The sequence below is a fragment of the Pinus tabuliformis genome, chromosome 2_2 (assembly GCF_031772625.1).
Source record: "Pinus tabuliformis cultivar Carrire ecotype Pingquan chromosome 2_2, CPIR1, whole genome shotgun sequence".
NCBI lineage: Eukaryota > Viridiplantae > Streptophyta > Pinopsida > Pinales > Pinaceae > Pinus > Pinus tabuliformis.
The window spans coordinates 1,271,371,332-1,271,659,689 of NC_142300.1; positions in this window are offsets into that span (position 1 = coordinate 1,271,371,332).

Sequence of the window (288,358 nt, forward strand, 5' to 3'; positions counted from 1 at the left end):
CTGTTGAAGCATGCATTGATCAAAGTCCCACGCAGACTCATTCACCTTTTTCTAGATCTCTTTGACCTCTTTTACTGACTAGGCTTGTGACTTAGGCTTCTTGAATTCATTATTTAGCACGTCCTTTATTTCTTTTAGTGTCGCATTTGGATGAATCCAAAAATACTTAATATAACAACTCGACGCTCTATCTCACAATGTTGTGACTAGCTGTGCTTTCTTCAGGTCATCATCTGTAATCTGCTGTGAATTCCACACAACATCTGCAACAAGCCAAAACTATTTAGGGTCTTATGTACCCAGACCCTTGAATATGGGCATCTTCATAATGTTCACCATGTTGAATAGTGGAGGTGGAGGTGGAGGCAGATGTGTAGCTGTAGGTGTGTGAGGTGGAGGTGATGACGAAGGTGGAGTGGATGGATGTGGTATGCCTTGATTTACCGTTTGCAACGCACCTTGAGGTGTTTTGAGAATACTACTTTATTCGTCACTATCATAAACTCTCAACAGAGGACTGTACTCAACACCTGAATCTAGATCTCTTCTGAACGTCTTTCCACTTCGCGTAGTTCCCGTCAAGTATCTTCTAAACATTAATTCAATGGCATAACCCTTTTCTCACACAATATCATTTAATCCAAGTTTTCAGGGACTTCAGATACTTACCTCTTGGTCCTTTGAAAAACCAATGTTAAGCTTTGCTATAACTAGCATATGTATCAATTATCAACTCAGTAATGAAATCACCCAAAATGTTGTTGATCCAGTAATCGACAACCCTCACAATCTTGTTTTCTAAATCTTCCAAGTGCCTTACTAGATCTGGAGTCCACACAATAGGGTTATCCAACTTCCACATACCTTGATTTTCCACCAATATAGACAACCACTCATGTAATTCACATGAAAAAGAGCAAAAGAAAATTTCGTGTTCGTCTGTATATAGGTATCTATTCAACCACTCTTCCTTTGATGGGCGTGGATTCCTATTTTCCTTGGCTGAAAATTTGTGCAGCTTCCGATCTATCCATCTCTTGATCTCCTTCTTAGTTGGGAACCATTTATTGGATATCACACATTCCTCAGGCAGATCCCAGTCCTGGAAATAGAACCATTTGTTGGCTTGAGGGGGCCTAGACCTAGGTTTAGAGTTAGCTGCACCAAACAACAAAACCCTACACTGCTGGCCATTTCGGCAACAACCCACGTAGCACAGGCTGCAGTCTCACCTAAGGCAATATTTGGGGATGATAGAACTAGGTTTCTACATCCAGAGGTCTGTATGATGTGTTCCTGTTACTTATAGGGATTTATTTTTGCCTTTGTGAACCCTAACCCTTGAAACGCAAAAATTATAGTAATTGACAAGAAACATATCTAAACTCTTCACTAAATTTTCTAAGCATTCATAACATCCTGTAATTGACTAGATCTACTACTTTCGCGCGTCTATTAAGCATGTCTTATAATAAATTGCAGTAAACAGAGAGAATGCATAGTAAATTTAGAAGTAAACATAAACACACATATGCACAGATATAGCTCCAAAATAGTCTTTATTATGTTCAGATCTTATATTATAGACTCCTTCTTCCCTATTCACATAGCTTTAGGGGCCCGCACACTCAACTGCAGACTTACCAAGGTCTCCGTGCACATAGCTACAGGAGCCTTCCCTTTGCCTAAGTATAGAAAAGGGACTCTTCTAACTTAGATCACTTGCCCATACATAAATATTCGATTAATGGATATATCATATGACTCCTTTTTATAACATCTTTCATTACAATACCATGTTTCACGAACCATGGGCGGGTCATAAAAAAAATAAATTAAATTCTAACAAACTAAGGGGATTTGACCTTCCTAAATCCCCTTTGACTCCTAATGACCTTCACGCTTCACCCCTCAAAATTTAGAGACTTTACAAAAATAGCAAAACTATTTTCAAAATTGACCCCAGGGGTCCTTGCCCCAACAATAAGCATACGTGTAAGTTAAATAACATATGTTGCACATACAACAAGAATAGTCCTACTATATTCAAAATATATGCATGAAAGCATGTTGTCTCTAATTTTATTATTATAAGTGAGAGTTCCATTCATACATACACCATTGGCGACCACTAGCCCCAATAGTGGAACATTACATTCAGGAACACATGCTCCTCCAAATAAGTATACTCTCTTTACGCTATGGAGAAGCCAAGGCTCTTCACAATACTCCCAAGCTCTTCCTAAGCCTAAGCCTAGCCAAAATATTGGATCCAAAAAGCCTTTACGTGAGTTATGAGGTTCTATTTATAACAAGAGGTGGTGACTCTTCAACTCTTGTTTGTGACCTTTGGACTACCCTCATGACTCTTCAAATTATTTACAAAATGACACATTACATTACATGATGACTCTTCATATTCCAATATTGGCACTTGAAATTTCACTTACAACATAATTACAAATAATATTACATTTTACACTTGTACCCATATAAGAAAAAATAGGGTATAGACAACTTGACAACCTAAGAAGACACAACACTATCATTCTTGAGTTTGGGAGAAGTCTAGATTGACAATCTCCACTTTCTCTTTCTCGATCACATATTGAAGCATGATACTATGTGATGATGTCACCAAACTACGTGATGGTGTCTGGATGGAAGCAGGCTCTAGCCTCCATGGCATCTAGGTACAATGTCTTGGAACCTGTGTCCACTTCGTTATGAAGCATGAGAAAGATTGTTATGATTTGGATAGTACCACTAATGAAATTATGCATGTTTTGTCTATTCAGGTCTAAGTCTTCCCTGGTGGCATTTTGTCTCAGCTACTCCAAGTATTCTTCGATCTCCTTCCAGACTTGGTTCTTGGGTTTGGCTTTGGTGAGTGAACCAAATGATGGGATCTGGTGCATTCTAACCAAGAAATCTAAACTACTGAACAACCATACATATGGGGCCTGAATTCTACCAATGAATGAGGCAAGCTACTTGTTGTTTTGAATCAACATTTGAAACTTTTCTTTCTTTAGCTTTTCCTGTGGCTTCATTTTCTTCACTAAGTCAAGCAATTCCCCTTTGTATCACATTGTCCACTCTTGCACATAAGTAAGGGCATCCTGTATTATCTTGAGAGTTTTAACAAAATATTTGCTCTGCTTCTATAGGCCATGCAAAATGACAACTACTTTATGTATGGTGACAAACCCCTCATAGACCTTCTACATTGTTTCTCCAAGTGTTTATACTTCAACAAGTATCGTTTCTCTCATTTCCTCCAAGTAAACCTATGCGTAAACTACATTCTGGGCTAATTCATAGAGTTTTTCTACCTCTTGCATGGAAACCTACAAGTTCTATGCGAATTGCTCATTCTCGGCCATCAAATATTGAATGTTTGATCTTGTTGCTCTTGCATATTCCCAGTTGGCTTCGATAATGGAATTTGGATGCTTCCTGGTGTCCAATGCTATCACCCTTTCTCTAATGAATTCAAGTGATGCATGTTCATCTAGAAAGTGCTTTCTCCATGCTTGTACAATCCTCCTTTGGAACTCATCGAATGAAAAATTATACACATCCATTACCATATCATCATCAATGGGAACAACACCCCCTTGCACACCCAGGGATGGCTCTGCTACTAGAGGTGGTGGAGACTGAGAGGATGGCTTGTGGTGCACTTGGAATCAGAACAACATCTTCATTCTGTGAATCTTGTTCCATCTCCATGTATGTCACTTCTATCAATTGCTCAATCTGTTGAGAAAGAACCTGATTCTGCATCTTTTCACCTTCCTCCTCAGCCGCTAGTTGGTTCTGCTCCTTCTCTTCAACTTGTATCGACATTATTTCCTTTGTCATTATGCCTTTCTTTTTTTCTTCCTCCTATTTCCGCTTCTATTCTTGTTCTCTCCTCCTCAACTCCTATTGTTCTTTCAACTTCTGCTATGTCTCCTGCAGCTAAAGTTTTTCTTCCCACAACCTCTACTTTTCTCTCTTCCTCCACTCTACTCTCTACATCCTTTGCTTCATCTTTATTGTTTCGTCTAAAGCCTCTTTCATTAGAATAGGATACGCTTTCATCTTGCAACTTTGTTCTCCCTTTGGATTGTCAAAAATATTCCTCTTTACCTTATCCTACGTGGGATTGTTTCCTTCTGATACTATTACTTCTAGAGTTGCTACCATCTATTGAATAGCCTATGAAGTCCCTGATAAACTGACCATCTCATGGAGTCTGGAGGCATTGTAGAAGTACCTCCATGAATCCTCCTCTGGCCAATGGAAAGCCCCATCGATTCATGAAAAGTAAACTCTCCCATAGTGGTATTTACAAATGCCATGGGCATATTGCGAATTAAAATCCCGAGTGCCAAATTCAAACCTCACTATCTCCTTTCCCTCAGTATCCGCAACTTTCAAGTTCTTTATCTCGTATAATCTAATATGCAAAGGAAGAGTGGGCCATGGTGGTTTTTTCTTCCTATGCAACACTGTTGATAAGACTGTGGCGAGATGGTATGATACTTCTTGCATGACAAGTTTGTTAGTGGCATGCCTTGATAAAAATGCAGAGGCTTCTCTCTTCCAAACACTCTAATGAAGGTGCCACCTAGTAAGGCATGCCAATCTACGATGATAAAGTGGTCAGTTAGCTGTACCATTACTCCTCGATAATTTCATTATGAAAGAAACTTGCAATAGATTTGCACAACAGTTTATCGTGGTGTCCATGTCCAATTCATGCCAGGGAACTGCTGTTGTGCACAAATTTCATCCAGTAAGTATGCATACATATAGAACCTTGCTCTCTCACCCTCGGGAGGACTCTGAGCTTGTGCTACATGGGCCTTCAACTGTCGAGCCAACATGTCTGACTAGTTAAACAACTTCCCATCATTCACCACTTGGTCCAATAAGAGTTCCCACCCTTCAGGAAAGGTTTCTGTGCTCTCCTGGCCATGGATCATGCAAGAAAAGATAACCAAGAGCTAGTAAGCATTCCCGAGGGACTTTGTCTTGTACACATGGGTGGGTGTTTTTCGAAATATTGATGACTCCTTCACCTAGCCTTTGACAATGTATCTCATATTCACATAGCAGTGGGTGTCATAGAAGAGTGATTCCATGCACTCTACTAGCTCGGGAAAGTGATACATGCATTGATAGTATTCTGCCCAAACTTCTATCCATTGGAATTTCTTAATGTCATGGTCTTCTCATAATTGTGTGAGACAATCCAACCAATGACAACTGCACATGGGAAGGTTGGATACCTGCATGAAACCTTGTATAGCCCTGACTGTTGGATGCTGAGATAAACCTGTCGGTACTCTAAGTCTACGTCAAATTATTTTGCAAAAGCATCTTTAGACTACTTCCATGTCAATGATGATCTCTTTTCTATAAATAAATGAGTATCTACATACACTAGAAAGTATACTGACGCTTTCTCAATTGCTTCCCCAATACTTCTCTCAATGGTTTCTTTTGAAGCAACTCTCTTAGGTTCCATGGTAAAAATGATTGCTAGAGAGGTTCTAAAAAACTGTTGTACCTATGGGACAAAAAACACACTCATGGCAAGGAAATATCAATCTTAAGAAAATCTACTTACAAGGAAATTTCAAGTAGCAAACCAGGAATTTGATAGGGAGGATTGCGCAGTTTTCATTAGAAGAGGGATTGGATGCTTGTGGGAAATGTACACTCTGCAGTCCCAACAACAAAGGTCGAAGCTTGTGGTTTGAAACTGCACAATGCATAGTTTAGCCTGGGGCAGAGGCTTGGGAGAGACTGCGCATTGCGTAGTATCAGTGGCCAAGATGACAGAATGGCTCCTGGAACTATGTAGTGCATAGTTGGGACCAACTTGGATTGTGCATTGCACAATTCTAGATGCCAAGCTTGTGGCTTGAGCCTTAGGATTATGTAGTGACAGCTGGGAAAAGCGAAAACCAGCCAAGGGAAGTGCAAATATACCCAAGGGAAGTGTGGAAAATGAGAAGATTTGAGAGATAGTGTGAAGCTGAGTGTAGATCTGACTAAGTGTGAGTAAATGCATGTGAATCAAGTGCAATAATTAATCAAACGAAAGGAAAATGAAGTATGTGAGGAGAGTCGTCGTAATGACAACCATTGGTGCAAAAATAGGAAAACTAATGCGACACTTGGGAAAGAAAATATAAACTTAAAAAAACACTTCTACATGTTAAAAAAAGTTAAAATTCTAGCAACCATGAAGAGAAATAAGTGAAAAAAACAGTCATACAAGCTAAACGACAAAAAGCAACAAAAAAGCGGCAAAAGACGACAAAAGAAAAACTCAGCTAGAAAAGTGATGATGATCACACCGAAGGTTCCTTGATCTCCTTGGGTATGCTATAGATCTGAGATTGAGTGTGAAAATGAGCTCTAGAAGAATCTATTAAATATATTTGGGTGAATTATGGTTTATGACATGCATGCCTAAAATCAAGGAAAAAGCGACACTTGACGAAAGTTTCTAAAAATAATGCAAGTACCTCCTTCGGGATACTAAAATAGATCCTTGTTTTTTAGGCATGATTTTTTTATTTTTTATTTTTTATTTTCTGGGGAAACCTGCTTTACACATTTCTAGGAAAGACTGCACAGTTCTGGGGAACTGGGAAACTTTCCGGCTTAGTGCACTACATAGTTTCTGAGCTTAGTGAGGGTTGCATAGTTTTTGGGCTCAGTGCTGGGCTGCTTCCATGATTTCACAGTTCTTGAGCTCAAGGCTGATTGCTAGTTAGGACTATACAATTGCTATCATCAAGGTTGCTTTCCTTCAAGGATTACATAGTTTCTGGAGGCAAGCCCAAAACTAATGTGAGACAAAGTTGGGAGATCAACTTGTCAGTTATAAATATCAACTAAGTGAGAAAACACAAGAAAAATGAAAAGATAAGTCTCAGTTAAAGCATGAATACCTGGATCAGTGCAAGATGAGATCCTGGGTATAAGAAGGGAGGCTCCAAAATCAAAGCATAGGAAAAATTTTGGAGGGTGGTTGTAGCCACTACAATAGAAGGATAAACCATATGCAATGTGGCAAGATCAACTTGTTTTAGAACAACAATGACCATAGGAAGCTAGAACTAAAGGACAAGCTTCAGAAGATCAAGATGGAGAAGGGAGAAAAAATACCACAATACTTGAGCAGGTTCACCCAATGTTGGTATGAGCTTGGGAGTGTAGGTATTACAATGGTTGAAGATAATATGGTCATCCTAGCACTTATAGGCTTTCCCAAGAGCTGGCACAAATACCATGATTTAGTAAATGGGAGGGAGAATCTACCAAAGTGGGAGAATTTGTGGTATGACTTAGTACAAGAAGTGATAAGGCGTGCCAGAGATGGAACCTCATCCAAGCATGATGATGAAGATAAATATTCCCTAGTTGGAAAGGTGAAGAAAGGGAAAGGAAGGAAAATCCAATCCAAAGGAGATTCCAGTCAGGGTGACAAGAAGCACTCGTCGAGGATTACATTTTTCTCACTGTCATGAGCTGGGACACTATGCCATGAAGTGTCTACACAAGAAGGCTGGAAAAAATCCCTCAGGAGGAGCGGAAGGTGAAGCTCTTGATTCACAATTCGAGTTGGATTTCACCCTCATTGCTTGCATGGTGACATTAGTGATGGGTAGTGTACGGTATCTAAATAGTGGAGCCTCATTCCATATGACCAACAACAAATAATTTTTCAGTGACTTGAAGGAGAAGGACCTACAGATGCACATCAAGATGGGAGATGATGGAAGGTATAGTGACGACATCGATACTTTTACTTTTTAGAGGGAGTTTGGTTGTCCTCTCACATTAAAAGATGTCATTTATGTTTTGGGTTTGAAGAAGAATTTAGTTTTAGTTGCTATGTTGGAGGACCATGGCTATGATGTGATATTTAGGAAAGGGAAGTCTTTCCTTCATCACATAGCCTCGGGAAAAGTGAAGTAGATTGAGGTTCGGGTGAAGAACCTCTACAAATTGGATGTAGAAGATTGTGCAACATTGAGTACAAAACAAGAGAAGATGTAGAGCCAAGACATCGGTGAATTATGGCATAGAAGATTGGGCCATATTCACCATAGAGCTTTGAAGATCATGCAATAGATTTCTATGACTTCCCAAGGGTGCACTAGTGTTATAGACATATTTGGGCACTGCAACCCCAATCACATATGTCCATAAACCAAGGGCTTCTAAACCCCTAAAAGTGTTGTTTCATACCCTAAAGGAACAAGGTCAGCTGATTACATCATTTCCCAGAAGTTCTCCCTGAAAAACTACTCAGAACTGGTCAAAACTGGACCATACAGACTGCTCCATGTTGAGGGTGCGATGCATCTCATCTACTACACACGGGGGGTGCAATGCATACTGAAAAGTCCTTCTGTAGGGTGCGATGAGTGAGAGCAGACAAATGGCAGAAGCAGTTTGCTAGGTGGAAACTCAAAGAATCTTCTAGAAACTTCTCATATGACACTTGCCTCTCTGAATTCGCCCAGGGATGAGTAAGAGATCATGAAATCTCCAAGTGGAACCAAGAACTATCAGTGAAATGACACTAATCAAAATCCCAGAAGTTTACTCACTCTCCTACAAACATCTATATATGGATCCCTCATCCTAGAGATCCAGAAGGCTGAAATTTTGTAACTTGCAAGGAAGTGCTGTTGGTTTCTCTTTGAAGACATTGTTGGGTGATCTTGCTTTGTAGGAGGTGAAGAGGGCTTTCATGCTGGGAGGATGACGCTGGATCAGACAGCTTGGTTGTAATCCTCTCTTCTACTACTTCTATCAATGAAGTTATTTGAGTTTTCCTCCATATACTTGTATATCTCTAAATCTTGTATTTGTATATGCATTTATATGGTTAATGTACATCTCATCCTACATTGTTTATGGTTATAGATCTCTATGCTTTGATGGTATTTTGCTGCCTTGACTCTACAGGTGTTCTTTGAAGTGGGACAAGTGAGAAAGGAGTGGCGAAAGCTCTGTCAAAGGAGGGAGGAAACAAGCAAGGAGACTAGCGAAAGACTGAGGTTGGTACTCTCTACTTCTCTCTCATCTATCTCTCATAAAGGAAAACACAAGTAACTTTAGTTTGTTTGCTTCTAAGATAGCTACTCGTCTTAGTGGGACTAGCAGCTCTGAATGGACACTAGTTTTCCTGATAACAAAATGGCGACTCCACTGGGGAGCGAATAGTTTGTTTGTTTTGTTACTGTTGTTTGCTTTATAAACTACAGACGGAGCCTGAAGTTAAGCCAGCTAACCTTCGAACTGCTTTTGCTATGCTACTGCAAAGCAGATCAACACTGCTTTAGTCAATCTTGGGTTGGTTTATGAACTGAACATCTGACTTGAAAACATCCTAAGTGCCCTGGTGGTAGCTCAAATAACCTCATTAGATCAGCCCCTATACTTTGTGTTTACTGACAATCATTAGCTCAACCTAAATCCCTGAACTTAGCTGCAAGCTATGAGTGAAAACCAATCTCAGTCTCATCCCTGGACCATTACACTGTCTCTTCTTGGCAATCTGGATGCATCGCACCTCCCGTGTGTTGTAGGTGAGATGCATCCCTGTTTCCCTGTGTTACAGGTGCAATGATTGACTAGGATTGTTTTTGCCTCCAGATTTTGGTTTTTTCTTCACTGTCTTCAGCTTTATTCAGTAGTTTTGTTGTCTATGATCAGTACATCACTATTGAAACCATCTTCCTTTGCATTATTTCAGCCTCCATCAGAAGGAATTGTGAATGTTTTTTTATGTATTTTTCATCATTTACAGTTCTCCTTTGCAAATAGTAGCTTAATCGAACTGTCGTCTTTTGATTTGAAAGTGTCACAAGTGTAGTTTTCAGTCAAGAAAAAGAGTGTCGTAAAGCATTCCTCTTTTAGATAGTTGATTACACTTTTGCCATCATATTTTATTTGAATTAATAGTATTTCAAGTGTTGAAAGCAATATTAAATTCGAAATCGCAAAGTGTTGTCTTAGCCTTCCTTTCGTTTTTTGAAGTGAAAATTGTTAGTACTATCGCTTTGAATGAAGATAATTCAGATCTATACATAGCTTTCTTTTCGTCATTCTCACATTAAGGGAACTGAAAAACAGTACATGCATGTGCATTTGCATTTAGACTGCATGCTGAAATTGATTTAGGAAAGGTGCATCTAGTGTGTGCTCTCTGCTATATGTTGAAAGAATTTCATTTCTCTTTCCTTAGTAGCTAGGAATTTCATTGCAAAAAGAAAGTGAACAACAGTTTATCATCTTAGATTGCATATTTAGGAATTGTATAGCTACATCATGCGGTGAACCTTATAGGAAAACTTCTTAAGAAATATCAACTGTAAAATAAACCTCAATGAACATAAAAACGCTTTGGAACCTAACGCACAACATTTAGAAGTCTAGGCTAGAGAAGTATTTCGGCGTCGTAAAGCCTAGTAACTATCACTTTCTTCGTAGGTTGGGTGATTCCTCCTCTTTAAGACGACAAGTGCCAGTACGGACTTGTGCTCCCATGTACCGTCGAGTATATATTGGGAGACCACAATAGGCTACATCCTATATCCTTAGGAAGCTGTGTTTGCCGCCCTATCGATCGCAATGCACTGAACACAACGCTAGGGAAGATTGACTGCCGTACCGTAAAAAATATTCTGCAGTTTTTTGATTGGTTTGGTAATCCCTCTGTCTAGGTTTCCAGAGTAGTCACTTTCATTCCTTTTTAGACTCCTTAAAAGAAAAGGTCCATCTGAGCACTTGTCACTTCAGGCTCATTAAAAATCAAAGGCGACTAGAGTCATCTTTAGCTTTTTCTCGACTCTTAGAAATTGAAAAAGAAAGTTGTGTCAAAGCATCATAAAATTCATTTAATTCAGAATAACATTTTCCCCTTTTTATTTTGAGTTGATCAAGTAATCCGCAATCATGGAAGAAAGTCGATCAAAACCCCGTCGTTCACGGAGATTAACAAGTCAACCGTCTTTGACTCTCGAAATGAAACCATTCCGGGCCAAGCGATCTTGTTTAACTGGGTCAAAGTCCCCTAGTTTGTTTGAAACTTGTGTTTCAACATCCTCAGAGACTCCAGTTACTCCAACTATTTCTGGTATCCCTGCCTCTACAGAAGAAGTTCCACAGTTACAAGAGGACACTAGAACTGATCTTGGTGTAATGGTAAACACATCTATTCCTGAACCAGCTCCATCTAGGACTGATTCAGGAGGTGTCACCCCTCCAACATCTGTCGCTGCAGAGTGTGTACCTTCTTTGGCACCAAAAATATTTTACGGACCTGACGGTCTACCTCTTCCACCTGGATTGATTGCGATAGAAGAGATTGTCGAGGATCTTCCATCTAGTACCCCATTGCATTTTGGAATTGGGATCCACCCATATCCTTCTAATTCAGAAGTTAGTCACCCTTCATCGCAAGTTCCTGTAGAATCTCTAGGAAGTATTTTGGATAGACTCAATATGTTTGAACAACCATCGACATCTAGGACTGTGTCATCTGATACAGCAACATCAAAACCTCCTGCCACTACTCTGACAATGTTCACTGGTATACCATCTATCCCAACTAGCTCTCAACTGCTAGATGAAGTCCACCCAGGGACTGTTTCAATAGTATGGTCTATTCCCGTTTGTTCATCTGGAATAATATTTGGAATTTCCTGTGTTGAGTCTCAACAAATTGATCCTTCACAACAGTATCAATTTGGGCAACCTAGCCTACAAAGACCAATTTTCCCTTTGAACACTGGATTTCCACCATATGGGGGCAGTATGCTTTTTCATTGTTCCCTCCAGGAGAACAACCATATGAGAGTTCACAATATAATTCAGGTCAGACTGGAATTACATCCAGTGGTTGGGTGCCAATACTGCCTCAACAGCCAAGAGTTGTATATTCAATGCAACTGAATCTACCGGTGTCGAATATTCCCACTATGCCGGCTATTGTGATGGTGTCGCAAGTACAAGCACTGCCTATTGTATGTCAACCTCAAGTCTCTCAGGTCGTAATACAATAGCCTCTTGTCTCCATGACACAACCACAATCGCTGATTAGTAACTGAAGCGACTCAGGCTCAAACGGGTACTATCACCCCTCATCTTGGTCAAACATCCAGTATTGGACAACAACAAATGGCTTCACAACCATGGCTAGTGCAATATCAACAATCGCAATTCTAGCAAACTTACCGAGGACCTGAGCAACAAAGCTTTACCGGTAATGGGCAATCGTATATTCAAAATGATCACATCAATCATATCATAATGGTTATGCCCATCAACCTTATCAGAGTTATCAGCATCAAATGCATTATGCTGGTATGCAAAGACCCACTGCTCAGGCGATCCCATCTTCTCCTTGGTATGCTTCACCAAACCTGAATCAACAGTTGCCTTTCGTTGCAACTTTAGAATTACCAGATCTAAATCAGCTAAGAAATGATCCAATTGCTTACGCCCCTTGGTGGCCGGTGATTCCTCATAAACTTCTGTCAGATATTCCTAAATTCAATGGAAATCCAGGTGAAGATCCATCGAATCATGTGATCACATTTCATCTTTGGTGTTCGTCCAACACTCTCAATGATGATTCGATTAGGCTTCACCTTTTTCAGCAAACATTAACTGGTCTGGCAGCAAAATGGTACATCGAATTGCCTAGATCTTCATTCGATAACTTCAGCACCCTTGCCACCACCTTTTTAACCCATTTTCAGTTACCCATAAGGTACGAAACAGGAACGAAAATTCTTACCAATTTTAAGCAAATGACAGCCACTCACATAATATCTGATCATATTCATGAGTGGAAACATCGTCGTCGAATGGTAAAAACATATTTTCCTAATCAGCTACTAGCTGAATGGTTTATTAAGTCATTGTTACCTTCTATTATAGAACATGTGGCTAAAGGGGGGGGGGGGTTGTCACTGAAGAGCAAGTCATTTCTCTTGCACAATATCTAGACTTGATCTATACTCAGTTAGTCACACTCTATGACAAAATTCCTAATGCTCCTAGACCAGATTTTTCCGTTCCTCCTCCTCCTAAATCAAACAAATACTCTCATGTCGGTGATGGCGTGATAGGTACAACCGAAACGAAAACTGCAAAGGCTACATCTAAGAAAGCCCGTACGGTTTCTGGTCAAAATTCAAATGAAGAACTTCTTGCCTCGGAGGTTAATGTCATATCAGCAGACAAAGGCAACGAACCAAAGCAACCAGGGGGAAAGAAGAAAGGGAAAAGCAAAAAGAAGAAACAGGATGATTCGTCTCCTGAAAAATCTTCTGCAAACCCTTCTGGGCAAAAGAAACCTAATAAGCCATGTCTCATATGCGATGAGGACCATTGGATGAGAGATTGTCCATATAGAGTTGAGGTTACGAAGTTTTTCAAAAGTTCGAAAACCTTAGCGGTTTTGACCGATCCGTTTCCAAACCCAGAAACCAATCTAGTTGCTAGTGACAATGCTTCCCCATCCCAAGTGCTTATGTTGTCCATTTCGAAACAAAAAAATGATGCTTTGATATCGACAAGGAATAAATATTACGGGAATCCACAGTTGTCGAACAATAAGGCTACAGATAAACCTAGTAGTTCGACAGTAACTTCAACCGAAGTTGTGCCACCCATCATTCCTGAGCTAACGATAAAGCTGCCAAAGGGAGTAGTACACAAATTGACATTTAATCCTCATGCTCAAGTAGCACAAAATTATACTATAGTAGAGGATCTGGCCCAATCGTCGTCTGCTATGTTGACACTTGAAGTACTGCAAACAAAAGCAGGCTCTATTATTAGCAATAGGTGGGATTGACCCAGTGGATTCCAATCTTGTGGCCTTTAATCATAAAGGATATGAACCTCAGTTACCAACTCAACTCGCTTTCCTCATACAAGTGAAAGCCCCCAAGAAAATTGTTCATCGAACAATTATTGATGAGGGGGCATCTACCTGCATTATGTCAATGAGTTGCTGGAAAACTTTAGGCTCACCACCCTTGTCAAGATCATCAACGACATTAAAAGCGTTCGATGGAAAAACATACACCCCGTACAGGATTTTAAGTAACTTTCAAGTTGAACTAGGGGGCAAGACAGTAGAAATTGACGTCGAAGTTATTGATGGAAACCTCGATTACAGTATCCTACTAGGAAGGCCCTAGATTTATGCTATGGCTGCTGTTGTATCAACTTACTTTAGAAATATTGCATTTCCTTTTCAAGGAGGAATTACAATTGTTGATCAACAAACCTTTTTCCCCAACAGTTCACAAGTTACAGGAAGCATTCCAATTATCCATGGAAGCTCTCTTTCGCTTCAAAATGTCAGAGTAGGCCTACTAAAAGACCCTACCTTAATGGTTCAGATCCTTGGTCACATATACATTCTACAAATGAAGGAATTATTCAGTCGATGATGATAGAAGAGGCACCATGGGAAGATTACCACCATCGTTCCCATCTTCCGAATTACAACGAAGATTATTCCAGCGACCTTGATAATCCTTCAGTTTTTGATTTTCTATCAAATACTGTAAATATGGTGGACTCTGAGCGAAATATGTCCAATATTGAAGAAACTATCACCATAAATATCTCGACCAAACTTGATGTTGTAGAGAATATTCATGTCGACAAATCTTGTTCTTCTTCAGAATTGGAAATATATTACACTCTCTTTCGCGAATTTAGAGATGTCTTTGCATGGTCATATGAAGAAATGCTAGGCATTGACTCGAGCATAGTTGAACATGAAATCAAGATGTATCCAGATGTCAAACCGGTATGACAAAGGCTTTGGCAGGTGCACCCGAAGAAGGCCGCTGCCATCAAGGCAGAAGTTGAAATTTTTTTACACGCTGGTTTCATTTACCCGGTTCCTCTAACTGATTGGGTATCGAATATTGTTCCTGTAATGAAAAAGCAAGGAACGATTAGAGTGTGTGTTGATTACATGGATGTAAATCAAGCTTGTCCAAAGGACAACTACCCTACACCCTTCATCGACCAGATAATTGATGAATGCGCCGGATGCGAAAAACTTTCATTTATGGATGGATTTTTCGGGTATAATCAAATAAATATCCGCCCACAGGACCAGTCGAAGACCGAATTTATATGTCCGTGGGGCACATTCATGTACCGCAAATTACCTTTCAGTTTAAAGAACGCAGGGGAAAACTTTCAGAGGGCTATGAATTATGCCTTTCATGACATCAAGAGCATCATTCAACCATACCTCGATGATCTTATGGCTCATTCGCAAAAGCGGACTGATCATCCGCAGCATTTGAGAGCTATATTTCTACGTTGCCGACACTATAAGATACGACTCAATCCACACAAGTGTGTGTTTTGTGTTGTTTTTGGTCATTTACTTGGATTCGTGGTTTCTAAGGATGGAATTCGACTCGACCCATGTAAGGTTCAGGCAATCATCGATATGCCTCCACCTTCAAATTTGCTTCAGATTCAGAAACTCCAAGGGAAAGCAAACTTTCTGAGGAGGTTCATTCCAAATTACGCCGAACTTTCTAAAGGTTATACGCGTCTTTTGAAAAAAGAAGTACCCTTCAACTGGGATTAGGTTGCGCAAGCTTCCTTTGATGCTCTAAAGGAATCCCTAATAAAAGCATCATTAATGTACGCTCCTGATTATCAAAAAGACTTTAACCTATATCTTGTTGCCGTAGATACAACCATTGCAATGGTTGTAGTTCAAGAAGAAAATGGAATCAAACATCTTGTCTATTATTTAAGCTGAAACTTAAATGATACAGAAAGCAAGTACTCCTATGTTGAAAAGCTGGCTCTTGCAGCTGTTCAAGCAGTACAAAGATTTCGACACTATATCCTCTTTCGCAAAACTACCATTTTGCCAGATTGCAACCCTATGACTTACATTATGTCACGTCAGTTACTTGGGGCCAAATATTCGAAATGGATACCTATTTTGCAAGAGTTTGATTTGGAATTCGTAAAATCCAAATCAAAGAAATCTCTAGTTTTCGCGGAGTTACTATGCAACTTCCCATTGTTGTCCAACGATTCAACATCCAAAGCATCAATCATGGATGAATCTTTGTTTCTGATATCGTCGAGCAATCCATGGTACGAAGATATAATCATCTATCTCCAAACCCAAACATATAGGCCTAATACCTCTCGCTCAGAACAACGAGGTACTTGATACCAAGCAAAAGACTACATGATCATCGGTGATACACTTTACCATCGCGGTATCGATACAGTTCTACGAAGGTGCCTCACCCATGAGGAGGCCGAAAAAGTCCTGAATGATTGTCATTCAGGCATGTGTGGTGGCATCAATCTGGTTACGCCACTGCACAAAATATTTTATGAGCAGGATGCTTCTGGCCAACTATGTTCAAAGATTGCATAACGATAGTCAGAAGTTGCCATGCTTGTCAAATCTTAGACCGCAAAACCAGAATACCACCCACACCTCTGCATCTAGTAGTTGCTATTGGGCCATTCACCAAATGGGCATAGATTTCATGATGTGTAACCCCACCTTGGCAGGGGGGCATGGGTATATCATAGTCGCAGTTGACTATTTTACAAAATGGGCTAAGGCGATGCCTACATTAAACAACAACGGCGAAATGGTTGCTCTTTTCTTTTTCAATCATGTAGTTTCTAGGTTCGGTGTTCCATAGGCTATAGTCACAGATCATGAATCGCATTTCCGCAATCACATGATGGTCGAATTGGCTGCCAAATTAGGATTGTCCCACAACAGTTCTATTCCATATTATCCACAAGCTAACGGACAAGTTGAGGCCGTCAACAAAGTCCTGAAGTGCATGCTGCAAAGGATGATTGGAGTCCACAAACAGAGTTGGAACCTAATCCAGTACTCAGCCTTGTGGGCGTATAGAACCTCGGTAAGAAATGCAACTGGGTTTACACCCTTTTTGCTGGTGTATGGCCTGGAAGCTGTATTACCAATTCAGTGTGAGATTTCATCTCTCAAGCTCGCAATCGACCTTCTCCCCGGGACTTCAGAGGAAGAGGCTTGTTTCTTGGAACTAATCCAATTGGATGAAACTCGTCGTGACGCTGCCTTGGCTAATGAAGCCCATAAGAAACGAGTTAAGGCGCAATTTGACAAAAATGTCAAACCCCGTGTCTTCTCAGAAGGTGACCTGGTCTTGCTTTATGATCAGGAATTCGATAAATTGGGAGTAGGTAAGTACCAATCTTTGTGGATGGGTCCCTACATTGTTAAACGAGTGTTAGCAAAAGAAGCCTACGAGCTAGTAGATTACGATGGGATTCACCTGGCGCAACCCCGAAACGGGTTATACCTTAAGTGTTACTATGCTTGACTAAGTGTAGTAACCTCTTTATATGCTTTTGTTACGTTTTTGTTTTCGTCAAGACTGATCATTTTGGTTAGGTAATCCACTTTTGCATTTGTTGCAGATGTCGAACCTATTGGAATCATTTGTTGGATATGCTGACGGAGCTAGTTGTAGTACGCGGAACCTATCTTCTGCGGCCTAGGCCATTTTTGATCCAAGCGGAAAGTTAGTGAGTTTCAGAGGAGTATGTATTGGTTGGTCAACGAACAACATCGCTGAATATAGCGTGTTGATAGAACTTCTCTCTCATGCCATCACAAGTGGAATACGCCGACTTATTATCAGGCTAGAATCACAACTTGTCATCCTACAGCTTACTGGCATCTATTCTGTTCGGAATCCAGCTATCTATTGTATGTTCCTAAGGGTCAGGATTTTGGAAAGAGAGTTTGATTTTATTCAATATCAACACATTTCTAGAAACTTAAACACATTAACTGATTCATTAGCAAATTATGTGTTAGATAGACATTTGCAACATTTATAAAAGAAAGCATTTCAGTCAACATTTGCATCAGGATCATATAAGTTAACCAAAATAAAACTTCGAAAATAAAAAAATATATATAACTGTTTATAGTTTGTCGAAATGTTCTGTGTCCAAGACAAAATCGGTCACATGACCCAAAAACTCAAAAATGCAGGGAAGCACCCTAGACTAATGGTGCTGGTGATAACAGGTCACCGCCTGTGCGATCATACGTAAGAGCCTAGTCCATCGGCTCGGCATGCCGGTAGTATGGCGCTGTAATCTCAAAGGTAACTCATCGGTTCTCACATCCTAAATACCAAGGGTGAGACCCTCAATCTGATCCTGCAATACTACAAGGGTCTCGGCTACGTCCAGATCGCGAAGAACAACCCTCCCTACAGCCTCTCCTGCTGGAACAGCAGCTGCTACCCTCAAGTGCGCTGCTGGCCACACTAGTCCAATATCTGCACAAATATATGGGTTTGATTAGTCTTGATAACATTTCAAGACACAAGAACATTATAAAGACGATAAACAGAGATATGGTCAGATCTTTTACCTATAACACCCCACTGCTCGCTAGCCGGCAGCGCCAAATCTAGGTCACCCTAGAAATCCATCCCAGCATACGGATACTCGGCAAAGACCATCTACTAACGGTTGAACCACTCAAAGAAGGCATCAGAGAATGAAATCTACGATTGACCATCATGTCTGGCCATAAGATCAACCCATCTCTGCATCCGTGGTTCTGTCGGCGCTGGCACTCCAAGTGAAATGTATTGTGGCTGCATCAGTGGGATCTTCTCCAAGGCAAAAGCGGTCAGAATAGAATCATAACCAAAGTTCTTGGATCTTCCATTATTCACCTTGGTAAGCTGTTCTTTTATAACCGAAAGTACTGCATCACACCAGTTGAATACCTTTGGTTCAAGGCATTCCAGAGCATACTGCATATAGGACCTGTTGGCCAAATGGAGAGCCGTGCTACCAGCCAATCTAGCAAAGGTGAATAAAATAGTCCTCAAGGATTGGTCAATGACATCTCGAATATTGATCTTGCCGTCCCTGCTCGGCTGAGATCCATCTCTACAGAATCGGCAAATATAATCCCTCACGGATTCACCCCCACGGGCGGATCCTGATAGTGAGAGAGGGGCACCACGTCTTGATAAATCAGTCAAGAAGCAGATATCCTCAACTGTCAAAGGGATGGATTTACCTCAAATCTGGAACACTTGGTTGGTAGGATCTCATGCATCGAGAAAATATTGCAACAAATTGATTTGTTGCCTCATACTGGATACGCGAAAGAATTTGAGCAAGCCACAGTTCCGCAATGTAGTCATCGTACCCGGATCATGTAAAGCAACCATGTCCTCTTCTTCATGCTTGCATTCATTCCATGTAACAACCATCTTGGTCCGATGATCTCTGAAAACAAACAAGAGAAGAATTAGGATCCTAATTTAGGCAAAAATAGGCAAAATTTCCATGAAAAAACAGTGCATAAACTTTCCTTTTTGCGCCCATCGCACCCCAGTTGTGTACTAGGTGGGATGCATCCTGACTAGCCAATGGCTAGCTCAGTATGCATCGCACCTTTCGATGTATACTAGGTGTGATGGGGAGAGAACGAATTGTTCAAACCCTAGAGGCCCAGAAGAACAGGAAAACATGTGCAGAATCATAAAAGGAAAGAATGCAATTGAAGAGCTCAGGGTTAGCTCCTACCTAGTCCAGACGGCGCCGAAAATAGTCCACAGAATCTCCCAGAATCAGCTGGTGAAAATCGAGGGGGAAAACACCTCCAGAGCTCCAAAAATCCCAAATTTGAATGAAATGGTAAAAATGAGAGGTAAAAACTACTTTTATGTTACTATTCACATAGTTCAAGTAAAATATTGTTGTTTAACTCATTTTTCAAGCATGTATCGACATTTCTAATCAATTTGATGGAGTAATTGAACAGGCAGTATGACCGTCAAAAGAACATAGTGTTAATGGTGAAATCAACATCTCTGACTATCATCACGAGAAGTTTTACGCAAAGTTCAAGCTCGTTAAAAAATAAACCTAGCAATGAGAAAATGTTTCCCCAGAGTTCAAGCTCATTAAAAAATGAACCCACATTCGGTAAATAACCACTGCGATCGCATAATTATTAGCTTTTGAACCTTGGTGGTGTTCTTACCATCACCTCCACTCTTTTTTAGCCGATCATATGCCTCCATTTGATTGTTTACCCCTTTTGAGGAATAACTGCAACGAGTGATTCTATTACCCACCTTCTTTACACTGTCATGATTGAAAAGTTCCAAACCTTACCTGGAACTAGTTGCTATCCAAAAACATCACTCGTTCCTCAAAAAACAAATCTCCTTTAAGCTCTTTTCATCTGACTCGTAAAATATGAAAAGATTTCCAAGCAATTGGCTTCTCCAGCTCGTTAAAGCGATCAGAAGTGCCATCCCTCCTCTAGATTTTAATCTTTTTTTGGACCTGAGGGATCATTACACAAAAAGATCAAGCACTTGTCTTGTTCGACTCGTTAAAACTATCGAAAAGTAATCCCTTTCATATTATTTTATACTTTTTCAGACTTAAGGGATTATATTACGAGAAAGGACTATTGGAGTTGCCTTTACGTCTCTTTTTAGACTCTCTAAAATTGAAAAGGACCAAGTTATCTTTGTCGTTAAACTCGTTAAAACAATAGTGACAAACTTGTCCATATAGACAAGAGCGAGTTTCATTGTCACTAGGCTCGTTAAAACATAGCGACAGGGTTGCTCAAAGGGAAAATTATAGAACAAGCATATGTTATCCTCCTCAAGCTTGACAAAAATAAATAGGTACTGGTTAGCAATGACTGGGGAAAAAGGGAAGAAAACTTGAAGAACTTCATTGGTAGTAGGTCGCTCTTGAACATGACACTTTCACTCCGTCACCATGATTGAGTCGCGTTGGGTTATTCCGTTCACCAGTCATATCACCATTGGTCCGCCGTGCCATCCATTTTGGGGTTAACGCTACCAATCCATTTCAGTGTCACCAATATGTTCAAGAGAAGTCTCTTAGAGAGTTCACCAACCTAGCTAACGCCTCATCTGTTGCAATACCTTCACTCTCCATTTTTCATGATCGCCACCCTGAACCTTGTATCACCAAATCGTTTTCACCTCCACAAAATCATTTGCTCCGTTCCGTGTCGTAGATGTGGGATTCATTAAGGCCCTCCTACGACGGGTCACTTCTTGTCGACATCAGCTCATTATCCAAGAATTTGACTTAGGAACAACCCTTTCAGTACTTTGAAGCTTGCATGCCTCAATGGCAAGTTTCTCACTTTCGGCGATAGGTATACATCAATGGCCTTTGACCGAAAGATTTTGTGTGGTGTTTGACATCAACTCATGTATTCACACCACGTGAATTGTAATGCAATACTTTGAGGCTCATTATCATTATTGGTGATTCCTCTCGCACCTGTTAATAGCTTACATCATTGGCTGGTAATCAGGCGATGTCTTTCCATGTTCGACATCAGAACATCTTTTCACATGGATCGACTTGTACTTCGGGTGAAGATTGAACGAGTTTGAAGACCCTGGATCTAGTTTCATCCATTCGAGCTATGATATATTCAAGAAAATAAAGACATCGAATGTACATCATTGCTGCACAGATAGTCATCCAAATTAAGGGATGATGACTCTACCAGAATCATCAGTCTGCCACACACACGATTGTCTGTCCTATGTACATGAAAATGAATTTATAAAGCTGAGCATGGGAATGCCCACCTCAGCTAGATCATGAAAATATTATGAAGATAATGTATTGTATTGTATCTTATTATAGGTCACCTTCCAATTTGAAAAACCTCGGATCCTCATTATAAAGCATTTCACCCGACATCAGAAGATTTACGACCTCATGCTTTAGGGGGCAACTATTATAGACATATTTGGGCACTGCAACCCCAATCACATATGTCCATAAACCAAGGGCTTCTAAACCCCTAAAGGTGTCGTTTCATACCCTAAAGGAACAAGGTCAGATGATTACATCATTTCCCAGAAGTTCTCCCTTAAAAACTACTCAGAACTGGTCAAAACTGGACCATACAGACTACTCCATGCTGAGGGTGCAATGCATCTCACCTATTACGCATGGGGGGTGTGGTGCATACTGAAAAGCCCTTCTGTAGGGTGCGATGAGCGAGAGCAGACAAATGGCAGAAGCAGTTTGCTCGGTGGAAACTCAAAGAATCTTCTAGAAATTGCTCATATGACACTTGCCTCTCTAAATTCGCCCAGGGATGAGTAAGAGATCATGAAATCTCCAAGTGGAACCAAGAACTATCAGTGAAATGACACTAATCAAAATTCCAGAAGTTGACTCACTTGCAATTTTATAACTTGCAAGGAAGTTCCATTGGTTTCTCTTTGAAGACATTGTTGGGTAATCTTGCTTTGTATGAGGCGAAAAGGGCTTTCATGCTAGGAAGATGATGTTGGATCAGACAGCTTGGTTGTAATCCTCTCTTCTACTACTATCAATAAGGCTATTTGAGTTTTCCTCCATATACTTGTATATCTCTGAATCTTGTATTTGTATATGCATTTATATGGTTAATGTACATCTGATCCTACATTGTTTATGGTTATAGATCTCTATGCTTTGATGGTACTTTGCTGCCTTGAATCTGCAGGTGTTCTTTGAAGCGGGACAAGTGAGAAAGGAGTGGTGAAAGCTTTGTCAAAGGAGGGAGGAAACAAGCAAGGAGACTAGTGAAAGATTGAGGTTGGTACTCTCTGCTTCTCTCTCATCTATCTCTCATAAAGGAAAACACAAGTAACTTTAGTTTGTTTTTTTCTAAGATAGCTACCCGTCTTAGTGGGACTAGAAGCTCTGAATGGACACTAGTTTTCCTGATAACAACTAGAGCAGGTAGATACATGCAAAGGGTGTACATTGGGGAAGTACACCAAAGCCACCTTTCATGATAAGGACAGTTGAGCGCAAGCGATCCTTGAAAGAGTTCACTTAGATGTGTGTGGACTGTTCTCGATAGCCTCCATGGCCAAGCACAAGTATTATGTAATATTTGTAGATGATTTCTCATGCAAGTGCTGAGTTTGCTTCATGTAGAAGAAATATCACCCGTTCTATAAATTTTTTGAATTTAAAGTACTTGTTGAGAAAGACACTGGTAGAAAAGTGAAGGCTCTTAGGAGTGATAACGATGGAGAATATGTGTCGAATGAATTCAAGAAATTTTATGCATCAGAAGGAATTCAATGGGATTTAATAGCATCCCATAATTCACAACAGAATGTGGTGGCTGAAAGGAAGAAAAAAAGTACTATTGGAGCTGGACAGACAATGTCACATGATTAGGGCCTACCATTGCAATTGTGGTATGAAGCATGAAACACAACTGTATATGTGTAGAACATGAGTCCTCATTGGATTCTCGAGATGAGTACACCAAAAGATGATTTTTCAGGTAATAAACTAGATGTGGCACACTTTGATATCTTTGGTTCATCAGTTTACTGTCATGTTACCAAGGATGAAAGAAAAAAACTAGAACCAACAACTGAGTTGGGCATATGTGAGGTACACTGATACACCTCACAACTATCGGGTGTACCTACCATCTCACAGGATGACATTGGTTCGTAGAGATGTGAAGTTCAATGAAGAGAAGGCCATGAGATGTTCCCTTGAGAGGGATATTCAGTTGCATGCAGATGCAGAGCTTTTAGCTCTAAAGGAAGAACGTCAAGATGATTTGGAGAAGCCACATGCAAAGGAGCAGAGAGTAGAAGCACCCACTCATGAAGATACTTCCAGAGATGGAAGGAAGTGCATAATAGAAGATGGCATATTGATGCATGATTCTAGAGAGAATGTCGGAGCACCCACGTCACAATGCAGGCAGAGGAGGTCACTAGATCGGTACACTAGCTACATGGCTTTGATCAGTGAGAGTGTAGATATTGAGCCATCCTCATTCGAGGAAGCAGTGCAACAACCATTATGGGTTGATGCCATGGTAGAGGAGTATGACTCCATTATCAGAAATAATTTTTGGGAAGTGGTCCCAAGACCAGGAGACAAGTCAATGGTGAGTTCCAGATGGCTTTACAAGTAAAGCAAGCAATAGATGGGAGTGGCGAGAAACAAAAGGAAAAATTATGGCCATAGGGTTCTCTAAGGTGGAGGGAATTGATTACGAGGAGACCTTTACTCTAGTAGCAAGGTACTCTTCAATCGGATCTACTCTAGCACTTTCAACGCATATGGGATGGAAGATACATCATATGGATGTGAAGATAACATTCTTCAACAGAGTGATTGAGGAAGAGATGTACATTGAGAATCTTGAAGGATTTGAGATATTCAATAGAGGGCCACATGTGTGGAGACTTAAGCGACCGTTTTATGGATTGAAACAAGCACCTTGTGCTTGGTACACCAGGATTGACAACTATTTCACCAGGTTGGGCTTCACCAAAAGTGAAATAGATGTAAACCTTTACCATATTGTGGTTGAAGGTAAATTATTGATTATAATATTATATGTCGATTATTTAATTCTAACATGTGATGAGAAGATGATCAAATATTGCAAAGAGGATATTGGAAGAGAATTTGAGATGAAGGACATGGGGCTCATGAATTATTTCCTTGGAATGGAAGTATGGAAATGAGACAAGGAACTGTTTGTCTCTCAGGGAAAGTATGCAAATGAGATATTGAAGAAGTTCCACATGGAGAGAAACAAACCCAGGGAGACTCCTTTAGCACGAAATTGGAGGAAGGAAGATACTACTTTAGGTGAAGTAGTGGAGGCTACTATTTACAGGCAACTTATGGGTTCAATTATGTATTTGGTGAACACAAGACCGAACATATGTTTTACACTTAACCAGATTATTCAAGCAATGGTTAAGCCAACCAAACTCTATTAGAAGGTAGGTAAACATGTGTTGATATACCTCGGAGGCACCACTCAGTTTGGTCTTTGGTACAAATAGACAAAGGGAATGAAACTGTAAGGATTAATAGTTCTAGATTCGACCAGGAGTCCATCTGCCAGGAAGATCACATAAGGGGAATATTTAGTATTGGGTCAGTAGCAGTTTCTTGGTACAATGGGAAGCAGAGATCAGTTCCACCCAGTTCAGTAGAAGCAGAGTACATGGTTGCTAGTCAAGCAACTTGTGAGGCTATATTTATGAGGAAGATCCTTGTTGGGTTATGTTGATAGTGTTGGACCTGCCAACATGTCAAGGGGATCTCCCCCGTAAGAAATCCCAATTAGACCTCAGACCATTTGGTGTAGGAGTCCCAACAGTGGTTCATAAGGTAATGTATTGACCGTGATAACGCACAAAGGCAAGTAAGATAACTTTGTCAGTAGTAATGGTGTGGCTGATACAGTGAGTCAAGGAAGGTGTATGAGAGGTTCTAACACTTTGAAGGGAGATGAAGGTGAAGGTGAGTTCCAGGTTTAAATGGATCAGTCACAACTCAGATAGGAACACACAACATAAAAGGACATGCACAGCTTCCGGTGGAGTAGTCCACTCGGATGCAACAGTCACGTCATACAAGGTAAGATAACATGTACAACACTCACGAATCAATCCGAGATGAGTGCGACGGTTGTTACAACATGGTTCATGTGAAAGGTCTGTCTGATGGCCGACAAAGCAGTCGACATGGACAGTGACAACATTAACAACATATACAACACATTAACAACAAGATTTATATAATTGCATACAAATCAGTTCATACACAACTACGTAAGTTAAACCACATATATCATTAAGGAAATCAAAGCAGTCCAACTACAATAACAACATATGCATGAAAATGTGTTGGCTCTTATTATATAAGGAAGTGTAAGTCACAATCATACAATACAACCATGTAAACCTGCTAGCCCCAACAGTGGAATGTTATAGCCACATCTTCCTGCTCCTCCGAAGAGATGAACTATCTTCGTGTAGTGGAGAATCCAAGGCGTGTTACAATATTGTCCAAGCTCTTTCCAAGATAGTCTTATCAGAAGCTTGGCTTACCAAAAGCCTTTACAATGAGTTATGAGGGACTATTTATAGCAAAGGGTGGGGTGACCATTGACATTCCCCTTTGTGACAATTTAACTACCCTCATAACTCTTCACTTACTCTATGACTATTACATCCAACCATTGACACTTGACATGATTCCACATTACAATGCACATGTACTCATGTGAGACAACATGGCTTAAGCATGCCTTGCAAGGCATCACTGACACTCGATCTACTGTGATGAGACCAACTCTTTGACATGCTTGTGATGGTGAAGGTAGTGAGATGATGCCAAGCTTGGTCATCCGTGATGGTGTGCATGCACCTCATGGTGACATCTTGCTGAAGCGAACTCTTGCCTCCGTTGCAACCGGTGCATTAGTTCCACCCCTTCATCTAACTCGTCTGATAACATGTGCATGGTCTTCTTGGGTACGATTGAACTGAAAACAAATTCATGTATAGTGTCCATGCTGATCTTCAAGTGTGTGCTGGTGGTCATGCACATCAACATGTCGAAGTACATGTTTAGCTCCAGTTGGACTTGCTTCTTTTCAAGCCTTGGTGAGTGTGTTGAATGGGTTGGGTTGCATGCGTGCGATCAACGACATGCATGCTAATGAATTCATTGCATGCGATCAACAAGACTACCCACCATGTCTACTCTGTGTCATTTACTGGGATGGATCCTTAACTTGTACGGGCACAGTTTCATCCGTGAGTGCATGTTGCGCCCACTGCTATTCCTGTTCTTGTTACAACTCATTCGTCTGTCTCTGTAGCTTCATGTTCTTCCTGAGTTGCTGCTTTAGTACATGTAACTCCTTCTTTGTTCCATCTTCTGCCTTCACGTGATCTTCATGTCGCGCAGTCACTTCATATCCAGAGTCTCCAAAGTTGCTTTCATCATCAATGGACCTTCTTGAGCTTACAACCTTGTTGCACCTCTGTGTTGTCAACAATCCTCCTCTTGCACTCGTTGCATTTGGTATGCTATCTTCAACTACTATTCATGATGTTTCTCACTGTGATGCTACTGCTGTCATATCTTGATGTCCTCGTCTATGAACAACTTGTTGTCTTCGTGGGTAGGCAAGTCCATGGACACTTGATCGACTGGATCTCCAAGTGTGCTCTAAAAATATTCTTCATCTCTACTCTCTTGGAAACCATTGTACCTGTACTGCTAAGAGGCAGATGAGAACCTAGGATACCTGGAGAAATGGAAACACTCATGGAAAGAAATCTGTCAGTCGAAACCAAAATGAATATGAGAATTGAATTGCAACATACCTGGGTGCATGATCATGAAGGTTGCGCGATTTCGGTCGGGAGGTCAGGAGAACGACTGCAAATACTGCACAAGGCATAGTCTAGGCTATTGGGAGACTGGCTAACTACTGGAACTACACAATGCACAGTCGATTCTGGCTCTTGGCTGTTGGAATTGCGCAATGCGCAATTCCAACTAGGAAGGATTGCTGGCTTAGGAACATATTTGCAAAATTTCTTAGGCCAAGCAGCCACTGTCCTCTAGAAATGCGTAAAATAGTCCTAGAGGCATGTGCTGGGTAGGAATGCATAAATATGCAAAGGAAAGTGAGCCTTCCTTCCCCAGATTGTGCAATTCAGCTTTGGTGAAGGTAGAGTCCGGGCCAAGGTTGGCCCGACTCGCTGACGGGACACTAAAAGCAACTAAGACAGTAAATGCATGGTGACACTAAGTGATAGCAAAAGTGATTGACAATGCATGCAAGAAATGAATGAAAGATTCAACAAACAAATCAACATGCATGTGGGTGAGGCAGTTCGCCGGTTGGGTGAACGTCCGTGCAAAATAACTTCATGCATGCGACAACAGTGAGATAGCAATGAAAACTGAAAGAAAGCTAGGACAAGCTAGTATATATGTAAATTACAACAAGCGTTCAAAGAAATCAAGCAAACAATACTCCCACAAGTGAAAACACAAAAAGTGACAGAAATGCAACACAAGGCATGGGAAGCGGGCTTACCTCAAAACAGTTGAGTTGAATGTGCTGATTTCTCCTAGAAGTGATGTGGGATGTCAGAGCTGCAAGGTTGATGTGGGGAATGAGCTCTGCAGCATCCGATTGATGAGTTTTGATAACATCAAGGTTGTGACGCGCAGTCCATGAATCTAGGGGAAGCAACACTTGGTGGGAGGTTTCGGAATTGCTTCTTTCATGTAACCTCCAACTGCTTTAAAACATAGATCCCTGAAACAAGGGATGCTTTTGCATGCTGCTTTGGGAGAAGAAATCCATGCATGCAAGTCTATTTTACTCAGTCCTAGAGGGAACCGGTCAACTCAGCTGCACATGCAAGAGATTGCTCGATTGCTAGAGAAAAAATGCGCATTTCTAGCTGGGAGCTAGGCTGGTTGCCCAGGAGATTTGTGCAATTTCTGGGAAGAGTAGCTAATTGCTGCCCAAATTTGCGCAAATTCTGGACTGAGAAGCCTTGTTGGGCAAATTTGCGCAAATCCTGCTGGGAGTGTTGGCAGGTAGGATTGCACAATCCTGGAGCCCAACAGGCTGTTAGAGATGATTGTGCAATTTCTGGAGGGAAGGTTGGTTTCCCTCTAGAAATGTGCAATTTTCAAGGGGAAGCTGCTCAGCCTGTAGTTGGACCAAGTCCAGGTGAACAACCTATGAGGGGAATGGATCAAGCTATGACCAATAGGATGCCTTTGTGCAAGAAAGACATTGAAGCTTGTGAAATTGACAAAGCAAGGCAAGCTTCTGTGAAGGTTGGAAGGGTCGAGGCTCTAAAATGAGGCTAAGGAAAAATTTTGGAGGGTGGTTGTAGTCACTACACCATGTTATTTGGTCATCAGAGGGATCCCATGGTGATTTACTGCGACAATCAGAGTCGTGTCATACTCTTTGAGAATCTAGTTTTTCATGAATGGTCCAAGCATATTGACATCCGGTATCACCACATATGAGACTGTGTGGAGAGGAGAATCATGTTGCTAGAGTACATTCCTATAGAGGAACAAGTAGCAGGTGTCTTGACTAAGGCACTGTTAAGAGGAAAATTCGAGTTCCATAGAAGTAAGATTGGGGTATATGATAATCGCTTTCTTGTTGTGAGGGAGTGTTGAAAATGCAACAAGGAAATCCTAATTTAATTTTTTCCTTGAATTAAATTATGAATAAAATTGTAATTCCACATCACAATGCAACTTATACGAGTTAACTAAGTTAATTTGACTTAGTTGGCTTAGTTAATTTGAGTTGAGGGTCTAACTGGAGTCATGTAGAGTGTCTCCTACTTTATAGGAGCCCTCGTTGAGATTATTTTGAGTTGTGATTAATTAATTCAATTTAACTAAATTAAAGTTAGTTAAACTAGTTCCAATTGATGGAGGAACTAGTAGGAGGTGAGATAGTGTTGGCTTAGTGGGTCCTGACCTAGGTTCAGAGTTAGTAGCGACAAAAATATCCCTACACTACTGGCCCTTTCGGCATCAACCTGCGTAGTGTGGACTGAAGTCTCACCTGAAGCAGTATGGGGGGATGCTGGAACCAAGTTTCCGCATCTAGAGATTAGTGTGATGTCCTTTTATGCCCTAGATCTGCCTTCACACAGATCTATAAGCCCTTAAGGCTTGATACTGTGACTTCCTTCAAACAACCTCTAGACCTCCGCGTAGTTCTATGATAGGATTTTGCAGACCCTTAAAAAACAAGTTATCTGCTTACGTGAACCATAAACTAACCCTAGGTCTGTGTTCACACAAATCTTCTTAAGTGCTAATAAACATAACGGAATGTATTTTAATCTTCGCATAAATAATTAACATGTATTGCGTTCAGTTAATAATACTTATCCAACAGATTCACGCATCAATACATCATTGTTTCATAAAGACATTATTTCATCATAACATATATCGCAAACATAAATAACAGGAGTAAACAAATAAAACACGCAAATTTCTCCAATAGTATTCTTTATTGATCTTCAATATGAAGTTACAGAATCAAAACTTTCCTGCGCACTCAGCTATAGTGGTCCGCGCACTCAACTACAAACACTACTCTAGGCCTCTATGCACTTAGCTACAGAGAATTTCTTTCCTCTAAGACTCACTTCTGCGCTATCTTCTATTGACCCATTACTCATTACTTACTTCTACTTTAGACTCTCTAAGACACATCTATTTATAGTTTTTCTTCATACAATCCCATGCTCCGCAGACCATGGGTGGATCTCAAAACTGACTTCACTTTACATAGACAAGGGGCTGAACCCCTTTTGGCTTGTAACTATCTACGCACTCAACATCCCCAAATTTCAGAGATTTTACATCTTTTTACCAAAATTTACATCAAAACTTGGGTTTTTAACCCCAAAAATGACCCAGGTGACCCCATCCCAACAGGCTCCCAACACAAAGGTCGTGATTCGTCCTCGAGTCACTTGGCTGGCGCGGTGATATTACTGTGAATATCCCCCAACTCCACCTGCAAAACTGCAACTTCAGTAGCACTTTGCATAGCTACCTTCTTGACTTCTTCGATGAGTTGCTTTGCAGCTGGACTTTCTGCGACCAGCTTGATCTTTTGTTGTATTTGCTGCAAGGCCGTCAGCTTCTCCTGAATGGTGTTTGTTACTTGGTAAGCTTCATTTAACCAAGGTCCCAACCTAGCTTTAAGCATGGCCTCCTTCTGTTGGGCTGCTTCTACTTGTGCGCTGTTATAGCACCATTTACCACCCCTGGTATTTGTGATGCTTGGTTTATGGCCTAGGCAACCCCTCCTTCCAGACTTGGTCCAAATATTTAAAAAAGAATGTTTTATTCCCTGTACGCTACTTTTCCCTGAGATAAAAGTGCGTACACGCGGGTTAGTCAATACCCAACCCGCGTATATGTGTTAAAACACTTAAAAAAATTAAATTTTCTTAATTATGGGTAGAGTTCACGATTTTTACTTGTTGATTACCTCCTATTGCCCATAGCCCAAATGTTTCCCAACTAAAAAACTAATTGGGAGGAGTATAAATAGACTTCTATGGGAAGGCCTTAAGGAGGAGAAGAAAAAAAGTTATTATAATGAGATTATACTTGACTGAGTCTGAAGTATCCCTGTGCTTCATGCACTTCCCCAAGTTTCAGGAAACCCTTGTTTCCTTGATTATAGATATTCTCCCTCTTACTTGAGATATCATGATATTGGTTATGGAAGGTGGCTGTTGAAGACTGGGATTGGACAGATTCGGAGGATGGTTCTGCTTGGAGTCGGAAGAAGAAGACTCAGGTGAATTATTTCTATGTTAGTTATAGCTTTCTACAATAAAAAGAAGCGTTGTCTTGTTTTTGAGATTAACTGTGTTTATGCATCAGATACTGTTGTAATTCATACATGAATGTTATTTTGATGTGTAACTAATCATTTGCTTATATGATATAAAGTTAGTTTCATTAGAATGGTTTATCTATATACTGCTATGTATGTTCGAATCGAATGATTTTCAGGTTTGGAGAACATCAGGAGTTGCAGAGGGTCTGAAACCTGCGGGATCTACCCAAACGAAGGACATCCGAGTATGGTCGCTCTCACATAGTTTGGTTATATAAGAATTTTGCCTGAGTTGTATGAGTGTTTCTTACTATAGTTTGCTCTTGCTCTGTTTGGGTTCCAACCCAAAGCCCTAGGGTACTTATTCCCGTAACAAAATTGGCAACTCCACTGGGGATAACAATCTTGTTATTCCTAGTTTGGGTTGTTCAATGTTAATCAGGGCTCAGTCTTTGGTTTGCTTGCTGTTACAGTCTTATTTGGTCTAGTAGAGTCTCAGACCTTAACTCTGATATTTTTGATCTGGCTTTGTTTTTATTTTTCTTGCAAAGCTTTGTATACGCACATTACTCTGTTTACAGTAGCATACGCACGCTTGTTTTTGTGAAGTGAACCTACGTATACGCGAGTTTCCTTTATCAGAAGCCCATGTACACACCTCTGTGCTTAAATACAGTCGCATATTCCTTTTTTTGCATTGTTTTTCCAAATCTCTCTACCTAGAAATATTTGTTTCTTGGTCTATTTAGTCTCTGAGTGGTCAATTTATGTCTAAAGAATATCATTATTTTGTGAGATTACTATTTGGAAGTCTCTTCCGCATTGAAAAGATTTGGCCTAGGTTTTCTTTTGAGTGAGTTTGTGATTTGTGTTTTGGCACACAAGACTTGGTACAGAGGTTCTTGATTGTTCTGGTCCTCTAGAATAACAGATTGTTTTCAATCTTAGTGTCATGCTCGGTTATTGGTCTACTTTGATTTCTATCATTTTGTGGCCTTATACCTTTTCTTGCTTTTTGGAAGTCTTTTTTGACGAATTTGAAAGTATTTCTTTCGTGACTTCTTGGTCAGTTTGTCAAGCTCTTTGCTGCTTTTTGGGTCATTTAGTATAAGTTGAAGCCTTTTTGTTCAAGTTCTCATTCGTTGTCAAATTTGTAACTTGCAAAGACTCCTTGTGCTCTTTTTTCGGTCTTTGAGTTTTAGTGGCATTTAGAGTGCTTTCAAAAGGTTGTTTTGATTATTTCTTGAAATGGAAAAGATCTCAAAAAACATTGTTTTTGTTTTCTTTTACCAAGTTTGATTTTGGTTTCTTTTGATTTTTTGAAAGTGAATTGTGATCTTTTGGGATTTGTCCTTCTTGTTTGGAGAGAATTTTTGTATTCAAAACTTGTATTCTTTTTGACACTTAAGTTGGCTTATTAATAGTTATAAACAATTGCTTTCGTTCTTTTTTAGACTAATTTAGGATCTTGCATCTTCATTACATCTTGCATTAGGGTTATTTGCATTATTAAAGCATCAATAATCTTTTTAGTTTTTGTATGTGTGAAGTGTGTTTCAAGGAAAGAAAAGAAAAATATTTTTTCTTTGGAGATGCTTCCACTCCTACAACTTGGCGAGGCGCTGCACTAGAGCAATTGAGCATGCCATCATCTAGACCTCATCATACTGCTTCTGAAGCTCACAAAATTCTATATTAAGCATCTACAGGGTTGGGTCTTCCTGCAGAGTCATCACTAATTCCATTGCCTGTTCGAATAAGGCGAAACAGTCAGTGACTGTGGCATCCAACGTGGTCATTCCTTCTTTTATAGTGGCTCCGCACTGCTCCCTGACCTCAGGTGGAGTCGAAGGCTGTGATTTGAGTTGTAGCTCCATGATTTTCATGTTGAGTTCAAATTGAACTCTTGCAACCTCTTCCTTCTCTTCGAGGATGCCTGCAACTAATTTTCGGATCTTGGCCTCTGGTTGTGTGTCCTCGGGTATGTGCAACTCCGACATTGTTTTACACACCTCTGTTAATGCAGCCGCCAGTTTGGAACTCTGTGCCTGGATAATATCTCTCTCTTTCAGGGCTTGTGTCTTCTCGGTGAACATCTGTTCATTATTCACCTAGTACTTGTTGATTAAACTGATAGCACACTACTCCCGATCTCTCAATTCCTCTGTTTCTCCTGCCTGCAGCACATGAAGAAATTCATTGGGGAGCACTACAATGTTCAACGCGATGTCCCTAAGGGTGCTTAATATGACTTGGTCATAAGCTAACTCCGCGTGGAGGGACCCTTCCGGCAGAGCAACTATTCAAAAGTCCACTGTCCTTACTACTTCTGTAGCTAGACTTGTCCCCGGTGCCAGATTTGTTTGTGTGGCGCTCGCTTGACCTATGCCCACTTGTATTCTACTAGTTTGGATCTACAGTTCACATAGATCCTTCTGGAAGCTCCCCAACATCTGCATGTATTGTTGCTCAAATTGATGCAACATTTTAGTTGTAGTATCCCTCACTTTTTCACCGATCTCATTGAGATCGCCCTCCGTCAACGTTATGGGATCCACCTGCGTTTTGTCTGATTTCTACTTCTTGTGGGATCCCTGCTACTGCTGCTCTCTCTGCTTCCTTAGCCGAAATGGGGTGCTCTACCCCTCATCTCTTCCACCTCCCTTATCATATTGTTCATCCTCCTCTGTGGCAGGTGAAGAGGACATACCAATTCTCTGGGACTTGCGCTACTCTTGCTCAGCCTGCTCCTTTGCAGCGCGCTCATTTTCCATATGAGCCTTTTTTACGGCTTCCTTTTTGCGTAGCCTGCTTTGCTACATCATTCCTTTTATTCTCAAGAGCGCTGCTCATGCCCCTACTAGTTCCTGCATCCAAATCTGATGGGGTGTGCCACTCTGTTGGCCAACGCTTGATCACTGTTGGCTGATAAAAGGTGTCTTTTAAAACTGCTAATTATCCCACATTAATCATCAACCCGGGCAAGTCCTTTTATTCCAAGAGTGTACACAATATGTGCATGCTATGAATCTAGAGAGTAATGTTTCTTAAAATGACGTATAAAACTTTGATACAAGAGTAAACAGATGCATTTATAAAACTCAAATTGCAATTATTAAAGGAAATATGACATCTAAGCTTCAAGACTTAATCCTGTACTGAAATCATAATCAAATATCACACAAGAAATTCAATTAACGATAGCATCAGCCGAGATCATAGTAGCAATAACCAATCTTTTCTTAGCTGATTCAATCTAAATCATACTCAATCTCTACAAAGCAATCCAAATGGCAATGGTATCAATCTGAGAGTTCAATAGCGATAACCAAACTCTTATAGCTGATTAAATCAATACGATCCACTATCTAAATAATTTACTCTGCAATAAGCGTAAATCGAATCAAGGGACTATGTTGTAAAATATATAAAGAAAACATATTACTCCAATACAGGAAAGCAATAAATAGCGAATAAGACAAACTCACAAAAAATGGAAAAATTATCAAACCAATCAAACTTGCGAGAATCAGAAATATATAACACAAGGAAGCAGTTTAATCCACCAGAGGCCAGGCCCTTAGCCACCAGCGAACATTGCTGAGCTACTTCAGAGAATACGAATGAACAACAATGTCAATTATATATTAATCATTGAACTTAAGTATAATTACAATACGGTCGTGTTCTCCAACAACACAAGTTTGTAAATTAAAATTACAATTTGAAATAATAGAGATCGATCCCCTTTCCTCCTAGAATCTTTTGCTTTTATAGTCAGAAAGAGGTAAAAGATAAATGCGATCCCTCAGGATCTCCCAATCTCGAGGGATTTGCAACTGAATGCTATCTTCAGAAACTCTTCATATTTAGCACTGATCCTCCTAATTCGCCCTCCGACCTGTCCACAACCGACATGTTCCATTATTCCTTTGTTGGTTTATGTTGTTCCATCATTAGGGAACAACAACTGTTCCATTCGTCATTTTTTTACATAAAGAGGAGTAAAGGTTAGTTATGATAGCTAACTCTTAACTGCGATTAGTTCATCCATTTCTTATCATAATCCATCAATATGTTAGCATATTAAGATATGAAAGATATAAGAAAAGAGGAAAAAGGTGATAGAATTAAGAGTAAATACATACCCATTTCATAACTCAACAATCACCTCCTCTATGTCGTGATCTATAACCAAGTATGGCAAATCATACCACTTTGAACGTGGCACAAGGCAACAACTATTTGTACAAGGTTGGGGAAAACCTTGGCCATTGATTGATAGCCATGCGGGGACTCCATCAATACCTAGAAAATCTTTGTTTCAGTGATCCACGCGAGATCCTTTGTGGTCCACAAAGAGGCAAACTTCATGGCCTCCGTCAATCCTTCCTTTAGTGGAGGAAACTAGTTGTCTTCTGGCAACTCCCATGCGACCAATACGATTGAAAGCAGCAACCACACATAGTGGAATGGTTTGGTCTTGTCCTAGACCTCGCGGCAATTCGCAAGGAACTCAATGCATAAGTATTGTGACCAGTTAAACTGCACACCCTTTGCGCATTGTGCAGCTAACGATACCACAGATAGTAGAACCTCGTTCGCGTGACACATTCTCATTACTTTTCTTGCCAGGGTTTTTGTAGCAATCCACACCATGGGATTGTTGATGGACGTGATGTAATAGTCGTGTGGCTTCTTCACTAGTTCAAACTCCTTTTTCATTTTATCTGCCAAATCTTTCTCTCTTGCCTTTCTGCCAAAATCCTTGGCAAGATTTAAACCATCATACGGCATGTGCATGATCCTATGGATGAGCATGTCCGTGATGGGTATAGGCATGCCAAACCATAAGCACCCATTGTGCACGAGTGTAAGTAACTGCTGCACATAGGTGGTGTTAATATTAGTGTGGTGATAGTGGAGCACCCACAAAAGGTTCAGTAGCCTGGAAGTTTCCACTCCGGAGATCCATTCCACCATCTCCAACTCGGTGATACCTGAATCCTGGTAGTACACACGTTTCATGTAATTTTTGGTTGCTAGGGGCGGGAAACTCTCATGGTCTGCTAGGTCCCAATCCTCCATTTTTAGTAGGGGATCCATGTGAGGCACAGACCTTCAAAGGGAACCTGCTCTAGTAGCAGAGGCATAGAGATGATGAACTTGTCAGCATCTGGGTCCTTGGTGACCTTTGTCTTCCATTTCCATGGAGGGATGTACTTGGGTAACTTGGTAATGGGCTCTACTCCCTCGATGTCTATGTATTCGGTGCCCTGTCCCTCTTCAACCTCCAAATCACCCTCTCAGGCTGATTGTCCTTCTTCTACTTTTGGGTGGCCAAATGTTTTCTGGGTGACTCACGCACTGGCACTGGCTTCTTCTGCTTATCCTTTTTCAACTTTTATATTTCTTGAGCCTAAGTGACCTTGGCACCGTAGGCACTAGAGCTGGAGCCTCCATGCTCACCACCTCTGGAGCAACTCCTTCTGATGCAATATCTTCCCTGGTGCTCACAGTCTTAGTAGGGCTCAAACCTAACATGGTTTCAAGGATAATTTTTTGGTTTAACTCGGGTAAATTGGAAAACTCAGGGCTCGCAAACAAATCCTCAAAGAACGAGCGGCTCATAAGAAACAAGCAACTTGGATAAAAAATTCTAAGTGTGAAAAGTGTTTGCTGTTGGACCAACACACATAATTTATAGGGACTTTTGAATTCAAATTCGACCATTTTCCCCAAAATTTGATCATTAATGGTGGTTTGGCAGCAGATCTTCAAATATTTTAGCCTTAAATGCCGCCCACCCACTCCTCTTAACCATCTCTTGGCTGTCAAATCATGAACATTGACTCTAACGGTCACTTTTTGGTTGTGCTGCACGACATCTCCCTTTGTAGCACAACTCCCTTCACACAACCTCTTATATTGTAACTTCATCATATTCCATGCAACCCACCTGCCGCATAGTCCTCCAATCTAGACAGTGTAGTTTATAGTCTCGCACTCCCTTGCAACTGCCTGGAGCACTAAGATTGTCCCACCTTCATATAGTCATTAAGATAGATCCCCTATATATGGCTTCAATTGGCTGCCATTCACCCTTCCTGGAAAAGGTTCTCCATTCAACTTCATGCGCTGAACTGCACCTCCATCTGTAATCTCTTTGATAGCATATGGTCGAAGCTAGTGCATTTGAAATTTCCTTGGAAATTTAGTGAACTTGCTATCATACAACAATACCAAATCATTTACCTTGAATATGAAAAACTTGATGTGTCAATCGTGCCATGCTTTTTCACGCTCCCTTTGTACTCGCTGATGGAATTCAGCCAAGAACCTCTCTTCTTCAAGCTCCATCAGCTGCATGAGCTGATATTCCAAGGCTTTGCGATCTTCCATACCTGTGAAAGCCACTATTTGTAAACTAGGGATGATATATTACATAGGAATTACGCTTCTATTCCATAGACCAATCGAAAATACATCTATCCTATTAGCTTCTTGCAAGTGGTTTTGTATGCCCATAGCACTGTAGGTACACGCAGATCCCAGTCATTTCGATGCGCATTGCAAATCTTTGTTAGTGCATTCTCCAAGATTTTATTGAAGGCCTCCACTGTTCCATTAGCCTAAGGATGATACGGTGTGCTTTTTTTATGATAAATTTGGAACTCTTTAGGTAGCACGCTGATCAATTCATTTATGAAGTGCGTACCCCGATCACTCATCAATACTTTTTGGCAGCCAAATCTGGTTAACACATTCTCAAACAAGAACTTCACTGCTGTAGCCCCTGTACAATCCTTCACTGGCTATGCCTTCGCCCATCTTGTTAGGAATTCCGTCACGGTGATGATATAGCACGCATCTGTCTTCTTGCATGGGGGCTGAATTGGCCCTATGAAGTCAATTACCCATTTTTCAAATTGCTGCAATGATACCCGAGGATTTAGTGGCATCTTATCCCTCCGTGATGGTCTACCCATTCTCTGACATGCATCGCATTCCCTACAAAACACTTTGGAATCTTTATGCAATGTAGGCCACCACAAACCCACGTGCAAAATATTCTGTGTTGTAGCCTTTCTTGCATAATGTCCTCCCACAGCCCCTCCATGAGCTTCTGTGAGGATGCTATTTCTCTCAAAGTTAGGCACATATCTTTTCAAGATCTCGTCAGCACCCATCTTATACAAATGTCCAGCAATCACCAAAAAATTTGTGGCGTGCACCACTAGTTCCTTATTTTCTTGACCGATATACCCTTCTAGAGCTGTCCCTCTAGTAAAAAAGTGGATAATATCTGCAAAATGATTATCTGTTACACATACCGCAAAGAGTTGCGCATCGAGCAATCCTTCCTCCAAATTAGTGGGCTCCTCTCCTGTCTCAATCCACGATAGATGGTCAAGCCTTGCATTCAATATATTGGGCTTCACAATCACCTCAATGTCATATTCTTGAAGTAGAAACAGCCATCGACAGATCTTCCCCCCCCAACATAGGCTTATTGACCAGCTATTTCAAGGTAGAATGATTTGTGTACATTTTGAAGTGTCAACCCAACAATTAGAGCCTGAACTTTTGAAGCATGTACACCATAGCCCATCTTTTAGGCTTTGTGATTGAGTAATTCTTCTTAGCCTTCGATAATTTCCTGCTCGTGAAGGCTATAGGGTGATCCATCTCTCCTTCACCGACTTGTGTCAGCACTCCTCCCAATGAAATACACGAGGCATCGACATGCACATGGAATTCCTTCTTCCAATCTGGGACAACGAAGATTGGTGTGGTGACCATCTTCTCTTTCAATACAGGCAGACTACGCTGACATTCTTCATCCCAATAGAATTTAGCATCCTTTTTCAACAACTTCTCCATAGGTGTGGTAATCTGAGCATAAGCCTTTGTGAACTTTCTGTAGTACCCTGTATGTCCAAGTGTTGCACCAAGCTGTTTGACACTCCATGGGCCCTCCAGATTTACTATCACCATGATCTTGGCTAGGTCCACCATCAGCCCTTGCTTGCACACCACATGACCCAGTAAAATTCCAAAGGGGACACAGAACAAACACTTCTTTAGGTTCAGCGCGATCTGGTATCTGCAGCATGTATCCAACATCAGGCACAAACTTTCTACATGGTGCTTCACTAAGTCGAACACCGTCCAGTGATTAAAATACACTTCCAATAACTTATGGATGAAATCTTTAAACATTTCTATAACTACGCGAGATAATATCGCGGGTGCATTCTTGAGTCCAAACGGCATGACAGTATACTGAAAACAACCCAATTCAATGGCGAAGGTTGTTTTTATCCTATCCTTCAGTGCGATCTTCATCTGATGGTACCCCAAAAAGCCACCAGTGAATGAGTAGGCCTCCTGCTCTCCAACATTATCCAATACCTCATCAGTAAATGGTGTCGGAAAAGGATCAGGGACACAGGCATCATTAAGTTTCTTGAGATCTATGCAAATCCTTATTTCTCCCTTCTGTTTCTTTTCTTGAACCACCATCGGGCTCACCCAGTCAGATTCCTCCACAACTTCGATAATTCTTGCCTCAAGCATCTTATCCAACTCCAAACGGACCTTTTCCTTGTACTTGGGATTAAATCGATATGGCCTCTGATTAATAGGCTTCACGTTTGGTTTCAAAGTAATTTTAATCACACCCAAGTCACCTATGATGCCTTTTAGGTCCGAGAACTTGGTAGGAAAAAGATCCTGGTACTCGCGAAGTAACTCAACAACTTTATCCACTATGGAATCATCCCAGTAGTTCCCGATATTCATAAATTTTGGCTAGGCTTCAGTACCAATGTTTACCTGCTTGGTTTTGAATGGCACGGTGATATCCGAGTTCTCTATTTGCGGACTTTCATCTTCGCAATGGCCTTCTACCTCTGGAATATTGATATTCCTTGGATCTTCATCCTCCCCTTTAGCAGTCATATTAAACCATTCCAGGGCATGGCACAGTTGGGTGCGCCAATAAAGTTGCACCAACTCCAAAGGAACTTGCAGTATTCTGAAGATTGCTGCCTTGGCCTCCTGCAGAGCTTCATCGATGCTTTCAAACCCATCTTCAAAACTGAAGGTAATTAAGAACCATTTTTTTAATATGTCCCACTCCATGTTTCCATGGCAGAGATCTGTTTAAAGGTACCAATTCATAGGGATTATATCCAAAGTATGACAGAATAAGTGCACCCACACTCGCTGCAGCTCCGTTGCATAAACTTTAGTCCAATTTTCTAAATGATTGTGCAGATCATTTCTCCCATCGTACTTTTCAGTTAGTTGATTTTTAGGACAACCAAATCTCAACCTCATCATTCTTGTGTAAACTTGCCATTCCTCGAAGCTATCCTTGTGCGTACCCCATGACTGTGCGGGTGTAGCATGCAGTGCCAAATCCAGTGCTTGGAAGCGATGATCCTCAGGGACCTCCCATTCAAAGGCATCCAAAAAATTATCTACGTCAATTAAACCATATTAATAGGGTAAATTTCTTACCTCTGATGACACATAGCGCATCGATTTAGTCATCATGTTGCAGTGCATCGTAGATACTTCATGCAACCTATTCTGCCAATGCTCCAGTTCTTCATCTGAATCTGAGGTATAAGAACTTTCCTGGTCCCATGCAATCCTTCCCTCGACTGTTGGATTAATCCAGTCTTAGTTTTGTGCCATTATTTTGTAGATCTAATCCATGTCATCATCACTCTCTTCATAGTGGCGGGCTGGTTCAGTATAGCGTGGTCCTTCTGTAGGGTCCAATGGTACTACTACCCGAAGTGATTTCCTTTCAAATGACATTGTCCACTTCTTCAAGTTGATGACTCAATTCATATCAATGGCCCAATCAATTCTGAGGAGCACGGGATATGGATTCCTATCATCAATGATCTCTATTACTTCAAAATTAGCCAACACGCTTGCACCTTTGATATCTACTATAAATCCATGTAACCATCCCATAGGGATGATCTTTTATTGGTTTGCCATTCTAACCTGGATCGAAGAGCACTGCAGCACAGGTCTTCCCATCCTCTCCCATGTCTGTTTAGAAAACATGTTCGCGTCAAACCCCAGATCCAAAATAACCTAGTCCATCTCATAATCTCCTATCTGCACGGTGAGCCTCATCTCACACCCTAATCTTAACTTATGTTTGCTAGTTTTTCGTAATATGCAGTGTCCATCCAGAGCATTTTCTTTACCAACACACTTTTCTATCAACTCCTACAGAGCCTTCATAGCCTTTTTATTGTGTAGAAATTTCATGCAAGTTTCTAGGAATGTGGTAAGTACAAAGGGATCAACCTCTGTAGGCACACTAGTTTCTGCTACTTTGTTATGACTTCCTGAAGTAGAGGCCTCAATGAATATTTTCTTGGCTTCCATAAATGTTTCCTTTGCGTGCGCCAGATCAAAATATGCTTCCTTTTTGGGGCCTTGCGAACCCATCCATCTTCTTCAGGTTGTTTTCCCTTATCATCCCCTATTGTTACTCCGCTTCTTAGCATGATATTTACATTTGGATCTTCCTCGCGGGGCTCAACTCTCATCATTTGTAAGTTCTACGTAGGGTGTTGAGGCTACGCCTTCTTCTCCTGCATCTTAGCTATCAACATAGGGCAATCTTCAATAGTGTGGTCAAATAGGCTACAATATTGACAGGATGGGTGTGTCTGATTCTGACAGTCCCGTGTGTAGTGCCCTGGTGTCCCATAGTTATAGAAAATAACCTGACCGCGACCTCTACTAGGTCCTCCTCCTCCTCAGCCTTGTCCTCGCCCCTGATATCCTCTACATGCTCCCCCAACGTCCTGATCTGGAGGTCGAGTTTTTGCTTGCATTCGATAGGTAGGCGTTCTTTCCATAATCAATTCGTAGTTACGACAGTGGCACTCATCGTGGCCCACCGATTTGCAGAAATCGCAGAATGATTGTTCTGGTGTTTGAACGAAATTTTGTAGAAAATGACATTTATCCGTTACGTGTTTTCTGGCTACCTAAAAAATAGCGCACCATAGTGTGGGCCCTGCACTCGGTCCTGCTGGAGCTTCCTACCTTAGGGGAATCGGTCCTCCCCTGTAATATAATTTGCGAAGGCAGGGAAATGGTATTTATCATTCCCCTGGCTCTTACACTTGAGGTAGTAGACTTCCTTGTGCACCTCTGGCCTAGCCTCCTTCTCTTTTTTCAATATCTTCAGTTCCAAGCAAAGGTTCTGCAGCTACGAGTGAATCTGTTGCACTCCCAAAGTCACGTCCTGAATAGGTATCTTGTGCAATATCATCATGATCTCCAAGGCTTCTACCTGAGTTCCTATCTTCTACTGTGACAAAGCAATCCTCAGGTGGGGCAGAAGTGAGGCTATAAACCACTCACGGTGCTGGCCATTTGTAAGCTGCATATTAGCTTTGCGGATCACACATTTCAGCCTTTGATCTAACTCCCAGGGAATCTCACTAGCCCTCATCATGATTTCCTTAAATCCAATGACTGACTGCGAGTCAGACTTAGGCTTACTAAACTCCTTGTTTAAAGCATCCTTAGTATCTGCTAGCGTTGCTAAAGGATGATCAGTACAATACTTAATATACCGCATCTGCGCGCGATCCTACAAAGTAGTAACTAAGTGTGCCTTCTTTATTTTGTCATCAGTGATCTACCCTGTGGTCCACACAACATTCACAACAAACCAGAATTGATTTGTATCCTCGCTCCCTATACCCTTGAAAATCGACAGCTTTACTGAGTTCGACATGTTGAATGACGGTGGTGGTGGCGATGGTGTGGGCGAAGGTGTATGCTGTGGTGGTGAAGGTGGAGGTGGGGTGGATGGATGATGTATCCATGGAAAACCCTATCTTATCAGTTGGACCGCACTCTACAGTGAGGCTTGTGTCGTTCCCTCATCATCACATGAGGGGGGTCCAATCAACGGGCTATATCTAGGGCTTGCTTTCTCTCGATTTTTGAAGATCCATCCACTCAATGTAGATCCAAACATCAAGGCAACGACATAACCCATTTTTCACACAAGAGCATCTTAATCTAGGTATTCAAAGATCTCAGATACTTACCTTGCGGTCCTTTGAAGAAGCGTTTCTCTACTTCGATGTAGCTGACTGAGGTATCAACCACGAAATCTGTAACAAGTCCTCCTATAATTCGACCGAGCTAGTGGTCAACAACGTGCACTATCTTGTCTTTAGAGGCTTCCAACCCTCGCACTAGCTCTGGAGTCCACACTATTGGACTGTCAAGCCTCCATCGTCCTTGGTTGTTTGACAAGTTAGCTATCCACTTGTATAGTTCAATCGGGAAGGTGCGGAAGAAAATTTTGAGTACTTTTGTGTACAAATATTTGTCCAACCACTAGTCCTTTGACAAGCACAGATTTCTATTCTCTTGCACTGCGAATTCGTGAATCTTCCTATCCAGTCACTTCTCAATTTCCTTCTTGGTCGGATTCCAGTGATGCGACATCACAAATCTTTGTATGCAGATCCCAGTCCCGACAATGAAACCATTTGTTGGCGTAGTGGGTATTGACCTAGGTTCAAATTTAGTTGTGCCAAACAAATCCCAATACTACTGGCCCTTTCGGCATCAACCCACATAGTGTGGACTGAAGTCTCACCCGAAGTAGTATGGGGGGATGCTAGAACCAAGTTTCCGCATCCAAAGATCAGTATGATGTCCTTTTATGCCCTAAATCTTCTTCACACAGATCTATAAGCCCTTAGGTCTTGATACTGTGACTTCCTTCAAACGGCTTCTAGACCTCCACGTAGGCCTATGATTGGCTTTTTTGGACCCTTAATAGACAAGTTGTTGGCTTAGTGGGCCCTGACCTAGGTTCAACGTTAAGTTTAGCCAAACAAATCCCTACACTACTAGCCCTTTTGGCATCAATCTGTGGAGCGCAGTCTGAAGTCTCACTCGAAGTAGTATGGGGGGATGTTGGAACCAAGTTTCCGCACCCAGAGATGGTTATGATGTCATTTTATACCCTTTATCTGCCTTCACGCAGATCGATAAGCCCTCGAGGCTTATCAATATAACTTCCTCTTACTGGCCTCTAGACCTTCGTGAAGGTTTATGACTGTCTTTCGTAGACCCTAAACAGGCGAATCAACCACTTACGCACCTCTGTAATCACTCCTAAGTCCGTTATTACCCAGATCGGCTTAAGCGTCTGATATTTTTAGCATGCATTAAGACAGTCTTCGCATAAGAATATATTATTACTTGCGTTCATATAACAATGTAAAACATATAGAACCGCACATTAATATAGCATTAAATCATAAACCCAGTATTCATCATAACATAATTGCATTTATTGATAACAAAAGTAAATAGATCAAACACATATATTTCCAGAGTAATCTTCTTTATTAATGCTTCAGAGCTTCTTACAGACTCAAACTACCCTGCGCACTTAGCTGCAGGGGTCTGCGCACTCAACTGCAAACTTCTACTCTAGGCCTTTGCACACATAGCTGCAGATCCTTTCTTCAATTATGAGACCTTTTGCTCTTTCTAATAATGACCCATTACATTCATCATCAATGACTGAACTAAAACTTAGACTTAACAGAAGTAAATAGATCAAACACATATATTTATAGAGTAATCTTCTTTATTAATGCTTCAGAGCTTCTTAAAGACTCAAACTACCCTGCACACTTAGCTGCAGGGGTCCATGCACTCAGCTGCAAACTTCTACTCTAGGCCTTTGCGCACATAGCTGCAGATCCTTTCTTCTACTATGAGACCCTTCGCTCTTTCTAATAATGACCCATTACATTCATCATCAATGACTGAACTAAAACTTCCTTAGACTCTTCTAAGAATATCATTTTTATACAATCCCATGGTCCCTAGACCATGGGTAGATCTTCTAAAGCTTACACAAATTACATAAACATAAGGGTAAAACCCTTTATGACACTTTACATCTACGCGCTCCACGACCACAAATTGCAGAGACTTTACACTTTACATACAAAAACTTGGGCTTTCTACCCCAAAACTTGACCCTAGGGGACTTTGTCCCAACAGGCCCCCAACACAAATATGGTGACTCGCCCTGAGTCACTATGCTAGTGTAGAGATCTTACTGCAAAGACCTCCCAACTCTACTTGCACCACTGCAACTTTTGCTGTACACTGCGTAGCTATCTGCTTGACTTGCTCCACTAGCTGCTCCATTGTTGGTCTTGCGCTATTTGCCTGGATCTTCTACTGTGTATTCTGTAGGCTAGCTAACTTCTCACTAATGGTGGCAGAGAGCACATAGACCTTGTCCAGCTAAGGTCCTAATCTGGCCTTGATAACTACCTCTTTTCACTACATTGCTTCTACCTGCTCTTTTAGTTTCTTTGCCTCCTGCAGCTTTCCCAATCTCTGCATGATAGCGACGGTGCACGCCCTTGCTTTGGTTTCGTCGTACTGCTACTGCAATTCCCTTGCCTCGATATTTAATCTATGTAGGTTGGGATCTTCCTGCAGACTTGTGAGGACCTCCATCGATTGCTCGAAGAGCGCAGTGCATTCTGCCACCGCGACATCTACTGCAATGATTGTATCCTTGACAGCTGCCTCGCGCTGTTGTTTGACCTCTGGTCGAGTTGAAGGCTATGCCCTCAACTCGAGCTTTGTAACCTTTAGATTCAGCTCAAACTGAACCTTGGCCATCTCGGTCCTATCATCGCGCACACCTGCAACCAACTTCCGAATCTTGGCCTCCAATGATGCTTCTTCTGGGATGTGCAGTTTTGGAACAGTTCTGCATGCTTCTGCTACCACTACTGCAGTTCGCTCATTCTTTTCTTGAACCTTCTTCCAGGTGTCCATCACTTCTGTTTTCTCAACAAAAATCTATTCATTGTTAACTTTCTGCTCACTGATGATGCTTAGTGCGCGCTGCTCTCAGGCCCTAAGTTTTGCGATCACACATGCTTGCAATGTGTGAAGGACTTCACTTGGGAGAGCGGCCAAGTTCAAATCAATATTCTTGAGAATGCTAACAGTAGCCTTGTCAGTTTTCGCCTCTGTGGTCAGATCTCCATCCAGCAGCATGACGGCCTGGGGATCCAAAGAGCGAACCAACTCTGCTACTTTAGTTGTTTCTGGTGCTAAGCTGGTTGATGTTGCGCTGCTCTGCCCTACATTGGCCTGCAGTCGAGTAGTTTGGATCTGCAGCTCACGCAAACCCATTTGTATGGTGACCAAACATTGATTCTACTACTGCTAAAATTGCTGCAGCAGGTCTATTTTCATATCCCTTACCTTATCCCTAATGTCATCCAAGTCACCTTCTGTTAAGGTGATCGGGTCTATGCACGACTTAGTGGCCTTGGTCTTTTTCCACGGTCCTTCCTTTTCCTGCTCCTTGTTTTGCTTCACCCGGAAGGGAGTGCTTTCCAAGTCTCTATCGCCCTGTTCTCATTTCTCTTCTTCTTCTGTTTGTGGAGAAAGGTATTTATGGATCTTGTCAGAGCTGTGCTCTTCCTTCTCTGCTTGTTCCTTGGCAGCGCGCTTTGCTTCTGTGCGTGCCTTCTCCACAGTCTCCGTCTTTCTCTTTTCAGCCAACTGTTGAATCTTTGACCGAGCCTCTTCCTTCTTCTGCTTTCTCGCGGACTTACTAGACCCAACAGACAAGTATGACGTTGTGCGCCAATATATTGGCAAACACTTGAGGACCGCTGCGATGACATCATCTGTCGCTAGGTATGGTAAATCATACCACTTCTGATTTGGGTCCTTTTGCACCCAGATGGAGATACAGTGGAAGTCTGCTTTGAACTCTGCATATCCCAACAACTATTCAAAGACAGTTGGTGACAGCTGTGGCTTGTGGTTGATGCCTGTGCGGATGCTTGCCTCCATCAACACCCAAAATATTTTACTCTCCCAGACCCAACCCATGTCCTTTATGGCCCATAACGAAGCAAAATTCGCTGCTTCGAGCAGATCTTTCATGATCAGAGGAATTTGGCTATCCTTCGGCAATTTCCATGTGACCAACACAATCGATAGTAAAAACCATGAGTAATGGAATGTTTTTCTATGGTCCTGTGCCTCCCTACAATTCGCGAGGAACTTGCTACACAGTAGCGTGCCTAGTTGATTTGTATGCTCTCTGTGCACTGGGCTGCTAGTGAAACCACTGGTGTCGACACCTCATCTATGTGACACTTCCTCACCACCTTGACAGCCAAGCAGGGTGGCCACCTTCACTGCGGGGTCTGTAATACTCAAAATTGAATATCCTCGCGGCTTCTTGACAAGCTTAAACTTGTCCTTCATCCTTTCGGCGAGGTTTCACTCTCCCATCTTTCTGCCAAATGCCTTCACCAGATTTAGCCTTGAATGTGGTAGTAAGGTGATACTATGGATCAACATGTCAATTATAGGGATCGGCTCTCCCAACCACAACAACTCGTCGTGCATCAGGAACAACAATTTTTTGATACAATCAAATTGATGGGAGCGTGGTGGTAATGCGACACCCATAGCAGATTCAACAATCTTGCCTTTTCCACCCCAAGAATCCACTTCACTGACTCTAGTACGGTGACACCCGAGTCCTTGTAGAATACTCTTAGCATGAAATTATCAGTAGCCAAGTGGGGGAACTGCTCAGTGTCCCCGAAGTCCCAATCCTCTAACTTCAGATGTGGGATGCGCGCCAAGCACGGACCTTCAAACATGATATGTTCTGGTAGCATGGGTGTGTATTGGGGAGAAAATTTCCCTAATTAGGGTCCTTCGGAAGCTTCACCTTGCCCTGGCGCGAAGGGATGTATTCTAGAAGCTTCGAGATAGGGTATACCCCCTTAATATCAATGTCCTCTATGCCCATATTAGTTTCCTCTGTGCCCTTGTCGGCCTCTAGGTCTACCACCTTCCCTTTCTCTTGCGTGGTGGGCTTATCTTTTCTATGATGTTTTCTTGCTGACTCGTGCACCGAAAACATCTTCTTATGTTTATCTTTCTTTGTCTTGGGGACCTCTCCTTCCAGCATAGGTTTCGGCCTAGGTGACCTCGACGATTTTGGCACTATTGTGGGCACCTTCATACTTATGACCTCAGGGGAAGCTCCCTCATATGCCATAGTACCTTCCATGCTTGCGGTTTGTATGGGTGCAGACATGAGGCTACTATGGAGCTCCTAGGTTCCCTTAGGTAACTTGTAAAACACTGAATTGGCCACCAAATCCTCAAAAAATGCTGGGTTCATGCACAATCGATATCATGACACATCAACTCTCAGAATGAAAAGTGTTTTTCATTGGGCGGCCATCTGTAATTTATAGGCAAATTCAAATTCAAATCCAACTGTTCCCCCAAAATCCGCTCATAAATGCTAGATTGATGGAAGATTTTCAAAGATCTCACTCTTAATTTCAGCTTTAAAAGTCGCCCCCTCACTCCTCTTAGCTGTTTTCTCATTGTTAAATCATGAACAGTGATAGTAACGGTCATGTTTTGGCTGCCCTGCATGGTCTCTCCTCCTATAGCGCAACTCCCTTCACACTTCTGTTAATGTTGTGACATTCTTCCATTGCGCACAGTCCCCTAGTCTCGCAGCTTTACAACCCAGGAAGTGTAGTTTATAGTTCCGCGTCTCCTTTTAGCTTCCTGGAGTGCTAAGATTGTGCTTCCATCATATAGTCATCTGGCTAGATCCCCAATGTATGGGTTTAATCGACTGCCATTTACCTTCCCTGGAAATGGATCTCCATTCAAGTTCACCAGCTGAACTGCTCCACCATCTGTAATCTCCTTGATCACGTATGGCCCTAGCTAATGCAATTGAAATTTTCCTAGAAATTTATCAAACTTGCTGTCATATAAAAAAACCAAATCGTTTACCTTGAAGATGCACAGTTTGATGTGCCGATCGTGCCATGACTTTTCACGCTTCTTCTGAACTTGTTGATGGAATCTAGCCAAAAATCTATCTTCCTCTAGCTCTGTTAGCTATGCTAGCCTTTCTTCTAAGGCTCCGTTGTCTGCCATTCCTATGAATGCCGCTATCCGTAGACTAGGCACAATGTACTCCATCGACATCACAACTTTTACACCATAGACCAGTCGAAAAGGTGTCTGTCCAATCATCTTCTTACAAGTAGTTCTATAAGCCCATAACATCGCTAGTATGTGCATGTCACAATCATTCCTCTGGACATTGCAAACCTTTGTCAACACATTCTCCAATATCTTATTAAATGCTTCAACTACCCCATTGGCCTGCAGGTGATACAACATACTCTTCTAGTGATAAACTTATAATTCCTCCATCAGTGCGCTAATCGTTTCATTATGGAAATTTGTACCACGATAGCTCATCAAAATCTTTGGGCAACCAAACCTAGTTAGCACATATTCAAATAGGAACTTTGCTGTTGTTGCCCCTGTACAATCCTTTACAGGCTCCGCCTCTACCCATCTGGTCAAATACTTGGTCACGGTGATGATATATCGTGCACCCATCTTATTTCCTAGAGGCTGAATCGGTTCTACAAAATCAATTGCCATTTTTCAAATGGCTGCAACAACACTTGTGGATTCAGAGGTAGCTCATCCCTACACGATGGCCTGCCTAGCCTCTGACATGCATCGCATGCTCTACAATAAGCTTTGTAATCCTTATGCAATGTTGGCCACCACAACCCAGCGAGTAAAATATTTTGTGTTACTGCTTTTCCTGCATAATGGCCTCCTGCGGGTTGTCCATGAGCTTCAACAAGGATGTTGTTTTGTTCAAAATTAGGCACATACCACTGTAATATTTCATCCACCTCCATCTTATACAAGTGATCTGTAATAAGAGAAAAATCTGTCGCGTGCACCACCAATTCCTTCTCTTGTTGACTGGTGTATCCTTCTAGAGCCGTTATAGTAGTCAGAAAGTGTATGATGTCTGCAAAATGATTATCTGCGATGCGCACCGCAAAGAGATATGCGTTAGGCAGTCCTTCCTCCAAATTAGTGGGCTCCTCACTTGTGTCAATGCGAGACAGATGATCCTGTACTGCATTCAATTTCCTTGGCTTCACAATGACTTTGAAATCATATTCCTAAAACAACAATAGCCATCTGCATATTTTCCCCCCAACACAGGCTTGTTGACCAGGTACTTTAATGCAGAATGGTCTGTATACATCTTAAAGTATCCACCTAACAAGTGGTGTCTAAACTTTTGGAGTGCATACACCATAGGCAAACCTTCGCGCTTTGTCATTTAATAATTCTTCTCGGCCTTAGATAGATTCCTTCTTGCGAATATGATAGGGTGATCCAACTCTCCCTCACCAGCCCGTGTCAGTACTGCTCCTAGTGCATGACATGATGCATCCATATGCACATGAAATTCCTTCTTCCAATTTGGGAAGACTAGGATCGGCACGATGACCATTTTTTCTTTTAACACATCCAAGCTCCACTGACATTCTTCACTCCAATAGAATGTAACATCCTTCTTCAATAGTTTTTCCATTAGCATGGTTTTCTGGGCATAACTATTGATGACATTTTGGTAATAACCAGTATGCCCCATCATTGTGCGCAGCTGTTTAACACTTCTTGGCGCCTCCAAATTGATTATAACCATGAACTTAGCTGGATCCACCATTAATCCTTATATGTATACTACATGACCCAACAAGATTCCGAAAGGGACACAAAATAGACACTTCTTCAAGTTTAGCGTGATATGATACCTCTGGCATGTATCCAACATCAAGTGTAGACTAGCTACATGGCACTTCACCAGCCCAAACATCGTCCAATCGTAAAAGTATACCTCTAGAAACTTGTGAATGAAGTCCTTGAACGCCGTGATGACTACGTGTGAAAAGATCTCTGATGCATTCTTCAGTCCAAAAGGCATTATAGAATACTAAAAGCATCCCCATTCAGTTGTGAAGGTCATCTTACTCCTATCTTCCGGTGCGATCTTGATCTAGTGGTACCCCGAGAACCCATCAGTGAATGAATATGCTTCCTATCCTCCTACATTATCCAACACTTCATCAGTGAATGGATTTGGAAAAGGATCATGCACGCAAGCGTCATTTAGCTTTATGAGATCTACGCATATCCTTATTTCATCCTTCTGCTTCTTTTCCTGAACTACCATAGGACTTACCCAGTCAGACTCCTCCATGGGTTCAATGATTCCTGCTGCTAACATTTTATCCAACTCCAAATGAACCGTTTCCTTATATTTAGGATTAAGGCGATATGGCCTCTGCTTCATAGGGTTTGCGTTTGGTTTCACCATTATCCTCATCACCCCTAAATTTCCTATAATCCCTTTCACGTCTGAAAACTTTGTAGGGAACAAATCCTGGTACTCGCAGAGAAATTCAGCGACCTTACCCACCATAGAATCATCCTAGTGGTCCCCTATCTTTCCAAACTTCGGCTCCACCTCTGTCCCAATGTTCACTTGTCTCGTTTTCAGCGGCACAGTGATATCAAGATTCTTTATTTGTGGCCCCTCCACTTTGCGGTGACCTTCTGTTTCTGGGATAATAATGTTCCTCGGATCGTCCTCTTCTTCTTCAACAGTCACATTGTAGCAATCCAGCATGTGGCGTAGCTGGGTGGTCCAATCTCGTTGAATTAAATCCAAGAGAGGTATTATTAAGATCGATGCCTTAACCTCCTACAGTGCTTCATTAATGCACTCAAATCCATCTTCAAAGCTGAATGTCATCAAGAATCCCTATTTCAAATATCCCATTCTTCTATGCCATGATGAAGCTCTTTCTTCAAGTACCAATTCATAGGTATTACATCCAAGGTGTGACAGAACAGATGTACCTACTCTAGTTGCGGTTATGTTCCATAGGCATTAGTCCATTTTTCTAAGTGATCACGTGGATCACTCCTCCCATCATATTTCTCTACCAATCGTACATTTGGGTGACCAAACTGCACCCTCATCATTCTTCTATATTCATGCCATCTACCAAAATTATCTATATGTGTACCCCACCATCTTGAGGGCGTAGCGCGAAGTGCTAAATCCTAGGCTTGGAAGCGATGCTTCTCTTGAACTTCCCTTTCAAATGCAACCATAAATTTATCAACATCAGTTAAACGATCATATTAAGGCATACTTCTTACCTTCGACGATATTTAGCGCAGTGATTTGGTCATCATGTTATAGCGTAGCATAGGCACTTCTTTCAATCGATTCTACCAGTGTTCCAATTCCTCATTCGAATCTGAGGTGTAGGAGCTTTTGCGATCCCATGCAATTCATCCATCTCCTGTCAGATTCACCCAATCTTGATCTTGCGCCATTATCTTATAAATCTGGTCCAAATCATGGTCACTTTCATAATTGTGGACTGATTCAGTATAGCACGGTCCTTCTGTAGGGTTCAAAGGTACTACTACACAGAGAGATTTTATTTCAAATGACATCGTCTGCTTCTTCAAATTGATCATTGCATTAATGTTGATAGCTCAGTCAATCCCAAGGAGCACAGGGTAGGGATTGCTATCATCGACAATCTCTATTAATTCAAAATCCGACAATGTGCTCGTACCTTCAATATCGACTTTCACTCCCTGTAATCTTCACATGGGGATAATCTTTTGTTGATTCACCATCCTCAACTAAATAGGATACCACTGCAATGTAGGTCTCCCCATTCTCTTCCATTTCTATTTCAGCAAAACATTCGCATCTGACACAAGATCTAGAATAACTTGGTCCATTTCATGCTCTCCTATCTGCGTGGTGAGCCTCATCTCCTGCCCTGTTCTTGCCTTATGCTTACCAATTTTCCTGACCATGTGCGGTCCCTCAGGAGTATTACCAGCACATTTATTGATCAACTCCTGTAATCCCTTTATAGCCTTGCTATCGTGTAGCAGCTTCATACAAGTCTCCAAAAAATTTAGTAAGCATGGAGGGGTCCATTTCCTCAGACTGCTTATCCTGACTTCCTGAGCTAGAAGCCTAAACAAAGATTTTCTTTTCTTCCATGAAGGTTTCCTTTGCGCACTCCAAATCAAAGCCAACCTCCTTTTCTAGAGCTTTGCTAGACCCATTCACCTTCTTCAGGTCACTTTCCCTTATCTTTTCCAGTTGATATTCCACTTCGCAGCACAAAATTCACATTGGGGTCCTCTTTGTGGGGCTCAACCCTCATCATCTGCAGGTTCTGTATAGGCTGCTAAGGCTGCGTCACCTTTTCGCGCATCTTAGCTATTAGTATAGGGCAGTGTTCTGTTGCATGGTCAAACTGAGTGCGAGATCGACACAACAGGCACTTCGGGTTCGTGCATTCTCGCGCATAGTGTCATAGACCTCCACAATTGTAGTAGATAACTTGCCCCCAACCTCGCACAGGTCCTCCTCTGCCTCAACCTCGTTTGCGCCCCAGATATCCTCCTCGAGGGCCCCTAGTGCCTTGATTTGGAGCCCAAGCTTATGTCTGCATTCGATACGTGGGCGTTCTTTCCATCATTAACTCATAACTATGACAATTGTGCTTATTTTGACCTACTGATTGGCATAAGTTGCTGAAGAGATATTGCGGTGTCTATACAAATTTTTGCAACAAGTGGCAATTATCTGTCACATGTTTTCCAACTACCTGGCAGATAGTAAACCATAGCGTGGGTCATGCACTTGGCCTTGCTTGAGCTTCCATCCTCAGTGGCATCGGCCCTCGTCCCGCAACATAATTCTCGAAGACAAGGAAATGATCTTTATCATGCCCTTGACTTTTACATTTCAAACACCAAACCTCTTCATGCACTTCTGGCCGAGCCACTCTATCCTTCTTCAGATTTTAGAATTCTAGGAAAAGGTTCTGCAACTCCGCGTGAATTTTCTGAACTCCTAAAGAAACATCTTGAATTGCTGTCTCATGCAATCTCATTGCAATCTCTAGGCCCTCCACTTGGTTCCCAATCTTTTGCTGTGATAAAGCAACCCTCAAATGAGGCAAGAGCGAAACCACAAACCACTCGCGGTGCTGCCCATCCGTAAGATTCATGTTAGCTTCGTGGATCTTGTACTTCAATCTTTGAGCTAGCCACTAGGGTGTCTTGCCAAGCTTCATCATGATTTATTTGAATCCCATGATTGATTGCACTTTAGACTTAGGCCTACTAAATTCCTTATTTAGCACAGTCCGAATGTCTGCCAACATAGCCATCGAGTTATCAGTGAAGTATTTAATGTACCATGTTAGCGTGTGTTCCTGTAAATAAGTGACCAACATTTCTTTCTTCATCTGATCGTCTGTAATGCCCTGCAATTTCCACATAGCCTTTGCGACGAAACAAAACTGGTCTGGGTCCTCATTCCCAAAGCCCTTGAAAATGGGAAATTTTACTGAATTCGCCATATTGAACGATGGTGGAGGTGGTGGCAGTGTTGGCAAAGGTGTATGCAGTGGAGGTGAAGATGGAGGTGGTGTGGGTGGATGTGGTATTCGTGGGAGCCCTCGCCTTATTAATTGGACATCGCTCTGCGGAGAAGCTTGTGCTGCTTCTTTCTCATCACTCAAAGGAGGCTCAATCAGTGGGCTATATTCAAGTCCTGTTCCTTTTCTATCCCTGAATAACTTTCCACTTTGCGTAGCTCCAAACATCAAGGTAATTGCATAACCAACTTTTCACACAAGAGCATTTTAATCCAAGTATTCAATGACCTTAAGTACTTACCTCTCGGTCCTTTGAAGAAGCGTCGCTCTGCTTCGCTATAGCTAACTGAAGTATCGACCATGAACTTTGTCACAAATCCTCCTATGATAGGATCAAGTGAGTGATCGACAACGCGTAATATTTTATCTTCAGAGGCTTCAAATCTCCGCATTAACTCTAGGCTCCACACTATTGGACCATCAAGCCTCAAGCTTCCTTGGTCGTTTTCTAATTTAGCGATCCACTCATATAATTTGACTGGGAAGGAAAAAAAGAAAATTTCATGTATCTCTGTGTACAGATACCTTTCCAACCACTGTTCTTTCGTCAATCACGGGTTCCTGTTCTCTTACGCTGCGAATTCGTAGATCTTTCTATCCAACCAATCTTCAATTTCCTTCTTAGTCGGATTCGAGTGATGCGACATCACACATCTCTTTATGTAGATCTCGACAACGGAACCATTTGTTGGCTTAGTGGGCCCTAATCTAGGTTCAGCATTAAGTTTAGCCAAACAAATCCCTACACTACTGGCCCTTTCGACATCAATTTGCGAAGCGCACACTGAAGTCTCACCCAAAACATTATGGGGGGATGTTGGAACCAAGTTTCTGCACCCCGAGGCTTATCGATATAGCTTCCTCTTACCAGCCTCTAGACCTTTGCGAAGGTCTACGACTATCTTTCATGGACCCTAAATAGGTGAATCAACCACTTACGCACCTCTGTAATCACTCCTAAGTCTGTTATTACCCAGATCGGCTTAAGTGTCTAATATCATTAGCATGTATTAAGATAGTCTTCGCATAAGTAAATATTATTACTTGTGTTCATATAACAATGTAAAAGATACAGATTCGCGCATCAATATAGCATTAAATCATAAACCTAGTATTCATCATAACATATCACATTTATTCATAACAAAAGTAAATAGATCAAACACAGATATTTCTAGAGTAATCTTCTTTATTAATGTTGCAGATCTTATTACATACTCAAACTACCTCGCGCACTCAGCTGCAGGGGTCTATGCACTTAGCTGCAGACTTCTACCCTAGGCCTCTGCGCACACAACTGCATACCCTTTCTTCTACTTCAAGACCCTTAGCTCTTTCTGCTAATGACCCATTACATTTATCATCAATGACTGAACTAAAATTGCCTTAGACTCTTCTAAGACTCTCCTTTTTATATAATCCCATGGTCCGCGGACCATGTGTAGATCTTCTAAAGCCGACACAACTTACATAAATAGAAGGGTAAAACCCTTTATGAAAATTTACATATACGTGCTTTGTGACCACAAATTGTGGAGACTTTACACTTTACATACAAAAACTTCGGCTTTCTGCCCCAAAACTTGACCCTAGGGGACTCCTTCCCAACACAAGTTATCTTCTTATGCACACCATAAACTAACCCTAGGTTTGCGTTCACGCAGATCTGCTTAAGTGTTAATAAACATAACATAATTTATTTTAATCTTCGCGTAAATACTTAACATGTATTGTTTTTATTTAATAATACTTATCCAATAGATTCACGCATCAATACATCATTGTTTCATAAAGACATTATTTCATCACAACATATATCACAAACATAAATATCATGAGTAAACAAATAAAACACGTGAATTTCTCCAATAGTATTCTTTATTGATCTTCAATATGAGGTTGCAGACTCAAAACTTCCCTGCACACTCATCTGCAGGGGCCCGTACACTCAGTTGCGGACACTACTCTAAGCCTTTGTGCACTCAACTGTAGGGTCATTCCTTCCTCTAAGGCTCACTTCTGCGCTATCTTCTATTGACCCATTATTAATTACTTACTTCCGCCTTAGACTCTCTAAGACACATTTGTTGGAAATATTGAGAGGGGGGGTGAATAAGTATTTCTTTTTCCAATTGTTATTTTACCAGTTAAAACATTTATATTTAGAACATAAGATGAACAACAAGTATCACTGCTTTTATTAATATAATCTTTGCAATAAAATAGATACAATATATATATGGTTGCAATCAGTTTCCAGGCACCAACTTGGACTTTTGTGAGGCTCCAACCTCCTGAGCTCCAACTCTGTTTTGCCAAGGCAATAATATTGGACTTTAAGAGCACCAACTCCCAAGGACTTTTATCCTTCTAGTTTCTGAGACACCAGTCCCAAGGACACCAATCCTTCCTACTTCTGAGGCACCAATCCCAAGGAATCCAATCCTTCTTACTTCTGAGGCATCAACCCCAAGGACTCCAATCCTTCTTATTTCTAAGGCATCAACCCTAAGGACTCCAATCCTTCTTACTTCTGAGGCACCAACCCCAAGGGTTCCAACCCAATCTTTTCAAGGCATGTTTGATAGTAATGTTCTTCTCTCAGAACTCTTCTTTACTGAGTTCTATCTGTTTATAGCTTCACTGTAGTCTCTATGCTATAGCATCAGTGACAACTAGTCTTCTTATGAAGGAGTCTTTACAACTCTTCATACTGTCCACACAGAGTCTCCAATAGCCTTCATGACCTCTGATAATGTCTCCAAACAACTTTTGTGAGTCCACTATTAGCTGCACTAAGCTCTGCATAAGAACCAACTTTCTATTCAAGCATCTGTCCTTACTGCCACAGTAAATGCTTCAGCATGACTACTTCTCTGCTGACTACTTCTCCCCTTCGAATGCCTCCTGTCCTGTTGGTCCTTCGGCCCTTTTCTATTCTGCTGGACCCTCCAGCTGCCTCTGTTTCCTCCAACTGTTTCAACAACATCAACACTGCTTGTTCTCTGTTTTTGTATCTTCCTGATGCCTTTGACCATCGGTTTCCTCTTTTCTTTGGCTTTCTGACTTCCTCCTCAGTCATTGTAGTTTCCTCTGCCTTGCTTGATCCTTTGGCTTCCCTCCTTGGGCGCTGCAGTTTCCTCTACCTATTCAAATTATCCATTGCTTCATGGACACGTTAATATAGAAGAGTAGGCCGTATTACAAAGGAAATGATGCTTATTAACTGATATCAGAGAGAGCCCTTTTTTCTTTAATAACATTCATACACAAGACTTTATTGTTTTACGGAGAGACTGTACCAATCAAGACGGACCCACATGCCACATCCCAATCGCAATCACAATTGGCTTTCATTCAGGCCTCCTGAACTATTGGGAGCATTTCTTATGCATTTTGGCCTTCAAACCCTGCACAATACAAATATTCAAATACACAGGAATATTTGAAAAACAACCAGCCAAAATGTTAAAGGCAGACTTCAAATTTATTACACCCGCATATATACCTACATCGGGTTCGTAATGTAATCGCAATCAGCAGTCGGAGCTTATCGCGGTCCTGTATAAGTTGGGTCCATATCATCGCCGATGGCCAATGGCCCTTCTGGACGTGATATAATATTGAGCTATGTTACAATCAGACCATCGGGTCTGCAACATATATCGCAATCGGCACTTTTGAAGTGGCAAGGCCTTAAGCACTTGCGATATGTCGGATGCGACATAACAATAGACCAAACTACATTGTTGCATCGGGTCTGCAACATTCATCGCAATCGGTGCTTGCAGGAGTGACAACCCTTTGGGTATTGTGATATGCGAGTACCGATAGGGCAGATGTGATATAACATTAAGTCATATTGCAGTGTCTCAGCGGGTCTGCATGCTTTATCGCAATTATATAATATATATGTATATATGTTGCAAATTTCGCAAGTTTTAATGTGCCAAGGCTTAGAGCCCGAAAATCTGAAATACACTGAAAAGCATGCTTCGGAACACTTTGGCGGACTTCACCTGTTTATACACCTGAACATATATGTTTCGTCGGGTCTGCACATATATATCATTGTCAGGGGTTTGGGGTGATACATATTTCTCTGCTCCAATAGTGTATTCCTAAATATGCGCTCTTTTCCACCTCCGATAGTGTATTTGCATATATATAAGTTTTTCTGCCTCCGATAGTGTATATAGCCTATATATATGTGTTTGCACCTCCGATAGTGTATTTGGCCTATATATATGTGTTTGCGCCTCCGATAGTGTATTTTCATGCATATACACTATATTGCTCCCGATAGCTCCCGATAGTGTATTCTTTGGCATTCTTTGCCATACTTTGCTCCGCTCCTTTAACTCTTCCGCATATATGTATTCCGCTCTTCTTTGGCTGGCATACATTATTCCTGATAAGACTCTTTGGCATGTATTACTCCTGATAAGACTCCTCCTGAGCTCTGATAGCTCTGTTTTCTCCTCCGATGGCTCTGTCTGCTCTTTGCTCCTCCGATAGCTCTGTTTGCTCCTCTGTTTGCTCTGTTTGCTCCTCCGATATGTTCTTCTTTGGCATATATATATATATATATAAATATATATATATATATATATATATATATATATATATATATATATATATGACATATATATATGGCTCCTCCTGTAGCTCCGATAGCTTTGTTTGCTCCTCTCTTTTGCTCTGTTTTGCCTCCTCTAGCTTGGCAATGTCTTTCAAAGACCTCCTCTGATACCTTCATACTTTGATGGCTTCTGCCTTTTCCGATATGCCTCTCTTGCTCTGATATTTTGCAATATGCTTTGATATGCCTCCTTTGTTAACTCCTCCATTAACAGACTCTTGCTTATGGCTTGGCTATCTTGATGGCCTTGCTCCTGTCTCTTCATGGATCTGCTCTGCTTCCCCTTGGCTTCATATCATCATCTAGTATCTAGAATATTGCCATATTGACATCGATGACAACGTAGGTCAACAATCTCCCCCTTTGCTATTGATGGCAATATTCTTCTTCTCTCCCCCTTTGACATCAATGGAAAAGGAGTGCTTTGGGACTCCCCCTATCAAATTACTTCTATTCTTCATGAATGGTAGATTTTCATTAGTCTATGACTCCCCTTGTCATAGTGCTCTTCTTCCTTTTACTCAAGATAGAAGGATTGATACTTTATCATCAATTAGCACATTATTCCCTCTTCATGTCTCAGAACAACTTTATCATGGCTTCAACAATGCTTAAAGATGCTCTACTTCAATGCTTTCAATCAGATTGCAAATAGCCATACACCAAGTGTCCAAGTCCAGGTTTTTATGCTTCAATCCATGTTGTTATCTCCATAGTTAGAATTGAGAGGCCTTCATAGTCCGAATCAAGAGAATCTACCACTGAAATTTTCTTTCTTCAAATCTTTCCTCAGATCAGAGTTCCTTTGTGTTTCTGTGCTTCTCCTTAAGTCACTGCTGTTAGGGCCTAGATTTACCTCAGGCTGAAAAGGTAGGATCCAGGGCCAACATCAAACCACGCTCAGCCTCGTAGCTAGCCGTACGAGGACAGGAGAGGGTTCTCTCTGGGTCAATCTCAGCAAAAGATAATCGATGGGGCTTGAGATGACTAAAATAAAAACTAATTTTAGGCTAGGTATGAAGTACAAGGCTTTGATTTGATTTTTGGGGGTTTTGTTGGAATCAAGGGGAAAGCAAATTTTGGGGTGCGGGGATTGAGGCTCAGTTCTGCAGAGATCTCGATGGGGCAAGGTAGGAAACCGTTTTGGCACTTAAATTTTAATGAGATGGATGGAAAAGATAGGTGAGGTGTTGAAGAGGGCAAGGGAAATCATGAATCCTCCTCAGACAGCTGAAAACATCAAACAACTACAGCAAACCTCAAGTAGAGCATTGCACTTTCAATGAATTCTACTTACACTCTTGTTTGCTTAGTTCAAAAGAAATAAGATAGATGATGACATACATAAACAAAATTCACAATTACAAAGAGAAGCACTGTACCAATACAAATTTCCACATGAATCCCAAAGAGTGCTGCAAATCCTGGTCTCAATTCCTTAGCCAAAAATACTAAAAATGAATGTACAATGAAGCTCAAGGCTTTCTCAAGAGTCCAAACATACTAATGACTGGAAAACAACATAATATAGACAAACATAGCTCATCCTTGCCTCTTTGGGTCGAGCTCACATGTTTAGGAGCCGATCCAACTGATTCTAAACTGAGAACTAGAAAATAGGCAACATAACAACATGCCTCTAAAAACAAGGAAACTGATCCATTCAGTTTGAAACAACCTCTAAACTGATGAATCTACCTCTACAAGTGAAAATCCAACATATTTACATCATAATACATCAAATTTCATCAAATTACATCATATATTTTCCATTAAGAAAGTGAAAAAGTCAAACTAGGCGAAACGGGCGAAAAACAAAGCAAAACTTGGTCAAACTGGCAATTTTTCCTCTATGCGTAGCGCCTGTTTGGACCCACTTTTGGAGGCCTTACCAATGTCCAAATGAGCTCTAGGTGTGCTTTCTAGAAAGCTTTGCCTGTCTAATTTCCAACCCAAGTGGAATTTTTTAGTTGGGCCTCCATTTGCCCCTCCAAAAGTCCATTCTCCCAACACTGCTTCCTATGTGTAAAAATAGGGGCAGTGAGGTCATTTTTTGAGTATTTTTTGACCTTTTGAGGGCTCAAAACTTGCCCAAATTTCTTGGCCATAGGTAGGTGTTGGAGAGGTAAATCCCCTCTACGGATAGAGGCGATCCCTACTAGCCCAGCAAGGGTCTAGCAACAATCAAACAATGCTGCTATGCATGTTCCTAATTACAATTAAACAAGAGGTAAAGAGCACCTACTTGGATTCCAGCGCTGTTGTTTGGCGAAGAGATGTTGCCTTCGCTCCTTCGCTTTGGCTGGTCACAATCCTCCGCGATCTCCGCGAATAGATACCTGCACACACGAAGAGGAAACAAACACAAGCGTGAAATCTAGTAAAAGCAACCATACATCGGTCAGAAAAGATGTAATTCACATTTAACCATTGCAAGTACAAATGAGAATGGAACAATAATAGCAGTCATCTATTATTAATCAGAATAGAGAAGAGTACAACCAAATGTTCTGACGTCGGTAACCTTCTCAGGAGGGGCCAGTCAACATGTATCTCAAGCATTCACCTTTGAGGATGATTCTCCCAAGACAAACAACTCTCTCTCTCATACAAGCAACACAAAACAACCTTCCCTAAGCAATCAATCACTTCCACACCTAGCACACCAAATACCTATAGTAGCAACAATCTGAGCACTATAAGCTCTATACAATCCAAGCTATGTCTAACTATGTCGAACTATAAAAAAAAACTCGCTGCCCATGGTAATGGTGAGAGTTTATATAGGAGAAGGAGTCTCCTATAAGGGTGGAAGGATGAGCTTATCTTCAAGGGAAGTTGTTGCAAAGGGTCGAACAAACATGCCATAGAAGGGGGTCGACATTCACAAAGCTAACAACCAAGCCTAGAGTTATCTGGAAGGCTGGTTGTTTGAACAAATTCGCCCAAACTGGATCAGCGCGGATAATGAGGAAACTGACGCGATGTCGCCGCGTCTACATAACTGGGACAGTCATGTCAGCGCGGAAGCACATGGGAAAGGCGCGCTGGCGACCAGCGCGGAAAAGTGATGTCCTTCCGAGCTGTCAGCGCATTGAATACACTATGGAGCGCCAGTAATCGCGGATATCTTTCAAACAGACGCGCTGATGCATAAAACTTTAGAAAAATGGGTTTCTGGGCTAGTTTAGAAGGCATGAAGCTTAGTGATTGACACAGCAGGGTGACTGACAGGAAGGCAGTGACAAATTACTGTGTAACAGATGCCCCCTAAAGCATGAAGACCGAGAGAGTGGGAGGGGTGAAATGCTTTACAACACATGTCGAACTGGAACACCACCAGGAAGGACCGAAATATCTCTGATAATCAAGTACATGCAGTCTAGGCATGGGCGCAGCCATCCAAAAAGACATGCGAAAAGGTCTGTTGGAACGGACGCAGCCACCCAGCTAAAGAGACCATAATAATGATAAGGTATGGTCGCAGCCATCCTAAAAGACTCAGGCATGGTTGCAGCCATCTGTCAATGAGTCATGTAATATCAATCCACAAAAATCGCAACCTGGACCATAAACAGACAGGGATCCAGGGTCTTGCGCTCCGTCCCGATCCGAACAAAGTACAAGTTCAAGCATGTGAATACATGGGTTGAAGTCGAACATGCATGAACATCGTCTGATTACCAGTCAATGATGAAAATTGTTAACAGACGCGAGAGGTACCACCAATAATGACAATGGCCCTCAAGGTACTATAGGTACAATCTGCGGCATGTGAATCAATGAGCTGGTGTCGAACACCCACGGAATCATTCGATCGGAGGCCAATGATGTAAACCTCGTGTCGAACACGAAGAACCTGCCATTGAGGCATGCATGTTCTAAGGCACCTGAAGGGAGTCTCTAAGTCAGCTTCCCGGATAATGAGCTGAAGTCGACAGGAAGTGACCTTGATCGAAGGTGGGCCATAATGTTTCCCACATCATCGACGCGAGACAGAGGAAAAATGATTTGTGTGAGATAGCAGATGAGGTTGTATTATTGCAGAGGTCAACTTCTCTTGAACATATCGGCGGCACTGTAGCGGGTTTGGCAGTATTTGACATCAAATGAGCAAAGGGTATAGTGATGATGGCAATGGGCAGATGAGAGGTCGAATAGGATAACCCAAACCCACGGAGGCCAGTGAAAAACAAGATGAGATGGTCCCACCCAGACACGAAGCAGAAGGGTGCCATGTTCAAGAGCGACATACTGCCGACACGACTATGATTACTGTTCCATTTTCCTCACCATTTCTGGCAGGTACCCCGGTTATTTTTGGATGACAAGCTTGACGGGGATAGCATATGCTTGAAGAGTGTCATTTCGACAATGTCCGATGTCATCGAGTGTTTAACGAGCCTGACAAAGGAAAAACTCGGCGTCTTTTCTTGTTTAGAGAGTCTGAAAAGACAGCGGAAAAGGAGACTCCAGGGGGGTCCTTTTTCGTACAGTTGTGTCTCTCGAGCCCGAAAAAGTATAAAACAATGCTCGAAAGAATCGCCTGACCAGTATGATCGAGGAGTACTTTTCGTAAGTAGTAACTTCGACCCGAAAAAAGTAAAAAAGCGGTCAGAAGCACGTCGTTTTGGAGCCAATAACGAGTGCGAAACGACAAACACCCGGCAATCTTTTTAGTTTAAACGGTCGAAAAAAGAGCTTTAAAAGCGAGTGCCTCTCGTTCCTTTAACGAGTCGAGAGGGAACCCGGCTATCTTTTCGTCTTTAAACGGTCGGAAAAGAGCTGAAAGCAGATCTCCATTTTTATTGTCTTTAACGAGTCAAAAAGGGAAAAATACTCGACAATCTTTTCATATTTTACGAGTCAGAAAAGAGCTTTAAAGGCGACTCGTCCTAGAGGAACGAGTGGTATAAAGGGTAGCAACTGGTTCCGGCAATGGCAGAACTGCTCAAAACATGTAATGGTCAAGAGGCTGGCTAATAAAACCACTCATCGCTGCGGTTCCTTAGGAAAGGAAAAACAACCAAGTGAGAGCATATGATCGGCCAAAGAGATGGTAGCAATGGAATGAAACAACCAAGGCTCATCTAGCAGAATTCAATGGATAAAAATGGCAATCACGAGATGTAAATCAGGTATGGATTCATTTTTACACAAGCTTGAACCATGGAAAACTTTGCTTGGATTCGGTTTCATTTTTACACAAGCTTGAAACGAAAAACTATGCTTGTTATAAGTTCGCATGCCCCCAGCATAATAATGCAAATCGAGGTACATGCCCCCCAAGCTTCATTGCATTCAACAAAGTGTATGGAATGAAGGTTCGCTCTCGAGATTGATGAAAGACTCGACTTGTATTTTACGAGATCGTAATCAAAAGACTCGATTTGGAAAGGGAGGTGTTTCATTTTTTAATGAGGTTGACACAGTAGAAGAACTATCCTCATAACCCTTGTTTCATTTTTTAACGAGCTTGACACAAGATCAGGAACTATGCTCTGACCACCTTGTTTCGTTTTTTAACGAGGTCGCCATAAGATCAAAACTATCCTCGGCCAGATCCAGTTTCATTTTTTAGGGAGCTTGACATAGGAAAGTGAACTATGCTCCGACTAAACCCAATTTCATTTTTTAAGGAGCTTGACACCGGAAAAGAACTATGCTCCATCCAGACTTCATCATAATGAACGGGAAGTGGAGGCCCCCAAGAAAGTGGCTCCGGAGGAAAGGCCGACATCTTGGAAATCAGGACCTAATGCCCCCAGGACACTATGCACAATGGTGTCATCACTGGGTACGGGCACGGGGTAGGTGGCCACATAGTTGATTTGCGGCGAGGCAGATGAAACTTGTGGACGAAAGCCAGGAGGGAAGGACGAGTGCGCCGGAGGGGCTTGTGGATGAACGAACGATAATTGATCGAACGTCACGATTCTTCCATCGTGTGGAAAACAAACCACACGGAAAAGTGAAGAAACAAGGGCTCCCATGGCATACACATAATCACGACCAAGGAGAAGACTGAAGTCTAAAGAACCTTGGGTAACTGAGATGTCTATATAGACAGTCTTACCCCCCAAAGTAATAGGAAACTTTGGAAGGATCCCTAATGGCTGACTCGTTCCTCCGTCAAACGCGGTGAGATGCGGTGCGACAGGTACAAGCGATGGGGAACCCAAAGCTCGCCAAGTAGTAACGGGCATAAGACTAACCGATGCTCCTTCGTCTAACACAGTGCCAGGCAGCGCGTTATTGCAAGCATGGGCGGTGACCCAGAAAGGCACGTGGGATGGAAGGGGAGGGGTAGTCAAACGACTCCAATCAAAGGAAATGACCGAACTACTTGGTGGGGGAACCATATGGTTGCCCCCCTGCTCAGAAAGAACCGAATCTAAATTCTCCGGAGAGGTTTTAGGAGAACCTTTATCAAGCTCAGGAGATTCTGAGGAGACGAGAAGAACATGAGAATTTTGCTCTTCCGAAACAGAGTGGTTGAGAGGAGGTGAACTTGAATCAACACCCTTTCCGACCAACGACGGGTCTGGAACAGACTGGGAACAGCCAGGTTCGGGAAGAGGGGCCTGGACAAAAGGGGAATCTGAAGTGATCTCTTTGTCAACAAGGGCGCGATCTACAGTTGTAGAAAGACGTTGATAACCGGCGGGAAATGGATTCGGAGGAGCAGCAAGACTTTCCAACACAGCAGAGGCTTTATCCATGAGGGGACAAAGGTGAAGGGGATGTTTGCCTTCACAAAGTCGACAGGGGATTCGAAACTTCCCTTTCTCCTTACCATTCCCAACTGATGAGGTAGCATCGCCATGATCATAAGTGGACGATGAAGGGCGGGTCGGATCGTGGGACCAAACTTCTAATACCCTGGGAATGCCAGGACAATCACGAAGCAGATGGTCCTCCCTGCATAATCGACAAGGAAACTTAACCTTCCGCGGAGGAGCAGAAGGTGACCCGACTTCAGGTGTACTGGAGTGGATAGCTGGACTTGAGAGGGGGACTGTGTGTGTAGGCTCTCCCTGAGGGGACTTCTTCTTCTTGGTCTTCCTCTTCTTCTTCTTAGCCACCTGGTTACTCACATCGAGAATTTCACCAGGCGAAGTACAAGAGGACGACGTAGAAGTAGGCGTCGAGGGGGAGAGATCCACCTTAGGATCAACATGATGTCGTTCAGGTGGAGGGACTGATGGACTAACAGCCGATACGGTAGGGACCAAAGAGGTTGAAAACAACCACACAGGCAACCCGACAGTTAACCCTGGTAGGGACAACGTCGCCATATACGGAGCACCAACATTCCCAAGAGGAGGGAATTGTCCTGGGTTCCCATCAGAGGGGGAACCTGGGTTAGTGAATCCTGGAAAAGTTGCCATAGCAAACGAAAAAGAAACCTACTCAAGCTAACGCACACAAGATCTAACCAGGTGATGTTATCGTGGCCGAATAAATTTTTAAGACACAGGAACTGAACTTGACCTTTTCATGTTTCAAGAGTCGAGAAAAGGACGAAAAGATGACTCTAGTCTCCTTCGAATGTTTAATGAGCACGAAGTGACAAGACGCTCACTTACACCTTTTCATTTAGGGAGTCCGAAAAGGATCAAAAGTGACTGCTCTGGAGATTCTAGGTAAAAGGTGTGCCAGACTTTTCGCAAAACCACAGAATACTTTTTAGGGTACGGGTGGTCAATCTTCGTGAATGCTGTGTTCACTGCATTGCGAATCGTAAGGCGGCAGACTCGGCTTCCTATGGATCAAGGATAAAAGCCTAGTGGGGTCTCCCTATATACGCGACGGTACGTGGGAGCACAGTCCGTGTTAGACCACTATCGAGTCACAGAAGGAGGAATCACCCAACCGTAATGTGAAACAACAGTGACTATGTTTAAAGACGCCGGAACACGTCTCTAACCTAGACCTATAGATATTTGCGTTTAGTTCCAATGCGTTTTTAGATTCATTCGGTTCATTTTATAGTTGATCTTGAGATTAAGTTTCGATTTCAGGTCCTATCGTATGTTCTCTCACAATTACCTAGATGCAAACTACATGTCAACGAGAATCATTTTGTTCGATGAATTCTAGCTATGGAAAGGTAAAGAGATTTCAATCAAACAAAACGAACACAATCAATCAAACAGCCTAATGCAACTAAAAGCGAGGAAAGGAAACTTTTTCTTTTGAAAATGCAAATCAATGAAACATTCTTTTCCTTTTCAACTTTTTTAAAAGCAAAGCTACTAGTTTGATTTTCTTTCAGTGACACAAAGCATCCAAAATAATTTGGAGGAACTAGAACACCAAGTAAACTACTTAATGAGAGCACACAAAGTTCCCGAAACACTCAACCAAAGTTTCCAAATCAAAAGAAACAAAGTAATGCACGAGCTATGTGATCTAAGCTCTGCAAAACAAGCAAAGATTGCAAGCAAGGAGGAAGCGAAAAGAGACCACTCGGAAACACAATCCAAAACACTCCAACAATCACTGAACAAATGCGAAAACAAGTCTAGAACCAGCTGGTCAAGCAAGCAAACAGAAGTCCTACGGTAGGCTTGACACACACACGGCCTCTAGATGTCCTAGGGCTTAGAGTGCGAAATCAATAGAGAAAAGCAAACACCCGACGGACGAGAGTTACGACCAGTCAATTAGGGACTCAACACAATCCAGCAATTGCAAAAGTAAGGATGGCAACACGAACCAAGCAGCGAAAGCAAAAGAAGGGAAGGTATTTGCAAACTCAAGAACTGAGCAAAAACGAAACCCTATGAAGCCAGGCTCCGCAATCAAGCAGTTTAGAGTTCAGACAGTGAAAAGCAAGTCACAAAGCAGGTGGAGAGAAGAAGGGGCAGTCAAAGCAAAAGATTCAGGAAGCTAATTTGGTCAAAAATGAATTTTACAGGATCAGCGCGGGTAGCCTTCAGCAACTCGGCGCTGACAGGAGGAGCCCTTTAGCAACTTTGCGACGTCAGCGCGGAAGAACAGGAATAAAGCGCGCTGTCTCGGAAAAACGAGGTCAGCGCGGAAATAAAACACACAGACGCGATGACGGGAAATACAAAGAAGCGGGGGCGCGATGTCAGCGCGGAAGGACACGAATAAAGCACGCTGTCTTTGAAAACGAGGTCAGCGCGATTGTTAGACATACAAACGCGATGGAAAGAAAACCAAAGAACAGGGTCGCGATGTCAGCGCGACTGTTTGGAATTAAAACGCGCTGAAGATAAAAAACAAGCAAGGCCAAAGCAAAACTTCCCAAACCAAAAGCAAAAAGCCTTCTAACAACCAAGACACTTCCCAGATGTACCCAGAAAGTTTATAAGCAGAGAAACAATCCCGAAATCTCGGAAAAAAGACCAATCAAAGTCAAACACAAAAGTGGACTCAAGAGACAAAAAAGGCTGATCCCCAGCGGAGTCGCCAAATTGTTGGAGAGGTAAATCCCCTCTACGGATAGAGGCGATCCCTACTAGCCCAGCAAGGGTCTAGCAACAATCAAACAATGCTGCTATGCATGTTCCTAATTACAATTAAACAAGAGGTAAAGAGCACCTACTTGGATTCCAACGCTGTTGTTTGGCGAAGAGATGTTGCCTTCGCTCCTTCGCTTTGGCTGGTCACAATCCTCCGCGATCTCCGCGAATAGATACCTGCACACACGAAGAGGAAACAAACACAAGCGTGAAATCTAGTAAAAGCAACCATACATCGGTCAGAAAAGATGTAATTCACATTTAACCATTGCAAGTACAAATGAGAATGGAACAATAATAGCAGTCATCTATTATTAATCAGAATAGAGAAGAGTACAACCAAATGTTCTGACGTCGGTAACCTTCTCAGGAGGGGCCAGTCAGCATGTATCTCAAGCATTCACCTTTGAGGATGATTCTCCCAAGACAAACAACTCTCTCTCTCATACAAGCAACACAAAACAACCTTCCCTAAGCAATCAATCACTTCCACACCTAGCACACCAAATACCTATAGTAGCAGCAATCTGAGCACTATAAGCTCTATACAATCCAAGCTATGTCTAACTATGTCTAACTATCAAAAAAAACTCGCTGCCCATGGTAATGGTGAGAGTTTATATAGGAGAAGGAGTCTCCTATAAGGGTGGAAGGATGAGCTTATCTTCAAGGGAAGTTGTTGCAAAGGGTCGAACAGACATGCCATAGAAGGGGGTCGACATTCACAAAGCTAACAACCAAGCCTGGAGTTATCTGGAAGGCTGGTTGTTTGAACAAATTCGCCCAAACTGGATCAGCGCGGATAATGAGGAAACTGACGCGATGTCGCCGCGTCTACATAACTGGGACAGTCATGTCATCGCGGAAGCACATGGGAAAGGCGCGGTGGCGACCAGCGCGGAAAAGTGATGTCCTTCCGAGCTGTCAGCGCATTGAATACACTATGGAGCGCCAGTAATCGCGGATATCTTTCAAACAGACGCGCTGATGCATAAAACTTTAGAAAAATAGGTTTCTGGGCTAGTTCAGAAGGCATGAAGCTTAGTGATTGACACAGCAGGGTGACTGACAGGAAGGCAGTGACAAATTACTGTGTAACAGTAGGCAAGCATAAATTTCCATGAAAAATCCAGAAATGCAATTTTTTTTGTGATTTAGAGCCCTCTAGCAAAAGCAAGCGCCATGTGGCGCGACGCATAGGGTGGAAAACTCTGTTTTTTGTGCCAAAAATTTACAAAAATGTAAAAATTGCTCCAAATTTCTTGAAATTCGGGCTGAGTCTTCTCAATTAAGTGTTTTTATGGGCCAAGGAAGCCTCAGCCAAGATTTGAAGTCCTTCATCCTCTTTTTTCCTTTTTGATGCTCTCTTTAGCTTTGCTTTCAAATTCCTGATTCTTGCTTTGCACACCAAGTTCCGGGACAAATAATGATATGACAAGTTTCTGAGCATATTCTTCTCATTGATGGCCTTCTCTAGTTTCCTCTCCAAGTGGATGTTGGCTCTTTCAAGCCATGACTCCCTATCTGCATTGATCTCTTGCTCCAATGAAGTGAACTCAATCCTCCTCCTTCGGGCACTTTGGCGGTTTTGTCGAATGTTCTGTAACTCCATCACCACTTGCTGATCTTCAAGCTATTTGTTCCTTTGCTCCAAATATTGTATAGTCCACTGGGCTCTATCCAAGTTGGTGGACAAGGCATCAATGTCCGCCTGCTGCTCCTTGATGATCTGTCTAAGATTTGCACTTTGTGGGCCCATGTCAGTATCATCACCCTCAATGAGGATGAAATCAGTCTCTCGCTCACCTGATGGTCCTTCCTCCTGTAGAGGCCTCTTGCCTCGGTCCTGAACCTGCTGTGCTGATGGAGGAAACGAGGCCCCTTCCACCCCGGGTGGAGATAACACTCGCTTTGCTGCTGCGAACAAATGTCTAGTGCCCCTCTGATATGTGATGAATACTGGCACACTAGCGGTCTCATGGCCCTCATACTGATGAGAAGGTCCACCTGTCTCATGCTTAACCTCTGATGGTCCCTGTGAAGCTCTGAAAAACTCACGTGAGATGAAGTCATCCCAAGTGATGCCCTGTAATCCAAGCTGATGAACAACCACAATCTTGATGAGAGCAAAATGATAAACACTGTTAAGCTGCTACTGAGGGGTCTTGTGCTGCACAAGGGTGGTCATCCTTTCTATGTTTCGGCATATGAAATAAGGAATGTTCATCATCCATACCCGAGTGAAATGCATCAGCAGCCTGATGTGATAAGCATACAAGCAGGAGAACCGACCCTCACAGGTGAAATACTTCATGATGAGTTTCATTAAAGGAGCATACTCATCCTTGAGAAACCAAAAAAGGAAACACTCTCTTAAGCTGCCTCAGAAAACCAGGTTTGATATATGGTTCATAGTGTTGCCGGTCAATCTTCTGTCTCTTATTCCACGGTTCTCCGATGTTTGGTATGTTGGTTGCCAATGAAATGGTTTCTGGTGTTAATGTTAAAGTAACACCGACAAGAGTGGCTTGATCACCATGCAAATGCAACACAAATAAGCGGTCCAACTCACAATGAAACTGAATATGAGTGACCTTCTCGCAAAATTCATAACATGACTGATGCTGGAAACAAAAGAGGGCAAGAGGGCATGCTTGCAACTCGGTAAGGGTGGTAGGTTCTTCTCTTGATGCCATAACTGCTGGTGGACAAACTGCCTTGAAGAGATAGGTGCTGATATGTCAAACTGTCTTGGACTGCCTTTGAAGATTGTTTGACCTCTGCTACCAAGGGAAAACAATGAAACAAGGGACTGTTAGGAGAGGGAAAAATAGTGGGAATTTTTGGGACTGTTGGGATAAATTTAGATAGAGAAAATATGGGATGTTTGGGAGGTTTTGTATAAGGTTAGGGTTTGGGATTTTATAATAGGAAATTTTGGAAAGGGAACTTGGGATAGGGGATTATTGAGTTTAGGGGGTATGGGAACTTAGGGAACCATGAAAACAGGGAAAAATCGGGTAAGGGAATGATGGAGAGAAGATGAACTTGGTAGCAAAAACGTTGATCAAACCCTAGGCAGCAATTTTTGTTTGAGGAATTTGTAATGGTAGGGTTTGATTATTTTTTAAAACACTCACCACATCAACCATCATAACATCAACACCAAACTTGGATAAACAACAGAGGTTAAGCTCAACCTACTTGGAACAAGGAAAATTTGTGCGATTTTGGAAATTGGAGGTCGTCCTGGTGTTTTTCGGGCTTCCTGGCTGTATACGCCACGTAGCACGCCCAATGCATCGCGCCTCACCAATGCGCCGCTCTTGTGCTTTTTAACAAAGGGTTCTGAGGCCTAGTGCGCCGCGCCTCCTGCCTAGTGCGCCGCGCCAGTCGATTTGGAGAGAATTTCACCCAAAACTCCCACAATCACTTTGCTTTGTTTTCTCTTGGCTCTTGGAGTGCAAATGAGTTTCAAACACTTGGAGGAATGACTTATACATGAGCTTTTCAAATTTAATTTTCCAAAACCCACTTTCATAATGTTTTGCCAATCACTTTATTTACAAACTCTATTTTTTGGACTTTTCACTTCTTTTTAGCTTTGCAATGAACCATATGACTTGAGCTTTGCTTGCTTTACAGGTGTTGGAGCTTTTTAGGCTAAGGAAAGAAACCAGGGTGTAGATGAATGGATTTACAATGAGAAAAGAAAAATTTTCATGATTTTGTACAATAAATACTAAATACTCTGTTTTTGTGATAAAATTTATTGATGTTGCAACCTCCTCATGGCCTGCTAGAAATTATTGGACATTTTAACACATTTTTTGACAAAACCCTAATGAAACCCTAGACCTAATTGACCATGAAACCCTAAGGACAAATTTTGCAATTTTCAAGAGAAAAATAAGACTATGTGTGTTTCTAAATGAACAAACATGAGCCAGTAGGTAGATAACATGAGGGAAACTGGAGGAATGCCACTGTCGTCAGATGATCTATGCGCCTAATGGAATGAAAATGACTGGGTGAGACACCTAACATGAAATGCAACAAGAGGATTTGATCTCTGATGGAGGGATGACAATACCGACTCTAACAACTGCCATCTAGTATTCAACATCATTGCATTTGGATGAAATGGTGAGAGGTTGTGCCTCACTGTTGCTTATTTTCTAAGTGACCAGTATCAGCTTAAGTTATATTTGACTGCACGACATTCTCCTTTCTGTAAGCCATCTTTTCCTTGTGTTCTTGTACATATCTCAGCAAGTTATTTCCCTAGCAGACTTAGATATCCAATCTGTGACTGTCTTTTAAATTCATTTTGCTGATTTGCATCTTCTTGAAATGCTTCAATTTTGTTATATGCTGCTAGCTGCTCTTACTTCAAACTCCATTCTAGATGTATCTGTTTGTTTGAAGATTGCTTCTATTAGTGTCCATAATTTATCTATTCTCACATTAAATCCCTGTGTCAAGACATTTAGCATCAGTAATATAAGCACCATAGTTATTTGCCCTACTTCTATAGCATTAGATGACTTTCTCTGTTGCTCCAAATACTACTTAGTTATTAAGTGGAAAGCATCTTTAACAACAGTCCAAAGAATGGTTACAGGATCATGTTCTTCAATGGAGTACCCCTAATAAATGATCTTTATCAAAGAATGACTGTTAATATAGCTCAACAAGGATTTCATAGGGACCCTTTCACTAATAGCTTCTGCAATAATGATCAAGAATCACAGGCTCCCCCTAACTGTATGCATCATCTCTTTTGGCAGAGTCTTCCCATCAAATGCTTAGATTGTCAAAATTCATGCCAATGACATATGCTGTTGGCTGGAGAGTTCAAGGGCTTTCGGATTGTATTTGCTTCCTTCTCCATAGTGTAACTTTCTTCTTTTGCATGGTTCTAGCTTGTGTAAGAGCCCATGTTAAGTTACAATCATGTGCCATATGACCAATGTTATGACACTTGAAGCATTCTACATTGTTCATGAATAAGAATTCATGATTTCTTCCTGCAAAATTGTTTCTTGGAGATTGTTGGGGACTATAATATCTATCTCTATGAGATGGTTCATGGTTGGGGACCATAACATCTATCTTTATGATATGCTTTACAGTCTTTTGCCATGTGACCAAAGTTTGTACACGAACAAAAATAACCAAAAAATTAACTTTGGTACCTAGGAGATGGAGATTCCCTTGATGTACTTCTAAAGCCTTTCTGCCTTGAGATCCTTTGATGATAACCATTGCCTCTCGCATCTTTGACATCATCTACATCTCTTCTTGGAGCAGGATTTCTTCCATTGTAGGCTTGATGTTTCTCCTTGCCTTTGCTAGAACTGGGAGCATCACCATTTCTTTCTGACTTCTTCACATCCCTTTTTTCTGAAGCATTATCATTCTTTTTTGAGGATTCACTTGCATACCTGAGACCTGATTTATCAAATGGACATCTGTGATAGCTGAGCATGTCATCCAAGGCTTGAGAGCTCTTCAAGATTTTGTTCATCCCTTCAACCTTTTTCCTGAGGAAGACAATCTCTTCTTCCAATCTTCCACACTCATTATTCTTCTTAGCGAGTTGTTTCTCAGTTTCTTCCTTGATACGAGTAGCTTCATCTGCTTCTATTTTAAGGGAGATGATATCTGACTTCATTTTAAAGATTTCTTCATCCTTTGCTTTTAGTTGATAGATCATGGTGTTTCTTTCCTTTCCTACTTCATCAACCTGTCTTTCTATGACTTCCAATGCTTCCATGGTCTTTTTAGCTCCTTGTGCTTGTTTCCTTGCTTCTTGTAGTTGAGATTTGAGAGAGGAAACCTCTACCTTGTACTGACCAATCTCTTCTGCAAGTTTGTTCAAACTCTTGTGCCTTTGTTGAAGTTGACTTGACAAGGTATCTTCCTGTTTCTTTGCTTTATCCAATTGATTTGTCATGGATATGACTTCTTCATGATGCTTTCTTTTGCTTTGATGAAATTCCTTCTTAAGAATAGCAAGCTCTTCATCCCTTTCTTGTACTTGAAGCTTGACAAGATCAACTGTATCCCTTGTTTGATCTTGGTCACCAGCTAGTGCTATCTTCTTAAGTTCCTCATTTTTCTTTTTCAAATTGTTAATCTCTTCCATGGTAGCGATAAGTTGAGCGAGAAGATCTTCTACAAAATATTTTTCATTTTCTTCATCTTCTAGGTCTGCTTTGGCCTTGACGTCATCATTCTCATTTTCAGCTTCTATGATGGGTTCTGGATTTCCTTCTTGATTTCCATCATCTTCTTGACTGATGGTCATGGTCAATGCTCCTTTTGAGTGAAGGTCATGAAGTTTGTCCCATATACCCTTTGCTAATGAATATTTTCCTAGATTGTTCTTTATAGAATTAGGTAGTCCATTCAAGATTGCCTTCATTGCTTTTGCATTGTAGTCCTTGGATTCTCCATCCATCCTGCTATCATCAATCACTAATTTCCAGATTTCAATGCCTTGAGCCTGTAAGAAATTCCTCATTCTTACTTCCCATATATTAAAGTTCCCATTGAACCATGGAGCCTCCTCAAATTGATTGTCTTCTATCTTAGTAGTAGAGGGAGACACATCCTTGGGATGATTGGAGACTTTCTTCCTTGAATTCACCATTTGTGTTCTAAAGAACAACCTTCAAGCTGTTAGGATTTGAATGAAGGCATTGGCTCTGATACCAATTGTTGGAAATACTGAGAGGGGGCATGAATCAATATTTCTTTTTACAACTGTTATTTTACCAGTTAAAACATTTATATTCAGAACACAAGATGAACAAAAAGTATCAATAATTTTATTAATATAATCTTTGCAATAAAATAGATACTATATATAGATGGTTGCAATCAGTTTCCAAGCACCAACTTGGAGTTTTGTGAGGCTCCAACCTCCTGAGCTCCAACTCTGTTTTTCCAAGGCAATAATCTTGAACTTTAGGAGCACCAACTCCCAAGGACTTCTATCCTTCTAGTTTCTAAGACACCAATCCCAAGAAAACCAATCCTTCCTACTTTTGAGGCACCAATCCCAAGGACTCCAATCCTTCTTACTTCTGAGGCATCAACCCCAAGGATTCCAATACTTCTTATTTCTGAGGCATCAACCCCAAGGACTCCAATCCTTCTTACTTCTGAGGCACCAACCCTAAGGGTTCCAACCCAATCTTGTCAAGGCATGTTTGATGTCAATGTTCTTCTCTCAAAACTCTTCTTTATTGAGTTTTGTCCATTTATAGCTTCACTATAGTCTCCATGCTACAACATCAGTGACAACCAGTCTTCTTATGAAGGAGTCTTTACAACTCTTCATATTGTCCACACAAAGTCTCCAATAGCCTTCATGACCTTTGATAATGTCTCCACATAGCTTTAGTGAGTCCACTATTAGCTGCACTAAGCTCTGCATAAGAACCAACTTTCTGTTCAAGCATCTGTCATTACTTCCACAGTAAATGATTCAACATGATTACTTCTATGCTGACTACTTCTCCCCTTTGAATTCCTCCTTTCCTATTGGTCCTTCGGCCCTTTTATGTTCTACTGGACCCTCCAGCTGCCTCTGTTTCGTCCAACTGTTTCAACAACCTCAACACTACTTGTTCTCTATTTTTGTATCTTCCTAATGCCTCTAACCGTCAGTTTCCTCTTTCCGCTAGCTCTTTGGCTTCCTCCTCGGTCGTTGTAGTTTCCTTTGCCTCGCTTGATCCTTCGGCTTCCCTCCTTAGGCGCTGTAGTTTCCTCTGCCTATTCAGATTAGCCACTGCTTCACGGACACATTAATACAGAAGAGCAGGCCGTATTACAAAGGAAATGATGCTTATTAACCAATATTAGAGAGAGCCCTTTTTTTCTTTAATAAAATTTATACACAGAACTTTATCGTTTTATGGAGAGACTGTACCAATCAGGACAGACCCACATGCCACATTCCACTAGAAATCGCAATCGGCTTTCGTTTAGGCCTCCTGAACTATCGGGAGCGTTTCTTATGCATTTTGGCCTTCAAACCCTGTACAATACAAATATTCAAATACATAGGAATATATGAAAAACAACTGGCCGAAACGTTGAAGGCGGACTTTAAATTTATTACACCCGCATGTATACCTACATCGGGTCCACAGTGTAATCGCAATCGACAGTCACAGCTTATCACTGTCCTTTATAAGTTGGGCCCATATCATCGTCGATGGCTAATGGCCCTTCTGGACGAGATATAATATTGAATTATGTTACAATCGGACCATCGGGTCCACAACATATATCACAATCGACGCTTTTGTAGCGACAAGGCCTTAAGCACTTGCGATATGTTGGATGCGACATAACAATAGACCAAACTGCATTGTTGCATCGAGTCCGCAACATTCATCGCAATGGCGCTTGCAGGAGTGACAGCCCTTTGGGTATTGCAATATGCGAGTACCGATAGGGCGGATGCGATATAACATTAAGTCATATTGCAGTGTCTCAGTGGGTCCGCATGCTTTATCACAATTATATAATATATATGTATATATGTTGCAAATTCGCAAGTTTTAATGCACCTAGGCTTAGAGCCTGAAAATCTGAAATACACTGAAAAGCATGCTTCGGAACAGTTAGCGGACTTCACCTATTTATACACCCAAACATATATGTTTCTTCGGGTCCACACATATATATCGCTGTTGGGGATTTGGGGTGATACATATTTCTCCGCTCCGATAGTGTATTCCTAAATATGCGCTCTTTTCCGTCTCCGATAGTGTATATGCATATATATAAGTTTTTCTGCCTCCGATAGTGTATATAGCCTATATATATGCGTTTGTGCCTCCAATAGTGTATTTGGCCTATATATATGTGTTTGCACCTCCAATAGTGTATTTGCATGCATATACACTATATTGCTCCCGATAGCTCCCGATAGTGTACCCTTTGGCATTCTTTGCCATACTTTGCTTCGCTCCTTTAACTCTTCCGCATATATGTATTCCGCTCTTCTTTGGCTAGCATACATTATTCCCAATAAGACTCTTTGGCATGTATTACTCTCGATAAGACTCCTCCTGAGCTCTGATAGCTCTATTTTCTCCTCCGATGGCTCTGTCTGCTCTTTGCTCCTCTGTTTGCTCTATTTGCTCCGCCGATATGTTCTTCTTTGGCATATATATATGACACACACACACACACACACACACACACACACATATATATATATATGGCTCCTCCTATAGCTCCGATAGCTCTGTTTGCTCCTCTCTTTTGCTCTGTTTTGCCTCCTCTAGCTTGGCAATGTCTTTCAAAGACCTCCTCTGATACCTTCATACTTTGATGGCTTCTGCCTTTTCCGATATGCCTCTCTTGCTCTGATATTCTACAATATGCTTTGATATGCCTCCTTTGTTAACTCCTTTGTTAACAGACTCTTACTTATGGCTTGGCTATCCTGATGGCCTTGCTCCTATCTCTTCATGGATCTACTCTGCTTCCCCTTGGCTTCATATCATCATCTAGTATCTAGAATATTGCCATATTGACATCAATGACAACCTGGGTCAACAACATCTATTTATAACTTTTCTTCATACAATCCCATGGTCCGCGGACCATGGGTGGATCTCAAAATCGACTTGAATTTACATAGACAAGGGGCTGAACCCCTTTTGACTTCTAACTATCTACGCGCTCTGCATCCCCAAATTGTGGAGATTTTACATCTTTTTACCAAAATTTACATCAATTGGGTTTTTAACCCCAAAACTAACCCAGGGGACCCCATCCCAACAAACTGTGGGGTGTTGCTTCATGCATTCAATTAGTTAACTGATGATTCACTCATAAATAACTCATGCATGTCAGATATGAGAGTTACTAGTTGAGATTGGAGTTCAAGGGAAATGTACTATCAGTTGTATAATTATCTGAATTGTACAGGTGGTGAATGTAGTAAAAGGAAGGCCTATGAGGATTTCACAATTCATATTGAGGAATTTACCTAATTAATAGGGGGCTAATTCCCAAGGAAACAACACAAGGAAATAAGGACTTGAGCAAGCCAAAATTTGGTTAAGTATTGACCTAGGCTTGTGTAGGGAGCAATGAGATAGATAGAGACAGTGTAGAGGTTGTTCAGGCTTGAGCAAAGACTAATGCAATATACATATGGCCGAGGTTTTTTCGCTGTCACTTTCCCAAGGAAATCATTATGCAATGTGTTGATTCAATTCTTTCTCTTGTATGCGTCATGATTTCGATATCTCGTGATCATTTAATTGTTTCTGCTAATAAGTAGAGTAGATTCAAGTCTTTTGTTTTAGAAAATTACATAACCAGTTTGAATCTACAAGGAATTTCTACATTTCTACATGGAGGTTGAGTAGAGTTAATTTGAAATACAACTTCCGGATCCATCACATATAGATTGGTATTATTGATCTTTTGAAATGACCAACGTGGTTCATGTTCAAGACGAAGAGCTCAACCACATTGGTTTATTCTAGATACTGACAATAACAATTTGTATGTAATGGATACAGAAGATGTATTTCAAATTAAATCCACTCACAAAAATCTCCATTAAAAATATATATCATTTATTTTTTTGGTTTGCTTAATCTATTAAAAAAAAAATTGAAATTTAAATCTCATAGTTAATAAGGAAATCATCAATTAAACTACTCCCTAAATTAATTTTAAAATATATTATTAAAAATTTATTTTTCATTTAAAAATTATATTAACTTATTTAAATAAATAAAATCATATTTTTTATATAAATTATAATTATATTAATTTTACCTAATAAAATTTCCTTTTCCTTTAGCATAGGATTTGTTGAATCACAATGAATTTGAACAGATGATAACAATATTTTCTTAAATAGTTTATAAAACTATTATCTATTCTTGCACCATTTTTTTTGAACCAAAAATGTTCATATATATATAAAATTTATTTTTAACCCAAAATAAAAATAAAACTTATATATCATGGAGTAAAGTAATATAAAATAAAGTCCCAATCAGAGTTCTAATAATGGTAGAGAACTACGACGAATCTATCACAACCAAGTTGAGATATTTCACACTGATCTATTTCCTCACATGAATATTAGGTGTTCAAATAGGACAGCTGCATTATCCAAAATTGACTATTGATTATTGACACTTGTGACAATTTGACACCGTGTTATTAAAGTTTGACACCGTGTTCACATGTTCAATATAAATGTCAACTTGTTCTTATGCAGGCAGTTTTGCTTTTGTTCAACTTTCCCTTCTTTTTTATACTTCGGACTTTCTCTTTTCACCAATTCTCTATATCCTTTATTTAAACATGTCACTTGCATCACATCAGAGTCTTAACCAATATAAGAGTCTTAACCATTTCTCTCATGTGAGAGAAAACAAGTCCAAACTCACTACAAAATCAATAGTTGGCACGGGTTCAACACTAATGAATCATCATGAACTTTAAAGGTTAGCCCCCTCACCTTAGTCTTCAATATAGAGTTTAAGATGAGAACTATGGACCGTCCATCATCATTTTTATGGTAAGATTTTAATGGGATTTTCAAAGTTCAGAATTTATCATCATTTATTCAAAAGAGGAAGGAATAATTATGATATTGTTTCTTTGAGTGAGAAGTGAGAAGTTTTTGTTGTGTTGTTTGATTTTTTATTTTGTTGGACTATTCCATACTATTTAAGAAGCCTAATTAATGTGAAGTATTGGCGTTTCCTTGTTAGTTGAGCATGACCAACAACCCAATCTTATCATTTAGAATATGTCTCACTATCATGCCTTGACCAAACCTAAGTCAAGGATGTCTTCAACCATGTGGACCATTGGAATGCTTGATTCACCATATATAATGTTGCACCATAGCACCCAACCATAGATGACTTGTCATTGCCTTGCCTAGGCCAAGCATAGAGTCAAACAACCAACTGCCCAATGTGCATCTATGTCCAACATTCGTCCAAGTCCCCATGTGATAGTCACCAAGGATCTTGTTCCTACACTGAAGGAAACCTAACATACTTGATTGCACTACTACCGCTATCAACCTTCTGCCTCACAAATACAACCACCACATTGCCAAATTGCGATGACCCCAATGAAGCCCATAATGTGACCCTTGTCAATAGCTCGTCTGTGCTACTTGACCAAGGAAAATTTTAAGAACCCCCTCTCCCTCCCCATAGCCCAAATTTATATGTATAATAAATGAGCGAATCCCCATGGCATATAGAAAAATGTATAGGTTATTTTTTCAATAATATAATATACATATATAATTTTTTTGCAAATCTTTCACTAAATTATAAAATTTTGCTAAATCTAGGTGAATTTTTCACTAGATTATAAAGTACTACAAATTCTCAGCTAATCTTCTAAAAACTTAGAAAAAGTTGTAAAATATTGGCGATCCCTTGATAATGTATAGAAACATATATATTAATAAGAAAAATATTTAGTTAAACTATAATATACTAATTTTCCATGTTTGGGGAAAAAAATCATGGGTAATGTTGTTCTAGGTTCTTATTATATAGACTATTGCAAATATTTTTGTATGTTTTATCATGTTTTACCACAAAAGGTCTTATTATATCCCAATGGGTAACTAGTTAGAGAGGCACCACTAAATGTGTGTGATGCTAAACCAAAGAAATCTAAATCTAAAGTCAGTATGAGGAGATACACATATAATCCTAAATATGCAGTAAGAAAAATAAATTATGAGAAGATATAAATCTAAATCTAAATATATTTAGTAAACAAATTATTACTAATAAAATTATTTACTAACCAATTAACCATTTATTAGTAACCAAATATGTTTACTAACCAATTAACATAACTATTAACATCAGGAAGTTTTTATAATATAAAACTGTGTTTATTAGTCGAGAGTTGGATTTATACTTGGAAATAATGTTTACATTAGTAAACAGGTAGGATCAGTTTGTTAGTTAGATTGGGTTGTTGAGATATTATCTCAACAATATTCTCCTTGTTTGCAATCTGTTGGATCTCATGAGCACTATTTATGTGACTAATATACGAATTGATTTGAGTGAATCTGTGCACCATGTTTTCTCCTCTAATTTCTAATTTGGTATTAGAGCACAAATTAGATATTAATCCCAACACCATGAAATTGGGGCAAATGAAAGAAATAAACTTATTTTACACCAAATACGGAGGGTGAAATAGGCATCATAAATACGTATTCTTGCAAATTAGGGCTAATGAAAGGCTATAACGCCCAATTTCAAGTGATAACATTACTTCTTTCTCATCTCCTTTAAAATAAGGTGGGCTAACCCCCATACCTAATTTTTTTTATAAAAATATTTTGGGGTGATTTCTAGTAATGTACTATGATACAAAAGATTCGCCTAATAAAAATTTAAAACCACTTAATTTCCCCCAAGGGAAAAAATTTGCCCCTAAAATTTTCTATGTCCTTGACAATATGTGCTCCTTGGTACTACTAACATGCTCACACTCTAGTACATCGTTCTCACCTCCTCAAGCTACATCATGAGTCGGCCACCAAGGCTACCAAGCTATGGGATCATTTTTCAACTTGCAAAACATGCTTGGGTGTGCCCTCCAACTTGCCGTTAGCTATTTTATAAGAGATGGTACAATAATGAACATCCAATTATATGAGTGTCAGTTAAATTATTAAGGGTCTTTGCAAGTTTCATAATTTGCAATGGGGAAATCATTTTGAGTTCTTGGTGTATTGTGTGTTGTCGTGCATGCACATGATTTTGTGTGCATTCTATTGAGCTTTCATAAAGGTATTGGGCAATTATTATAATCCTTGTTTGTAGAAACAAAATGTTGTTCGATGTGCAAGTGGGATGTTGTGCATAGAGCTAGACCTTGGGGTGCAAGCTTAGGGGCTAGGTATTTGTGTCTTGATTAAGCACAAATATGTTATAGTAGGTACATAGGCTCTAAAATTTTGTCCATGTGGTGTTGTTTGTTCTAACTACTTGTAAAGTTTTGGGGCATTGCTCCAAACTTATGGAAGCTTTGCCAGTCAACAAGTTTGCCTAGGACATTGCTTCTTAACCCCATAATGGGCATTGCCACATCACCCTATAAGAGGAATTAGAAGCAAAGTATAGCAAGTTAGGTGGAGGTCAACATGGGGGATGGGTCCTTTCTAGCATTGATAGGGTTGTGTAAAGAATATCTATAATTACATTAAAATTGTTATCCCTTACAACATTTGAATTATCTAAATTAAATTAAATATGTAAGAAATGAATAAATAAATGACAACAAAGATCTTTTTAATAAAATTTGGTAGAAAATATCTATAATTACATTGAAATCATTATCCTTATAAAATTTGAATTATCTAAATTAAATATATAAAAAATGAATAAATAAATAACAACCAAGATCTTTCTAATATGTAAATTTTTGCTTTAATAATTATACTTGGATAACCATCTCTTATAATATTAAAATTGTCTCAATTAAATTGAATAAATATGAAATAGATAATAACTTATGATTATAATGTTTTAAAAAAACTATAAAAACATAAAACAAATTTCTAAAATTTTCCATAATTAACTCAATATTTTTAAATTTAAATAAACATAATGTATTTCATAATTTTCTACATTTTAAAACAAGTCATATAAAAGAGAATATATATAATTTAATAAATCATTATAAGCTTTCAACATTATGCTCTTTGCCTTGATGTCATAATCCAAAACCTAAATATATATATATATATATATATAAAAGAGAAATCATTATAATAAATAAAGCTTTTAACATTATGCTCTTTGCCTTGAGGTCATAATCCAAAACCTAGAAATCCGAACCATAATTGCTTTTGACTAGAGTGTTCCACAGAATCACATTGTCGAGGGAACTACAGAATCTTCCACGCCAAAAAGCTATCTGACTGAGTAGAGTTTGTTTTTTTTGGATTTTTATTCATTTATTATTATAATAAAAAATCACTTACATGATATCACTTACATGAAAGAGAGGAGGAAACCAACCGAATGACTCACTTTTCTTCACAGGGTAGTCATCCACCCACTTTTCTTGGTCTATCAACTTTACATGGAATGTGTTTGTAACCTTCCATGTGTTTGTATGAGGAATCCTTTCCCTTTTTAAATAATTTTTCAATGTATTTCACTTCTTTGGATGTAAATGTCTTTCACTTATGTTTTGGTAAATAGTTGTGGTTCTAGATAGTGACTTTCTTAATTTTCTCTCCATTTCAACACAATGTACCATTGACATTTTGTCATCTTTATTAATTTCACTAACATTTTGCATTTGTCATTTTTATTAATTTCATTAACATTTTGCATTGCATGGGTGGAGATGGTCTTGATTTCTCTTATTTGTCTTCCACTCTTATGAATTAGGGTGTCCATCCATGGCTGGATTAATATTGTTTTTTTTAATTAATCTCATTATTCCATATACTTTGAATCACCACTCAATTTAGGAACATTTAAAGGAAGGTTATTGCTACTTACTATGTTTAATAGCTTTAGGATGGAGATTACAAAAGAATGATATTAAAGGACTTGCTAGGTATGTGGTTTAACCAAACTTAAAATGGAATAATTCTTCTGCCTACATTATGAAGCATGAAATTACACCAAAAAGGGTTCGTGGTGGAGAAAATCCAGTAGTCAACACTATTTCTTAATTATCTTGTAGAAGAAATCAGACAAAGGGCTTTTAGTGATGATCCACCTAAGGTACAACCTTATACAAGAGCACTAAGTTAAATTAATAGACCTTCCCCAGGGGAGTCACTTAGATAAGTAGTTTGAAGACTTGTGTAGGGAATTCCTCGTAGTGACATCCTATCTATTTGGTCTTTGTTGTAACTTTCATGTCCTTCACATGGATTGTAGATTTTGCTTCTTAATGCAACAAGAATGAATTGAGTTAACAATCATAACCTAGACTAGTGTTGGCTTGTAGGGGCCTGACCCAGGTTCAGATGTGATTTAGCCAAACAAATCCCGGTACTACTGGCCCTTTTGGCAACAGTTTGTGAAGCGCGAACTAAGGTCTCATCTGAAGTAGTATGGGAGGGTGCTAGAACTAGGTTTCTGCACCCTGGGGATGTCTGATGAGCTCTGGTGGTCCACGACTTAACCCTGTGCGCACGTCGCTATGCGCATCTATTAGTCCCTCGCAACCTGTGATGCTGCCTTCGCGCAGCCCTACTCGGGGTGTGATTTGTATTATTACCCAAGTTCCTTACTATTAACCTGTTATTATTCGAATACTTAACTTATTTGTGTAAGTCTAGTGATAATTAACAATAGATCCAACATTCATATAAGTGCGCGCAATAAACAAAACAATATAAATGTATAGAATGCAATATACAAGTAGATGCACAAAAATTGGAATCAACTTCTTTTTATTATTCTTCGTTCAAGGTTACAGACTCGACACCGCCCTGCGCACTCAGCTGCAGACTCTACCACGCCTCTGTGCACTTAGCAGTAGAGCCTCTTCCTACTACTACGACCCAATACACTTAAACTCTTACTCTATGCTCGAACCATTCGTATTCTTCTATCTCTGTTCGCTCCTTCCCTATCTTTACAACTTAGAGCCTCACTATATTTATAAAATCCCATGGTCCGTGGACCATGGGTAGGCTGACATGACATTACATTACATTACAACACTTAGGGCGGAAAACCCTATGGCTCAACCTATACTTCATGCTCCGCGCCTGCAATTCGTGGAGTCTTATAATACATTCAACTAAAACTTGGGCTTTGAGCCCAAAACATGCTGTGGGGGGATCCGATGCCCAATAGGCCCCCAACACAAACATCATGACCGCCCTCGAGTCACTTTGTCGGCACGACGATCTTGGCGCGGAGTCCCTCCAACTGGTCCTGAACTGCTTGGAGGTCCGCAGTGCACTGCTCTACGGTTTGCTGGACCTGCTGCACCTGCTCTTCCGATGCTTCTTTATGAGGATCAAATCCCTACCTTAGCTCGTAGAGCCACTGCATCTGTGTGAGCTTGCCCTAGATATCTACCGTAATGGTGAAGGCCTCTTCTATCCATGGTTGGACACACACTTTAAGAAGTGACTCTTTCTATCTTGCAGCATCCACCTGCTCTTTCAGTGCCCATGCTTGCTGCATCTTTGCGAGCCGTTGAGTGAGGACGACTGTCTGTGCAGTTCCTCGGACACTGTTGTACTGCTCCTGAAGTTCACACACCTCTGTTTCCAGGTGCTGTATGTTGGGGTCCTCCTGTAAAGATGTGAGGACGCCAAAGACTTGGTCCAACATACCAGTACAGTCCTGCACTGCCTGTCCAATTTCTTCCAACCCTATTTGGATAGCACTAACGCGCTGCTCTCTAACTTTCGGGGGAGTGGAAGGCTGTGCCTTCAGCCGCAGCTCGACAATCTGGAGATTTAGCTCCAGCTACACTCGCGTTGTTTCCTCATGCGCATTTCAGACTCTACTTGCCAAACAGTGGATCCACACTTCTGTTGGCAGGTCTGCGGTGATGGACAACTCTAGGATGTGCCGACATGCTTCATCAACTGTCTATACTAGCTGCTGGTTTTGTGACACCAGTTTGTCATGTGGCAGGGTGAGCTGTTCGATGTTGATCTTTTGCTCACTCATCACCTGAATCGTGCGACCCTCCTTGGCATGGAGCTCTGCTGTTATTCCATCCTGCAGTTGGTACAGTGTGTCTCGTGGAAGGGCAGCCCAGTTAAGGCCAAGTCCCTTGATCTTGCCAACCGCGGCTCTATCAATCTCATTTCTGCTGCTAGCGCCCCTTTCGGTAGCACTATGGTATTGGCCATCCTTGCGCGTAACATCTGTTCTGTTGTTGATGTGCCTGCTGTGACGTAGGTGGCTATGGTTCCTTCCTGTGGGGTCTGCACCTGTAGTTCCTGCAGCTGCGCCTTTAGGGCCCCCAACATAGTCTACTGCTCCGACATGACTTCTTGCAGCGCTTCCTTAGTGACATCGCAAACTATCTCACCGATGTTGTAGAGGTCACCTTCCGTTAACGTGATCGGGTCGATGGCCAATTTGGAGGCCTTGACCTTTTTCCGTGGACCCGATCTCTCTGTGATGCACAACCTTTTGAGTTGGGTGGAAGTTGTGCCTGGAGTTTTATAACACCTTTTGAATTCAAATTCAACCATTCCCCCCAATTCCGGGCCATCAATGCTTTCTTGGCGACAGATTGTCCCAAATCTTACCCATAATTCTCGTCTTAACTGCCCACCGCCCGCTCCATTTGGCCTTAATTGGACATCTTGGCATGAACAGTGACACCAACGATCACTTCCTAGCCTACCCGCACGGCAACGCAACCCCTCGTGCACGGGTGCAAACCTTGTGACATGCTGATTCTGGGCGCACCTCCCTTATCACGCAGCTCCCAAACAGACTCTTTTATAGTCCCGCGCTCTCTTTCAACTGCTTGGAGCACTGAGACTGTGCTTCCTACGGCTAGTTAGGTGGTCGCACCACTTGTGCGAGGCTTCAGCTTGCCTTCAAGTATATTCTGCGGAAAATCCTCAATTGCCCTTGCGACAACCAGCATCATGCATTCTATCGTATGTAGTGCACTCCCCTCGTTACTGTGTTTAGTGAGATGCAGTCGTAGCCACGGTAGCAGAGTCATAAATTCTCAGCGATAGTCTTCTAATTCAAAGGTATGATCATCCACACCTTGCCTTGTCATCCTTGGTTCATCGACGAGACATGCTTGCTTGATCTCATTTTCTAGCCTCTTGACCTCTACATCCATCAAAATGCTTTTATTCCTCAGTCGCACCCAGTCTTTTTCGAGTTCACGAAGTCTAAGGTTCCCTCGCCAAATGGCTTCCTGAAGCCTTATGTGTTCGACCTCGCGTAACTAGGTGATTGCTTCATCCTGGGCTGCGCACACTCTCACCTCTGCAAGCGCTATTACGTGTGGATTCCTCTTTGCATTCTCTTTAGAAAATTACAGTCCCTACTTTGTTCCACCCCTTTGGAATCGTTTCTGCGGTTATGGTTCTGTACATGGTCCTATAGGCTCATCGAACCGCTAGTATGCGCAGGTCCCAACCAGTGTGTCTCGCCTGGTGAACCCTGTTCAGTACTTTGCAAACCTTATCAAATGCTTCTCCATGGATACTTGGTAGCGTGCGTTGCATTTCTTGTTGCTGTGTTTTGTTCCAATTCTCTATTTTGGGAGTGGTGTGTGCTTGTGCAAGCTATACAACATATGTCCGTACCCATTGGGAAAGGTGGGCGCGCAAGTTGTTCCGCCCCTGGTGAATGGCTCTAGTTCTGAGCTGGGGTTTTCCAAAGCGTAAGCGCATCATCCTTTTGCATCCACGCCAGTCCTCAAAACTTCCTTGATGCATACCCCACCATCGTGCAAGCGTTGCGCGCAGTGCCCACTTTAGAGCATCAAACCACTGTTGTTCTGGTATTGCGCTTTCAAATTCATTCAGGAATTCATCCACCGCTGTCAACCCATCATATGTAGGCAGATCCCTTGCCTCTGTTGTCATGCAGCGCAATGATCTAACTATCATGTTGCAATTAAGAGTTGTTACTTCGTGCAGCCGATTCTGCCATCGATCTATCTCTTCATCTAAATCCGAAGTGCAGGAGCTTTCGCGCTCCCATGAAATCCTTCCATAGGCAGTTGGATTCACCCATTCCTCTTCTTGCACGGTTATCTTGTAAATACAATCGAGATTGTCATCACTATCGTTGTCATGCACCGGTTCAGTGTATCACGCTCCTTTGGCTGGATCTAGCGGTACTACTACGCGTAGTGACTTTTTTTCAAAGATCATTTTGTGCTTCTTCAGATTTATGACTCCATTCATATTAGTGGCCCAGTATATGCCAACTAGCGCAGGATAGGGATTGCTATCATTGACAATTTCTATCACTTCGAAATCCGCGAAAGTGATCATGCCTTCCATATCGACCGTTAATCCTTGCAATCTTCCCATGGGCAAGATCTTCTATTGGTTCGCCATTCATAGCTGAATAGGAGACCACTGTGGCGCGGGTCTGCCCATGCATTCCCATGTTTGTTTTGGCAGTACATTCACGTTTGATCTGAGATCCAGGATTACCTGATCCATTTCATACTTTCTGATTTGTGCAGTCAACCTCATTCCCTTCCTATGTGTAATGCATGCTTTTCAAGTTTCCGAACCACACGCAGTTCTCCTAACCCTGCGCACCTAGTGATAAGTTCCTGTAGTCCTTTTATTGCCTTGTTTTCTCATAGCAGTTTCATGCATGTCTCCAGAAAGGTAGTGAGCATTGAAGGATCCATCCCTAGTTATAGTTGATCTCTACTACCTGAAGTGGAGGCCTCCATGAAGCTCTTCTTAGCTTCCATGAATGTCTCCTTCGCGCGTTCTACATCAAATTCAGGTTCCTTTGTAGGAGCCGTGCAAACCCATGCACTTTCTTCTGACTGCTTACCTTTATCATCACCAGTGGTCATACTTCTCCTGAGCATCATGTTTACATTTGGGTCTTCTTCGCGTGGCTCAGATCTCATCATCTACAAATTCTGAGTTTGAGGGGGCTGAAGTACCCCTTTTTCGCGCAATCTCGTTATCAATGTAGGGCAGTCTTATGCCTCATGATCAAACTGAGTACAGTACAAACATGATGTCCTTGTTGGGTTTGTATAATCGCGGGCATAGTGCCCTGGCCCTCCGCAATTGTAACAAATTAGTTGTCCGCGACCCCTTCCTAGTCCCATTCCACCTCGACCTCGACCACGCCCCTGAAATCCAGTGCGCGCCATTCCTACATTTGGGTTGAGGGCTCGTGTTTCGATTTGCACCCTGTAGGCAGGAGTCTGATCCATCATTAGTTCGTATCTTCTGTAGGTCCGTTCATCATGGCCTACTGACTTGCAGAAATTACAAAATAATTGTTGGGACGTCTGTGTATACTTCTGCAATAGATGACAATTATCTGTGGTGTGTTTTTCTCCTACTTGATAAATCGCGCACCAGAATGCGGGCGCCACGCTTGGTCCTGCTTGTGCCTTAGGTATTAACGGCATTGGTACTCCTCTTGCCAAATAATTTGCGAACACTGGACAGTGGTCCTTGTCATGCCCCTGGCCTTTGCATTTTATGCACCATACCTCCGCCCGCGCCTTTGGCCGAGGTGTCCTATCTTGTTTCAAACTTTGCATCTCCAGACACAGATTTTGTAGTTGCGAGTGGATTTGTTGGACTCCCAAACCAGGGTCTTGTATAGGGGTCTCATGCAATCTCATTGCCATCTCCAAAGCTTCGACTTGGGTGGAAAGTTTTTGCTGTGACAACACCGTCCTTAAGTGTGTTGTTAGTGATGCTACAAAACATGCGTGGTGCTACCCATCCATCAACGTCATGTTGGCTTCACGAATCATACCCTTCAATCTTTGTTCCAAATCCCAGGGGGTCTCACCCTAGAGCATTGTGATCTCCTTAAACCCGATGATTGATTGTGTTTCCGACTTTGGCCTGCTAAATTCCCTATTTAGTGCGGTCTGGATTTCTGCGATTCCTACGTTTGGATGGTCATTAGAATGCTTGATGTACCATGTTAATGCACGATCCTGCAACGCACTCACCAGCGTAGCCTTCTTGATATTGTCATCCACGACGCCTTGTGCTTCCCATACCGCCCTTACGACGAACTAGAATTGGTCCAGATCTTCATTCCCTACCCCTCTGAATACCGGTAGTTTGATCACACTCGCCATGCTGAACTATGGTGGTGGCAGAGGTGGGGTGGGTGGAGATGGAGGTGAGGAGGGTGAGATGGGTGGCAGTGTAGATGGAGGTGGTAAGCGCAAAATTCGTTGTCTTATCAGACTAGCTTTGCTTCTCAGAGAAAATTTTGCGAGATCTTCCACGCTTTCCTGTGAGGGGAAAAGTAAGGGTCTGGTTTCTAATAATTCACTACTTCCACTTCTATAGATCTTCCCACTTCACGCAGTCCCAAACATTAATTTATTCGCATAACTCGCTTTTCACACAATAGCATCTTAATCCAAGTGTTCAAAGATTTAATATACTTACCTTGCGGTCCCTTGAGGAAATGTCGCTCCGCCTCACTGTAGCTGATGGTCGTATCTACAACGAACTCAGTGATAAATCCTCCTATAATTCGGTTGAGCCAATGGTCCACAGCTCGTGCGATCTTCTCTCCTAATGCTTTTATTCTGTGCACTAATTCGGGAGTCAACATGATTGGTCTATCGAGCCTATACCTTCCCTGACTGTCTGCTAGCTCTGTGATCCACTCATACAACTCAAAAGGAAAGTATCTAAAGAAAATTTCATGGATTTCCGTATACAAGTAGCGCTCCAACCACTGTTCCTTAGATACTCATGGAATTCTGTTTTCCTGCATCGTGAACTCGTGAATCTTCTTGTCCAACCACCCTTCAATTTATTTCTTTGTTGGATTCTAGTGGCACGACATCAGACATCCCTTATGCAGATCCCTGTCCCGGAAATGGAACCATTTGTTGGCTTGTAGGGGCCTGACCCAAGTTCAGAGGTGATTTAGCCAAACAAATCCTGGTACTTATGGCCCTTTTGACAACAGTTCGCGAAGTGCGGACTGAGGTCTCACCTGAAGTAGTATGGGAGGGTGCTAGAACCAGGTTTTCGCACCCTGGGGATGTTTGATGAGCTCTAGTGGTTCGCGGCTTGACCCTATGTGCACATCGCTACGCGCATCTATTAGTCCCTCGCAACTTGTGATGCTGCCTTCGCACAACCCTACTCGGGGCGCAATTTGTATTATTACCCAAGTTCCTTACTATTAACCTATTATTATCCAAATACTTAACTTATTTGTGTAAGTCTAGTGATAATTAACTGTATATCCAACATTCATATAAGTGCGCGCAATAAACAAAACAATATAAATGTATAGAATGCAATATACAAGAAGATGCACAGAAATTGGAATCAACTTCTCTTTATTCTTCTTCATTCAAGGATACAGACTCAACACCGCCCTGCGCACTTAGCTGCAGGGGTCCACGCACTCAGTTGCAGAGCCTCTTCCTACTACTACAACCCAATACACTTAAACTCGTACTCTATGCTCGAACCATTTGTATTCCTTTATGTCTGTTCGCTCCTTCCCTATCTTTACAACTTAAAGCCTCGCTCTATTTATACAATCCCATGGTCCACGAACCATGGGTAGGCTGACATGACATTACATTACATTACAACACTTAGGGCGGACAACCCTATGGCACAACCTATACTTCGTGCTTCGCACCCGCAATTCGCAGAGTCTTATAATACATTTGACCAAAACTTGGGCTTTAAGCCCCAAAACATGTTGTGGGGGGATCCGATGTCCAACAACTAGTGACCAACTTGTACACTTGCATTTGGCATGTCGGAATTACATTCTTAAATTCCTCATTAACATATACATCATTCAAGACTCGTGCCAATAATGGAAATGAATCAGCATATGTAGAGCATGATAAAGGTATGACATGATCATGTTCACAACCAACAAAACATTAGTGTCCTTGAAGCAAGAGGGAAAAATAAGGTCATGACCTTGAAAATATTGAAATTAAACTATGCATTTCTCTAATATGTCAACATGCTAATTTTTTTAGTGATAATGATATGACTCCCTCAAAGTAAATCTTGAAAATATAGTTATTAAGTTATACATTTATCCAATATGTCAACACACCAGTGTGTCTATGATAATGATCTAACTCTGTCAAAGTAAAGCTAAGGACTAGTATTTGGCTAGCACATTAGAAGTTGTTATATTGACATTCACTTGCTAAGGGAAAATAAACCAAAAGTCTCACAAAAGGTAGAAGAATATAGCTACCTTGTATTGAATAATAGATCTCAATGCATGCTTCTTCTAATAAATCCACCATGGGCTCCTTCTATTAATTCGCCATTTAGCAATCATAGATTTAACATAATTTATTTTTGGGAGATGTTATGGCCCTTAAAAGCTCATCCAACGAACATAATATAATTTACATAAACATGTAGGCTTTTGCAATTTTGATATAATTGTGAATGATTTTTTGGTTTTAATTGTGTGAGATATTTTAGTTAATTGTATCTTAGTAAATATTTAATCATTATTATTTTTATTTTTAATATGAAATGCATTGGACAAAAAATCTTCACATAATTACATCCAACAAATTCACTACATTAAAATAACACATTATTCAATCTTTATTAAACATTTCTTAATGTATTTTTTATCAAATATTTGAACAAGCAAAACATTGAAACAATATTCTTAAATGAGTCCAGAGATTTAATTATATCATCAAATATATTGACAATGGATATATGTTATGTACTTTAGATTTCAAAAATGTTATCACATACAAGTCATCAAACATGTTGCACATTTTATTAATATCAAATCCCTTTAGGGAAACACACTAAGATTGATCCTTTTATAAAAGAAAACCACTCTTATTCACCTACCTATTTTAGGGGGAAACTTTTTAATGAGCTAAGCTCCATACATGACTTTGTAATGCACATCATTCATGAGGACTCAATCCTTATTTATACCTAACAAGAGTACCCTCATAATAAACCTCCTAACCACCTAATGGATCTTCCTTAATGAGTCCCCATTACATTTATTTAATACTAACTCCCATAGTAGGACTTCTCTCTAATAACAAGCATAGTGGACCTATCCCACCTTACATTGAATGGCCTCCACTATTATTATTCAAATATGGGCCCCATGGCCCCCCATTATACTCATAGGAAGGAGTCTTATAATTTTTTTAAAGAATAATGGATCGACTCAAAATTAATGTTCTAGAATCTTTGAGAATATTGTCTCTTCAGTAAATGAATCCCTATAGGAGTAGACTTAATCTGTCATGTATATTCTTACATTGTGTCTTAGCAAAAGAGCACCCCAAATTATATGCTTCCCTGTATGTGACCTCTTATACCATGGGAATACATCATTAATAGATATGGATTTGGCCAATTTCAAATTGATGGGATAGCCTTGATAAATCACTAACCACACTCTCCCACTAAGAGGAAACCCTACATTACTAAACATTATTCAACGGAAATATTGCATAACTAAATACTACTCAGTGCAGAGATCCACCTACGATCATCATTCGGGCTACCTGTCACTTATTCAAAACAAATACTAAAGGTATATGCTCATGTATGGTTTACATGACTAAATTTAAAATAATATTATTGTAGTACCATTCCCAATGTGCCTTGTATGAAATCATTCATATTAATTACATGTACATGGAAATTTATATCAAAAAATGGTTACTTAAGAAACATTAAAAGAAAAATCAAATAGGTTTTGCTCCAAAACAAAATAACCAGGGAATACAACATTCCACATAGATGTCCATGCCATTAAAAATAATTAACAATGGCTTGTGTTGTAAGCCACATAAATCCAATTTTTAACTCCAATAATAGTTGATACAAGACCAACAATGGAAAATGAGCCATCATGATCTTTGGGTTTCAACCCCCAACCTTCAATGATAGGTTCAAGATGAGGAATTATTGACTCTTAGCTATTAATTCTAAGCTCAAAGTCTAAAGGCTTATCAAAGCATAAAATGAACAAAGAAAGTGTGAGGAACCTATTTTTCTCTGGTTGCATAAGAGGAAGGGGAAACTATGAGATATTTCTCTTCGTCTCATAACAACATGAACAAATTGGTGGGAGACCTTTTATTATTGAATTAGGACTCTCTGGATTATATTTAATGTGTAATATAGGCACTTAGCAACTTTGTCTTCATAGTGGAAATAGGGCCCACCCATAAGAAAATGAAGCAATTATCCCATGTGGTTCATTCCCACTTAAATATTTTGAACTTGAGTAAGAGAGAACATTAATTGACCAACTTTTACTTATTGAATGCTAAATGCTATGTATTATGTCATATATAGTGTAATTAGAATATATTTTAGTTACAATAATGTCCATCCACTCATATGAGTGTCCTTTTAATCAACAAAGGTGGTTTGGTTCTCTCACTATTAATGGGATAATTGTTCATCTTTTTGATGTGTTTTTTGTTATCATTAATGATTTGGATTCTCTCAGCGACCGAAATTAACCAAGATATTTTACTTCTATGATGTTAGCAGAATTGCATGTGAAAGAATATGAAAAACCACATGTGCATACTTTAAAGAAGAGGAAACATAAAGGAAACTATCAATCAAAGAACAAAAAAACTTGATAACAGAGTTCACCCAACATAGGTTACATCTCTAGGCCCAGTGCCAACAGTGGGGAGGCCACTTCATTAGGTGCTGCAAGATGATGATGAGTACATGATGCATTCTTTGTCAAATATAAGAATCACCTTTGTTAACTAGAGTGGCATGTGTCTCCACGAGACGTTCTTCTATAAGAAATCTCACTCATATACGATTTCCTTCAACATTACATAATATAAAACTCTCACATGAAGTGGCATAAAAAAATCCTCCAACAAAATGTAAAACAAGGATCTCAACACAAAACATCATCTCAGCAAAAATAAAAAGAAGACATGGCATCAATGCATCTTATATCTTCACTTCCAGGGATGTCCTGAAAATGGACAACTTTGTTGAAGAAACAAATGACATGGTTGAATTCCTAGCACAAAATCATGAAATTTGACTGTAAACTTGACCCCCTTTTGACTTTGTCAAATTTGGGCTCCCTAGGAATCTCAAAGATTCCTCAAATATTTTATTCTATTGTTTGATTGAAATTCGGTTGCTCAGATGAAGAAATTGATCACACCATCACGTTCTTTGCGAAAGAATGAGAAAAATGAGTATAAAGTTGGCCTAGTTCTGAAAATGTCATTTTTGAGCCTCTAGGGAATCTTTCAGATTCCATGCAGATTCCTACGTCAAGGTTCCACCTTCATGGTTCCGCCCTCAAAATTATGCTCCTGAAAAATGCACTGCTTAGATCAGAAAACTAATCACACCATCAAAATCTTGTTGAGTTTCTGGTCCATTTGAGTATAAACTTGGCATCATTCTGCTTTTGTCAAAAATAAGCTCCAAGGGAATTTTAAAGATTCCTTAAATCGTGGTTCCACCCTTCTTGGTATGCGTAACAATCATGGTATTGTGGGTTGGGTTTCACCACTTGACCTCTATCTTCCCTTTCTTGATATCCTTATCAAATGAAACCAGGATGGCACAATACCTCACCGAGTCTATTGTAAGAAAACACACACTGAACATTACCTATATGCTAACTCTCACCATCATCTGGCCCAGAAACTTGGGGTGCTCATCACTCTAGCCACAAGAGCGATTCGTATTTCAGATCATGATAATTTTGAGCAGGAAAAGAACCACCTCCTGGATGTTTTCAAAAAGAATGGATACAAGAGACACCAAGGAATCAATGCTTTCAAAAAAGTTGAGAATCCCAGAAACAAACAACACAAGGATGATTATGATGGTAAAGTTCACCTTCCCTACATTCTAGGCACCACAGATAAGATTTCACACATCTTACTTCTTTTTTTCTCATCATCTCAACACCACTCACCACAAAGGGGTCTATTTGGTCCCTTGTTCATGTGGCAAGACATACATTGGTGAAACCGGCCGGTCTATATTAACTAGGATTCAAGAACATGCTGCTGACATCAACCATAACCGCTCCAAAACCTCAGCTTTGGCTGAACACTCTAGTAAAACCAATCATCACATTTGCATCGAAAACTCCTGTGTTGTGGCCAAAATAGAGCATTACCACCATAGGAAATTTAGAGAAGCTATCGAAATAAGAAAACACCCCAATAACCTAAATCGTGATGACGGTTGGAAAATAAGTGATAATTGGATTCCCACGCTAACAGGGGATTCCACCACATCCTAGACAAATCCCGACCCCTTAAAAACTTTAGTAAAGATTAATCTCATTCCTATCAAAATTAAATTAGATTAAACTAAATTAAATTAAATTAAACTAAATTAATTAAATAAAACAAAATAAATTTAAATTAAAAACTTAATTCAATTCCATTTAATCTAAAATAAATCATATTAAAGATATAATTAAAATTAAATTAAAACAAATTAGTTAAAATTAAAATTAAAATTAAAATTAATCAAATCATCTATTCCATTTATTAAAAGATAAAATAAAAATAAATAAATAAATATTGAAAAAAAATAAAAATAAATAAATAAATAAATAAAAATTAATTAATTAATTAATCAATTAAAATTAAAATTAAATTAAATTAAATTAATCGAATTAATATCTCTATATATAATAATAATAATAATAATAATAATAAATTAATTAATCAAATTAAAATTAAATTAAATTAATCAAATTAAAATAAAATAGAATAAAATTAAGAATAGAATGTAAAATTAAATCAAACCAAAATTAATTAAATTAAATCAAATCAAATTAAATTATATCACATTATATTAAAATTAAATTAAATTAAAACAAAATAAATTAAACCGAATTAAATCATAATTAAATTTTGTCAAATTAAAAATTAAATTAAATTGAATTAAATTAAATTATTAAAATATAGTAAATCAAAATTAAATTACGTGAAAACATATCAAATTAAAACAAGAATCATAATTAAATTTAAAATAAAAATAAAAATTTAATTAATTATATATTAATTAAAAACCTCACCTGCATCAAAACCTTGTCGGCTCTTTACAATACCTACCATAACCTTTATTTATTTATCCTCATCTTTCTCTGACTTCTTCACAAATCTAAATCCTGATGATGAACCACAGAGGATGGTTCGAAACGTCGATGCATAAAACAACAAAATGCGATGGATCCGGAAGATATAACCACACATAATGCAGATCGCAGAAGTCTCAAATCCATTATTTTCAACCTATACGGAAGGGAGAAATCACAAGAAGTTCGTGCACTGGAACGATACAGGGTAAAAATTGCAATGAAGAAGTCAGACCTTACCTTTCTCAAGCGCTGCAGAGACGCCTCCATTATTCCTCCATTTGCCTGCATTAAACACAACCTTAAAAACTACAGAAACAACCACATTTTCACCAAAGCCAGCCATTCACTCATTCGCTCAGAGATTAGCAAATTACGGTCGGAACTGAATCTATTAAACGAGAAAGCTCTTAAACTGCACCTGAATCTACCTAACCTCATTGAACCAGCACTATGGTCCAGAATAGACTCATGCGCAGCTCTAAAATCCATTAAAACTGAAGAATGGAAGAAACAAAAACAAACCTTGAAATTTGAAAAATTAGAAAAGAAATTAAGCGCTGGCACAAACCCCTCGGAGCCTCCATACCTCAAACAAATTCCAGAATCGAACCTACGCAGTTAGCATTTCTGAATTCTCTTATCTCAAATGATGAAACACACCACAGCGCTGTGAATGAAACAACGCATATGTCCATGTCTGAAGGCAATAAAATGCATCCATATTCGGCTCCCATGAATACATCCAACACTGAAGGTATCGTACATTCGCTGGAGAACTTGCTAAACAACGTGGAAAACAGTGGAAATGATTTCACGCTACCAGATTTGATGAATGATGAAAATAATACTGCATTATCAATAGATGTAAGGAAGGAATCTGTGTCTAAAAGCAAGCTGGTTCCACATTCGGTTCTCACGGATACAGAGCATAAAGAATCCAATGGAAAGGGTGCTGATACCGTGTCACACACAAATCTGCTAGAAAACGCACATCCGTTGGAAGCAAATGTAATTAGTAAAACAATGAACAACAATGAACGACAAGAAATCTCTAGCATAAGCGTTAAACCCACGGTGGCAGCAAATGTAATTAATAAAACAATGAATAGCAATTAGGATAATACCCCCATCGAAGACAATAATAAAACCCATGATGAAGACATTAATCGCATGATAGATGACACAAGTAAGGACAGAATAGAATCTCAACAAATCAAAATAAACAGTTAGACAAAAACATCCAATGATGAAAAAGTAAATATAATAAATCTCTCGAACACCCATATTGACGAAGTTACTATAGGTTTACTTGAAAAAGGCTTGAATTTTGCTATTTCTCCACGCACTATTCCCAAAGAAGATATTTTGTGCAGTATAGAACATGGGATCAAGGACATGCCTGACAATATTAAAGAAATCATCAGACAGGATTGTTCCATAATCCTCAGAAAAGCTAAACCACCCAAAAGCAACATCTCAAAACAAGAATACCTAGCTCTCAAAACTTTAAACCAAAACCCTGACATTGTGGTCCTAAAGGCAGACAAAGGGGGTGCGACCGTTATAATGAACACAAAAGACTACAATGAGAAAATGCTAGACCACTTAACCAATAGTGGTTGTTACATCAAATTAAAAAAGAATCCCATAAGGAAGATCTCTAAGAATGTCAATAACTTAGTAAAATTAAGCAATGAACCCAATATAAAGAATCTTATTGAAACCAACCCCTACACCCCCAGGATATATGGAGCACCTAAAATTCATAAAGAAGGTATACCTATTAGACCCATTGTCAACACGATTGGAGGCCCTACTTACCACCTCGCGAAATATCTTGCTAAAAAGCTCAAACCCTTGGTGGGTAACACCAGCTCCTTTGTCAAAGATTCCAATCATTTCATTAATGAGATCAAACATATAAAACTAGACCAAAATGACATCTTAGTGAGCTTTGATGTAAAAGCTCTCTATACCAACATTCCTATAGATGAGGCAATGGATGTTGTTCACAAAATCATTGACCCTAACACAACTAAATTGGTGGAAATCTGTCTAAAATCAACCTTTTTTAGCTTCAAGGATGAGATATATGAACAAACTTGTGGTGTGGCCATGGGATCACCCTTGTCTCCCATCATTGCTAATTTGTTCATGGAACATTTTGAAACCAAGGCCATTGAGTCTTACCCCTTAAAACCTAAACTATGGAAAAGATTTGTTGATGACACTTATGTCATTTGGCCTCATGGAAAAGAAAAATTAAACAAATTCCTAGAACACCTTAACAGCCTATCAAATTCCATCAAATTTACGATGGAAATGGAAGAAAATGGTTGTCTTCCCTTTCTTGATATCCTTATCAAAAGAAACCAGGATGGCACAATATCTCACCAAGTCTATCGTAAGAAAACACACACTGAACATTACCTACATGCTAACTCTCACCATCATCCGGCCCAGAAACTTGGGGTGCTCAACACTCTAGCCACAAGAGCGATTCGTATTTCAGATCATGATAATTTTGAGCAGGAAAAGAACCACCTCTTGGATGTTTTCAAAAAGAATGGATACAAGAGACACCAAGGAATCAATGCTTTCAAAAAAGTTGAGAATCCCAGAAACAAACAACACAGGGATGATTATGATGGTAAAGTTCACCTTCCCTACATTCTAGGCACCACAGATAAGATTTCACACATCTTAAGAAAGAACAACATAAAAACCACTTTCAAACCTATGAAAACAATTAACAGATGTCTTAAATCAGTAAAAGATCCTATTGACCCTAAACACCACAAAGGGGTCTATTTGGTCCCTTGTTCATGTGGCAAGACATACATTGGTGAAACCGGCTGGTCTATATTAACTAGGATTCAAGAACATGCTGCTGACATCAACCATAACCGCTCCAAAACCTCAGCTTTGGCTGAACACTCTAGTAAAACCAATCATCACATTTGCATCGAAAACTCCTGTGTTGTGGCCAAAATAGAGCATTACCACCATAGGAAATTTAGAGAAGCTATCGAAATAAGAAAACACCCCAATAACCTAAATCGTGATGACGGTTGGAAAATAAGTGATAATTGGATTCCCACGCTAACAGGGGATTCCACCACATCCTAGACAAATCCTGACCCCTTAAAAACTTTAGTAAGATTAATCTCATTCCCATCAAAATTTAATTAAATTAAACTAAATTAAATTAAATTAAATTAAAATTATAACTAAATTAATTAAATAAAACAAAATAAATTTAAATTAAAAACTTAATTCAATTCCATTTAATCTAAAATAAATCATATTAAAGATATAATTAAAATTAAATTAAAACAAATTAGTTTAAATTAAAATTAAAATTAAAATAAATCAAATCATCTATTCCATTTAAAAAATAAATAAAATAATAAATAAATAAATATTAAAAAAAATAGAATAAAAAAATAAATAAAAATTAATTAATTAATTAATCAATTAAAATTAAAATTAAATTAAATTAAATTAATCGAATTAAAAATATATATATATATATTATAATAATAATAATAATAATAAATTAATTAATCAATTAATCAAATTAAAATTAAATTAAATTAATCAGATTAAAATAAAATAAAATAGAATAAAATTAAGAATAGAATGTAAAATTAAATCAAACCAAAATTAATTAAATTAAATCAAATCAAATTAAATTATATCACATTATATTAAAATTAAATTAAATTAAAACAAAATAAATTAAACCGAATTAAATCATAATTAAATTTTGTCAAATTAAAAATTAAATTAAATTGAATTAAATTAAATTATTAAAATATAGTAAATCAAAATTAAATTACATGAAAACATATCAAATTAAAACAAGAATCATAATTAAATTTAAAATAAAAATAAAAATTAAATTAATTATATATTAATTAAAAACCTCACCTGCATCAGCTCTTTACAATACCTACCATAACCTTTATTTATTTATCCTCATCTTTCTCTGACTTCTTCACAAATCTAAATCCTGATGATGAACCACAGAGGATGGTTCAAAACGTCGATGCATAAAACAACAAAATGTGATGGATCTGGAAGATATAACCACACGTTCTGCATATTCCTGTATTGGCCAGAAATATGATTTTTGTAAGCATGATGGATGATGCAAGTGTAAAAAGAATGTTTGAGAAAGATACCTACAAGATGGTTCAAGGAGCACTGGTCTTGATGCAAGGAGTTCGGATTGGAACTTTATACAAGCTTTTGGATAGCACTGTTATTGATGGGTGCAACAGTTCTGTGGTTCTTGAAAGTGGTGTATAAAATCTAGTGGTCTCTAGAGAAAAGACCATGTTATGGAATCAAAGGCTTGGACATATTGGAGAGAAGGGCCCTTGAATACTGAATGGTAATTGTATGGTAGAAGGTATGTCTAATTCCTCTCGAGATTTTGATTTCTGTGAACATTGTGTACATGGGAAGCAGAATTGTGTGAGTTTCCCCTCAGGTGCTAAGAGGGTGAAAGGGATATTAGAGCTTATGCACGGTGATGTGTTTGGACCTGTTTCGGTTCCATCACTGGGTAAGTATGTGTACTATGTCTCATTTATAGATGAATTCTTTAGGAATACATGAATATATTTCCTCAGGAAGAAATCTAAAGTCTTTGATAGGTTTAAAGAATTTAAGAATTTAAGGCTCTCGTGGAAAATAAGATAAAGAATAATATTAAGGTGTTGAGGAAAACTAATGGTGGAGAGTTTTGCAAGAATGAATTTGAAGAGTTATGTAAGAAGTGTGGTATAGCAAGACAAAAGACTACTCCATACACACCTCAGAAAAATGGAGTTGGAGAAACAATGAATAGGACGTTGATGGAAAAGCAAAGAAGCATGCTCAATGGCTGATCTGAATAGTGGGGAACTAAAAGGCTTCTTGTCAAGCTTACAAGAACCTCTCCCACTCCAAAGCTTATATATTCCCAAGACCTTATGATTAACCAATTGTGGAATTAAAAAGTGCTTGAAAATAGGTGTATGCTTGTGTTTTCTTTTAAACTGTTTATGTGCTTTAAGTTGATTTCATTAAACTGATATAAAAACATATAACAGTAAATAAAGCAGCAAATACAATGTAGCAATAAGCAATCACACATAACAACAATATAATATGGAGTTCACCATGATATCTTGGGCTACGTCTCCTTGAGCTCTAATCAATTCGATTAGGCTCTTTGGGATTATGGCTGAATTCTTTTACAAGCTCCATGCTCAACTCCATTGGTTTACAATTGAACCTATGGGTTTAGATTACCATATTATCCCACTGGTTGTCCATACTCTATAGACAGATCTAGGCTTCTCTAGAACTGTGATTCATTCAATCAGCGCTCTGAGATTCTTGAGCTTCTGGCCTCTCTGACTCCCTCAAAATTCTGTATTGTCTCTAGAATGCCTTCTTCTATCTTCAACACACTCTGAACACCAGCAACAGCTGGATCATTTGATCTCTTTGCTGTTCTCTTGGCTCTGGCTCTAGCTCTCTGGCTCTGGCTCTCTCTGAGATTCTCTCGGCCTCTACGTGCCTCTGTAATTCGCTCGACCTCCAAGCAACTCTTAACAACCTTCCAGCGACCTCCCCAAGCGACTCTTAGCTCCCTGGTTTCGCTTCACCTCCAAGTGACTCCCAAAAACTCTCTCAACTACTTGTCAATTGAGATCTTTGTGTTATCTCTTGGCCTCTACATGAATCCCCCTCAATTGTGTTCTCTGTGTTTTTAATACACAATAGCTATAGTCCCTCCATCATGGAAAAACCATGCATTTCCATAAAAGAATCAATTTCCCATTACAATGAATCGGCGGGCATAGGAAACCCAACCGTTTGGCCTTCCTCCTGTAGAAATAGCCAAATAATGCAATGCATAGGAAAACTGTCGAAAAAACATGATTGGAGCATTTAACCGGATCTCAAAATGCATTTAGTCACATCTATATCCCTCTCGGGTCCGTCCTGTCATCGCAAATCGTGATCACACAGGTGGGAGGTAAAAAAACCCAAATACAAAGGAATACATAGAAAATCCGAAAACTCGGACTTCAAATATTATAGAATCGCCCCTATAAACCTATTGGGTCCGTCATCTTATCGCATTTGCAAGTCACATGGCGAAATGGCAAAAAAACCCAATACTCAGATAATACATAGAAAATCCGAAAATCCGAATTTCAAAACTTATGAAATCACTCTTATAAACTCCATCGAGTCCGCCCCTTTATCGCTTATCGCAATCGCATATCACATGTGCATTGGCTCTGGTATCAGGGGTTCGTCTATCATAGATCTCCAATCATTCCAATCGGTGCCTCATCGGCTATCGGCACATCAGCCCATCAACGCATCAGCTATCAGCTATCAGCGCATCAGCCCATCGGCGCATCAGCCATCGACCCATCAGATCGGTCCTTCGCAATGCTATGGTCCTTCCCCTTGGGTTATGTGCGATGCGATAATCGCAATTGCATATTGCTGCATCCTTCGGCATGTTGTCCGCTCCTTTGCTTTTCCCCTAGGTGGTTTCCTTAATGAACGCATATACACCTTAAGCCCATTTTCATAAGAATTTGCCTCATTTTCAAAGGACAATGGCAAACTTCGTTTTACAATAACTTCATCATCCGAAGTCCATTTTGGTCCATTCAAATTTCAGTAGATTCATATGGAAAAGATCTATGCAATGGGACTATTCCTAAGAGCAGCCCTTCACTTTCATTTTCCTCTGTGAGGAACACTTTAGACTTAGAAGTCTATTCTAGATCCATTTTGGATCACACCTTCCCACTAAAAAAGAACTTTTGGTCTCCAAAAGACTGACATACTAATCTGAACAGTAAATGAGAGTAACAACACCCTCTTCTTTCAGCCTCCATACACTTGCCTTTCACAGTGCCTTTGAACCAAAGCCTTTGACCACTTTCCTTCCTGGATGTGCTGGTCCTCTTGGGAAGAACTGTTTTCCTCTTTAACTTCATGCAGAACTCCTGCTGAGATGGTCACAGAAGGTAGTTTGAACTTATCTTCCTTGATCATTGATCCAAGGTGGCCCAAACCAATGTGAAGTTACAGCTGCTTCACAAAAAAATTCATTTGTACTTGTTTGAAATGCTGTCAACAACAACTGTTAACAACAACAAAAATACAGACAACAACTGGATGGCCTAAACTCCCGCTTCAACAAAAGAAACAGATTTTCACATCTTGTAAACACCTCCATATGTTATATCTGCATACAAATGATTGACTAGATAACAAGCCCACAAGACATGCCTTTAAAACAAATGACCCTTCAAGTCAAGCATGTAGAAAAGATCTCAAGGATTCTCTTCAAAAGATGAAACACTTTATCATTATCTCCATCTTGGAGACCAAATCAACTTTTCCCAAGTCAATATTACATGCATGTTTAAAAACAAAGCAATCAACCCTTCAAGTTAATTACACATACATGTTCAAATACAAGGAAATCATCAACATCCCTGTGTTCATGCACATCATTCTCATGCATGCATTTCATCCTTCAACTTTTGCTTAAGCACACTGTACTTTTGAAGCTGAAATGAATATAATGTTGCAGCAATAAGGTGAGTCTCATACTCAACTTTTCCATTCACCTTCTTCGTAAAATCCTGCAACTTGCATTCCATTAACAAAGAAATGCAAATAGATGCATCAAATCAAAATACATGCAATATTTAATTGGATAAGAACTCTAACCATTTCTTACCAATCCATTTCAAAGGTGCTACCTTTGTCTGCACATCAACATCAACATGTGAATCATCCTAAAACACATCAATCATGGAAACTTCCTTTCCATTTCTGCCATTTTCTCTTTCCACCTTCTTCAACTTTTGTGGAAGCATTGTTGGATTCAGAGTCCAACACTTTTTAGCAATGTGTCCTTGCTTATGGAAGTAAGTGAAACACATGTGCATCTTCTTGACAGCATGATTTTCCTTGTCCAATGGACCTTTGGCTTCTTTCTTCCTTTCCTTCAAAAGTTTCCTATATGTGGCCATTCTCTTCCAACATCTAGAAACATTATGGTTATCCAAACCACAAAAGGAACATGAAATGCTTTTCCCATGCTTATATGGAAATTTATCATGCTTTACATAATCAAAAGGAGTATGGTTAGAACCAGATTTATACCTTTCTCTTTCACCTTTATGGCCTTCATGAGGAGGTGAATTGAATGAATAAGTAGCTCCCTTTGGAACACCATCAATCTCTTTAAGGATGTCAGAGTTTCCACAACTCCCTGGTTCAAGTGTATGCTGATATACACCTTCTTTTTGCAAGGTATGCTTCACACCATTGCATTCCCCAAGAATATAATCTTCACAATCTTGAGGTAGAAGACTTGAAATGAAACTCCTTCTTGGAGCTGTTTCAATGGTCTTCATGGCAGCCTTGGAACTTTCTCCATAAGCTTGTCCATAGCCAAGACCTAAATAATTAGGCCTTTCCTCAACCATTATTGGCTCAACAATACCCTGTGCATGTTTACCTAGGCCTTTTCCTTCATAGCCCATCTTGGACATTAACTTGGAACCTATGCCTCTGGTATGTTTTTCAAGAGAACCAATATAAGAATTCTTAGAAGAGTTTGAAGACAAACAAGAATTGTTTACCTCTTCTTCAAGCTGATACTTGACTAAGGCTTCTTTGGCAACAAAGAGTTGTGTCTCCAACTCATGCATCCTTTTCAGGTTCATATTTGCAATATGAAGTTGCCTCTCCATTTCCTACAATTTGTCAGAAAGCAACTGCTTCTCTTCCTCCACGGAATTCAATTGCTCTCTAAGTATGCTACTCTTCCTTCCATCCTCATACATTTCTCTCACCTTGTCCATCATGATGAACAAGTCTTGCTTCATGTCTTCATCAAAGAATATTGTGAAGAAAGAAGATTTTGAGGACTCACTTGTAGAAGTTGTCATTATTCCAATGAACAAAAGAACTTCAAACAAGACTAACAAAGAGCTTATTCAAGCAACCTTTTGCAAAAAACCTCTTGTGCTTCAAGGATTTCCTTGAGGTCCTTTGGGATGAGAAGAATGCCTTCAGCCCTTCTTCCTTCTTGTCCTCTCCTGGACTCAGCTAACAATAGCTTTCCCTTCACCTCTGCAAACTCAAACAATAGTCAGTCTGTAAACAAGCATACAATCAATCATACAATCAATCCTTGACTGCCCAAACACCTTTCAGACAAGCAATCTTTTGCTCTGTCATTCAACATTCTGATCTGATACCACTTGCTCTGGTATAACAAGCTTTGATATCACCTTCTTTGAAGGTGGGGTTAATCAAACTTACTCTTTGATACCACCTGATCTGAACAGTGGGGCACTAAAAGGCTTCTTTTCAAGCTTACAAGAACCTCTCCCACTCTAAAGCTTATATATTCCCAAGACCTTATGATTAACCAATTGCGGAATTAATAAGTGCTTGAAAATAGGTGTATGCTTGTGTTTGTTTTTCAACTATTTATGTGCTTTAAGTTGATTTGCTTAAACTGATATAAAAACATATAACAGTAAATAAAGCAGCAAATACAATGCAGCAATAAGCAATCACACATAACAACAATATAATATGGAGTTCACCCTAATATCTTGGGCTATGTCTCCTTGAGCTCTAATCAACTCAATTAGGCTCTTTGGGATTATGGTTGAATTCTTTTACAAGCTCCACGCTCAACTCCATTGGTTTACAACTGAACCTACAGGTTTAGATTACCATCTTATCCTGCCGGCTATCCATACTCTGTAGACAGATCTAGGCTTCTTTGGAACTGTGATTCCTTCAATCAGTGCTCTAAGCTTCTTGAGCATCTGGCCTCTCTGACTCCCTCAGAATTTTGTATTGTCTCTAGAATGCCTTCTTCTATCTTCAGCACACTCTGAACACTAGCAACAACTGGATCGTTTGATATCTTTGTTGTTCTCTTGGCTTTGGATCTGGCTCTCTGGCTCTGGCTCTCTCTGAGCTTCTCTCAGCCTCTGCGTGCCTTTGTAGTTTGCTTGAACTCCAAGCGACTCTCAGCAACCTTCCAGTGACCTCCCCAAGTGACTTTAAGCTCCCTGGTTTCGCTCGACCTCCAAGCGACTCCCAGAAACTCTCTCTGCTACTCATCAATTGAGCTCTCCGTGTTATCTCTTGGCCTCTACGTGAATCCCCCTCAATTGTGTTCTCTGTGTCTTTTAATACACAACAACTACAGTCCCTCCATCATGGAAAAACCATGTGTTTCCATAAAAGAATCAGTTTCCCATTGCAATGAATCGGCGAGCACAGGAAACCCAACCATTCGGCCTTCCTCTTGCAAAAATAGCCAAATAATGAAATACTGTTGAAGCCCCGAAAATCGGGTCGACAACAAGGGGGATACCCGCCCGGTCCAGACCTTGGTTGGCAGCTCTTTATCCGTTTGGTATAGCAGGTCCGACTAGGGATAATGGGACCAGTTTCCCAATCTAAGGGTGTGTGTGTGTGTGTAGAGTTGGATGTTGCTGATCTAAGAATACTTAAAGCTAATCCAATTCAAACTTTTAAACTAAATATATGCTATTGTAATCTAATGAAAAATAGCACATATAATCTATGCTAACCCGGGGTGTATTTCTTCTATTATGCGATCTAAAAAGATTTCAAACAATAACTGGTAATAAAGATCATTCAGCTATCACAAGAATAGAAATCAATTAAGATGAACTACTTTGCATAAAAAGTTAGGCAAAACAGTTGTGAACAACATATCGCATAATAAGTTATTCATATATCAGACATAAATAAATGGCTCCACCGTACAAAAGTGCCAAATGGTAACTCACACATTCATGCAATAACATATAAACAACTAAAACTGTATATCACTTTCAGAATATAAGCAGAAATGGCCAAGAGATAAAAGTACCATTTATGACTGATTCTACTCATAAGCTTCAAGCAACAATGATTTATCTCTCCTTGCTCTAACATCTACTAAGAGTACAAAAGTGCAACATCAGTAGCAGATATCAAATGCAAACATTAATAAACCTTGATCCATCCATTCATCAAAACCCCCTCCGAGGGTGCAAAAGTGCATGTTCTGAGGACAAGTTTTTGACAAATTTCTGGACCCTTCTCCAAATGCATGAGAAGGGTTTAAATACTGCTAACTAAATAACTTAATTACATAAATTTAGGATACGGTTTAAATGACCGCCCTTCTTCTAAAGCAAAACTATTTCTAAAAACTGAATCTAATTCCTAACTATTTCTGCATTTGCTCCTTAAATGTTGCGAGCATTCAACATTCGCCTGGGAAGAGTCGGCTGGTTGCCTTCTGCTTTTGTTTGAGTTACGCAAACAGAATGGCAAGCACTGGCACCACTTTTTAGTACACTAGAAGATGTTTTTGAGAATTATCTTCTAGTTGGGCGAATTTACTGCGTATATACTTGGTAACAACCCAAATTTCTCTCAAACTGCTTCTGCTTTTGCTATTTCGGTTTCCGGACTTGCGAATGACTAAGCAAGTTAGGGACTTTGCTTTCCTGGTGTGTTTTCCTTCTTTAGTGCCTTTTTCCTTTACCGGGTAGAAGTTTCAGGATTTTTGGTAAACATGCTGCTTTTGTGAGCTTTCTGACCCTGAATGTTGAATCACCTATCGACCTCAGCGTCTGTTGAGTGATACTCTGGAATTTGTGGTTCTGTTGCATGCGGCATCCGTTTATGAAGGCATCTCTTCTCTGTTCCCCGAGCATTGACGCTTTCCCCTTTTCCTTAGATGTTTCTTGCTCATTGCTTCATATTGTTTCCTATTTTTCATTCCTGCAGTTCACGCAAAGGAAAAGAGTAATGATAATAAATACTGATACGAAAGCTCTAACCTCTATGAATGTATAAAATCATGACACCCATCGTGAAATGACTCTTCGAAAAACACAAAACTGTCCTTCACTGACACTTTGGCATATGTTCATTAATTTCTTTTAAGGCGCGCGCCTAATTTTGGTTTATAGACAGCTTTTCTTGAATGTAGAGCCGAGGAAATTTGCGATGGGTGATAGCAGCATCGCGTCATCGCATTACCTAGATGTGTCATCGCAAATTTTTTCAGATCGGATTATCGCAGATCGCGTTTATCGCAGATCGCAGATATCGCGGATCGCATGAGTCATTAAATCATTGTGTGCTGTTTATGCGATATTGCGATATGCGACGTCGCATATCGGCCGTCGGAGATTTCTTAAGATCTTCATTTAAGAGCGCTTCTTAATGCATGCGATGCGATGGATTTCGCGTCGCTTTTTCCGCAGTTTTTTATTACGCTCGTAAAGAAATGTTTATCTTCTTCGCGCGATGCGACATATTTTTAAGGAGTATAATACAAAATGTTTTATAAAATGTTTTTTGAATTTTTTATTAAGGGTCCCCATTTGCTTAGTGTTATTGCTAATACTAAACAAAGAGGGGGGTTGTTGGTGGCCACAACAATGGCGATTCACTTGGAAGAACCAGTTATCTCTGCTTTTCTATTGAATTTTTCTAAACTTTCAAAACATAAAATTTTTCATAAATCTAAGCTTTGTTATGGACAGATAGAGTACATTATGCCTTATTCTATCAATGATATTTTGTTTCAACCTCTTTCTATTCTAATTGTTTTCTTCCTCAGGCTTGTCCTTGTACTTATATTAGCCACTACTTGGTCTTTTTAAAGATAAAATAAAGTCTTCTCTGTGTGCTGGCTTTAAAATATGCTCATTTGTCGTAGGTAGAGCCTCTGCTGCCAGCAGGCGTCCATAGCCTCGACAGGGTTACCTGTTACCCAGTAATGATCCTTTATCCTGCTTAAGGCTATCTACAACCTTCGAAGAAAAATCCACATCGACACTTTTTCCTTTTTTATTCTCAAAGAACAATGTCTTGGTTTGGTAGCCAAAATTATGACACAGTCATTCACTTGATTTACACTTTTGCTGAACAAGCTGGTTCGTGATGAGACCTCTTGTCTTTTGATTGCAACAATCTTGAGTCGTTGCCCTGTTTTGGTGGACAGTATTGGCAAAGTCAGCAAGTTATAATATCTGTGATCATGATAAGCTGGCTCGTGATGAGACCTCTTATTCTTTGAGATATAGTGTTTCTCAGATTGTTCCTCTGAATGCTGCGATTTTCTTTAGCGGGGAGGAAGTCATTGTTTTTCCTTAAGAAAGCTCTGGACGACAATAAAAGAGTTTGAAAACAGCAGTCTTACAGAGAAGCCTTATTTTTCTATTGATACCTTTCATTGTGCTGACATAAAACAATTCCTTCGCTAAAGGTTGCTTTCATCAAATTTTTGAAGTTGAAACTAGCATCATATCCAGGCTAAAGTTTTTAACTGTATCTGTCAATAATAAAAATCAGATTTTCAAAAAAAAATTTGCTACTTACACAAGCAAAAGCTCAAAATCTGAAAGAGAATTGGTGTCTTTTCCGCGAATACCTGTAGTAACCACTTACAACTGGTTTTATTATGAAAAAGAAAAGAAAAACGATTCTAAAAAATAGAAGAATAATCTTCTATGGAAAATATATTTTAAGGATTTGTCAATTAACAGACAAAGAATCCCTTCTACCTGCTAAATCCTGCAACACAAACGTTGATGGACCTATGACTTCAACAATCTGAAAAGGACCAAGACACATCTTTTGAAATTTCGTATGTTTGCCCTTTTCTTCATGAGCCTTATCCCATTTCAAAACTAAATCTCCCATCTGAAAAAAATTTCTGGTCATTATGCTTGAATCAAAAGAGGATTTTATTAGCGCTTGGTGATGAGCATGGGTTTTCTTAGCTTGTTCTCGTTGTTCTTCTAATTTAATTATTTCCATTTGTCTTAGTTGTATGGAGGAAGTAGATACTTCATCAATGTATTGTACTAAAGACAAAGAGGGGATGACTAAGTGAGTTGGAAGAACCACTTCTTTCCCATAAACTAAATTAAAGGGAGAAGTGCCGATTGAAGCTTTCTTCGTTATTCTATCTGCCCATAAAGCATTTACCAAAGCTTTGTGCCAATTCTTTTGGTTCTGGTCAACTATTCTTTTAATAATCCTGATTAGGTTTTTATTTGTTGACTCAGCTAACCCATTACCTTGCGGATAGTAGTTGGCCGAATATTTCAGTTTGAACCCTCTTTTAAGTGAAAAATCAGTCATTGCATTTCCAGAAAAGTATGATGCATTATCAAACATTAAAGTCGTTGGCAATCCAAACCTAGTGATTATAAATTGATCTATGAATTCAATAATATTTTCAGAATTAGCTGTCTTGAGAGGAACTGCTTCTACCCATTTAGTAAAATAATCTGTTGCCGTGAGGATGTATCTATGCTGCTTAGAAGAGTGAGGAACGATCTCACCTATTATGTCCAAGCCCCACTAACTGAATGGTTGCTCGATGTTTACCGACTGTAGTGGCAGGGACGGCTTCTTTTGTCTTCCAGCAGTTGTTTGGTAGACTTGACATTTCCTTACGTAACTGTGTGAGTCTTTGAACAGCGTAGGCCAGTAATATCCTGCACGTAAGATCTTATGTGCAGTAGCATCTCCAGCATAGTGTCCGCCTGCTGGTCCGTTGTGGAGTTCCTGCAAAACTTTTTCAGCTTCAGTTTTCTCAAGACATCTAAGAAGAACATAATCATAATTCTTTCTAAAAAGAACATCATTTATGAGCTGATATTGTTTAGCTTTCAATCTCAGAGCTCTTTTCTTAGTGTGATCTAGGTGTGATGGAGCATATCCGTTCTTAAGATAATAAATGGTGTCAGCATATAATGATTCTGCATCATTTAGGCTTACCTCATACAGTTGTACCTGTTCAGATGAATTTTCAGGAATATGCGATGCTCCGGCCAACATTTTGCAGAAGCCTTGACCTCTTACAATGTTTGCTAGCTTGATCTCAAGGTCGTATTCCTGTAAAGCAGTGATCCAATTTGCTCTTTTCTCACCCACATCCTTCTGTACTAGAAGATTTCTTACCGCTGGAAACGGTACTATGACCTTAGTATGGGTTTTAAGTAAGAAAGGTCTGAAATATTTGACCGCTTTGAAAACAGCATATGCTTGTTTCTCTACATCTGAATAGTTGAGTTCAGCACCTTGTAAATTCGAGCTAAAAAATGCGATTGGAGCTTCCACTTTTTCTTGATTTGCTTGAGTTAGAATCGCAGCATATGATTTCTCTGAGGCAAATGTGTATAAGATAAAAGATTCTGAAAAATTCGGGGTTGCTAAAGATGGAGCATTAATGATAGCTTGTTTGATCAGGTTGAATGCTTCATGTTCATCTTGACCCCATTTAAAATTTGAATTCTTTTTAATCATGGTTTGCAAAGGAGACACAATTCGTGAAAAATCTGGGACAAATCTCTTTACAAAATTGATTTGACCAAGGAAAGATTGCATGGCTTTTTTATTATGAGGTAGGGATATTTCAGAAATTTCTTTGATTCTGTCAGGCTCGATGTGAATACCAGATTTTGACACTATGAATCCTAGAAGTTTCCCTTCACTTAGTGCGAAAAAAGATTTCTTTGGGTTAAGTGAAATCCCATACCTTAAACATCATTGAAAGATCTGTTTTAAGTCTCTGAGATGGTCACTTCGCTTCTTGGAGTACACTGTTATATCATCCAAATAAATTACTATGGATTTATTGACTAAACCCTTGAATGTGATGTCCATGACTCTCTGAAATGTAGCACCGGCATTGATAAAACCAAATGGCATCTTCCGATATGCGTATGTGCCCCATTTAGTTCTGAATGTGGTTTTCAACTGATCATCGGGATGTACCAGCACTTGATTATATCCTGAAAATCCATCCAAGAAAGACATCATTTCTGAGCCTGCTACTGCCTGTAATATCTGCTCCATAGGTGGGAGAGGAAAATTGTCTTTTTGACAATCTTTGTTGAGATTCTGAAAATTGATGCAGATTCTAATATCTCCGTTTTTCTTTCTAACGGGTACCATATTGGAGACCCATTTGGAATGTCTGATGGGGAAAATTATTCTGGCTTTTAATAACTTATTTAGCTCGGTTTTTATCTGATTTTCTAAATTGGGGTGGATCTTTCTCAGTTTCTGTTGGACAGGTTTTTCGTTGTCAATCATAGGAATAGTGTGCTGAATGATAGAAGTGTCGTCCGTCTTCAGCTCATCGTAATTCCAGGCAAAGACATTTTTATATTGTCTCAAAAGACGAATATACGCTAGTTTTTCTTCAGGGGCTAAGCCGATGCCTATATTAACGTTTTGTGGTTTATCATCGGTTCCTAGGTTTACTAATTCGTAGTTCAGAGTTGAATTGTAGAGCTTTGAATTGGTAGACCTTTTAAACCAATTTTTCAAATCATATAAGTCTTCTAACTTAACCACCGATTTAGGTATAGCATTATTAGTGCCATTTTGTTGTATTTGTCGATCGTGATGGTCTTCGTCAATTATCTAATTGGAGTAGGATCCTTCGGAAGTGAGAAAATTTACAATATCAGGATCGTCATTGAATACTCTCCAATTTGTAATGTTTTCAGGGATGGATGGTCTAAAGATTAATTCTATTGAGAACCTATCTGGACTAAACTCTTCGGAGGGAATAAGCCTAGAGGCTACGTTAGCCAAAAGGTTTGCACTTGCGTTTTGGAGTCTTGGGATTGCAGAAATATTGAATGCTATGAAATGCTCAGTCAGATCTTGTACTAGAGATTGATAGTGTTTTAAATGACTTGATAGGCAATGAATAGTGTTACGTACCTGTTTGACGACAATCTCAGAGTCTCCGAAGACTTGAAGATACTTGACGTCCAGCCCGATTGCTTTGTATAGGCCTTGCACCAAGGCCTCATATTCTGTTGTATTGTTTGTGCAATCGAATTCGAGTCTGCACGTAAGCATGGTCTTATTTCCTTCTGGACTAATCAGAACGCATCCTGCTCCTGCTCCTTCGTTAGATTTAGAGCCATCAAAATATAATTTCCAAAACAAAGATGTATTTACAGGTTTATCTACAAAATTAACACACTTTGAATTATCAGTTTGGGAAAAATTTTTGACTTGGGACAAAACTGAATTTTCTAAGTAAGGTGATGTATGAGCATTGAAATTGCCGAGAAAAGAATCTACCAAGTAATTGCCTATGATACTGCTGTTATACGCTACTGCTTCATTTCCTCCCTCCAATTCTGTTACTATGTACTTCTGGTGTAACTCTCGTTCAACCTTTATTTGATTCGGTTTACCATTGTAGGGTAACCACATGTGTGACCAGTCGGTTGAAAAGTATCCATGGAGTTTCTCAGACCAATCCCTGCTAAGAATCAAGCCATAGAATTCTGGGATATCAGCCACTAGAATGTCAATAACCTGACATACCTTTGGGTTGGATGACAATCTTATGGTTACTTGATTAAGTTCACCAATCACTTCGACTTGAGATCGATCAAGCTGAACTATGCGCACTGCGGATTTTTGTGGTTGAACATTTAACTTGGCACATATTGATCTGGGTAAAATATTCGTTGAAGCACCAGAATCTACCAAACAATTGTGCACATTTTTATTGAAAATTTCATAAGTGAGAAGGAAAGGGGGAGTGTGAGACCTTGATCTTCCTCCAATCAAGGCGATGTCATTTGGATCAATCTTATTGATCATGTTGGTTGGAGGTCTCCCCATGTTGTGGGAAGCTACAACTGTAGGCAAAGATGTAATAGGCACGGCATGTAATTCTTTCATCATTATCTTCTGTTGATGTTTCAATTTGCTCAATTCGTAAAGGGTAATATTAGCTCTAGTCTTTTTCATGTCGTCAATAATATTGTATTCCATTTCATCCGACACTATTAGTGTTTTTGATGGAGTTGTCTGATCTGATTGGACCGGGCTAGGTTGAGTCACTTTAGTGGTCGTTTTTTTTGTTGCGACTTTATCTTTTATTGCAGAGCTTGTGCTCTTCTGCTTAGGGGTAGTTTGGGGAGGATCAAGTTGATTTTTGCTTCGTGTGCTAACCGGAAATGCTTCTTGATCTTCTTCTTGTGGGAGGATGAAATCCCACATTCCTTGTAATTCCACAACTTCTTCGTCATCAGTCTGCCCTTCAGTGGTACTCTCTTCTTCTTCCTCTTCTTTGGATTCGACATTTGAAATAGCGTTGGGTGGCTTCACATCCATTGAAGGACCTCTTTTAAAAGCTCTGTAGGTTTTTTTTGAAGAAGTTTCTGCTACTTGTTTTTTTATGTCAATCATCTCATTGGACATGGTCTTTAATACTTTTTGCAATCCTTCCAAATCGAAAGGGTCTTTCTTTTGTTTCTTCTTGGAGTCTTCCTTGAAGGTGACTTTTTTAGACTTGCGTTCCTCTATCGCAGATCTCTTTTCCAGGGCTATTACGCGTTTCTCTACTGCTATCGCCTCTGTCAAGTTTTCAACTAAGGTTGTTTTATTTGCCCTATCCACGAAGATTGCTAAGTTTGATGGTAAGGCCGTAATATACCATTCACATCGTACTTCTTCGCTGGGTTGGGAAGCAGTGGGAATTTTGTTGAGGATCTTATTGAACTGTAAATTGAAATCTTTGATGGGTTCTCTAGCCTCGGCTTTAAGATTGGATAGGTCATTGATTAACATTGCCGTTGATCTGTCATCACCAAACTTGGTAAGGAATTGACTTTGGAAAATGTCCCAACTTGTGATAGACCCAGAGGGTAATGAAAAGTACCATGACCCGGCTGTTCCTTGCATTGTATAGGGAAAAAGCCGAACAATAGCATCTTCGTTAGTAACTCCGTTAAGATTGACAGAAAGCATGAAATTGTTAATGTGTTCTTCAGCTAGCATGCCTGCTTCTAGATTGAATTTGGGTAGCCATTTCTCAGGATGGGCCGGTATTTGACTCAAGGGTGGAGGCATTAAAACTGCCCCAGGATTATTCCATGGAGACTGGGCCATCGTTGAGTTGCTAGTGAATGAAAGTGCAGAAGATGATCCCTGTGGCTGGGAAGATGAGGACACTATGATCGTAGATGATTGAAGAGGGGTTGTGGGAGTTCCAGTAAGCGGATGGATGATGGTTTGGAATGAAGATGTGGGTGGCTGACTTCGCGGTGAGGGAGTTGAAATGGAGGATGTAGATGAAAGAGTCTCACTGTCAGACTCTTGTGGTGTTTTCCTCGCTCTTTTCCTGGTGGGGAGAGGCAATTCAGTTGGCTGGATGCCAAATTTTTCACTCTTTAATCTGGTCAGGGGATGAGCAGGATTGTACTGCGAAGTCACGCTGCTTTGAGATTTATCAGACCTCTGAGTAGAAATGGAAAATCCCTGGAGTTTGTGAATCAGAGTTTGAACTTCAGGGGGTTCAATGGTAGATTGGTCTGAAATATTAGGTTGTGTAGCAGCGGTTGATACTCGAGCGACTTCTGACTCTGGATTTAAGCGTACTGGGGAAGTCGGGGGAGTTGATGAGGGCGATTTACTCTCAGAATGGTATTTAGATTTTGATTTAGGTGCCATTCATAGTTCGGGCCCTCCTTCTAGTGCCAAATATGTTGAAGCCTCGAAAATCGGGTCGACAACAAGGGGGATACCCGCCCGGTCCGGACCTTGGTTGGAAGCTCCTTATCCGTTTGGTATAGCAGGTCCGACTGGGGATAATGGGACCAGTTTCCCAATCTAAGGGTGTGTGTGTGTGTGCAGAGTTGGATGTTGCTGATCTAAGAATACTTAAAGCTAATCCAATTCAAACTTTTAAACTAAATCTATGCTATTGTAATCTAATGAAAAACAGCACATATAATCTATGCTAACCCGGGGTGTATTTCTTCTATTATGCGATCTAAAAAGATTTCAAACAATAACTGGTAATAAAGATCATTCAGCTATCACAAGAATAGAAATCAATTAAGATGAACTACTTTGCATAAAAAGTTAGTCAAAACAGTTGTGAACAACATATCGCATAATAAGTTATTCATATATCAGACATAAATAAATGGCTCCACCGTACAAAAGTTCCAAATGGTAACTCACACATTCATGCAATAACATATAAACAACTAAAACTGTATATCACTTTCAGAATATAAGCAGAAATGGCCAAGAGATAAAAGTACCATTTATGACTGATTCTACTCATAAGCTTCAAGCAACAATGATTTGTCTCTCCTTGCTCTAACATCTACTAAGAGTACAAAAGTGCAACATCAGTAGCAGATATCAAATGCAAACATTAATAAACCTTGATCCATCCATTCATCAAAACCCCCTCCGAAGGTGCAAAAGTGCATGTTCTGAGGACAAGTTTTTGACAAATTTCTAGACCCTTCTCCAAATGCATGAGAAGGGTTTAAATATTGCTAACTAAATAACTTAATTACATAAATTTAGGATACGGTTTAAATGACCGCCCTTCTTCTAAAGCAAAACTATTTCTAAAAACTAAATCTAATTCCTAACTATTTCTGCATTTGCTCCTTAAATGTTGCGAGCATTCAACATTCACCTGGGAAGAGTCGGCTGGTTGCCTTCTGCTTTTGTTTGAGTTACGCAAACAGAATGGCAAGCGCTGGCACCACTTTTTAGTACACTAGAAGATATTTTTGAGAATTATCTTCTGGTTGGGCGAATTTACTGCGTATATACTTGGCAACAACCCAAATTTCTCTCAAACTGCTTCTGCTTTTGCTATTTCGGTTTCCGGACTTGCGAATGACTAAGCAAGTTAGGGACTTTGCTTTCCTGGTGCGTTTTCCTTCTTTAGTGCCTTTTTCCTTTACCGGGTAGAAGTTTCAGGATTTTTGGTAAACATGCTGCTTTTGTGAGCTTTCTGACCCTGAATGTTGAATCACCTATCGACCTCAGCATCTGTTGAGTGATACTCTGGAATTTGTGGTTCTGTTGCATGCGGCGTCCGTTTATGAAGGCATCTCTTCTCTGTTCCCCGAGCATTGACGCTTTCCCCTTTTCCTTAGATGTTTCTTGCTCATTGCTTCATATTGTTTCCTATTTTTCATTCCTGCAGTTCACGCAAAGGAAAAGAGTAATGATAATAAATATTGATTGTCATGTGGAAAGAGTCAATTTTGCGGACAAAATCGACCTTCCTAGAAAACAAGGCTTTTCTAGTGACAAACAAAACAATCAAGCACTATCTTTCCCTAAATATGCATTTAAAATAAAAGCAATCAGGTGTTTAAGGCTTACCTCTAGTCCAACGCTGTTTGTAGCAGCCAAGCTTCTCCGATCCAGATGAGCTCCTTCTCCTTGAAACCTGCATTCACTAACAAGCAAATGATTACATAACACCTGAATAACTCATATAATAAAATATATTCATCATAAAGACCAAGGAGTATATGAAACAAATTATATATAACAACTTGTTGAGAAAAATGAACTTAATTGTATTAATTGAAAACAAAAGAAACCATTACAACCAGTGCCTTGGTGTTGTGCAGGTCCCTCCCAGGGTCCAGCAAGAGTTCTCCTTTACTTTGATCAGCTCACCCACTTCCAAATGAAGCTAAGAAAGGATGGGAATCTCTCCTTTCAAGCTCTATAAGGGAGTCCTAATTTCAGCAGCATCTACCCTTAAGAATGTTCAGCTTTCAACCTCCCCTCCCTCTGGCCCAATGCCTGTATTTATAATGCTTTGGAGGAAGTTAATCAGGTCCACCATGAAAGGGATAAGCCCCTCTTTCAATGGGATAGCTCCTCTCTTCATGGGTTAAGTTCCTCTTTCTTTGGGATACATGAACCATCTGGAGGCGCTCAATACACGTCAAACCATCTTCTAGAATGCTCTAGATTTGACCACAAGTAACTTTTTTGAAGTAAAACTCACGCCTTTTGACCTTTACAGGAGTACGCACCCACACCTTTACAGACAGAGCGTACAAGTACGCAGGTATTGTGAACTTGAGGTGCGTACACGCAGGTAAGGCTAAGAGAAACTGCGTAACCAGAGTTAATTGACTTTTAAAGGACTTTCTCTCTTTCTTGGAGTTTGACATGAGGAGCAGAGGTATAAGACTTGCCAAGGAGGATAGTATGACAGTTGATGGAGCCATACTAACTGCAAATAGTCATGGTGACAAATTTTAGTGTAACAGATTGCCCCATAAAGTGCGAAGCCTGTAGTAGATTAGGGTTTCATATCATCTAGGAAGGGTGAAGCACTTTATCATTTCAAGGATTATCTTGTGGAGAGCCCAGTCGGAACCTGCAAATATTCAACACAAAATACATACATAAGATCATATCATCGCTGAGGTAGGCATTCCATACTCAGATTGAAAACTTTAACTAACAATCTAACTACTGCTCTGATACAGGAATGATTTCGCAGTACATCATAATCATAGACTCATGTAGACACAGTATGGACACAGCCATCTGCTTATGATTAGTCTACTGTATAATGAATACAAAACTCCTCGCAGCCTGGATGGTGGAAACTAGATCCAGGGTCTTCATTCCTACTTCCCAAAATGGTACGATTCTATCCATGCGAATAAATGAGTTGATGTCGAACATGGAAGAAACCACTTGATTACCAGTCGATGATGTAAAATGTTAACAAGTGTGAGAGAAACCACCAGTGATGTCAATGGTTCTCAAAGTACCCAGTACAATCCATGAGATGTGAATGAATGTGTTGATGTCGAACATTTCACGGAGTCCTTCGATCGAACGTCAATGATGTAAACCATCGTCAAAGGCGAGAAACCTGCCATTGATGCATGCAGATTTCAAGGTACTGACGATTTCTAGGTCATCTTTCTAGATAATGTGCTGATGTCGATAGAAAGCGACCCGTTGCAGGCAAGCCCACAACGCGAAATCATAGATCAAGTTGAAGAAATGTAGCTGTAAGGACTGACTCAGGGATGGTCGAAATGGATGACAGGTATTTTGCAGATGAATGGTTTATTTGCAGTGACCTCTTGAACACATAACGACACGACAGATGGCTTGGTGACAATTGACCCAAAGTTAATACCCGGAACCGGTTGAAAATTTTCAATGTGGTTTGATCAACTATTAGGCAAAGGATTTCCCAACCCAGGTGAATGAAAAGTGTCGTGTTCAAGAGTGGTGATAAGGTTTCTTCGAGACAAAGGATAACAAATAGGCTCATTTTTCTCTCTTTTCCCCCACCATTTCTGGCAAGTACCTCTTTATTTTTTACAAGCTTGAGGAGGATAACATTTGCTTGATTATAAGCTCATCCTTCGGATGAGTCCAACTTAGTTTAGATTCGAACCCTAAGAAGGAGTGGTCCGTTCCTGTTTGTAATCGAACAGGTCCTTTACTGTGAAATTTTAACGAGTCCAGTATAGGAGAAACTTGGCGTTTTTCAATTTTAGAGAGTCTGAAAAAACTAAAGAAGACTCCAGGGTTGACCTTTTTCGTAAATTTGTGTCTCCCAAGCCCGAAAAAGTATAAAATAATACTTGAGAGAACCGCTTGATCTTACGACCAAGGAGTACTTTCATGATTAGTGTCTTTGACCTGAAAAGTAAAAAGCGATCAAGGACACATCGTTTTATTTCCAATATCGAATTTGAAACGACAAAAATCTGGCAATCTTTTCATGTTTTTATGGTCAGAAAAGGGCTGTAAGTGGACCGTCTTTTAATTCCGTTTTAACGAGTGTAAAAGAAATGCTTGGTAATCTTTTCATGTTTTAGGAGTCAGAAAAGGGCTTAAGGATGACTCTAATGTTTTTGTTTGTGAAAAAATGACAATTTTCCCTGAAAATCCTTTATCCTGCGCAAAAACCAACACATTACTCATACCTGTTTAAAGATAGATAAAAATACTTCGAAAAATACCTTTTCATGGTGAAAAATAAACAAATTCACATTTATTTACCCAAAAAACCTATAAAAAGGGGTTTTACCAATTCATTTTTACCGTTTTACTGTTGAGGAGAGAAAAAGGGCTTTTGGCAAGAAACTTCCCGTGGACATTGCGGAGAATCCGACTGTCGAAATCGAACGCCGTCTCATCAGGTATTCTACAACATCCTCCTCTGCATTTCCATCCGTTTAGAATTCATTTCTAGGCCCTAGTTTCATTTTTTGGAGGCTTTGGGGTTTCAAGGTCCGCCTTTCGGGGTACGCAGGTGCCGCACTAGGGACCCGCGTACCCCGACATTTTCTCAGTTGGGAAAATGCCGGGCGTACGCAGCTTGCCTTAAGAGAACCTGCGTACATACGCTCTGTCTCTAAAGGCGGGCTGCGTACACCGCGGAGAGGATTTTCAAATCCCCATTTCTCCAAAATGGACCAAAAAATTTTAATTTTATGGACTCTAACAGATGTTTTATGGTGTGTAGATTGCCCACCATGCTTGATTGGCGCGAGAGAGAACACGAAGATGTTGATTTGGCCGCCATTAATCACCAACCTTCCATTGATGCTTTGAAGGCATGCGGTCTTTACAAATACTGGGCCATACCTGGCATGAGGGCCCAGGTGCACTTTCTAGAGTGGCTGGTTGAAAGGTGGAACGTTCAAGATCAGTGCTTTTACATTGGAGGGCACCAGCTCGAGATAGAGCCCTCAGACATTTATTTTCTCACTGGTTTGCCCAAGAGGGGCGAACAATTGACTCTGTACGGGACTAGGCCGGGTGGCCAGTCCATCACTAGTCTCCGTCTAGAGTGGTGTAACACTCAGAACCAGGAGAAGGGGATAGAGATCAAAACTATATCCCGACCTGAACTTATGGTGATTGCCTTTATAGTTACCAGACTTTGCGGGGCAGCCGCTTTGCACATTGCCACTGGATCCCAGATGCGGATGGCGATTGATTGCTATCGAGGCACCATTTTCAACTGGTGTGATGCTGTGTTGGCCAATTTAAAGGGCCAACTGACTAGGGCAAAAAACGGGCAACTAAAGACTTTTGGTTGTGGGCCTTTAGTTGTGAGTTTTTCTCTAGAGAGGGTTCCGATGCTAATCCCGCAGCATCTCACTGTTGAGGTTGGGCTTCCTCGAGAGCCTAAGTTGATGCAATGGGTTGCGGTAATGGCCCGTCATCCTGATGAGGGAGCGGGGGTTGTCCGATTTTCTCCGGAGTACTTTCACTGGTTAGAGGACCAGGTCTTTTCGATCCAGGATTTTCCTTATGCCGGAGTTGATTTTCGTGGAGATCCGGACATGGTTCTTCCACTGGGAGAACAATGGGATGACACAGGTAATTCATTTTTCACAAGTTTTTAAATTATCTATTTTTTTTGTTTTTTATATCGTCTCAAAACTGACAGTAATAATTTTCAAAATGCAGATGTAGGCCCACGTCGTCCAGCCAACCTCCGGCCTTTCGAGAGGAGACTACCAGTTGCACCGGCACTAGCCCCACAAGACGCGGCTGCAGAGACCTTAGCTGAGTTGGAACAAGACCTAGAGCGTCTTACGGCAGACATACCAGAGACTACTATAGATGATATTCCTATCAGGCTTCAGCGCTATGTAGTTGCAGTCCCAGGACCTTTTAGAAGGTTCTTGTGTAGGGTAGCCCGTGCAGTGGTGTCATATAGGGAGCACCACCAGTGATTGGATGGTCGTTTTTGTAGACACATGTGACATTTTGGTTTTTTGTACTTATCATTTTTGCCGATCATAAGGTGTTTTGCAACCTATGATCGAAGACGATGTATTTTTTGACACACTCCTATCTATATATATATCATTATTACCGGCTTATTTTGTTAAACATGTGTGATGAAATGTTTTTAAATTTACATGTATGATTATTGCAAATGTCTATTTAACATTTGAGAAGCAATTGCATCTGCTAATGTATTTAAAGACCTTGGAATATGTTGATATTCAATGTAATCAAATTCACGTTCCAAGAGACGCACTCTCAAAAATAACCTTAATAACACTGGATTTCTAATGGCATAGACTCTATTAAGCTGTAATACAACGAGTTCAGAATCTAACCTCACTATCAAACTCCGAATCCCAAATGAAATAGATTCAAACAATAACTCAATCACTGCACTGTATTCTGCAATGTTGTTTGTTGTTTGACCGAGGCTCACCCCATGCATAGAAACTAACTCGTCAGAGGGCGAATAGATAACCCAAGCTGCGGAAGAGATATTCCGTGTACTACGACAAGCACCATCAGCGAATCCAATGTACGTTTGGAGAGGTGTCGACATCTGCAATATCAAGAGTAAAACCAAGATAAGCCAAAATAACGATGAAAAACACACTCTCTAAGCTAAGCACACTGTCTAAACTAACAAACACACCAGCTAGAAAGAAAAACCTAACCTAACTAAAATCTCCATACCCATCATTTAAGCATAATACCTCTTTAGGTAAAGTCCATTTCTGGGTTTACCCAAGGAGTCCCCGTCAAAGTCTACCAGCTCATAGGCCCCTTTTGCTATCTTTCGCTTGACAATATAGGGCCCATGCCACATAGGAACGAATTTTCCAGCACCTAATTTATCATTAGCTTGATCATATAATAACACTAGGTCTCCTTCCGAAAAATTTCGAGGGGTCACATTTCGATCATACTGAGCTTTCATACGTTTTGCGTGAGTCTCGATCACCAATGCAGCATCACGTCGAGTCTCATCTAATTTAGCTAAGTATAATAAATGCTTCTCTAGGGAAAATTTTAAGAACCCCCCCTAAATTTATAAATATAATAAATGGGCGAATCTCCATGGTATATAGGAAAAATGAAAGGCGATTTTATCAATAATATAATATGTATATATAATTTTTTGGCGAATCTCTCACCAGGCATGGCGAATATTTTACTCAATTATAAAATCTTGTAAGATCTTGGCGAGTCTTTCACTAAATAATAAAACTTTGTAAAGTCCTGGTGAATCTTAGCATAGGCTACATGCTGGTTTAATCCCCCCATTTAAATAGGCTACATTCTAGGTGAATACCATGGGTCAATACCATGTGCCATTTTGGTGAATACCATGGGTCAATACCATGTGCCATTTTTATTTTTATTAATTCTAATATTAGGGTTAATAATGGGTTTTTTGCATGGTATTAATAACAATCTAGTCCATGGTATTTGTCCCATAGTATTTTGGCCATAGGTTTCACCTAAATATAACCCATTTTTTGAGTGTTCGTAAATATAAGGTGACTTATGGAGTAAATATAAAAAAAATGTTTTATTTGTTTACCATACCTCTCGTTTATTTATATTTTTATTAATTTACCATACCTCTTTTACAAATATGGTATTTGGCCCATAGGATTCACTTAAATAAAACCTCTTTCTTGAGCCTTCATAAATAGAACGAGGGTTATGGACTAAATATAAAAAGAGGTTTTATTTATTTACGATACGTCTAGTTTATTTATATTTTTATTTATTTACCATACCTTTTGAGTAAGTATAAAAAGACGTTTTATTTATTTACCATACCTCCACTTTACTTATATTTTTATTTTTTTACACCCTTACATGTATATAAGGTGACTTATGGAGTAAATATAAAAAAAGTTTTATTTATTTACCATACCTCTCATTTATTTATATTTTTATTAATTTACCATACCTCTTTTATAAATATGGTATTTGGCCCAGAGGATTCACTTAAATAAAACCTATTCTTGAAAATGGGCGAATGGATTCACTTAAATAAAACCTATTCTTGAAAATGGGCGAATGGAAGGTTGTAAGTCCTAATGTCAAGGGCTAAATTTACCTTTTTTACCCTCTCCCTTAAAATAAGGTGGGCTATTTGAGGTGATTTGTAAAAATGTACTATGATACAAAATATTCGCCCACTAAAAATTTAAAACCCCTTAATTTCGCCAAAGGGCGAACATTCGCCCCTAAAATTATCCTTGCGCTTCTCTTCGGAAGTAGCTGGAAGTAATTCGATGGCCATTTGTAGTGACGGGATTTCGCATTCAATGGGCAGCACAGCTTCCAAACCATAAACTAGTTGGAAAGGAGTGAACCCTGTTGATGTTTTCACTGAGGTTCGGTACGCCCAAAGCGCTGAAAATAACATGTTGTGCCAATTCGACCGATGAATACCAATGATTCGTCGGATCATGATAACTAAAACTTTGTTGATGGACTCAACAAGACCATTCGCTTGTGGATAATAAGGAGTTGAACTATCGTGATGCAAACCAAGCTGGCCTGTAAGTTCTGTCATCATAACGTTTCGAAAATGGCGCCCATGGTCAGTGATTATCGCTTGTGGGACACCAAACCTAGCAATACTGTGATTGAACATGAAAATTGCAGTTGTCTTGCCGTCTGCCTCGAATGTAGGCATCGCCTCGGCCCACTTAGTAAAATAATCAACCGCAAGGATGATATACGCATGCCCCTCGACCGAGTGAGGGTTACATGTAATAAAATCGATACCCCATTTGGCAAAAGAACCAACGACAATTATAGGGTGGAGAGGAGCAGGTGGAGCGTGCATCTTTCGATCAAACACTTGACAGTTGTGGCATTTTCGGACCGCAGTAATACAGTCTTTAAATAAGGACGGCCAGAAGTAGCCAGCGCGCAATATCTTTTGGGCTGTGGCATACCCAGACATATGACCGCCACACGCTCCAGAGTGACAGTCATTCAGAACCCTTTCAGCTTCCCCGGGAGTTAGGCAACGTCGAAAAACCAAATCCGCCCCACGACGATAAAGAGTATCTCCAATAATTTTGTATTGTTGGGACTGGAATCGAATTTTCCGATGCTTCGACTTTGAAACTTCGGGCCGAAAGGATTGGGTTTGGAGATACACAATTATATCCCCATACCACGGATCTAAAGTGCTGATTAGAAACAAAGATTCGTCCGCAATGGGCTCCTCTGCCACAGTTTCCGTGTCAGCACGCGGGAAGTCACACATTAACTCTGCAAAGACTAAAGATTTCTTAGACTTAGATTTCTCAAACTCCAAGTCGAACTCCTGCAGGATAACTATCCATTTGGAGTACTTTCCCCCTAGCAATTGTTTAGTCAAAATGTAGATCATAGGGTTGCAATCCGAAATGACTGTAGTTTTACGGAGTAAAATGTAGTGACGAAAACGCTGGACAGCTTGAATGGCTGCCAGTGCCAATTTCTCCACATGTGAGTATTTTAGCTCAGTTGGATTTAACGTCCGACTAAGGTAATATATCACATGTTCCGTTCCGAATTCATCTTCCTCAACTAAGACCATTCCAATAGTGGAATGGGAGGCGGCGAGATACAAAAAGTAATCCTGGTTGTAGTTGGGAGGATGCAGCAACGGTGCATGGGTCAACGCGTGCTTGAGTGCATCAAAAGATTTCTGAGCTATCTCATCCCAAGTTAATTGAGCGTTTTGTTTCAACAACCGGGTGAAACCCTTTGTAACCTCGGTGTAGTTAGGAATGAATCGGCGTAAAAAGTTTGCTTTCCCCTGCAAACTTTGGAGTTGGCGAAGACTCGAAGGAGGAGGCAATTTGATGATAGCTTCCACCTTCGAGGGATCGACGCGAATACCGGCTTTTGAAACTACAAATCCTAGCAATCTTCCCACTTCTATACAGAAGACACATTTGTGTGGGTTCAACCGAATTCGATAATGCCTACACCTCATAAAAATTGCTCGTAAATGGACAAGGTGATCAGCTCGACGTAAAGAATGAGCAGGCAAATCATCGAGATACGGTTGCACAATGTGTTTGATGTCATGAAATGCATAAGACATCGCCCTTTGAAAAGTTGCTCCGGCATTCTTAAGCCCAAAAGGTAATTTGCAGTAAGCAAATGTCCCCCATGGACAAATGAAAGCTGTTTTTGGTTGATCGGCAGGTAGAATATTGATTTGATTGTAACCGGAAAAACTATCCATAAAGGAAAATATTTCACTCCCGGCACAATCGTCAATTATTTGATCGATATAGGGTGTTGGGTAGTTGTCTTTTGGACAAGCTCGATTTATATCCCTATAGTCGATGCATATTCTTATTGTTCCCTGTTTTTTGTTAACCGAAACAATATTCGATACCCAATCCGTTAACGGGATCGAATAAATGAAACCTGCTTTCAACAGCTTCTCAACTTCTACTTTAATTGCAACCGCTTTTCGTGGGTGAATCTGACGCAAACATTGCTGGACGGGTTTAGCGTCCAGGTAAGTCTTGATCTCATGGACAACATTGGAGGGATCAATTCCTGGCATTTCCTCATAGGACCAGGCAAACACGTCGCGGAATTCTTGAAATAGGGCCTTGTATGTTTGAATTTCGTCATCTGTACACGAGGCACCTATATGAATGTTCTCAACAATTCCGGGCTTGACTGAAATGTCAATGGGAATAGTTCGAGAAATGTTCCCCAAATTCAGCTCTGAATCAGGATGTTTCATTGGATTCTGAGCTTCTTTGACATATTCAGCTGTAAAAATTGATGAGAAATCATTTTCAAAACTATCATCCTCAGGTAAAAACGAAGATCTGTGATGGAGATCTTCCCATGGTAAATCGTCTACACACAGGACTTCACGAAGTTGCTCGTCAGATGACACAACTTCGGGAAACGCTATTAACTCTGAGGTTGATGTGAAAAGTGATTCCTCACGAACCACATTCATTTGGTCGATTTTGGTTGAACGCGGGTCGGTAAAAGACTGCACGGCTTCATAGGCAATTTCATATGGACTCAAAGGCATAGCATCACCAAATGAGTCTATTTCAGATTCAGAAGGGACGATCCTTGATGGTGTCTAATGTAATCATATGAATGGATGCAAATGAAGACACTGCGTTGATTGGAGGAAAAGGAAAAGTTCCCAGTAAACCGGAATCTTTAACTAATCCTACGCCAACATCCTTATAAGGGATAGTCGTTTTACCGACATGCTGGATACTCTCTGAAGAGGCTGGGTCGGACGAAAAGTAAGCCAGCTGGTCTATTGTTACGATCTTACCATTATGTGGAAACTTTATTACTCGGAAGACCGATGAAACGACCGCTGTCATAGCGTAAGACCAACTTCGACCCAAGAGAAGGTTGTAGTCTAGAGGGGCATCAACCACTTCCACATCCAGACTAACGGTTTTTCCTTCAACCCCTATAGGCAAATCCTGTAGAATGCCAAACGGATGAAACCCACGGCCATCAAAGGCCTTAAGAATTGTCGAGGATTGATTCAGTGAAGGAGAACCAAGCGATCTCCAACACTGTATCGACATAATACACGTGGAAGCTCCCTCATCAATTACAGTCCGATGAATAGGCCTATTTTTGACTATCACTGGGATCTGGAAAGCCATCTGATGAGGCAAGCGTGATGTACTATTTTCTAGATCAAAGATTATTAGGTTCGGGTCCTAAACATCAACAGCTCCTATAGCCGACAAAAGTAATTTGCGTTGTGCTGGGCATGATTGCAGCACTTCCAAAGCCGACATTGCTGAGGGTGAAACAGCTAAGTCCTCAACAATTTTATAATTCTGGGCCACTCTCGCATGAGGATTGAAAGCAGACTTTCGAAGTATACCCTTGGCAGGCGGTTTGATTACTAATTCCGGGTTAGGTTTCTCGATCTGTAGTGGATCGGAACCGGGAGCTGAGGTTGATGGATTAGAATGAGAAGATTCTACTTCTTTGCCATCAACAGGACTTTTACTACCATAATCTTGCAATCGAGTCGCAATCCGTACATGAGACATCATCAATATGGGTTCTTCACTGGCACTCGAGGAAGAACCTATCATCTTACTCTCCTGCTTTGGAAATGGATCTTTCAAAACAGCAGGAGTTGGGGAACCTTTGACGATTTTCACAACCTCTGCCCGATGAGGGCAATCTCTTGTAAAATGATCCTCTTCGCAAATAAGACAAGGATAACGAGGTTTGCGCTTTTCGTCATTGGTTTCCGACTTTTCAGTTTTCTCCTTTGGAGTTTTGTCTGCTTTATTCTTCTTCTTGCCTTTCTTTTTCCCACCGTTTTTTGATTTAGCCGTAGATGACTCTACAGCATGAATATCGGCAGAAACTTCAGCAGAAGATTCTCCTGTCGGGGAGTCTGGTAAGGTTATAATAGGAGAAGAATTCTTTGAGGACTTCTTCTTGCTTTTAGTGTTCACTGTACCAATCATACCATCAGCAGCATGAGATCCCGAAGGAGCAGCAGCGATTTGATTTGACTTAGGAAGATCTGGGATCTTTTCGTGTAACGTACCTGACTGAGTATAAACTAAGTCAAGGTACTGCGCTTGAGCAATCACTTGCTCCTCAGTAACTACTCCGGCCTTAGCTACGTCTTCAGTAATCTTCGGTAACAATGATTTAACAAACCATTCAGCTAAGATTTGGTCCGGGATAAAAACTTTCACTAATCGTCTTCGACGTCTCTATTCATGAATATGATTGGAAATATAAGTGGACGTCGATTGTTTTAATGAAGTTAGTAACTCCGTGCCATTATCATATCTGACTGGCAACTGAAAATGAGTTAGGAACGAGGTAGCTAACTGGCTAAAATTATAAAAAGAGGCCCGTGGCAACTCAATGTACCACTTGGCCGCGAGACCAATGAGTGTATGCTGGAAAAGACGTAAGCGGATTGAATCATCCGAGATGGAATTAGAGGCACACCAGAGGTGGTAAGTCATCACATGATTTGACGGGTCCTCTCCAGACTTACCTTCGAACTTGGGTATGTCACTGGGCAACTTATTTGGCATTGGCGGCCAAAACGGAAGATAGTTTATTGGATTGTTCGTTAGGCGCGACAAGTCTGGTAAATCCAAAGTTGCGATAAACGGTAATTGCCGATTAGGATCCCTAAAACTCTGGGTCACAAGACCAGTTCCAGGAGGAGGATATCCAGGATAACTAGGAATAGGAATCGCGTTCGGGATATTGTATCCTCCCGGAAAACCAGGATTAACCGGACCGTACTGGGGTTGTTGTGGTTGTTGATAAGTGTACCCAGGATACGGTTGATACTGGTAAACTGGCTGTTGGACAGCAGGACCGAATTGGTACTGTCCCTGGTACGGTTGATAAGTGAATTGTGGTTGACTTGTGACAACTGTACTCAAACCAGGTTGTCCTACAGGCATCTGAACCGTAGTTTGAATCGTAGATCCAGACAATGGTAAAGATGTCTGAGGAGTAGTTATAGAGACAGTAGAAACCGGAGCTGTCGATACTCCAGAAGTAAGTGTGGTAGACTGAACAGATGTTGCGGTAGTTGCAGCAGTCGTTTGAGATGGAGTACTAGGTGCAATGGGCGACTGAGTAACTACTGAAGTTACAGAAGTTTGAATATTAGACTGGACTGGTTGCTGGGGTGAACCAGAAACTAAGGGTTGTCCAGTTTGAGATGACAACTGTATACTTGGCTGCAACACCTGTTGAACTTGTGATGGATCCCACACTATATTCATTCCGGGTTATTGACCCGTAACAGGTTGAGGATATTGAGATCCGTAACCAGGTTGAGGGTAGGATTGATAATTGAAAGGTACATTTCCCATACCTTGAACATAAGATTGACCTTGGGGTGGTTGATAACCTTGACTCGAGTACTGACCTTGGGGTTGATACCCTTGAGGCACGTACTGATACTGGGGTTGACCTTGGGGTATAAATTGATACTGAGGTTGACCTTGGGGTACATATTGAGGCTGGGGTTGACCTTGAGGAATGTATTGCACCACGGGTACATACTGTCCTTGAGGTTGCCCCCAGACGCAATTTGTGTACCTTGAGGTTGCCCCTCAGGCGTTAATTGAGGCTGCCCCCCAGGCAGTAACTGGCCACCTTGAGGTTGAGAACTGGGAATTGAACCTGACATCATGTAAATGTCTCCTACGCCCAACAGTTTATTACCATTGTTTCCAGTTAATAACCCATGTTCAATGGGTTGAGGAGATGCTCCCGCAAAAGTACCAGAAAGTGACTGATACCCAGAGGGAACAGAAGGACCGCCGTACAAAAAATATTCAGGCGATTGAGTAAACATGGACGACTGACCTGACATATTTACAGGAGTATAAATACCTCCAGGTGGATAAGGAGCACGAGGTGGAGAAAAACTTAACCCTGAGTTGTCTAAATAATTAGTTAACGAAAGATACCAAGTAGTACTTCTAGGTGGACTGTAAAAAATGGATTCACGCTCCCTTAGATCAATAGTAGGTTGATTTTCAGGGATAGGGACGCCTATTTCTTCTTCTGGAGCAAGTTCTTCAATAGCTATCAAACCAGAAGGAAGATTTTCGGTGATGACTCTTTCTACCCTAGGTGAATCAGGAGCACTAGAAGTTGGAGTAACAGGTTCAGATATTTCAGGTTCTTCGCCTAGATCACTAGTAGATGAAAAACTACCAGCAAGCTCGGAAACTGCAATAGCTTCAGGATTATAACCTGTTTCTAGACTTTGGTAATCAAGATGAACTACCAACGAAGACTCTCCTTCTTCAGGTGAACCTACTTTACTGCCACTAGGAGTTACAAGGACTTTCAAACCTTCGTAATGACCCGGAACTTCTTCAGGAGGTTGGCCTCGAAGTCTACGAGACCTCCTCAACAAATCAGCCACGGTTACAACCTCAGGAGACTGGCCCCGAATTCTAGGGGACTGTCTCGGTAATTCAGCCACAGTTAAAAACTTGTAACTACTGCACACGCAAACAAAGTAAAATCTCAAAGCAAACCACCTAAAGTCTCTAAAGAACCAAACAAATTTGAATCATACGCCTAAAGAATCTAGGGCGTCAAACCATGCACAAACAGTAACCTTCCGGACTGAAAACACTAGTTGGTGATGAAGCCCAACATCGCCGAATTCAGTACAGAAGTGGTGGGTGGAACAGTTACCCCGACAACCTGCTTAATGAATAGACTGGACCAAGTTCCTCCACTTTAACCGTCTCGAGTGAAGTGAACCCCCCAGAAAATCCAAGTGAGTCTAGCCGACGTCTGCTCCAGGTACAGTGGGATCTTCCCTCCACCGTCACCTTGGGTAGAACCCTAAAGATAATGGTCACTAAGGTCACCAACAGCAACAAATACACCTGGGGGAACAGTCTACGACCCGATAGCACGCAAGGGCAGAGTAACAAGCTCAATCCCCTTGCCGGCTCCTTGACAATAATCCAAGGTTTACCGACAAGTGACCCCAGGCTCCTCGACAATAATCCGAGGTTTACCGTTTGTAGTACGTGCGTATCTGGCGTCTTTCCCAATGAAGGAGGATTGATCCCCTCACTGGTTCGGACACGGTCTCGTGCTTCTCCTTTAAGAGGAGCTTTCCCAGAGCATAAATGTAACAGTTGGATTTATCCTACCACAAGATGAGCTACTTGTTTGGTTTTGCTGTCTTGGAGAGTTAATTACTCTCCTACTCCAAGACACTAGCCTGATCTATATTGGTGTTTCAGAGCCCTAGTAAATAAAAAGTTACTAAGTTAATTTTACTTTAAGCGTTAATTTTTATGGCTTTTCTTTAGGACAAAAGGTAGTGGAGATGAAACTGATGGTGTGTAGACTCGACTCAAATCCACTAAAAAGATGCACCTAGGATAATTTAAACTATTTTTTTCTTTTTTCAATGAATTCCCTAGCTAAGAGAGTTGGAGAATGCAAAATTTATAAAAACAACGTTCTTGGCAAAGACAATCAAAGAAACAATCTCTTTATCTTTTCCAAAGCATACAACACATGACCACTAATTATTTCACGAAAATTCCTCTCTTTCCAAAGACTTCAAACGCTACTAAAGCAAACTTTTTCAAAAGAGATTTTTGTATTTTTTCCTATATTAACAAAGCATGTAAAACTACTTAACAAAAATCAAATTTAAAAAATCTATTACAATCAAATCAATTTTACCTAAAAGCAAATCTAAGAGAAATTCACCTAAAAGCAAACCTAATGAGGAAAAAGCCTACAAAATATAATCCCAGGATGTTTTACTTAGTTACAATTCAACCAAGGACTAGTTCGTGCAGAATCATAAACCAGTCAAAAACAAAAATCAAAATCTTTTGTTCTTTTTCTTAAGAATGAAATTCACAGCTTAACCAACAAACTTTCTCGAAATTCCACAAAGAGACAACACAAAGGTAGGTTTCTCACAAAAGTGGATTTTATGAAAGGTCTGACTCCTAAGAAGACTGAAAAGACTAGGGATATCCAAGGTTTCACAACTTCTAAAGCCAAAGTCACTACAGGACCAATGCAAAAATCAAACCCTAGGGCTAGAACTTCTATGAATTTCACTAAAACCCTTGATGCTAACGAAACAAGCTTAGATGAAGATCTCTGACAGGTAACCAGTGGATTTGGGCAGTAAAAACAAATTAAAAACAAAATATAAGAGGCAAAATGGAAAAAATTGAAATTTTCTCAACTTTTGACAAGGTACGCAGGCGACCCGTTTGCACAGGTGCGGCCACGCTCTGTGTACAAAGCTGCAGTGCGTACAGGTACGCACTGTGCTTAACTCAGAGGGTGCGTACTTCTCTCAAAACCAAGAAAACTAAAAACTAACTTAACCCTAAGCTATTCCACACAAATTCACAGTCAAACAGTCAAAAACCAGAAAGAAATCGACTTTTCTCAAATCAAAGTATCAAACAAAAGAGAAATCAATCACATCCATGGATTCCCCAGCGGAGTCGACATTTTGTCATGCGGAAAGAGTCAATTTTGTGGACAAAACCGACCTCCCTAGAAAACAAAGCTTTTCTAGTGACAAACAAAACAATCAAGCACTATCTTTCCCTAAATATGCATTTAAAATAAAAGCAACCAGGTGTTTAAGGCTTACCTCTAGTCCAACGCTGTTTGTAGCAGCCAAGCTTCTCCGATCCAGATGAGCTCCTTCTCCTTGAAACCTGCATTCACTAACAAGCAAATGATTACATAGCACCTGAATAACTCATATAATAAAACATATTCATCATAAAGACCAAGGAGTATATGAAACAAATTATATATAACAACTTGTTGAGAAAAATGAACTTAATTGTATTAATTGGAAACAAAAGAAACCATTACAACCAGTGCCTTGGTGTTGTGCAGGTCCCTCCCAGGGTCCAGCAAGAGTTCTCCTTTACTTTGATCAGCTCACCCACTTCCAAATGAAGCTAAGAAAGGATGGGAATCTCTCCTCTCAAGCTCTATAAGGGAGTCCTAATTTCAGCAGCATCTACCCTTAGGAATGTTCAGCTTTCAACCTCCCCTCCCTCTGGCCCAATGCCTGTATTTATAATGCTTTGGAGGAAGTTAATCAGGTCCACCATGAAAGGGATAAGCCCCTCTTTCAATGGGATAGCTCCCCTCTTCATGGGATAAGTTCCTATTTCTTTGGGATACATGAACCATCTGGAGGCGCTCAATACACGTCAAACCATCTTCTAGAATGCTCTAGATTTGACCACAAGTAACTTTTTTCAAGTAAAACTCGCGCCTTTTGACCTTTACAGGAGTACGCACCCACACCTTTACAGACAGATCGTACAAGTACGCAGGTATTGTGAACTTGAGGTGCGTACACGTAGGTAAGGCTAAGAGAAACTGCGTAACCAGAGTTAATTGACTTTTAAAGGACTTTCTCTCTTTCTTGGAGTTTGACATGAGGAGCAGAGGTATAAGACTTGCCAAGGAGGATAGTATGACAGTTGATGGAGCCATACTAACTGCAAATAGTCATGGTGACAAATTTTAGTGTAACACTGATACGAAATCTCTAACCTCTATGAATGTATAAAATCATGACACCCATCGTGAACTGACTCTTCGAAAAACACAAAACTGTCCTTCACTGACACTTTGGCATATGTTCATTAATTTCTTTTAAGGCGCGCACCTAATTTTGGTTTATAGACAGCTTTTCTTGAATGTAGAGCCGAGGAAATTTGCGATGGGCGATAGCAGCATCGCGTCATCACATTACCTAGATGTGTCATCACAAATTTTTTCAGATCGGATTATCGCAGATCGCAGATCACGTTTATCGCGGATCGCATGAGTCATTAAATCATTGTGTGCTATTTATGCGATATTGCGATATGCAACTTCGCATATCGGCCGTTGGAGATTTCTTAAGATCTTCATTTAAGAGCGCTTCTTAATGCATGCGATGCGATGGATTTCGCGTCGCTTTTTCCGTAGTTTTTTATTACGCTCGTAAAGAAATGTTTATCTTCTTCGTGCGATGCGACATATTTTTAAGGAGTATAATACAAAAAGTTTTATAAAATGTTTTTTTGAATTTTTTGTTAAGGGTCCCCATTTGCTTAGTGTTATTGCTAATACTAAACAAAGAGGGGGGTTGTTGGTGGCCACAACAAATACACAGGAAAATTGTCAAAAACACATGATTGGAGCGTTTAACCGGATCTCGAAATGCATTCAATCGCATCTATATCCCTCTCAGGTCTGTCCTGTCATTGCAAATCGCGATCGCACAGGCGAGAGGTAAAAAAACCCAAATACAAAGGAATACATAGAAAATCCAAAAACCCAGACTTCAAATATTATAGAATCACCCCTATAAACCTATTGGGTCCATCATCTTATCACATTTGAAAGTCACATGGCGAAATGGCCAAAAAACCCAATACTCAGATAATACATAGAAAATTTGAAAATCCAGATTTCAAGACTTATGAAATCACACTTATAAACTCCATTGGGTTCGCCCCTTTATTGCTTATCGCAATCGCATATCGCATGTGCATTGGCCCTGGTATCGGGGTTTTGCCGATCACCGATCTCTGATCACTCCGATCGGCGCCGCATCAGATATCAGTGCATTGTCCCATCGGTGCATCAGCTATCGGCTATTGGCGCATCGCAATGCTATGGTCCTTCCCCTTGGGTTATGTGCGATGTGATAATCGCAATCGCATATCGCTGCGTCCTTTGGCCTACTATCCACTCCTTTGCTTTTCCCCAATGTGGTTTCCTTGATGAACGTGTATATGCCTTAAGCCCATTTTCATAAGAATTTTCCTCCTTTTCAAAGGACAATGGAAAACTTCTTTTTACAATAGCTTCATCATCCGAAGTCCATTTTGGTCCATTCAAATTGTAGTAGATTCAGATTGAAAAGATCTATGCAATAGGACTATTCCAAAGAGCAGCCCTTGACTTTCATTTTCCTCTATGAGGAACACTTTAGACTTAGAAGTCTATTCTAGATCCATTTTGGATCAATGGCGCTAGATTAGAGCAGAAATTATGGGGAGAGGTAGTGGACATTGCATGTTACCTGGTTATTAGATCACCTTCATCAACGTTGGAGGATTAAACTCCACATGAGGCATGGACTGGTAAGATACCCTCTCTTTCACATCTGAGGGTATTTGGCTGTGATGCATATGTACACGTGTTGGGCATGGGATCCCCGGCAGTAGGTTTTGGTCAAAGACAGTGTAGAACTCTGCAAAGTACGGGCGCGGAGTGCGAATTGTGTAATTGAGTCATAGGGTTGTCCACCCTAAGAATTGTAATTTAATGTAAAGTTGTGTCAACCTACCCATGGTCCGCAGACCATGGGATTGTATAATTAGAGCGAGGCTCTAAGTGTAAACACAGTGAATCTAAGTAGATAATAGAGAGAGATGCGAAGGCATGGTTAGAGCATAGAGTGGAATTTGAAGTGTATTAGGTCGTAGTAGTAGGAAGAGGCTCTACAGTTGAGTGCACAGAGGCCTAGTAGAGTTTGCAGCTGAGTGTGCATAGCCCCGCAGCTGAGTGCGCAGGGTGGAGTCTAGTCTGTACTTGGAATTGAAAGTTAATAAAGAGAAGTTGACTCTGTGCATTTGTTCTTGAATCTGTCTTTTGATGTTATGCATTACTTTTAATCTGTTTATTTACTGCGCGCACTTGATGAATACTCGTATGAATTCTTATATGTGAATTTAATCTAAGTAATCAGCTAACAGAGCCTAATTAAGGAAGACTTGGGTAAATAACATGGGTCGTGCTGTGGCTAGACCTGCGCGAAGACAGTATCATGGGGTGTGGGGTGCCCGTAGGTGCGCGGAGCGCAGTAAGTGCGAAGGTTGGACTGCATACCAATCACCTCATATCAGACATCCCCAGGGTGTGGAAACCTAGTTCTGGCACCCTCCCATACTACTTCAGATGATACCTCAGTCCGCGCTCCACAGAATATTGTCGAAAGGGCCAGTAGTACCGGGATTTGCTTGGGTAAATCACTTCCGAACTTGGGTTAGGCCCCACTAAGCCAACAAATGGTTCCATTGCCGGGAATGGGATCTGCGTAAGGGATGTCTGATGTCGTGCCACTGGAACCTAACCAAGAAGGAAATCGAAGAGTTGTTAGAAAAAAATATTAATGAGTTCGCGACGCAGGAAAACAGAACTGCACAAGTATCCAAGGAAAAGTGGTTGGAGCGCTATGTGTATACGGAAATCCACGAGATTTTCTTTGCATCATTTCCTTCTGAGCTGTATGAGTGGATCGCGAAGTTAGCCAACAGCCAGGGAAGGTGTAGGCTCGACAAACCGATAGTGTGGACTCTGAAATTAGTGCGCAGACTAGAAGCATCAAAAGATAAGATTGCGTGAGCTGTGGACCATTGGCTCGACCAAATAATAGGGGGATTTATCACTGAGTTTGTAGTAGACACGACCGTGAGCTACAACGAAGCAAAACGACGCATTCTTAAAGGACTGCGAGGTAAGTATATTAAGTCTTTGAATACTTGGATTACGATGATATTGTGTGAGAAAAGGGTCATGCGAATACATTAATGTTTGGGACTACGTGGAGTGGAAAAATCTACAAAAGCAGTGAAGAACTAGAAATAGTCCCTTAATTTCACCCTTGCGAGAGAGCAAGGAAGAGCTCGCGAAGGTCTCTCCAAGAAGCGCGGTCAGTTTGATAAGGCAACATATTCTGCGGTTACCACTTCCATCCACACCGCCACCCGCTTCACCTTCCTCACCTCCATTGCCACCCACTCCACCTCCACCACCTCCACAGTTTAGTATGGTGAGCACGATCAAACTACCAGTATTCAGAGGAGTAGGGAATGAGGATCCGAACCAATTCTGGTTTGTGGTAAGAGTAGTATGGGAAGCACAAGGTGTCATGGATGACAATATTAAGAAGGCTACATTGGTGAGCACACTGTAGGATCATGCATTAACATGGTATATCAGCATTCTAACGACCACCCAAATGCAGGGATAGTAGAGATCCAGAGCATGCTAAACAGGGAATTTAGTAGACCAAAGTTAGAAACACAATCAATCATTGGGTTTAAAGAGATCACAATGCTCCTGGGGGAGACTCCTTAGGATATGGATCAACGGCTAAAGAGTACGATCCACGAAGCCAATATGATGTTGACAGATGGACAACATTGTGCATGGTTTGTAGCATCCCTGGCACCGCACTTGAGGACGACACTATCACAGTAAAAACTTTCCACCCAGGCCGAAGCATTGGAAATGACAATGAGATTGCATGAGACCCCGATATAAGACCCTGGGTTGGGAGTTCAACAAATCCATGCGCAGTTATAGAATTTGAGTTTGGAAATGCAAAGCTTGAAGCAGGATAGGGTACCACAGCCAGAGGTGCGCGAGGAAGTATGGTGCATAAAATGCAAAGGCTAGGGCTATGACAAGGATCACTGTCCAATGTTCGCGAACTACTTGGCAGGAGAAGGGCCAATGCCATTGAGATCGGAGGCACTGGAAGGGCCGAGTTCAGCACCCGCTTTATGGTGTGCGATCTGTCAGATAGGGGGGAAACACATGACGAAAAATTGTCATTTGCTGCAGAAATATACACAGACACCCCAACAATTGTTTTGTAATTTTTACAGGTCTGCAGGCCACGATGAGCGCACTTACCGCAGTTACGAGCTAATGATGGATCGGACCCTAGCCTATAGGATGCAGATCGAAACGTGAGCCCTCGACCCAAATGCGGGGATGGCGCACGTTGGATTTCAAAGGCGAGGTCAAGGATGAGGTGGAACGGGACCAAGAAGAGGCCGCATGCTGTTAATTTGTTACAATTGCGGAGGACCAGGGCACTATGCTCGCGATTGTACCAACCAGACGAGTATATCCTGTACGTATTGTTCTCAGTTTGATCAGGAAACAATAGAATGTCCTATGTTGATCACAAAGATGCGTGAAAAAGGGGTATTCCAGCCTCCCCTGACTCAGAATATACAAATGATGTGGTCTGAGCTGTGCAAAGAGGACCTAAATGTAAACATGATGCTTAGAAGCGGTATGGCCATGGGAGAAGATACGAGGAAGTAGCCAGAGGAAAGTACATGGGTTCGAAAGGCTCCTGCAAGGGAACCCGAGTTTGACTTAGAACACATAAAGGAGACATTCATGGAAGCTAAGAAGAGCTTCCCGGAGGCCTCCACTTTAGGTTGTAAGGATCAACCAGAGCCAGGAATGGATCCTCAGTGCTCACTACCTTTCCGAAGACGTGCATGAAATTTCCGCATGACAACAAGGCAGTTAAAAGACTACAGGAGCTGATCATCAGGTGCGCCAGGTCAGGAGAACCATGTGTAGTCAGGAAATTGGGAAAGCATGCATTGCGCACTGGGAGGGAAATGAGGTTGACTGCACAGATTGGTGAGTATGAAATGGATCAGGTAATTCTAGATCTAGGTTCAGACGTGAATGTATTACCAAATCAGACATGGGAACACATGGGCAGGCTCGCATTATAATGGCCCCCTATTCAATTATGAATGGCGAATCAATAGAAGATTTTGCCCATGGGAAGGTTGCAAGGGGTAACAGTTGATATTGAAGGCGCGAGCATGTAGGCAGATTTTAAAGTAATAGAAATTGTGGATGACAACAATCCCTATCCCGTGTTGTTAGGAATAGATTGGGCCACCAATATGAATGGAGTCATCAACCTAAAGAAGCACAAAATGATTTTCGAGAAAAAGTCACTACGCATAGTAATCCCACTAGATCCAGTTGAAGGAGCGCGCTACACTGAACCAGTGTGCGACGACGATAGCGACGATGATCTTGATTGTATTTATAAGATAACTGTGTGAGAATAGGATTGGGTGAATCCAACTGCAGATGGGAGGATCTCGTGGGAGCGTGAAAGCTCCTGCACTTCAGATTCAGACGAAGAAGTAGAGCAATAGTAGAATCAATTGCATGAAGTGACAGCGCTAAACTGCAACATGATGGTTAGATCTTTGTGTTGAATAAAAATAGAGGCAAGAGAGCTGCCAACATATGATGGATAGAAAGCGGTGGACTAATTCCTGAGAAAATTCAAAAGCGTGGTACCGAAATAGCAACAGTTCAATGCGTTGAAATGGGCATTGCGTGCAACAACCGCATGATGGTGGGGTACACATCAAGGAAACTTTGAGGACTGACGCGGATGTAGAAGGATGATGTGCTTGAGGTTTGGAAACCCCCAGCTTCGAATAAGATTCAGTTAGCAAGGATGGGTACAAACGTGTGTTGTGCAGCCCACTCAAGCACACCCCAAACTAAGGATCGAAAATCAGAACAGGGCACAGCAACAAGAAAGGTAACACACACCACAAACATTCCACGTGGAAGCATTTAATAAGGTATACGAAGTCCTCAACAGGGTTCACCTGGCAAGACAAACAGATCAGGACCTACGCGTGCCAATGATTCGATGGGCCTATAGGGCCATGTGTAAAAACCTGAGCGCGGAGATAATTCCGAAGTTGAGGAGTAGAGTCGAGACCACAGTTTGGACAGTACGCAAGTACCAAGACGAAGGAATTATGCAGCTACGTGAGTACGAACAAATACGGATTCAGGAAGCCATTCGGCAAGGGAACCTTAAGCGTTGCGAACTTGAAGAGGATCGGGTATAATTGAGGAAGAAAACCATGTTAATGGACGCTGAGATAAAAAACTGGAAAACGAAATCATGCAAGCATGTTGCGTCAATAAACTAATAATGATAGGACCAGATATGGGCAACCACACTACTGCATTAGAAGATTGTCGTCGAGCATTTGTGACTCTACTACCATGGCTGCGATTGCACCTTACCAGACAAAATAACCAGGGGAGTGCACCGCATAAGGAAGAACGTGCGGCGCTGACTGTTACAAGGATAATTAAGGAGTGCCCACAGACTAGGCTGGAAGGTGAATTGCAATCTCGCACAGGTGGCGCGGCCACCTGACTGGTCATCGGAAGCATAGTCTCAGCGCTCCAAGCAGTTGAAAGAGAGCGCGGGACTATAAAAGAGTCTGTGTGGGAGTTGCGCAATCAGGAGGGTAAGCGTAGGATGAGTATGTCACAGGGGTTGCGCCCATGCATAGGGGGCTACGCTACCATGCGGGTAGGCTGGGAGGTGATTGTTGGTGTCACTGTTCATGACAAGATGTCCAATTTAAGGCAAAGAGGAGCGGGTGGCAGGCAATTAAGACATGAATTAAGAGCTAGATTTGGGACGATCTGCCACCAAGAAGGCATTAATGAATTGGAAGTGGGGGGAATGGTCACATTCAAATTCAAAAGATGCTATAAAATCCCTAGGGCTAGCCCCTAGGCAAAACTTGGTTGTTTGAGAATTGAGCAATTACAAAGCAGTAAGAGCCGCATACTTTTACCACCTTTGACTGTAGACACAATGACTGCTACCAGACCAAGAGCGCGATTCGCCGAAGATACTGCGGAGCCCCATATGGCCCATGACGAGCCCGGAGAGGCAACAGTTGCGTCAAAAGTTTCAAAATCACCACGGACACCACAGCTGAAGAAAGAAAAGTAGATTATGGGTCCAGTCCGTGTATCCCCAAGAAACCCACAGTTCGGCAAATTGTCAATGGAAGAAAAAGGAAAAGCTGTCACCGTTGAATCAGGCGAAGAGGAGGAAGACTTGCAAGCTCTAATCACTCAATTGAGGTGCAAGACGATGTGGAGGAGGATGTCTCACCAATTCCTTCCGCAACAAAGTTACCCACATACGTCCCCCCGTGGAAAGGGAAAGCCAAGATACTGAAAAACCTGGAGGCCACAAAGAGTGCACTCCAGAGCCTGCTCCTCCCCAATGGTATATTGTTTGAAGGTTCACCTTTGGGACGAGTACCTACCAAGAAGTTCGAGGATTGGGAACTCATGGACAGTGAGAAGTTCCCACACCTGGCCACAGAGAGTTTAATGAAGCAGAATTCAGAGGCGCCCATTACAATTTTGGAGCTGCGAAAATGGTTGCGCGGTGTGGAGAAGGTTGGGTTACTCCATCTACGATGGATACCCCACTCCACCGCGTGCCCATCACCATTTTCGTCATCAGGCAACTACTGTGCCTGGTGCATGATGGGTATCTCTAGCTGGAGGAGCCTATTCCCATCACGGCGGAGCTTATTCACAGGATTTCTCGGCTTCCCTGTAAAGGAAGGGACCCTGCGAAAATAGCTAGCGAAAGTGGAGATTTGGCGCTCGCAGAGGCTATGAAGAAGAAATACAAGTTGGAAAAGAAGCATAGAGGCTATGTAATTAGTATCATTCCAGACAAAGGGGTGTGCGTAGCCACCCAGCTGTTGGCTGGGAAAGTGATGAGAAAATGTCGCGGTAATGAGGTACCAACAACGATCATCGCGCTGGCCGAATAATCCTGGAGGGGCTCCAATTCAACTGGGCCACCTTCCTCTGTGAAGAATTCCTCACCAACTGCAAGGAAGTCTGGGAGCAGGGCAAGACCTTCCACTACGTGTGGTTGCTCTTATCCATTGTGCTGGTGTCAGGGGAACTGCCTGAGGATAGTCAGTTCCATCCTCTTGAACAGGACTTGCCAGAGGTGGCAAAATAAACGTCGCACTAGGCGATGAAGGACGCCATGAGGATCCACTAGACCAAGATCTTCTGTGTGCTCATGGAGGTGAGCATCCGGATATGGATCAATAAGAGGCCATGCCTATCCCCCATAGTGTAGCATAGTTTGCGGAGCTTTGTAGACTTCAAGGCGGATATGCACAACGTGTACATTAAGGCATGTAAGGATCTGGCGCAGAACTAGACCAAACTGCCATTCATCACGATTGATGATGCCATTTTCGCTATGCTCGACTCATGGCCACTCGAGTGGCATGCCCCAGATCTGGCGGCACGTGATAAGACAACAGTACAAAAACAGAAGGATGCCACCAAGCTGCTGGCTCAGCAGAAGCGCAACGAGTAGTTGGCCGAGGAGGTAAGGGCTTTTCGCGAGGCAGCGAAGGCCACGACAGAGTAGACCAAGGGTGTTGAACAAGTAGCAACAGCACAGGCAACAGGGGCCACCATGACATGGGAAGAAGGAGGCCCAGACTTGACCATGGGGCAATGAACAGAGGACACAGCGGAAGGTGCTGACCCAAGCACGACATCTACACAACTGAAACAGCTGCGTGGTACAGAACATGCAGGCTCACGGAAGAAGATCAAGTCTTCCAAGCTAGACAACGAACCCATTACACTAACAAAGGGTGACCTCTATGACATCAATGACATAGTTCACGAGGTGACCAAGGAAGCACTCCAGGAAGCAATGACGGAGCAGCAGAATGTGTTGGGGGCCCCCAGGGTGTAGCTGCAACAACTTCAGGTGCAGACCCCATAGGAGGGAACAATAGCCGGCTACGATGCTGCAGGTACATCGACAATGGAGCAGTTGCTGCAGGACAAAATGGCTAACACCGTTGCACTACCGGAAGGAGCACTGATATAAAAACAACATGGAGGACAGAGCTGTGGTGGGCCGGATCAAGGGCCTTGGCCTAAACTCGGCTGCCCTTCCACAGGATATATTATACCAGCTACAGGATGAAGCGATAGCAGAACTCCGTGGGAGGGAAGGATGCACGGTACAAATGCTCAGTGAACAGTGAATCAACATTGAGCATATTAGTCTACAACACGATGAAGCGCTGGTGCAGAATCAACAGCTAGAGCAGATAGTAGAGGAAGCATGTCGCCGTGCTCCAGAGTTAGAGATTGCGATCAATCTACCAGTTGGAGTGCGAATTCACAGATTAGCTAGTGGATTCTACAAGGCAAAGGAGGAAGCAATGAGGATAGAGTTGGACCTCAACCTCCAGATTACCAAACTGCGATTAAAGGCACAGTCATCCACACCCCCTGAAGTTAGGGAACAACTTTGGTGCTATCCAAAAGGAGCTGGAGGAAATAGGACAAGCAATGTAGGACTATACTATGATGTTAGAAGAATACCTCACAGTCCTCACTTCCTTACAGGATTATCCCACCATACAGCGCCTGGAAACAGAAGCATGGGAGCTTCAAGTGCAGTATGACGGTGTGTGCGGAATGGCATAGACAGTTGTCCTGACCCAGCGGCTGGCAAAGCTACAGTAGGCAAAGGCATTGAAGGAACAGGTGGATGCCGCGCAACAGAAAGAGGAAATACTTAAAGTGCACGTCCAGCCTTGGATTGATGAGGCTTTCCACATCACTGCCGAAATCAAACGAAAGTTCGCACAAATGAAGGTGATGCATTCTTTAAGAGAAGGATTTTCCCTTGAAAGTGAGCATTCGGCAGAAAGAGTAGAGCAGATCCAGCAGACAACAAAATAGTGCACTGTGGACCTTCACGCAGCACATGCACAGTTGGAGGGGCTCCCTGCCAAGATTGCCACACCAACAGAGTGACTCGGGACGAGTCACAATTATTGTGTTGGGGGCCTATTGGGCATGGGATCCCTCGCAGCAGGTTTTGGGGCTTAAAGCCTAGGTTTTGGTCAAATATGGTGTAGAACTCCATGAAGTACGGGTGCAGAGCGTGAATTGTATAATTGAGTCATAGGGTTGTCCACCCCAAGAATTGTAATTTAATGTAAAGTTGTGTCAGCCTACCCATGGTCTGTGGACCATGGGATTGTATAAATAGAGTGAGGCTCTAAGTGTAAAGACAATGAATCTAAGTAGATAATAGAGAGAGATGTGAAGGCATGGTTAGAGCATAGAGTGGAATCTGAAGTGTACTAGGTCGCAGTAGTAGGAAGAGGCTCTGCAGCTGAGTGCGCAGAGGCCTAGTAGAGTCTGCAACTGAGTTGGCGGACCCCTGTAGCTAAGTGAGCATGGCGGAGTCGGGTCTGTACTTGGAATTGAAAGTTAATAAAGAGAAGTTGAATCTGTGCATATGTTCTTGAATCTCACTTTTGATGTTATGCATTACTTTTCTCTGTTTATTTACTACGGACACTTAATGAATACTCGTATGAATGCTTATATGTGAATTTAATCTAAGTAATTAGCTAACAAAGCCTAATTAAGGAAGACTTGGGTAAATAACATGGGTCGTGCTGCGACTAGACCTGCATGAAGATAGTATCACAGGGTGCGTGGTGCTCGTAGGTGCGCGTAGTGTAGTAAGTGCGAAGGTTGGACCACGTACCAATCACCTCATATCAGACATCCCCAGGTGCAGAAACCTGGATCTAGCACCTTCTCATACTACTTCGGGTGAGACCTCAGTCTGCGCTTTGTGGACTGTTACCGAAAGGGCCAGTAGTACTGGGATTTGCTTGGCTAAATCACTTCCGAACCTGGGTCAGGCCCCACTAAGCCAACAACACGTTCCAAAGGAGAAAAGAACCAAGTTGGATAGTAAATTTGAAAGGTGCATTTTTGTTGGATATACGGATGGTTTAAAAGGTTACAAGCTTTGGAACCCAGAAATAAGGAAGGTTGTGTATAACCGAGATGTGGTGTTTAGAGAGGTGAATGATGTTATTAAGCAAGAAGTTGAACCAAAGGAACCTGAAAATATAGAGTTTAAACTAAAGGAGGAAGAATCAAACTCTACAATAGAACATGAATCAGAAGAGGAGGGACCACAAACTTTAGCTTTGAGAAGATCAGTTCGAGAGAGAAGGCAACTGGAGAGGTATAGTCCATCTGCTTTCTGTTCAAATTTTGCTTTATCTATTACTGATGATGATCCCAAAACTTTCAGGGACGCAATGGATTCAAAGGATGGTAAAATCTAGAAAGAGGCCATGGTTGATGAAATGGCATCTTTGGATAAAAATGAGGCTTAGGATCGGGTGGAGTTTTCAGCTAGAAGGAAAACCATTGGAAACAAATGGGTGTTTAAGAAGAATATGAATGCATAAGGAAGGGTGGAGAAATACAAAGCTCGGTTGGTTGCAAAAGGTTATTCGCAAGTGTCGAGAATTGATTTTAGTGATATTTGTTCTCCTATTGCCAAGTTAGCTTCTATTATATTACTTTTATCTGTTGTTGTTGCTTTTGATTTTGAGGTAGAACATATGGATGTGAAGATAAAATTTCTTCATGGAGATCTAGAAGAAGAGATCTACATGAAGCAACTATAAGGCTTTGTGGTGAAGGGTAAGAAATAATTAGTATGCAGGTTAAAAATGTCTCTGTATGGGTTAAAACAATCACCAAGGATGTGGTATACGAAATTTGATACATATATATAGGGACTTGGCTTCACGAGAAGCAAAGAGGATCACTGTGTGTATTTTAAATTAATTGGTGGCCATGTTATTTATTTGGTCTTGTATGTGGATGATATGTTGTTGATTTGAAATGACAAAGAAATTATCCAAGATTTGAAGACCCAGTTGTCCTCCAAATTCGACATGAAGGATCTTGGTGCTGCAAACTATATTTTGGGAAACGATGAAGCTCTGGTTAAACCAAAGGAAGTATGTCGAGACAATATTGCAGAGGTTTGATATACAAGATAGTAAACAAGAAAAGGTTCCTATTCCTATAGGTGTAAAGTTATTTGATGAACAATGTCCCAAGACACAAGAAGAGGAATAGGACATGTCTCGTGTTCCATATGCGAGTCAAGTTAGTAGCTTGATGTATGCAATGATTTGTATTAGACCAGACATTGCACATGAAGTGGGAGTATTGAGAAGGTTTATGCCAAAACCAGGGAAGAAGGATTGGACAACAATGAAGCAGGTTTTTAGGTATTTGCGTGGCACTAGTGATTATGGTCTGTTCTACCAAGGAAGACTAGGATTGGATAGTGTTTTGGGAATCTATGGCTTTTTTGATGCAGACTTGGTTGGAGATCTAGATTGGAGAAGATCTACAAGTGGGTATGTGTTTAACCTATTTGGAGGAGAAATCAATTGGATGAGAAAGAGACAATCTGTAGTGGATCTTTCAACTATAGAGGCTAAATACATGGCAGCCACTCATGCAAGCAAGGAAGCAATTTAGTTGCAGAGATTATGTTCAAGTATGGTGTTGGTACAATGAGCTATAAGGATAGACTGTGATAGCCAAAGTGAAATTTTCTTGCAAAAGAACTTGATTATGATTCAAAGACAAAGCACATTGATGTTCAATATCACTTTGTGGGGGAAATGGTTGAGGATAAAAAGGTGTTGCTAGTAAAGGTGGACACTTTGAAGAATGTTGCAGATGCATTGACTAAGTCTGTGAGCACTGAGAAGTTTTCTTGGTGTAGAGAAAAAATGGGCATTGCAGGCCTCGAAAAATGACTAATCTCTCTTGTGACCCCATGTGTGGAAAGAAAACAACAAGTGGGAGAATGTTGGGTGTGTTTTATATTCTTTCCATGGCTAATTTCAAGCGCATCCCCTTACACGAGGTTTGAGGCAGCACCCTGAGATTTTTTTTTTTATGCGAACCCATAATAGTTGGGTGAACCCAAGGATGGGGGGCAAACCCATAGATGGTTCAAAAACCTATCGATGGTTTTGTGCATGGGTTTTGCACATGGTTTTGGGCATGATGGTTTTCTTCCCATGGTATATTATAGATCTGTTCAAGGGAACTACTGTTATGCTCTAATCTAGGGTTATGGATTGGGGTTTATGAATGCTTTGGCATGTATATATATGTATTGCAACATTGAAAGGAATATAATGAAAAAATAAATCTAGTAGTCCCGATTTTGGGATCCAGGGGAAAATCTATGTGTATGTTTGTTTTATGTTCTCACCATTGTTTATTTTTTCTATTTTTAAGAATTCATTTGCAAGTAGTTTCTATACAGGGTTAAAACCTACACATTTTTCCCTTAGAATAAGATTCAGTAGCATGGATAAAGAAAAATGGAATCCAAAAGGCCGCATCAATCTAGAACTTGGCGCTGTTGGGTTGTGTTATATTCTTTCCACGACTAACCTACGTAGTTAATCAGGGGGTTAGAGAGGCGACGGAGCTCCCCCCTTTGTTGCGCCAATTGTGCAGCGGGGGGGTCATAGGGGGTTTGAAGGGGGCAGTTAGCACCCCTCTATGGGGTTTGGGATAGCACCCCAGGGAAATTTTTTTTTGGACCCTGTATTAGGTTGGGAGGACCTATCTATGGTTTTGTGCATGGTTTTTGCACATGGTTTTGGACGCGATCGTTTTTGGTCCATGGTATTGGATGCTTCAGCATGTATAAATATGTATTATAATATTGAAAGGAACATAATGAAAAATCAATTTGGTAGTCCCGGTTTTGGGATCCAGGGGAAATCTCTGTGTATATGTGTTTTATGTGTTATGCTCTCACATTGTTTATTTTCTATGTTTTAGAATTCGTATGCAGGTAATTTTTGTATGGGGGTTAAAACCTACATTTGGTATCAGAGTTGTTTTGGCTTCAAGGGGATGCCTTTGTTGTTGAGGGGTTTTGCTCGGGCCTGTGGTAGACCCTGTTCAGTGGGAGATCTGCGGGATCAATTTTGGTGGTGAAAGAAGATGGAGAGCAGTGGAAAGATAGAGATCGAGAAATTTAATGGTCAGAGTTTTGAGTTGTGGAAGCTCAAGATGGAGGATCTATTGGTGGATAAAGATCAATGGATCATGGTAGATCCGAGTACTAAACCAACGGGGGTGTTCGATGAAGAATGGAAGAAGTTGGATCGAAAGGCAAAGAGCACAATATGATTGTGTGTCTCAGATTCAGTATTGCTGAATGTATCAGGGGAAGCTACGGCTAAGGCTTTGTGGGAAAAGTTAGGGACTTTGTACCAATCTAAGTCTCTGGTGAATAAACTGTTCCTACGGAAAAATATGTATAACCCGAGGATGAAAGATGGAGTCTTGGTGACAGAGCATTTGAACGCATTTAATACTGTGGTAAGTCAATTATTATCTGTTGATATTAAAATTTCAGATGAAAATAAGTGCATCAGTTTGTTGTGTTCTCTATACAAGCTGCAAGGTAGCACTATTGTTGATGGGTGCAACAGTTCTATGGTTCTTGAAAGTGGAGAAAAAAATCTAGTGGTCTCTGGAGAGAAGACCATGTTGTGGCATCAAAGGCTTGGACATATTGGAGAGAAGGGCCTTCGAATACTTCATGGTAAAGGTATGGTAGAAGGTATGAGTAATAGCTCTCTAGATTTTGATTTATGTGAAAATTGTATATATGGGAAGAGGAATCGGGTGAGTTTCCCCTCTAGTGGTAAGAGGGCGAGATAGATATTAGAGCTTGTGCACAGTGATGTGTTTGGACCAGTTTTGGTTCCATCACTGGGTAAGTCTCTGTACTATGTGTCATTTATAGATGAATTCTCAAGGAATACATGGATATATTTCCTTAAGAAGAAATTTGAAGTCTTTGACATGTTTAAAGAATTTAAGGCTTTGGTGGAAAACCAGACAGAGAAGAAGATAAAGGTGTTGAGGACAGATAACAGTGGAGAGTTTCACAGTAAGGAATTTGAAGAATTTTGTAAGAAGTGTCGTATAGCATGACAAAACACTACTCCATACACACCTAAGAAAAATGGAGTTGCAAAAGAATGAACAAGACGTTGATGGAAAGAGCAAGAAGCATGCTTAGTGGTGCCGGGTTTAGGACAACTATTCTGGGTAGAGGTGGTGGAGGAAACATGTTACCTGGTCAACAAATCACCTTCATTAGCATTGGAGGATAAGACTCCACAAGAGGTGTGGAGTGGTAAGAAACCCTCTCTTTCACATCTGAGGGTATTTGGATGTGATTCATATGTACATGTTCCAAAGGAGAAAAGAACCAAGTTGGATAGTAAATCTAAAAAGTGCATATTTATTGGGTATAAGGATGGATTAAAGGGTTATAAGCTTTGGAACCCAATAACAAGGAAGGTTGTGTACAACTGAGATGTGGTGTTCAGAGAGGTAAAAGATGTTATTAAACATGAATTCCAACCAAAGGAACCTAAGAAGATATAGTTTGAGCTTAAGGAGGAAGAATCAGACTCTACAATAGAGGAGGAATCAGAAGATGAAGAGCCACAAACTCCGGGTGTGAGAAGATCAGTTCAAGAAAGAAGGCAGTCGTAAGGTTATAGTCCATCTGGTTTCTGTTCAAATTTTGCTTTATCTGTTATTGATGATGATCCCAGAACTGTGAAGGAACCAATCGATTCAGAGGATGGAAAACTCTGGAAAGAGGCCATGGTTAATGAAATGGCATCTTTGCACAAAAATGAGGCTTGGGATCTGGTGGAGTTGCCGGCTGGAAGGAAACCCATTGGTAGAAAATGGGTGTTCAAGAAGAAGACATATTTACAGGAGTATAAATACCTCCAGGTGGATAAGGAGCACGAGGTGGAGAAAAACTTAACCCTGAGTTGTCTAAATAATTAGTTAACGAAAGATACCAAGTAGTACTTCTAGGTGGACTGTAAAAAATGGATTCACGCTCCCTTAGATCAATAGTAGGTTGATTTTCAGGGATAGGGACGCCTATTTCTTCTTCTGGAGCAAGTTCTTCAATAGCTATCAAACCAGAAGGAAGATTTTCGGTGATGACTCTTTCTACCCTAGGTGAATCAGGAGCACTAGAAGTTGGAGTAACAGGTTCAGATATTTCAGGTTCTTCGCCTAGATCACTAGTAGATGAAAAACTACTAGCAAGCTCGGAAACTGCAATAGCTTCAGGATTATAACCTGTTTCTAGACTTTGGTAATCAGGATGAACTACCAACGAAGACTCTCCTTCTTCAGGTGAACCTACTTTACTGCCACTAGGAGTTACAAGGACTTTCAAACCTTCGTAATGACCCGGAACTTCTTCAGGAGGTTGGCCTCGAAGTCTACGAGACCTCCTCAACAAATCAGCCACGGTTACAACCTCAGGAGACTGGCCCCGAATTCTAGGGGACTGTCTCGGTAATTCAGCCACAGTTAAAAACTTGTAACTACTGCACACGCAAACAAAGTAAAATCTCAAAGCAAACCACCTAAAGTCTCTAAAGAACCAAACAAATTTGAATCATATGCATAAAGAATCTAGGGCGTCAAACCATGCACAAATAGTAACCTTCTGGACTGAAAACACTAGTTGGTGATGAAGCCCAACATCGCCGAATTCAGTACAGAAGTGGTGGGTGGAACAGTTACCCCGGCAACCTGCTTAATGAATAGACTGGACCAAGTTCCTCCACTTTAATCGTCTCGAGTGAAGTGAACCCCCCAGAAAATCCAAGTGAGTCTAGCCGACGTCTGCTCCAGGTACAGTGGGATCTTCCCTCCACCGTCACCTTGGGTAGAACCCTAAAGATAATGGTCACTAAGGTCACCAACAGCAACAAATACACCTGGGGGAACAGTCTACGACCCGATAGCATGCAAGGGCAGAGTAACAAGCTCAATCCCCTTGCCGGCTCCTTGACAATAATCTAAGGTTTACCGACAAGTGACCCAGGCTCCTCGAAAATAATCCGAGGTTTACCGTTTGTAGTACGTGCGTATCTGGCGTCTTTCCCAATGAAGGAGGATTGATCCCCTCACTGGTTCGGACACGGTCTCGTGATTCTCCTTTAAGAGGAGCTTTCCCAGAGCATAAATGTAACAGTTGGATTTATCCTACCACAAGATGAGCTACTTGTTTGGTTTTGCTGTCTTGGAGAGTTAATTACTCTCCTACTCCAAGACACTAGCCTGATCTATATTGGTGTTTCAGAGCCCTAGTAAATAAAAAGTTACTAAGTTAATTTTACTTTAAGCATTAATTTTTATGCCTTTTCTTTAGGACAAAAGGTAGTGGAGATGAAACTGATGGTGTGTAGACTCGACTCAAATCCATTAAAAAGATGCACCTAGGATGATTTAAACTATTTTTTTCTTTTTTCAATGAATTCCCTAGCTAAGAGAGTTGGAGAATGCAAAATTTATAAAAACAACGTTCTTGGCAAAGACAATCAAAGAAACAATCTCTTTATCTTTTCCAAAGCATACAACACATGACCACTAATTATTTCACGAAAATTCCTTTCTCTTTCCAAAGACTTCAAACGCTACTAAAGCAAACTTTTTCAAAAGAGATTTTTGTATTTTTTCCTATATTAACAAAGCATGTAAAACTACTTAACAAAAATCAAATTTAAAAAATCTATGACAATCAAATCAATTTTACCTAAAAGCAAATCTAAGAGAAATTCACCTAAAAGCAAACCTAATGAGGAAAAAGCCTACAAAATATAATCCCAGGATGTTTTACTTAGTTACAATTCAACCAAGGACTAGTTCATGCAGAATCATAAACCAGTCAAAAACAAAAATCAAAATCTTTTGTTCTTTTTCTTAAGAATGAAATTCACAGCTTAACCAACAAACTTTCTCGAAATTCCGCAAAGAGACAACACAAAGGTAGGTTTCTCACAAAGGTGGATTTTATGAAAGGTCCGACTCCTAAGAAGACTGAAAAGACCAGGGATATCCAAGGTTTCACAACTTCTAAAGCCAAAGTCACTACAGGACCAATGCAAAAATCAAACCCTAGGGCTAGAACTTCTATGAATTTCACTAAAACCCTTGATGCTAACGAAACAAGCTTAGATGAAGATCTCTGACAGGTAACCAGTGGATCTGGGTAGTAAAAACAAATTAAAAACAAAATCTAAGAGGCAAAATGGAAAAAATTGAAATTTTCTCAACTTTTGACAGGGTACGCAGGCGACCCGTTTGCACAGGTGCGGCCACGCTCTGTGTACAAAGCTGCAGTGCGTACAGGTACGCACTGTGCTTAACTCAGAGGGTGCGTACTGCTCTCAAAACCAAGAAAACTAAAAACTAACTTAACCCTAAGCTATTCCACCCAAATTCACAGTCAAACAGTCAAAAACCAGAAAGAAATTGACTTTTCTCAAATCAAAGTATCAAACAAAAGAGAAATCAATCACATCCATGGATTCCCCAGCGGAGTCGCCATTTTGTCATGCGGAAAGAGTCAATTTTGTGGACAAAACTGACCTCCTTAGAAAACAAGGCTTTTCTAGTGACAAACAAAACAATCAAGCACTATCTTTCCCTAAATATGCATTTAAAATAAAAGCAACCAGGTGTTTAAGGCTTACCTCTAGTCCAATGCTGTTTGTAGCAGCCAAGCTTCTCCGATCCAGATGAGCTCCTTCTCCTTGAAACCTGCATTCACTAACAAGAAAACGATTACATAGCACCTGAATAACTCATATAATAAAACATATTCATCATAAAGACCAAGGAGTATATGAAACAAATTATATATAACAACTTGTTGAGAAAAATGAACTTAATTGTATTAATTGGAAACAAAAGAAACCATTACAACCAGTGCCTTGGTGTTGTGCAGGTCCCTCCCAGGGTCCAGCAAGAGTTCTCCTTTACTTTGATCAGCTCACCCACTTCCAAATGAAGCTAAGAAAGGATGGGAATCTCTCCTCTCAAGCTCTATAAGGGAGTCCTAATTTCAGCAGCATCTACCCTTAGGAATGTTCAGCTTTCAACCTCCCCTCCCTCTGGCCCAATGCCTGTATTTATAATGCTTTGGAGGAAGTTAATCAGGTCCACCATGAAAGGGATAAGCCCCTCTTTCAATGGGATAGCTCCCCTCTTCATGGGATAAGTTCCTCTTTCTTTGGGATACATGAACCATCTGGAGGCGCTCAATGCACGTCAAACCATCTTCTAGAATGCTCTAGATTTGACCACAAGTAACTTTTTTGAAGTAAAACTCACGCCTTTTGACCTTTATAGGAGTACACACCCACACCTTTACAGACAGAGCGTACAAGTACGCAGGTATTGTGAACTTGAGGTGCGTACACGCAGGTAAGGCTAAGAGAAACTGCGTAACTAGAGTTAATTGACTTTTAAAGGACTTTCTCTCTTTCTTGGAGTTTGACATGAGGAGCAGAGGTATAAGACTTGCCAAGGAGGATAGTATGACAGTTGATGGAGCCATACTAACTGCAAATAGTAATGGTGACAAATTTTAGTGTAACACTGATACGAAAGCTCTAACCTCTATGAATGTATAAAATCATGACACCCATCGTGAACTGACTCTTCGAAAAACACAAAACTGTCCTTCACTGACACTTTGGCATATGTTCATTAATTTCTTTTAAGGCGCGCGCCTAATTTTGGTTTATAGACAGCTTTTCTTGAATGTAGAGCCGAGGAAATTTGCGATGGGCGATAGCAGCATCGCGTCATCGCATTACCTAGATGTGTCATCGCAAATTTTTTCAGATCGGATTATCGCAGATCGTAGATCGCGTTTATCGCGGATCGCATGAGTCATTAAATCATTGTGTGTTGTTTATGCGATATTGCGATATGCGACGTCGCATATCGGCCGTCAGAGATTTCTTAAGATCTTCATTTAAGAGCGCTTCTTAATGCATGCGATGTGATGGATTTCGCGTCGCTTTTTCCACAGTTTTTTATTACGCTCATAAAGAAATGTTTATCTTCTTCGCGCGATGCGACATATTTTTAAGGAGTATAATACAAAAAGTTTTATAAAATGTTTTTTTGAATTTTTTATTAAGGGTCCCCATTTGCTTAGTGTTATTGCTAATACTAAACAAAGAGGGGGGTTGTTGGTGGCCACAACAAATACACAGGAAAATTGTCAAAAACACATGATTGGAGCGTTTAACCGGATCTCGAAATGCATTCAATCGCATCTATATCCCTCTCAGGTCTGTCCTATCATTGCAAATCGCGATCGCACAGGCGAGAGGTAAAAAAACCCAAATACAAAGGAATACATAGAAAATCCAAAAACCCAGACTTCAAATATTATAGAATCACCCCTATAAACCTATTGGGTCCATCATCTTATCGCATTTGCAAGTCACATGGCGAAATGGCCAAAAAACCCAATACTCGGATAATACATAGAAAATCTGAAAATCCAGATTTCAAGACTTATGAAATCACACTTATAAACTCCATTGGGTTCGCCCCTTTATCGCTTATCGCAATCGCATATCGCATGTGCATTGGCCCTGGTATCGGGGTTTTGCCGATCACCGATCTCTGATCACTCCGATCGGCGCCGCATCGGATATCGGTGCATTGTCCCATCGGTGCATCAGCTATCTTCTATTGGCGCATCGCAATGCTATGGTCCTTCCCCTTGGGTTATGTGCGATGCGATAATCGCAATCGCATATCGCTGCATCCTTTGGCCTACTGTCCACTCCTTTGCTTTTCCCCAATGTGGTTTCCTTGATGAACGTGTATATGCCTTAAGCCCATTTTTATAAGAATTTTCCTCCTTTTCAAAGGACAATGGAAAACTTCTTTTTACAATAGCTTCATCATCCGAAGTCCATTTTGGTCCATTCAAATTGTAGTAGATTCAGATTGAAAAGATCTATGCAATAGGACTATTCCAAAGAGCAGCCCTTGACTTTCATTTTCCTCTATGAGGAACACTTTAGACTTAGAAGTCTATTCTAGATCCATTTTGGATCAATGGCGCTAGATTAGAGCAGAAATTATGGGGAGAGGTAGTGGACATTGCATGTTACCTGGTTATTAGATCACCTTCATCAACGTTGGAGGATTAAACTCCACATGAGGCATGGACTGGTAAGATACATTCTCTTTCACATCTGAGGGTATTTGGCTGTGATGCATATGTACACGTGTTGGGCATGGTATCCCCGGCAGCAGGTTTTGGTCAAAGACGGTGTAGAACTCCGCAAAGTACGGGCGCGAAGTGCGAATTGTGTAATCGAGTCATAGGGTTGTCCGCCCTAAGAATTGTAATTTAATGTAAAGTTGTGTCAGCCTACCCATGGTCCGCAGACCATGGGATTGTATAATTAGAGCGAGGCTCTAAGTGTAAACACAGTGAATCTAAGTAGATAATAGAGAGAGATGCGAAGGCATGGTTAGAGCATAGAGTGGAATTTGAAGTGTATTGGGTCGTAGTAGTAGGAAGAGGCTCTACAGTTGAGTGCACAGAGGCCTAGTAGAGTTTGCAGCTGAGTGTGCATAGCCCCACAGCTGAGTGCGCAGGGTGGAGTCTAGTCTGTACTTGGAATTGAAAGTTAATAAAGAGAAGTTGACTCTGTGCATTTGTTCTTGAATCTGTCTTTTGATGTTATGCATTACTTTTAATCTGTTTATTTACTGCGTGCACTTGATGAATACTCGTATGAATTCTTATATGTGAATTTAATCTAAGTAATCAGCTAACAGAGCCTAATTAAGGAAGACTTGGGTAAATAACATGGGTCGTGCTGTGGCTAGACCTGCGCGAAGACAGTATCATGGGGTGTGGGGTGCCCGTAGGTGCGCGGAGCGCAGTAAGTGCGAAGGTTGGACTGCATACCAATCACCTCATATCAGACATCCCCAGGGTGTAGAAACCTAGTTCTGGCACCCTCCCATACTACTTCGGATGATACCTCAGTCCGCGCTCCACAGAATATTGTCGAAAGGGCCAGTAGTACCGGGATTTGCTTGGGTAAATCACTTCCGAACTTGGGTTAGGCCCCACTAAGCCAACAAATGGTTCCATTACCGGGACCGGGATCTGCGTAAGGGATGTCTGATGTCGTGCCACTGGAACCTAACCAAGAAGGAAATCGAAGAGTTGTTAGAAAAAAATATTAACGAGTTCGCGACGCAGGAAAACAGAACTCCACAAGTATCCAAGGAAAAGTGGTTGGAGCGCTACGTGTATACGGAAATCCACGAGATTTTCTTTGCATCATTTCCTTCTGAGCTGTATGAGTGGATCGCGAAGTTAGCCAACAGCCAGGGAAGGTGTAGGCTCGACAAACCGATAGTGTGGACTCTGAAATTAGTGCGCAGACTAGAAGCATCAAAAGATAAGATTGCGTGAGCTGTGGACCATTGGCTCGACCAAATAATAGGGGGATTTATCACTGAGTTTGTAGTAGACACGACCGTGAGCTACAACGAAGCAGAACGACGCATTCTTAAAGGACTGCGAGGTGAGTATATTAAGTCTTTGAATACTTGGATTACGATGATATTGTGTGAGAAAAGGGTCATGCGAATACATTAATGTTTGGGACTACGTGGAGTGGAAAAATCTACAAAAGCAGTGAAGAACTAGAAATAGTCCCTTAATTTCACCCTTGCGAGAGAGCAAGGAAGAGCTCGCGAAGGTCTCTCCGAGAAGCGCGGTCAGTTTGATAAGGCAGCACATTCCGCGGTTACCACTTCCATCCACACCGCCACCCGATTCACCTTCCTCACCTCCATTGCCACCCACTCCACCTCCACCACCTCCACAGTTCAGTATGGTGAGCACAATCAAACTACCAGTATTCAGAGGAGTAGGGAATGAGGATCCGAACCAATTCTAGTTTGTGGTAAGAGCAGTATGGGAAGCACAAGGTGTCATGGATGACAATATTAAGAAGGCTACATTGGTGAGTGCACTGTAGGATCGTGCATTAACATGGTATATCAGCATTCTAACGACCACCCAAATGCAGGGATAGTAGAGATCCAGAGCATGCGAAACAGGGAATTTAGTAGACCAAAGTTAGAAACACAATCAATCATTGGGTTTAAAGAGATCACAATGCTCCTGGGGGAGACTCCCTGGGATATGGATCAACGGCTAAAGAGTACGATCCACAAAGCCAATATGATGTTGACAGATGGACAACATTGTGCATGGTTTGTAGCATCCCTGGCACCGCACTTGAGGACGACACTATCACAGTAAAAAATTTCCACCCAGGCCGAAGCATTGGAAATGACAATGAGATTGCATGAGACCCCGATATAAGACCCTGGGTTGGGAGTTCAACAAATCCATGCGCAGTTATAGAATTTGAGTTTGGAAATGCAAAGCTTGAAGCAGGATAGGGTACCACGGCCAGAGGTGCGCGAGGAAGTATGGTGCATAAAATGCAAAGGCTAGGGCTATGACAAGGATCACTGTCCAATGTTCGCGAACTACTTGGTAGGAGAAGGGCCAATGCCATTGAGATCGGAGGCACAGGAAGGGCCGAGTTCAGCACCCGCTTTATGGTGTGCGATCTGTCAGATAGGGGGGAAACACATGACGGAAAATTGTCATTTGCTGCAGAAATATACACAAACACCCCAACAATTGTTTTGTAATTTTTATAGGTCGGTAGGCCACGATGAGCGCACTTACCGCAGTTACGAGCTAATGATGGATCGGACCCTAGCCTATAGGATGCAGATCGAAACGTGAGCCCTCGACCCAAATGCAGGGATGGCGCACGTTGGATTTCAAAGGCGAGGTCAAGGATGAGGTGGAATGGGACCAAGAAGAGGCCGCGTGCAGTTAATTTGTTACAATTGCGGAGGACCAGGGCACTATGCTCGCGATTGTACCAACCAGACGAGTATATCATGTACGTATTGTTCTCAGTTTGATCAGGAAACAATAGAATGTCTTATGTTGATCACAAAGATGCGTGAAAAAGGGGTATTCCAGCCTCCCCTGACTCAGAATATACAAATGATGTGGTCTGAGCTGTGCAAAGAGGACCCAAATGTAAACATGATGCTTAGAAGCGGTATGGCCATGGGAGAAGATACGGGGAAGTAGCCAGAGGAAAGTACATGGGTTCGAAAGGCTCCTGCAAGGGGACCCAAGTTTGACTTAGAACACATAAAGGAGACATTCATGGAAGCTAAGAAGAGCTTCCCGGAGGCCTCCACTTTAGGTTGTAAGGATCAACCAGAGCCAGAATGGATCCTCAGTGCTCATTACCTTTCCGAAGACGTGCATGAAATTGCCGCATGACAACAAGGCAATTAAAAGACTACAGGAGCTGATCATCAGGTGCGCCAGGTCAGGAGAACCATGTGTAGTCAAGAAATTGGGAAAGCATGCATTGCGCACTGGGAGGGAAATGAGGTTGACTGCACAGATTGGTGAGTATGAAATGGATCAGGTAATTCTAGATCTAGGTTCAGACGTGAATGTATTACCAAATCAGACATGGGAACACATGGGCAGGCTTGCATTATAATGGCCCCCTATTCAATTATGAATGGCGAATCAATAGAAGATTTTGCCCATGGGAAGGTTGCAAGGGGTAACAGTTGATATTGAAGGCGCGAGCATGCAGGCAGATTTTAAAGTAATAGAAATTGTGGATGACAACAATCCCTATCCCGTGTTGTTAGGAATAGATTGGGCCACCAATATGAATGGAGTCATCAACCTAAAGAAGCACAAAATGATTTTCGAGAAAAAGTCACTACGCATAGTAATCCCACTAGATCCAGTTGAAGGAGCGCACTACACTGAACCAGTGTGCGACGACGATAGCGACGATGATCTTGATTGTATTTATAAGATAACTGCATGAGAATAGGATTGGGTGAATCCAACTGCAGATGGGAGGATCTCGTGGGAGCGTGAAAGCTCCTGCACTTCAGATTCAGACGAAGAAGTAGAGCAATAGTAGAATCAATTACATGAAGTGATAGCACTAAACTGCAACATGATGGTTAGATCTTTGTGTTGAATAAAAACAGAGGCAAGAGAGCTGCCAACATATGATGGATAGAAAGCGGTGGACTAATTCCTGAGAAAATTCGAAAGCGTGGTACCGAAACAGCAACAGTTCAATGCGTTGAAATGGGCATTGCGTGCAACAACCGCATGATGGTAGGGTACACATCAAGGAAACTTTGAGGACTGACGCAGATGTAGAAGGATGATGTGCCTGTGGTTTGGAAACCCCCAGCTTCGAATAAGATTCAGTTAGCAAGGATGGGTACAAACGTGTGTTGTGCAGCCCACTCAAGCACACCCCAAACTAAGGATCGAAAATCAGAACAGGGCACAGCAACAAGAAAGGTAACACACACCACAAACATTCCACGTGGAAGCATTTAATAAGGTATACGAAGTCCTCAACAGGGTTCACCTGGCAAGACAAACAGATCAAGACCTACGCGTGCCAGTGATTCGATGGGCCTATAGGGCCATGTGTAAAAACCTGAGCGCGGAGATAATTCCGAAGTTGAGGAGTAGAGTCGAGACCACAGTTTGGGGGGAAAGGAATCCTCACGCAATAGCTCCCATAGTTTGGACAGTACGCAAGTACCAAGATGAAGGAATTATGCAGCTACGCGAGTACGAACAAATACGGATTCAGGAAGCCATTCGGCAAGGGAACCTTAAGTGTTGCGAACTTGAAGAGGATCGGGTATAATTGAGGAAGAAAACCATGTTAATGGACGCTGAGATAAAAAACTGGAAAACGAAATCATGCAAGCATGTTGTGTCGATAAACTAATAATGATAGGACCAGATATGGGCAACCACACTACTGCATTAGAAGATTGTCGTCGAGCATTTGTGACTCTACCACCATGGCTGCGATCGCACCTTACCAGACAAAGTAACCAGGGGAGTGCACCGCATAAGGAAGAACGCGCGGCGCTGACTGTTACAAGGATAATTAAGGAGTGCCCACAGACTAGGCTGGAAGGTGAATTGCAATCTCGCACAGGTGGCGCGGCCACCTGACTGGTCATTGGAAGCATAGTCTCAGCGCTCCAAGCAGTTGAAAGAGAGCGCGGGACTATAAAAGAGTCTGTGTGGGAGTTGCGCAATCAGGAGGGTAAGCGCAGGATGAGTATGTCACAAGGGTTGCGCCCATGCATAGGGGGCTACGCTACCATGCGGGTAGGCTGGGAGGTGACTGTTGGTGTCACCGTTCATGACAAGATGTCCAATTTAAGGCAAAGAGGAGCGGGTGGCAGGCAATTAAGACATGAATTAAGAGCTAGATTTGGGACGATCTGCCACCAAGAAGGCATTAATGAATTGGAAGTGGGGGGAATGGTCACATTCAAATTCAAAAGATGTTATAAAATCCCTAGGGCTAGCCCCTAGGCAAAACTTGGTTGTTTGAGAATTGAGCAATTACAAAGCAGTGAGCGCCGCATACTTTTACCACCTTTGATTGTAGACACAATGACTGCTACCAGACCAAGAGCGCGATTCGCCGAAGATACTGCGGAGCCCCATATGGCCCATGACGAGCTCGGAGAGGCAACAGTTGCGTCAAAAGTTTCAAAATCACCACGGACACCACAGCTGAAGAAAGATAAGTAGATTATGGGTCCAGTCCGTGTATCCCCAAGAAACCCACAGTTCGGCAAATTGTCAATGGAAGAAAAAGGAAAAGCTGTCACCGTTGAATCAGACGAAGAGGAGGAAGACTTGCAAGCTCTAATCACTCAATTGAGGTGCAAGACGATGTGGAGGAGGATGTCTCACCAATTCCTTCCGCAACAAAGTTACCCACATACGTCCCCCCGTGGAAAGGGAAAGCCAAGATACCGAAAAACCTGGAGGCCACAAAGAGTGCACTCCAGAGCCTGCTCCTCCCCAATGGTATATTGTTTGAAGGTTCACCTTTGGGACGAGTACCTACCATGAAGTTCGAGGATTGGGACCTCATGGACAGTGAGAAGTTCCCACACCTAGCCACAAAGAGTTTAATGAAGCAGAATTCAGAGGCGCCCATTACAATTTTGGAGCTACGAAAATGGTTGCGCGGTGTGGAGAAGGTTGGGTTACTCCATCTGCGATGGATACCCCACTACCACCGCGTGCCCATCACCATTTTCGTCATCAGGCAACTGTTGTGCCTGGTGCATGATGGGTATCTCTAGCTGGAGGAGCCTATTCCCATCACGGCGGAGCTTATTCACAGGATTTCTCAGCTTCCCTGTAAAGGAAGGGACCCTGCGAAAATAGCTAGCGAAAGTGGAGATTTGGCGCTCGCAGAGGTTATGAAGAAGAAATACAAGTTGGAAAAGAAGCATAGAGGCTATGTAATTAGTATCATTCCAAACAAAGGGGTGTGCGTAGCCACCTAGTTGTTGGCTGGGAAAGTGATGAGAAAATGTCGTGGTAACGAGGTACCAACAACGATCGTCGCGCTGGCCGAATAATCCTGGAGGGGCCCAATTCAACTGGGCCACCTTCCTCTGTGAAGAATTCCTCACCAACTGCAAGGAAGTCTAGGAGCAGGGCAAGACCTTCCACTACATGTGGTTGCTCTTATCCATTGTGCTGGTGTCAGGGGAACTGCCTGAGGATAGTCAGTTCCATCCTCTTGAACAGGACTTGCCAGAGGTGGCAAAATACACGTCGCACTAGGCGATGAAGGACGCCATGAGGATCCGCTAGACCAAGATCTTCTGTGTGCTCATGGAGGTGAGCATCCGGATATGGATCAATAAGAGGCCATGCCTATCCCCCATAGTGTAGCATAGTTTGCGGAGCTTTGTAGACTTCAAGGCGGATATGCACAACGTGTACATTAAGGCATGTAAGGATCTGGCGCAGAACTAGACCAAACTGCCATTCATCACGATTGATGATGCCATTTTCGCTATGCTCGACTCATGGCCACTCGAGTGGCATGCCCCAGATCTGGCGGCACGTGATAAGACAACAGTACAAAAACAGAAGGATGCCACCAAGCTGCTGGCTCAGCAGAAGCGCAACGAGTAGTTGGCCGAGGAGGTAAGGGCTTTCCGCGAGGCAGCGAAGGCCACGACATAGTAGACCAAGGGTGTTGAACAAGTAGCAACAGCACAGGCAACAGGGGCCACCATGACATGGGAAGAAGGAGGCCCAGACTTGACCATGGGGCAATGAACAGAGGACACAGTGGAAGGCGCTGACCCAAGCACGACATCTACACAACTGAAACAGCTGCGTGGTACAGAACATGCAGGCTCACGGAAGAAGATCAAGTCTTCCAAGCTAGACAACGAACCCATTACACTAACAAAGGGTGACCTCTATGACATCGATGACATAGTTCGCGAGGTGACCAAGGAAGCACTCCAGGAAGCAATGACGGAGCAGCAGAATGTGTTGGGGGCCCCCAGGGTGTAGCTGCAACAACTTCAGGTGCAGACCCCATAGGAGGGAACGATAGCCGGCTACGGTGCTGCAGGTACATCGACAATGGAGCAGTTGCTGCAGGACAAAATGGCTAACACCGTTGCACTACCGGAAGGAGCACTGATAGAAAACAGCATGGAGGACAGAGCTGTGGTGGGCCGGATCAAGGGCCTTGGCCTAAACTCGGCTGCCCTTCCACAGGATATATTATACCAGCTACAGGATGAAGCGATAGTAGAACTCCGTGGGAGGGAAGAATGCACGGTACAAATGCTCAGTGAACAGTGAATCAACATTGAGCAGATTAGTCTACAACACGATGAAGCGCTGGTGTAGAATCAACAGCTAGAGCAGATAGTAGAGGAAGCATGTCGCCGTGCTCCAGAGTTAGAGATTGCGATCAACCTACCAGTTGGAGTGCGAATTCACAGATTAGCTAGTGGATTCTACAAGGCAAAGGAGGAAGCAATGAGGATAGAGTTGGACCTCAACCTCCAGATTACCGAACTGCGATTAAAGGCACAGTCATCCACACCCCCTGAAGTTAGGGAACAACTTTGGTGCTATCCAAAAGGAGCTGGAGGAAATAGGACAGGCAATGTAGGACTGTACTATGATGTTAGAAGAATACCTCACAGTCCTCACTTCCTTACAGGATTATCCCACCATACAGCGCCTGGAAACAGAAGCATGGGAGCTTCAAGTGCAGTATGACGGTGTGTGCGGAATGGCATAGACAGTTGTCCTGACCCAGCGGCTGGCAAAGCTACAGTAGGCGAAGGCATTGAAGGAACAGGTGGATGCCGCGCAACAAAAGAGGCAGTACTTAAAGTGCACGTCCAGCCTTGGATTGATGAGGCTTTCCACATCACTGCCGAAATCAAACGAAAGTTCGCACAAATGAAGGTGATGCATTCTTTAAGAGAAGGATTTTCCCTTGAAAGTGAGCATTCGGCAGAGAGAGTAGAGCAGATCCAGCAGACAACAAAATAGTGAACTGTGGACCTTCATGTAGCACATGCACAGTTGGAGGGGCTCCCTGCCAAGATTGCCACACCAACAGAGTGACTCGGGACGAGTCACAATTATTGTGTTGGGGGCCTATTGGGCATGGGATCCCTCGCAGCAGGTTTTGGGGCTTAAAGCCTAGGTTTTGGTCAAAGATGGTGTAGAACTCCATGAAGTACGGGTGCAGAGCGCGAATTGTATAATTGAGTCATAGGGTTGTCCACCCCAAGAATTGTAATTTAATGTAAAGTTGTGTCAGCCTACCCATGGTCTGTGGACCATGGGATTGTATAAATAGAGTGAGGCTCTAAGTGTAAAGACAATGAATCTAAGTAGATAATAGAGAGAGATGTGAAGGCATGGTTAGAGCATAGAGTGGAATCTGAAGAGTACTGGGTCGCAGTAGTAGGAAGAGGCTCTGCAGCTGAGTGCGCAGAGGCCTAGTAGAGTCTGCAACTGAGTTGGCGGACCCCTACAGCTAAGTGAGCATGGCGGAGTCGAGTTTGTACTTGGAATTGAAAGTTAATAAAGAGAAGTTGAATCTGTGCATATGTTCTTGAATCTCACTTTTGATTTTATGCATTATTTTCTCTGTTTATTTACTACGGACACTTAATGAATACTCGTATGAATGCTTATATGTGAATTTAATCTAAGTAATTAGCTAACAAAGCCTAATTAAGGAAGACTTGGGTAAATAACATGGGTCGTGCTGCGACTAGACCTGCATGAAGATAGTATCACAGGGTGCGTGGTGCTCGTAGGTGCGCGTAGTGTAGTAAGTGCGAAGGTTGCACCACGTACCAATCACCTCATATTAGACATCCCCAAGGTGCAGAAACCTGGTTCTAGCACCTTCTCATACTACTTCGGGTGAGACCTCAGTCTGCGCTTTGTGGACTGTTACCGAAAGGGCCAATAGTACTGGGATTTGCTTGGCTAAATCACTTCTGAACCTGGGTCAGGCCCCACTAGGCCAACAACACGTTCCAAAGGAGAAAAGAACCAAGTTGGATAGTAAATTTGAAAGGTGCATTTTTGTTGGATATACGGATGGTTTAAAAGGTTACAAGCTTTGGAACCCAGAAATAAGGTGTTAGGATATTCCGACACATAGGAAATAGTTAAGTTCAACTTGGTCTAGTATAGAGTTAGGTATAGAGTTAGGTAAAGTGTGTTTCTTTACCGTTGTACATTTTGTAACTTACAATCCGACGGTCACGATATGTAGTGATCCGACGGTTCACTCTCTCCTCGGTATTACCGACACTTGATCCGTGGCTTGACACCCGATTGGTCCATGAGTTCTATTTAAAGCGCATAGAGGGTCATTGTTCGGGTAATCCGTGCATGAGAGAAGCTTATGTAAATTTTCATTCTTTGATTAATAAATTGCCTGTAGTACCCACGTTGGGACAGGCCGTGGACTGTTTCCCTCTTTGAGGGTTTTAACCACGTCAAAAATACTGGTGTATTGATCTGTGATCTGGTTGTGAGCGGTGTCCTTTTGGTATTCTTTCTGAGGAACTTACCCTGTAAATTCCTACATGGTATCGGAGCTATTTGAGGGCCGCGTCCGTTGGTGATCCAAATCTGAAGCCGGTAGAACTGCATGCGGCTGTCGTTTCCTAGATCTGCTGTTTCTGACTGCTTTCGGGCCGAGAGGACTGCTCTGTTGCGTTCGGAGCATCTGTTCTAGTGAGGAACCCCTTTCGTTTCACGCGAAAAGGTTTCCGGTAGCCCTAGCTGCGTCATTTTTCAGATCGGGAGGTATACAGTGTTTTTTGCAGTTTACTGTTATTTTCTCTCTGCTTATTTCGGTTTCGGTTTATTTAGCCTTTTTTTTAACCGGATCTATACCTTTCATTTCTGCGTATGCTCTTTGCCCTGCGACTCTGTGCGATCTGGGCAAATCAGAAACAGAAAGGAAGGATTTTTCTCATGCGTATGCTCTTTTCCCTGCACCTTAGTGTGATCTCGGAAAATCAGAAACATTGAGAAAAATATTTAGTTTTTCGGCTAAAGCTAACTTTGAGATTTTTTTTTTAAATTTCTAGTTTTTTGGCTAAAGCTAACTTCGAGCCGCAAGGTTCGTTTTTCTTTGCATATTCGTGTTGGGTTTTGTGTTTTGTGTTTTGTAGGGAAAAAGAGCTTTCTCAAGGCAAGCACGCAAACCAAGCCCCCCCCCCCTCTCTCTCTCTCTCTCTCTCTCAAATTTTTTGTATAGATCAATTGGTTCAAAGCTATTTTAAGAGAGTAGAGGTCTTGGGTTCAAGTCTCCATTTTGTGGGGGCGGATTTTTTCATTCCCGCACATTCGCGCACTTTGCCGGCAACGTCAACAATTTTTTTTTTCAAAAAGCCATAACTTCTTCATCCGGAAGCCTTTTTCAGAGCCGTTTTTTTTAAAACCGCCTATTTTTTCGAGATCTATCCATTGGAACACTTACTTTCAGCATCTTCAGCTTCAGTTTTTTAAAAAAAATGGAAAGTCCATGCCAAGTCATTCTTGACAGCACTAACTACTTCCAATGGGTAGCCTACATGGAAGATTTACTTAGAAGTAAAGGTCTCTTCAGAATAGCCACAGACCAAGAGAAGAAACCAAAAGATGAAGACAAGGCTGCAAAATGGGAAAATAGACAAGATCAAGCACGTGGTTTGATAGGGATGTCTATTTCTCCTGATCTTAGATTCCACATTGTAGAACTTGAGACTCCTCATGAAGCATTAGAAAAACTCGCTAAAGTTTTTGGGATTAAAAATGAAATTAGAGCCCATCAACTTGAAAATGAGTTGCTTACTTTGGATCCTAATAATTTTTCTTGCATTGAAGATTTCTTGTCCAAATTCAAGACCCTTAGATATCTCTTGGAAGGTGTTAAAGTTAAGAAAGAAGATGGTAACCTTATTTATTCCATCCTTACTAAGTTGGGACCAGCCTACTCTGTATTTGTTTCCACTTTCCATTCTACAAGGAAAGCTTTCATTTGTCAAGGAAAAGACTACAAGGCCCCTTCCTTTGACTCCTTTTGTGATTCCTTAATAAGAGAACAAGAAAAACTCTTACACCTTGGTCTTCTTAATCTTGGAAACTCTTCCACGAAAGCGTTAGCCGCCCAGCAGCAACCAAATTCAAAGAATCCTAAGAAGTCATATCCTCAAAAGAATGGTCCTAAACCAACTCAGCCTCAAAATGAAAGATCATTTCAGCAAAATGATAAGACCAATAAAAACAAATGGAAGAAGACTGATAGACATTGTAACTTTTGTAATCGAGATGGCCACTTAGAATCCAAATGCTTTAAGAAGATGGAAGCCTTGGAAGCCGCAATGAAGAAACATAACATCCATGTGGAGCCTACTTCAACTTCAACTTCCGGAATGGCACTTTCTGCATGTCATTGTCAATCATCTCAGTCTGGTTATGCATTAAATGTATCTTCTTCTTCTTCTCATTCTCATGAGTGGCTCATTGATTCTGGAGCCTCTTATCACATGGCCAAAAACCAAGCCATGTTTTCTTCTTTAAATGATTGTAACACCAAAAATATATATGTTGGTGATGATAGATCTCTTAATGTTGTAGGGACTGGAACTGTTCATCTAGACAATGGTCAGTTTAATGATGTATTATGTGTTCCAACCTTATCCTGCAACCTTCTATCTGTCTATCAGATAACTCATTCAGGTGAAGGTAAAATTGTTGAATTTTCACCTCATGATGTTGTAATCAAGGATCTAAAAGATCCTAAACAGATTCTAGCTACTGGTCTTGCTGATGATTCCACAAGGTTGTATAAGTTTCACAACTTTGGGTCATCCAATCTTCCCTCAGTATTTGTTGCTCATAATGATGAAGTGAGCAAACTTTGGCATGAGCGATTTGGTCACTTAAACTATCGCTCCCTTCAGCATCTATGTAAAGAAAATATGGTGACAGGTCTTCCTATGGTATCTTGCAGAGATGGTGTTTGTTCCGGATGTGTACTCGGAAAACATCATCGGGACAGTTTTGACAAACGTGCCTCTTGGCACGCCTCAGCCCCTTTACAGCTTGTGCACAGTGATTTATGTGGTCCTCTTCCTGTTGCTTCATTCTCTGGCTGCAAGTACTTCTTAACTTTCATTGATGATTTCTCCAGACGCACTTGGGTATACTTCTTAAAACTCAAGAGCGAAGTATTTAACACATTTTTGGCCTTCAAAGCCTTTGTTGAAAAACAATCTGGACATCAAATTCTTAAGCTAAGAACTGATAATGGTGGAGAATATGTTAAAAACACATTCATCAACTTTTGCACCGAAAATGGAATTCAAATGCAACATACTGTTCCATACACTCCACAACAAAATGGTGTAGCTGAAAGGAAAAATCGCACCTTAAAGGAAATGGCTAATTGTATGCTGCAATCTAAAGGACTCAGTCTTAGTTTTTGGGCCGAAGCAATTAATTGTGCAAATTATATAATCAATCGCACTCCTACTAAGGTTCTAGAGAATATCACTCCAGAAGAAGCTTGGAGTTCCATTAAACCAGATGTAAGTCACTTTCGTGTGTTTGGAAGTGAAGCATGGGCCCATATTCCAGATGAAAAGCATAAAGCTTTAGAACCTAAGAGTGAGAAATGTACTTTTGTTGGATATTCTGAAGATGTAAAAGGTTATAGACTTATTCCATTTAAGTCCAAAAATGTTATCATTAGAAGAGATGTAAAATTTGATGAAAATAAATCGGCCTGCGAGCCTAGTCCGGCGGATGTGCCACCTCTTCCTATCTCTTCTACTTTTGAAAACATTTCTTCTTCAGATGATGAAAGCGAGGATGACAATCCTCCCCCACCTTCTCAGGATCCTCAACTTCCAAGATGGGTCCGTGCTACTCGGGATGCAGCAGGTGATCTTGCCGGTGATCCTACAGATCAGCGACGTACACGTTCTCAGTTTGAAAGAGCCTCTTCTTTACTGGCTCAAGCTCCAGTAAATCATGATCCTGACACTTTTGCAGAAGCTTCAGGCCATCCACATTGGGAAGCAGCTATGAATGAAGAATATCATTCATTGATGACAAATGATACATGGGATCTTGTTCCTCTACCAAAGGGACGCAAACTTGTTAGATGTAAATGGGTTTACAGAACCAAGTATGGACCAGATGGGAAAGTTGATAAACATAAAGCTCGTCTCGTTGCTAAGGGCTTTTCACAGGTTGAAGGCATTGACTACACTGAAACCTTCTCCCCTGTTGCCAAAATGAACTCTATCCGCCTTGTTCTTTCCCTTGCTGCCTCTTTAAAATGGGAAGTCCATCAGATGGATGTTAAATCTGCCTTCTTGCATGGGGACTTGCAGGAAGAAATCTATATGGAACAACCCATTGGCTTCATACAAACAGAATCCAGCCTTGTTTGTCGACTTAAGAAATCCCTTTATGGCCTCAAGCAAGCTCCTCGGGCTTGGTATGCCAAAATGGATAGCTTTCTTTTAGAATCTGGCTTTTCTAGGTGTCATTTTGACAATACTGTCTACACCAAGAAAGTGGGCAACTCTCTTATCATCCTTGTTCTTTATGTTGATGATCTTATTCTTACTGGTAGTGATCCCAACCTTATAAACCATGTGAAGTCCAGCCTTAAAAAGAAATTTGAAATGACAGACTTAGGACACTTACACTATTTTCTCGGTCTTCAAGTCTTGCAATCCAAGGAGGGTATTTTCCTTTCCCAGTCCAAGTATGCTTGTGATATTCTTCGTCATTTTCACATGGAAGACTGTAAGCCAGCCCCTTCTCCCTTTCAGTCTGGAGTCAAACTTTCAGTCTCTTGTACTTCTCCTGAAGTTGATGCTACCTTATACCGTCAACTTGTAGGAAAACTCTTGTATTTAACCCATACTCGTCCTGATCTTTCCTTTGTTGTTGGCCTTGTTGCTCGTTTTATGCAAAACCCCTGTGAAAGTCATTGGAAAGCAGCTAAAAGAATACTTCGTTATGTTCGAGGTACAGTACAGTTTGGGATTCATTACAGTGCCAAAGCAGCTCCTCTGTTAGTTGGTTTCACTTATTCTGATTGGGCTGGTGACCCTGATGATCGGAAGTCTACTGCCGGTTATGTCTTCACTCTTGGTTCAAGACCTATTACATGGGCTTGTAAGAAACAGGCTGCCATTTCTCTTTCGTCAGCAGAAGCAGAGTATCGTGGTGCCGTGGAAGCTAGTAAGGAAGCCTTGTGGCTTCGTCAGATCCTATCAGAGTTTGGCTTTGAGCAGCAGCATCCAACCACACTTTGGTGTGATAATCAAAGTGCCATTCAGCTATGCAAAGATCCAGTCCAGCATCAGCGCAGCAAACACATTGAACTACACATGCACTTCATCAGAAAGCTCATTCATGACCATGTTCTTGAAGTGCAATATTGTTCAACAGATGATCAGGTTGCAGACATCTTCACAAAGGCTCTCACAGAGGCGAAGTTCACTAAACTTCGATATATGCTTGGAGTTCAGGAAGTTGTCACTAAGGGGGGATAGGCTCTAGTGCCTCCTTCCTTCTCCTATTGTGTCATATTTGTAAATCCTTCAATCCTATCCCAAGTTGTTCTTAAGGGGGGATGTTAGGATATTCCGACACATAGGAAATAGTTAAGTTCAACTTGGTCTAGTATAGAGTTAGGTAAAGTGTGTTTCTTTACCGTTGTACATTTTGTAACTTACAATCCGACAGTCACGATATGTAGTGATCCGACGGTTCACTCTCTCCTTGGTATTACCGACACTTGATCCGTGGCTTGACACCCGATTGGTCCATGAGTTCTATTTAAAGCGCATGGAGGGTCATTGTTCGGGTAATCCGTGCATGAGAGAAGCTTATGTAAATTTTCATTCTTTGATTAATAAATTGCCTGTAGTACCCACGTTGGGACAGGCCGTGGACTGTTTCCCTCTTTGAGGGTTTTAACCACGTCAAAAATACTGGTGTATTGATCTGTGATCTGGTTGTGAGCGGTGTCCTTTTGGTATTCTTTCTGAGGAACTTACCCTGTAAATTCCTACATAAGGAAGGTTGTGTATAACCGAGATGTGGTGTTTAGAGAGGTGAATGATGTTATTAAGCAAGAAGTTGTACCAAAGGAACCTGAAAATATAGAGTTTAAACTAAAGGAGGAAGAATCAAACTCTACAACAGAACATGAATCAGAAGAGGAGGGACCACAAACTTTAGCTTTGAGAAGATCAGTTCGAGAGAGAAGGCAACTGGAGAGGTATAGTCCATCTGCTTTCTGTTCAAATTTTGCTTTATCTATTACTGATGATGATCCCAAAACTTTCAGGGACGCAATGGATTCAAAGGATGGTAAAATCTAGAAAGAGGCCATAGTTGATGAAATGGCATCTTTGGATAAAAATGAGGCTTAAGATCGGGTGGAGTTTTCAGCTAGAAGGAAAACCATTGGAAACAAATGGGTGTTTAAGAAGAATATGAATGCATAAGGAAGGGTGGAGAAATACAAAGCTCGGTTGGTTGCAAAAGGTTATTCGCAAGTGTCGAGAATTGATTTTAGTGATATTTGTTCTCCTATTGCCAAGTTAGCTTCTATTATATTACTTTTATCTGTTGTTGTTGCTTTTGATTTTGAGGTAGAACATATGGATGTGAAGATAAAATTTCTTCATGGAGATCTAGAAGAAGAGATCTACATGAAGCAACTATAAGGCTTTGTGGTGAAGGGTAAGAAATAATTAGTATGCAGGTTAAAAATGTCTCTGTATGGGTTAAAACAATCACCAAGGATGTGGTATACGAAATTTGATACATATATATAGGGACTTGGCTTCACGAGAAGCAAAGAGGATCACTGTGTGTATTTTAAATTAATTGGTGGCCATGTTATTTATTTGGTCTTGTATGTGGATGATATGTTGTTGATTTGAAATGACAAAGAAATTATCCAAGATTTGAAGACCCAGTTGTCCTCCAAATTCGACATGAAGGATCTTGGTGCTGCAAACTATATTTTGGGAAACGATGAAGCTCTGATTAAACCAAAGGAAGTATGTCGAGACAATATTGCAGAGGTTTGATATACAAGATAGTAAACAAGAAAAGGTTCCTATTCCTATAGGTGTAAAGTTATTTGATGAACAATGTCCCAAGACACAAGAAGAGGAATAGGACATGTCTCGTGTTCCATATGCGAGTCAAGTTAGTAGCTTGATGTATGCAATGATTTGTATTAGACCAGACATTGCACATGAAGTGGGAGTATTGAGAAGGTTTATGCCAAAACCAGGGAAGAAGGATTGGACAACAATGAAGCAGGTTTTTAGGTATTTGCGTGGCACTAGTGATTATGGTCTGTGCTACCAAGGAAGACTAGGATTGGATAGTGTTTTGGGAATCCATGGCTTTTTTTATGCAGACTTGGTTGGAGATCTAGATTGGAGAAGATCTACAAGTGGGTATGTGTTTAACCTATTTGGAGGAGAAATCAGTTGGATGAGAAAGAGACAATCTGTAGTGGCTCTTTCAACTATAGAGGCTAAATACATGGCAGCCACTCATGCAAGCAAGGAAGCAATTTAGTTGCAGAGATTATGTTCAAGTATGGTGTTGGTACAATGAGCTATAAGGATAGACTGTGATAGCCAAAGTGAAATTTTCTTGGAAAAGAACTTGATTATGATTCAAAGACAAAGCACATTGATGTTCAATATCACTTTGTGAGGGAAATGGTTGAGGATAAAAAGGTGTTGCTAGTAAAGGTGGACACTTTGAAGAATGTTGCAGATGCATTGACTAAGTCTGTGAGCACTGAGAAGTTTTATTGGTGTAGAGAAAAAATGGGCATTGTAGGCCTCGAAAAATGACTAATCTCTCTTGTGACCCCATGTGTGGAAAGAAAACAACAAGTGGGAGAATGTTGGGTGTGTTTTATATTCTTTCCATGGCTAATTTCAAGCGCATCCCCTTACACGAGGTTTGAGGCAGCACCCTGAGATTTTTTTTTTTTATGCGAACCCATAATAGTTGGGTGAACCCAAGGATGGGGGGAAAACCCATAGATGGTTCAAAAACCTATCGATGGTTTTGTGCATGGGTTTTGCACATGGTTTTGGGCACTATGGTTTTCTTCCCATGGTATATTATAGATCTGTTCAAGGGAACTACTGTTATGCTCTAATCTAGGGTTATGGATTGGGGTTTATGAATGCTTTGGCATGTATATATATGTATTGTAACATTGAAAGGAATATAATGAAAAAATAAATCTAGTAGTCCCGATTTTGGGATCCAGGGGAAAATCTATGTGTATGTTTGTTTTATGTTCTCACCATTGTTTATTTTTTCTATTTTTAAGAATTCATTTGCAAGTAGTTTCTATACAGGGTTAAAACCTACACATTTGTCCCTTAGAATAAGATTCAGTAGCATGGATAAAGAAAAATGGAATCCAAAAGGCTGCATCAATCTAGAACTTGGCGCTGTTGGGTTGTGTTATATTCTTTCCACGACTAACCTACGTAGTTAATCAGGGGGTTAGAGAGGCGACGGAGCCCCCCCCTTTGTTGCGCCAATTGTGCAGCGGGGGGGTCATAGGGGGTTTGAAGGGGGCCGTTAGCACCCCTCTATGGGATCTGGGACAGCGCCCCAGGGAAATTTTTTTTTGGACCCTATATTAGGTTGGGAGGACCTATCTATGGTTTTGTGCATGGTTTTTGCACATGGTTTTGGACGCGATGGTTTTTGGTCCATGGTATTGGATGCTTCAGCATGTATAAATATGTATTATAATATTGAAAGGAACATAATGAAAAATCAATTTGGTAGTCCCGGTTTTGGGATCCAGGGGAAATCTCTGTGTATATGTGTTTTATGTGTTATGCTCTCACATTGTTTATTTTCTATGTTTTAGAATTCGTATGCAGGTAATTTTTGTATGGGGTTAAAACCTACATTTGGTATCAGAGTTGTTTTGGCTGCAAGGGGATGCCTTTGTTGTTGAGGGATTTTGCTCGGGCCTGTGGTAGACCCTATTCAATGGGAGATCTGCGGGATCAATTCTGGTGGTGAAAGAAGATGGAGAGCAGTGGAAAGATAGAGATCGAGAAATTTAATGGTCAGAGTTTTGAGTTGTGGAAGCTCAAGATGGAGGATCTATTGGTGGATAAAGATCAATGGATCATGGTAGATCCGAGTACTAAACCAACGGGGGTGTTCGATGAAGAATGGAAGAAGTTGGATCGAAAGGCAAAGAGCACAATATGATTGTGTGTCTCAGATTCAGTATTGCTAAATGTATCAGGGGAAGCTACGGCTAAGGCTTTGTGGGAAAAGTTAGGGACTTTGTACCAATCTAAGTCTCTGGTGAATAAACTGTTCCTACGGAAAAATATGTATAACCCGAGGATGAAAGATGGAGACTTGGTGACAGAGCATTTGAATGCATTTAATACTGTGGTAAGTCAATTATTATCTGTTGATATTAAAATTTCAGATGAAGATAAGTGCATCAGTTTGTTGTGTTCTCTACCAGATTCATGGGATAGTCTGGTTATTGCAATAGGTAGCAATGAAACTGCCTTGCAGTTTGATGAAATAGTCTCATCCTTGCTGACGGAGGAGATGAGATGGAAAAATATGGAGAGACAAAATGGTGATGCCTTTTCTGTATAAAGATGGTCCTAGAACAGAAACAAAAATAATTCATCGAGTGGGAGATCTAAATCTAGAGGGAGATCTAAATCTCCACGAAAACCTGTAAAGGTGGTGTGCTGGAAATGCAGAAAGGAAGGGCACTACAAAAGGGACTATAAATCTAAAACTCCTAACAAAGGAAAGGGATCTGATGATGCTCCTTTTGCAGAGGCGAAAACCACCTCAGATGAAGGTGGGGATGTGTACTTGGCTTCTTCAAGTACACATGTAGATCATGAGGCATGGTTGATTGACTCAGGTGCATCCTTTCACTTCACTCCCCATAGAGAGTGGTTCTGCGAGTATGAGAAATATGATGGTGGTGATGTCTTCTTGGGGGATGAAAGGAAGGCTAGAATCATTGGTTGTGGAAAAGTAAAGTTGAATTTGCAAGGTGGAAGGTTTAGAACACTTCCAAGTGTTCTGCATATTCCTGCATCGGCCAAAAATTTGATTTCCATAAGCAAGCTGGATGATGCAGGTGTAAAAAAATGTTCGAGAAGGATACTTGCAAGATGGTTTGGGGAGCACTGGCATTGATGCGAGGAGTTTGGATTGGAACTCTATACAAGCTGCAAGGTAGCACTATTGTTGATGGGTGCAACAGTTCTATGGTTCCTGAAAGTGGAGAAAAAAATCTAGTGGTCTCTGGAGAGAAGACCATGTTGTGGCATCAAAGGCTTGGACATATTGGAGAGAAGGGCCTTCGAATACTTCATGGTAAAGGTATGGTAGAAGGTATGAGTAATAGCTCTCTAGATTTTGATTTATGTGAAAATTGTATATATGGGAAGAGGAATCGGGTGAGTTTCCCCTCTAGTGGTAAGAGGGTGAGATAGATATTAGAGCTTGTGCACAGTGATGTGTTTGGACCAGTTTTGGTTCCATCACTGGGTAAGTCTCTGTACTATGTATCATTTATAGATGAATTCTCAAGGAATACATGGATATATTTCCTTAAGAAGAAATTTGAAGTCTTTGACATGTTTAAAGAATTTAAGGCTCTAGTGGAAAACCAGATAGAGAAGAAGATAAAGGTGTTGAGGACAGATAACAGTGGAGAGTTTCACAGTAAGGAATTTGAAGAATTTTGTAAGAAGTGTCGTATAGCATGACAAAACACTACTCCATACATACCTAAGAAAAATGGAGTTGCAGAAAGAATGAACAAGACGTTGATGGAAAGAGCAAGAAGCATGCTTAGTGGTGTCGGGTTTAGGACAACTATTCTGGGTAGAGGTGGTGGAGGAAACATGTTACCTGGTCAACAAATCACCTTCATTAGCATTGGAGGATAAGACTCCACAAGAGGTGTGGAGTGGTAAGAAACCCTCTCTTTCACATCTGAGGGTATTTGGATGTGATTCATATGTACATGTTCCAAAGGAGAAAAGAACCAAGTTGGATAGTAAATCTAAAAAGTGCATATTTATTGGGTATAAGGATGGATTAAAGGGTTATAAGCTTTGGAACCCAATAACAAGGAAGGTTGTGTACAACTGAGATGTGGTGTTCAGAGAGGTAAAAGATGTTATTAAACATGAATTCCAACCAAAGGAACCTAAGAAGATATAGTTTGAGCTTAAGGAGGAAGAATCAAACTCTACAATAGAGGAGGAATCAGAAGATGAAGAGCCACAAACTCCGGGTGTGAGAAGATCAATTCAAGAAAGAAGGCAGCCGTAAAGTTATAGTCCATCTGGTTTCTGTTCAAATTTTGCTTTATCTGTTATTGATGATTATCCCAGAACTGTGAAGGAACCAATCGATTCAGAGGATGGAAAACTCTGGAAAGAGGCCATGGTTAATGAAATGGCATCTTTGCACAAAAATGAGGCTTGGGATCTGGTGGAGTTGCCGGCTGGAAGGAAACCCATTGGTAGAAAATGGGTGTTCAAGAAGAAGACAAATGCAGAAGGAAAGGTGGAGAAATACAAAGCTTGATAGGTAGCAAAAGGTTATTCCCAGGTGCCGGGAATTGATTTTGGTGATATGTTTTCTCCTATTGCCAAGGTAGCTTCTATTAGATTATTTTTATATGTTGCTGCTGCTTTTGATTTTGAGGTAGATTAGATGGATTTGAAGACAACATTTCTTCATGGGGATCTAGAAGAAGAGATCTACATGAAGTAACCTGAAGGCTTTGTGGTGAAGGGTAAGAAAGACCTGGTATGCAAGTTAAAGAAGTCTCTGTATGGGTTAAAACAGCCGCCAAGGATGTGGCATCAGAAATTTGATACATTTATATGGGGACTTGGCTTCACTAGAAGCAAAGCAGATCACTGTGTGTATTTTAAATTAATTGGTGACTATGTTATTTATCTAGTCTTGTATGTGGATGATATGTTGCTGGTTGGAAATGACAAAGAAATTATCCAGGATTTGAAGACCCAGTTGTCCTCCAAATTCGACATGAAAGATCTTGGTGCTACAAACTATATTTTGGGCATGGAAATTAAAAGAGATTGGACAAAGAGGAATCTCTGGTTAAACCAGAGGAAGTATGTTGAGACATTACTGCAGAAGTTTAATATGAAGGATAGTAAACCGGTGAAGGTTCCTATTCCTGTAGGTGTAAAGTTATCTGCAGAACAGTGTCCCAAGACACAAGAAGGAAGAGGACATGTCCCATGTTTTATATGCAAGTGTAGTCGGTAGTCTGATGTATGCGATGGTTTGTACTAGACCAGACATTGCACATGCAGTGGGAGTATTGAGCAGGTTTATGTCAAAACCAGGGAAGGAGCATTGGACAACAGTGAAGCGGGTTTTCATGTATTTGTGTGGCACTAGTGATTATGGTTTGTGCTACCAAGGAAGACCAGGATTGGACACAGTTTTCGATATTTGTGGCTTTGTTGATGCAGAGTGGGCTGGAGATCTAGATCAGAGAAGATCTACAAGTGGGTATGTGTTTAACCTATTTGGAGGTGCAGTCAGTTGGATGAGTAAGAAACAATCTGTAGTGGCACTGTCAACTACAGGGGCATAATACATGGCAACCACTCATGCAAGCAAGGAATCAGTTTGGTTGCAGAGATTTTGTTCTAGTATGGGGTTAGTGCAGGGAGCTATAAGGATAGACTGTGACAGCCAAAGTGCAATCTTCTTGGCAAAGAACCTTGCTTACCATTCAAAGACAAAACACGTTGATGTTCAGTATCACTTTGTGAGGGATATGATAGAAGACAAAAAGGTGTTGCTGGTAAAGGTGGACACTTTGAAGAATACTGCAGATGCATTGACAAAATCTGTGAGCTCTGAGAAGTTCTCTTGGTGTAGAGAAACAATGGGCATTGCAAGGCTGGATAAATGACTAAGCTCTCTTGTGTAAAGAAAACAAAAAGTGGGAGAATGTTGGGTTGTGTTATATTCTTTCCATGACTAACCTACGTAGTTAACCGGGGGGTTAGAGGGGGGGCGGGGCCACCCCTTTGTTAGGCTGATTACGCAACGGGGGGGGTCACAAGGGGTTTGAGGGGGGTAGGTAGCTCCCCTCTACAGGATTTGGGGCAGCGCCCAGGGGAAGATTTTTTTTTGGACCCTATATTAGGTTGGGCGGACCTACCTATGGTTTTGTGCATGGTTTTCACACATGGTTTTCGACACGATGGTTTTTGGTCCATGGTATTGGATGCTTCGGCATGTATAAATATGTATTGTAACATTGAAAGGAACATAATGAAAAATCAATCTGGTAGTCCCAGTTTTGGGATCTAGGGGAAATCTCTGTGTATATGTGTTTTATGTGTTATGCTCTTGCATTGTTTATTTTCTGTGTTTTAGAATGTGTATGCAGGTAATTTTTGTACGGGGTTAAAACCTACAGGCGCTAAAGGGTGTTTTGTAGTAATATTCACCGACCTTCAAGATCAAACTATGGTTTTTGAAAATGAACCCTATTTCTTCAACAATGTTGGATTCTTCATGATATTTTGAACACCGAGATTATACCTTAAGAAAAAAAATTCTTGGTAACTCTGGTCTAGGTTAGGCTATACTCCCTCCCAAAGAAATACTGGGAAGAAGAGATCTTGGAAGGTATAGAAAATGGAATTATGTTAGGTCCCCTTAATACTAGTGTATCCCCCACATTGTTATTGTTGTGCCCCATAGAAGCCCACTATTGTTATTGTCACGCCCTTACATTATTATTATTATAGAGGCCCTAATTATATTTTGACCCCTTGGACTCCTATATACACCAAGAATGTTTTGTCATTTGAATCATCCAAGAATTTTTCATTTATGTGATGTAAAAGGAGATTTCCCCCTTGAAGAGCCTTATTTACAAGTTGTTGAACTGTCTTGTCTTCTATTTTTGTGATCTGGTTACCTAACATTTCATATCAGAGCTTTGGATCCTATGGTTTTTGTTACTTCAAACATATCATCTTGGAATTTTCCCTATAATTTTTTTTCCGCAAGACCTCAAAAGCTAAACATTTTACCATATGGAGTCAAAATATTGATGAAATCTTTGTAAAAATTTCAGATCTTGGTTCACTATACTTTCATAGATATGGTCCAAGGAATTTAGGGTTTTCGCATGCTCCAAAATTCAGTCTCAAACATGTGAGCTAGGGAAAGTCAACATAACTTTCTCCTCGAGCATCAAATTTGAATTTTATGAAAAGAGGCTGAAATTTCATAGAATTATTTTCTTGGGGATGAATTTTAGGGTTGAATATCAAAACAATGACATGTGTAAGTTCATACAAGTTTTTTATACTAAACTAGTCCATAATGAGGTCATCGTGGGAGATCTTCTATAAATTTCTCTTGAAGAATCCAATTTTAGTCTAGATTGTGGGGTTGGAAAGAAGACATAGAAATATACCTCAAAATGAAGTTTCAGACCTTGGGAACTTGAAATTACATAGATATAATAGTTTCAAGATCAATCTCCAAAAAGCAAGAAAAAAGGCGTGTATCTTTTTAAAATTTACTTAACTTTTGTTTGAAAAATCAGTTTGAAGTGATTCAAAGGGCATAGTGAAGCATAAATAATATTATTTGGTTTCAGTATGTATAAAAAAAAATGGATAATTCGAAGAAGCCAACAAAAATATTTAATATGACCCTTGAATAAGAGGAAGAAATGCAACATGATATATCAAAATTACGGGACCAAGTGCAACAAATTTCACTTTCACAAAGAGCAACAAAAAATGAATTAGATTGTTTAAAAGCAACAATAAAAGGGGACATGGCAATTTTGAAGGATGATTTAAAAACAAACACAGAAGTAATGATGAATGTCAATATGGAAGGGTTGAAGGAAGGTTTGACAAAGTTGCTGCAAGAAATGCTTCCTAGTGGTGACAGGGTACTCCATGAAAATAAGGATGAGGGAAAAAGTAATATGTATTATTATTTTAGAGACTCCAATAGCGAGTTGAAGACTAAACACATTCCAAATATTGATATGAGGAAGTTTGATGGAAAGGACCCAGCAACATGGATACTACAAATGGAGCAGTTCTTTGATCTAAACGGTGTGCAACACACACAAAAGGTATGCATTGCATCTTTGTATTTAGAACCCAATAAACTTGTATGGTATCAATGGCTTTATTCTTTTAAAGCACCAGTCACTTGGAAAATTTTGCAGAGGAATTGATAACACATTATGAGGATAAAAAGAGAAATACCTTCTTTAGCCAAATGATAAATCTCAAACAAAAAGGTTCAACTGGGGAGCACATTGAGGACTTCCAGAGATTGAATATCAAGGTAATTGATATTACGAAGGAGCGTCTAATTGATTTCTTCATAGGGATATTAAAGGATAACATACAATATGATATCTGCCTTTGGGAACCTATGTCATTGGAGAATGCATTCAGGGTGGCAAGAGAAGTTGAAAGAAAAATTATGGAAACAAGGAGGTCTAATACTCACAACTATAAAAATGGAAATGTTGCTGCTCCTAGTTCCCACAACCTACAAGGTTGACACCACAACAACTAGAGGAAAAAAGAGTAAAAGGGCATTACTACAATTGTGATGGAAAATGCACTAAAGGTCATAAGTATGTTGAGAAGAGATTATTTTACATATATTGTGAAGAGGAGGAAGAAAATGAACCAGAAACATCAAAAGAATAAGATATACACTAGGAACCAACCTCAGGGGCTGAAAAATAAGAAAATAATCCAACCATATCTTGTAATGCATTGGCGGGAATTACCAATCCTCAAACTCTCAAGATAGAAGGATATATCTATTGGCATTATGGTGTTCATGTGTGCAACTAACAAAAGTTGTCATTGGTTCATGATGGTATCTAGCTTATGTTGGCATTGATGTCAACCCTATGTAGCTTAGCTGATGTATAAATGCATTCATTGTAGCATGGTTGTAGCTGTTTGAGTTGGCATTGAGTTGATTATGTTGGCATTGATGTAAAGTATATGATGTCATATTCATGATGGTCAAATGATGGTAGTATGTTGTTCATGTAGGTGTTTCCTTTAGTTGTCTTATGTTATCATGTGTTCGCATGTGCATTGATTGGAGGCATTGGAGATGCTGCTACAAGTGATGGAGATGATGGCTCAAGTGTCATTCGTTTTGTTGAGTTGGCACACTAGATGAGTTGGCATACTAGGTCTTCATGTTTATGCTCATGGAGATGATGGTTTGGAGTGATGGTTTGGCTTCAAGATGATGATGAGGATGTTGCACAGGTGCTACAAAATGTGTTCAGATGTGTTACAACTTGTGCAAATGTCAGAGGAGAACAAAGTAATTGTTGGCAGACAAGTTCACCTTTGTTTGTTGGAATTTTAGGTCAATTTGGCAGTGACACTTGGAAGACTTTTTTTATCCATTTGTAAGGTGTCAAAGCTTGTGACAGAGGTTTGGAGGCATGTTCAGGAGTTGGAGAAGGTGACCAAATAGCTAGTAGAGTTTCTAGGATGAATTTTTATGCTTTTCCTTAGGCTTTTATCCAACCACACTCATGCAGGCTTGTGCATGTAGTTGAAAGGCTCCAAATGCTAGAAAACAAGCTTGTGCATGCGGTTGCAACCCATATCAGCTAGTTTTATGTGTGCGATTGAACTTTCATGACAATTTCTCCGGATTCCTCGTGCAAATCAGATGAAATTTGGCATGGAAATTCCCAGAGGCTTCTAGATTAAGTTGTAAAGGTCAGGAATGGTTTGAAAATGTCCTCCAATTATGTGAACACCTTTAGTGCACAAGTAGTGGTGATAGTGGATTGATTTCATCAACTTTGTGCACCCTTGATCCCAACCCAAAGATGAATATCGCCCAATACATTTTATATATACCATTTTGGAGTTGAGTATTGGTTGATTGAGTGAGTATGTGAGTGAGAAGGTTGTAAAGAAGTAAAGGAATGATTTGGACCTAGTATAGATCATAGATGCTTCAATGCATGAGTTATAATGGAAGAAGAATGAGCATATCTATTTGCTGAAGCAATGTATTGATTCAAAACTTCAGATTTTAGATCAGAGATGCAAAGAGCTATAGAAGAGTTGTTGGTATTGTTAGAGAGCTTGGAACATCTCCAAAGTTTATGACTCACATTTATTTTGCAGGTTCTACTAGTGCATTTGGCACATAGCCATTTGGTAAAAATTGATAATAAGTCACACTGTTGATTCACCCCCTAGTAGTGCTCAAAGGTTTCCAAAAATTGGTATCAGAGTGGGGCTCTTGGTTGCAAATTGATGATTGGAGAGCAGATCTGGGGTTTGTTGGTGAAAATTTTGTTTTTGTTTTTTGTTTTGTTTTTGTTTTTTGTTTTGTTTTGTTTTGTTTTTGTTTTTGTTTTTGTTTTTGTTTTTGTTTTTGTTTTTGTTTTTGTTTTGTTTTTGTTTTTGTTTTTGTTTTTGTTTTTGTTTTTGTTTTTTGTTTTGTTTTTGTTTTGTTTTTTTTTGTTTTGTTTGTTTTTTTGTTTGTTTTTTTTTTTTTTTTTTTTTTTTTTTATTTTTTTTTTTTTTATTTTTTGTTTTTTTTTTTTTTTTTTTTTGTTTTTGTTTTGTTTTTTTTTTGTTTTTATTTTGTTTTGTTCTTTTTTTTTTGTTTTTTTGTTTTTTGTGTTTTGTTTGTTTGTTGTTGTTGTTGTTTTTTTTTTTTTAATCAAAATGACTTCTCAAGGAATGGTTGTCCTCAATGCTGCAAACTTCAAGGTATGGAGTAAAAAAGTTAAATATTAGTTTTTGTCTTGTGGATCTAAGATTTGGAGATTGGTGTGTGAAGGATGTGGTAAGGATCCAATAGCACCTAAAATTTTGTAGCAAGATGAACAAGCTAGATGCATAATCTACAAGAATCTTCATTATGATGATTTGAAGAGGCTAGTAGGTTTGAAATATGCCAAAGACATTCTCAACTTAAAAATTAAATTAGCAGAATCACAAAAAGTTGAGGAAGGTATGAGGAAGTTATACCAAGAAAAGGAAAATGAATGTGAGAGATTAGAAGATGAAGTGGTGTCCTTGAGAAAGAAACAGAAGATGGAGAAAAGCACTGTGGCTTTGGATAGTTTTCTTGAGATCCAAAGATCACCATTGGATAAATCTGGTCTTGGATTTCAAAAGGGTGAGTTTAGTTTGCATGCAGGGAAAAACAACAAAGAAGAACCCAAGAAGCCCGTAGTAAATAATACCAACAACAAGAGTGGGAACCAAGGAAACAAGAAGTAGAACCAACAGTAAATCAATTAGCAAAACCAACAACAACAAAAAAGAAAACCTCAAGGAGCACCTACATTTAGAATATCCTTTTCTCCAAGAGAGGATCGTGACAGTTTTGTAAAATTTCAAAGGAACCAAAGTCCTTTTGTTCCTTTTGTGCATCAGGTAGAATGTTACAACTTGTTATCACTCCTCAGTGTCCCAAGACATATTAACCTGTGTGAGCTGGTGCAGAACTAAGACTTTGATCAAATCATGATGAAACAAGCTTGCGTGATGGTGGTGGTGTGACATCATATGTACTTTTGAGAAATGACTTAATGAGGTGGTTGTACTGCATCTTTATTACTTTGTTTGGAAAGGTTACATCTCCATGTGGGGTAAATGTACCTTTGATACTTTTTTGAAAAACTTATCCCTAATTACTAACTCCCATGTAGATTTGATGACATGGGAAAATGATGACACCTAATGCATATCTTAACCATGATTTGGAACTTCGAACCCTTTAACTATGCATGTGAATGACTTACTGACCAAAATTATGACCAAGACACTCATTTGATGACCTATCACAAGGAATGGTGACATGACCATGATGACATTTTATGACCTTGAAAATGGAGGGAGTAGTAATGACACCTAGGAAATGACTCAAAACTCATTTGACAATAAAAGGACATGTCAAATTTTATTTGAAAATATAACAATTTGACCTAATAACCCTATCAATCTCATGGAAAGAGTACATTTGATCACTGGTGACTCATAGACACTAACACAATTGTTACAAGTTTGGGCATGTTACAGCTAACTGCAGGAGTAGAATGTATAGATCGAATCAATAGAGCTTGTAGTAGTATTGACAACCAAGGAGATTGGCTTTTAGGTATAATTATCTCTTTTATGTTTATTGCTATTCATGTAACTTGTTTGGCCATAAGGCAACTGATTATAGATCTAACCAATGGAGGAGAAGCACATTGCATGGAAGGTATAGATCTGACATGGGCAACAAGAGATTTGATCCTCTTGCCTCATATCTTCGCCACATGGAGTGCTACACATGTCATAATTTTGGCCATATGGCAAGAGACTATTTGTTGCCCCATTATTCAAGGAAAGCTAGGCAAAAATAAAAAAACAAAGTGGAGGTAGCAGAAAACCAGTGAAAGAAGAAAAGAAGCAGTCAAATATTGTGTGGTGAAAGAAGGAGCATCAATTGTTCAAGTAGTGCAGAGAATCCCCTCCTACAATCCATGATTATTTATTTCTTATATATAGAGGATTGTAGAGTTCATGAGAGGTGCATAACCTCAGGGGGAGCATATGGTAGCAGTCTGCCAGTTTGATGAATACAAGTTGGTGGAGCATCTTGTGATGAGTTCATTTGAGCATCATGCACATTTAGGTTCACAGGATCAACATGCATATTGGAGGTATATTGAACCCAGGGAGATTTATGCATGGTATGAGATTTACATGAGTTATTTGACATTTCCCTCATTGTTTTTCACTTAGTTATTTGTAGTTTCCTTACATATTTTTTATGAGTGAAAGTAGTATATTTTTCAGGCATATATATGCCTTTATTTTCACTAACAAGTTGGTTGAATAGATGGTACAACCATGCATAGAAGGATTTCATTAACACAAGATGCATAGAGATGACATGATACATGGACCATCCATGTATGGGATGTTATATGTTGTTTATTACAACCATGTATTTACCATTGTTTCATGATTATGTATTGGTTGAGAGTCTAGTCAATAATATTTTGAGTCATCATGGTGATAGGAATGTCTTGGACGAGTTCACGAGTCTATTTTTCAGCCACTTGTATCGTCTTATGATGATGTAAAAACCATGACGTGTCATATTTTTGTGTTATTGGTCCATAGGAGATGATCATAAAAACCATGCATTTATTGATATATCCATGTAAAATGCTCATGAAGCCATGTATGTTTATTATGTGTATCTTTGGGTCATTTAGTCATGAGTCATGAGGCCATGTTATGATAATATGTGAGTCATGTTGAGATTTTATGTTGCTTCTAAAACCATGTATTTATTAATGTATATGTCATATAGTCATGTTCAGGTGGAGTCTTGGTCCATATGATGCTTCTATTTGTTGAAAGGAAGCATTGCTTGCAGTGGAAGCTTTCACAACAACTTGGAGATGGAATATGTTCAGGGGGAGCATTTGTCATTCCTATTCACTTCAACCATCCATTGTTGGAATTATGGTCTGCTTGGAGGTGGTTATGATGTGCCTCAAGATATGTTATGGTTTTTATATTTTGACCTCATTATATGGGTAGAGAGGTTGATGATGGCCATTGATGTTGATTCTATGTATGAAGGTTTGGGTTATTTCCTCATATGCATAATGTTGCATATTGTGATTGATGTTTCTTATGGTTGCCTCATGTTGGCATACTATTGTTGCTGCTAGAAGATGTTTGTTGGACATGTTGTTATGTATGTTCATTGGTTTAGTGTGTTGCTTTCTGCTATTGATATGAGATCCATTGATGCTTGTTGATATGCATCATTTTTAAGCCATGTAGAGGTTTGTTGATCCAGTGATTCAATACTTGTATTCGTGTTTCCTTATTAGATGGATTTGATCCTTTTCCATTGACGTTAAAGGGGGAGTGATAGGGGATCATGGTTTGGATATCTTGTGTGGTTTCCATCTATTAGTGCCTATCAGTCCTGTCAGTCACTAGTGATCAAATGTACTTTTTCATGTGGTTGATAGGGTCATTAGGTCAAATTGTTAAATTAAAAAAAAAAAATTAAAATAAAATTTGTTCATTGGTTAGTGTCTAGGTCTTATTACTACTCCCTCCATGCTCATGGTCATAAAATGTTGTCATGGTCTTGTCATCACTCCTTGTGATAGGTCAATAGAAGAGTGTCTTGGTCATCATTGAAGGTCACCATATCACTGCAAGGTTTCAAAGGTCCTTAATCATGGTTTTAGGTATTCATTTGGTGTCATTATTAGGTCTTATCATCATTGTCATTTAGGATTCATGTCACCACCAAAGTCATCATGGGAATTAGTAATTAGGGAAAAAGTGTTCTAAGTGATTTCAAAGGCACGTGTACCACTCATGGAGATGTAACTTTTCCTAATAAAGTTACAAAGTTGTAGTACACTATCCTATCATTTCATTTCTAAAAAAGACATGGTGATGTCACCCCATGACCATAGAAAAAAATCAGCTTTTGATCTATAAGAAGACCATCAAGCAAGCTTGTTCCATCATAGCTTGGTGAAAATCATTGTCTACCATCAGCTTACACAGGTCAACTTGTCTTGGGAGGAATTCATGCAGTCATCCTCTCTTTTGGCTACTCCAACTCAATCTAGTAGTCAGTCTACACCTTTGGCATCACCCAGACCACAAGAAGTGGGTTCTACAAGCAGACCTATAACAAGAATATCTAGGGCTAAGGTGACTAAAACATACATCAGAGGAAAAAGGATTGTGTTTTCTCCAAGCAACTTTGAAAGGGCCAAGCCTACATCAGTTGAGAGAGAGATATCGCCACACCACCATGAAGCACCATTGTAAGGAGATGCACAGGTACAATCTGACACTCACATGGTAGAGGATGAGTCACCTGAGAAAATAATCAAGGAGAAAAAGGTAGAGATCAGAGAACTTAAGGATGACTGAACAAAGGCACACTTCGTGATTGCATTCTTACAACAGGAGAACATGCAACTTAAGGTAAATCAATTTTTGATCTCTAAACCTAGGGTTGTTGTGGTGGCAGAACATGACAAAGGAAAAGAAATGATTTATCTAGAACAAATTGAAGAAATAGAGCTTCAGGTCAAGTTCAGAAGGCCAAAGACTAGAGGGCTGAAAAGAAAGGAAGCACTAGGGAGTGAACCATCTCCTCCACTAGGTCAGCCATACTTTAAAGACACCATTACAACTAACATTGCGAAAGATAAGGAGTTGTGGCTTGGAAGGGTCAATGAACACTTGGATATGCTTTTGAAGAAGGATAATAGGGACATTAAGCTATAGAGAAACATGGCTAGGCACTTCTACACCAAGAACTGGGTCAACAAGATCAGGGTTAGAAATTTGAAGAAAACTTTAATGATGCTAAGGAAGAGGGTCTACTTGGATTTGTTGGTTGATGCTTAATTGATTGCTTAGCCCACCATTACCTAGCTTAAAGGAGCAAGTCAGAACCATTTTTGAAGAAAATTTTGAAATTTTGTGACATTTGGCCATAATAGAAAATTTCAGTTAGCCAAAAGTGTAATTCCCTGGTGCTGCGCTTTTCCCTGAGGCCTCCAAATCACAAAAAGTTTATATGCCTAGATAGCTTGTGACCTACAGGTATGAGCCATGTAGTTTTTATGCCATGTGAGCCTTCTGGTTGGAAGAAAATGCCAAAAAACCACTTTCTGCCATTGTTTTCATCCTTGCGCTACGCTTTTAGAGTGACCTTGGGAGAATCCATTTTTCTTAGCCTTGGAGAGGCCATTTTGCATGCTTAAGGACTCTATGGACAACTAGACATCCTAATATTTCCAATGATGCATTTAGATAAGAATTTGGAGTGCTGGAAGTCACTCAAAAATATCCTCTAAGTTGGCACTGCACTTTTCTCAGATGGCACTGCACTTTTCCCAGAATTCACTACGCTTTTCCAAGAAGACAGGAATTTAGATTTTCTCTAGTCAAAGTCAAATATGTTGGTCAAATTACTCCTCCAGGGTAATCATGTGATGTAATTAAATTTAAATGAGGTGGACAATGTAACTTTCCTATAGATTCATGCTTATTTATGCTTGTAAAGTCAAAATGAATCAGTTGGTTTAATGAGGGAGTTTGTTTTTAACTTCCCCAGGTTTAGGTTTGGTTAGAAATAATCATGTAAACTATTCCTATCATGAGGTATTCAACCCCTGAGAGGGGGAAAGAGTTGTTTTACTATATATCTACCCAAATTAAACTCAAGGGAAGGGTGGGATGCTATTTATTCAAGGCTTTGTGGAGCTAGTGTACTTGTGATTATTTGCAGGAGTAATATACACGAGTTGCATCTATTATAGTGGGATTCATGTGGTATGTTCATTAACAGTTATTTTTCTTTTGTTATCATTAGTATGAATGTACTTTCCTCTCTACTTCCATCTTAATTATTTCTTGTGATTGTTTCATAAGTATTAAACAAAATTCATATGTTTATGCTCTGTTTTGATGAAACTCTCATATTTTTGTTACATTTTCCTTTGATAAATGAATTCATGAAACTCATGCTCATTTTGAAACCTTACTTTTCTACCCTATACACAATGAAAAATCAAGAATGCTAACTGAGCCTGCCTACCTTGCCCCATTATATCTCTACAAACTCATCTTTTGGAAACCCTGACCTAGCCCCCTAGACCTAGACCATCATCCAGAAAAAACCCTAAAATCAAAAACCCCAAATTGAGCTGAACTATCTAGCCTAAAATCCATTCTTGCACCAGTCAAATCCTTGGCTGTGACCATAGAGAGAGCCCTCTCTGGTTTGGTAGGGCTAGCTGCCAAATCAAAAGGTTGGTTTGAGGTTACCTCCATTGGTCTCCTTTCTCAGCCTTGGGACACTGAGGAGTGCTAACACCATCAATGCTAAAGGGGGAGATTGTTGGCATTATGGTGTTCATGTGTGTAGTTAGCTGAAGTTGGCATTGGTTCATGATGGTAGATATCTTATGTTGGAATTGATGTCAAGCCTATGTAGCTTAGCTAATGTATGGATGCAATCATTGTGGCATGGTTGCAACTGGTTGAGTTGGCATTGAGATGAATATGTTGGCATTGATTTCAACCTTATGATATCACACTCATGATGGTCAGATGATTGTAGTATGGTGTTCATGGTGGTGTTTCCTTGAGTTGTATTGTGGTAGCATGTGTTGGCATGTGCATTGATTGGAGGAATTGGAGATGCTGCTACAGGTGATGGACATGATGGTTCAAATGTCATTCATGTTGTTGATTTGGCACACTAGATGAGTTGGAATACTAGGTCTTCATGCTTATGCTCATGGAGATGAATTTTTGCAATGATGGTTTGGCCTCGTGATGATGATGAGGATGTTGCATATGTTCTACATACTGTATTCGCATGTGTTGCAGCTTATACAGATGTCATACGAGAGAAAAGGACTTGTTGGCAGATAAGTCAACCTTTGTTTGCTTGTCGATTTGGTAGTGACACTTGGGAGACTTGTTTTATCCATTTGCAGAGGTTTCAAAGTCTGTGACAAAGGTTTGGAGGCATGTTCAGGAGCTGGAGAAGGTAAGCAAATAGCTAACAGGCTTGTGCATGTGGTGGAAAGGCTCCAACCTTTGGAAAACAAGTTTATGCATGCAGTTGCAATCGATATCAACTAGTTTTGTGCATGTGGTTGAAATTTCACGAAAATTTCTCTGGATTCCTTAAGCAATTCGAATGTAATTTAGCATGGGAATTCCCAGAATCTTCTAGATTAAGTTGTAAAGGTTAATAATGGTTTGAAAATGTCCACCAATGATGGGAACACCTTTAGTGCACAAGTAATGGTGATAGTGGATTGATTTCATCAAATTTGTGCACTCTTGATACTAGCCCAAACAAAAATTTCACCCAACAAATTTTATATACACCATTTTGGAGTTGAGTATTGGTTGATTTAATGAGTGAGAAGGTTGCAAAGAAGTAAATCAATGCTTCAGAACTAGTATAGAGCATAGATGCTTCAGTGTATGAGTTCCAATGGAAACAAAATGAGAAAATCTATTTGTTGAAGTAGTGTATTGATTTAGAACTTCAAATTTCAGATCATAGATGCAGAGAGTTGTAGCAGAGTTGTTAGTATTGTTGGAGAACTTGGAATAGATCCAAAGTTTATGATTCTCACATAGGTTTTGCAGGTTCTTCTAGTGTATTTGGCACATATCCATTGTGTTTTATGTTGTTGGTTGTATTATGTAGAAATTATATTTTGGAGTAAGGGTTTGATATTATGGTAGAGTGTGAGTTTATTTTAGCTACTAATGATAATATTATTTAGATTTGATGCATTCATAGTGGCCAATATTTTGGTTGAGTGGAGAGAATATGATTGTGGTGATTTTATTTGATTTATTGATGATGTATTGCTACTGAGAGATAATATTGTAGAGTTGAATCAACTTGGGTAGAAAATATTGGGATCTAGTGTGAAAATATATGAAACAAGGTCTACATAGAGTAGAGGAGTAGTGAATTCATGAGAGTGGCGAAGTGGTTTCGAATATTCAACGAACGAAACAATTTCTCCATCCAATGGTAGTTGGATAGTCCAATCAGAGTTGAGTGAGGATTGTTGATCATGGTGGATTTTAGTGGATGCTAGTCTATAGATCAGTGTGAGAACATAGTCTTCCTAGTTGATTAATAGAATCGAGTCTCCTAGTTGATTTGTGTTCGCCTAATTTATATGAGATCGAGTCTCCTAGCTGATGGGAGTTAATAAATTTATGTGAAAGACATTTTTCTTAATAAAATATTCAGAGCAGCGCAACAACAAAAAGGGTGGTTTTTTTTTTCCTAGATGAAGGGTTTTCCACTAGATATCTTGTGTCTCATGTGTGATGATGTGATTGTGTTGATGTGTTTCTTATTGTTGCTCTCATGATTGTTTGATTTAGATTCTTACATGGTTATATGTTTATGTGATGATCTAATGAGTTGTTGGTTAACATATGCATGATTTAGTACATAATTTTAAAGTGGTAAAAATTGATAATAAGTCACACTACTGATTCAACCCCCTCGCCTTAGTAGTGCTCAAAGGTTTCCAATAATATCAAGAAGAAAAAGATAATAATGTTGATTTATTTTGGTAGTATTCATAATTTTATTCATTGTAAGACAACAAAGGATTTGAATTTCTCTCTATACCCAACATCAAAGTGTCAAGTGTTGGTTACAAATGGAAGAACTATAAATTTCTGGGGGAAGTGACATAATATCAATCTAACCATGGGGGAATATGTATCGAATAGTCCAATGCTTTCCATTCCCATGGGTGGTATGGATGCTGTATTAGGAGTCCTATGGTTACAATATTTGGGGACGATAACTTTTAATTTTCAAGAACGTTTCTTGAATTTTTTCTTAGAAGGAGAGGAAATTGAATTAAGGGGTATCGTAAGGAAACCCGATAGGATAATCATCTCTGGTGGAATGACAAGTATTTTGAATAAGGAACAACGATGGGTAATTTAACAGTTATGTTCACTAGATGTTCAAATTTTTAAGTCATCCATTTCTCCAGATCTCCAAAAATTCCATGAAAATCATTCCAAGGTATTTAAGACTCCCAAAGGTCTCATGCCTATTCACGATCATGATCTTTATATTCACTTGATTCTAGGGAGTATCCTCAAAACATTAGACCTTAAAAATATCCATATGCTGAGAATAGTTAAATTGAATGTATGGTTGCATAAATGCTAGAGGAAGGTATAATTCAACCTAGCTAAAGTTCTTTCTATTCTCTAGTAGCATTGGTGCACAAGAAGGATGGATCATGGCATATGTGTGTCGATTATAAATAGATCAACAAGATCACTATTAAATATAAGTTTCCCATTCCTGTCATTGATGAGTTGTTGGGTGAACTACATGGAGAAATTTACTTCACAAAGCTGGATTTTTTCTCAGGATATCATCAAATTAGAATGAATATAAAAGACATTCAGAAAACAACATTTAGAACTCATGAAGGTCATTATGACTTTTTAGTCATGCCTTTTGGCCTTACTAACACACCTTCCACATTTCAAGGTTTAATGAATTCCTTTTTCAAACCCACCCTTAGAAAATTTTTGTTAGTATTTTTTGATGATATACTAATCTATAGCAAGTCTTGGAAAGAGCATGTTCAACATGTTGATAAGGTGCTCAAACTATTGCAGGAGAAACAATTGTATACAAAATTCTCCAAATGTTTCTTTAGAGCACATGAAGTGGAATATTTGTGTAATATTGTATCCCATGAGGGTGTTAAGGAAGATCCAAACAAAATTAAATCCATCAAGGAATGGAAAATCCCCACAACCTTAAGGAATATTCGAGGATTTCTTAGGTTGACAGGGTATTGTCACATATTAAGAATTATGGGAATTTAGTGACACCTATAACAACATTACTGAAGAAAGATGAATTTTTTTAGACTCCAGAAGAAACTAAGGCCTTTAAACATCTTAAAGAGGCAATGAGTTGAGCTCTAGTATTGGGTACACCAAACTTCACAAAAACCTTTATTGTGGAATTTGATTTCGTAAGAAATGTTATTGGTGTTGTTTTAATGCAAGAAGGAAGACCCGTTACTTTTTAAAGTCATCTAATTAAGGGAAAGTATTTACAGAAACCTATTTATGAGAAGGAGATGTTGGAAATACTAAGTCTGAAAAGCATCATGGTGAAAGTTATTAGGTGTTCATCCCTTCGGATTGTCTAGGGAAAACCAAATAATTTAACATAGTTTGGTCGCTGAATTTCCCTGATTTGATATCACATGGACTGGGTAGACCCCACCAAACATCAATCCATTCGAATTCAAGGAAACTCCTAAAATAATCAAATGTAACCACTACCAACAGTCCCTATTCTGACATGATGTGGACCAAGGTAGGTCCCACCAGTGGGCACTCAACCATCGAGCCCCCAAATTAACCATGCAATAATACGTGGCAAAGAACGATCCAATAGGCCCCAATGTTGGTTGGGAGCATGTCCAACAATTCTTGGCCATGGAGCAACAAGGACACAAATAATGATGCATTAAGATGTTGAGTGGTGCTGGTCTATGGGATGTGGCTCGGGGATGGACCCCACTAAACTCTCAACTTTTAGAAATTAGATGAAAATGATGATGAAAATAAAGAGGAACCATATTCTCTAGTGAATGGTGTTGAGGTGGACCCATTGGTCACATAAGCTTGTGTCCATTTAGTTAGTTGTTGGTATTATGGTTGGTTTATTGGTTGTCATTTATATCAACCTGATATTGGCTCATGGTCCTATTGCATTATTGGTGTTTGGCTTAGTGTAGAAGAGTTGTAGAGCTTGACAGATAGGCTAAAGAACACATTATCTAATTAATTATGACATCAACATATTTAGGTTATGGTCCAAGGGTTTCACATTTCGTTTGGGCCACCATAGTGAAATAATACTTTCATGGAATGATTTGGTCGTAAGAAACTAACCCATTGACTAATATGGACTCTGGAATCATAATTAAATATTTATGGTCAAAATAATGTGGTCCATGTTGGTTATGATTGAATACCATCGAACGAAGCGGAGGATTTTTCCCATGGAAATTATTTGGTTAATAGGATCTAATTAATCCTATAAGGATATAAGTATAGAGCATGCTCAATTAGTTGAGGTATGGCTGAAGATTTATTATTCTAGTTATTATCCCACTGATGCACTTATTTTCTTTTTGGTTTCTTTTGTTTTGGCACAGGTACTTTTTAATATGGTGTCTATCCATGTTTGTGGAAAATTTGTCTCATTCAATGCGCAAGCAAAGGCTTCCAAATATGATGACAGTGCATGAGATGAATGATGGGATCTAAAACCAACACGCAAATATGACAACTATTGATTAATATAATTCCAATCTTGTATCATGTATAATAACAATGGATCAAATGGGTGGCTGTAGAGGTCAGTTAGAGGTAGAATTTTAGACAAAGTGCCAATTCATGGAATATATTGTAGGTTTTAACCTTGTACATAAATTACCTTCATACAAATTCTAAAAATAAAAAATAAACAATGGCGAGAGCATAAAATATAAAATAGATATACATAGAGATTTTCACCTGGATCCCAAAACCGCAACTACCATATTGATTTTTCATTATATTCCTTTCAATGTTGAAATACATATATATACATGCCGAAGCATTCATAAACCCCAATCCATTAACTCTGGATTAGAACATAACCGTAGTTCCCTTGACTAAATCTACAAAATACCATGGATAGAAAGCCATCGTGCCCAAAACGATGTGCAAAATACATGCACAAAACCATAGGTAGGTCTGCCCACCTAATATAGGGTCGAATTGTTTTTTCTCAGGGCGCTGCCCCAAACCTCGTGCAGGGGGGCTACCGCCCTACTGCATACCCCCTGACAAGGGGGGAAACCACCCCCCTGTGAACCCCCAGCAACGACCCGCGCAACGTACAGGGGGGGCTAACATCCCCCCTATGAGTGATCTCATTATGATTAATTAAGGGGTAATCGTGGAAAGAATATAACACAACCCAACATAGATAAAGTGAGTGATCTGATTATGATTAATTAAGCCTATACATAGAAGTTAATAAGAGTGTGTGGTTGAAGTGTGTTTGCTCATTTTTTCTTGGTCCCAGTCTAGATCTATATTCAGGCCTCTTTTTCATGGAATAGGTATTGATATACTTCAATGACTAAATTCAGATTTGATGTATGAGTGTTGTATGCACAATGCAAAAATATTTGACTTAAACCAATGGATAGTTCAGATCGTGTTGGCTACGTGGGGCCCGACCTAGGTTCAACATTATTTAGCTAAACAAATCCCTACACTACTTGCCCTTTCGGCATCAGCCCACGGAGCGCAGACCGAAGTCTCACCCGAAGTAGTATGGAGGGATGCTGGAACCAAGTTTCCACACCCTGAGATGGTCGTGATGTCGGTTTATACCCTCTGTTCCTACTTTCGCACAGGTCACTAAGTTCTAGGGATGTGTCAGTCTAGCCCTTTATTCGACCCTTCAATACCTCCACGAAGGAGTGCGATTGACCTTCGTGCAGCCTTGACCCTCGATCCAGGTACTTTTGCACTGCTATGACGGAAGGCTGTATAGGTTCCCAAGTTATCCCAAGTGTAGTACTTATCTTACTAAACAATCACAGTTAGCACCACATAAATAGATATTCTTACTTGCGTTCGATTAGCTAGTACAGTCACATACATTCGCGCATCACATGAACATTGTAAATTAAACCCAAAGCACAATGTAACCCGATGCATAAACAAGAAATAAATACACAGAAATTGCAGAATACTTCTCTTTATTGATATCTTCAGATTATTACAGACTCTAACTACCCTGCGCACATAGCTGCAGTGGTCCGCACACTCAGCTACATACTTCTACCCTAGGCCTCTGCACACTCAACTGCAGAGCCTCTACCTATGCTAAGACCTGAAACACTTAGACTCTGCTACCAAGACTCCAAGACTTCTTTTCTTCTTTTTTACTTTTAACTTTTTAGAGCTTACTTACTTAGCTCTTTTTATACAATCCCATGGTATGTGAACCATGGGTAGATTTTTATAGCAGAATTTACACTTTACAAAATAAGGGCGGACAACCCTTTATGACTCTTGATACCTTTGCACTCTGCGACCACAAAATGTGGAGAATTTACAACTTTATTACAAAATTGACCCAAAACATGGGCTTTTAGCCCCAAAACAGTCCTTTGGGAATCCTGTTCCCAACAGGCCCCCAACGCAAACATCGTGACTCACCCTCGAGTCACTCTATGGGCATGGAGATCTTAGCGTGAAGACCTCCCAGCTCAATCTGTATGACCGCAACCTCGGTAGTTCACTGTGTGGCTGCTTGCTTTGCTTCTTCGACCATCTGCTCGATCACTGCTCCTCAACTATCAGCCTGAAGCTTTTGTTGAGTTTCTTGTAGATTCGCAGGCTTTCCTTCAATAGAGGTTGTGACTGCGTAAGCCTCATCCAACCAGGGCTTTAGTTGCTCCTTCAGCACTACCTCCTTGTGCTACGTTGCATCTGCCTGTTCTTTCAACTGTTTGGCCTCCTATAGCTTTGCCAGTCTCTGTGTGAGCGTGATAGTTTGCACTTTGTCTTTTACCTCGTCATAGTGCTGCTTAGTTCTCACACTTTTGTCTCCAGCCACTGTAAAATAGGCTCCTCCTGCAGGCTTGTCAGTACCTCAAACTATTGTTCGAAAAGTTGTGTGCAGTCTGCTACTACCCTGTCGATCGCCGCTATTACCTCTGTGACAGCGATTGCACACTTCTCCTATACTTCTAGCGGAGTTGAAGGCTGGGCCTTCAACTGTAATTCAATAATCTGTAGGTTCAACTCTAGTTGAACCCTATCCATCTCTATGCAAGCATTGCGCACCCCTGTCGCAAGCTTGAAGTCGCACACCTCGATTGGTTCTTCCTCAGGAATGGCCAACTCCTGGACAATTGGCATGCCTCGTCCACGACCCGAATTATACGCTTATTTTGGTCAGTTATCTCGGTCATGGAAGCGATGGAAGAGTCTCTCTTTAGGGCCATCTATTCATTATTAACCCTCTGCTTGCTGATCACCTGTAGGGCACGGTGCTTGCAGGCCCTCAGCTCCGTGATCACTCCATCCTGCAATAGGTGGAGTGCCTCGCCAGGGAGCGCTACCAAATTCAACCCCACTCTCTTGAGGGTGCTGACAGTGGTCCTGTTAGTGTCATTCTCCATGGTCAGTGCTCCATCTGGAAGCATTATCGTGCTAGAGACCTTTATACGCAGTACCTCGGCAGCTTTTGAAGTGCTGATAGCAAGGCTGGTGGACACCATGCCAGCCTATGATGCACGGGTCTGCAACTCTTGTAGACCTATCTGGATGGCCCCCAATATTAGTTGTTGCTACTGCTGAAACTATTGTAGGGCCTCTTCGGTGACATCTCGCACCGTGTCTCCAATGTCATGCAAATCGCCCTCTTTGAGGGTGATTGGGTCCAATGACGTCTTAGTGGCCTTAGATTTCTTCCTCGACCCTCCTTTCTCTTGTTACCGTGGATGCTTGATGTGGGTAGACGTCTCTTGCGGGTCCGTGCCGTGCTGCTCTATCTAGTCGTCCATTTCTTCCTCTATGTCAGGTGAAGGCGACCTCACGCCTTTGTCGGAGCCCCACTCTATTCCACTTGTCTGCTTCTCCGTATACTGGGCGACATCACGCTCCACCTAGGCCTTGTCAGTGGCCTCCTTCTTCCTCTTCTCGGCCAGCTGCGCCATCTTGAGCTTGGCCTCCTCCTTTTTACACTGCGCGACAAACATGCTCGCCCCCATCGCTAAGTTTGATGCAGTACGCCACTCTACTGGCCAACGATCAAGCACTGCATCAATTGCATCATCCATTGCCAAGTAAGGAAAGTCATACCATGTCTACGGAGGGTCCATTCGTGCCATAATTGACACATGGTGAAAGTCTACCTTGAACTCCGCGTAGCCCTGTAGGTTGGCAAACACAGTAAGCGACAACCGTGGTTTGCGGTTGATAGCCATTCAGATGTTCATCTCCATCAAGATCCAGAAGATCTTTCTATCTTTGATGTGCTATGCATCCTTGGTCGCCGACAACGAAGCATACTTCGCTACTTTTGGTAGGTCCAGCGCGGCCGAGGGGAATTGGCTGTCTTCTGGTAGCTCCCATGCTACTAACACAATAGACAACAAAATCCACACGTAGTGGAAATTCTTGTTGAGCTCCTGTGCCTCGCGATAGTTCACAATGAACTCATCGCAGAGATAGTGCACCCAATTGAACTAGACCCCTTCGGTGCATTGGGCTGCTAGCATGACGACAGGTGTGGGCACCTCATCTGTGCGACACTTCCTCATTACCTTTTCGGCCAAAATCTGCGTGGCCACCTTTACGGCAGGGTCACTGATACTTGAGATGGCATATCCACGTAGCTTCTTTACAAGCTTAAATTTCTCCTTCATGGCCTCTGTGAGGGCCTGCTCGCCACCTTTTCTACCAAAAGATATGGCTAGATTTTCTCTTGTGTGGGGCAGCTTCGTGCTCCTATGGATCAATCTGTCAGTGATGGGTATTGGATCCTCCAACCACAGACACCCATCATGCACCAAGAAGAGTAGCTGCTTGATGACCAAGACTATAATCGGGGTGCGGTTGTAATGCGACACCCATAGCATGTTGAAAGGACCTACCTTGTGTACTCCCCTGAGCCACTTCCTTGGTTCCAATGCGGTCATTCCAGTGGTTGTATCAATAATGTGGCACATTAGCTGCTCGATCGCAAAGTGCAGGAAATTCTCATGGTCAGCTAAGTCCCAATCTTCCAGTGTTAGCAGAAGAACCCACCCCAAGCGCGGTCCTTCAAAGACAATCTCATTTGACAACAGGGGGGCTTGTAAGAGGACCTTGATCTCGTCAATATCCTTCGGCACCTTGGTCTTGCCCTTGCACGAAGGGATGCACTCAAGCAACCTAGTAATATGGTCAACACCGTGGCCTTCAACTTCCTCCACGTCTACACCCAAATCCTCATCATCCATTGGGATGTCTTCAATTTCTTCCTCCTCTGGCTCTAGGTTAATGGATTTACCCTTTTCCTATGCGGTGGGCTTGTCCTTTGGTGGGTTTCTTCTCGGCGATGCGCGCACTGGTATCACAAGCGGCTTGCCCTTCTTATCCTTCGCACTATCCTTGGTTGGGGTCAGCTTTGGTCTTGGCGTTCGTGGTGATTTGGGAACTTCCGCTAATACTTATGCAACCTCTGGGATAGCTCACAGTGCCTCCCCAACAACCTTTAGCTCAGCCCCCTCGGCTATCACTACTTCGGTGTCCATAGCTTCTGTAGGTGTCGACATGATGTTATGCAATAACTCCTGTGTCACCTTCGACAATGTATCAAATATTGAATTGGCTATCAAAGCTTCGAAGTTCTCACGGTTCATGTGTTGCTGAGAGCTGAACAACTCAATTCTCGAAACTCCAAGTGTTTTTCGCTGGGTAGCCACCTATAATTTATAGGGCATTTTGAATTCAAATCCAACCGTTCCCCCCACATTCTCTTCATTAATGCCATATTGGCGGCAGATTTTCAAGGATCTGACCCATAAATTTCATCTTAAATGTCGACTGCTTGCTCCATTTGGCTACATTTCTACCGTCAAATCATGAACAGTGACTTTAATGGTCACTTTTTGGCTGACCTACATGATTTCTCCCTGGGTAGCGTAGCTCCCTTCATGCTGCCACGAACCATGTGACACTTCCTTGCTTCGTACAATCCTCCAATCACACAGCTCCCCAACCCAGGTAGTGTAGTTTATAGTCCCATGCCTCCTTTCAGCTGCCTGGAATGCTATGACTGTGCTACCCTCATATAGTCACATGGTCGGACCACCAGTGTATGGCTTCAATCAACTGCCATTCACCTTTCCTGGGAAGGGATCTCCATTCAATTTCACCAACTGAACTACTCCACCATCGGTAATCTCCTTCATTACATAGGGCCCTAACCAGTGCATTTTGAACTTCGCTGGAAATTTATCAAACTTACTATCATATAACAAAACCAGGTCATTTACCTTAAAGGTGTGCAGCTTAATATGTCGATCATGCCATGCACTGCTTTTGGACCTGTTCGTGGAATCCAGTTAGAAATCTCTCTTCCTCCAGCTCATCCAGCTGTGCGAGCCTCTCTTCCAAGGCTTCGCAATCCTTCATACCTGTTAGTGTCACTATGCGCAGACTAGGTGCAATGTATTCCATGGGCATCACTACTTCAACACCATAGACAAGCCTAAAGGGTGTTTTTCTAGTCAGCTTCTTGCATGTCGTCCGATAGGCCCATAGTACTGCGGGTATGCGTAGGTCCCAATCACTTTGCTGAGTTTTGCAAACCTTGGTCACCGCATTCTCCAACACTTTATTGAATGCTTCCATCGTCCCATTAGCCTGTGGGTGATAAGGCGTGCGCTTCTGGTGAGATACCTGAAATTCCTTCGTCAACGCACTGATTGTCTCATTCAGAAAGTGCATACCGCGATCACTCATCAAAATCTTTGGACACCCAAATCGAATTAGTACATGGTCAAAGAGGAACTTCAGAGCAGTCGCACCTGTGCAATCCTTCACAAGTTGTGCCTCCACCCATCGAGTCAATTACTCCATCATGGTGATAATGTACTGTGCTCTCGTCTTCTTACCTTGGGGCTGAATGGGTCCCACAAAATCTATTGCCCATTTCTCAAAGGATTGTAACATCATCTATGAATTTAGAGGCATCTCATCCCTCAGCGGTGGCCTACCTGTCCTTTGACATACATCACATGTGTTGTAGTAAGATTTTGAATACTGATGGAGGGTTGGCCACCACAACCCTACGCATAGAATATTCTGTGTGGCCACTCTCCTTGCATAATTACCTCCCCCGACACCCCCATGAGCATCCACGAGGATACTACTCCTTTCAAACTTTGGTACATATCGTCACAATATTTCATCAGACCCCATTTTGTACAGATGCCAAACAATGAAAAAAAATTCTATCGCACACACCACTAACTCCTTCTTCTGTTGGATGGTGTAGCCTTTCAGGGCAGTTCCTGTCGTTAGGAAGTGTATGATGTCTTCAAAATAACCATCTGCGACGTGCACTGTAAATAGCTATGTGTCAGGCAATCCCTCCTCCAAATCAATGGGCTCTTCCCTTGTTTCGATATGCAACAGATGGTCTGGCTCTATGTTCAGTCATCTAGGCTTCACAATAACCTCAAAACCATACTCCTGGAACAATAACAACCACCTGCAGATTCAACCCCCCCCCCCCAACACAAGCTTATTGACTAGGTATTTCAATGCAAAATGATCCATATATAGCTTAAATGGCCTCCCAACAAATAGTGTCTAAACTTATGGAGCTCGTATACCATGGCTAACCCTTCACGCTTGGTGGTAGAATAGTTCTTCTCAGCCTTGGATAACCTTCTGCTTGTGAACGCTATGGGATGGTCCAATTCTCCTCTGCCAGCCTGTGTCAGTACTGCTCCCAACGCTATACGTGACGCGTCTACATGTACATGAAACTCCTTCTTCCAATTCGGGAATACTAAAATCGGTGCGGTGACCATCTTTCCTTTCAATATATCCAAGCTTTTCTTACAGTCCTCGTTCCAACAGAACGTGACATCCTTTTTCAATAATTTTTCCATAGGAACGGTGATCTGGGCATAGCCCTTGATAAACTTCTTGTAATAACCAGTATGTCCTAAGGTTGCACGTAGTTGTTTCACACTCCTTGGTGCTTTCAAGTTAAGTATTACTGTGATCTTCACCTGTACCATGGCAGAGCTTTGTTTCCAAGTACCAATTCATCGGGATGATATCCAAGGTGTGACAGAACAAGTGCACCCATTCCGGTTGGGGCTTCACTCCATAAGCCTGAGCCCATTTGGTCAAGTGTGCACACGGATCATCCTTCCCGTCATATCTGTCTATCAGTCGTACCTTCGGCTTCCCAAAGCGTGTGCGCATCATCCTCCTACACTCGTGGCAATCATCAAAGCTACCCTTGTGTGTACCCTACCACCTTGCGGGCGTAGCGCATAATGCCTAGTCCAAATCCTGGAAGCACTGCTTTTCTGGTACTTCCCTCTCAAATTCATACAAAAATACATCTGCATCATTCAAGCCATCATAAGTGGGCAAACTTCTTACTTCTGATGATACATAGCGCAACAACCGGGTCATCATGTTACAACTCAGTATGGTTACTTCATGTAATTGATTCTGAAAGCACTCTAATCCTTCATCAAAGTCTGAGGTGTAGTAACTCTCGCGATCCGATGTAATTCGTCCATTCGTTGTTGGATTCACCCAATCTTGGTCTCGGGCTATTATCTTATATATACAGTCCAAGTTGTCATTTCTCTCATAATCACAGACTAGTTTAATATAGCGCAACCCTTCAACAGGATATAGGGGTACTATTACGCGGAGCGATTTATTCTCAAATATTATCTTTTGCTTCTTTAGGTTGATTACCCCATTCATATCAGTAGCCCAATCAATGCCAAGGAGCGCAGGGTAGGGGTTGTTGTCATCCACAATTTTTATTATTTCAAAGTTAGCCAACGCGCTCGCGCCTTCAATATATACAGTCACCCCTTGCTGCTGTGCCATGGGGATGATCTTCTGCTGATTTTGCATCCTTAACTTAATTGTAGACCACTGCAACATGGGTCTTCCCATCCGCTCCCAAGTCTACTTTGGTAGGACGTTTGCGTCTAACCCCAGATCCAGAATAACCTGATCCATTTCATATTCTCCTATCTGTGTGGTTAGTCTCATTTCTCATCCTATCCTTGTTTTATGCTTACCAATCTTTCATACCACGCGGGGTTCACCCGGAGTGTTTCCGGCACATCTATTTATAAGCTCCTATAATTCCTTCATAGCCTTGCTATCGCGCAACAACTTCATGCAGGTTTCTAGAAAGGTCATAAGCATGGAAGGGTCCATTTCCTGATCAGGCTTATCCTTGCTTCCTGAGGTGGAGGCCTCAGCGAAGCTCTTCTTTGCTTCAATGAACATCTCGCGTTCATGATCCAAATCAAAGTCAGCCTCCTTCATTGGGGCTTTACGAACCCATGCGCTATCTTCGGGTTGTTTTCCCTTATCATTGCCCATTGCAATTCCACTTCAGAGCACTATATTCACATTTAGATCCTCTTTGTGAGGCTCAGACCTCATCATCTGCAAGTTCTGAGTTAGCTGAGGTGGTAGCACCCCTTTGTCATGTATCCTCGCTTGAGGCTCAGACCTCATCATCTGCAAGTTCTGAGTTAGCTGAGGTGGTAGCACCCCTTTGTCATGTATCCTCGCTATCAGTGTAGGACACTCCTCTGTCTCATGATCAACTAAGTACAATATTTGCACGATGGTCACGTTGGCTTAGTGCATTCACGGGCATAATGTCCTAGTCCTCCACAGTTGTAGTAGATTAGTTGTCCACGACCTCTACCAGGTCCTCCTCCACCTCGGCCTCATCCACGCCCCTGAAAGCATGTTTGCGCCATCCCTACGCTCTGGTCAGGGGGCCACATTTCTGCCTGAACCCTATAGGCAGGAGTGTTTTCCATCATCAATTCATAACTTCTACAGTTGCGCTCATCATGCCCTACTAACCTGCAGAAGTTGCAAAACAGTTGTTGCAGTGTTTGTACAAACTTCTGCAGCAAATGAAAGTTATCTGTTGCATGTTTTCCTGCTACCTGACATATAGCGCACCACAATGCAGGCCCTGTGCTCGGTTCTGATTGGGCTTCCGGCCTCAAAGGCATCGGTCCTCCTCTTGTAATATAGTTCGTAAAGACTGGGCAGTGGTCTTTGTCATGCCCCTGACCTTTACATTTCAGGCACCATATCTCTTCATGCACCTCCCGTCGAACTGTCCTGTCCTGCTCCAAAATTTGCATTTCAAGGCAAATATTTTCAACTGCACATGGATCTGTTGAACCCCCTGATTCGGATCTTGCATCAGTGTTTCATGCAATCCCATTGCAATCTCCAAGGCCTCTGCCTGAGTCATAATCTTTTGTTGTGACAGTGCAACCCTTAGGTGTGGCGGGAGCGAAGCCACGAACCACTCGCGGTGTTGTCCATCTGTTAATTTCATATTAGCTTCACGGATTTTACACTTCAACCTATGATCAAATTTCCAAGGTGTCTCGCCTGGTTTCTTCACGATTTCCTTAAACCCCACAATTGACTGTGCCTCTGATGTAGGCCTACTGAACTCTTTATTCAGTGCGGTCTGGATGTCTGCCACTCTAGCGTTTGGGTTATCATTAGAGTACTTGATGTACCAAGTTAGCGCGTGATCTTGTAAAGCACTAACCAATGTTGCCTTCTTCATGTGATCATCTGTAACGCCTTGAGCTTCCCATACAGCTTTCACAATGAACCAAAACTAGTCCGGGTCCTCATTTCCCAAGCCTTTAAACAAAGGCAACTTCACTGAATTTTCCATAATGAATTGCAGTGGAGGTGGTGGTGGTCTGGGTGAAGTCGCAGGTGATGGTGGTGAAGTTGGAGGTGGTGTGGGTGGAGGTGTCAGTCGCGATAATCCTTGTCTTATTAACTGAATTTCACTTCATGGAGAAGCCTGCGCTAATCCCTCTTCATCACCCAATGGTGGTGAGATCAGTGGGCTATATTCAGGACCCTTTCTTCCTTCATTCCTGTAAGTCATTCCACTTCGTGTAGCTCCGAACATCAATGTAGCTACATAACCCGTTTTTCACACAGTAACATCTTAATCCAGGGATTCAAATACTTCAAGTACTTACCTCGCAGACCTTTTAAAAAGCATCGCTCCACCTCACTATAACTAACTGAGGTATCAACCATGAATTCAATCACAAATCCTCCTATTATGCGATCGAGCCAATGATCGACAGCGCAGGTGATCTTATCCTCAGAGGCTTCTAGTCTCTGTACTAACTCTGGGGTCCAGACAACAAGACCATCAAGTCTCCACCTTCCTTGGCTATCCACTAGCTTCGGGATCCACTCGTATAACTCAACCAGGAAGGAACAGAAAAATATCTCATGAATTATGTACCTATCCAGCCACTATTCCTTTGTCAGTTGCATATTTCTATTCTCCTACGCTGCGAATTGTGGATCTTCCTGTCCAACCAATCTTCGATCCCTTTCTTAGTTGGATTCCAGTGATACGACATCACATGTCTCTTATGCAGAGTTCAGTCCCAACAACGGAACCATTTGTTGGTTTTGTGGGGCTTGACCCAGGTTCAACGTTAGTTAGCCAAACAAATCCCTACACTGTTGGCCCTTTTGGCATCAGCCCGCGGAGCACGGACCGAAGTTTCACTCAAAGCTGTATGGGGGGATGCTGGAACCAAGTTTCTACACCCTGAGATGGTTGTGATGTCGATTTATACCCTTTGTTCCTAATTTTGCGTAGGTTACTAAGTTCTAGGGCTTTGTTAGTCTAGCCCTTTATTCTTCCGTTCAATACCTTCGCGAAGGAGTATAATTGACCTTTGCACAACCTTGACCCGTGATCCAGGTACTTTCGTGCTACTATGACGGCAACCTGTATAGGTTCCCAAGCTATCCCAAGTGTATTACTTATCTTACTAAACAATCATAGTTAGCGCCGCATAAACAAATATTCTTACTTATGTTCGATTAGCTAATATAGTCACATACATTTGCGCATCACATGAACATTGTAAATTAAACCCAAAACACAATGTAACTAGATGCATAAATAGGAAATAAATACACAGAAATTGTGGAATACTTCTCTTTATTGATATCTTTGGATTATTATAGACTCTAACTGCCCTGCACACACATTTGCACTGGTCCGCGCACTCAGTTGCAAACTTCTACCTTAGGCCTCTGCGCGCTCAGCTGCAAAGCCTCTACCTAGGCTAAGACCCAAAACACTTAGACTCCACTACCAAGACTCCAAGACTTATTTTCTTCTTTTTACATTTTACTTCTTAGAGCTTAGACCATGGGTAGATCTTTACAGCCAAACTTACACTTTACAAAATAAGGCTGAACAACCCTTTATGACTCTTGACACTTTCGTGCTCTGTGACCACAAAATGCAGAGACTTTAAAACTTTATTACAAAAATGACCCAAAGCATGGCCTTTTAGCCCCAAAACTGTCCTTGGGGGATCCCCTTCCCAACATTTCATAAAGCATTAAATTCTCATATATGGTCTTCTTACTAAGCAAACGCATTGACTTGTGTAAATGGTCGATTTAATTGATATTTGTTGAGACTAGCGGTGGATCAAAGTAAAGGTTGGATAGTCTGAGGTTATATTAGTACATTGAAAGAGAAAAATTATTTGAATGTACCAATGCACAGAGGAAAGTGTGATTAACTCTCATTACTATGTGTTGTGCGCAAGGGAAAAGTAATCACATTTGTTTCATATCTAATTATGATGTATTTTGATTGATCAAGGAATTTAACTCAATTTTGGTTATCTTTGAATTAGTGTAAGGATCTCTTCCTTGAACCTGAGCGATTTCAAAGTGATTAATAATGATAAGTGTGCAAATAATTCTAAAATATGAGTATTGATGCATGTGTTTTGTGTTAACATAGAAAAAACATACACCTGCTAGTATAATCCAGAAGACATTAAAAGTGTCCAGCATAATGCACAAGTGGACATTTTTCCAGTTGAATACATTATGAAGTTTAAAAAATCAAAGTTCTCGTAAGGCACAAATTTTATAAAGGAAAATAAATTAAGGATGCGTGTATATTTCTTCGATAAATGTGCACATGGCATAACCTTCAAAAGTCCCACAGTAGCAAAAGAGGATGACTCACTGATCCAGGACCACTTTAGACACTTGGGGCCGACTCTCTGACATGAGATCGACCCAATACAATCGAATCCGAGTCACCTTGGAGATACATAGCCCTCAATGGAATCCTCTTCTCCTACTCATGTGTCTTTATCATACATGTACCAAGAGAGGGAAGAAGGATTCAAAAAACTCTATATAAATAGGCCATGGGAGAACCGAAGCATGCAATATTGTTATGTTGGCCAAATTTTTGTTTGAGTAAACCACCATAGCATTGTTGAAGCCAAGGAAGTGAAAAGAACTATCATGTTGGCCATATTGCTTCTAAGAAACCTAACATCTTAGTGAGAGAAGAGGAATCCACCATTGGAGAGTCTTCACACTTCTTTGAGAGAGAGGAGAAACTTGCAAAGAGATTGATGAAAGAAACCCCATTGTTGAGGATTTTTGAGCTCCATAGCTCAAAGAATTATCTTCAAGTGTTTGAGATTCTAATTGTATTCAACCTCTACCACCAAAAATCAATAAAGGGAGGTTTTCCATATATTATTGATGTGTTTGCTCCATTTGAGCATTGTTTTGTTTATGTACCTCTTTGTTTAGTTCATGTTCATGTATGCATTGTTTCCTCTACTTACAACACCAAATTTGACTGTGATCCTTTGCAGGGAACAAGTCTACTGCTAAGGGGGTGTATTTTGGTACACTATTGCTCCAAAAACACTACAACAAGAATGGTGACCATACTAATCTCTTTTCATTAATCTAGATATAGTTTTTACAGGTCCTCCTCTCTACAAAACCATCCTACAAGGCGTTCATCACCTCCCTGGATTACAGACCTCCATGATCTGTTCTAAGCTCGTAGAAGTAAAAACATTTCTGATTTTCTTGCTCGTGCATATTTCTCTGACAGACGTGAGCACGCATCTATTTCTGCAAAAAATGTGAACATGCATCTGTGTCTAAAAAAACCATGCAGTTAACAGAGAGCAGATAAAAACCTTGTATTGTTCAGTTTTTTCAGGTGATTGGTAGTGTCTAGTGAATTTCCTTCACCTTTGCATTCAATATTTTCTGTTTAGTACCCTTGGTTGCTTGATGAACCATAATTCGTCAAGTAATTAGATTTTTTTATGTATTTTCAAAATACCCACATAGCTTAATTAGGGAGAAAAGTAAGTGGCCAAAATCCACATATGTTTTCAAACTATTTTTCTTAAATTTTCTACAAATCACATAGCTTAATTAGTGAATCAAGTAAGTGGCCCATTATCCATGAATATTTCTACTAACCAAAGAATTTTTTTTGGACTAGGAGCAAATGTTACTAGAGAAAGTAAGTAATATTTGCTTCCCTTGCATCTCTTAGACAAACCTGGGATTGCATATGAAAAGCTTCTCGAAAAAATTTGAATTTCCATCTCCCTTATTAAACTCCACATAGTTTAATAGGAAAAATGTAAGTGGCCTATAATCCACAAAAATATTTATTTTTTCCATGCAAGGAACAATCAACACTTAGCGTAATTAGAAGGATATTGAAAAGGATCATCGCATATCCACATCTTATCACACTTTGTATGTTCACTTGCATCACCCACTAAGCCTTCATACACTTTGTACTCAAGAAATCCTCTAGTTTGTTGGAGATTTGGGTACTTAGCCTATTTTGGCTTGCAAAATCACTCCATAAGTGAATTAAGACTCTTTAAAAATAGCCATAACTTGAACCAATTAAATTTCCCCGCAGGAGCCACCAAAAATTTTATAGTTCAAGTTAGGACCATTGGGGGTAGGCATCCCATAAGCCGCCATGTTCATGTTGCACCATTGAAACATAGTTGTTGACTTTCTAGGGAGCTCAAAATCCTTCAATCATCCCACGGAAAAGAATACCTGAGCATAGTAGAGACCCACTTTAGAGGGGGTTCGGCTTAGGCCCAATGCGTGCGGTACTCTTTATGGCAACCTAACCCATCTAGTGCTCGGTATAGGTAACTGACTACCAAGAAGCTAAAGAATTGAATGCTCACATGGAACGGAGGTACTTAGTGACAAAATCTAGGGCATACTTTCCTTATAGGTGACGGTGAAAGGGTCACTTGAGCCTCATTACCATTACCTTGGTTGATTCTTTGGCTGCTGGAAGGCGTCGCTAGTTCTTTTGGGGCGTTGCCCACGGGACCTATAAGAATATTCTTCGCAAGGCCCATCTACTTTAAGAGTGGAGATGACGATTAAGTCTTCATAAGACTTTTTATCATACACAACAAACAAAAATCTTTTTCATTTTTCCTTGATTACATAGTTTAAATTAAAGGAAAATAAGCCATTTATATTTTCGCTTTGTTTCATGTATGTGATTCAATTGCATTGATATTTATCTCCTTCCCTCACCAAACAAAAAGTAGCGCACACTCAAAATTGACTTAATAGGGGACCCCACGGCTCCCCATCGATCTAGAAAATTTTTAAACCTCCTCCCATTGTTGGGAGGTGTGCCAGGACTCCTACCATTTAGGTGGAGAGGACATCACTCAACCACCATTATTGGGTCTTCCTTTATTGGTGCATCTTTTCTTAGAACTCCTCCTTGGAAAATTACACCCTTCACCACTCCAGAAGGATCCCCACACACTACCCTATTTGAGAGCGCACACACCTCTCCTTCAGACAGTCCCCGAGATACACATCAAGGTAATTCTCCCGTGACATCCCCACAGAGGAATTTGTTGCATATATCTCTCTAGAATCATCTTACGATGGCAGGTAATGCATAGATCTTGTTCTTAGCCTCACAAAACCTACTGGATTTAAGAAATCTAACTAATGACCCAATCGCCCATGGCCAAAATTGGCCAGCTATGCCCACTAAGCTCCCTTTAGACATTCCAAAGTTTGAGGGAAACCAGGGTGAAGACCCAGGAAACCATGTCATGATATTTCACCTATGGTGTTCATCTTATAGTATCACAAAAGATACTATTAGATTATGAATATTTCAATGCACCCTAATTAGGCCCGCCGTGAAATGGTATGTGGACCAACCCTCTGTGTCACATAGAAACTTTTGCTCATTAACTACTTATTTCCGCACCTTCTTCCAGATCCTAGTCTGCCATGATTCGGGTCTAGAACTCCTCACCAACTTCAAACAAACACTTGCTACTCACATCTCGGACCATCTCCATGAATGGGGAAAACATCGTAGCCTGTGAAAAACCCAGTTTGAAGATAAAGTGCTCCTAGACATATTCCTAAGAACCCTCATATCTGAAATCTCTAAGGGCGTGGAAAATTCATCCCCGCAAATTGAGGAAGAAGCCATTAGTAAAGCCCAGCAGCTTGAGCTTATCTATACCCAGTTTGGGTACATTTATCATGTTCTTCCAGATGCCTCGCACCTACAAACTTATAAAGAGATCCCAGGCGCATCCAGTAGTGCTAACAGATTAATTGGGTCCCTATCCCAAAATCACCACAGCAACAACTACTAAAACCCTGGGTATTCGTTTAATGGCCAAGCATATGATGCTACCCATAACACACCACCATTTCAACATTCATGGTACTATACTGGTCAACCCACACCTATGGAGAATATAGTCAACAGTGTTAACCAATACCATCCCCCGCAAGGAGGCTTGTACATTCCCCCCCAGGGAAACCAATACTCCTCTTGGACTACGGATAAGACATCTGCTCCTCGGAGTCAGTACATTAACTAGGGACAAGGAAACCAATATTCTCCTTTCCCAACACAACAACAGAACATTCCACCAACGCAAAATAATTCACGTGTGAATCTAGTGGAACCTTCTCTCGCTTCACAACAACAACCGAAGGAACAAATAAATCAAATTAATCCTTCGAACGCTGCTAAGGAAAAACCCTAAAGAAATCCAAAGGGAGAACATGAGCCGAGGGGGGCGCAGCGATCAATAGCAACCCCCAAGGGCATCGGGAAGGGATAACCCCAACCAGGACCAAAACCATGGTACGACCAAAAATAACACACAAAAACAGGGCAAGAACATTAGTTTGTGGCCTAATCATGCATGCACTATCTATGGAGAGTATAGTCATTATACCCACCATTATCCTCAACCTCCTAACTTAAAAAGGTTACAAGATAGTAGGGGGCAAGGTGGTCAACAAGCTGTAGTGATGTTGGACCCCTTCACCCATCAGGGAGTTGTTAACACCCAACAACAAACTGTAGGAATTTATGGGGTAAGTTCCTTAGATAGAACACCAAAGGACACCACTCAAAAATAGATCACATATCAGTACACCAGTATTCTTGACATGGTTAAAACCCTCAAAGAGAAATAGTCCACGACCTGAGCCAACGCGACCACTTTAGGCAATTTATTAATGTAAAAGAAAGAAAATTTACATAAGCCTCTCTCATGAACGATCACCTAACAAATGACCCTCCATGCTCTTTAAATAGAGATCATGGACCAATCAGGTGTTAAGCCATAGATCAAGTGTCAGGAATACCGAGGAGAGAATGGATTTTCGGATCACTTCATGTCTGGAACATGTCATGACCTTCAGATTGTAAGTTACAAAAAGTACATACTAAATAAACACACTTTACCTAACTATACACTAGATCAAGTTATTCTTAATTATTCCCTATGTGTCAGAATATCCTAACATCCCCCCTTAAGAACAACTTGGGACAGGATTGAAGGATGTACAAAGATGAAACATTAGATGAAGGAAGGAGGCATTAGAGCCTATCCCCCTTAGTGACAACTTCCTAAACCCCAACCATAAATCGAAGTTTAGTAAACTTCACCTCTGTGAGAGCCAAATGTAAAGATGTCTGCAACTTGATCATCTGTTGAACAATATTTCACTTCAAGAACATGGTCATGGATGAGCTTTCTAATGAAGTGCATGTGTAGTTCAATGTGTTTGTTGTGCTGATGTTGGACTGGATCTTTTCATAGTTGAATGGAACTTTGATTATCACACCAAAGTGTAGTTGGATGTTTCTACTGAAAACCAAACTTTGACAGGATCTGACAAAGCAACGGGGCTTCCTTATTAGCTTCAACGACACCACGATACTCTACTTGTGCTAAAGAAAGAGAAATGACACTTTGTTTCTTGCAAGCCGTGTAATAGGTCCAGAACCAAGAGTGAAGACCTAACCTGTAGTAGACTTCCGATCATCAAGGTCACCAGCCCAATTAGAACCAATGAAACCAACCAATAGAGGAGATTCTTCTACACTTGTTGACAAGGTTAATCCTCTCTATGGACAGAGACGATCCCTCTAGCCCAATGAGTGGGTCTAGAAACTTGAGAGGACAATCAACTAGACATCTTCCTAGATTATGATTGAAAAATAGAACAAGAGAGAAGGCCTACCTTGTTCTGATGCTAATTTGATTTCCTTTGTTGAAATCCTCGAACTGCTTGTGTCAAGGTCTTGTTCCTACTTCTTCCAATGCTTATGTACCTGCACAAACAACCAAGAGACAACAAAGCATGCCAAAACTAATAGAAAATCCAATAATAATCTATTTAGCTGATCAAGGAATGCCAAACAAATACATACATGAACATATATATTGGGAAGGTGAACCAGTGGTTCTATTATTATTTAAAGAATAAAGGGGAAGCTTACAACCATAGCCTTGATGTTGAAAGGCTCTCCTTGAGTGGTAATCTAATTCCAAGCCAATAAACTCTCCAAAACTCCTTCTCCAAGTCTAATGAATAGCCTCTAGGCACAATCTCAACATAGGGGTGCAAATGGACATAGATCCACCGTTTGGGAATGGTAGAGGGGAAATTTATAGGTTTGGAGAGGGAGTTAGACCTCCTCCAAAGATAGGATTAGGCCCACATCTTAAGGAGGTATCTTATAGTGATGAGACCAAGAGGTCAAATTAGGAGGGTTCGACCTCATTTATACAAAACCACCTCTAGCTCGCCACTCTAGAAGCTTCTAGATCATGAAGCTTCTCATCCTCTTTGGGAAAAATTCATTTTTGAGACCATCGCGAGTATGAGAGAGAATGGAGCGATGCCATCGCTGAATTAACAAGGTGCAATGGGCAATCATCATAGTTTTGATCTTCATAAGGGCGATGATTCTCATTTTAGGGTTTCATGAGCTATTTCTTCAGGGAAATCTCTAGATATTTTCCAGGCAAAGTTAAAGGAGGGATCTGAGTTGCAGACATTGATGAGTAAACTATATAATGATCATGTTTTGCGCACTTCAGGGTATGTCACAGGGAAGTGCAGGAGGAGTGACAAAATACTGTGTAACAGATGCCCCTTAAAGCATGAAGGCATAACGAGGAGTGATGGCTGAAATGCTTTACGAGCTTTAGGAAAGGACAAGGATGCACACTATCAGGAGACCTGCAAATCAAGGACGTATATACATATACATATTTGAGATTAAGACATGAATCCATGACATGGACGCAACCATCCGGATGATGAAGGCTATATAAAAAGATCCATGGTATGGGTGCAGCCATCCAGATAACAGGGATCAGTATAAATATTAAGTCTCACAGTATGGTCATAACTATCTGTATAGTAGAAAAATGTGTACAACCATGAATAACATAAAACTCCATGCAGCCTAAGCCATAACAGACAGGACTCAGGTTCTTGCGCTCCATCCCGATCCGATCAATGTACGAATTCGAGCATGCGAATAAATGTGTTGAAGACGAACATACTAGAAAACCACCTGATTACCAGCCAATGAGGTGGACTGTTAACAGGTACGAGAGAAACCACTACTAATGATAATGGCCCTGAAGGTACAACAGTACAATCAGTGAATGTGATAATGAAGTTGAGGTCGAACACTCATGGAATCACCTGATCAAAAACCAATAATGAAGACCTCTCGTCAGATGCGAAGAACTGACCATTGAGGCATGCCAGCTCTAAGGTACTAAAAGGGAGTTCCTAAGTCATCTTCCTGGATAGTGACTTGAAGTCGATAGGAAGTGACCCATCGAAGGAGGGCAATGATGAATCCCCCATCACTAACACGAAACAAGGAATACAGTGGAATGATATTTAGGACTGTATCAATGACTCAAAGAATGTATAGGTAAATAACTATAGATTGGACTTCTCTTGAACATATTGGTGACATGACTCCAGAGTGTGGCAGCATCTGATTTAACATCGGACTAAAGGTCATGATGATAGTGTGGAATAGTCAAATGAGAGGCAATATGGATCACCCAAACCTGGGAGGACAAGTGACTAAGTGAGGATATCCCAAACCCGACAGGAGAGCAGAAGAGTGTAATGTTCAAGAGCGACATGCTGCCTATACAAAGGATGTATCATCTTCATTTTACCCCACTATTTCTAGCAAGTACCTAGTTATTTTTAATCACAAGCTTGAAAGGGATAGCATATGCTTGTTATGTAAGTTCATTCTTCGAATGAATCCATCCTAGTAAGTTTTACGAGCCATGGGAAGGAGAAGCTCTGTCCCGTCATGGTGGCGAGCCTTTCGTTGTAAAATTTCAACGAGCCCGACGTAAGAATAACTCAGTATCTTTTTCATGTTTAGAGAGTTTGAAAACACACATGAAAAAGAAAACTCCATCATGTCCCTTTTCATAATTTGTCCCTCGAACTTGAAAAGGTAGAAAACAATATCTGAGGGAACCTCTTAACCATGTCGACCAAGGTGTACCTTTTTCATAAATATTCAGTCTTAGCCCGAAAATGGGGTTAATGTATATTGAGGTGATGTCGACTCATTTACTTTAACGAGTTTGAAAAGAAAAGTACTGGGCAATCTTTTCAATTTTCGAGAGTCAGAAAAGAGCTGAAAGATGACTCCAGGGGGGTTCCTTTTTTCATTTATTTAAGGAGTCCAAAAAATAGATAAAATTAAACTCCTAGAATCGATCAATAACGATCACTCTTCACATTGAAGGCACCTGTAAATGCACAAGAAATGCACCCATCACTAATACCGAGAAAATATTAAAATATTACAAAATATTTGACAAAATGACTTTCAAAACTTATAAATAGGCAAAAGTAATTTCATTTTTTACCATTTTACCAAACTGAGCTCTAAAAGTGTTTTTGTGCCCTAATTTCCTTGATTTTCCAGTGGCTATTGCAGGAGAACCAAGGGACCATTTCACGATTCGTTTGTGACAAGTAAGAGCCTCATCCCTGCTCTTTCATTTCATTACATTTTTATGAATTTTTAACGTGAATTTTAAGCTAGAAAAGAGGATTTTAAAATTTAGGTCATCGGCGACCATCAAGGGTATGGTCATCAAACCCAAGGTGGTCGCACTTGAGCCCAAAAGGATTAAGCGACGCCATCACACTTTTTTGAAAAACAGGCGTGATGGCATCGAGAGCGACTTTTAGAGATTAAAAACTCATATTAAAGAAAAAAAAGGTGATTTTTATCCATGGAAAAAGCACTAAAAGGGGTTTAAATGTTGTTTGCAGGAGAAAGATGGTCATAGAGTGGAAAGAAAGAGGCCATGAGGTCGAGGATCACCAAGCATCTCAAGGTCCAGCATGTATAAATGCTTTGAGGGATTTTGGCCTGCTGAAATTCTTCCAGACCACAAGGTTGAGGGAACAGGTGGAACTGCTACCATATCTAATAAGCCTTTGGGATGTAGATCGGGAGATCTTCATCATCAAAGAGCAGGAACTAGAACTGGAGGAAATGGACATTTACTTAATCACGTGATTATCCCGTCGAGGAGAACCCATTCATCTCTTTGGATCTCGTGAAGGAGGTGAGAGCACCAGGAGTCTAGTCTATAGATACTTTCCTAGAACCAAGATAACTAACAGAGGTAAGGTGAAGATTGTGACAATCACTAATAACCTTGTTCTAAGAACAATATTTTTCACCATGGCACATGTTTCAAGCACGCAAGCTCTTCACAAGTCTTCCAAGTCTCAGTTTCAGTATGCCATTGCTTGTTTGACTCCTACCATCTTCAACTGGTGTGGAGGTCTTTTGGTGAACATGAAGCGCCAACTGACCAAAGGTAAGCACAGACACCTAAAGAAGTTCGGGTTTGGTTCCATACTAGTGACCTTATTCTTGCAGCGAATACCACTCTTCTGGTATAAGTGGGCAGAAGTACCATGTCCTGCCCCCCGAGATCCGAGGCTCATGAGATGGAGCCAACTCATGCCTCGAGGAGGCACAGGCCAACACATGCACTATCCACCATAGTTCTTTGCTTGGCTTGAATTCCAGCTGCTGATGGTAGATGACTATGCGTATGCCGGCACAGATTTCAGAGGGGATCCATAAGTAGAAATAAAACATGCATACGCATAATACTTTTTGAGATACAACCCATTACGGGGTTGTGACAATGCATTCCCCTCATAATAACATAGCTCATAGGCACCTTTATATAAGACACACTTGACAATGTAGGGCCCATGCCACATAGGTTCGAACTTGCATGCCCCCAACTTATCATTGGCTTGATCGTAAAGAAGGACCAAGTCGCCTTCATAGAAAGTGTGAGGAGAAATGGTTTGGTCAAACTGAGCTTTGACTCGTTTCTTTTGAACTTCAATAATCATCACAGCAATGTGACAAGTCTCATTGAGTCACTCAAGATATAGTATTTTCTCCTCTTCAGGCGAGGTATTTAGAAGAAGTTTGATAGCTAGATTAAGTGAAGGGATTTCACATTTGATTGGAAGAGTTGCCTCTAAACCGTACACCAGCTGGAACAGAGTGAATCCAGTGGCTGTCTTAGCAGAGGTTCGGTAAGCCCAAAGCGCTGAGAAAAGCATTAAATTCCAATCTTTTTTGTGCTTCCCAATGGTACGTTGAAGCATAGTAATCAAAACCTTATTGACTGCTTCAACTTGGCCATTGGCCTGTGGATAATATGGAGTCAAGCTATCATGGTGAAGGCCTAACTGAGCAGTTAACTTTGCCATCATGTCCTGACGAAAATTTGATCCATGGTCAGTCACAATAGATTGAGGGACACCGAAACATGATATAACGTGGTTAAAAAGGAATTGCACAACAGTAATACTGTCAGCATTGTATGTGGGCATCGCCTTGGCCCATTTTGTAAAATAGTTGACGACGATGATGATATAACCATGCCCCCTGGTTGAATGAGGGTTACATGTCATGAAATCAATGCCCCATTTGGCAAATAGGCCAACGCTAAGTACTAGGTGTAGGGGTGTGGGTGGGGTGTGCTATTTGCAATTGAAAATATGGCATTGATGGCATTTTTTAACAGCTAGAATGCAATCTTTGAGGATAGAAGGCTAGAAATAACCGGCACAAAGGATCTTCTAAGCAGTGGCATATCTAGACATATGAACACCATAGGCACCAAAATGGCAATCATTTAGGACCCGCTCAGCTTCTTCAAGGGTGAGACATCTGCGAAGCATAGAGTCCACACCAGCCTGATACAAAGTATCACCAAGGATTCGATAGGGTTTGGATTGATGTCGGATCCGACGTCGGTCCGATCGGGATAACTCAGAGTAGAATGTCTAGGCTTGGAGATAAAAAATAATGTCTCCATACCAGGGGTCAAGAGTGCTGATCAAAAATAGTGTTTCATCAGGTATCTTCTCAGTAAAATTGGTTGGGGTGCTTGCAGACGGAAGAGCACAGATTAACTCAGCAAAGACGAGTGATTTCTTTGATTTGGCAACAGTGAATTCCAAATCAAACTCCTGTAGGATGATGATCCATTTGGAGTATTTCCCCCCCAGCAACTGACGAGTCAGTATATATGTCATGGGGTTATAATCAGAAATTACAGTGGTTTTCCTTAAAAGGATATAGTGTCGAAATCTTTGGATGGCATGAACCACCCCAAAGAAAGATTCTCGACATGAGCATAGTGAGAATCAGTATCAAGAAGATTCTGGCTTAGATAATAAACCACGTGCTCATTTCCATCATCGTCATCCTGAACTAACACCATAACAATGGTGTTATCAGTTGCAGCCAAATACAGGAAATAATCGCGACGGTAATTGGGGGGATGAAGTAAAGGAGCACTAACCAGGGCTTTCTTTAAAGCATCGAAGGATTATTGAGCAACTTCATCCCAAATAAAAGGGATCCCCTTCTTAAGTAAGTGAGTATAACCTTTGGCAAGTTCGGTGTAATTCGGGACAAATCGATGGAGAAAATTAGCTTTTCCCTGCAAGCTCTGCAATTGCAGTAGCGATGTTGGAGGGGGTAGATTGACTATGGCCTCAACTTTCAAAGGATCAATTCTGATCCCTTCATGAGACACAACAAAACCTAAGAGCCGGCTGTAATCGATGCAAAACACACACTTGTGTGGATTGAGACGAATATTATAATGTCAACATTGTAAAAAGATAGCTCTCGAGTGATCCGGATGGTCACGACGTTTAATCGAATGAGCAGGCAAGTCGTCGAGGTATGGTTGAACAATATGTCGAATGTCATGGAATGCATAGGACATTGCTCATTGAAAATTGGCACCAACATTCTTCAAACCAAAAGGAAGCTTTTTGTAAGCGAAGGTACCCCAAGGACAAATAAAGGTTATTTTATGTTGATCGGTGGGTGAAATATTAATCTAGTTATAGCCAGAAAATCCATCCATGAAAGAAAATATCTCACTCCCTGTGCATTCGCCTATGATCTAGTCAATAAAGGGAGTAGGATAATTGTCTTTAGGACACGCGCGATTGATATCATAGTAATCAACAAAAACACGTATCGCGCCCTGCTTTTTAGCAATAGGGATGATATTGGATACCCAATCCGTCAATGGAATAGGATAAATGAAACCTGCTTTCAAAATATTTTCTACTTCTTATTTGATAGCAGCAGCCTTGCGAGGGTGCACAGGGCAAGCTATTGTCATATGTGCTTAGCACCAAGATATGTCAAGATCTCATCAACCACAATGGTTGGATCAATATCGAGCATCTCCTCATATAACCAAGTGAAAATGTCTCGAAATTCTTTAAAAAGCCGATTATAGATCTTGATCTCATCTGGATAATAAGAAACCCCTATATGGATGTTCTCGAAAATTCATGGTTTAACAGAAATGTCAATAGGCATCGTAGCAATGATGTTTCCCATATTACCCTCTCACAAAATTTCATGTACCCGAACAGATGTTCGAAACAGAGGTGTAAAAAGATGAGAAACAGATGCTTCAGGACAAGAAGGCATCTCATCAAGGTGAGGGAGAAAGGAAGAATGATGATGTAGAACATTCCATGGAACTTCCTCCAGAGACATGACTTCCACGATACTGTCGTCAGTGGGGAATGTCTCATTCAAGGGATATGGAGAATCCAAAGAACCAAGCCAAGGGGATGGCACATAAGTGTTTAGGTTCATACTTAAAACAGTATGACTTTCTAAAGCGGCTATCGAAGCTAAAACAATTTCTTGATCATTTATCTCCAATGGACTTAAAGGCATAGCATCACCAAATGAGTCTATTTGATCGTCAAAAGGGATAACCCAGGGATCTGTGGAATCTGAGATCATATTGACTGAATGAACATGTGGAAATGGAAGGGTAAAAGTACCCTTCAAAGCACAGTCTTTGAAGAGACCTGCACCCATTCTCTTGTAAGGAATATCAGTATTTCCCACATAAGGAACGTTACCATTGGATGAACTAGAAGAAAAGAAATATAGTTGATCAACTGTGAATATTTTTCCTTCATGAGGAAAACAAACTATGTGGAACAAAGAAGACACCACACAAAACATGGCGTGAGTCCAACTTCTTCCGAGAAGAAGATTGTAGTTGAGATTGGCATCTACAACTTCTACTTCTAATTCAATAGTCTTGCCTTCTAATGTAAGCGGTAAGTTGATGAGAATACCATATGGTCGTGAACTTCTGTCATCAGAGGCTTCCAAGGTGTTCGGAGATTGGTTAAGAGGAGGAGAGCCAATGGATTTCCAACACGAAACTGACATGATGCTAGTCGAGGCACCTTCATCAATAACCGTGCGATGAATCATCTTTCCTTTGATAAGGACCTAGATCATAAATGTGTTATGATGAGGAAGACGAGGGACATGATTCTCTAGATCAAAAGTAATCATACTTGAATTAGAAGGATTGATAGCACCTATAACAGACAATAGTGACTTCCACTACATTGGACAATACTGAAGAACCTCCAAGGCAGACATCGCCAAAGGCGCTTGAGCTAAATCCTCAACAATATTATAATGTTGCGCAGCTCTGGCATTCGGATTGAAAGATGACTTCCGAAGAACACCTTTAGGGGTTGGTCAGATGAAAGACTCACTATTAGGGTGCTCGATATGGAGCAGACCAGAAGAAGACGGAGTAGAAGTAGAAGGAACATCATGGGCTTCTTTCTCCGTGGTTTGTTTAGATGTAGCTTGATAGTCCTTGGTTTGAGTAGTGATCAAGATAGGTGACGAACCTTGCATCATGAACACTTGGGAACCTAAGGAAGAAAAAGAATGAGGTTGGTCTACTAATTAGGTCGTTTGTGACGAAAAGGTTTCTTTTAAGACAGTTGAAGTCCCATTTAGAAAGCGACTAACTTCAAATTGTCAGAGAAAATATTTAGTGTAATGATCCTCCTCACAGATGAGGCAAGGATATTTAAGCTTTCGTCGAGAAGTTTCATCAACAGAAGTTTTAGGAAGGTCCTATTTTGGGGCATCAGCTTTGCCTTTACCTTTGCCTTTCTTTTTACCTTTAGAGGATTTATCTGCTATGGTAGGCTGGACAGCATGAACCTCAGAGGTTTTACCAGGACTAGATGAATTCTTAGAGGGATTATTGGAACCAGTGTTTGAGACCGATTTCTGCTTCGAAGAATATTTCTAAGGAGTCTGAGACATGGAACCAATCACATTGTCAACAGGTGGTGTATCCAGAGACTTTGATGTTGTCAGATCTGATGATTGTCTTAGAGCATCTGGTAACATCTCATACAATGTGCCAAATTGTGAATAGACTAGGTCTAAATAAAGAGCATGGGTGATAGTTTTCTCTTCAATAACTCATCCACCCATGGCTATGTCCTTAGTAATTTCGCTGACGAATGATTTTGTGAACCACTCTGTCAACAAATCATTAGAAATCTCAAACTTGATGAGGCAATGCTAACGTCTCCATTCATCGATATGATAGAGATGTGGGTCGTGGTGTCTTGCTTTAGTGACATAAGCAAATGGGTGCCAGTTTCATAGTGAATTAGCAGCTGGAAATGAGTGATAAAATCCATAGCGAGAGAGTTGAAGTCACCGTAGGTACCTCGAGGCAATTCAATGTACCACTTGGCAGCAACACCTGTGAGAGTCCTTTGGAAAAGTCGAAGATGGATAGAATCATCGACGTGTGAATTGGAGGAGCACCAGAGGTGATATGTCATCACATGGGCTTGTGGATCCTCTTTCAATTTTCCCTCAAACGGGGAAATCGCTTGGAATCTTTGATGGAGCTGGAGGCCAGTATGGAAATGAAGAATGGGATCATTCATGAGCCTAGAAACATCGGGTAGTTCCAACGTAACCAAGAAAGGAAATTGTGTGTTAAATGGCATATAGGGCCTTCAAAGAGACTGAAACTGCAGAGTCCATCCTTTTTGGTAAGCTTGTTGCCCCCATAGTGGTGGAATTTGTCCATATGGAATCTGATTTTGTCCCCATTGAGGGTTACCTTGCCCATAAGGAGGATTCAGTCCTGGGTAGGTTTGATACTACCCTGCCATAGGCCACTTATGAGCATTGTACGCAACATATGGGTTAAAAGGTTGTTGAACCTGCTGACCTTGGACATAAGGATTTTGAACCTATTGATGTAGGGGTTGACCTTGACCTTGCAATTGTTGAACTTGCTAATATGCGTATAGAGCTTGCTGCTACCAAGGCTAACCTTGTTGCTGCAAAGGCTAGCTTTGTTGATGTAAAGGTTGGCCCTGTGGCTGCAGAGGTTGGCCTTGCGAGGGAAAAGCTTGGGAGGACTGTTGAACAAACTGCATCTGCATATGCAAAGTTTGCTGCGACTATTGCAAAGGTCACCCTTGCGGTTGTAGCAGTTGTCCTTACTACTGCAATGCTTGCCCCTGCTACTGCAAAGATTTCCTTTGCTATTGCGAAGGTTGCCCTTGCTTCTGCAAAGGTTGTCCTTGTTGTTGCAAGGGTATCTGGACAGTGCCTGGGGTGATACCCTGAGGGTATTGATAGTTCCTAAATTGGATCTTTCCATATCCACCAGGCACAGTGGATTGACCAGGTTGAACATAAGGCCCAGCTTGAGGAATGTAAGGTAGATTTACCATAGCTTGCGAACCATATGGGACATAAGCTGGTTGGACTGGGACCTGAGCCATATATGGCTACTAGTATTGGATGTTACCTGACCTAGATGGACAATGGGATTAGGAATAGCACTGTAAAAGGGTTGATTCATTCCAACCATGTGATTTTGTAATCCACTCAAACTGGTTCCACCAAACATCACATAGATATTCAGATCTTGCCCCCCAAGTGGTGGCACAGTCTATCCACTTGCTGGAGGGATAGAAGAACTTACTGAGACCTAACTTGAGACTATCAGTTGAATTGGAAGAGTCAGTTAAAATGAAGATACAGGTTGAGACATAATGGTAGGTTGAACCAGAGCTGAAGTGACTACAGTTTGCATAATCGGTCGAAAGGTCATTTTTTGAACGAACGACCCTGACGTAGGCATAGTGCTGGAAGACTAGATGGGCTTCTAATACAATGACGAGGCACTAGTAGTGCCCGAAACCAACTGAGCTAGAGAGGTATAACCATGCAGCAATATGGGATCACTTAAATCAGGATAAGAGAGATACAGGACTTTTCCCATAAAAGGGAAACCTTCTAGAGGGAACTCATATCCATGTCATCATCCACGTGAGGAGTGTGGGTAGAAGGATCTTCCGAATGACCCGGAGAGGAGACTGGGACCTCGCCTTCCTACTCCATAGATGGAAACAATTGGCTATAAGAAACCAAAGATGTCTAAGGAGATAACCCCAAAGGAACACCAGGCCGATCGTACAGACTATATGAATGTTGTGGAGATATCACAACAGGATCGAATAATGGGTTCGGTGTATAAACAACTAGTCTTTGCGGACTTTCTAGAGTCTGCAGACTCTTAGGTGTATGAATGGGATTATCAGAGGAATCTAGATCAGATTATTGTGGTGACCAAGAATCTGATGGAGGCATGCGAGAAGACAAAGGTTGGATACTCAGAACAATTCCAAGTTCAACACCTTGATCCTCAAGCGATTGAGAAAGTTTTGGATGAACTCCTTGGGAGGACCCTTCAGTATCAGACAATGAAGGGGAACTATGAGATGGATGCAATGGTTTAGCCATGATGGCTTCCCTTCAACAACAAAAAAGGAAAGGAAGCTATTTGATTAAGGCTTTAAGAATCTTGAAATTAATAGGGAATTACTCAATTTGGTCTAAGAAGCAACTTCTTGGGATGACATGTTTACTGTGGGCAGTTATATTTTAGAAACAAAAATTTGCCTTTTCATCTTTTAAGAGCTGAGAAAAGGGCGAAAAGGTGACTCTAGTCACTTTCAATAGTTTTGCGAGCATGAAAGAACAAGTTGCTCGATGATCTTTTCAAATTTAAAGAGTCAAAAAAGATCAAACGACTACTCAGGTGAATCTAGGTAAAAAGAGTACCAAGTAAGTGTGAACTGCAATATATACCTTAGCCAATAAATTGACCAAGGACTTGACGTACGTGTAGGTAATCTCCCTGAATGTTGTGTTCAATGTATCATGTTTACAGGGTGGAAGACTCGACTTCCTATGGATAAAGGATTGCAACCAAGAGGGGTCTCCCTTTATATACGCAAGGGTATAGGGATCACAAGTCCGTGATAGCGCTTGTCTAATGCTAAAGCTAGCGACAGTTGCTAAGTTTTAGAGACGCTGGAACATGTCTCTAACCTAGACCACTAGATATGATCGTTAATGTTTCAAGTTCTCCTTAGGTTAATTGATAGATTTTAAAGTTGATCTTGTAATTATGTCTCAATTTCAAGGCCCTACCGATGTAAAATTCAAACTAGATGATGCAATGGAATCTTTAAATTCGATGAAGACTAGCTATGTAGAGAAGAAAATCACTCAAATCATGCATCAAACCAAATGCAATATGCATCTATGACTATCTTCAAATGCAAAAAATATGAAATCTAATCTTTCATATGATAAGCAAATGCAATGCCAAAACAAATATTAAAGCAAAAATCTCTAAGATATAATGATGATTCTTTTTTCTTCTCTTTTTGAAATGCAACAAACGTAATCTAGTGCAAAGGGAAAGAGAATGCAAGCAAACCAAGAAGTATTAAAATAACTTTCACATCAATGATTCGAATGCAACACAAATTTTTCCGAAAACTAGGAAAAGAATTGCACTTTCACTTTCAGTTCAAAACATAAACAACTTCAAAGCAAACACTTTCTTTTGATTCCAAAGAGACAATCAATTTGTAATCTATCGCTTGTCGAATGAAGCCTAAGCAACTTTCACTATATCCACTAATGAAAACAACTTAAGGCACAAGAACCAAAAGTAATATGCACACAAGTCTGAACACACAAATACTTTTAAACGCAGGCAATCAATCTTTGATCGGAAGGTCGACGAGTGTAATAAGGTTGACCTATAAGACCTAGAACCCTAAAAGGCTAATCAAACTTCAAGAACACTCAAGCCAAGTCAAAAAGCAATTGCAAGTAGACACTGAGAGAGTCAATGAACAAACACATTGGTAAATCTCAAGGAGAAGACAACTGAGACTGAAAATCAAAGAGAAAACCATAAATTTCTAAGTTTTTTGCAATCATCACACCTGTCAAAAGTAAAGTAGTGATCATCGCTACTGTGACTAAAAAACTCACGATATCATCATGACTGTTAGGATGATATCCACGATGGTCAAGAAAAAGGACAAAGAAATCTAAAATCTTCAAAAACAGCTCAAGTTAACAATCTTCAAACATCTACCAAGCAATCACACTGACAACAAGAAAGAAATGAAGTCTAAAAATCAATGGTTGACCAAACTCGTCAAAAGACAAGGTGAAGGAGAGGAAGGAAAAGGTCATAGGCTCCCCAGTGGAGTCACCATTTTGTTGAAAAGGTTAATCCTCTTTGCAGATAGAGACGATCCCTCTAGCCCAATGAGTGGGTCTAGCAACTTGAGAGGACAATAAACTAGACATCTTCCTAGATTATGATTGAAAAATAGAACAAGAGAGAAGGCCTACCTTGTTCTGATGCTAATCCGATTTCCTTTGTTGAAATCCTCGAACTGCTTGTGTCAAGGTCTTGTTCCTGCTTCTTCTAGTGCTTATGTACCTGCACAAACAACCAAGAGACAACAAAGCATGCCAAAGTTGATAGCAAATCCAATAATAATCTATTTAGCTAATCAAGGAATTCCAAACAAATACATACATGAACATATATATTAGGAAGATGAACCAGTAGTTCTATTATTATTCAAAGAATAAAGGGGAAGCTTACAACCATAGCCTTGATGTTGAAAGGCTCTCCTTGAGTGGTAATCCAAGTCCTAGCCAAGAAACTATCCAACACTCCTTCTCCATGTCTAATGAATAACCTCTAGGTACAAGATCGACATAGGGGTGTAAATGGACATAGATCCACCATTTGGGAATGGTAGAGGGGAAATTTATAGGCTACGAGAGGGAGTTAGACCTCCTCAAAAGATAGGATTAGGCTCACATCTTAAGGAGGTAGCTCATAGGGATGAGACCAAGAGGTCAAATTTGGAGGATTCGACCTCATCTATGCGAAACCACCTCCAGCTCGCCGCTTTGGAAGCTTCTATATCACAAAGCTTCTCATCCTCTTTGGGAGAACTTCCATTTTGAGATCATCACAAGTATGAGAGAGAACAGAGCGATTGCATCTTTGACTTAACAAGGTGAAATGGACGATTATCGTTGTTTTGATCTTCATAAGGGCGATGATTCTCATTTTAGGGTTCATGATCTATTTCTTCAGGGAAAGCTCTAGATATTTTCTAGGAAAAGTTAAAGGAGGAATCTAAGCTACATACATTGATGAGTATATTATATAATGATCATGTTTCGGGCACTTCAGGGTATGTCACAGGGAAGTGCAAGAGGATGACAAAATACTGTGTAACAACACTGTAATGAATCCAAAACTGAATTGTACCACGAACATAACAAAGTATTCTTTTAGCTACTTTCCAATGAATTTCATGTGGGTTTTTCATAAATTGAGCAACAAGGCCAACAAAAAATGAAAGTTCGGGATAGGTATGGGTTAGATACAAAAGTTTTCCAACAAGCTGACAGTACAAGGTAGCATCAACTTCAGGGGAAGTACAGGTGACTGAAAGTTTGGCTCTAGACTGAAAGGGAGAAGGGGCTGGCTTACAATCTTCCATGTGATAGTGGCGTAGAAGATCACAGGCATACTTGGACTGGGAAAGGGAAGTACCTTCTTTGGATTGCAAGACTTGATGACCAAGAAAATAATGCAAGTGTCCTAAGTTTGTCATTTCAAACTGCTTTTTAAGGCTAGACTTCACATGGTTTATAAGGTTGGGATCACTACTAGTAAGGATAAGATCATCAACATAAAGAACAAGAATGATAAGAGACTTACCCACTTTCTTGGTGTAGACAGTAGTGTCAGAATGACACCTAGAAAGGCCAGTATCTAAAGGAAAACTACCCATTTTGGCATACCAAGCCTGAGGGGCTTGCTTAAGACCATAAAGGGATTTCTTAAGTTGACATACAAGGCTAGAGTCTGTTTGTATAAAGCCAGGAGGTTATTCCATATAGATTTCTTCATGCAAGTCCCCATGCAAGAAGGAAGATTTAACATCCATCTAAAGGACTTTCCATTTGAAAGAGGCAGCAAGGGAAAGAACAAGGTAGATAGAGTTCATTTTGGAAATAGGGGAGAAGGTTTCTGTATAGTCAATTCCTTCAACTTGTGAAAAACCCTTAGCAACAAGACGAGCTTTATGTTTATCAACTTTTCCATCTAGTCCAAACTTGGTTCTATAAACCCATTTGCATCTAACAAGTTTTCATCCCTTTGGAAGAGGAACAAGGTACCATGTATCATTTTCCAATAATGAACGATATTCTTCATTCATAGTTATGTTCCAATCTGGATGGCCTGAAGCTTCTGCAAAGGTGTCAGGATCATAATTTGCTGAAGCTTGAGCCAGTAAAGAAGACACTCTATCGAACTGAGAATGTGTATGATTTTGATCTATAGGATCACCTGTAAGAGCACCTGCTGCATCCCGAGTAGCGCGGACCCATTTTGGAAGTTGAGGAGCTGATGGAGGACCCCAAGAAGGTGGGGGAGGATTTTCATCCTCGCTGTCATCATATGAAGAAGGAATATTTTTCAAAAGTAGAAGGGATAGAGAGAGGTGGCACATCCACTGAATTAGGCTCATAGGCCGATATATTTTCAGAAAAATTTACATCTCTTCTAATGATAACATTTTTGGGTTTAGGTTGAAGAAGTCTATATCCTTTGACATCTTCAAAATATCCAAAAAAAATTCATTTTTCACTCTTAGGTTCTAAGGCTTTATGTTTCTCATCTGGAATATGGGCCCATGCTTCACTTCCAAAAAAATGAAAGTGACTTACATCTGGTTTAATTGAGGTCCATGCTTCTTCTGGAGTGATATTCTTTAAAACCTTAGTAGGATTTTGATTTACTATGTAATTTGCAAAGTTAATTGCTTTACCCAAAAATTAAAACTAAGTCCTTTAGATTGAATCATACAATTAGTCATTTCCTTTAAGGTGTGATTATTCCTTTTAGCTACACCATTTTGTTGTGGAGTATATGGAATAGTATGTTGCAATTGAATTCCATGCTCAATGCAAAAGTTGATGAATTTGTTGTTAACATATTCTCCGCCATTATCAGATCTTAGCTTAATAATTTGATGTCCAGATTGTTTCTCAACAAAGGCCTTAAAGGCCAAGAACATGTTAAAGACTTCCCTCTTGAGTCTTAAGAAGTATACCCAAGTGCGTCTGGAGAAATCATCAATGAAAGTTAAGAAATACTTGTCTCCAGACAATGAAACAACTAGAAGTGGACCACATAAATCACTATGCACAAGCTATAAAGGGGCTGAAGCGTTCCAAGAAGCACACTTTTCAAAACTATCCCAGTGGTGTTTTCCGAGTACACATCTGGAAAAAACACCATCTCTGCAAGATACCATAGGAAGATCTGTCACCATATTTTCTTTACATAGATTTCTAAGGGAGTGATAGCTTAAGTGGCCAAATCGCTCATGCCAAAGTTTGCTCACTTCATCATTATGAGCAAAAAATACCGAGGGAAGAGTTGATGACCCAAAGTTGTTAAACTTATACAACCTTATAGAATCATCAATAATGTTAGTAGCTAAAATATGTCTAGGATCTCCTAGGTCCTTAATTACAACATCATGAGGTGAAAATTCAACAGTTTTACCTTCACTTGAATAAGTTATCTAATATACTAATAGAAGGTTGCAGGATAAGGTAGGAACACATAATACATCATTAAATTTACCATTGTCTGGATGAATAGTTCCAGTCCCTACAACACTAAGAGATCTATCATCACCAACATATATATTTTTGGTGTTACAATCATTTAAAGAAGAAAACATGGCTTTGTTTTTCCCCATGTGATAAGAAGCTCCAGAATCAAAGAGCCACTCATGAGAATGAGAAGATGAAGATAAATTTAGTGCATAACCAGATCGAGATGCTTGAAAACCACATGCAGAAAGTGATATTCGTGAAGATGAAGTTGAAATTGAAGAGTGCTCCAAATGGATGTTATGCTTCTTCATTACTGCGTCCAAGGCTTCCATCTTCTTAAAGCATTTGGATTCTAAGTGGCCATCATGATTACAAAAGTTGAAATGTCTATCAGTCTTCTTCCCTTTGTTTGTAGTTGCCTTATCATTTTGTAGAGTTGATTTTTTATTGTGAGAATGAAATTTCTTAGGACCCTTGTTTGGTTTAGGACTATTCCTTTTAGGATGTTGCTTCTTAGGATTCTTTGAACTTGGTTGTTACTGGGGTACTAAGGCTTTCTTAGAAGAGTTTCGAGTATTAAGAAGACCAAGATGTAAGAGTTTTTCTTGCTCTCTTATTAAAGAATCACAAAAGACATCAAAAGAGGGGGACTTGTAGGCTTTTCCTTGGAAATAAAGGCTTCTCTAGTAGAATGGAAGGTGGAAAAAAACATGGAGTAGGCTGATCCTAACTTAGTAAGAATGGAATAGATAAGGCTACCATCTTCTTTCTTAACCTTAACACCTTCCAAGAGAAGTCTAAGGGTCTTGAACTTGAACAAAAAATCTTCAATGGAAAAACAATTATTGGGGTCCAACGTAGGAAACTCATTTTTGAGTTGATGGGCTCTAATTTCATTTTTAATTCCAAAAACATTACTGAGTTTTTTCAATGCTTCATCGGAGGTATCAATTTCTGCGATATGGACTAAGGTCTAGAGAAATAGACATCACTATCAACCCACGTGCTTGATCTTGCTTATTTTCCCATTTGTCTTTCTTATCTTCATCTTGAGGTTTATACTCTTGGCCTAAGGCTATTTTATAAAGACCTTTACTTCTAAGTAAATCCACCATGTAGGATAGCCATTGGAAGCAGTTGGTGCTGTCAAGAATAACTAGGAATGGAATTTTAATTTTAAAAGAAATTTAAGCTGTATATGTTGAAACTAAGTGTTCAAATGGAAATATCTCGAAAAATTAGGCCAATTCATAAAAAACGGCTCTGAAAACGACTTTCGGATGAAGAAGTTATGACTTTTTGAAGAAAAGTTGTTGAATATGTCAACGAACCACGTGAATATTTGGAAGGTGATGATAATGTTATATTTAAAAAAAAATTCCCTCCCTTTCCAAACTTAATCTAATTAGCTCACTTAAAAAAAAAAAAAAAAAAAATTATGTGACCCACTTTTATAAATAAGTGAAATTTACTTTTACAATGGTATTTTATGATCTATCCACTAAACTGTAACATAAATAAAAGATAAAGTGAATTTAGAATTATAAGTGACTCACTTTTTATAATGAGTGAGAACACTTTTACATAAAGTAACTTTAAAACATAATTTACATGTGTTTTTTGAAAAATAACTCAACAAAAAGAAAGACTTGAACCCAAGACCTCTATTCTCATAAAGTAACTTTAGACCAAGTGAGCTAGTTTGAAAGGTTAGTAATTATTGGGAAGGAGGAAGGGTTTTTTTTTCTCACAGAAGCTTTGGGGTGCATGCTTACTTGAAAAAACCCTTTTTTCCTACAAAACAAAAAAACCATACAAACCAAACGAACAAGCAAAAAGTATAAAAGCATTACGTCTTACGGTTAAATTTGGTTGGAAACTAGATATTTTCCTCAATGTTTCTGATTTTCCGAACATCACACTAAGGCATGGCGAAAAAGAGCATACGCATGAGAAAAATCCTTTTTTTTTGTTTCTGGTTTTCCTAGATCACAGAGAATCATAGGACAAAGAGCATACGCATAAATGAAAGGTATAGATCCAATAAATAAAAAAATTATAGAGGACTATGAACTGAAATAAACAGAGAGATAAATAACTATAATTCCAAATAAAGATTGTATACCTCCAGATCTTAAAAATGGCGTATCTAGGGCTATCAGAAACCTTCTCGCATGAAACGAAATGGGTTCCTTACTGGAACAGATGCTCCTAACACAATATAGCATTCATCTCGGCTCGAAAGCAGTAAAAAACAATAGATATAGGAAACGACAATCGGATGCAGTTGTATCGGCTTCGGATTTGGATCACCAACGGATGCGACCCTCGAATAACTCTAATACGGGTAAGTGCCTTAGATAGAACACCAAAGGACACCGCTCAAAAATAGATCACGGATCAGTACACCAGTACTCTTAACTTGGTTAAAACCCTCAAAGAGGGAAACAATCCACGACCTGAGCCAACACGGCCACTTCAAGCAATTTATTAATGTAAAAGAAAGAAAATTTACATAAGATTATCTCATGAAAGGTCACCTAAAAAATGACCCTCCATGCTCATTAAATAGTGATCATGGACCAATTGGGTGTTAAGCCACGGATCAAGTGTCGGTAATACCAAGGATAGAATGAACCATGGTATCACTTCATGTCTAGAACATGTCGTGATCGTCGAATTGTAAATTACAAAACCTAACTATACACTAGACCAAGTTATACTTAATTATTTCCTATGTGTTGGAATATCCTAACAAAAAATCCCAAAACTCATCCATCTTGAGGGAACCTCCATAACACGCCTAATCATGATATTTTATTGACGGGGGAAGATATCCTTCTGCCAATAAGGAATCGAAGTTATGAAGCCCCCCAGATCCCAATCCATCCACCTTGGCTACGAAAATACCTAAAGGGCCATAGACCATCCCTCGACCTTTTGTAAAAGCCATGTCGAAAATGGTTAAAGGACCCTTACAGCACGCAGCACACAACTTGAAAGCAACCCATAGCTACAACATCTTCGATGACTTAGCACAATCACCATTAGCTATGTCAGTGTTTGAAGTCCTGCAAATGTGCCCAACCCAACAAAAAGCCCTACTTTTCACTCTAGGCGCAATCGACCCATCTGATTCCTGCCTCATGGTCTTTGGCTTGGACAAAGCTACTCCACAACTACCCTCAATTGTTGCTTTCCAAATCCTTGTCTCAGTCTAGAATATACACATCCATCATTGCATCGTTGACGAAGGGGTTTCCACATACATCATGTCCAAATCTTTTTGGTAGAAATTAGGATCCCCTGAACTTAAGCCTTCTGACATAACGCTCAAAGCATACGACATATGCCCTTTAGCCCACCGTCAGTTTATACCCTAACGTGCTAGTTAAGTTGGCTTGAAAAACTATGTTAATAGACATTTAAGTACTCGACACCCAATTGGATTACAACATCCTCCTAGGTCGAAGCTATATGTACGAAACACTCGCAGTCTCCTCATCGATGTTCATAATAATGATGTTCCCCCTCAATGGGAAGGTCATTACCATTGATCAACTCACTTACTATGAGAAGACAACTTTACCCATACCAGATGGTGTGTTTCCCTTATTATCGTCCTCCCATGAGGTGATCACTACTTACATTGAGCTCAGCCCAGGCCAGTTTAAGCCATCAACCCTCCTAGGAACATTCCCAGGAGACCCTACGGTAAGACAAGAGCTTGTCCCAAATACTAGAGCACTAGTGTGCATGATGACTTCGTCAAACACCACCCCAAACCCGAAACTAGTTCCAGATACCACACCCCCGACAACTGATAAAGTCGTTACCTTACCTGCTACCATTAGGAAAACCCCCTTTTTAATGCCCCCCACCCAGCTTTGTCTCACACCAAGCCATGGAAGCTCTTATATTACCAAATATAGCTCTTGTGATACTAGTTTGGTACCTAGTCCCCATGACCATGTCGGTCAAGACGGAACACATTCCGGTAGGAAATATCCATATACCTCCACCTCAAGAAACCACCCTTACTCAAAACCGTCCTACACTTACACCAACTAGGGCCGGAAAAAAGGATAAACAAAATGGTAAAAAAGAAGAGTCCTCAAATAAGGAGTTACTTTAGGTGTTTGAAGAACAAGAAAATGGGATTAAAGAGGAAATTATTGAGTTAAGAACCCAACTAGAAGAGGAAAGAAAATTTGACAAAGTAATAAGAAATAAACTCAAATAAGAAGGGAATGATTATGAGAAATTAGAAATAGATGTAATCTAATTAAGAAGTAAATTAACAGAAAATGAAAAACAATTGAGATTTCAAGGCAATACCAAGATATTGGACAATATTATTAGTAGTAAAAGGTCTCCCTTCGTTAAATCAGGACTTTGTTTTCATGAAACAGTGAAGAGAGAAACCAGCTCACAGACATGTACATGTAGTCTCAGAGATACTGAAGCAAATTCAAAAAACCCTGGTAAAGAATCAAGTAAGCAGCAGAACCAATAACCAAGGAAGGTGACTTTCCAAAGAATATCATTTTATCCCAAGAATTAGTATGGTAGAAATGCAAACATTTAAAGAAGGGGAAAAAATCATTCTCTCTCTTGATCAATGATATAGAGTGTTTTATCTGTCACAACTTTGGACACATTGCAACCGATTGTGGAAGCAGATTATTTAGACCTCAAGCAAACAATCTCTCCACAAGAAAATCATTAGTTCCCAATTATTCAAGTTTCTTTCGATGCTATTTTTTTACATGCATATTATTTGGTCATAATGCTATAGATTGTAGATAATATGAAAATGAAAGGAACATGAGGCAGAAGTACTGTATTCCTTTACCCCCCCCATCTAGTCAAATAAGGTGTTATACATGCAATAAATTTAGGACTGTGGCAAAAGAGTGTAGGAGAAAGTCCAAGAATTCTTTTAGACATTTTAGGCAATAGGTAGAAACTATCCAAGAAAAGAAATTAAACAAGAATTCATTTATTGAAACACCTAAAGAAGATGCCTCCATCAACAATCATCATATCAAGAAAGAGGAAAAGTAGCAAGTAAAGTGTGGCCTTGCATTGTGTGCATTTGAAGAAGATCGTAGTTGGTACATAGACAATGGAGGTTCTCATCACATGTCTAGGGACAACAAAACATTTTTATCTTTCAAGAAAATTGTTATGAAACCAACTCACAAAATAGAAGAAAATATAGATAAACGACTTCAAAATCAGCCTCTTCGAGGGTGCAACCTCCTTTAGATTACAAAAATGAAAAGTTCTTGGATGAGACAAATGATAAGACCTCCTTTCTATATATAGGAGTCTAAGGGGTCACAATATAACCAAAGTTGACATAACAATAATAATGTAAGGGCACAATAATAACAATAGCGGGCTTCTATGGGGCACAATAATAACAATATGGGGACTACGTGGGCACAACAATAGAATAAGGGGGTTGCACTAATAACAATAAGGGGCTACACTAGTAGTATAGGGACCTAAAATGCCCATCTCCTTAAAAAACGTGTTGTCCTCAACGCTTGAGTAGTTGTGGATGCTTCTGTATAAAATTACTATCCTCCCATGTGGAATATTCAATGGTTAAGTTATTCCACTTGATGAGATACTCTGAAATTGATCGATTTCGTAGCTTTTCGGTTCTTGATTCCATGATTTATTTAGGTTCCAATATGATTTTTCCTTCCTCATCAAGTTTCGGCAATATTGTTTGAACTGGGAGCTTGTCACCTATAACCTTCTTTAAGCATGAAACGTGGAAAAATGGGTGCACTCGGGAAGATGCAGGAAGCTCCAATTTGTATGCCATAGTACCAATCTTTAGTAGCACCTTGTAAGGACCATAGTACTTTGGTGATAATTGTTTATCCTTCTTAGCTTGCTTGAGGGACATTTGTTTGTATGGTTGTAGTCATAAAAATACCCAGTCACCTACATCAAAAATTCTTTCACTATGATGTTGATCTACCTGTTGTTTCATTCGATTTTGCGCCAAAGTGAGGTTATCCTTTAAAAGTTGGATAACCTTTTGTTGATGCTCGATGTCATCTTCCACTGCTTGAACCTTAGAATGATTGTCCAAGACTTTTTGGAGATCTGTAGAAATAGATGATTTCATTGTTTGAACCTCTAGTGAACATAATTGTGCAATTACACCCCTTTGTTCTTTCTTTATAAGCTTTTTCATGCCATTAGAAGTTGATTATCTTTCCTGGTTTCCCTACGATACCCCTTAATTCAACTTCCTTTACTTCCGAAAAAAATTTCAAGAAATTTTCTTGAAAATTAAAAGCTATCGTACCCAAATATTGTAACCATTGGAGTCCTAATACAACATCAACACCACCCATTGGAATGGAAAGCATTGGACTATTCAATACACATTCTCCCTTGGATAGCTTGATATTATGGCACTTTCTAGAGAAATTTATGATTCTTCCATTTGCAACCATGACTTGACACTCTGGTGCTAGATATAGGATGCGGAGAGGCAAGTGTGATTTAATCTCCTTAATATGGATTGTATACAAGAACAGAGTAATAAAATTCTTTTCATCTCTAATTATAATTTCTTCATATTGATCAAAGAATTTAAATGACTTATGGTGATCTAGAAATTAGTGTGAGGATCTCTTCCTCAAAGCTGAACAATTCCACAATGATTAATAACTATAAGTGTGCTCATAAGTCTTAAATCTGAGTATTGATGCCTTCATGGTATAATGTGATCTATTATGCTTATAAATTCCTATGCTTGAGTGATATTGTGTGATGAACCCTTTATGAATTTACAATAGGATACAAATGAATCTAGTGTGATTGTAGTGTCTCACATTGATATAATGAATATAACAGAGTGATTGGGATGCAAATCAAAGGAGGATTGTCTATTGTGTTCACAAAATTGCGTAGAGACTATTGTATAGGAGCTAGAGAATGAATAGAGATGCATTTTTAATAGTGCAAGTGGAATTTGTGGCTAGGTATAAATGATTAGTATAGTTGTTGTGTGTTTTGATAGAAACTAATGAGGAAAAATTATTTACAATTTTATGTAATAGCGGTTCGAAAGTGATATGCTGATGTGTTTAAGAGAACTTTACTTGTTGTAGTAGCAGATATCTTGAATGTGGAGTACACATATACTAGGATTCATTGATAACATAGCTCAAGTGTGAGATTCATGACAAATTTTGTGCATTGAGTGTATATGAAAATGTGTATTATGGTTGAATTGTTTGTGTTGCAGGGGAAATTGTGAATACATTACTAATTTGTGTTGTATACCATTTCGTGGGATTGTTGGTGCATTAACCAAATACCATGGAGAACATAGTACTAATATTTTTTTTTGTGTATTTATGTTATTGGCAGTGTTGTTATAGGGAATTTAGAGATATAAGCTCCTAGTGGTGCCACTTTATATACTTTTTCAATAAGTTTCCATGAGTTTTAACTATTATGGTTGAGCAAGGGTCCTCGTCAAGAATGTTGATGACTATAGATGCCTTGCATATGTTGCTTTGTATATAGGTTATTGAATTGAAATGCTTGCTTCTATTATAGTTTGATATGTTGTAGAGTTATTAATGAATGAGGTTGTTGTTAGAGTATATGATATCCAGAGTTTGTAATGCTCCTACTAGAGTGGATAATGTTGAGTTTGTTTATTGTGAGTTGAGTGAATTACGAAATGTCATATATTGAGCTAGGGTTTTCATGTACACACTAATTATGTGCAAGAGTATTGTATTGTGTGAAGAGTATGTTGTTGAATGGTGTGATATGCCACTGCCATGGTTTCTTATATACATTGTATGATGTGAGTCAATTGTTGGAATATGTTGCTAGGCTTGACAGTGAGGGAATTTACTGCTAATTATTGATGTATTGAGGAAGAGTATTTTTTATGGTTAAGATGGTAGTTTTAGATCTGCTACTATGGTTTTTCATTGTTTATGGTCATAAAGGATTTATGATGCAGATATATTTGGGATTGTTGTGAACAAGGATTATACTATTAAGGACAATATTGTTGGAACAATGTTTGTATTATGTTTTCAACTCCATTGGCTAACAAAAAGAAGTTTTATATTGACATGTTGCTATGTGAACTACTAGTTAGAGTTTGTGAGTGCATATTAATTTGAGCATTTTTTATTTTTTTTTGCAAAAAGAGATGGCATGCAGTGATGAACAAACTGATTATTGCAAAGATTTGGCATTCAATTGAGATTTTTTATCGAGCATTAAATTTTCACTAGTCCAATTTGAAAATTGGATGAAATGTGGCCTACAAGATTTGAATATTTTGCAGGTGGATCTAGTGTGAAAAAATCTATAACAAGGTCCACAAGAATTCTAAGGGTTGGAGCGTTCAGTAAGGGAGTGATAGATTCCTTCTGATGGTGGTCAAAGAACTTGTACATGGAGTGTTAGCTTCCTTCTGGTAGTGGTCAGAGAAATTGATCAGGGAGTAGTGGCTTCCTTCCAGTAGTAGTTGGAAAAATTATTGGAGGTGGTAGCCTCTAACAGGTAGAAGCCTGCGCACTGGTAGAAGACTGCACCAGTTCAAGATGTAAAAGAAGGTTATATTTATAATAAGAAGAAGAAGACAAAGACAACATCAATGGTGGTTTTACTTATTGGTTTTTCCACCTAATATCCTGTTGGGATGGGGTCCCCTCGGGTAGAATTGAATTAATTAGTCCTTTTTTGTGTACAATTTTGTAAAAAATGTAAAGTCTCCATGATTTGTGGAAGCGGAGCACGTGGATGAATAAGAGTCAAAGGGGCTTAGCCCATTATTTTAAGTAACGTTTTGAGTCGGTTTTGAGATTCACCCATGGTCCGCAGATCATGGCATTGTATGGAAAAGTCTATAAATAGTTGAGTCTTAGTGAAAGAAAGAGGTAACTAGATGGAACTTAGATAGAGAATTGGGTTCATTGGAGAGTCTTGGGTAGAAGCTAAGCCAGGAAGGCTCAACTTCCTATGCTTAGGTAGAGGAAGGAAGGCTTTGCAGCTGAGTTCGTGGACCCCTACAGCTGTGTGCACAGGAAATTTTGAGTTCGTAATCAGTGAATTGAAGATCAATAAAGACAGTTTTCTGAAGAATTCCTGAGTATTTTTGTTTATCTCTATATGCTACTGATAAATGACATGTTTTATAAATTACTGATTAAATGCTACGTGACTGTATTGAATTTATCTTAATGATATAAGGAATGAATGCTTAGCCACTTCCGTGAAGACTCTGGTGATTTCTCTTATGTTTTCTAGCTAATTAAGTAGATCTGCTTAAACTCCAACTTAGGATAGCTTTCTAATGCACGTAAGTAGGTGAATCGACTGTTAAGGGTCCGCAAGGACTGATCATGGGCCTTCGCAAAGGTCTAGAGGCCGATTTAACTAAGTTGTAGTAACGTGCCCTAAGACTTTATTGATCTGCACGAAGGCAGATCCAAGGCGTTGGAAGACATCACACTAGTCTCTGGATGCAGAAACTTAGTTCTTGCATCCCCCTATACTGCTTCGGGTGAAACTGTAGCCTGCACTACATGGGTTGTTGCTGAAAGGGCCAGTAGTGTAGGGTTTTATTGGTTGGCGCAACTAACTTTGAACATGGGTTAGGACCCCCTAAGCCAACAAATGGTTTCATTGTTAGGACCAAGATCTGTTTGAAAGAGATGTGTGATGTCGCACCATTGGGACCAAACCAAGAAAGAAATTGAAAATTGGTTGGATTGAAATATTCACTAGTTCATGGCGCAAGAAAACAGGAATCCGCACCTGTCAAAGGAAGATTGGTTGGACAGATATCTGTATACAGAGATACATGAAATCTTCTTCTGCACCTTCCCCATTAAACTATATGAGTGGTTAGCCAAGTTGACATATAGTCAAGGAAGGTGGACGCTCGATAGTCCTATAGTGTGGACTCCATAATTGGTGCGATGACTAGAATCTTTTGAAAACAAGATTGCACAGGCTCTTGATCACTGGCTCAATCGAATTCTAGGAGGATTTGTTATAGAGTTTGTAGTTGATACCTCAGTCAGCTATAGTGAAGCAGAGAGAGGATTCTTCAAAGGACCGTGAGGTAAGTATTTAAGATCGTTGAATACTTGGATTAAAATTCTTTTATGTGAAAAGCAGGTGATTCCATTACCTTGATGTTTAGATCTATGCGAAGTGGAAGATTCTTTAGAAATCATGAAGGATTGGGACCAGAGTATAGTCCATTGATTGGACCTCCTTCAAGTGATGACAAAGGGGAGGGGTAAAATACGTTGCATAACAATTTTTAGCTAATTACTTAGGGGATTCCTAGAACAAACCATCCATCCACTCCACCGCCACCTCCACTGCATACACCTTCACCCACACCTCCACCTCCACCGCCACCTTTCAACATGGCGAACGCAATGAAAATGTCAATCTTCAAGGGCATAGGAAGTGAAGATCTAGAGAAGTTCTGGTTTGTTGTGAATGCTGTATGGAAATCTCAACAGATCACCGATGATAACATAAAGAAGGCACAGTTGGTTACCGCTTTGTAGGATCGCGCGCTAACCTGGTACATTAAGTATTACGTTGATAATCCTCTTGCGACACTAGCAGAGACTAAGACGACTTTGAAAAAAGAGTTTAGTAAGCCTAAATCTGACTCACAGTCAGTGATTGAATTTAAAGAGATCATGATGAAGGTTGAGGAGACACCTTGGGATTTTGATCAGAGGTTGAAGTGCCATATCAGACAGGCTAACATGCAGATCACAGATCGCTAGCATCGTGATTGGTTTATTGCATTGCTTCTACCCCATTTGAGGATTGCTTTGTCACAACAAAAGATAGATACATAGGCAAAAGCCTTGGAGATCGTGATGAGGCTGCATGCATCACCTATTCAAGATACGAATCTAGGGGTATAACAACTTCACTCACAGTTAGCAGGCTTTCACCTAGAGTTATAGAGTTTGAAGAAAGACAAGGAGATTAAACCAGAGATGCATGTAGAGGTCTGGTGTTTGAAGTGCAAGGGCCATGGGCATGATAAATAGCACTGCCCCATATACGCAAATTATATTATAGGAGGGGGACTAATTCCCCTAAAACCTTAAGCCCCAGTAGGACCCACCATGGGGGTTGTGCTGTGGTGTGCCATTTGTCAAGTTACTAGGAAACATGCGACGAACAATTTCCATTTACTTCAAAAGTTCATTCAGACACCCAAGCAGTTTTTATGTAATTTCTGAAAATCTATGGGCTATAATTAGCACCACTATCGAAGTTATGAACTGATGATGGAAAGAACCCCTACGTACCATATGCAAGCAGAAACTCGACCTCCAGATCAAGGAGACGAAGGAGCACATGGAGGTTATCAGGGTCAAGGATGGGGCCGAGGAGGAGGAGGACCTGGTAGAGGTCATAGTTAGATTATTTGCTACAACTGCAGATAACCAGGGCACTATGCACAAGACTGCCAAAATCCTACACACCTGTCATGTCAATACTGCAAACAGTTTTACCATACTATGGAAGAATTCCCGGTGCTAATAGCTAAAATGCAAGAGAATAAAACACAGCCTTAGTAGCCGATGTGGAATTTACAAATGATGAGGGTTGAGCCCCGCGAAGAAGATCAAAGCGTTAATATTGTGCTAAGAAGTGGAATGATGACTAACGCTGATAAAGGTAAACAACTTGAAGAAGAGGGATGGGTCTACAAAGCACCAGGGTTAGAAGTCATCTTTAACCTGGATCATGTTAAGGAAACTTTTATGGAAGCCAAGAAGAGCTTCGCGGAGGCCTCCACCTCAGGAAGCTAGGGAAAGGCACAAGAACTCAGCATGCCTGCAGGTGTTGATCCTTATGTACTCACTATGTTTTTGGAGACATTCATGAAAATGTTGCGTGATAGAAAGGTTGTCGAAGGCCTATAGGAACTAATAAATAAATGTGCCAGCAAGGAAAAGGCCCCTGATGAACACCGCGTGGCCAGAAATATTGGCAAGCATAAGGAACGAACAGGGTGAGAGATGAGGCTAACAACGCAGATAGGTGATTATGAGATAGACCAGGTCATCTTGGATCTAGGGTCCGATGCGAATGTGTTTCTGAAACAAACATGGGAAAGGATGGGGAGACTTGTGCTACAGTGGTCTCTAATTCAGCTCAGGATGGCGAACCAGTAGAAAATCATCCTCATGGGACGATTATATGGGGTGACGGAGAATATCGAAGGTGCGAATGTGATGGCAGACTTTGAAGTTATAGAAATTGTCGATGACAATAATCCTTACACCGCACTCCCGGGAATTGATTGGGATCATTAATTTGAAGAAAAGAACGATGTCATTTGAAAGAAAGTCGCTTAGGGTTATAGTGCCTCTGGACCCTGCAGAAGGGGCGCACTATACTAAACCAGTCCGCGATTATGAAGAAAGTGATGATGAACTGGATCAGATTTACAAAATAACAATGCGAGATCAGGACTAGATCAATCTAATGGAAGATGGTTAAATCACATGGGACCAGGATATTTCCTGCACCTCTGATTCAGACGAGGAGTTAGAGCATTGGCAGAATCACTTACATGAAGTTTCCACATTGCGATGCAATATGATGATCAAGTTGCTGCGCTGTGTTTCGTCAGAGGTAAGAAAATTACCTTATTATGATGGTTTAAATGATGTAGATCTATTTTTGGATGAATTTGAGCGTGAAGTCCCTGAGGACCACCACTTCCAAGCATTACATTTGGCACTGCGCGCTACGCCTACACGATGATGGGGTATGCATAAGGACAGTTTTGTTGGATGGCGAGATTACAAAAAAATGATGAAGCTATGGTTTGGGCGTGCTAATACTAGAATGACTGAGAAGTATAATGGAAAGGATGATCCATGCAATCACCTAGAAAAATGGACTAAGGCATGGGGCATAGAACTGTAGCCAGAGTGGGTACACATATTTTGTCATACCTTGGATACCATCCCCATGAACTGGGATCTTGAAACGGAGCTCCGCCATGGAACCGCGGAATGGGAAGTGTTAGTGTTGGTCTTTGAAAGCCTTCCACCAATGATCAAATATGATTTTATAAAGTGGTATTAGGGTATCAAAGTCAAATTTTGTCATTTCAGTGAGCCTTCAAGTAAAATTTGGCCACTAGGTATTAGGTCTAGGATTGTTTTCGCTCCTTCCAAAGTTTTCTAAGTATCAGTTCATGTACATGTCACCATTCAACTGAGTGTACCATCACTCAAAGAGTTGTCATCATCATTTCAGGTTCCAATGGGTCATTTTACACCTTGTTCTTGCTTCAGTTGTGCTTAGGTAAGGTTCATTTCCCTCTCCTAGGGTTTTGAAGGTAATTTCCCTTGGATGGCCAAATCATCAACAACACTTGTATTTTGATGCTCATACACATTCCCGTATCCTTAATGTACCTTCTTAAACACTTCCCATCACTGATATCCCTCAAATTCATCATTTTCCCACAAACCCTAGCTTATTGCTACAATTTGACAATTTTCTAGGCTAGGCCTGTGATTTTCCCTTTTGGACCACTTTCCCTCACTCAATCTTTTAAATTACACTTTTCCTTGCTTCCTAACAGCCCTCCCTACTTCCAAAAATTTTCTCAAGAATTTAGAAGCCCCTTATCCCCTTCATTTCCCTTCATTTCTACAAATCCCATGTTCCACACATCGGGATAGGTTTTACTCAAATGATGTTTCTGAGAAATAGAAGATGCATTTCACAAAAGTGAGAGAGGTTTTTTTCCATCATTGACCCAATAAGAAAAACCTCATTCACTTTTTACATAGGTGTCATGGTTTTAGAGAAATGTCAAAAATACAGTTGCCTCGGGAGGGTTGCTGCACCTCTGGAGTGACCTTGGTAAAATCGATTTTTCTCCTAGATGGAATGACCAAATGACTTTATTGATGAGTCAAATGATACCTAGACAAAGATATATTTCCAATGAGCTATCATGATCTCAATTTGGAGTTGCGGAAGACCTTCACAAGTTGACTGCAACAACACTCTACATTTTGGCAGCATCATTCTGCAAATTTTGACCAGTATTGGGATATTTGACTTTTGATAGGGCAAATGAACTCCAAATTGAAAAATTCAAGATTTTTTGGAAATTAGACTCGACAAGATTTCCAATGAGCTATCCTGTGCCCAATTTGGACACCAGGAAGGACTCCAAAATTGTCTGAAAAAAGGCACTGCGCATAGAAAAGGCGCTGCGCACCTAGGAAGTTTGGGCAGTGGAAAATTACACTGGCACTACGCATAGAAAAGGCACTGCGCACCTGTGTGAGGGCGATGTGCACCTGTCAGACACACTCAAATTGCTCCAAATCACTTCAAACTGCCTCAAAACTCCAATTTCCTCCTCTTTACAAGTAAGTACATTGATCCTCCTTGTTGAAGAGTGTTCTTGCATGAAATCTTGTTGGTCTTTTACCCATAAAAACAAAACCCTAGTATCCACTGTTCACCATAATGGTTCAAGGTTCACTCATTTATCTTTGTTGCTGGTTCCTAAAACCTCATACACTACATATTAAAACCCTACCCTCCATATAAAACCCTATCCTATATACATCCCATTCCCACACATAAACTCCTAAACCCTACCCTCCATATGAAACCCTACCCTACATACAAAACCCTACTCACTCCCCTAAACCCTACTCACTCCCTAAATCCCATTCACACTCCCATTCACCCTCACCTACTCATCCTAAAATCTCTTCATACTCATATTTCATCCATCCACCCTATCTCATCATTCACCACAAGTTTTCACAAACAATGAAAAAGGTCAGGTGACTAGGCAGCGAAGAGGCAAGGTTAGAAGACAAAAGGCAAAGGAAATTGAGAATCCTAGGGAGATTTTTCTTGAGTGGTTAACATACACCTGGAGAATTTTATTGATAGGGTTAACAGAGACAAAATATGCTTCGCCACATGGCCTATCACTGCATGACTCAAAACAAAATCTGCAACATAAGAATGAGGAAGCTTAAGGCTAGGTTGAGGAAGGCCTTAATGGCCAATGAGGAGCAAGACAAATTGGAAATCCTAGCTGATGCCTCATTAGCTCATCAAAGCAGTGGATGAGGGTGCCTTGTGCCAATTTTGGGCAAGTTTTGACAAATTTTGGTCATTTTCAAATTTTGAAATTTTGCAACACAAGAAATTGCAATAGGTGTGTAGCGCCATTGGCGCTGCGCTTTTGATTGGGGAACTTTTTGGAAGAATGGCTTGCATATTTGGATTTAGAATGAAAAAATAAGCAAACCCAGAAAGTTTCAGCAAATTTGGAGCAAATCTAGGTCACCTAAAGCTAAAAAAACCATCAACAAATGCCCTCTCTACCACTTTTTGGACACACAGGAAGAAGCCTTGGGAGATTCCACTTTTGAGGGGGAAAATGACCTCGAAATGAAAAAATACAAGATGTTCCAGAAACTAGACAGAAAGACCTTTCCAACGGGCTATCTTGGGCTCAATTTGGTCAAGGGGAAGACCAGCAAAACTGGGTTTGAAAAATCACTACGCATAGGATCAGTGGCGCTGCTCATTGGATGAATTTTCGCAGTTTTGCTCAAAAATCAAAATTTCGCCTAGTTTTTCTAAAAGTTGACTTTTACTCTCATTTTGGATGAATTTATGAATGTAAATGATGCTATTTTATGTAAATATAATTTTAAAATGACTCTAGAGGGTAGATACATCATTTTGAGGTGGTTTGGGGGTAAATGAATCAGTTTCCTTGGTTTTAGAGGCAAGCTGTTCCACTACCTATATTCCTATTCTTAGTTTAGATATGGTTGAAACCACCCCTATTCTCATGGATTCGACCCCTCATGGATAGCATAGGTGGTTTGATGCCTATATTATGTACTTTCTTAGTCATTTGAAAAGGTCGGACTCTTATGGATGCTTTGAGCTTCATTGTACACTTGTATCAGTAGTTTGGCAAGGAAATAAACTAGGATTTGCAACTATTTTTGTGGGATTCTTGTGGTAATGTGTTTTTGCATTGTTTCTTATTCTTTAATTAGTTTGTCCCATGTGTTATGTGTGCCACAATCTTATTCATTCTTCTAATTAAATGAAATCAAGATAGATAGGTGGAATACATTGGTTACAGTGCTATGCCTTGGGAATTCATTTAGTTTTTGATGTTTTCTACTGTTTGAAGAGGACTCATGATCTGTATGCCCTCGTCAACTCCTCACCAGTCTTATAGCTACCATCTTACTCAATTTCAAGTGCTTAAACATCTACCTACCTCGCCCCATAGAACACCCTGCATTTCTAAGTTGATTTCTTGGACCCAAAGCTGCCTGCTCCATTTGATCTAGCAACAAAACCATCAAAATCAACCAAAAACCCTAGAGCTACTATACCTAGCCTAAAATCCATATTTGAATCAGTCATGTCAACTGAGATTGACAAGGAGAGAGCCCTCTCCCGACCTGGTAGGGCTAGCTACCAGGTTAAGCTTGGTTTGTGGTTATCCTAAGATTGCCTCCCTTCAGCCTGAGGTCGATCTAGGCTCTAACATAGTGGCGACCATACTGGGGAACGTAGTTTTATGTTCCTCAGCAAAATGTATCAATTTTAGATCTGATTGTTGATGGTGGACAATGATCAGACACCGGAAGGCTGAAATCATTCACCTGGCAACTCCAGTGTCGAAGAATCCCAAGGTTCAGAATTTTTATGGCAACTCTACTCTTCAAGAACCAGTAGTCTAAAGAATTTCTTGGTGAATTTATTGTTATCAAAAATGGATTTGTTTGCTCGAAGGTATGCTCCCATGAGCCGAGATCACATTCCAGGTTTCCCAAATAAACTTCCTAAGGTAGATTGGCAAAGGAATTTGCCTATGTTTAAAGATGATGATAGGAATGATGCTACTTTACATCTCATTAGATTTCACATGCACATTCGCAAGTTGAAGGTCGATTTTCCTGAAGACTGCTTGATGAAGATATTCATGGCCACTCTGGAAGGTGAAGCCCGATCTTGGTATGAAAGTTTTCCGCCTGCTAGTATTTACTGTTTGAAGGATTTTCATACCATGTTCTTTGAAAGATATAAAGAATCTTGTCCATCTTTAATATTAGTTCAGAATTGTTGTAGACATGCTTATAGTTTTATTGAAAATATTGAGAAAGTCTATGAAGATGATGACTTCATGGATGATGAGATCAGGGAAGCTATGTATGAAAATCCATTTCAGCAACATACAGAGAGCTTAGATGATACTTATCAAGATGCTCAGGAAAATTTGCAGCAAGATCACGATCTTAGTACAATTGAAGATGATGAAAGAGAAGGTATTATTTCAGATCTGCTCATAGCGGGAGATAGTATGCAGGGAAATCAAGTTTCAATTTCAGATTGTGATAAAGTCAAGTTGGCCAATTCAGATCTAGATTCAGATCGTGATGATGAAGAGTACCTTGTTCTGAATCCCATGAAGGAGAGCTCCATTGTTGATATCGTCTGGAAAGAAGATAAAGTTATTGACCCAAGTCTTCTCATTTCATTAGAAAAAAGTCTTCACGAGGAGGTAATCCAATCCTTTTATGAAAAACAAGATGAGATCTTTGTTCATGTAAGTGAAAAATCTTATTTGGATAACTCAATGGTAAATGATAAAAGTGTTAGTTTTGAGTTTCAAGAACTATCTGAAGTTTTCCCTCGTATGACTGATGAGTGCGATAAGAAACATGACAATTTGATTGCCATGTCATATGAAGATGATCAACAATGTTTTCAACTTTCAGAAGACTAGGGAATTGAGGATTGTCATTCAACTTTTTCATGTTTTGAAATGTTATTTCAAGAAGATAATAATTGTTTGAGCAAAAGAAAACAAAAAGTATTATCTCCTCTGTCACAAGATGAGATAGATCAACTCCTAAAAGGTCAGGTTACAACCCAAGCTAATGCAGGTTTGCAGTGTGCAGTTGATCAAGAAGGTGTTGGTGAAACTTCTTCCACTTTTGAAAATGGTGACAGTCTTGAAATTATATTTATATATCAGCGAACAAGTAATGTTTTCTTTCATGAAAATGATAAGGTTGTCATGTTTGATAATCTTGAAGATTGCTTTCTATTTAAGAAAGGCTTAGACTATGAAATTGAGGAGTATGAGCCTGAGACAGGCAGTATGCCAGAATTCAATTCAGAATTTCTCATGGTCAAGGAATTTACAACCAACACTCAGATAACAGAAGCTTATATTTCTCTATGCCTTCCTATCAATCAGCAACCAATTGTTCTTTCTGATCATAATGAAGAGAGTACTTGTATTTTTGCTGCTCGATCTCAAGACAAGCTAGTGCTTCAAGATTTTCAATATCCCTTCGGCATTCTTTTGCAAGCATTAGAAAAGATGAATGTTGCCTGGTTCGTTAGCATAAGCCTTGGTTTCAGTTGTTATTGTGAGTTGCCTACATGTATATCGTTCTACCTGCTCAGGGAAAGTGAGAGCAGAATTTCAAGAAGTAGCCATATGCTGAATTAGTTACATTGGAAGGCCCACTTCACATGATTGTACATATTTCATCAGTAGGTAGGTGGTTGTCATGATGATTTGAAGCCCTCAAATCTCGATGATCTACTGCCATTAAAAAGCTTTGTAAGTACTTGTTTTAATTAAGTAAGTCTTGAGTCTTTTTTTTCAGTCATTTTCAAGACAGTTTCAAAGTCAGTTTGTGTCTTTGAGTCATCAGTATTCAGTCATGTATTTCCGATTGGGTTTTGTTTTTGACTCCATGCCCAATGGATAAGGCTACTAGGTTTTTTTCCATAATTGACCCAATAAGAAAAACTTCCTTCACTTTTTACACAGGTGTCATGGTTTTAGAGAAATGTCAAAAATATAGTTGCCTCAGGAGGGTTGCTGCACCTATGGAGTGACCTTGGTAAAATCAATTTTTCTCCTAGCTGGAATGACCAAATGACTTTCTTGATGAGTCAACTGATAACCAGACAAAGAGTTATTTCTAATGAGCTATCATGATCTCAATTTGGAGTTGAGGAAGACCTTGACAAGTTGACTGCAATAGCACTCTGCATTTTGGCAGCCTCATTCTGCACATTTTGACCAGTCTTGGGAGATTTGACTTTTGACATGGAAAATGAACTCCAAATTGAAGAATTCAAGATGTGTTGGAAATTAGACTTGACAGGCTTTCCAACGAGCTATCCCGTGCCCAATTTGAACACAGGCAAGGCCTCTAAAAATGGTCTGGAAAAAGGCGTTGCGCACTTGGTAGTCGGCCTTGCGCATAGAAAAGGCGCTGCACACCTGGGAAGTTTGGGCAATGGAAAATTACACTGGCACTTCACATAGAAAATGTGCTACGCACCTATGTGAGGGCACTGCACACCTGTCACACACACTCAAATTGCTCCAAATCACTTCAAACTGCCTCAAAACTCCAATTTCCTCCTCTTTACAAGTAAGTACGTTGATCCTCCTTGTTAAAGAGTGTTCTTGCATGAAATCTTGTTGGTCTTTTACCCATAAAAACAAAACCCTAGTATCCACTGTTCACCATAATGATTCAAAGTTCACTCATTTATCTTTGTTTCTGGTTCCTAAAACCTCATACACTGCATATTAAAACCCTACACTCCATATAAAACCCTATCCTATATACATCCCATTCCCACACATAAACTCCTAAACCCTACCCTCCATATGAACCCTACCCTACATACAAAACCCTAATCACTCCCTAAATCCCATTCACACTCCCATTCACCCTCACCTACTCATCCTAAAATCTCTTCATACTCATCTTTCATCCATCCACCCTATCTCACCATTCACCACAAGTGTTCACAAACATTGAAAAAGGCCAGGTGACTAGGCAGCAAAGAGGCAAGGTTAGAAGAAAAAAGGCAAAGGAAATTGAGAATCCTAGGGAGGTTTGTCTTGAGCGGTTAACATACATCTGGAGAAGTTGATTGACAGGGTTAACAGAGACAAAATATGCTTCGCCACATGGCCTATCACTGCATGACCCAGAACAAAATCTGCAACATAAGAATGAGGAAGCTTAAGGCTAGGTTGAGGAAGGCCTTAATGGCCAATGAGGAGCAATACAAATTGGAAATCCTAGCTGATACCTCATTAGCTCTTTAAAGCAGTGGATGAGGGTTCCTTGTGCCAATTTTGGGCAAGTTTTGACAATTTTGGTCATTTTCAAATTTTCAAATTTTGCAACACAGGAAATTGCAATAGCAGTGGCGCTGCGCTTTTGACTGGGGCACTTGTTGGAAGAATGGCTTGAATATTTAGATTCAACATGAAAAAATAAGCAAACCAAAAAAATTTCAGCAAATTTGGAGCAAATCTAGGTCACCTAAAGCTCAAAAAACCATCAAAAAATGCTCTCTCTACCACTTTTTGGACATACAGGAAGCAGCCTTGGGATATTCCACTTTTGAGGGAGAAAATTACCTCAAATGAAAAAATTCAAGATGTTCCAGAAACTAGACAGGAAGACCTTTCCAACGAGCTATCTTGGGCTCAATTTGGTCAAGGGGAAGGCCTCCAAAACTGGGTTTGAAAACACGCTGCGCATAGGATGAATTTTGCCAGTTTTGCTCAAAAATCAAAATTTCACCTAGTTTCTCTACAAGTTGACTTTTACTCTCATTTTGGATGAATTTATGAATGTAAATGATGCTACGTTATGTAAATATAATTGTAAAATGAATCTAGAGGGTAGATACATCATTTTGAGGTGGTTTTGGGGTAAATGAATCAGTTTCCTTGGTTTTAGAAGCAAGTTGTTCCACTGCCTATATTCATGTTCTTAGTTTAGATATTGTTGAAATCACCCCTCTTCTCATGGATTCGACCCCTCATGGCTAGAATAGGTGGTTTGATGCCTATATTATGTACTTTCTTAGTCATTTGAAAAGTTTTGACTCTTGTGGATGCTTTGAGCTTCATTGTACACTTGTATCAGCAGTTTGGCAAGGAAATAAACCAGGATTTGCAACTATTTCTGTGGGATTCTTGTGGTAATTTGTTTTTGCATTGTTTCTTCTTCTATAATTAGTTTTTCCCATGTGTTATGTGTGCCGCAATCTTATTCATTCTTCTAATTAAATGAAATCAAGATAGATAGGTGGAATACATTGGTTACAGTGCTCTGTCTTGGGAATTCATTTAGTTTTTGATGTTTTCTACTGTTTGAAGAGGACTCATGATCTGCATGCCCTCCTCAGCTCCTCACCAGTCTTATAGCTACCATCTTACTCAATTTCAAGTGCTTAAACATCTACCTACCTCGCCCCATAGAACACCCTGCATTTCTGAGTTGATTTCCCAAAACCAAAGTTGTCTGCTCCATTGATCTAGCAACAAAACCATCAAAATCAACCAAAAACCATAGATCTACTATACCAAGCCTAAAATCCATATTTGAATCAGTCATCTCAACTGAGATTGACAAGGATAGAGCCCTCTCCCGACCTAGTAGAGCTAGCTACCAGGTTAAGCTTGGTTTGTGGTTATCCTAAGATTGCCTCCCTTCAGCCTGAGGTCGATCTAGGCTCTAACAGGATGTATTGAAGGAAGGGTTCTTATTGGCTTTCAGGTTTTAAGATAAGTTTGCAAGTATTGATGAAGTGTTGCAAGAGATTAAAGTGGTTATCTTCAGAACACTGAAGGAACCTATGGAATGGACCCAACTGGACTTGGGCACCTAGCTAAGCCACGCTTTGGAATGCTATAACATGACCGCTGAAGAGTAAGAAGAAGACCCAAGGAACCTCAATATTCTGGAGGCAGAAGGGAATCACGAAGTCGAAGGACCCCAAATAGAAATCCTGGACATCTCCGCACCTTCGAAAACAAAGAAAGCAAACATTGGCATTGAAGAAGAACCGAAGTTCACAAAAATTGGAGATTATTGGGACAACGCCACAGTAGATAAATTTGTTGAATTACTTCGTGAATACCAAGATCTCTTCCCCACCATGTTTTCGAACTTAAAGGGCATACTTGGTGATTTAGGCTTTATGAAGATCACATTAAAGGCGGACAAGAAGCCTGTTAAACAAAGGCCTTATCTCCTTAATCCTAAGTATAAGGGAAAGGTTCGCCAAGAGCTAGATAAGATGTTGGAGGCAGACATCATAGAACCTATTGAAGTATCTTATTGGGTAAGTCTGATGGTGGTTCAAGAGAAGAAACAAAAAGGCGAAATAAGGATCTGCGTAGATCTGCGGAAGCTTAACGATGCATGTGTCCATGATCCATTTCCGACGCCGTTTACAGACGAAGTGTTAGACAATTTTGGAGGGCAGGAGGCCTATTCCTTTACTGATGGGTTTTTAGGATATCATCAAATCAAGATCGTGCCTAAGGATAGGAGAAAAACGACCTTCGCAATGGAGTGAGGTTGTTTTCAGTACATTGTGATGCCATTGGACTAAATAATATGCCTGCGATATTTTCCCACATAGTCATAGCAGCATTTAAAGAGTTCATTCATAAGTTTCTATAAGTGTACTTCGATGACTAGACGGTGTTTGGATTAGTGAAGTGCCATGTAGCGAGTCTGCGCCTGATACTGGATAAATGTCGCAAATACCAGATAGCGCTGAATTTGAACAAATTCATATTATGTGTTCCTTTCAGGATCTTGCTAGGCCATGTTGTCTGCAAGAAAGGATTCATGGTGGACCCTATAAAGATTGCAATAATTGTGAACTTGGAGGTCCCTAGGAACGTCAAGAAGCTACGCGCAATGCTGGGACATACGGGATACTATACAAAATTTATCAAAGCTTGTTTTGATCCATAATTGGATTTGACTTTTCCTATTCACCCTGTTATCATTATGGAGAAACTGTACCCTTTTATTATCATGTTTGGTTTGGGAAATAGCCACCTTTCATATCAGCATGATCACCCTAAGGAGAAGCAAGTCCATATGCTCGAGTTGAAACAAAGCCAAGCCATAATAGATTGTGATTGGGGAGTTACTTCTCCCTCATAGGTAGGCCTTTTAGATGGAAGATAGATTGCAATGTTTGGAATTAAGGGTACGAGTACCCATTCAAACGAAAACCACTCGCACTTATGAACATGATTGAGATCGTACCTAATGGAAAGGAATCACACTAGTTTCAATTAAGGGAATTTACAAAAGTAAAAAAAAAAAAGCAAATCCATAAACACGAGTTAGGTCACATTGATTACCCAACCAATTGTTGGCATTATGACACAGGTGTGGCGCTATGGCATAAGTGTTGTCCTTGATGGCAACTCACTCAAGTGGCAAATCACAGTTCAGTTTCTCAAAATGATAGAAAATGAGATACCCGCAAGTGCGCCGAACAAAATCCGCAGACCCACAGGTGCTCCGAACAAGAGGTGCGGACATACCCGCAGGTTCTCCGAACAAAAAGTGCGGACGTCAAATTCACACACTTTCATGTAGAGAAGCGCGCACACGTGGGAAATTTTATGATTGATCCATGGTATTTAGTCCGACATTTTTGATCCTATGGTTTTGGTCTGTGGTTTTTGTTTCTAAAGTATTGAACCCCGGTTTTGGGTCCCTTGTATTGGCTTTCTATGGTTTTGGTCCATGGTTTGAGTAAGGGCTTGTCTATAAAAAGGAAAGGAGATCATTTGGCTGAGCACTCATGTGTTGAATATCTTAAGGAGAGCAAGATCTGAAATTCTTGTGATCGGTTGGTGAGTGATAGCTGGATCTAAATCAAGGAGAAACCTGAGTTTTATAAGGCGGATCTACTGATGGGTCGAGATCTCCTTGGCGCATGATCAAATCTGTAAATCTGATAGTCTGGGGTATACTTGAAGTCTGAAAAACTCTATAACCGCAGGACCGCAGGTGTGACACGGTGCAGGTGTGGAGATCCGCAGGCCAGTGAAGGAGAAAGTGCGGAGATCTGCAGGTATATCAAGGAAAAGGTGCGGAGGTTCGCAGGTTTTGCACACCGTAGGTGCGGAGGTTCGCAGGTTTTGCACACCGCAGGTGTGAAGTTTGCAGGACTGACGCTGTGTGGGCACGAAAACCCACAGATTAGACTCAGAGAAGCCGCGGATGTGCGCAGGTTTCTATTGGTGAAGTTGCGGACTTTTCTTGAAATCTGTTTTAACTGCTTCTTACTGTTACTGCTGTCTTCTGGGTTTTGAATTATTGTCTGGTTACTGGTACTGTGTTCTGAGAAGTTATTGATTCCGTAGTTGCACAAGGAAGTTGATTAATTGTAGATCTATTTGAATTTTGATTGATATTCATGGATCCAGTCTGAAAATTCATGAAACGTGGTCCTTAAGAGAAAAGAGAAGGTTGTAGCCTTCTGTAGGTTGAAGCCTGCGTGCTGGTATAAGACTGCACCAGTACAGAAGCATTGTAAAAAGAAGTTTCTAATTGAAAGAAGATAGAGACATATTGCAGCAGGTGGTTTTCACCCACATTGGGTTTCCACCTTATATATTGTGTTCTTTGGTGTGATTGGTTGCTCTAATTTCCTTGTTCTTGTTTACTGTTATATGGTTCTGACACTCAGATTAATGAACCAAATTTGAAGAATATATTAAATTATAACTCTAGAAGGTATACACAAGTTTCATTAGTCAGAACTGCAAATATTTGTATAAATTGAAAAGAGTTTGATAATACTGATTCACCCCCCCTCTCAGTATTATTTTCAACAATTGGTATCAGAGCAGGTCCTTCAGAAGAAGCTTGATCGCTTGAAGGAAGATCTATCATCATGAGCAACTACGAGAGAGAAGCATCAATTAGGCTACCAATTTTTGATGGGACCAACTTCGTCTATTGGAAGGTAAGAATCACAGCCTATCTTCAATCTCTTCGTACTGAAGTCTGGGATATCATAGATACAGGGAACACTTTTCCTTCAGCAACTCCTACAAATCTGGCTGGTAAGAAGCAACATGAAACAAATGCAAAGGTTGTCAATACTCTATTAGGATGTCTATCTCAATCAAAATTCGTCAAGGTTATGCAGTACAAATCCGCAAAAGAAATATGGGATAAGATCGTTCTGAGCTATGAAGGAGATGAACAGGTAAAACGAGCAAAACTTCAAACCCTCAGAATTCAGTATGAAAATCTCAGAATGTACAATGATGAAAGTGTGGCTAACTATTTCCTACGTATAGATGAGATTGATAATTGTATGAAAAACTTGGGTGAAGAAATAAAAGAGGCTGTTATGGTTGAAAAGGTTCTAAGATCTTTGTCCTCTAAGTTTGAATCAAAAGTTTCTGCAATAGAAGAAAAACAGAATCTACAAAACCTTACCATGTCACAACTGCATGGAATTCTAACTGCTTATGAAATGAGGAAAGGAGGACCATCAGACAGGAGAGAAGTTGCATTCAAGGCTTCAGGCAAAGGAGATTACTATGAGTAAGGACATATGTCAGAAGAAGAGGAAGAATCAAATTTTGTTAAGAACCTTCAACGGGGTGCTAGAAGATTCAGAGGTAAGTTGCCTTTCAAATGCTTTGCTTGTGGAAGAGTCGGTCACTATGCTGCCAAGTGTCCTCATAAAGATAAGCTTGAAAAGGTAAGGAACCTGTTAGATGGAACAAGAAACAGAATGTAAATAAGAAAAGCTATTACACTCATGAACACAGTGATGGACTTTCAAATAGTGATGAAGATGAACAAGGTAATAGTTATAGACTTTTAATGGCTTTTGAAGATGATGATTTCATGGATGCTATAGATGAAGAAGGTCTTTATGAAGAGATTTCTAAACTCAAAATTTGTTTAGAAGAGAAAAATATGATTATTGATACTCTGCAATGTCAACTGGATGAAAAGGAAAAACATCATGAAAAGTTAGAATGTGAAATTGTGGGACTTAGAAAAGAGATTGAGAAAACTAAAGCTATTAATCTTAGATTTGTTAAAGGATCTGAAACGTTAGATGAGATTATCAAAGTGCAGTGTTCTCCACTAATCAAGACAAGTCTGGGATATAATGAAGAAACAACTCAAGCGCAGAAACCATCTACCTCCAAAAGTTATCTTGATGCAGCAAGGAGAAGTGAACAAAGACCCAATGGAGATCACCAGGTAAATCAGGGACAATTTACCTCAAGAATGAACAAAGACTACCAGGTAAATCGGGGGCAATCTACTTTAAGGAAAAACAGAAGCTACAACCAACCTCAGGTAAAACCTTCTCAATTTGCCTCAAGAATGGATGTCAATAGAAACTACAATCATTTGGCTGGTAGATTTGATAATCACAGGAGTTTCTTCAATGGCTAATGTTTCTCTTGTCATAACTTTGGCCACAAAGCAGCTCAATGTGTTGCATATAAGACAATCATGACTAGAGAAGCTCAAAAATAGAGGAGTATGATTGGGATCATGAAAAGAACCTACAATAACTTTTCTGCTCTTGAAAATGAAATAGAATGTTCTATTTGTAACAATTTCGGTCATGAAGATTCTGAATGCAGGAGCAGGTTTCGGCAGACAACTTAGAAGGAGCAAGCCTCAAGTGCCAAAACATGGAGAATGAAGGAACCACAACCGGAGAGATGTGGTATAGCTTTATATGCAGAAGGGCAAGAAAATCAATGGTACATCGACAGTGGATGTTCGAAACATATGACGGGTGATAAAGAAAAACTTCAATCATATAGTGCCTTAGAGAAGGAGAAGAAGGTCTCTTTTGGAAATGACACCCCTGCTCTCATAAAAGGTAAAGGTTCTGTTCAGTTAAAGGAAAAGGTCAAAGCTGGAAATGTCATGTATGTTGATGGCTTAAAGCATAATCTATTGAGTGTCAGTCAGATGTGCGATCAAGGAACTGAGGTAATATTTCGATCAAATGGATGTAGTGTTCGTGATCTTGATATAGGAAAAATAGTGATCAAAGGCATAAGAACTCCAAATAATTTATACATATTCAAAGAAGGACATCATCAATGCTATCTAAACAAGAATGATGAACACTGGCTATGGCACAGAAGATTGGGGCATCTAAGCTTCTCACAGATAAGGAAAGCATGCAAATACCAGGCAGTTCGTGGTCTTCCAGACATCAAAATTCCAGACAATACAATATGCAAATCATGTCAGTTTGGTAAGCAAACCAAAACTAACTTCCCTGAGAAGGAAGGATCAGCTAGCAGGCCACTTGAACTAGTCCATACTGATGTATGTGGTCCATCTAGGAAAAGGTCACCTCGAGGAGAAGAATACTTTATATTATTCATTGACGACTTTTCCAGGATGTGTTGGATAGGACTTATGAAGCACAAAGACGAAGCCTTCGAAAAATTCAAATCTTTCAAAGCCTTGGTTGAAAACAAATCAGATCACAAAATTAAATGCCTCAGGTCTAACAGAGGTGGGGAGTTTACCTCAAATGAATTTTTCGATTTTTGTGAAGAACATGGAATAAGAAGGGAATTCTCTACTGCAAGGACTCCTCAGCAAAATGGAGTAGTGGAAAGGATGAACAGAACAGTTCAACAAATGGCTTGTGCTATGATGGATGAGTCTGGAACTCCCACAACTTTCTGGGGTGAAGCTGCATTTGCTGTAGTTGTTATTCTCAACAAGACAAATGTCTGGGTGAACAACACTCAAACTCCTCATGAGCTCTGGTATGGTAAGACTCCTACGGTAAAACATTTCAAAATTTTTGGAAGCAAATGCTATATTAAAAATACTGATGAAAATCTTGGCAAGTTTGAACCTAGAGCAGATGAAGGAATTCTCCTTGGATATTCTCCCCACAACAAAGCATACAAGTGTTACAATAAAAGACTTGGAAGAATTGTTGACAGCATTGATGTAGTGGTGGATGAAGAAGGAAACATTCCTAGGCAAGTAAAGTCCGAAGATTTTGAAGATGATGAGCACTATCCTTCAACATCCAATCAGACTTGTGATGAAGAAGAAGCTCAAGAGGCACCAGAAGAACAGACAAGGATAGAAGAGAAGACTCCATCTAGATACGTTCGGAAGAATCATCTAGAAACTCAAATTCTGGGGCAGAAAGAGGCAGGTATACAAACAAGAAGAACAATTGCAGAAGCTTCAAGCTATTTGGCATTACTCTTCTCCACTGAACCACAAAATGTAAGAGAGGCACGTAAGGATGAATGGTGGGTCAAGGCAATGGATGAAGAACTTGGGCAAATTGAAAACAACAACACTTGGGAGTTGGTTCCTAGACCAAAAGACAAGAATGTCATAGGGACAAAATGGATATTCAAAAACAAGTTGAATGAAAATGGGGAAGTTATTTGAAACAAAGCCAGACTTGTTTGTAAAGGATATGATCAACAAGAAGGAATTGACTTTGAAGAAACTTTTGCTCCCGTTGCTAGACTTGAGGCCATCAGAATGTTCCTTTCTCTCTCTAGCTTTCACAAGTTCAAAGTATTTCAAATGGACGTGAAATCAGCCTTTCTGAATGGAGACTTAGAAGAAGAAGTGTACATTGAGCAACTAGATGGATTCATCCTTGGGAATGATCCAAATCTTGTATGCAGACTAAAAAAGGCTCTCTATGGTCTTAAACAGGCTCCAAGGGCTTGGTACTATCGTTTGGACAAATACCTTCATCAACAAGGTTTTTCAAAAGGATCAGCAGATAGCAATCTTTATATAAAAATTGAAAATGAAAAATTGCTAATACTCGTTGCGTATGTAGATGATATTATCTTTGGCAGCAATGAAGAAGCTATGAGTCAAAACTTTGCCTTGGTGATGCAGAAAGAATTCGAAATGTCCTTGTTTGGAGAGTTGACATATTTTCTTGGTTTACAAATCCAACAAAATGAAGGCGGTATCTTTTTATCTCAAACCAAGTACCTCAAGCAGATCTTGAAGAAGTATGGCATGGAAGATTCGAAACCAGTTTGTACCCCTATGGTTACAGGATGCAGCCTCAGTGCAAATGATGATTCAGCAGCAGTGCATCAACCAACTTATAGATCCATGATTGGAAGTCTGCTTTATTTAACAAGTACCCGACCAGACATCATGCATGCAGTGGGAATGGTTGGAAAATTTCAGGCAAATCCAAAGGAAACTCATCTTCAGGCAGTAAAGAGAATTTTCAAGTATCTTCAAGGAACTCAAAACTATGGCTTATGGTATCCTAGAGATACATATCTCACACTTCATGCTTATACAGATGCAGATTGGGCCAGAAGCGTGGATGACAGAAAAAGCACTAGTGGTGGTGCATTCTTTATGGGTTCCAGATTAGTATCTTGGTTCAGCAAGAAACAGAGTTCAATAGCATTATCCACAGCTGAAGCAGAGTATGTGCCTGCTGCATCTTGTTGCACACAACTTCTTCGGATGATGCAAACTTTGCAAGATTTTCAAATCACTTGTACTCCACCTATCTCCATCCTTTGTGATAATACAAGTGCAATCAGCATTTCAAAGAACCCAGTCAAGCATTCAAAGACCAAGCATATACCTATCAAATATCATTTTCTTCGGGAACAAGTGCTTGAACAAAAGGTCAAGTTGGAGTATGTTCCCTCTAAGGAACAAGTTGCTGATATACTCACCAAACCACTGCCCAGGGAAACATTTGAATACCTCAGACAAAAACTGGGAGTAGTTGATGCATCATCTTGTTGTTGAATCTTGTCTGTTGTACACGAATTTCATATGGGGTATACGCGTACATGGATTGGTCAAAGACCAGTTGGCACAGGTTCAAGGGGAGCATATATTCTTCTAAATATGCATTGTTGGCATTATGGTAGAAGATCTTGGAGGAGCAAGTACAGAAGAAGAACATGGATGCTGATCTGAATAATGCTGCTAATGTTTTGTCTCTATGTCTTATATTTCTTTTGTCAAGGTAATGTAACGGCCTATTTTGGTTTCCCCACTATGCCTGGGATGAATGATATAATGTTCTTGGTTGTTATATGTAAATTTCTGAATGATCCTCACTTGGTTGAGTGATGAATGAATGTATAGAGTCTTTTGGTGATAGGAAGGTCATTCATGATGGATTATGGTTCTTCTTGAAGAACATCTTTTTTGCAGATCTGGCCTACAGTCAAGGGGAGCACGATCAGCACAGCAGGACAGAGTTTTCAGCATGTTCTCAGGGGGAGCATAACCCTTTGCCCTTGATGACAAAGGGGGAGAATGGCTTTGAGGATCTTGGGGTTGCCATCAAGTCCAAAGGGGGAGATTGTTGGCATTATGACACAGGTGTGGCACTATGGCATAAGTGTTGTCCTTGATGGCAACTCACTCAAGTGGCAAACCACAGTTCAGGCTCTCAAAATGATAGAAAATGAGATACCTACAGGTGCGCCGAACAAAAGCCGCGGACCCACAAGTGCTCCGAACAAGAGGTGCAGACATACCCGCAGGTTCTCAGAACAAAAAGTGCAGACATCAAATTTACACACTTTCATGCAGAGAAGCGCGCACACGTGGGAAATTTTATGATTGATCCATGGTATTTAGTCCGACGTTTTTGATCCTATGGTTTTGGTCTGTGGTTTTTGTTTCTAAAGTATTGAACCCTGGTTTTGGGTCCCTTGCATTGGCTTTCTATGGTTTTGGTCCATGTTTTGAGTAAGGGCTTGTCTATAAAAAGGAAAGGAGATCATTTGGCTGAGCACTCATGTGTTGAATATCTTAAGGAGAGAAAGATCTGAAATTCTGGTGATCGGTTGGTGAGTGAGAGCTGGATCTAAATCAAGGAGAAACCTAATTTTTATAAGGCGGATCTACTGATGGGTCGAGATCTCCCTGGCGCATGATCAGATCTGTAAATCTGATAGTCTGGGGTATACTTGAAGTCTGAAAAACTCTATAACCACAGGAATGCAGGTGCGACACGGTGCAGGTGCGGAGATCCACAGGCCAGTGAAGGAGAAAGTGCGGAGATCCGCAGGTATATCAAGGAAAAGGTGCGGAGGTTCGCAGGTTTTGCACGCCGCAGGTGTGGAGGTTCGCAGGTTTTGCACACCGCAGGTGCGGAGGTTCGTAGGTTTTGCACACCGCAGGTGCGAAGTTCGCAGGACTGACACAGTGTGGGCGCGGAGACCCACAGATTAGACTCAGAGAAGCCGCGGATGTGCGCAGGTTTCTATTGGTGAAGTTGCGGACTTTTCTTGAAATCTGTTTTAACTGCTTCTTTCTGTTACTGCTGTGTTCTGGGTTTTGAATTAGTGTCTGGTTACTGGTACTATGTTCTGAGAAGTTATTGATTCCGTAGTTGCACAAGGAAGTTGATTAATTGCAGATCTATTTGAAGTTTGATTGATATTCATGGATCCAGTATGAAAATTCATGAAACGTGGTCCTTGAGAGAAAAGAGAAGGTTGTAGCCTTCTGCAGGTTGAAGCCTGCGTGCTGGTATAAGACTGCACCAGTACAGAAGCATTGTAAAAAGAAGTTTCTAATTGAAAGAAGATAGAGACATATTGCAGCAAGTGGTTTTCACCCACATTGGGTTTCCACCTTATATCTTGTGTTCTTTGGTGTGATTGGTTGCTCTATTTTTCTTGTTCTTGTTTACTGTTATATGGTTCTAACACTCAGATTAATGATCCACATCTGAAGAATATATTAAATTATAACTCTGGAAGGTATACACAAGTTTCATTAGTCAGAACTGCAAATATTTGTATAAATTGAAAAGAGTTTGATAATACTGATTCACCCCCCTCTCAGTGTTATTTCCAACACCAATAATATTGATTTTGTGGCTCCCAACTAAAATAATTGCCTTCTTTATCTCCGATATTGGTTGGTTAAGCGACTGATCCATCCTTCACCCCGCCTCCCTAATTAAAGAGGACCCTCCCTTTCGCATGGACCCAAATTAACCCCTTCATTCATAGGCCTCTCATCCCTCTGACAAAAATAAGATTCCCATAGCTAATCTCATTTGGTAACACAACATACTGGGAAATGAACTTGACCATCGGTTGCTCCAGACAAAGAGGGGAATAAACCAAATAAGGGTTGCTATGGCAGGCAAGGTTGTTAGATTTTAGGTTATTGCGTTTGAACAGTTTGGCTCATCCAACATGCCTAGAAAGTGTGATTATTATATGTTATTAATCGTTCTTCTCTTTACCTCGTGACTAGGAGATGAGTCGCCGAGAAGGGAAGGAATAGGAATGACAAAACCTAATAAGAAGGAAGGTGTTGTACCTCTAAGATGATAATGGTCAATTGATCATGCCAAAGCATCTAAGTATTTGTTTTGGTGTTTTGGGTTTTGGTTTTTATAGAGGACCAATACATAAAAAAAAAATTATAAGAATGATGTATTTAACCCTTTTAGATAGTACTAATAAATGACCAAAGGGCTGCTATTTAACTTCACACAGTGATTTTAGTTGATAAGATGTGCAGAAAGAATAGTAAGGAGATATGATTACTTTAAATTTCAGATAGAAAGATAAATCATCATAAGTGGGAAAACCTTCGACCAATGATCAAAAGTTAAACAAAATATGTTTACAATTACACAAGATATTGACAATTTTATGATTTAGAGGGAGATTTTCAGATAGACAATCCAATATCTCAATCTCTTTATAATAATAACTTCAGAAGGAATTTTAAGAATAACTATAACACATTTATTCTCACCTAATATCTCTGTAAAACTTAAACATATGCAGAATTAACTAAATGAATGGAACACATGAAAGACTTATAGAAGAAAATGAGACTGTATGATATCAAATTCATAATCCTTTGCTTTATCATCAGTGATCTAGAAAAATCTTGTACATCAATGCTTACAAAATTTCTTATGGAAAGGTACCACCTTTAATAACTTGTAGAAGAGATTTATTTATACTAGTTTGGATAGTAAACAAAATATCCTAAATTTATTACAAAAATAGCCTGAAAGAAAATAAGAGAATAAAATTGTTGAATGATGTGTCCCTATTAGGTAGGAAGTTGTTGATGATTGTTCCTTCAAAAACTATTATTTTGTCTTCTTGTTGGGATGGAAAGTTAATCAATTGTTTCACACAATTGATCCCACCTCTCCTCACTTGGTATCTCCAGATTTACCATTCTTCTAAATATCTCATCAACTTCGGTATATCTTTCAAAATTGGGTTTAGTGAGAAAAGGATGTCCAAATTCATATTTGATTGTAAGGTCAGGGCTCAAAGCTTCCAGAAACTCTTTGCCAGTAATCTATCTTTTTATCCCTGCAAATTGACTATTTTTTGCTACAATAGTATATAATTTTTCACAATAATCGTACAATTTGACTAGTTGATCATTTGATGACACTAACCCTGGTAAACCTTTCTTATTCAACATACTGAATTTAGAATGAAACCTTCGGACTGCAATGTTCAAAGATTCACACTTTGTTTTTAGCTGAGTCAGTAGATTCTTCTTCATTAAGATTTTCTTAATCTCCAAAATAGTAGTTGTGCAATCTGGAATATTTTTCTCTTGTAATTGTTGCTTAGTCTTAGAGTTTAGTACTTTGATCATACTTGTTGCTTCTTGGGGTTTTGTGCTCAATGTTGCCCTCTAATTATCTATATCTATCTTTCATCTGGCAATCAATTCTTGCTTATCAAAAATAATTTATATGGATGGCCATACTTCTGTTATGGAGTGGCTGATATCTAACCAGATGTCCTCTTTGGCCTGGGCCAAAGTGTCTACCATTAGAGTCTTACTCTCTAATTGTTTAACCTTGAGTTCTAACCTATGTGACTTTTGCATTTCCTCTACATACAAGGTATCATTCTTTACCTTCTGTGACTCCAAGGTTTGGAACTTTTGGAGTAACTTTTGATTCTGTTGTTTTTGTGCCTGTAACTCTTGTGATAACCTTTTTGTTTCAACTGTTGCTGAAGATGAAGCAATGTCAGTAGGAGATGAGCTTGGCTCTGTACTTGCTATGGGAATTGTTGTTACTGAGGTCACAACAAGTTGTGCTACCTCTTTTTCCTTGAGCAATTGTTCTATTTGCTCTTCCATTTTCTTGATCTGTATGTTTTTCTCAATAATGAGCTTCAACATCTCCTCCCTGTGCTGTTCATTTTATGCCATCTCTTTGGTTTGTGGATCCTTAGTCAAAGGCAGTTTCAACTGTTTCTTCAAAGATGCTATCTCTATATTTTTCTTCTTGAGTATTTCTTCAATTGCTTTACAATCTTGGGGATCATATCCAATTTTAACAATAATATCTTCTAAAGACTTTAATTTGTTATCTTTAGCTAAAGATGGCAGTTTTTCAATCTTAAGTTGTGACTGTACATTTGAAAAGGCAGTTCTAAGCTTGGAAAGAGACATGGCAGTTTTAGTCATTATTGAAAATAACATTTCACCTTATTGCCTATGCAAATCCATTTGATCAATAGGATGTATCTAGTTTACATCAAATGAAAATATGGTCTTCTTGTAATCTGTATTGGATTTGGGAAATGGAATTTAAGCTTGCAAAAATGCCATTTGGATCCTTCCTCTTTCACTGTCAAAGGCAGAGAGAAGTCTTTGCTGAGAGGTGGATGTATGTTTCCAAAATAGACTATACATTTGTGACTTAAGAGTTTCATTCTTTTGTTTAATTTCCAGAAATGTTGAGAAGATATTAGTATCTTCTGCTGAGCTGATCTCAGTTGATTGAATAATCTCCATAGGTTCAACTGAAGAAGGATTTGAAGAAGTAGAAGGAGGTTTGGGATCAGTGGTCCCTGCTAATGAAATATCTTCTGAATCTACAATATCAATTATTTCTGGTGGCTTGTTCCTTGATGATATTGACAATCCGGTGTTCAATTTATTTTGTAGTATAGAATACTCTTTAATTGATTTTGGAGCTGACTGAGTTTCCTCTCTGGTTCTTTTGTGTTGGGTACTCTGAGTGACTAGAGTATTTTCCTGTGGATTGATTATAATATGTTCATCTGCTTCTAAGAGAGTCCCATCAGACCATTGCTCCTGGTTCATAAACTTCTCCAATTCTGGCCTAGGAGTATGGTTGTAAGGTGTTGCCTTCAACTGAACTCTTAGGGTTGAAATGTTCCCAAAAGGATCATAAGACCAGGTGAAGCTTGGCTGGAGATTCATGTTCTTCAATAATTTTTTTGCCTCTGTACCTACATACCTAGTATTACAGATCAATGTCCCTACCTTGGCTTTGAGTTTGAACTGTGACTTCTTCTTACCTGAGACAAAATGGACTTCATCCATATTTATCAACTGCCTAATGTATTCCAGTGAGAATATCCTCATTGGCACATACTTAGGTAGTTTGTGTGGAGCTAACTCACTGCCATATATCCTAATTTCAGTGTTGTTCTGGTATAGATACCCATCACCAGTCCTGGTATGTTTTCTTAATTTTTTCTCCAATTCTAGGCTTTTCCTGGCTATTGAGTAATTGAAGAACTGGATGTACAAAATAATCTATAAACTAAGAGAATGTAAACTTTGATGATGTTGCTTTAACTAACTCTGTCCAGTGAATCATTGATTGATTCACTCCTTGCTCATCTTGCCTGTTAAGCTGAATGTGCAATGAACCTCCCTGATGAAACAAAATCAAATGGATTATGACTGAGCCATATCTGAACACTCCTTATGTGGTAAAATTCATAAATTGTTCATGTATATTATCAGCCAAGAACTCGCTATAATTATACATGAAAGCAGGTTGATATTCCTTACTGAAAATGGAAAAGAATCCAAGGATGGATTCATCAACAAGTTGATTATTTTCATAGCCTAGGAGGTATGATAACAGGGAGATGATATTTCTAGTGGCTTCAGGGAACATAGAAGATGAATAAGGTGGGTTTCTCTTGGGTAATTTAGCGTCTTCTGGCAAAAAAAGTTCAAAAATAAGGGCTCTCTGTGGGAAGGTGAGTTTAGTATAAAGGTCCATGAGAGCTGCTGGTGAGAAATAGCTACGGGAGTTAGATGAAGGTATCGTTAGCATTTGATTTATAATCTGAGCATTTATGGTGATCAAGATTTTTCCATCCTGAGTCATCACTGTTCTTTGCACGGGATCATACTTGGCTTGACACCAAGTGATCAAATCAGGGAAATGATAAGTTTTGGGAAACAAGGGAAAAAGTGTCTCCTAGAAGCGAATGGGATCTTCTTTATCTGTATATTTCTACTTTAGCCACAAATGCAACTCGTGGAAATCAAATTCGCATTCACAGTTGGTGACTTTGAACAGGGAGTCTGCAAGGGGAAGGTGATCCAAGACAAGCAAGGTTGTAGATGAATTCCCTTCTTCGACAGTTTTTTGTGTTTTAATTTTGGGAGACATTTTGCTGCAAAGGGGTGGAATATGAAAACTGATTTAACTGAAAAACAAATGATAGGGGAAAATATACACAGAGCGAATAATGCTTTCGGTGATATGGATGGAAGTAGAAAACTGATAAAGGGTAGAGCCATGGGCTATTTATAAGTAAAATTGGGCTTAATTTGTGGTTTAAAATCTAACCATAGGCAATTTATACATAGGAGTGGGATTAATTGTCCAACAGGAGGGTAAAACGGTTAAAATTAGGCTGGCAATGGGATAGGAGTGTATGGCGCAACAACTTTATGACGTAGTAGCTTGTGAGTGGGTGAGGGATAATGGATTTATGACGTGGCGGCTTCCATATGGAGAAGGGGATAATAGGTGGATGATATGGCGCAAGAGCGAGGTCAACCATTGGAAGAGAGGAAACTGTCGGCAAGATTTTGGGGGGGGTGAGGTGGTTTTTGGCTTTTGGCTTTGGGGGCTTGAAATGCTATAGGAGTGACACATAGCAAAAATGGGTGACCATTAAAACAACTTTTCGGACACCCCCCCCCCCCCCACCATCGTGTTAATGGGAAATGGCTGAAGGGGAGCTGAAATGCTACCTTCGCAGTTGATCCGGGTGGTGTTAATTGTGTCCGTTGAAAAGTGCTTGGCGGTTATTTGGCACTGATTTGACATTTTGTCGCTTCCGTCCATACAACAAAATCATGTGTTATTGACTATTTGCAAGGTAATAAAGTTTATCACAATAATTAAACCCCGATTAAGGAATTTAAGCATTATTTAAACTAAACAACAAATTTCAAAGGCATGTTTGAACTAGCAGACTTAATTTTTATTTTCTAAAGCAAATATTTTATTTTTATTGCTTATCTAACATTTTATCATTTGCCTTCCTTTTTTAGAGCAACTACCCTATCATTTTTTATGATATGGACCTGAAATGATAATAAATCCTAACATTTTTTATTTTCAATTTTGTTTTTGGTCCATATCCTAACTTATCATTTTACAATGGTATTTTGATTTTTTCAACTAATGGCTAACTTATCAAAAACAAAAATGCTACAACATCGGCTCCAACTGGGGACTGCTTTCTCTTGTAGAATGCAAAGAACTTCTAGATCCATGTGCCTTCTCCTCAGGATCTAGAGTCTTTGCTATAAAAAATCATACTGACAGTTGGAAAGGTAAATAAAAACCGGAATTATTACAATGATGGTAGTAAAATCTATTTCAAACTTCTCAATACTGAATATAATGTTTCAGAAATCTTCCATTAACAGGAAATGTGGAATATTGTCCCTCTAGATTTTGCAACACAAAAGTGTTGTTTCCTTTTACTTCAGCAATACTTAGAGGTTCGAACTAGAGGTTGTCAAACTTTCCATGTTTTCCTTTGTCTTCTCTTCTGGAATCCCATCTTAGAACTAAATCTCCCTCCTTGAAGTCCCTTTCCCTAGCTTTTCTATCAAATAGGCTCTTCATTTTATTCTGATATTTTTTCAATTTATATTGGACTTCATCTTTGTTCTCATTTAGTTCAATAATTTGATTTATCCTCCTTGAAAAATCATCAGGTTCATCAGTTGATTCCTGTAGAAACTTTAAAACAGGGAAAGCCAAGTTGGTAGGGAAAATTGCATATTTCCCATAAACTCGTTGAAAAGGAGACTTTCCAGTAGAACTCTTTGGAGTTATCCTCTTTGCCCAAACTGCATAAATTAGATGATTGTCCTAGCTCTTTTTATGATCTGCTAAAGTTTTCTTGATAACCTTTACCAGACTTTTATTAGATGATTTTGCATGACCATTGCCTTGAGGATAATATGGAATTGAATGGTGTAACAAAATCTGATATTTCTGGTAAAACTCAATCATTTGAACACAGGAAAATGTTGTGGCATTGTCAGTAACAATCTGTTATGGGCAACCAAGCCTGGATAAAATGTTTTCTTCAATGAATTTGATCACTACTGCATCAGTAGCATTTCTTACTCGAATTGCTTCCACCCATTTAGTAAAGTAATATGTTGCAGTGAGCATCCATCTATGTTGATTGCTTGAAGTAGGATGAATCTCTCCACTAAAATATAATCCCCATTGGAGAAAAGGTACTGAGACCAATGTTGGGATTAGTGGAAGAGCTGCTAGTTTTTGCTTACCAGCAAACATCTGACGAGGGACACAACCTCTGACCTTTGCACCTACTTGTAAGAATAATTTTGGCCAATAAAATCCTACCCTTAATATCTTATATGTTGTTGCTCTCCAAGCATAATGTCCTCCACAAAATCCTACATGAAACTGGTCAATGATCCCTTCAGTCTCTGATTTTGTTAAACATAATAATAAGATATTGAGTGGGTCTTTCCAGTATAGATTTGCATTTATGATACAGTGTTCGACTACTTTCAATGTGAGAGTTTTACATTGACTTTTGGAAAATGGTGGAGGACATTTAAAATGAATCAAGAAATTTACAATATCATGATACCAATTTGATAAAAAAAAATTCTCATCAATATGTACAGAAATGGTCTGATCTGAAAGTAAAGGTTCTTGTGGATTCTTTTCTTCGGGATGCTGGGAAGGTTCTTGTGGATTCGCCTCATTTAAATTTTGGCAAGGTTCTTGTGGATTCTCCCCTTCTGCATATACAGAAGGTTCTTGTGGATTCTTCTCATTTGAATTTTGGGAAGGTTCTTGTGGATTCTCCCCTTCTGCATAGACAAAAGGTCCTTGTGAATTCTTCTCATTTGAATTTTGAGAAGGTTCTTGTGGATTCTCCCCTGGTATTTCCAAAATAGAGTAGATGCCTAGCACTTTACAAAAGGACTCAGCTAGAAGCTTAGCTAATCCTTGACCCTTTACTAGCTTTGTGGTTTTGATAGTTTGATCATACTCCAAAATTTGGGTGATCCATCCACCTCTCCTCCCATCAGTATCTGGTTGAGTGAGAACAGTTTTAACAACACTATTGGGGACATAATCTATAATGGTTGAATGTAAAACATACATCCTAAAAGATTTCAAAGACTGGACTATGGCATAAGCCTACTTCTCAATTATGTCATATTTGAGCTCAACATCTCTCATGACTTTTCTGAAAACGGCTATAGGTTGGTCATGGGAATCTTCATTCTTTTGTAGTAAAACAACAGCAAGGGTTGTTTCAAAGGCAAAGGAAAATATACTAAATGGTTTGGTATAATCAGGACTAGCCAAGGTTGGGGCTTCAGAAATAGCTTTCTTGATTTGATCAAATGCATGTCTGGAAGAGATGGACCATTTAACCTCATGACCCTTTTTAAGCATATCAATTATATCTTTGATAATATCAGCATAATTGGTTATGAATCTTCTTAAAAAGTTGATTTTACCAAGGAAAGCCTGAAATTCCTTTTTATTTCTAGGTAATGATAATGTCTGAATGGTTGATACTCTGTTTGGATCAATGACTACTCCATTTTTAGAAATTATATGGCCAAGAAATTTCCCTTCTGTGATAGAAAATAGAGACTTCTTTGGATTCAACGATATTCCGAATTTCCTACATATTTCAAAAACCTTCATCAAGTGCTTTAAATGTTTTTTATCAGAATTAGAAAAGATTGTAAGATCATCAAGATAAATAACAAGAAATTTATTTACCTGCCCTACAAATGCTATATCCATATCTCTTTGGAATGTAGCTCCTGCATTTGTCAAACCAAAAGGCATCCTAGCATACATAAAAGTACCCCAAGGTGTTGTGAAGGCAGTCTTTTCCCTATCCACTGTGTCGACCATCATCTGATTATAACCAGAAAAACCATCTAACATAGAAAATTTGTTAGCTCCAGAAACTTGTTGAAGTAACTGATCCATCTTAGGTAATGGATAGTTATCTTTTAGTGATGCTTTATTTAAGTTCCTAAAATCAACACAAAGTCTAATTTCACCATTCTTTCTCCTGACAGGTACTAGGTTGGCAATCCAATTAGAATATCTTAGTGGAAGAATAATCTGTGCATCTAATATTTTCTTAAGTTCTTTCTCAATATTTGGTAGAAGAATTGGGTTAATTCTTCTGATTTTTTGCTGGTAGGGTTTAGCTTCAGTTTTTAATGGGATCTTATGTTCAATGAGAGATGGGTCATAGGTTTTAAGATCAGCATAAGACCAAGCAAGTAACTTAAGATATTCATTTTTAACTTCCGGGGCTGAAGGTGTCGAGATTTTTATATTTTGCACTTGTTCTTAGGTTCCAATATTGAGTTATTCAATGTCATCTTCAGGAGAAATGGATGGAGGGTTTCGAGGGACATCGTTATAATCAAATAATTTCTCTAAAGGAGTTAACCCTTTAGGAATGAAGTTGTTTGATAATTGTATGATGTCATGATCTACAATTTTGGAATTTAGTTGTGGATCATCATTAGCTTGAGGATTAATCATGTCAATATTGTCTTCATCAATTTGCAGAAGAGAAAATTCACCTATAGCTTGAAGGAAAGATTTTAGTTGTTCATCTAGATTTTAGTTGTTGTCAATGCTTTTGATTATCTGGTGTGGATGGCATGTATTTGACCTGGATTTGGTATAACACATGTGTTTGATCAGGAATTTTAAATGAGCTTGCAAAGACAACTAAAGAATCTGCATGTATGTTTTCATTTCTATGGACATAAGTTATGTTGAAGGCATTAAAGAAATTTTCAATGAAATCCCAAATCTCATTTCAATAAGACCTAAGCCTAGGATGCTTTTTTTGGCAAAGATTCCTAACCTGTCTCATAATGAGTTCAGAGTCAGTGAAAACACTCAGGTTGTGTACCTTTAAACTCTTGGCTAACTGTAGTCCTAGAAGGAATGCCTCATATTCTACTACATTGTTGGTAACTTCAAAATCAAGTTTACATGATTGTGTAATGTTTTCTTTTTCTGGTGAGATTAATACTACCCCAGCCCCTGCTCCATCCTTTGTACAAGAACCATCAAAGAATAGCTTCCACACATCAGTTTGATTTGATATAGGGTTTTCAACTACATCTTCAATTTTTACTTGAGATTCATGTATTTGATTTGAAGAGAGTTGAAAGAAGCTAAAATATTGATCAATAGCATAGATGGGGTGGTTCCTTGGTTGATCTATTTTGCATACAGTGTGCACAAATCTAACTTCTCTATACAACCTAAGTTGTTCTCCCCCATAAACTGGAATAGTGGCATAAGACATGTCCATCTGAAGATTTCCCCCTAATTTGGCACAACAAGACCTTGAAAGGAGTGTTCCAAATTTGGGAGGGATTTCAGTGACAACTATATATAATACTATGCTTTTTATTGCGATTTGGGCAAGAGTGACTACTAAATCCTTAATCAATCCTAGACAAGGTACCCTCTTGGAATCAAAGGTGTATAAATCATGATAGGATCTAGTTATATCAAGATTTAAATGATCCATGATGGTTTTTGGCATGAGATTATGTGATGCTCCAGAATCAAGCATACAGTTGTATAACATGGAGTCATTTGTCTTTAGTGTCACATAGAAAGGGGGTACTATTTCATCTATCATATCTGAGCTAGGACCAAAGATAATTGCTGGTTTTTCATCCTAAAGGCTAATAACATCGCTTTCAGCATCAACAAAGGTGTTTTGTATCCATTTGGAAACTTGATTTTTATATCTAGGGTTTTTTGAAAGTTCTGAAAGTGGTATAGGGATCTTAACTCTTTCTAACTCCTTTTCAACATTAAATGTAGTTAAGACAATTTTATCAATTTGAGTTGTATCAGTTGACTGATTTAATGGTCGAATAGTAGTTATCTGAGTTTCAATAGATTTGGTATGAGGTTCAATTGTTGGAGGTTCCTTAAGAGGTCTTCCGGGGCCAGGTTTAGGTCTGAGATCATATCTTTTGTTTAGCTCTGCAATTAGAAATTCAGAGAAGGCATGGTATTTGGAAACCTATGAAGATTCTTGATCTTCTTGAATTTGTTTATTCTGTGAAAGAGGAAAAATAGTGGCCTGACCAGAAGAGGTATCCATATTGTTAATGTATTCAGTGATAGTCAGGGTATTTTCATCAGGTTGTTGATAATCAATCAACAAAGGAGTTGGAACCTGCTGATCATTAATAGGCCTTTGAAGAATTTGTAATTGTGGAGTCATTTTATATTGACCTTGATTCTAATTTTGAGGTTGAGTGACCATCTGTTGAACTGTTCTGGGTTGAGTTTCAATCTTGGAAATTCTATTGGATAGGTTTCTAAGAAGTGAAGTGATCTCATCAATTTTGGAATCTTCAGTTTTAGTTTTTGAAGAAGTAGAGGCCTCTTGACTAGATTTAAGCTTTCTTTGGGCCTTTTCCTCTTCAACTTTCAAAGTGGTTTAGACAACCCTATTTGCTTCCACCTGTATAGCATTGGTCTGCATGTCTTCAAGAGTCCTAGAAGTTCTTTCTCTTAACATTACAACAAAATCATCTTCAAAGGCTTTTGAAAACCTAGATTTGGCTGCTACTATAGGGGGTTTGCAATCAGGAGGCATCTTATGGTAAAGTTTGTTGAACCTTTTAATAAAATTAGCTACAGGTTCACCAAAGTTTTGTTTTAATTCTTCAAACTCAGTAAAAAAGTAAAGAGGGTATTTCTTCACACCCCATTGGTTTTTTAATATATTTGTTAACTCCTCCCATGACCTAATGGAATTTGCAGGTAACTTCCTAAACCAGGTTCTAACATTTCCCTCAAGAGATTGGACAAACAACCTCATATAAACATTTTCTTGTTCTATGTTCATATTATCTGCAAAATCTAGAAATGCTTGAAGATGGTCCTCAGCTGAGGAACCAGTTTCTCCATTATACCTAGGAAGGTGTTTTAAATATCTAGGAGGGAATGCATCAAGGTTTTGAGGAAAAACTAAAGTTACATATCTATCCTGTACAATGGGTTAGAATGCCATAGTAGAAGATGGTGTATGAGGTGTTTTAGTAGATGATGAAAAATAAGAGGAAGATGGTGATAGGGAAGGTGTATATCTGTGTGGAGGTGAAGAAGGAGGAGATCTCCTAAATGACTTTAAGGGAGTCCTAATAACTAACTTCTGAACCTGTGACTGAATATCCTCTTTTGTTTCAAAGAGTGGGTTTGAGTATACAGAGAAGGTCCCTTCAGGTTTTTTCAGAAGTAGAAGTGAATGCATAAGTAGTGGGGGATATGAAGTCGGTAGGTTTGAATTCAAGTAAATGAACATCCAATTCAACCTCAGATTTAGGTGATTCTAATGGTAGTGAGGGTACTTGATATGTTTCAAGTGAGTGAATAAGGAAAGTTGATTTAAAATCAACTCCCTTACCTAATAGTTCAAAAACCTAGGTGATAATTGTGTCCAATGTGGATTGGATGGAATGTTCCTAAAGGGATGCAATGATAATACATCTTCAGATTGTATGGCTGAAGAAGAAGAAGAAGATGGATGAAGTCTTCTTTTGGAATTGAACCTTCTCACAAGTTTTTCTGGATCTGGCAGAGGGCTAACTGTGTCAGATTCAAAATGGGATCTAGTGTGCTTAAAAGATGCTAGTTTGGTACAGTGGAGTCGCCAGGTGAAGAATTTTGACCTATATAGACCTTTAGTCACCTTTAAAAGAATAGGATTTATATCGTTTTCCAAGGGAGACTAATCAAATTCGAGTCCCCGGCAATGTCGCCAGATTGATGTTGTACCTCTGAGATGATAATGGTCAATTGATCATGTCAGAGCATCTAAGATATTCGTTTAGGGGTTTTGGGTTTTGGTTTTTATGGAGGACCAATACATAAAACAAATTATAAGAATGATGTATTTAACCCTTTTAGATAGTACTAATAAATTACCAAAGGGCTTTAATGTTTAACTTCACACAGTGATTTTAGTTGATAAGATGTGCAGAAACAATAGTAAGGAGATACGATTACTTTAAATTTCAGATAGAAAGATAAATGATCATGAGTGGGAAAACCTTCGACCAATGTTCAAGAGTTAAACAAAATATGGTTAAAATTACATAAGATATTTACAATTTTATGATTTAGAGGGAGCCTTCAGACAGACAGTCCAATATCTCAATTTCTTTATAATAATAACTTCAGAAGGAAATTTAAGAATAATTGTAACACATTTATTCTCACATGATATCTCTATAAAACTTAAACATATGCAGAATTAACAAAATGAATGGAACACATGAAAGACTTACAGAAGAAAACGAGACTGTATGATATCAAATTCAGAATCCTTTCCTTTATTATCAGTGATCTAGAAAAAGCTTGTACATCAATGCTTACAAAATTGCTTATCGAAAGGTACCACCTTTAATAACTTGTAGAAAAGAGTTATTTATACTAGTTTGGATAATAAACAAAATATCCTAAAATGATTACAAAAATAGACTGAAAGAAAATAGGAGAAGAAAATTGTTGAATGATGTGTCCCTATTAGGTAGGAAGTTGTTGATGATTGTTCTTTCAAAAATTGTTGTGTTGTCTTCTTATTGGGATGGAAAGTTAATCAATTGTTTCACACAATTGATCCCACCTCTCCTGACTTGGTATATCCAGATTTACCATTCTTCCAAATATCTCATCAACTTCGGTATATCTTTCAAAATTGGGTTTAGTGAGAGAAATATGTCCAACTTCATATTTGATTGTGAGGTCATGGCTCAAAGCTTCCAAAACTCTTTGCCAGTAATTTGTCCTTTTCTCCGTGCAAATTGACTGTTGTCTGCTACAATAGTATATAATTTTTCACAGTAATCATCCAATTTGACTAGCTGATCATTTGATGGCACTAACCATGTTAAACCTATCTTATTCAACATACTGAATTTAGAATGAAACTTTCATACTACAATGCTCAAAGCTTCACACTTTGTTTTCAGCTGAGTTAGTAGACTCTTCTTCATTAGGACTTTCTTAATCTCCAAAATAGTAGTTGTCCTATCTGGAATATTTATCTCTTGTAACTATTACTTAGTCTTAGAGTTTAGTACTTTGATCATCCCTTATGCTTCTTTGGGTTTTGTGCTCAATGTCTCCCTCTGATTTTCTATCTATGTCCTGCATCTGGAAATCAATTCTTACTGTTCAAAAATAATTTGTATGGATGTCCATACTTCTATTATGGAGTGGCTGATATTTAACCAGATGTCCTCTTTGGCCTCGACCAAAGTGTCTACCATTAGAGTCTTACTCTCTAATTGTTTAACCTTGATTTCTAACCTGTGTGACTTTTGCATTTCCTCTACATACAAGGTATCATTCTTTACCTTTTGTGACTCCAGGGTTTGGAACTTCTGGAGTAACTTTTCATTCTGTTGTTTTTGTGCTTGTAACTCCTGTGATAACCTTGTTGTTTCAACTGTTGCTAAAGATGAAGCAATGTCAGTAGGACATGAGCTTGGCTCTATACTTGCTATGGGAATTGTTGTTACTGATGTCACAACAAGCTATGCTGCCTCTTTTTCCTTGAGCAATTGTTCTATTTTCTCTTCCATTTTCTTGATCTGTATGTTTTGCTCAATAATGAGCTTCAACATCTCCTCCCTGTGTTGTTCATTTTCTGCCATCTCTTTGGTTTTTGGACCCTCAGCCTAAGGTAGTTTCAACTGTTTCTTCAAAGCTGTTATCTCTATATTTTTCTTCTTGAGTATTTCTTTACAGTCTTGGGGATCATATCCAATTTTAACAATAATATCTTCTAAAGACCTTAATTTGTTATATTTAGCTAAAGATGATAGTTTTTCAATCTTAAGTTGTGACTGTACATTTGACAAGGCAGTTTTGAGCTTGGAAAGAGACATGGAAGTTTTAGTCATTGTTGAAAATAACATTTCACCTGATTGCCTATGAAAATCCATTTGATCAATAGGATGTATCTGGTTTACATCAAATGAAAATATGGTCTTCTTGTAATATGCTATGGATTTGGGAAATGGAATTTGAGCTTGCAAAAATTCCATTTGCATCCTTCCTCTTTCACTGTCAAAGGTAGAGAGAAGTCTGTGCTGAGAGGTGGATGTTTGTTTCCAAAATTGACTATACATTTGTGACTTAAGAGTTTCATTCTTTTGTTTAATTTCCAGAAATGTTGAGAAGATATTAGTATCTTCTGCTGAGCTGATCTCAGTTGACTGAATAATCTCCATAGGTTCAGCTAAAGAAGGAGCTGAAGAAGTAGAAGGAGGTTTGGGATCAGTGTTCCCTTTTAATGAAATATCTTCTAAATCTCCAAGATCAATTATTTCTAGTGGCTTGCTCCCGGATGATATTGACAATCGGTGTTCAATTTCTTTTGTAGTCTAGAATACTCTTTAATTGATTCTGTAGCTGACTAAGTTTCCTCTCTAGCTCTTTTGTGTTGAGTACTCTAAGTGACTGGAGTATTTTCCTATGGAGTGATTATAACCTGTTCATATGCTTCTAAGAGAGTCCCTTCAGACCACTGCTCCTAGTTCATAAACTTCTCCAATTCTGGCCTGGGAGTATGGTTGTAAGGTGTTGCCTTCAACTGCACTCTCAAGGCTGAAATGATCCCAAAAGGATCATAAGACCAGGTGAAGCTTGGCTGGAGATTCATGTTCTTCAATAAATTTTCTGCCTCTATACTTGTAGACCTATTATTATAAATGAATGTCCTTACCTTGGCTTTGAGCTTGAACTGTGACTTCTTCTTACTTGAGACAAAATGGACTTCATCCATATTTATCATTTGCTTGATGTATTCCAGTGAGAATAACTTCATTGGCACATACTTAGGCAATTTGTATGGAGCTAACTCACTGCCATATATCCCAATTTCAGTGTAGTTCTAGTACATATACCAGTCACCAATCTTAATCTGTTCAGATAGGTGCAATTTTTTCTTAATTTCTTCTCCAATTCTTGGCTTTGCCTGGCTATTGAGTAATTGAAGAACTAGATGTACAAAATAATCTATAAACTGAGAGAATGGAAACTTTGATGATGCTGCTTTAACTAACTCTGTCCACTGAATCACTGATTGATTCACTCCTTGCTCATCTTGCCTGTTAAGCTGAATGTGCAATAAATCTCCCTGCTAAAACAAAATCAAATGGATTATGACTGAGCTATATTTGAACACTCCTTGTGTGGTAAAATTCATAAATTTTTCATGTATATTATCAGCCAAGAACTGGCTATAATTATACATTAAAGCAGGTTGATATTCCTTACTGAAAATGGAAAAGAATCATCATCAACCAGTTGATCATTTTCATAGCCTAGGAGGTATGATAACAGGGAGATGATATGTCTAGTGGCTTCAGGGAACATAGAAGATGAATAAGGTGGGTTTCTATTGGGTAATTCGGCATCTTCAGGCAAAAAAAAGTTCAAAAATAAGGGCTCTCTGTGGGAAGGTGAGTTTATTATAAAGGTCCATGAGAGCTACTAGTGAGAAATAGATGAGGGATTCAGATGAAGGTATCATTAGCATTTGGTTTATACTCTGAGCAGTAATGGTGATCAATATTTTTCCATCCTAAACCATCATTGTTCTTTGCACAAGATCATACCTGGCTTGACACCAAGTGATCAAATCAGGGAAATGATAAGTTTTGGGAAAGGAGAACAAGGGAAAATGTGTCTCCCAGAAGCAAATGGGAGCTTCTTTATCTGCATATTTCTGCTTTAGCCAAAAATGCAATTCGTGGAAATCGAATTCGCATTCACAGTCGGTGACTTTGAACAGGGAGTCTGCAAGGGGAAGGTGATCCAAGTCAAGCAAGGCTGTAGATGGATTCCCTTCTTTGACAGTTTTTTGTGTTTTAATTCTGGGAGCCATCTTGCTGCAATGGATAACGGGCGGATGATATGGCGTGGGAGCGAGGTCAACCGTTGGAAGAGAGGAAACCGTCGGCAGGATTTCGGGGGGGTGCGGGGGGGGGTTGGTGGGTGGTGAGGTGGTTTATGGTTTTGGGCTTTGGGGGCCCGAAATTCTACGGGAGTGACACGTAGCAAAAACGGGCGGCCATTAAAATAATTTTTCGAACCCTCCCTCCCCCCCCCTGGTCGTGTTAATGGGAAACTGCGGAAGTGGGGCCGAAATGTTACCTCTGCTTTTGATCCGGGGGGTGTTAATTGTGTCCTTTGAAAAGTGCTTAGCAGTTATTTGGCGTTAATTTGGTGTTTTGTCTCTTCCGTCCATACGACAAATTCATGCATTATTGACTATTTGCAAAGTAATAAAGTTTATCACAATAATTAAACCCCAATTTAGGAATTTAAGCATTATTTAAACTAAACAATAAATTTCAAAGGTGTGTTTGAACTAGCAGCCTTAATTTTTATTTTCTAAAGCAAATATTTTTTTTTTATTTCTTATCTAACATTTTATCATTTTCCTTCCTTTTTTAGAGCAACTACCCTATCATTTTTTATGATGTGGACCTGAAATGATAATAAATCTTAACATTTTTTATTTTCAATTTTGTTTTTGGTCCATATCCTAACTTATCATTTTACAATGGTATTTTGATTTTTTCAACTAATGGCTAACTTATCAAAAACAAAAATGGTACAATAGAAGGTCTAAAAAAAAAATGAATATCTGTCTCATCCTTCTAAATCTCTACAACTTTGCCTCTGACAGGGTTGGCTCTAAAACTCTGGCAGCTCTTCAATCTTATGCGTTCAAATGATAGGGATTTTTGCCAAAACGAAAAGCATAAAGCCTTGCTTTTCACGAAGATCAGCGTAGAGAATGACATCAAATTCCCAAAGGAAGGACAGCGAATGACGTTGACTAAAGATCTAAGGTCTTACTGATGAGCATAAAGAATGGTGCATCACTGTCCCTTTTAAGTACTAATTGTAGGTGATGTTCAAGTCTCGTTTGGAAGCCTATGCTCATAATCACTCCATTTCTTATTATTTAAGCTTTGCAGATAGAAGGATGGAGTAGAACAAAAAGGTATATAGATGAGGTATAGAGACCTGTAAGGAGAATAGAAGCAAAAAAGTATAAGGTAGGGAAGTTGAGTGGAAGGAGATGTTTCGTGATAGTGTTTCACCCTGGTATTTCTCTCATCAGCGAATATTTGAATCATGTCCATCGTTATTTCACTCCCTGAGCAGATAATTTTGTAATTGTGGGGTGGGGTCGGTCCATTAAAAAACTTATTCAAACGCGCCGCAAAGTAGTGGTTTCCGAGTTTGGAAGCATATTCTTCCTCCATATTCTAGGGTATCTTTGACTGGATGCTTCATCTCCTTCTGTTGTTCTAGGCTATAACCCTGTAGGGTATGCTGCTAGCGGTGCTTAAGTTGCTTCTGCTACCAGTACTTCCACTGGTACTTACTCAGCAGTAGCGTAGATAATAATAAGAAAACAGTTATCGATGGGGGAGCCTCATAATCGCAAAGGAAGAACCTTTCTCACTAACCAAATACGTCGGATCTTCACGCTATACCGAGAGCTCTACCTCGATACCGAGAAAGAAGCTTTCATTTCACAAAATGGAATACCTTTCAAGTAGCTTATGCTTATTCAAAGGGAAGGCAGGTAGGTGGGCGGCCTGACTTTAGACCTACCGAACCCAACGAAAGAAATTGCCTTATTGACTGCTTGTTTACTACGCATTTTATGCTCCTCAAGCACCCGATTACTTTTGTATCCATGGCTTCCGGTCCATCACTTGCTTGCTCTGAAGTACTTTTGTATCCATGGCTTCCAGTCCATCACTTGCTTGCTCTGAAGTACTTTTGTATCCATGGCTTCCGGTCCATCACTTGCTTGCTCTGAAGAAAAGTGAAATGTAGAGATGCATTTGAAACCTGCCACAAGTAGAGTATGAAGTTTCTCTACAGCTGAAGAATAAGTGTGTTCGTGGGCCATCATAGAAACATAAAGAGGGTCGAAGACATAACGGACAATGAAACTTCGCGACATCTTTTTCGTACACATTCACTTGCATGCATCACATACACAAGTGCTCTCCAAATCATGATAACACCATGCATTTGCAAAATAAAGGATATTGGAAAAATTACTGGACATCTAATTGGTGGGAAGGAGCTCAAAGTGAACATTATATGGTATATAAGGAAGAAGAGATACAGGATAAGGAAGAAGTGAAAGGAAACCGGGAAGAAGTTATTTTCAAAGAGGATTCACTGGAGGAAACAAAAATTAGTTAGGAATAATTGGATGTCAAATAGGATCCCTCTGACTCAATAACAAATTATCAACAAACCCTTGTGAAAGCTGAATCCCCTTCTAAATCCTCAACAAATAATGTTGGAAAAGCAACTTCTTGGGTTGATCAAATAGATGAGGAAGAACCTAATAAAAGAGACAGACATCAAGGATCACTCACAAAGGGGCGATCCCTTGGATTTAGCTGAAAATATGGGTTAGATCAAAGTTGGGAAAAATGCCAAAAGTATATTGCTAAGAAAAATGAGAAGTCAGTGAAAATCAAATCACCAAGCAATGAGAAATGGAATGTAAATGTATATGGATTTTGAGAGTATTTTAGAAAATATTTAGTGGAAAGGGAATCAAATTTTTGGATCAGAGTGTCCTCACTTGAGAGTTTGAATTGAGCCATCATGCTCATTCTCAAACCCACAAAGAATATTGAAAATATTGAAAAAATGTAACAATTATGAGCCATGTCCTAAATCTCTTTTTTAATATAAATAACCATATCCTCTACCTCACCTCTACATTCTTCAGTTTCCAAGGTGGGTTCTATAAACAAACTTGTGGGGTGGCGATGGGTTCCCCTCTTTCCCCTATAGTTGCTAACTTATTCATGGAGGATTTTGAGACCAAGGCTTTAGCCTCAACTCAATTTCTCCCTAAAATATGGAAGAGGTTTGTTGATGATACTTGCGTCATCTGGCCCCATGGTCGCAAGAAATTAGATTTGTTTCTTAACCATCTTAATTCACAATTAGACTCCATCAAATTCATGCTGGAGGTTGAGGTAAATGGGTGCCTTCCTTTCCTTGACATCCTTCTCTTTAGAATGAATGATGGTTATGTTTCTCACCAAGTTTTTTGCAAAAAAACTCACACAAAACAATATCTTCATGTCGATTCTCATCATTTTCAAGCACAAAAATTTGGGGTTCTTAGCACTCTTGCAACTTGTGCTCTAAGAAGTTCTGATGAGAATAACCAGTAGCAGGAAAAATCCCATCTTCTTAAAGTTTTTGAAAATAATGGGTATAGCAAAACTCAAGGCCTCAAGGATTTTCAAAGAGCCTGTAAAGAATCAAGGGTTAAGACAACTTGTGATGATCCTATCTCTAAGGTTAAACTTTTGTTTATCCAAGGGACCACTAACAAGATTGCCCATAATCTTAAAAATAATAGAGTTTCTACTTTGTTCAAACCCCTTAATATCATTGAAATTCTCTTAGATATGTTAAAGAACCTATAGACCCTAAAGACATGAAAGGGGTCCACTCGATCCCTTGTTCTTGTGAGATTCCCTACATTGGAGAAATGGGTCGCTCCATTAACTAGAGAATCCAAGAGCATATTGTAGACATTAGGCACAGTCGTTCCCACTCATTAGCTCTAGTTGAACATGTGGAGAATTTCAAGTAGCATGTCTGCATTGAGGATTCCAAAATCATTGTTAGGGTTGATGACTTCCACCATAGGAAGCTTAGAGAGGCTATTGCAATTGAGAAGTATGCAATCAATCCCAACAAGGATGATGGTTGGAAATTAAGTAAAAGTTGGGTTACAACCCTGTCTTCTTGATTTCACCCATATTTCCTTTTTCTTTTTTTTTTTAATATTATGTATGAAAAATTACATAGTTTTCTTTTTATAATTTCATTAGTTATTTTATTTTATTTTAATTCAATTTTAATAAAAATATTGGCTTATTTTAATGAAATATCTTATATTTAAATTCTTAAAACAAACAAACAATTAATTTATTTATTTTAATAAAATTATTAAACTTATAAATATTATAATACTTTCCATACCATTTTCCATACCATTTCTAACAGCTTGAGTGGGCCTAATTGTTAAGAGCATGTGTTTCCTCCTAAGAGGGCACAGGTTCAAAACCAAAGGGGGTAGAGTATGTATGCCTTCGTAGACTTAGCAGTCAAATCGCTGCGTGGAGGTGGGTCCCTTGTCCCACAAACAAGGGGGTCTCACACACCAATTTGGTGTCTGGCTTGGTTGTGACCTTAAAAAGGGTTATTATTATTATTAATTTTATTTAATTAATTCTTATAATATTATTATAAATTAATTAATTTAATTAATATAGATATATAATGGCTAGTTTATAATTAAATATTATTTTAATAAATTTAATAACTAATTCTTAATGGCTAGCTTTGGACCCTAATGAATTTTTACTATTTAATTTTTAGGATTGATTGATTTTTTCACCTTTGTTCTTAGGATGAAACACATTAGTTGGTTTGAAATGTAGACCAAATCTTAATGATGTGATTAATCCGAAAAACATTCTCATTTACAATATAGATCACAAAAATATAAAATCTAACACAATATTAAAAATTATAACCAACTCTATCAACGAATGAGATGCACCAAAGCCTCCAGCGTTTTCTTCAACCCAAAAATTAATTAATATTCATACATCATTTTTTTTTATCTTCTTTACGAGCGTACAACATTTTTTTTTAATCTTCTTTACGAGGGTAATTGCATTTGGAGCAACATTATAATTTTCAAATTTTGACTTTATTGGGATTCCAAATTACTAACAATTTTAATAGTTCTGAAAAAATACATAATAATAAATTTACTTGTAAAGTGGGTGTTTGTTGTATAAATTGAAAAACTACAAATATAAAGTTGATGGTATAATAAATAATTTTGTTTGTATTAACAAAGTTCATGGTTAAGCTTTTAAGATATATCGCTTTCAAGATTCTCAAGTAAAGCATTGAGAATCACACATAGCAAAGTCCAATCAATGTATAACTTGTATTCCACTAAACAAACATTCTTTTATTCCATTAAACGAACATTAATTGGCTTTTCATTTTATTTGTAACTACCTATTTGTCGTGGTCTAAGGAGTGTGACCTATAAATTTGTTGTCTCTCCCAACAAAGGAGATGGACCCTCAAGTAAAGGGTCGAGAATCCACTCACTTTTATTCATTGCCTTTTAATTTTATTTATAACTAACTCTCTATCATAGTGAATGAATTTGACTTGTAAAATTGTTCAACCTCCTAACCAACATAAGTAGTTCTATGTGACCAAGGACATAGGAATATTTTTTTAGCTTTTAAAAAAAATTCAGCACCAATTTTGTTTCACCTATTTAGCTTTATAAATGAATGTTGCTAAGCTGTTGTTTTTTCCTAACTTGAACGAGTGTATAAAGCATGGCCGAAATTAAAAAAATTAAAATATAAAGTTAAATATTTATATAAATTTCAAAAATTAAAATATTAAAATTTTATTTCTTTAAATGTATATAAATTTATAATGGAAATAAATTAATCTAACATTTATTTTTTAAGTAAACTATGCAATATAATTTATATAAAGATGTGAGAGTGAGTATATTTTGAATAGCTTTAATGGTTAAAGACATGTCTTTTTTCGTATGAGGTTTAGGTTCAAATCTAGAGGGGTAGAATATGTACACCTTTGTAGACATTAGAAGTTTACATAAAGGGGTTCGTTGTCTCACAAACAAAAGAGATCTCATACATCAATTTGGTGTCTAGCTTAGTCATGGCCTTAAAAAAGAAAGTTGTAAGCTTGGTAGAACTACATCTTCATCATGTCCAACTTCTCACCCCGATCGGGGGGATAGCACAAGATTTGAACCCAAGACTTCTGGTTCTGTGAGACTTCATTTCCATAGGCATTGCCAATTGAGCTATCCCAAGCAGAGTCATGGCCTTAAAATTATTATTATTATTATTATTATATAAAGATAAACACATAAAAACACATACATTACTCCATCATGAGTGTACGCAGAAGGGTTTAAAAATTCATATTACTCTAGCATTTTTTTACCCAATGAGACCTTGAGAGAAATGTAGTTTATTAACACACAAATATGTCAACTTCTCTTGCCTTCCACCACTTAAATGGCCCACTTGGTTTACAAGGCCTAATTTCGTCGAAAAAAAGTCAGTCATTTTTGTACCTTTATAATCACTAAGACAGTAATACAAGCTCAAATTAGTATGATGAAAGCATTTCATCCCTTAAAGGATAGATTAGAGAAAGTATTGAAACAACATCTCAACCCCTTTGAAATACCGTGACAAAGGGAAACCAACAAAATAAATAGTAGACATGCAAGAACATTAAAATAGATCTAAAATATGGTTACTAGCAACATAGCCCTTTTAAAATAAATGTCAACCTTCTTAGCAATCCTATGGAGGACTACTTCCCATGTAGGTACCAGCAAGACCCAAAATGAAAAGAGGATACACAAAAACTTAAAATCTACCCATGATGAAGCCAATGCCATTCCATTCTAGTTAACTAATCTAGCATGTGATATTGGCTTTTTTGGTAACATTACATTTTAGCCATTATAGTATACAGCTTAAAGCATAATGGCTACTTTTCATTATATTATCCATCAACTCCTCCTCTAGGATGGTTAGGAAAGAGTAATTAGCAAATTGTCATCAACAAGTTGGCTAGCATCCAACTTAAAAATGGAATACCCTTAATGAACCTTATCAAAAATTGTGATGAAGTCTATACACTTACACCTCCACATTATAACCTATATTATTAATGTTGAAGGATATCCTTGTGTAATCGACCTAAATAATCCTACTTATTTTAATGACATGGTTTTAGTGAGGCAATGCACCAATGTTTGGTAATTGAGAGTTTGGAAACAATTGGATCGTGGGCTTCACTTCCCTCTTGGGTGGTATCCCTTTATGCTCCTAGAACACTCTAGTATAAGCATGTAGCAACTCTTCTAGTTGTTATCTCTATTTCTTAGTACACTCCTTCGGGGATGACGTTTCTCTCGTTGACTCTTCTACACATTGATTTTCTCTTAAGAATAACAAAACATACTTCTTGTTAGAACCAATTAATTTCTTAGCTTGGTTGGCACTTACCAATGAAATCATTGACGTTCCCTTGTGCACATTGATGATGAAAGTTTTTCCATCCTTTATGAGGTGATATTTGTTGTCTCTTTGCATGAAGGTTTCATCTTGCATGTACATATAGAGACTCCCAAACAAAACTCCATATACATAAAGTGTAACTACATCCAATTCTACTTTATCAATAAAATCATCATTGGTAGCAAATTTAACTTAACACTATTTGGTTTCCTTTATCTCTACTTCCTTGTTGATCCATCCAAATGGATATGGGATAGAATGGTCATGAACCTATAATCAGAGTTTGTTGACCAGATTCACTGCTATATGAATTGCCTGTGAACTTGAGTCAAATAGACCATCAATCTTTATCTTTTTTATCTATATCTTTATATGGAAGAGTTTGGTCATCTCCTTCTCTTCCCATTGTTGAAGGGTACTTAGGTTCACCCTCTTCTGCACTGATGTGTAGACAATCTTCTCATTCATGTCTAAGCTTCTTTCCACCTTATTGCTTGAATATTTGGCTATGATGTTTCTCTTCTTCATGTATTTCTTTCAGTTCTTCGGGTTTAGGTCTAGATGTATTTTTCAGCACTTCTCCTTTGTGTAACCATCAATATTGTAATGGTTTCATTTGTAGCTAGGATCTTTGCATTGATGTGTTGTGGCTATTGTATTATATTCCTTCCCTCTTTCAACTTCTTCTTCCCATCCTTGGAATTTTCTTTCTACTTTGAACCACTTGACCACCCTTTTCTTTTGGCTTATGTTTTCCAAGTATTGTTCTTGTACACAAGCCTCATCCACCATTCTAGGTTTGAATAGAATCACATGCTTTTGTAGATGCTTGTGTAGACCCCCTAGATACTTCAGGAGTATGTTTGGGTTCTTGGGGGAGGTACCCATCATTATTACCATCTTCTTGAATTCTAAGGTATACTCATATACACTTTGCACTTGTATGAATCTGAAGTAATTCCATCAGATCCACTAGTCCTCTACATATCTGATAAGGTAGAATTGGGTCTTTATGGGAGTTTCAAAATCCTCCAACTTAGTCACTAAAGGATCCCCCTCTAGCCTCAGGGTTTCCGTGTGGCTTTCTCACTAAGTCAGGGCACGACCCTCTAGTTTCAAATAAGTAAATGAATTTTTCTATTTCTCCTCTATGTGGCAAGCATTAAAATAAACCTCCAACCACTGCAATTACTGATTTAATTTCAAGTGTCAATCTCACCTAGATATTTCTTGATGTCGATCTTTGCTTCCATCTTAAATTAGGACTGTGAGTTGTTCACATTACTCAAATTAGGTTCTTATTTTTTTTTTCATTCTTTCTTAGGCTCCTTCTTAGGTTCTTCTCAATCCCCCAGTTTTCCCTCTAATCTGACATTTGTGTTGAAACCCCCATCTTTTTCGATTCCAAGGTTGTTTTCCATAGTTACCATAAGGAGGTTCATATTATGGTTGACATTTGTGACATGCTCTTCCATCCTTCATTATCACTCCTCTACTAAATATTAAGGTTTATTAAAATTAGAATCATCAGCCATGCCTAGGGTTTTATGACTTTCTTCTTAATCTAATCTAGATCCCTTGCAACTTCCCACAAAATACTCAAAAACACCTACTCTATTACCAATATGATCTATAAACTATTGTGAATATTCCACTGGATACTTCATCACAACGGATCTAATGTAGTAATCCAAAATCTATACTATGAAGGGTAAAATTCATTTAGATTCCAAATGTGTTATTATTGATTATATTATTTATGCATGTAATATATAAAATCTAGAAAATAGAGAACATGTAAAATACAAGAACTTAAAAACCATAATGAACACCAAGATATGTTTTGTCCAACCCTTTAGGAAGAAAACCCAGCTGGAAGGTGAGGTTGCTCTAATCTCTTTTATCTGGAATGGAAATGATGCAAGTACATAGGATAAGGAACTCTCTATGGAGTTTCCTAAGACTTGTAGCTTGTGGGTTTCTACAAAACACAAACCCCCTCATTTATGCTCTCTCTCCATCCATAACTACTCTACTCTATTATGGAAAAAAATGCAAACAAACAGAATAGAACCATGTTTCCTACTAGTGCCCTAGTTATAACATAGAGGAATAGTCAACCAAGGTTTAGATTTGACCCATTTAACCCTCAATATGAGTTACAACTCGACCCTTCTAGAGTCTTCTTCATAGTTCCCACATGGCTAGTCACTTTTCTATGAGTATCAGAGACTGACATGTCATCCTCTTGACTCATGGTAGTCACTCCCAGGAAGTCAACTTCAGGGACACATAACTTTATCATACTTGATTCCTCCAATTTTTTTATTTTGAAAGAATTGAGATGGATGACAAGTAATATAATGATCCAATCCAAATCAAGAGAAATAAATAAAAGAAAAAAAAAACCAAATTTTCTAGAAAAAGGATTAAAAGTATGTTGATAAACAAAAGTAATTGGAAGAAAACATCTTCTATAATGGAAAAACCTGAAACATAATTTTGTTACAACCAATTATATATTTAGAGAAATAGATAAAATCTATATCATTCATCAATTAGGAAATTCCATGACCAAAAAAATTGACATCTTGAAATATGTTGATAAATGAAAGTAATTGCAAGAAATATTCTTCATCACAAAAAAATATGAAATATCAGCATGAAATTTCTTACAACCAATCCAGAGTGACGCTTTTGCCAAAAAAACTAAAGAAATTATCCGTTAGAACAATCTTCAATCAATAAAATTGGTGACTTTCATTGCATAAATGAACAAATATCTTTTATATTAAGCTTTCAAAGTTCCAAAAAGTCAATCCTTCAATCAAAAAAGCCTTCAAAAAAATCCTTCTCCTTTGAGTCTTTAGCATTTATAGTTGTTCACCAAAAAGCCCCAAGGGTTAGCTCAGTTAGTTGAGTTCCCATTTCTAAAGCACCTTTCTAATGGGAGGTCAAGGGGTCAATTCTCCTTGACACCCTCAGTATTAAGCTCTATTAGTTTTTGGAAACTTGCTTCTATTTTGGGTCTTATCTTCTAATATGTTGATGGAGCTAAAAAAGGAAATTCAATCCAGATTGGGGGTACCATAAGATCTACAATATTTGACTCACAAAGGCAGATCATTACAAGATACTTTTCAACTGAAGGACTATGGCATTGATAGAAATGCCACAACCATAATTAACTTGAGGCTATGAGGTGGAGCTCCAAGTAACCCATCAAGATCTACTTCGTCTGCCAAAAATTTGAAGGGCCCAACTTCATTCAAAGATGTTGTGAAAGGGAAACCAACTATACCAGATGGAAAATCCCCACATATGTCAACTCCAGGTCCTTACCTAGTTGAGCAAGTAGAAAATGTACCAGATATGTCAATAAATTTACCAGAAGTCAGCGATCTTTTCTCTTTCCTGCAATCCAGAGCTCTAATTTGTAGATTTAATGGTTTATGGCCCAAGGCTACAGATTTACACCAGTGGGTATACACAAATTGGACAAACAA